The sequence below is a fragment of the Neoarius graeffei genome, chromosome 15 (genome assembly GCF_027579695.1).
Source record: "Neoarius graeffei isolate fNeoGra1 chromosome 15, fNeoGra1.pri, whole genome shotgun sequence".
Classification (NCBI taxonomy): domain Eukaryota; kingdom Metazoa; phylum Chordata; class Actinopteri; order Siluriformes; family Ariidae; genus Neoarius; species Neoarius graeffei.
This window is the reverse complement of record NC_083583.1, coordinates 12,607,719-12,896,076: the sequence shown is the minus strand read 5'-3', so window position 1 is coordinate 12,896,076 and position 288,358 is coordinate 12,607,719. Positions and strand designations below refer to the sequence as shown.

The window sequence follows — 288,358 nt, the reverse complement described above, 5'->3', positions numbered from 1 at the left end:
CATCAAATACTGAATCATTGCCTCATGAAATCGAAATCATGTAATACTGTAGCAGATTCAGTGGTACCATCAAATATTGAATCGTTGCCTCATGAAATCAAAATCGAAATCGCATCGTAGCAGATTCGGTGGTACCATCAAATATTGAATCGTTGCTTTGTGAATCAAAATCATACCATATTGCAGCAGATTCAGTGGTATCATCAAATATTGAATCATTGCCTCATGAATCAGAATCAATACAGTTTTGTCTACCATCAAATTGTTGCTTTAAGAATGAAAATCATATCATATATTGTATTATATTGTAGCAGATTCAGTGATATAACCAACTTGTCTACCATCAAACTGTTGCTTTAAGAATGAAAATAGTATCCTATTGTATTGTATTGTAGCAGAATCACTGATACTGTCAAATACTGAATCATTGCTTAATGAATCGAAATCGTATAAAATTGTATCATATTATAGCCGATTCAGTGATATAGTTGAATATTGTTCATTGTGTTATGACTTGAAATCATACTGTAATGCATTATATCATACCAGATTCACTGGTATCATTAAATATCAAGTAAGAATCACAATCAAATCATCTCATCTCATTATCTCTAGCCGCTTTATCCTGTTCTACAGGGTCGCAGGCAAGCTGGAGCCTATCCCAGCTGACTACGGGCAAAAGGCGGGGTACACCCTGGACAAGTCGCCAGGTGATCGCAGGGCTGACACATAGACACAGACAACCATTCACACTCACATTCACACCTACGGTCAATTTAGAGTCACCAGTTAACCTAACCTGCATGTCTTTGGACTGTGGGGGAAACCGGAGCACCCGGAGGAAACCCACGTGGACACGGGGAGAACATGCAAACTCCACACAGAAAGGCCCTCGCCAGCCACGGGGCTCGAACCCGGACCTTCTTGCTGTGAGGCGACAGCGCTAACCACTCCACCACCGTGCCGCCCACAATCAAATCATATAGAATCCTGGGGTTTACATCTTTTATCCTTTGCATGAATATGTTTTCTTTAAAGGGACATGTTAGACATGGCTTTGTACCCTTAGGTCCTGTAAAATTATATAATATAAAATGTCTACACACTTAGAAAAAAATGGTTCCTCAATGGCTCTTTGGATAACATTGTTCTAAAAAGGCTTCAATTTGGACTCCTCGTTGAAAATTTCAAAGTAGTAAAGTACTTTGCTTTATTTCACACTTCTACACAGAACCATTAAGGATTTCAGTAGAAGGACGAACCAGAGGATGTGGAAGGGTGCGAGATGGAAATTTTTTTTCTCAGAGTATATGGGACCTCTTTTTTCCATCTCTTGGAAGTGCAAATTTTTTAGTCCAAGCCCCTTGAGGTACCTTTACACCATAGGGACTGTAGTTAGTCAGTCCCGTGGTTCTCCCCTCGAAGGCTGAATGCATAATGTTTGAAATTAATGTTTGATTTTGTATTCTTATTGAATATAACCAAACTAGCCATGCATGTAGGAGTGAGCGATATGGTTATATTGCAGTATGGATAATAATGAAACACATGGTACAAAAATACATTTAGGAATCAGATAAGGTATTTGTTACAGCGAATGATAATTGAGTTATAAAAACTCTGACACCTGATACACAGCAAAATGATCCGATGATGTTAATATAGGGAAATATCACCAGCGCTTTGCCGCAAGAAGATTGAGGAAGTGATCAGTTTACAGTATTTCACTTCTGTAGTGATTACTCAATATCTAAAAATAAAAATGGAGTCTAGACATCATCATACATTATGCATCGAACAGTGGGCAGAGCAATTACTGAGCTGTGGGAGCCTGATAGATATCGTGCATTAGTATGTTGAGATGTTGAGAGATGTGCTGGTTTGCTTAGTGGATTTTAGATGAGAAGATTTAGAATTCAGATCCTTACAGAAAACATGTAACAAGATGAACCTTTGGGGAAACAGCTCTTAACCACCAATTGCTCAGCGGTCTGATTGGACTGTCATGTTTTAATTTTAAATAAAAATATTAAACCAAAGAATAAAGGTAATACAAAATATATAGCATTGTTCACATGCTTTTGTGTCTCTTAAAACACCATGTCATAACTTTATAAACTTATTTATTTTGCCTTGCAGTGAGATGTCAGGGCATTTCATAGCAGCGTAACACACTAATGTTTCAAACGTTACACACAGCCAAAAAAAACCAAAAAACCAAAACCCCGAGGTCCTGAGTGTCAGTCAATCTCAAATAGCAGCTTCAGTAGCTTGTGCTTCAGAAACAATACATTATAAATGGCCATCGCTGACCCAGTTTCTATAGGAACACATGGCCTTGGAAAGTCTTCTCTCGTCTCACATCCTAATCCTAAATCCTTGAAAAATAGACATGAAGTGAGGGGGAGGATGGAGCATGACAGAGCCTACTTCAACTGAAACCGTTTTGGTCATTTCACATCAGTTATTGAGATGAATCAAACAGTTTAAGGTGACTGATTGGTTTTACATGGTCGAGCTGTGTCACTTCATCACTGCTTGACTTTCATTACGTTATTTGTTGGCCAGATGCTTTCGCCTACAGCGAATTACAAAGCAAGGTAGAACACGATTCAAATGGGATCACAGACCTCACTCAGACTTAGCAGAGACATATATTTGAACACTTGACCTTCCATACAGGACCCGAGAACAAAATGGTCTCTGGTTCTCAAAGTGGGTTCCAGGGACACCCAGATGTCTGTGAAGCATAGAGAGAGTTAAAGGAGATACGCAGAACCTTTATTTTTAAATACATTTCCAAGTGGATAGTATCTCCATCCTTGACTCTTGTATGCTGCATAAATGGGAATTTAAATATATATATATATATATATATATATATATATATATATATATATATATATATATATATATATACATACAGTGGTGCTTGAAAGTTTGTGAATCCTTTAGAATTTTCTATATTTCTGCATAAATATGACCTAAAACATCATCAGATTTTCACACAAGTCCTAAAAGTAGGTAAAGAGAACCCAGTTAAACAAATGAGACAAAAATATTCTACTTGGTCATTTATTTATTGAGGAAAATGATCCAATATTACATATCTGTGAGTGGCAAAAGTATGTGAACCTCTAGGATTAGCAGTAAATTTAAAGGTGAAATTAGAGTCAGGTGTTTTCAATCAATGGGATGACAATCAGGTGTGAGTGGGCACCCTGTTTTATTTAAAGAACAGGGATCTATCAAAGTCTGATCTTCACAACACATGTTTGTGGAAGTGTATCATGGCACGAACAAAGGAGATTTCTGAGGACCTCAGAAAAAGCGTTGTTGATGCACATCAGGCTGGAAAAGGTTACAGAACCATCTCTAAAGAGTTTGGACTCCACCAATCCACAGTCAGACAGATTGTGTACAAATGGAGGAAATACAAGACCATTGTTACCCTCCCCAGGAGTGGTCGACCAACAAAGATCACTCCAAGAGCAAGATGTGTAATAGTCATCGAGGTCACAAAAGACCCCAGGGTAACTTCTAAGCAACTGAAGGCCTCTCTCACATTGGCTAATGTTAAGGTTCATGAGTCCACCATCAGGAGAACACTGAACAACATTGGTGTGCATGGCAGGGTTGCAAGGGGAAAGCCACTGCTCTCCAAAAAGAACATTGCTGCTCATCTGCAGTTTGCAAAAGATCACGTGGACAAGCCAGAAGGTTATTGGAAAAATGTTTTGTGGACGGATGAGACCAAAATAGAACTTTTTGGTTTAAATGAGAAGCGTTATGTTTGGAGAAAGGAAAGCACTGCATTCCAGCATCAGAACCTTATCCCATCTGTGAAACATGGTGGTGGTAGTATCATGGTTTGGGCCTGTTTTGCTGCATCTGGGCCAGGACAGCTTGCCATCATTGATGGAACAATGAATTCTGAATTATACCAGCGAATTCTAAAGGAAAATGTCAGGACATCTGTCCATGAACTGAATCTCAAGAGAAGGTGGGTCATGCAGCAAGACAACGACCCTAAGCACACAAGTTGTTCTACCAAAGAATGGTTAAAGAAGGATAAAGTTAATGTTTTGGAATGGCCAAGTCAAAGTCCTGACCTTAATCCAATTGAAATGTTGTGGAAGGCCCTGAAGCAAGCAGTTCATGTGAGGAAACCCACCAACATCCCAGAGTTGAAGCTGTTCTGTATGGAGGAATGGGCTAAAATTCCTCCAAGCCGGTGTGCAAGACTGATCAACAGTTACCGCAAACGTTTAGTTGCAGTTATTGCTGCACAAGGGGGTCACACCAAATACTGAAAGCAAAGGTTCACATACTTTTGCCACTCACAGATGTGTAATATTGGATCATTTTCCTCAATAAATAAATGACCAAGTATAATATTTTTGTCTCATTTGTTTAACTGGGTTCTCTTTATCTACTTTTAGGACTTGTGTGAAAATCTGATGATGTTTTAGGTCATATTTATGCAGAAATATAGAAAATTCTAAAGGGTTCACAAACTTTCAAGCACCACTGTATATATATATATATATATATATATATATATATATATATATATATATATATATATATATATTTTTTTTTTTTTTTGAGTTAAAATCGACCGTAAAGTTGGCATTCGAGTTGCCCCGCTGAGCCAGCCAGCCCTGAGTGCGTGACGTCACTGCGGTAACTGGTTTTAAGGCCGAGGCCTTTTACAGCTATAGACCAAAGTCACATAAATAAAAATTTATGGTGAAAGTAAGAAATACCGTTACCGACTTGCTCAACTAAGACTGATTTGACTTCATTGATTGCGGGTTGGCTCTCATTAAAACAGGATGGGTGTTATAACTTATGCAACATACATGCACATGCATGCATTTTCACTGATAAAACATAAAAGGCTAATTAAATAATCAGATGAACTGAGACAATCACATTCTGAATCAAATTACATAATATTATACCGCTAACTTAAACACACAATACAAGTTACATGGATTAATCTAAATGCAGGTAAACAACGAGTGTTGCTGTTTTTGTTGTTTTGTATCCAAATGAGAGTCGGAGCTTACCCGTCTGTGTTCTTGCTTCTTGAAGGCCGAATGTTTTGAAACAATCTGACTTTCAGTTGTTCGTTCAGTTCTCCGTTCATTCGCTTCTTCCACGTAAGGGCGAGATATTGCTGCTGAGGCGAGCATATCCAGCAGAGAAATCAGACGGCTGCTCCACTCATTCCCCATTTTCTCCATACTGAGTACTCCTCCATTACTGCTTGGCTCAGGCAATTGCTAAAACCCGGGACAGGACGGGACATCACCAGTTTTAGCAACAACCATGGGGAGGTCACTGCCCGAGCGATAATATGTCCCGTCCTGTTCCGTCCCGGGTTTTAGCAACAACCCTTGGCTCACACTCTGGGAGAACTGGTGCAGCTGAACTTAGTTTCTTTTTCTTGTAGTTTTTTTTTCTTTAATTGTTGATACTGCACCCTCTTTCAATACGGGCTTATAGCCAACGCTCCTCAACAGATCAGAGGTCTCATACGAGTCTTCAGTAAAATGTGCAGAGCAGAAGAGAGACCACTTCATAGGTGCCCAATGTGCCCGTGAACTTCTCACAAAACACGTCCAAATCTTTGCAGTTTGAACATTCTTGGGCCATGAATGCAACGTAAATCCACCTTCTGTCGTGTTGCTGCACCCGCCAGCAACATAGAGTATCTACGTGGCATGGCAATAAATTAGCTCAAAATGGAAGCTCGAAGTTGCAGTCAGCTCTGTGTTTTAGTATAGCGGAAATAGCGATGAGACCGATAGACTTCCTGCTGTGACATCACAGATGTCAAGGCCATTCACTCAGACCGCTACCTATATGAATCACTTTAATTGTAAAAATGATTATATTAGATTTATTGTTAACACTTAAAACTATTCTTATGCCATTCTTGAGGTCTCAAGGCATTTATAAACAAAAAGTGAGGCCATGGTTCTGCGTATCTCCTTTAAACTGATCAAAATCACAACATTGCATTATTATATTTATTATCTCCACCAACTTTGTTGGACGAGGTCATGTTTTCACCTCTGTTTGTTTGTTTGACTTTTTCCAAGGTAACTCAAATAGTAGCAAACAGATTTTGATGAAATTTGGAGGAAAGGTGAGCCATGGGCCAAGGAACAAATGAATAGATTTTGATGCAAATCCGGATATGTATGTGAATCCAGGATTTTTTTTTTTTGCCTTTTCCCAACATAACTCAAAAAGTAGCGAACAGACTTTGAAGAAATTTGGAGGAAAGGCGGGCCATGGACCAAGGAACAATTGATTAGATTTTGATGCAAATCCAAGTTAGTATGTGGATCTACACGGATCCAGGATTTTTTTTACTTCCCCCAACGTAACTCAAAAAGAAGTGAATGGATTTTGATGAAATTTGGAAGAAAGGTGAGCCATGGGCCAAGGAACAACTGGTTATATTTTGATGTAAATCCAGATATGTATGTGGATCCAGGATATTTTTCCCAATGTAACTCAAAAAGTAGTGAACGTACTTGGATGAAATTTGGTGTACAGCTTTAGTATTATTCTAGGTTTAAGTGATTTGATTTTGATGTTGATAATATGGCGTCTGGCGGAGGTATGCACTCTACCGAGTGCCCTTCTAGTTATAAATGTCTTGGACCTAATGTGTTCCGTCAGGGGAACTTTCAGAAATAGAAAGGCAAGGCAAGTTTATTTATACAGCACATTTCATACACAGAGGCAATTTAAAGTGCTTCACATGAAATAAAATAAAATTAAATAAATGGTAAAAGAGCAATAAAAATAAATGAAAAAATTAAAAGAACAATAAACTACATAAAAAGTCACAGTGTATTGAAGAATCAGAGTGCAGTTATTAGCAGCAATTAAAAGCAGAGGTGAATATAAGTCTTTAGCCAGACTTGGGACACATCTAAGACCTACTGGAAGTTTATTCCAGCTGTATGTAGCATAGTATGCGAATGTAGCATCACCCTGTTTAGTTCTAATCCTCAAAACACTAAGCAGACTAGTCCCTGATGACCTAAGAGGTCAATAGGGTTTATAGTGTAGAAGCAAGTCAGAGATGTACTAGTGCATCTCAAACAATTAGAATATTGTGAAAAGGTTCATTTTTGTAATTTAATTCAAAAAGGTAACCTTTCATATATTCTATTCATTACACGTAAAGTGAAATATTTCAAGCCTTTTTTTTTGCTTTAATTTTGATGATTATGGCTTATAGCTCATGGAAATTAGAAATCCAGTGTCTCAAATTATTAGAATATTTCCTAAGATCAATCAAAAAAGTATTTACAATAGAGAAAATGTCCAACTTCTGAAAAGTTGGTTCATTTACACACTCAGTACTTGGTTGTGGCTCCTTTACCATGAATTGCTGCATCAGCGTGGCATGGCATGGAGGCGATCAGCCTATGGCATTGCTGAGGTGTTATTGAAGCCCACTTTGCTTTGATAGCAGCCTTCAGCTCATCTGTATTTTTGGGTTGGGTGTTTCTCATCTTCCTCTTGACAATACCCCCCAGATTTTTGACAGGGTTTAGTTCACACGAGTTGGCTGGCCAATCAAGCACAGTAATATCACGGTCAGCAAACCATTTGGTAGTAGTTTTGACACTGTGAACAGGTGCTAAGTCCTGCTGGAAAAGGAAATTGGCATCTCCATAAAGCTTGTCCGCAGATGGAAGCATGAAGTGCTCTAAAATCTCCTGGTAGACGGCTGTGTTGACTTTAGATTTGATAAAACACAGTGAACCAACACCAGCAGATGACATATGGCACCCCAAATCATTGCAGACTGCGGAAATATCACACTGGACTTCAAACACCTTGGATTCTGTGCCTCTCCACTCTTCCTCCAGATGCTAGGACCTTAATTTCCAAATGAAATGCAAAATGTCCTTTCATTTGAAAAGAGGACTTTGGACCACTGAGCAACGGACCAGTTCTTTCTCTCTTTCACCCAGGTAAGACACTTCTGACATTGTCTCTGGTTCAGGAGTGGCTTGATATTAGGAACACGACAGTTGTAGCCCCTTTCCTGAAGATGCCTGTGCGTGGTGGCTCTTGATGCACTGACATCAGCTTCAGTCCACTTCTTGTGAATCTCTCCCAAGTTCTTGAATCGACTTTTCTTGACAATCCTCTCAAGGCTGCAGTCATCCCTATTGCTTGTGCACCTTTTCCAGCCAGCCTTTTTAGCAATGACCTTCTGTTGCTTACTTTCCTTGTGGAGGGTGTCAATGATTGCTTTCTGAACAACTGTCAAGTCAGTAGTCTTCTCCATGATTGTGTGTACTGAACTAGACCGAGAGATACACAGTATTTATACTGTTTTACTCAAACTCAAAATGAAATACTCTCATATTTCAAATCAAATCAAATTTTATTTATATAGCCCTTTACAATAACCAAAAGGTACCCAAAGTGCTTTACATCAAAGACATAAAACAGAACACCAAAACACATAAAAACACAGGTTTTGACTGTGGAAGGTGCCACCGTGCTGCAGATTACCAAAAGCCTTTCAGAAGTACATGAAATAAAACAGACAAAACGAAGCACCCCTCAAAAACAAGACTCCCCTAGTCAGGATTGTATGCCAATCAAAAAAAGTAGGTCTTCAACTTTGATTTAAAAAGGCCGGGATCAATAGTGGTGCGAATGTCGGGGGGCAGATTGTTCCACAGTCTGGGAGCAGCGACAGCAAAAGAACGATCACCCCACTGTTTATATCTCGACCTTGGAACTTCTAACAGAAGCTGACCCGAAGAACGCAGGGCCCTACCATGATCACGAATAGTTAAAATCTCAGACAAGTAAGAGGGAGCCAGGCCATTGATGGCATTAAAAATAAACAGAAGTTTAAAATCAATTCTAAAACAGACTGGAAGCCAATGGAGTGACGACAACACAGGAGTAATGTGTTCACGTCTAGACGTGCTTGTTAAAAATCGGGCTGCAGCGTTCTGTACAAGTTGAAGACGTAAAATTGAAGACTGGCTGAGGCCAACATACAGGGCATTACAATAGTCCAGTCTCGAACTGATAAATGCATGAATTGCCTTCTCGAGATCCTGCCGACTGAGAAACGGCTTCGCTTTGGCCAAGAGACTAAGTTGAAAAAAGCTCGTTCTAACAACAGAACTAATCTGTTTATCAAATTTAAGCCCACTGTCAAACATTACCCCAAGATTTTGTACAAATGGTTTAAAAAAGGGGGCCAGAGTACCAAAATTTGTTGTAAAAACATTTGACGTGGGTGACGTGCCAAATAAAATACATTCTGTTTTGCTGTCGTTCAAATGCAAAAAATTCCGTGCCAGCCACTGCTTTACATCAGTAATATAATCCAGTAACTTAGTAAGCACCGTATTTTCATTGGGTCTCATGGGCAAATATATCTGCAAATCATCAGCATAAAAATGAAAAGACAGATTGTGTTTTTTTATAATTGATCCCAGAGGTAACATGTACAAAGAAAACAGAATAGGGCCAAGAATAGAGCCCTGTGGCACCCCACAAGAGAGGGATGCATATGAAGAACAGAGGTCGCCAATCATCACAGCGAAGCTCCTATTTGCCAAGTATGACCTAAACCATTGGAGAGCAGTGCCACGAATGCCAACATACTGCTCTAGGCGTGATACAAGGACTACATGGTCAACTGTATCAAAGGCCGCTGTAAGGTCAAGCAACACCAGCATGGCAGGATTCCCAGCATCCACAGACAGAGCGATATCATTGTGCACCTTTAACAGTGCTGACTCAGTGCTATGTCGGGATCTGAAACTAGACTGGAATTTATCAAGAACAGAATTTCTCTCTAAAAAATGACTGTAATTGAATAAAAACAACTTTTCTAAAACCTTAGAAAGAAAAGGCAAATGGGAGACAGGCCTAAAATTGGACAGAACAGAAGGGTCAAGATGTGGTTTTTTTAAGGAGGGGCCCAACTACAGCATGTTTAAAGGCAGCTGGGACAGACCCAGAATTAAGACAAGTATTTATAAAAACAAGCAAACTTGACCCAACAGAATTAAAAACCTCCTTCAAAAACTTGGCTGGAATGACATCTAAGGGACAGTTAGTGGGTTTCATGCCACTAACCACTTTTGTAAAAAACGACAGAGAAATAGTCTCAAACCGGTCGTAAACAGCAGCCTGTGTAGGAGGAGCATCCACATCATCAAGGAACGTATCAGTGTTACTGATATTCTGTCTGACTGATGCTACTTTGTCAGTAAAGAAACAGACAAACTCTTCACAGGTTGTGGCAGAGGCATCAGACAGAACAGTGGGGCGTGGATTAATAACAGAGTCTCATCTCACCTCATCTAATTATCTGTAGCCGCTTTATCCTGTTCTACAGGGTCGCAGGCAAGCTGGAGCCTATCCCAGCTGACTACGGGCGAAAGGCGGCGTACACCCTGGACAAGTCGCCAGGTCATCACAGGGCTGACACATAGACACAGACAACCATTCACACTCACATTCACACCTACGGTCAATTTAGAGTCACCAGTTAACCTAACCTGCATGTCTTTGGACTGTGGGGGAAACCGGAGCACCCAGAGGAAACCCACACGGACACGGGGAGAACATGCAAACTCCACACAGAAAGGCCCTCGCCGGCCACGGGGATCAAACCCGGACCTTCTTGCTGTGAGGCGACAGCACTAACCACTACACCACCGTGCCGCCCAATAACAGAGTCAACAGTATTAAATAATCTAGGATGATGAGAGCTATTGGCTATAATGGAAGACAGATATTTGGACTTGGCCTCCTTCAGAGATCTCTGGTAAGCAGCTAAACTGTCCCTTAACCAGCCCAGGGATACATGCAATTTGTCCTTTTTCCACCGCCGTTCAGCCTGTCTACATTGTTGCCTAAGCAGACGGATGTGGTCATTCAACCAGGGATCCGTCTTGGTCTTGATGCTTTTTTGCCGAAAAGGGGCAACAGAATCCAGAATCGCAGAACAGGTAGAATGGAAAGTGGAAAGTAGACTCTCTGGGCAAAGGGAAGAAACCAGCCCACTGTCAGCATGCAGCTGAGAGTCCCTAAAGGCAACAGCAAACTCTCCAGCCATTGATGAAGTAAAAATATGGCATCTGTGAGCTAAGGAAACAGGCTTATTGGCAGGTGGGGGAGCAGCAAAATCAAAAACAATGGGGAAGTGATCCGAAATGGCAGTGTCCACTATTTCTCTGAGGGAAACTGAAAGCCTGTGAGAAATAACAAGATCGAGTGTGTGCCCATGCTCATGTGTTGGTGCATTAACAGACTGGATGAGACCAAAGGAATCCAAAAGGCTTTTAAACTCATTAGCCAGTTGATTTGCTGCACAACAAACGTGAATATTAAAGTCTCCACAAATCAATAATTTATGAAACTTTGCAATAAAATCAGACAAAAACTCAGAGAACTCTTGAATAAAGTCCTTATTGAATTTGGACTTATTATTTTGAGATTTTTTTTATTTTTTGTGCTGTAGGCCACAATTATCAAAATTAAAATAAAAAATGGTTGAAACATTTTAGTTTACGTGTAATGAGTCTAGAATATATTACTGTAACAACAATCTGACTTTGGGAAACAGAGGAACTGGGAGCAGGCTTCAGAATAGGTGTGTTCTCTTTATTGTTCACATTTTTCAGTGACTAATAATGAAACAAACAAACTACACATGCGCAACGGGGTGTCACATCTCTCTCTCTCATTCCTGGCTGTCTGCAAGACACAGAGACACAGGTTAATAGACAGCCAGTAATTAGATACAGGTGCACCTCATCACATTACCTACTCGTTCAACCTGACTCCTCGCCGTTCAAAGCCAACGCTCGACCACACCCCCACTGCCACATACCCCCACCACCCAACTCAGGCCGGGAGCCATCTGGCCTGCAGCTGACTCCCCTCAGGTGGGAGAGGTAATCCGCCACCACCATCTGTGCCTCCGGCCTGTGGACCACCTCAAATTTAAAGTTCCGAAGGGCCAGATGCCAACGAGTGATCCGCATGTTGGCATCCTTCACGTGGTGGAGTCACTGGAGCAGGGCATGGTTGGAACAGAGGGTGAATGGGTGTCCTAGCAGGTAGTACTGGAGATTGAGGACCGCCCACTTGATGGCCAGACACTCCTTTTCAATGGTTCTGTACTTTGACTCTCACATGGGGAGCTTGCGGCTGATGTACAGCACCGGACACACCTTCCCCTTTACCACCTGGGACAAAATGGTCCCCAGCCCTCTGTCCAACGTGTCGGTCTGCAAAACAATAGGGAGAGAAAAGGCAGGAGAATGCAACAGCTGGCCCCCACACAAAAATGCTTTTACCTGAGCAAAAGCCCGTTCGCACGGCTCCATTCACTGGATTGGATCTGGCGCCCCCTTTTTAGTGAGGTCAGTCAGCAGGCTGGTGACATCTGAAAAGTTAGGCACAAACCGCCTATAATAGTCAGCCAGCCCCAGGAATTGCCTCACCCCCTTTTTGGCCTTAGGTCTTGGGCAGGCCATAATCACTGCAGTCTTGTCAATTTGGGGATGCACCTGCCCATGACCCAAGTGGAAGCCCAGATACCATACTTCCACCCATCCAATTGCACACTTTTTTGGGTTTGTTGTGAGCCCAGCACACCTCAGCGACCTCAGGACTGCCCTGAGATGTTGTAGATGCCACTCCCAATCATTACTATAAATGATTGTCATCTAAGTAGGCCGCCGCACACGAATTGTGGAGACAGAGAATTCAGTCCATGAGATGCTGAAATGGTGCTGGGGCCCCAAACAACCCGAAAGGAAGTGTGACAAATTGGTGTAAACTAAATGGAGTGGAAAACGCCGTTTTCTTGCAGGATAATGGAGTCAAGGGGATCTGCCAATATCCCTTTTCTAAATCCAGCATCAAGTAAAAGTGAGCTATGCCTAACCAATCGAGCAGTTCATCAATGCGAGGCATTGGATATGCATCAAATTTGGACACCGCGTTGACTTTTCTATAGTCCACACAGAACCGGACCAACCTATCAGTCTTGGGAACCAAGACCACCAGGCTGCTCCAGTTGCTGTGCGACTCCTCAATTACCCCCATCTTAAGCATAGCCTGGAGTTTATCCCAAACCACATTTTTATTGTGCTCAGGGAGCCAATATGGGTGGCTGAGCACCACCGCCCCTGGGGGAGTCTCAATGTGGTGTTCTATGAGGTCAGTGCAACCAGGGAGGGGCGAGAACACGTTGCAGAATTCCTCCTGCAACCTAATAACCTGTGCTCTCTGGGACAGTGAGAGGTAGTCTCCACAGGGGACCAGGGTGCATTGGGCCGCACTTTTTAGACTTACCTCCGGTCCCAGGTCCGCCCTCTCTGGAAATACTGTCACCAGAGCCACAGGAACTTCCTCTCTCCATGGTTTCAGGAGATTGAGGTGGTAAATTTGACGTGTCATCCCTATCTGGATGTTTGATCTCATAGTCGACCTTCCCAATTTGCTATGTGACCTCATAGGGCCCTTGCCATGCATGGAGTTTTGCTCTCAGGTCAAGAACGTATTGAATTTCATTTTTGCTTTGAGAAGGCCCCTCTTTCAAATTTTCTTTAATGATGTCTAAGACACCCTGTGATGACCTGGCGACTTGTCCAGGGTGTACCCCGCCTTTTGCCCGTAGTCAGCTGGGATAGGCTCCAGCTTGCCTGCGACCCTGTAGAAGGATAAAGCGGCTAGAGATAATGAGATGAGAAGGCCCCTCTTTCAAATTTTCTCTAATGATGTCTAAGACGCCCTGTGATGACCTGGCGACTTGTCCAGGGTGTACCCCGCCTTTCGCCCGTAGTCAGCTGGGATAGGCTCCAGCTTGCCTGCGACCCTGTAGAAGGATAAAGCGGCTAGAGATAATGAGATGAGATGAGATGAGATGTCTAAGACACCCTGTGATGACCTGGCGACTTGTCCAGGGTGTACCCCGCCTTTTGCCCGTAGTCAGCTGGGATAGGCTCCAGCTTGCCTGCGACCCTGTAGAAGGATAAAGCGGCTAGAGATAATGAGATGAGAAGGCCCCTCTTTCAAATTTTCTCTAATGATGTCTAAGACGCCCTGTGATGACCTGGCGACTTGTCCAGGGTGTACCCCGCCTTTCGCCCGTAGTCAGCTGGGATAGGCTCCAGCTTGCCTGCGACCCTGTAGAAGGATAAAGCGGCTAGAGATAATGAGATGAGATGTCTAAGACACCATGGGACTTGAGCCCATACAGCAATACAAAAGGGAAAAACCTGGTGGAGGTTTGTGGGACCTCATGTACTGTAACCAACAGAGGGTCTAGCCACCAATCCCAGTTTTTAACATCCCCATGAATGAACTTACAAATCATGTTTTTAAGTGTTTGATTAAATCGTTTGACCACCCTGTCCATTCGTGGATGATAAATGCTAGTATGAATCGATTTTTTCCACAATAATTTGTACAATTTGCGCAGTGTGCATGACATAAAAGTAGTGCCTTGATCAGTCAGGATTTCTTTGGAATCCCAACTTGGTAGATAATGTGGAAAAGTGCCTCTGCAACACTCCATGCTGAAATATTGCGAAGAGCCATTGCTTCCGGATATCACATTGCATAATTCACTATGACTAATATGAAGTGATACCTGCGTGCAGATTGATCTAATGGCCCGATGAGATCCATGCCAATTCTTTCAAAAGGGATCTCAGTTAATGGTAATGAGTGCAATGGGGCTTTTGGTGTGGCCGCTGGATTTACCAGCTGGCATTCGCGACAAGCCACACACCACTTGCAGACATCGAGGCTAATCCTCAGCCAATAGAAACGGGCCATGAGACAATTTAATGTTTTATCCTGCCCCAAATGCCCAGCCAAAGGATTATGATGAGCCACATGGAATAAAAGTTCCCTATGGGTCGTTGGGCCCAACAACTGTGTCATCTCTTCTTTAGTTTGAGTCTCCTGTGTCACTTGATATAGCCTATCCTTAATCATACAAAAATACGGGAAGGAGAGCACAGCGTTAGGTTGGAGGATTTGACCATCAATTACTTTCACTTGGTCAAAAGCATGTCTCAGAGACTTTTCATGCATCTGCTCCAATGGGAAATCCCCTAAGGGCCGTCCACAGAGCTGACACGGACGGCCCTGGGATCACCTCCCCAGCTAACTTTGCGGCAGGATTCCCCTGTGACGTGCTACTGCAGGGCCCACCCACTACTAACTGTTTCATTAATGTTTTAAATCCTGGCCAATCTGTTCCCAGGATCAGGGTGGGTGAGGCTTGAACTAACCACCACCTCCACACTATGTTTTTCTCCCCGGAAGTGGATAGTGATGGGCATTAGTGGATATTTGTGAATGTCCCCATGCACACATTTGACCTTCACCAATCTTACATTTCCCAGTGCCTCGCACTGAATCAGGCTTTGATGCATGGAGGTCTGATTACAACAAGCATCCACCAAAGCCTGATGTGTACCCCCTTGAATACTCAAAACTGTCCTGTACGCCCCCACTCAATCAGGGGAAGCCTGTGGTGCATCAGGGACACAAATCAGTAGGCCTGCCTCCTTATGGAAACGCTGAATCCCCACCTTCCCTCCACACCAACAGACCGGCCCGGGCTTGCTCCCAGTTCTGGTGGGCATGGATGAGTTCACCTGTGAGAGAGAGAGAAAGGGGGGGTTAATGGCAGCACAGACACAACGAGCAGGGAGGGGAAAAAAACATGAGGACAGACATGAGTATGGAGAGCGGGGGAATTGGCACCTGTTTCCATGGGGCTGGGGTAGGGGAGTGGTGAGGAGAGAGAGGGGGGAGAAAGCAAAAGTGAGAGAGAGAGCAGGGGAGCAGTTGTGGGAGCGCCTGCTCCCAGAAACGCCATCAGGTGGTCCTCAGCCAGCCAGACCACCTCCTCCAGCAATGCTGCTCGGTGACACCAGATCCATGTGGATGTCTTGCTCGGCAGTTGGGTGACAAACTACTCCAGTGTCACTCGCTCAATGACGGACTCAACGTCGCACTTGCTTACCAGCAGCCACTGTTGGCAAGCGTCCCAGAGCTGTTGCACAAATGCAAATGGCTGGCCCACTTTGCCATATGCCAGCGAGTGGAAGTGCTGGCACTGATCTTTTGGGCCACAACCGACCTGCTGGAGCATGGCTTGCTTCAGGTTGGGGTACTCCAACATGCTGGTGGCTGGGAGCTGCCAAGCCACAAGCTGGGCTTCCCCCCACAAGGAGCGGCAATAGGCAAGCCACCCACTGTAAAACCTTACAGTGGGTGGCTCGCCTATTGCCGCTCCTTGTGGGGGGGAAGCCCAGCTTGCCGCTGCGATACACTCGAACAGCTCGAGGAAGGCTTTGGGATTATCCTGCAGCCCCACCTTGACCAGCTGGATGGGCACACTAGCCACAGGGACAACCGCTAGAGCACCCGTTGACTGGATCCAGCTCCGGCTCACCTGCCAGTCTTCTGCCTGGGCTTTGAGCAGAGCCCAGAATTGCTGCCCCTGATCTACTGACAGCATGATGAGGGCATGCTGCTGGCACTGGAGGTCACTGGCAAGCTTTTGGAGGAGCTCTCTGACTGGTTCGGACTCCATGGCAGCATTTATTCTTCAGTCCCAGGTTTCAGTACCAGTGTAACAACTCTCTGACTTTGAGAAACTGAGAGCAGGCTTCAGAACAGGCGTGTTCTCTTTCTTTTTCATGCTTTTCAGTGACTAATAATGAAACAAACACACTACACACGCGCGTGATGGGGTGTCACAGCTCTCTCTCTCATTCCTGGCTGTCTGCAAGACAAACAGACACAGGTTAATAGACAGCCAGTAATTAGACACAGGGGCACCTCATCACGTTACCTACTGGTTCAAGCTGACTCCTTGATATTCACAGCCGAAGCTCGACCACGCCCCCACTACCACAATTACATTTTCACTTTCTTAAATAACTAATGAAAAATACTGAACTTTTTCATGATATTCTCATTGTTTGAGATGCACTAGTAATTCAGCCTGAACCCATTAAGTGATTTGTAGACAAATAAAAGTATTTTGAAGTATATATTTTTTAGACCCTGGTAGCCAATGCAGAGATCTGAGAACTGGTGTAATACAGTGTGTTTGTATCTCTTGGTCTTTGTGACAACTTTAGCAGCAGCATTCTGGATGACTTGTAGCCGCCCAAGTGCTTTTTAGTGAAGGCCTGAAAAGTGTTACAGTCGTCTTACCTACTAGAAATGAAAACTTGAATTAGTTTTTCGAGATCTTCTTTAGACAGTATATCCTCTAATTTTTGCTATATTTTTAAGATGATACAGTAATAACCCAATTATGTTACAGAATTAAGAAAGTTCTACACTTCTAATAAATAGACAATGTTTTTCATACTCGTTTAAATAATGTTCATGAAATAAATCTTTTATGGAATTTATTTTACAGTTAAAGAAATCCTTGTCTATGTTTGAGAATCTGTAAGATACAGAATCAGAAACTTTATAAGCCTGATCTACAAATATAATCACATACAGTGGTGCTTGAAAGTTTGTGAACCCTTTAGAATTTTCTATATTTCTGCATAAATATGACCTAAAACATCATCAGATTTTCACACAAGTCCTAAACATAGATAAAGAGAACCCAGTTAAACAAATGCGACAAAAATATTATACTTGGTCATTTATTTATTGAGGAAAATGATCCAATATTACATATCTGTGAGTGGCAAAAGTATGTGACCCTTTGCTTTCAGTATCTGGTGTGACCCCCTTGTGCAGCAATAACTGCAACTAAACATTTGCAGTAACTGTTGATCAGTCCTGCACACCGGCTTGGAGGAATTTTAGCCCGTTCCTCCGTACAGAACAGCTTCAACTCTGGGATGTTGGTGGGTTTCCTCACATGAACTGCTCGCTTCAGGTCCTTCCACAACATTTCCATTGGATTAAGGTCAGGACTTTGACTTGGCCATTCCAAAATATTCACTTTATTCTTCTTTAACCATTCTTTGGTAGAACGACTTGTGTGCTTAGGGTCGTTGTCTTGCTGCATGACCCACCTTCTCTTGAGATGCAGTTCATGGACAGATGTCCTGACATTTTCCTTTAGAATTCGCTGGTATAATTCAGAATTCATTGTTCCATCAATGATGGCAAGCCGTCCTGGCCCAGATGCAGCAAAACAGGCCCAAACCATGATACTACCACCACCATGCTTCACAGATGGGATAAGGTTCTTATGTTGGAATGCAGTGTTTTCCTTTCTCCAAACATAACGCTTCTCATTTCAACCAAAAAGTTCTATTTTGGTCTCATCCATCCACAAAACATTTTTCCAATAGCCTTCTGGCTTGTCCACATGATCTTTAGCAAACTGCAGATGAGCAGCAATGTTATTTTTGGAGAGCAGTGGCTTTCTCCTTGCAACCCTGCCATGCACACCATTGTTGTTCAGTGTTCTCCTGATGGTGGACTCATGAACATTAGCCAATGTGAGAGAGGCCTTCAGTTGCTTAGAAGTTCACCTGGGGTCCTTTGTGACCTCGCCGACTATTACACACCTTGCTCTTGGAGTGATCTTTGTTGGTCAGCCACTCCTGGGGAGGGTAACAATGGTCTTGAATTTCCTCCATTTGTACACAATCTGTCTGACTGTGGATTGGTGGAGTCCAAACTCTTTAGAGATGGTTTTGTAACCTTTTCCAGCCTGATGAGCATCAACAACGCTTTTTCTGAGGTCCTCAGAAATCTCCTTTGTTCGTGCCATAATACACTTCCACAAACATGTGCTGTGAAGATCAGACTTTGATAGATCCCTGTTCTTTAAATAAAACAGGGTGCCCACTCACACCTGATTGTCACCCCACTGATTGAAAACACCTGACTCTAATTTCACCTTCAAATTAACTGCTAATCCTCGAGGTTCACATACTTTTGCCACTCACAGATATGTAATATTGGATCATTTTCCTCAATAAATAAATGGCCGAGTATAATATTTTTGTCTCATTTGTTTTACTGGGTTCTCTTTATCTACTTTTAGGACTTGTGTGAAAATCTGATGATGTTTTCGGTCATATTTATGCAGAAATATAGAAAATGCTAAAGGGTTCACAAACTTTCAAGCACCACTGTATCATGCACATACTGTATAACACTAAACACAAACCAATAGCAAAAGTAGTGTGTAAAGGAGTGTAGCACATTAGAAAAATGACATGGAAGAGATTTTGGCCTTGTTGCACAGTCATGTCAAAGTGTGTTGCATACATCATCAGTATGAGTATATCTATATCCGGTGGGAGAAAAGTACTCTCCAAAAATAGGTACTAGGACTTTCAGTACTGCTCTTGATAAGTGAGACATGTGCAGGACTCACAACCAGGCTTATGGCCCATTTCCTCTTTGGTTCCACCTTTTGTGTTGTGGCACAGCTATTGAGACAACAATTATATTGGACTTTTCTCATTCCTGGTATTTTTTTTAAACAAACAAAATCAAAGCTTGTTTGATGAATTTCCCTGATTCTGGCAATGCAAGTCTGAGCGAAGCTAGCAATCTCCAGCTTCATAACATGACAGCACTGAGCTAACTCCTAGATTAAACAAGGAAAGTTCTGATAACAACTATTCAGCATGCTATTACAGGAAAATAATCAACAGCGAGATGGTGTGACATGGTCCGACGCAAAGTGTCACTACAGTATTACCACGCCAAAGTTGGTCAGTTTCCAAAAACAGCATGGATCCACAGCAACATGAGGAAGCCATGGTCTAAAGGTTAGAGGAGCAGCTTTGAAACCAAAAGGTCACTAGTTTGAGTCCCTGGACCAGCAACAATGGCTGAAGTGCCCTTGAGCAAGGCACCTAACCCCCAACATACATCTGGGTATGTTGTATGTTGCTCTTGATAAGAACGCCTGTGAAATGCCATTAATGCAATGCAACAATTGCAATTTTTTTAATTTATGAAAGAATGATACATCGTAGGTTTATCATATCCATTTTTAGTATAAATACACAGGTAATCATAGAAAACCGTGCACGCTGATTGGTCGAGAAATTCGGACTATTTCTCGATAATGACCTTGAGTGACTCGGCAAAATGGCTGCCAATCACTTTGTCACTGTAAGTGAGGAAGAATTAGAAATTATGAAAGAAAATGCTGTTCCTAAAAGCACTAAAGATGCTACGAAGTTTGGTCGAAAACTATTCAAAGGTAAGGTGGGATTGTGGTTTATTTTATCTGTTTCGAAGCAAAGTATTTTATGTGACTCGGTGTAGATAAGTGAGACAAGACTGGAGGTGCCTTTATTACATGCCGTGTTTGAAGATTGAAATAAATGATTTTTTAAAATAAATCACCTGTGTAGGGCGGCATGGTGGTGTAGTGGTTAGAGCTGTCGCCTCACAGCAAGAAAGTCCGGGTTCGAGCCCCGTGGCCGGCGAGAGCCTTTCTGTGCGGAGTTTGCATGTTCTCCCCGTGTCCGCGTGGGTTTCCTCCGGGTGCTCCGGTTTCCCCCACAGTCCAAAGACATGCAGGTTAGGTTAACTGGTGACTCTAAATTGACCGTAGGTGTGAATGTGAGTGTGAATGGTTGTCTGTGTCTATGTGTCAGCCCTGTGATGACCTGGCGACTTGTCCAGGGTGTACCCCGCCTTTCGCCCATAGTCAGCTGGGATAGGCTCCAGCTTGCCTGCGACCCTGTAGAACAGGATAAAGCGGCTAGAGATAATGAGATGAGATCACCTGTGTATTTATACGAAAACAATTATCCGCCTCAGGCTCAGTGAATATCGGTGAATCATAACCTCAACTTCATCTCGATTATTTATCTCATCTCATTATCTCTAGCCACTTTATCCTGTTCTACAGGGTCGCAGGCAAGCTGGAGCCTATCCCAGCTGACTACGGGCGAAAGGCGGGGTACACCCTGGACAAGTCGCCAGGTCATCACAGGGCTGACACATACACTACGTTTACATGCACGTAGAGAGAATCGAATTTCTGCCATTGCTCGACTGAAATCGAAGTTCAAAATGCCATGTATACACCTTAATTCGGCTGAAATTGAACCGAACTTGATTTCTCGGAATTGAGCTACACGACCTAGTTTATGCGATTTCTGCCGAGCTACTTTGTGCATGTATACCCTATCGAGCTAGTTGTCGAGCTACTTCCGGAAGTGACGAGTGACGAGACCACAAGCGGGAAACACAACAGCCTCGGTCGGCATGACAACAGTAGTAGCGAGCAGCAGAAGAGGTCAGGAGGAACAAACGAAGAAGAGAAAATGGCGATGTAGAGCTCTCTGAAGTGTGGATGGAGCACAGAGGACGGCAGGACAAAGCTTCTGGTACTAATAGGCTTTTTATTGTCAGACTTTTCAGTTTAACAGCCTACTTTTATTCTTGAGAGAAAAAAAAAACGCGCACGCGCTGTGTTCTAGTCCCGGGATGAGCTCTCCCCTCTGCTCTCCCTCTGCCTCCTTAAATAGGGCGCGGTTACTGGGAAGACACACAAACACAGGTTAATTACCGTCAGGTGAAGTGATTCTGCCACTCACCTTCCCTGGCTCCGCCCTCCTGTCACAGACCGGCGCTTGACCACGCCCCCACTGCCACAGGCAAGCAGAAACGTGCACTTCTGGAGCAATGAGGAGACAGAGTTCATGCTCATTCAGCTTAAGGAGTTGAATATATTAAAATTCATGGACGGGAGAAAAACGCGCAATGGAGAACACGGAACTGATAACTTTGTTTACACTCTTGAATAGCTCTTCTTCATGACGACAACCAGAAGTGTACCAACACGATGGGGCGTGTTGCGCCACCTGTGGCTCGGGTGCACAATGCACCTCACACAATAGCCTGATTTCAGTTGTGTGCATGTACGATTGGATTTCTCTGGCACCCTGCTGGGACCTTCAGCTCGATTACCGACAGCAGCTCAATTTGGATGTGCATGTAAACGTAGTCATAGACACAGACAACCATTCACACTCACATTCACACCTACGGTCAATTTAGAATCACCAGTTAACCTAACCTGCATGTCTTTGGACTGTGGGGGAAACCGGAGCACCTGGAGGAAACCCACGCGGACACAGGGAGAACATGCAAACTCCGCACAGAAAGGCCCCTGCCAGCCACGGGGCTCGAACCTGGACCTTCTTGCTGTGAGGTGACAGCGCTAACCACTACACCATCGTGCCGCCCCGTCTCGATTATTATTTACCGATATTCACTTTGCTTTCGGCAAATAATTGTTAAATACAAGTCTTGAAGACTTTCATGTGCTGGAAAACTTATCGTTACAAAGCACTGGTAGTGGAGACTCCTTCCAAAAATAATAAATAATCATCTCCTCAAAGAAAATGTTGCCATATGAAGGATTACACATTTTGAACTATTATTTATGTGGAGCGTCCATTATACAAGTCCCTGTGGCTGAGTTAGTATAGAATCTATAGCCTATGAGCTCGAGTGCATTAATATAACCCTGTGATTTGATTACAGCCAGCACTATTGTCAGAGCTGCTGTTATAGAAAATTAATCAACACCTTCTGACCACTCAGGAATTCATTTCCAGCACCTAGAGGATGTGGTACAGTACATACTGTAATTCATTGGTGGAGTGTTGTACAATTGGACGTTTTCATTGTGTGTACCTCAAGGAATAAAATACAATATCTTCTTTCTGACTGTGTAGTCATGTCATTTGTGTCTCATTTTTGACTCGTTTATTACTTATTAGCTTTTATGTTTATCCTGGCTGTTGTACAAATACAGAAGAGCCTTACAGGAAGTGGAACCATGTGGTTTGTTGTTGTTGTTGTTGTTGTTTTACTACAGTGTTAACAGTGGTATTTGCTATGAGATTAACAATGACTTCAGGTTACACGTTCACACTTCTGTTTTCTGCAGAAAGCCAAAATTCCCAACAGCCTTGAGGATCAAAATAGTCAGCAACTGAGTTTCGTGGTTAATTTGGTACTACAGAGAAACATGAGATGTGTATGAGTGTGGGTTTCTGTTTGAATTTGATCCCTATAGTAGTGTTTTCTTGTTCAACATTTTATCACTTTCATTTTCCAGAGAGCCGTGCAGAACATGAAATCAGATCAGAAAGTAACTCAGCTCAAACCCAATAAAATTTCTAGAACATTGGCGTCTTTTGCTGAGATTACAGTTCGGATCAAACGGCACATACAGTGCCCTCATTAACATATATAGATGATATTACATGATTGTGTGAAGATATGAAGTTTATCTTCGAGTGGTGACTGTATATATCACAAGTGAGCGAAGTGAACGAGTGAAATATTTTTCAACACGAGAAGATAAACTTCATATCTTCGCGCCACCGTGTAATGTTCTTTATATTATATGGACACATCTACAAAAAAAATGCAAGTTAATCAAAAGAATTTTAATTTTGAACCGGCTCCCCATTTTGACAATGTGCGTCTAGTCAGTGGGAAAACAGGAGAATGTTCCTTCCCAAGTGACAGAATGCTCCTTCCCAAGTGCAGGACGAACAGACTCAAAAACTCCTTTGTCCCTCACGCCATCAGACTGTACAACTCCTCTCTGGAGGGGAGGAGGGGTAACAGGAGGACAGAGGACGGGAAGGAGCAGTAGCCTAGCCTAACAATAAGCAATACCGGACAATGTGCAATATAAAGTGCAATATCTCTCCTGCTGCCCCCCTCCCTTTTTTCCCCTCCTCTCTCCCCCCCTTCCTCTCTTTCCCATATCTTATTCTTTTTATGTTTGTATATGTAAATAATTTATTTTAATTTATCTAGAAGTTTTCACTATTTCTTTTCTCTGTTTATCTGTAATGATGCTGCTGGAATCTTAATTCCCCTGAGGGAACCCTCCCAAAGGGATCAATAAAGTTTTATCTAATCTAATCTAATCTAATCTAACACTGGGAGTGACATCATCAGAGTGAAATATCGGGAATTATTATCTATACAGGAGATTTTTTCGATGGAATAAAAACATGTTCTATTCCCTTCTAGTGGGTTTCATTTGTTTAGTTTGATAGCATGCAATATTGTTAGCGTATCGCTTATCCTACATGTATTACGTCACTCTACCCAATGGAGAATGAGCGTTGAATATGGTTTACGATATTGCATGGTTGTCAAGACGACATGACATCACATGTCAGAGATGTAAAACTTCTGCTCTAGCGAGCGACTGTGACAATTTGTAAACAAACATGGCTGCCAGGTTTGCTTTGTTAAATATGGAAGATTTTGAGAGAATTTTGAAAGACAAAGATGCGTTGAACACCTGAAAGGAATGTGTATGGATAATAATAATAATAATAATAATAATAATAATAATAATAATAATAATATTGGCTGGCGTTGAGTGGTATATCAGATATATTCCATTCAGCTACTCGTCTTCGATTCGTTCAGTATCATGCTAGCTGAATGGAATATATCTGATATACCACTCAACGTCAGTCAATATTATTTAAATATTTCCCTCAGATCCGCGATGTATTTCATATGAAAAATGCGAGTTTTTTAATACGAGAAGATAAACTTCATATCTTCACACCAACGTGTGATATTCTTTTTATTATATCGACACATTCACAAACAAAAAGTACCTAAATTTATCAAAACAATTAATCGATTTCCTCACGAGTGACATATAGAGATTTATGTCCCAGTTTTGGTTCTCCATGTCCCGGATGGAGTTCGTATGAAAAATACGAGTGGTGTATTTCCCAGTAAAACACTCGTGTCTATGTAATATAACAGATCACACAGATGGTGTGCTGGTGTTGTCTTTATGCACGATGTTTAAAAATGTAATTTTATACAATCCAACGAATTTTCAGGTTCCTCTTTTGTGAGAAAAAACATCAGCTTTTCATCTCAAATCTTCACCCCGTCAGTGTGTGAATTTCAGTACAGTGAAATGTCTAATGATGTGACCAAAATGAGCAAAAATTCAATATAAGAATACTACAAAAGCACTCGGAGAGCGCAGACCTCCGCCAAGAATCTTTTAAAAAATTCCGGGATCCAGACGGTGATCCGTATCACCGCCAAAATTTAATGGATTGTTACTTGTGCCCAGTCACACCTCTGGAAAAAATTTCAGAGCAATCCGTTCATAACTTTTTCCGTAATGTTGCTAACAGACAAACCAACAAACCAACGCTACCGAAAACATAACCTCCTTTGCGGAGGTCACAAAAATACATACAAGGTGCAAAAACAAATATTTAACACCAGGGTCGTCTAACTATTTTTACATAGCAAGGAAAACTTAAAACACGCAGACAAATCCAAACATGTTAGATTTTACTAAAATGCTACAGTTCAAAAGTTAACATTTGGATCTTTTATAATAGCTTGGATTTAAATCGGATTTTAAAGTAGTTGTGAAGCCTGGATTCTTACCACCATGAAGACTGGATGAAGCTTGAATTCTGTTTAAAATTTTCCACAAATTCTGTTGTAAACAAGTCTACAGATTAAACAAGTTATAACAGAGTGCTGTTACCACCCAGACGTTGATCATTTTCCAATAACAGCACACCCTCAAGTGTTTTTTTTTTCTCTTGTACCACAGCATTTTATTTAAATAGAATGATACAGTAAGGATTTTGATAGTTACACTACCGTTCAAAAGTTTGGGGTCACTTTGAAATGTCCTTATTTTTGAAAGAAAAGCACTGTTCTTTTCAATGAAGATCACTTTAAACTAATCAGAAATCCACTCTATACATTGCTAATGTGGTAAATGACTATTCTAGCTGCAAATGTCTGGTTTTTGGTGCAATATCTCCATAGGTGTATAGAGGCCCATTTCCAGCAACTCTCACTCCAGTGTTCTAATGGTACAATGTGTTTGCTCATTGCCTCAGAAGGCTAATGGATGATTAGAAAACCCTTGTACAATCATGTTAGCACAGCTGAAAACAGTTGAGCTCTTTAGAGAAGCTATAAAACTGACCTTCCTTTGAGCACATTGAGGCTACGTTTACATTACGTCGAATCAGCGGATCATCAGATTAACGTTCTTAAAACGATTCGCGTTTACACTAAAACCGTTAGCCGTGCACACAGCAACACCAATACGCGGATACGCTCGGCTCCGCAGGCATCCTGCGCTCCAAATCACTCCGCCCTGAACAGCGAGTGCCCTCTGGAGGGTGCGCACTCCGGCCCTGCGCAGCTCACAGAGCGCGCGAGTGAAGTGAACAAGCCACGATTCGGGACTGAGCCGCTGTGTGTGAGATCCCAGCGCATATCACTTATTACTTGCAAGTGGAAGGATGGCAAGCCTAAAGACAATCATAACTACACAATGGGCAGTATTTGCATCAGTATTTGCAGTATTTTCATACTTTTATACTCTTTAATGAAAGGTGATACAAGGCGGAAGTCTGCGCCGTTTTTCAGCAGTCGCGTCACATGACCAACGCCAGCGAATCAGGAAGGTGGATGTCACAGTGACGTTGTCCAATGAGACGCCAGCTAGAGCTCAGCACAGCGTATTCGCGTATTCTCAATGTTTACACAGCACCGGAGCTGATACGATCTAGATTGAATACGTGGACGCTGGCGGATTCCCGTTTCCCCGCTTTTTCAGGGGGGTTAATGTAAACGGACAGTGCATCCGCGAAGAAAACGAGACAGATACGGTCTAGTGTAAATGTAGCCTGAGTTTCTGGAGCATCACATTTGTGGGGTCGATTAAATGCTCAAAATGGCCAGAAAAATGTCTCGACTATATTTTCTATTCATTTTACAACTTATGGTGGTAAATAAAAGTGTGACTTTTCATGGAAAACACAAAATTGTCTGGGTGACCCCAAACTTTTGAACAGTAGTGTACATTTAATATTGTGGAATTTCTTTTTATCACTTACAGTACAGCAACGAGAAACACTCATTTCCTCACCAGCCTTTCGCAGCTTGTCAGGTCCTGAAGACTCCTTCCATAAATATTTTTTAAAAAACACACTTTGCAGAAAACTTCATGTTTTTCTTTTTTTTTTTAAAAACAGCATATTTTTAATTGTTTTTACTAGCCTTAGATTATGTAGCATCCCTCTAAGTGAGCTGTTACTATAGACCCCTTTCACATGACGTCACCGCGCCGCGAGATTTTGTTAGGCGCCATATTGGAAGACCAAGTACATGCACTCACAATATAAAACAAAGTACGAGCGAGAGTAGTGACACGATGGATGATAATTCTGGTTATGTGAGTACATTACCAGCTGCAGAAAGGGCACGGTATGTGGAGAAACTGGCTGTGATAGATGGGTTTGACCCATATGATAAGACTCGGGGCAAGGGAGAATGGAAACATAAGGAGGACCTGACACCAATTCTGCCATCTGTTTGCTACCCAGACATTGTAAACTATTTGTTGTTTACACCCAGTGCCTACACTCAGTGTTCGAAGTATGCCGATATTTTCGGGGGGTCCCTTTTTTTCCCTTGGGGGGGGGGGGCTTGCGCTTGTCTCGGAGCGCGGATCTCCAAACACATGAGAAGCCTATCTTACGCACATATCACGCGGACTCCACACCTCCACACACGCATCGCGTCTGAAGTCATAACTCATCAGGGGAAATCGTGTCCGCATTGGCATGTTCAAAAAACAACCTCGCGTCAACAATGATACCACACGCAAGAAAAAAAAAAAACAGTCAGGCTACTCAACAACCAACCTGGCAGCAGCGAGCAAGCCCCAAACCATCCTAAATTATTATTATTATTAAATTGTAGAAGTCTGGGAGGCTTGCTCCTCATACAGTTATCAACTTGGGGCCAATTTAGCGTTTTAAATCTGAATTTCTTGCGTTTGCTTACCTCAAAGTGTCCGCAGATCATGCACAGACATCCATTATATCCACAGTTTTTTGCCAAGTCTCACACAGGTTTCTTTCAAGTCTACTGTTGGGCCAATAAATCATAAATAAAACAGCTCAGATTTGTTTGTTTAAGTCGTTTGCCACTCCACTTTATTCTCGTAGGTTCACATACCGCTGCTGTTATTTCCCCCTAATCACGAGTTTGTTGGTCTTCCAAAATGGCGCAGGGTCTGTTTACTTCCGGTTTCGGGTGACGTCAGTGAAAGGGGTCTATAGAAGAAGAAGAAACCTTTATTTGTCACATGCACACTTCAAGCACAGTGAAATTCATCCTCTGCATTTAACCCATCTGAAGCAGTGAACACACGCACACACACTCAGAGCAGTGGGCAGCCACACACAGCGCCCGGGGAGCAGTCAGGGGTTCGGTACCTTGCTCAAGGGCACCTCAGTCCAAGGCCGCCCCACGTCAACCTAACTGCATGTCTTTGGACTGTGGGGGAAACCGGAGCACCCAGAGGAAACCCACGCAGAGAACATGCAAACTCCACACAGAAAGGCCCTCGCCGGCCGCTGGGTTCGAACCCAGAACCTTCTTGCTGTGAGGCAACAGCGCTAACCACCACACCACCGTGTCGCCCAATAAAAACAATAACGTATTAGAATGAGTTAATACAATTAACATAAACCTGTAATTTGATTACAGCCGGGACTATTGTCAGAGCTGCTGTTACGGAAAACTAATCAACACCTTCTAACAATCAGAATGAAGTAAATCAAGAATTCAACAGCATTGTGGTTTAAAAAAAGGTTGTACAGTGAGCTGAGCAAATAATGTTTTATTTTATTCCGGTTTAAGTGTGAACAGGAGGAGTTTGTTCGAATTGTGCAAGAAGTATGGATAGTGAGGAATTCTTTACTATTAACCACACAGGTTTTGCTGTGACCACAGTACATTTAACAGTTATTTCATGAAATCGAGTCGTGCATGAGCCGATAGCCGACGAGGTGAAATGACAGGAGCAATTTGTAAAAAAATTTATAATAATAATTCTTGAAAAATTAAAAAAAAGAGACATTCTTGCCATCAAATACTTTCATTCCATATTTTTTATTTTTTGGGGTTTTGTTTTCGAGTAGTTTTTATTTTGTCCTCTGTTGGTTCAGCAGCACACTCTGCCATTTTGTTTTTCTCTACTCACTGTATATGAGCTGATAGCCTAGTAGTAGAGTAGCCAATCAGAGCATACGATTGCTCATATCCAGTGAATGTGGATAGAATAAAAGGTATTATTGCTTACATTACTTCCCTAGAACTGCTTTGAGAAACAAAGGAGTATTGTCAGTGTGTGGCTGAGGAGCTCACGCTGGGTAACATTAAGGCTTGTGTCGTTAGTGCTGTGTTGTTCTCTTTTGATTCGATTTCTTTCTGGAGATGGTACTGAGGAGGATGCAGAGATTTATCATCCCCTATTTACAGCCGCAATGGTTGCCTAAGCGGTTTTGACAGCCTAAAATAATCGATATATATCCAAGGAGCTCAGGCTAGCTTTACAATGTTAGTTTTATGTCACCCCTGAGCCCTCATAAAGGCAGCATCCTGTTTGAAATGGCTGCCGGTTTATAGGCCACAGGCACAGCTTGATGACTTATAGATTTTAATATTTATGAACCTGGCTTTAGTTCCTCTACATTTCTAAGACGTTGGCCCAACAAGGTCTTCCTGGAGCTTCTAGGAAAGCACTTGGCTTTGTTTGTCTAAAGAAGTCCTGGCCTTAGCTTGCAGTACTAATGTCTCATGGCAAGGGAATAATGTAAACAGCAGGATGGAGTTAAGGCTCATTAAGGCTTTCTGGATCTTACACACACACACTCTCACTAGGTACAGCTGAGCTGACACACACACACACACACGGCACAAAAGCTGAGACACAATCACTCTGATGTCTCGCAATAGATTCCCCTGCCAACATGAGGGCGAATGGGTTGTGTTAGGCCGTAGCGAGTCCTATTTAAAACACACTCACACACTGCAGGTTCCACCCCCACACACACACACCTGCTCTATGCTTTATCACTGACACAAATAAAATCCCCGTAGCAGAACACAGGATACGACACCACATTCAGCTGCTCATACACACACTCTCCACTCTCACCCTCTCTCCCTTGTGCAGTTATAGTATTATTAGGTACAAATCTACAGTATTCACATGAGATTATTCACTGAAGCAAATAAATAGAGTACGACTACAAGTATGACTGGTACATGACTGGAGCATCTTTATTAGCTGCTACTGGGGCTATATAACAGATATGCTATTCACTGTACAGTCATACACTACCGTTCAAAAGTTTGGGGTCACCCAGACAATTTTGTGTTTTCCATGAAAAGTCACACTTTTATTTCCCACCATAAGTTGTAAAATGAATAGAAAATAGAGTCGAGACATTTTTCTGGCCATTTTGAGCATTTAATCGACCCCACAAATGTGATGCTCCAGAAACTCAATCTGCTCAAAGGAAGGTCAGTTTTATAGCTTCTCTAAAGAGCTCAACTGTTTTCAGCTGTGCTAACATGATTGTACAAGGGTTTTCTAATCATCCATTAGCCTTCTGAGGCAATGAGCAAACACATTGTACCATTAGAACACTGGAGTGAGAGTTGCTGGAAATGGGCCTCTACGTATACACCTATGGAGATATTGTACCAAAAACCAGACATTTGCAGCTAGAATAGTCATTTACCACATTAGCAATGTATAGAGTGGATTTCTGATTAGTTTAAAGTGATCTTCATTGAAAAGAACAGTGCTTTTCTTTCAAAAATAAGGACATTTCAAAGTGACCCCAAACTTTTGAACGGTAGTGTACACAAGCTCCATGTCCAACGAGCTTTTTTTTTTTTTGTCATACAAGCTTCATATCTGACCCCAGGGAGGGAAGTAAAGACTTGAGACTTGGACTTGTGTCCATTTTAAGACATTTTGTGTACCGACTTGGACTTGTCTCACACTTACAGTACCAGTCAAAAGTTTGGACACGCTTTCTAATTCAATGGTTTTCTTTATTTTTCATGTCTTAAAGTAATGATTCTGTCGTTTCTCTTTGACTTAGTTGAGCGGTTCTTGACATAATATGGATTATTACAGTTGTTGAATAGGGCTATTTTATTATTTGTATTTTTATTATTTACTATTTAAACTCAAACTCGTTAAGGAGGCAAGAAACTCGTCCACTAATTACCTTTTGATGAGACACATCTGTTAATTGAAAAGCATTCCAGATGACTACCTCACGAAGCTGGTTAAGATAACGCCGATAGCATGCAAAGCATCAAGGTAAACGCTGGATAATTTGAAGAATTATATGAAGCATTTTATTTTTTAACTCTTTTTAACTTACTACATAATTCCATTTATTCTATCCACATTCACTAGATATGAGCAATTGTGCGCTTGGATTGGCTACTCTACTACTAGGATATCAGCTCATATACCGTGAGTAGAGAAAAAACAAAATGGCAGAGCGTGTTGCTGAACCATCTCATCTCCTCTCATTATCTCTAGCCGCTTTATCCTTCTACAGGGTCGCAGGCAAGCTGGAGCCTATCCCAGCTGACTATGGGCGAAAGGCGGGGTACACCCTGGACAAGTCGCCAGGTCATCACAGGGCTGACACATAGACACAGACAACCATTCACACTCACATTCACACCTACGCTCAATTTAGAGTCACCAGTTAACCTAACCTGCATGTCTTTGGACTGTGGGGGAAACCGGAGCACCCGGAGGAAACCCACGCGGACACGGGGAGAACATGCAAACTCCACACAGAAAGGCCCTCGCCGGCCACAGGGCTCGAACCCGGACCTTCTTGCTGTGAGGCGACAGCGCTAACCACTACACCACCGTGCCACCCGTTGCTGAACCAACAAGGACGAAATAAAAACTCTACTCAAAAACAAAACCGAAAAAAAATACAAAAAAAAGCAACAAAATATGGAATTAAAGTATTTAATGGTAAGAACGCATGTTTTTTTATTTTTCAAGAATTATTATTATCATCACATTTTTCACAAATTGCTACTGTCATTTTGCCAGTTTGTTTACATTCTTCATCTTTAAGCATTAAAATGTGTTGTATTTTTTTTTAGACTGGTTCAAAAGCTCAAAGAAGCTTGAAAATTACAGAACTGAAATATCCAAGGAAGAATTAAATAAACATCGAAAGCTATTCTATACCTCGGCACGACAGCAAGACGGCACTTTGTACAAAAAAAACCACTAAATTCAATTCATGCAGCCATCGATAGGTTTTTAAGAAGTTCGGCTAAGCGGAAACGATTTTGTCGGACGTTTTGTACAAAGTTTTTATTTATCAAATTTGCAAAAATTTAAAATAAAAATGCTCTGTTTCTCAAAATCCAGTGAATGTGGATAGAATAAAACAATTATTCCACTCAATTTCATCACACATAGTTTATAGCTAACTCGGTGCTACGCGCCTCGTTGGCTATCAGCTCATGTACAACTCGATTTTGTGGAATAACTATTAAATATGTTTAATATGTTATTTAATAGTTTTGATGTCTGCAGTATTTTTCTACAATGTAGAAAACAGTCAAAATACTGAAAAACCTATGACCCAGTAAGTAGATGTGTCCAAACTTTTGGCTGGTACTGTATTGGCATTTGGACTTGACTCAATATTGAGCATTGGTCTTGGTAAAATAATGTCCTGCTCTATTTTCTTTTCACACAAATTTTGACAATAAATAATTCCTTCTTCTAGAAAACAGCCGAATCACCGGTGCAATACACAAATGAAGCCAACTAGTTGAAGTAAAATCTTGGGCCACACTGTCAGAAATAGGGGTACAGTTGGAGTCCATTTCTGTCCCCCAAGGTACAATCTACAATAATATATCCCCTAGGGCTCATTATTGGACCTCAAGCAAGGGCGGCTGGTGCATAAGGGCAATTGGGCGACGCACTCCCAAAACGAAAAAAAAAAAAGGTTTTTTTTCTTTTTTTTAAAACAAACTTTCACCAGCGCTGCTCGAGGCCTGTCTCTGGGTATCATTGTCCAATCAGGGTGGTCTTGCTTCTAGAGTACCGCCCCTTTTGAGGCGATTTCAGTCACGCTGAAAATCGCCCAAGAGTTCACTGATAGAGTCCCATGTTAATCTATTTTTTTTCTCCTGACTGACACTTCAATGCAATCTCTATGGGTTCCGGGGGGGCTTGCACTAACGTGCTTACGTCACTGCGCAGCGCGGCAAAGTTGCATTCCATAGACATATAAACATAGATGCCGCCTTCTGCGTAGAATCATACGTCATCCTCGCCGCCATATTGGATGGGGCAAAGTGGAGATTCTTCAGCCGTCTCTGGTATAGCGTCTAGACAGTAGCCGAGAATAAAGATGCCTCATTCATGTGCTGCGTTTAACTGTACCAACAGGTTTACCGTCCAAACGAGATCACATGGGATTACCTTTCACAGGTGAGACTGGAAAAATACTTTTCAATACTGTTCCTTCAGTCTTCAGTTTCCCAGCTCATCTCCACCAGATAGGTGTAGAGTTATAAGCAGTGAGAATTAGATAATACAGTGCCACACTATGATGAACGTTTTTGAACGTATGATGAATGTTTTTAACCTTTCTGAATGTGAAGGAATCAGTGATGTATTTTGTTTTGGTATGGCGTTAGAACCTGGCCGAACTCAGTTTGGCGCTCATTCAGCTCACTTTATTCAACGAGAGCAGGTCTGTGTGGTGACTCAATAAATAAAACAGTACATTTTTATTTTCATTCACTATTTCCAGTTTTTCCACTATTTCCATCATTTATCATATTCAGTCTTGTAGGTTGGTTATTGTGGCCTCAGGTTTTGGTAGCTTGCTACGGTATGCTGACTGATTAGCTTACCTGAGCTATCTATCGCGTATCTGTCGCTAGATTGCAGTGTACAGGGCATTTCGCACACTATTTATAACCATCACATTAAAAGTTATATACTGTATGTTGTTTTGATGCCTGTTTGTTTCCCAAATATATACGTGTGTGTCTTAATGGGTGAATAAAAGGCATCGAGTTAAATATTATTGTAGAAAGGGGCTTTATTGCCGTGGTGTTTTTCTGGGTTTGGTTGACTATTGACTTGCTACCTAGGTCAATTTACTTCAGTCCTGTGGAAATTTATGATCCGTGTAGACATAACGGGGGAAAATTGCCCCCCCTGAAAAAAAATTCAGGAGCCACCACTGACCTCAAGGTAACTATGTGTACCTTTTTAGGGCCAAAAAAGGCACATATATGTTCCTAAGCAGTTTATAAAGGGTACAAGGTACTGCCCCATTGACAAGCCATTGTACCCAGTGCTTTCAGTGGGCTGGTACGCACCGGTACGCAGTACCGCCACTGCTAGATTTTAACCCCTGGTGTACCGGGACTTTTTACGGCATACCGGGACTTCTTACAAGCTCACAGTACCCTTTCCTGTCCTCTCCATATCAGAGTGTCTCTTGGCGATTTATTATGACATTTAAACTACATTATCCAAGGTGCACTACGCGACGCTCGCCTCTCTCGATGCTTGCGGGACTACGTGACGCTCACTCGCTTGTTCACGGAGAAGTCAGAAACAACAAACAAAGGAACAAAAACAGGACAGTAATGCTGGCATGGCTACAAAAGGGCACAAAGAGAATGAGAGTCGAAACAGAGTCGGATGATGACACAGCTCTGACAGTCAAATTCTACCGCGGCAGAAAATGCAGGTAGGGAGCGGCAAGCTAACACTAGCACGTCTGCTAACAGCGAAGAGCCTGTTGCGATACACCAGCCAACTGCGATGTTAACAATAACCTCCTTCAACATGAATGGCCAGACTGTTGGTCAAAGGATCAAGTACAGTATTTTTGCTCACAGAACGACTGGCTTATTTGTAAAGACAAAAAGCTTGGGTGTAAGATATATAGCTGCCCGATTCATATGCCAACAAGTGAATATGGGGAGTTAAAGTCCTTCCCGCACCATACATGGCGGTGCCAATCTCCATTTCGTAGCCCTCGGTCTCTTGCCTATATTACATAGCGAGGGTTACAGTGGGGGGCTAGTCTTCTGGTAACCACAAGAGTTTGACTTCCCACCCACATCTGTATTGCAGCATGCCTTGCCAGAAGGCACCATTTTTACGATGGTCTTTGGTATGACCTGACCGTGAGTAGAACTCACGATCTCCCGATCGAGAGGCGGACACGCTAACCACTAGGCCACTCGCAGGTTAACATAGGGAGTACTGGCACTTATTTTTTTTCCACTTAAAGCACTGAGTGTACCCCTAAAGGTACAATAATGTACTTTATTTTCTGAGAGTATATTGAAACGATTTGATGGTTTTCTGTCTCGGTCTTGACTCTCATTGTTATTTGGACTTGATCTTGACTACAAGAGCATCCATCCCCTTTAAGACTCTGTTTTAACACAACCTTGGCAAGTCCTGCTCTTGGATTTGACAAGCCCTACTAAAAACCACCTGCTCCTGTGATTTTTTTTTTTTGGAGGGGCGTTCTACAGGATCCCAGTCCTGATGCACACCTCTAGCCTCAACTGTATCATGACAGTCTCAGCCTGTAAGTCAAGTGGGGTTTTATTGTCATTCATCATCACAACATCCAGACATTTGAATGAAATGTCATTTCATCAAGATCATGACATTAACACATCAGTGCAATGCAATCAGTACAAACTATTCTCTATAAACTGTAAGCTCTACTGTATCGGGCACTTGTTTAGAAATGAAGATGGAGAACATCTGGCTGCAAGGTAAGCAGTAAAACGTGTCTCACAGCAACATTATAAAGTGCACGACTATAGTGATATATGGCTGTAAAATGGTGGGTGTTGGGAAACAGCAGTGTGTTGAATAGAGTGACTGCCTCAGGGAAGAAGAAGCTCTTGCAAAGGGTGAAAGGGGTCATACACAGTGCTGGTAGTCATGCTAATGCAGCTTCCCCCACCTGCCAATTCCCAGCCATCAGCCAGCTCTCCCCATCATACAACAGCTACCTACTGGGACACATATTTCCTCTGAGACACGTGAAGCCAAACAACCTGCTCGTGCTGTGTCTCAGGGTAGCGTAACACACTCAGGGGAAAGCACTGTCTGCCCTCTTCTGCATACATGAGCTCACAGCGAGTATTGCTGATTGACAAAGGAAGGTATGCCATCCATCCATCCCACCCACCCAAAAAGCATGGCTAATTTTGTCTCTTGACTCTCAGCCATGGATTGAAACCTGCGATCTCTTAATGAAAGCCAAGGCTTTTCTGTTGCACCAATCAAGAACCAGTATTTTTGGTAGGGAGTGTCAATGTTAGGCAGAGAGACCCTGATAACCTTGAGACAGGATATATTTGTAGCCTATCTGTTTTTGTGATATGTTGGTTTTGTTGCCATATTGTAGCCATGACTTATTCTTAGTGAGTGAAAATCTGTTTTGAACCCCATCCCATCCCCCCTTTCCATGAAACCCAAAAGCCCCTCTATGCCATATGGTCTAGTTTGACTCCTGTAGGTGTGTGAGACCCATGAGTGAGGCAAATCTGTCTTCCCTCACTCTCCAAATGCAGCCCTCATTCATGAACTTGAAAAGCTCCAAATCTAAGCGTTTATCCGCTTAATTCTTCACCCCCCCTCTGCCCTGCCATTAGGCTGTCGCATTGCAGCCCACCTCTACCCTTTCACTCATCCTGGTTTTTTTTATCCATGTCTTTGTCTCGTGCTGCATCACCAGGCCAAAGGAGGAGGTGGGACTGTGGCTTGAGAGGGAGAGAAACAGCTGTGGGTATTGATCTACTAAGCCTCGAGGACAATGGATGTTGCTGTGAGGGTGTGTAGGAGGATGAAGGACAGTTTTACGAGGATGTGTGCGAGTTGCAGATAAACACAGAAGCATGTATTAAAGAAGGCCATATGCTGCGTTATGCTTCCTCTGCTTAAGGTACTATTCCCGTGTCGTTCCCGGAGGAGTCGACTCTGAGACGACTCGTATATCTCTAGATGCTATTCATGCATCGTTCACTGAGGAGTTGACTCTTTGAGCTGACTCTCATATCTTTACATGCTGTTCATGTATCGTTCACGGAGGAGTCGACTCTTTGAGCCAACTCATATACAACCCCGATTCCAAAAAAGTTGGGACAAAGTATAAATTGTAAATAAAAACAGAATGCAATAATTTACAAATCTTAAAAACTGATATTGTATTCACAAAAGAACATAGGCAACATATCAAATGTCAAAAGTGAGACATTTTGAAATTTCATGCCAAATATTGGCTCATTTGAAATTTCATGACAGCAACACATCTCAAAAAAGTTGGGACAGGGGCAATAAGAGGCTGGAAAAGTTAAAGGTACAAAAAAGAAACAGCTGGAGGACCAAATTGCAACTCATTAGGTCAATTGGCAATAGGTCATTAACATGACTGGGTATAAAAAGAGCATCTTGGAGTGGCAGCGGCTCTCAGAAGTAAAGATGGGAAGAGGATCACCAATCCCCCTAATTCTGCACCGACAAATAGTGGAGCAATATCAGAAAGGAGTTCGACAGTGTAAAATTGCAAAGAGTTTGAACATATCATCTACAGTGCATAATATCATCAAAAGATTCAGAGAATCTGGAAGAATCTCTGTGCGTAAGGGTCAAGGCCGGAAAACCATACTGGGTGCCCGTGATCTTTGGGCCCTTAGACGGCACTGCATCACATACAGGCATGCTTCTGTATTGGAAATCACAAAATGGGCTCAGGAATATTTCCAGAGAACGTTATCTGTGAACACAATTCACCGTGCCGTCCGCCGTTGCCAGCTAAAACTCTATAGTTCAAAGAAGAAGCCGTATCTAAACGTGATCCAGAAGCGCAGACATTTTCTCTGGGCCAAGGCTCATTTAAAATGGACTGTGGCGAAGTGGAAAACTGTTCTGTGGTCAGACGAATCAAAATGTGAAGTTCTTTATGGAAATCAGGGACGCCGTGTCATTCGGACTAAAGAGGAGAAGGACGACCCAAGTTGTTATCGGCGCTCAGTTCAGAAGCCTGCATCTCTGATGGTATGGGGTTGCATTAGTGCATGTGGCATGGGCAGCTTACACATCTGGAAAGACACCATCAATGCTGAAAGGTATATCCAGTTCTAGAGCAACATATGCTCCCATCCAGACGACGTCTCTTTCAGGGAAGACCTTGCATTTTCCAACATGACAATGCCAAACCACATACTGCATCAATTACAGCATCATGGCTGTGTAGAAGAAGGGTCCGGGTACTGAACTGGCCAGCCTGCAGTCCAGATCTTTCACCCATAGAAAACATTTGGCGCATCATAAAATGGAAGATACGACAAAAAAGACCTAAGACAGTTGAGCAACTAGAATCCTACATTAGACAAGAATGGGTTAACATTCCTATCCCTAAACTTGAGCAACTTGTCTCCTCAGTCCCCAGACGTTTACAGACTGTTGTAAAGAGAAAAGGGGATGTCTCACAGTGGTAAACATGGCCTTGTCCCAACTTTTTTGAGATGTGTTGTCATGAAATTTAAAATCACCTAATTTTTCTCTTTAAATGATACATTTTCTCAGTTTAAACATTTGATATGTCATCTATGTTCTATTCTGAATAAAATGTGGAATTTTGAAACTTCCACATCATTGCATTCCGTTTTTATTTACAATTTGTACTTTGTCTCAACTTTTTTGGAATCGGGGTTGTATCTCTACACCCTTTTCATGTACCGTTCACGGAGGAGTCAACTCTTTGAGCTGACTCATAACATACTCTAGTGCTAAAAATTCAATATTGTTCTGTATTCACGGTTTTCTAATTCCTTTAATTGCATTTGAAGAGCATCCAGTAAATCTTATCAATATCTGAATTGCTCGACACAGCATAATGATTCAGAGCTAAATGTTAGCACGTGTATTTGACTCTCTGTGGGTCTGACTGCACCATGGCTTGATAAAATAATGTATGTAGTGTATTGAGGAAAAGTGTATCATATATCAGGATAAACATTAAATAATCTTTAAATTTTACTTTTAATTAATTATTAAAACAGGAATGCTTTTTGCATTTTTTAAATGCAAATTTCACATGGATTCAACTTTATTCTGCAGATTTTACAGTTGTATAACAATTTAGGTGATCGATTCGCAAACTTTGACCAGTTTGGATAAAAGCCCTGAAGGAGTTGATTCGGAGGTGACTCTTAAGGCCAATTTATGCTGACAACCCAGTCCTCGCAGATGGCGTCACAGACGGCGTCTGCGAAGCCCCCCCCTTCGCAGACGCTCTGCGCGCACCTCCCAAAAATTGTGACCACCGCAGACAGCCTCGCAGACAGCGTCGCAGACAAGATGGCTCTGATTGGTCCACTCTACAGCCGCTGTACACGCACTTCCGCTTCCCTACTTTCCCGGTTTGGTTTGTTTTCACGACCGCCATTTTTAAAAACACGAGCGAAGATGGAGCAGCACGAAGAGCGGTTGATCGAGGAAGTACGGACATCTATACGACTCCAGTTCTAGTCATTATAAGTAACCGGAGGATAAACACTCCACTAACCACACCCACCAACTACTCCTAGCGATTTCGCGACTTCGCGCCCCCTTGCGTTGTGGCGGTGAATAACATCGCGCACGCCTATTACTCCCCGCTCAACGATAAATTACAACTGTCTGCGAAAAGCTATCTGCGAAAGCCTTGTCGCAAGAGCATGCAGAGGCCTTTACTGGTGAGCTGAGCTGATTGTTCTTACTTAGTGGAAAGAACCGGAATTCCCATCACTAGCAGGTGCATCAGAGATTATATAACTTCACAACTAAACAAACAAACAAACAAAAAATCAGACCTAACGCTAATCTAAAATGCTTATTGTCAGTAAAGGCATTGAGAACAACAGTGCTAGCCAAACATGGCTACTCAGGACTACAACGCCAGCACAGCACCCTCTGTCACCGGCTTATTGAACTCAGCCGTCACTCATTCACAACTCAACAACCACACTACTTAAGCCTTCCTTTCACTCCCCCTTGTTGCGAAGTATTGTTCTGTGTTTTCCAGTCCATACCAAGCCTTTTTATCTCTGCCTGACTCTAGTTATTCTGACCCTTGCTCTCTTGCTTTGTCTACACGTCTTGTCTCTTCTGTATTGCCCTGTTTGCCGATCGACTGACCCTTGCCTGCCTTCTGACCACGCTTCTCGTTTTGTGATTTGACTTTGTTACAAGTTTACTCCTGCTCTCCTCTGTACATACATCCATAAGTGCCTGCACTCTGACACTTCTTAGTTTTATTGCACTAATTTGTGAATCCATTTCAAATCCTGTGTTTGAAACATGATTTTCCTTGAGTCTTCCATTATAGACTATAAAATAAGTACATTTTACTGGTTCATTAACTCAATCCTGGTGCTGAACACATTCTGTCACCTGAGATGGGGAAACAATGTTTTTTAGCATTTTTTTAAATTAAACATTTATTATTAAAACACAGAATGTAAATCTGTGTTACAGAATACAGCTAGCAGGGTACTTGGTAGAATGCATACCTCCACCAAGCCACACATCAAATCGACGTACATTGACATCACTGGGGAAGTCATGGCCTAATGGTTAGAGAAGCAGTTTTGGGACCAAAAGGTCACCAGTTTGAGTCCTTGGACCAGCAGGAATGGCTGAAGTGCCCTTGAGAAAGGCACCTAACCCCCAACTGCTCCAGGTATGTTGGACATTCCTCTGGATAGGAGTGTTCAGCTAAATGCTATTAATGTAATCGAGTCACTTGAACCTAGGATAATAATAAAGCTGCACACCAAATTTCATCCAAATCCGTTAGCTACTTTTTGAGTTACGTTGGGAAAAGCCAAACAAAAACCTTAGATTTGCATCAAAATCTAATCAATTGCTCCTTGGACCATGGTTCACCTTTCCTCCAAATTTCATCAAAATCTGTTCACTACTTTTTGAGTTACATTGGGAACAGACAAATAAACAGAGGCAAAAATATAACCTCCTCCAACAAAGCTGATGGAGATAAGTGATTTCAGTACAATAGATGGTTTCATGTTGTAGAAGGCAAAAAAAGCAAAAATAGAACAAAAGGGTACTCAAAGGCTGAAAGTGTTCAGTGTGTGCTACTGACCACTCTTCCTCTGAGAAGATAATATCAGCTTTCATTCGGCCCAGTGGTGCTCATGCAAACAAAGCCACCGATTAAAAATGTTACATTGCACGCAACAGGGACAGGAAGTCACTCTCAGGCCACAGGGGGCGTCAGCACAAACACACGCTTCTGCTTTGGGTTTCACATCATCTCACTGTTCCTGTCAGCTGATGACCTTAGGGCTGGTTTCAGAAAATGTACAAAATGAAAAATGTCTGTGGTATCCCAAACCCATAAAATGTAATTTGCATGCAGAGTTTACACGTGGTTTTTAGACACTTCATATTTTTCACATGGAGTGGACTTTCGGCACGTGTTTTTATTTTCACATTGATTTTTACACATGGTTCAAGTTTTCACATTATGACTCATGATTTTTGCTTTTTTTTCTCCCAATTTTCTCATGTAATTAAGTCACTTTTCACATATAAGGCATGTGATTAAATTTTCCACGTGCAAATTTTTTACATTCATGTGATTTTCTCACATGAATAATGCAGATTGATGCCACGAGTTCACTTGAGCGCAAGCATGCAACATGTTGAAACGAATGATCACATGTTTGTCACATGTGATCTCACATGATTCACATAATCACATGAAATTAGCTTTTCTGTGAGGTTTTGGTTGAGAGGTTTTGATTGTATTTAGAAGGTAGGATGTACAGGATGACCCACATGGTTTGTTTTGAAGAAGAAGAACGATGATAACTATTAGCGTGCTTGGACCCTGAATAATAATAATAATAAATATAGGTCCAAGCAGCGATCTGCAGGGACCAACACTCTTTGCAAATATCACCCCAGTGACCAGTTCTTGCCAAGTTACACAAAACATCCATCCATCCATCCATCCATTATCTGTAGGCGCTTATCCTATAGGAGAGCGTGCACGTGACGTCACGAGGTCACGTGATATTTGTTTATCTGCCATCTTGGACGGCATGGCCGCGCATAGAACTTAGACGAACCCGTTCTAATTATCAAGTGTGTGGGAGTAGATCTTTCAAGAATGGTTATATCTTGTTCAGCATTTGGTTGTACCAATAGACAGGGCCAAAAGGAGGGCCTGTCATTTTATAGATTCCCCGCAGACGAGGAGACACGCGCAAAATGGGTGTCCGCTGTGCGAAGAGAAAACTGGTACCCCAGTTCTACCAGCCGAATTTGTAGTGAACACTTCATATCAGGTAGGTGTAATCTTCTAATACATTTATATCTGATATTGAATAATAATTCTGCACAGATAAAGATAGCGGTGATTTGTGATTTTTTTTTTCAGACAAAAACATACATATTTACAACCCTGTCATTATCTGGAACTGAGTTTAGATTTCGAACATTCTTACGATAAAACGTCCTGCATAGTCTCTTTATGATAAACGTCTTAATGCCACTTACCCGTGAGGTAAGACATTCTTCTTCGGAACCTTCCAGAGGTATAGTTGGGATACCCATCCCGCAACAAAATATTTATAAGCTTCCAGGCTCTTGTAAGCTTTGAGGGCTTTGCCAGTGTAACACGATTCACGATTAACAAGAAAATCGTGGTAGGCCAGATCGGGCAATTCGCAGGCACCGCAGCTCCGAATTTCCCTGAACAAGGATTGCGGCAAGTTGTACGGATCTGCAATCCCCAACCTGGAACGCTTTTCCACGTAACACTGCCTCACGTCACGTTCAAGATGCTGAACAAACTTAGACAAGTTATCGCGTGATGTAGATGGGGTATTTTCCGAATTTTCTTGGGGATTACTCCCTGGATCCATTACGCTCGCGCAAGGTAAACAATCCTGAAGCCGTTCAATATGGCGGAGTAAACACGGATGGGTCACGTGACTGCACATCCTCTATGGACCCTTTTCACGTGACGTCACGACAAACGCGGCCGCCATTTTGGACATGTACTACCAGTAGTTTACCACAGCCGACATTGAGGAACGGCAGCAAAGAAAGTGTTTATTTTCAGCAAGACTTCCATCATGCCACTATATTGTTGTACACCTGGATGTAGTAACCATCAACAAACAAGGCAAGGGTTATCATTTTATCGGATCCCGGTAGATGCTGACCGACAGAGAAGATGGATAGCGGCATACCAACGCTTGTGTAGTGACCACTTTGTTGGAGGCAAGACGAATAAAATTAGCCAGAAGAGGCATTACATTGCTGTTAACATTCCATTCTAGTTTACTGTAATTATGATCTGGCAGCTATTTACACCGGATCCAGTGTAAATAGCTGCCGGAGCCAACGTCCGAGGTTCCAGAGCGCGCGCGCTAGCTCGCGGCCGGCCGGGGAGGGAGAGCGCGCGCTAGCTCGCGGCCGGCCGGGGAGGGAGAGCGCGCGCTAGCTCGCGGCCGGCCGGGGAGGGAGAGCGCGCGCTAGCTCGTGGCCGGCGGCTCCGGCAGCTATTTACACTGGATCCAGTGTAAGTAGCTGCCAGATCATAATTACAGTAAACTAGTAAATACATTTTTCTGCATCTTGCTCCTTTTTCTTTTATGTTTGTCGCCTTCCTCGCATTCAAACCGATTCGAGCCAAAGTCCACTACATGTCCAAAATGGCGGTCGCGTTTACGAAGGTCACGTGACTGAAAAGGGTCTATACAGGGTCGCAGGCAAGCTGGAGCGAGAGGTGGGGTACACCCTGGACAAGTCATTGCAGGGCTAACACATAGAGACAACATTCACACTCCCATCTACGGTCAATTCAGAGCCATCAATTAGCCTAACCTGCATGTCTTTGGACTGTGGGAGAAACCAGAGCACCCGGAGGAAACCCACACAGACACGGGGAGAACATGCAAACTCCACAAGGAAAGGCCCTCGTCGGCTGCTGGGCTCGAACCCAGGAACTCCTGCTGTGAGGCGACAGTGCTAACCACTACACCACCATGCCACCCATTACACAAACGCTAATTGTGTGACCAATCTGCTGAAATCTGATTGGCTGAAGTTGGCCATGGTGTTGAAGTAATCCAGTGATAATTTATCATACATTTAGCTAAATCAGACTTTTGGCTCCTGAGTAAATTCAACTTTACTTTGCTCGTTCTCAGTGAATAATAGCGGCTGATTGTTAAGAACATCATATCAGGTAAGATCTGTTCTTTTCACTCACCTAATGCTGTCTGTAGACATTTTTTCATACCTATGTAATATTGTACTTTGAGTTTTATGTTGAAGATAACTCCACCTCCTATCATTAACCACACTTTACTCTGTGCAGCCCTCCACCAAAGGCCTTACAGACAAGTCTTGCCACTCGGCAGCCATCAGGCTTGCAGTACTCGAGTCCAGGACTCGGATTTGAGTCTGACTTGTGCCCTAATTTTAAGGACTCGTGACTTGACCTGAGCACTGGTGACTCGAACTTGGACTCGTGCATTAACTGCATTCGAACTCGTAAATTGGAGACGAAGACTCCGATTTTTTTCTTTATTTTTTGTAACATGCCATAATAACTTGGCATAAGATATTTATATCTCCATTAATTTTTATACCAATTTCGTGCAAGAGAATGCACATTCACCTGCTCATACGTCATGTTGAGGAATAAACTACTGTTAATGGCGCTAAAATGCCTGGAAAGAAGCCCCTAGGATTGTCTGCTTTGCTTATACAGACTTCTTGTGCAGTGGGAAAAAAAATGCACTGCTATGTGTTCCATATGTAGAAGAACTCTCGAGGAGACGACGGGGACAACCTCGAACTTCGTCATTTGGCGAGACTCCACCCAGAGAAGGAAGTGACATGCTATGTTCATTGCTCTGTTGATAGCAGGGCTTGCTTGGCGATGAACTAGCTTTTTATCCGTAGCCTATTAACTAAAACGAAGCAGTCGAGCAGTAACGTTAATCCGACACAGTAGCAGAGACAGTTTTACATAAAGGCAGCAACAGCCACCGTCAAATGGTGCAGGTGGAGTCTTGTTCTCGGACTTGATTCGGATCAATAGTGGACTCGACTCGAAATTTTCTTTAATGACTTGGACTTGAACACTGGGGACTCGAGACTGGACTCAGACTTGAGGTTTAGTGACTTGACTACAACACTGGCAGCCACCTTGGCAACGCACCCAGGCAGTTATTTCATATTTCAGGCTAACAAGACCAAGCGCCTATTTAAATGAATGGGCAGAGAGCCATAACTGCACTTTCAATGGCCACCAGGGCATAAAAACTGCATGTAATAGAACCACCATTAAGATCTGATGAAACACAAACAAAAAAAACCCCGCTTCAAACATTTGGTGACTTTGCCCCAAAATAGGTAGAAAAGCTTTTTTCTGAACAGGTCATAATTCTGCTACACATACACAGCTGTGCACTCGGACATCAGTGCAACAACACAATCGGCTTAATATGTTTCCTGATTCACTAGACAATTGGCTTGTTGGGGAGAAAGGTGGGATGTGTGTATACAAATCACTATCTTTGGCATAACAGACTTTTTTTTTATATGAAAGTATGTCCCTTTACACACTCATCCAGAAGGGTAATTTTGCACAAGGCCATCTGTCTACAGCAGAAAAAAATAAAACAACAAAACGCGTCTGGAAAAATCCCAAGGGAGTCTGGAGCCAGATTCGTGACGTCACCTGCGGAAGCGCCAGCAGGCTGCGCGAGCTTTGCACGGTTTCAGTGCACAGCCTGTGTAGACCAAGCGCTCCCATTTCTCTCTCATTGTCCGGTCTTTTGGGAAACAATGAGTACTAATCCCATCAAGATTGGTGTTGCTACACCCTCCTACGATACATCTGTTAACCATTTTAATATTTACGCGATAACGTAGAAGAAATTTGCAGAAAACCACCAGGTCGTTTTCTCACAAACAAACCAGCGCTGACGTAGGATTCAGAAGGAGTCGTCCCGCATGCAACGTCACGAAAATCAATGTTTGCCGGGAAATCCAAACGCCAAGTTTTTTCAGAGGCGGACTAATTCCCCTCAAATGGCTTGATTTCAACTGAATTTTTCTGGTATTGCGCAAGGTAAAAAAAAATTGCAGAGAATGCAGAATGTGACAGATATTTGACCAAAGTTTAATATAAAATAGGAGAATTACATTGATCTTGCTCCTGAATTTACCCGTGATATGCACTTTAAAGTCCAGTTTCTTGCAAATGCATCGAACCAGTTCTCAAAGAAAACGCATACAAAAACATTACAGAGTAGCATATTTTTTAAGTATGTTACGGGAGCAAATGCCAAATCAGCCCCTGGTGTTGGCATAGAGAACAGCGTCATGGTGTGAAACGTGTGAGACATTGCCTCCGCAAAGGACACAATGTCCATGTCCCTCCTCCTCCACACAGGAGTGGTGTGAGAAATGAAGGTTATTGCATTTTTTTGAAGTTATTTGCACATATTGAGTTGCAGAGCTCCACATATTCCTCACACTAAATATATATATATTTTTTTAAATCTTGCCGTTCTCTAACACTCCTCTTCCCCAGTCATCATTTCCCATGACTCTGTGGCTTCAAGAACAAAGATGAAAAAATATTTGAAGTATGTCGCAATCTCTAAACCAAACCATGCAATGAAGGAGAAGCTGGAACTAGAGGTTTCTTATCAGTTATTTGCATCATCTAACATTTGCTAAGAAAACTAATGAAACTGCAAGTTCAGGTACTGCTGTGAGAAATGGTGTTAGTGTTCCTAAAGCATTAAAGACTTGATAATTCTTTTCAGAGGCATCATATCATACCATTTTTTTTACTTTAATCATTAAATATTCACTAATTTACCATTTGTCTTACTTGTGATAATGAAGGAACTGGGGATGCATTTATATAGTTGTCTTTTTTTCACACTGAGTACAAGCACCAGTGCATGGTTTTTTTCTACTCACTGAAATGAGTAGCCTTATTTAGCATTAATCAAGAGCTTCAGCTAATGTTCACTTCATTCGAGCATCAGAACGGGAAAAATTGTGATTTCAAAGTGTGACTTTCTTTCACTGTGGCATGGGTGTTGGTTTGAGCCAGATGGACTGCTTTGAGTATTTCAGAAACTGCTGATCTCCTGGAGTTTTCACACGCACCAGTCTCTAGAGTTTACACAGATAGAATGGTGCGAAAAACAAAAAAACATACACTGAGTGAGTGACAGTTCTGTAGGTGGAAACAAATGCCTTGTTGATAAGAGAGGTCAGAGGAAAATGGCCAGATGGGTTTGAACTGCCAGCAAGGATATAGTAACTCATATAATCACTCTTTACAACCGCGATGAGCAGAAAAGCATCTCAGCATGGAACAGGAGAAAGAACAACACGTTGGGTTCCACTCCTGCAGCCAAGAACAGGAATCTTGGAATCAAGAACAAGTTCCTATTAAAGTGAAAATTCCTCGTTGTCAATGACCGCTTACCCTAGTGCTATCTATAGATTTACTGATCACAGTAATGAATTCATTGTGCGGAGTTTTATGTCGGGGATATTTTTATCGGGTTACTATGCTGTAGTTTTCGACAGAATAAAAAAAATTTGGAAAAAGTGTTTTTGGTCAAGGAAGCTTCACTTTGCAAGGTTAGATTAATGTCATCTGATCGCTGAGGCGAGAGTTCTCGGAAATGCAGCCTTTTCTCGTCGATCACGCAATATAAAGAATAAAAGCACGATGAGACGGTCGACTGCATTTCCCAGAATGCACTGCAGCCGGGAAACATGTCAGTGATTTGTTGCATCCAGGAAGCGCAACAAACAAACATTCATGTACAAACCGCACACCTTACGTGTCCTTTTCTTTCTCAGCTATTTATTCATTCGTCCGTTTTCTATACTGCTTATCTATTGTAGGTCATGGGGAAGCTGGAGCCATTCCCAGCGAAAGGTGGGTCACACTCCAGATGGGTCACCAATCCAATCCATCGCAGGGCTAAAACCGAGAGACAGACAACCATTCACATGCACCTATGGGCAATTTTTTAGAGTAGCCAATTGAACTTTGGACTGTAGGAGGAAACCAGAGCACCCAGAGGAAACCCATGCAGGCATGAGGAGAACTTTCAACTTCCACACACAAAGGCCCCATTCAGACACAGGGCTCAAACCCAGAACCTTCTACCGGTAGCTGTGAGGCAATAGTGCTAACCACTGCACCACATCGCTGCCCCTTTTAGCCATTTATAAATGTATAATTGTGCAAGAGCAGTTTTTTTTGTTACGTTCAAGGCATGGAGTCTTCAGATTGATTTTATTTAGTAAAATAATGCACAAAATACATAGTGTACATTAAGATACAAGGATAACACAAGAAAGTCTATAACACTTATTTCCATTGCGTCCGGCGAGAATCAAATGGTAAAATGGGGGTAATTAGTAAATACATAATATGTAAACAATAGTATACTAAAATAATAAAATACAAATAATAAATTTGAACAAAGTTGCACGGTAAATACACTACCGTTCAAAAGTTTGGGGTCACTTTGAAATGTCCTTATTTTTGAAAGAAAAGCACTGTTCTTTTCAATGAAGATCACTTTAAACTAATCAGAAATCCACTCTATACATTGCTAATGTGGTAAATGACTATTCTAGCTGCAAATGTCTGGTTTTTGGTGCAATATCTACATAGGTGGGTGGCACGGTGGTGTAGTGGTTAGCACTGTCGCCTCACAGCAAGAAGGTCCTGGGTTCGAGCCCCGTGGCCGGCGAGGGCCTTTCTGTGTGGAGTTTGCATGTTCTCCCCGTGTCCACGTGGGTTTCCTCCGGGTGCTCCGGTTTCCCCCACAGTCCAAAGACATGCAGGTTAGGTTAACTGGTGACTCTAAATTGACCGTAGGTGTGAATGTGAGTGTGAATGGTTGTCTGTGTCTATGTGTCAGCCCTGTGATGACCTGGCGACTTGTCCAGGGTGTACCCCGCCTTTCGCCCGTAGTCAGCTGGGATAGGCTCCAGCTTGCCTGCGACCCTGTAGAACAGGATAAAGCGGCTAGAGATAATGAGATGAGATGAGATCTCCATAGGTGTATAGAGGCCCATTTCCAGCAACTCTCACTCCAGTGTTCTAATGGTACAATGTGTTTGCTCATTGCCTCAGAAGGCTAATGGATGATTAGAAAACCCTTGTACAATCATGTTAGCACAGCTGAAAACAGTTGAGCTCTTTAGAGAAGCTATAAAACTGACCTTCCTTTGAGCAGATTGAGTTTCTGGAGCATCACATTTGTGGGGTCGATTAAATGCTCAAAATGGCCAGAAAAATGTCTCGACTATATTTTCTATTCATTTTACAACTTATGGTGGGAAATAAAAGTGTGACTTTTCATGGAAAACACAAAATTGTCTGGGTGACCCCAAACTTTTGAACGGTAGTGTATAAGCACAAAATAAACCAACAAAATTAATTTATACAGTAGAAAAAAAACAAATGAGACTAAGACATAATAAAAGGATTTTGTGACTGTTGATAAAGTTAATCAAATAAAAAAAAAAACTTCTAGCCCTATTTTTGAAAGCACCTTTAGACTCGATAGACTGAATGTGACTCATCTGCCCAAATCTGTTACTTTGAAATGGTTGAGCTGAGAGTTAGAGGGAATGTACTCCTTCCGCCTTGATTGCGTAATATAAAAGAATAAAGCACGAAGAGATTTTCTTCTACATTTCCTAGAAATGGACCACAGCCAGGAAGCATGAGACAATTTCCAAGTTTAGGTTTTTTTTTTCTTGTAAATGTTTGATTTTTTTTAAGCTTGGAAATTTTAAGGGTTTTTTTTTCTTAGAATATTCTCCCCCTGATTTTTTTTTTTTTAAACCTCCAACGGTCCCAATATGCCATCGTAGTAGCTCCTCCTCTTGATATTGCCACAGTCTGCTTTGGTTTGACTGCCATCATTAATTGTGAAATCCATCCAGATCGCTGTCATTGTGTTCATTAGCAAAACAATGTACACTAAGCTTAAGCCACATAGTATCATAACGTTGGTACAATGTCTTCGATGAATACAAGTAAACATTTGCTGTAAACCTGCATTTCTTCTCCTTCATTATTTTGCCCAAAGGGTGACCAAGCTTTTGCATTCACCTACACATACACACGTAGTTTCTATGAGAAGGAAATGTTCAGAACATGCAGCTGAAGGTCTCAGAGACAATTTTTTCATTGTTGGTGTTGATTTTCGCAGGCGGCGGGAGCAGAATGGAGTGGGACTGACATAGCGTAGGAGGAAGCTGCCAAATCGGGTGAACAGAGACCTTATTCTCATCCAATATCTCTGCCAAACTAGCTGTGGGTGGCAGTTGTGCTCATGTGCCTGATAGTACACCAACACACTGATCCAGAACCAACTTTCCTGACCTCAAAACAAGCTCACAGCCATGACAGCAGAAATGGCAAACTGATCCCAGAGCAGGTCGAGCAGTATAACCTCCCCAAATGCCACGGCAACAGCGGGAGCTTCCTCTGGCAGAAGGGAAACGGCTGAGAAAAGCATCAGGGGCCAAAATCTTTCTGGGAAGGGTCTCCGGATTTCTGTCACACATCCCTGATGCATATTAATAAAACTGACAAAGAAGCGAGTCCTCACAATGCAACACAGGGGTTTTTTGTTTGTCATTTATAGAGCATAGTGTGTGGATCCTTTACATAAACTACTCACAGGATTTTCTGTATTTTCTACATTCTAGAGCAATACTGAAGATATCGAAACTATGAAATGACATATGGAACATATGTGGAATTATGTGGTCAACAACAACAACAAAAAAAAAAATCATATTTTAGATTCCTTAGCGTTTTCCTTGATGATGCTTTACACACTATTGGCATTATCTTAACCAGCTTCATGAGGTAGTCACCTGGAACGCTTTTCAATTAATAGGTGTGCCTCGTCAAAAGTTAATTGGCGGACGAGTTTCTTGCCGCCTTAATGCGTTTGAGATCAAAAAGTAAATAGTAAATAATAAAAATACAAATAATAGCCCAATTCAACAACTGTAGTAATCCATATTGTCAAGAACCGCTCAACTAAGTAAAGAAAAACGACATCTATCATTCCTTTAAAACAAGTTTTGACTTTTTGTTAATAAAAAAAAACATTGAATTGGGGTGTCCAAACTTTTGACTGGTACTGTATAGTGTGTGTTATATTTTCTCTCTCTAAAATCATGGCTGATCTTCACACCCCCACTCATTAATATTCATAAAGCAGACCCCTAATGTTCATTAATATTCATTATAATTGCCTTCTGAATAAAGGGTGAAGCAATTTCCATGTTTTTGAAACCTGTTTTGACTTAATTTGACATATGGCTGATTTATTACATGGTGAAGTTGATTAAAGATAGACTACCTTTCAGATTTTTCAAGTGTAGGTCATAAAAAGAATTTTCCCCGACACCCAATTATTTTTGTTTAGTGGACCGAAAGCTACTGAATTTGAATCACAGACTTCCAAATTTTATTTTTATTTTTAAATAGAACAATTAATGAATTTAGGGCCACATGGCCCTAAATTCTCTGCTATTTTTTCCTGCTTCACCATGACCCGATTCAAGATACTATGTCATGCATCATCTGGTGGGCTTTCTCTGTTCGCGCAAGGCATCGTGGGATACAAATTTGAAACAGGAGAGAAAAACGGAGGATGCGAGTGTGCGGATGAAATGTGAAAGACCGACTACAGTAACAGAAAGTGAGAAGAAAAGACGTTATGTTAAGCCCGTATCTCACTGGGCTGCGACAGCTTGCGTACGTCATTCGCGAGAGTTTCAAAAGTGTCTTGAAACATTTGCGGGGCTTCTCAATTTCCTCGCATGAGTCGCAAAGTGTCGCTCCTTCGTCGGTGAAATTTTGAACATGTCCAAAAAATTCGTGCGACAGAATTTCTCTCAAAATACCCGCAAATGCGTCGCTGGTGTCGTAAAGCCGTCGCAAACCCTTCTCAAGTCTGTTTCCATGAGGCTTCTCTACTTCCCTGCCTACTGAGGAAAAGCCAGGCTGTGACAGCCTGCGACTAGTTGGAGACACAAATTGCGGTAAAATATGCAAATATCAATTCAGTGTGATTCCAAGTGAAAATTGTCGCTAATTTGCATATTTTATCGCAATTGTTGTGTCTCCAACTAGTCGCGGGCTGTCACAGCCTGGCCAAACTAATAAACATTGGCGGTCAGCGAGCCCTCGGTGTGATCAGCTGTTCACTTAGCGACAGAATGACGGAACAGTCAGTGCATGGTCAAAGGTAAACCTGCACACACACACGGACTTCCTCTGTCTGTTTGACTGCGTGAAGCGAGCAATTTCATGCACATTATTTGCTCGGGAATCCCCTCAAATTAAATAACTTCCCAGCCACGGAATGGCCTGAGATTTTGTGAGATATTACACAAATAAACATGTCACAATGACTACATTTCAGAGGGAACTAAATTTCACCAATTTTATGAAGTCAAAAGGCCGTCAAGCTTTAAACTAAATGAGCTGCGCGCACGTGTTTTCAGTGCTGTCTTGTGAGAAATAAAATTTGGAGTATGAGAGCAGTTGGAATATTTCCAAAAGCAAACTTTACAGAGGTTATAGAGTTTTGCATCTGGGGAAAGTACGTACACACATATATACAGTGGGGCAAAAAAGTATTTAGTCAGTCACCAATTGTGCAAGTTCTCCCACTTAAAAAGATGAGAGAGGCCTGTAATTTTCATCACAGGTACACTTCAACTATGAGAGACAGAATGAGAAAAAAAAATCCAGAAAATCACATTGTCTGATTTTTAAAGAATTTATTTGCAAATTATGGTGGAAAATAAGTATTTGGTCAATAACAAAAGTTCATCTCAATACTTTGTTATATACCCTTTGTTGGCAATGACAGAGGTCAAACGTTTTCTGTAAGTCTTCACAAGGTTTTCACACACTGTTGCTGGTATTTTGGCCCATTCCTCCATGCAGATCTCCTCTAGAGCAGTGATGTTTTGGGGCTGTCGCTGGGCAACACAGACTTTCAACTCCCTCCAAAGATTTTCTATGGGGTTGAGATCTGGAGACTGGCTAGGCCACTCCAGAACCTTGAAATGCTTCTTACGAAGCCACTCCTTCGTTGCCCGGGCGGTGTGTTTGGGATCATTGTCATGCTGAAAGACCCAGCCATGTTTCATCTTCAATGCCCTTGCTGATGGAAGGAGGTTTTCACTCAAAATCTCACGATACATGGCCCCATTCATTCTTTCCTTTACACGGATCAGTCGTCCTGGTCCCTTTGCAGAAAAGCAGCCCCAAAGCATGATGTTTCCACCCCCATGCTTCACAGTAGGTATGGTGTTCTTTGGATGCAACTCAGCATTCTTTCTCCTCCAAACACGACAAGTTGAGTTTTTACCAAAAAGTTCTATTTTGGTTTCATCTGACCATATGACATTCTCCCAATCCTCTTCTGGATCATCCAAATGCTCTCTAGCAAACTTCAGATGGGCCTGGACACGTCTGGCACTGCAGGATTTGAGTCCCTGGCGGCGTAGTGTGTTACTGATGGTAGCCTTTGTTACTTTGGTCCCAGCTCTCTGCAGGTCATTCACTAGGTCCCCCCGTGTGGTTCTGGGATTTTTGCTCACCGTTCTTGTGATCATTTTGACCCCACGGGGTGAGATCTTGCGTGGAGCCCCAGATCGAGGGAGCTTATCAGTGGTCTTGTATGTCTTCCATTTTCTAATAATTGCTCCCACAGTTGATTTCTTCACACCAAGCTGCTTACCTATTGCAGATTCAGTCTTCCCAGACTGGTGCAGGTCTACAATTTTGTTTCTGGTGTCCTTTGACAGCTCTTTGGTCTTGGCCACAGTGGAGTTTGGAGTGTGACTGTTTGAGGTTGTGGACAGGTGTCTTTTATACTGATAACGAGTTCAAACAGGTGCCATTAATACAGGTAACGAGTGGAGGACAGAGGAGCCTCTTAAAGAAGTTGTTACAGGTCTGTGAGAGCCAGAAATCTTGCTTGTTTGTAGGTGACCAAATACTTATTTTACCGAGGAATTTACCAATTAATTCATTAAAAATCCTACAATGTGATTTCCTGGATTCTTTCCCCCCATTCTGTCTCTCATAGTTGAAGTGTACCTATGATGAAAATTACAGGCCTCTCTCATCTTTTTAAGTGGGAGAACTTGCACAATTGGTGGCTGACTAAATACTTTTTTGCCCCACTGCATGCATGTACATACATGTTTGTTTGCCACTTTGTCACAGAAATGGCTCATTTCTACAGACCATTTTCATTTCCCACTTTAACTTTGCTGTGTGTAACATCCCAAATCATCGCACTTGTATATTTAACAGCATGTAAACATACCCAATGGTCACACCATCTCTGACATCATATTTAAGGAATAGAAAACACATTGGGGTGCGCTTTTGTTTTAAAAATTAACAAATACATAAAATAAATCAACTTCATGTTGGTGAGATGCAACCTGCCACAAAAGTTACCACCCAGAAGTTGATTATTTTCCAATAACAGCACATCCTGAAGGGTTGTATTATGGGTTTCATTGACCAGTCAGAGCAAGTCTGCATTTAAATGAATTTCTTGCATGATGTAGATGATGATTTTATTGAATAAAATAAATGTACAAAATACGAGTATAATGTACATTAAAATACACGGATAGCACAATAAAGTCTAAACACTTATTTCCATTATGGTCCAAGTACATCAAGTGCCAAAATAGGGGGCTATAAACAAGGGGGGGGGGGGGGGGGGGGGCAGGAGATATACAAAATAAAACATGGCATGAACTAGAAGGTTAACTAGGACATCATTAAAGGATTTTGTGATTGCGGATAAAATTGATCAAATAAAAAATTCTTGACATTGGATTTAAAACTATGTAAAACATTTATGACTTGGTAGTTGGTTCCAGGCAGAGATCACGGTAAACCTAAATGAAGAATGGCCAAATGACTTAACAGAGGGAACATAAAGAGACACGGGACCTGAACGAGTATTATAACGGGCATTCCGAACACTTACAGAAGATGGGAGATATCTCCAAGCATTATAACATATATAATATATAACATGTTGAGAATGTGATTTAGTTTTAACTGTCTGACTGGCAACATGTTGACCTGTTTGAACTCCGTATGCCCTATAGGCGTCCTGGGGGAGGCACTAAGTATGAAGCGAATAATTTTATTTTGCGTAACCTGAAGACGATTCTTATAATTCTTGGTAAGTCCAGAGTACCAGTTGGAGCTGGCATAGTCAAAATGACATTGGATAAGAGCTGACATTAAACGTTTCTTGATTGCCTTATCGAGGTTCCTGACCTGCCAATATAGAAACCTGAGTTTGCCGTTGGCCTTACGTATAATATTGTGAGCTATATGGCTACCACTAAGAGACTGGTCTAAATCCCTGCCCAAGTATGAGACACAGGATTTACTGGTAAATTTTTTGATCATTACATGTGACGTCCAGAGACTCAGTCTATGTTTGGAGCCAAAAAGTATGGATTCTGTCTTGCCAAGGTGCAGAGACAACATGTTTTCTACAAGCCACTACAGTGGTGCTTGAAAGTTTGTGAACCCTTTAGAACTTTCTATATTTCTGCATAAATATGACCTAAAACATCATCAGATTTTTACACAAGTCCTAAAAGTAGATAAAGAGAACCCAGTTAAACAAATGAGACAAAATTATAATACTTGGTCATTTATTTATTGAGAAAAATTATCAAATATTACATACCTGTGAGTGGCAAAAGTATGTGAACCTCTAGGATAAGCAGTTAATTTGAAGGTGAAATTAGAGTCAGGTGTTTTCAATCAATGGGACGGCAATCAGGTGTGAGTGGGCACCCTGTTTTATTTCAAGAACATGGATCTATCAAAGTCTGATCTTCACAACATGTTTGTGGAAGTGTATCATGGCACGAACACAGGAGATTTCTGAGGACTTCAGAAAAAGCGTTGTTGATGCTCATCAGGCTGGAAAAGGTTACAAAACCATCTCTAAAGAGTTTGGACTCCACCAATCCACAGTCAGACAGACTGTGTACAAATGGAGGAAATTCAAGACCGTTGTTACCCTCCCCAGGAGTGGTGGACCAACAAAGATCACTCCAAGAGCAAGGCATGTAATAGTCGGTGAGGTCACAAAGGACCCCAGGGTAACTTCTAAGCAACTGAAGACCTCTCTCACATTGCCTAATGTTAATGAGTCCACCATCAGGAGAACACTGAACAACAATGGTGTGCATGGCAGGGCTGCAAGGAGAAAGCCACTGCTCTCCAAAAAGAACAACGCTGTTCATCTGCAGTTTGCTAAACATCATGTGGACAAGCCAGAAGGCTATTGGAAAAATGTTTTGTGGACGGATGAGACCAAAATAGAACTTTTTGGTTTAAATGAGAAGCGTTATGTTTGGAGAAAGGAAAACACTGCATTCCAGCATAAGAACCTTCTCCCATCTGTGAAACATGGTGGTGGTAGTATCATGGTTTGGGCCCGTTTTGCTGCATCTGAGCCAGGGCGGCTTGCCATCATTGATGGAACAATGAATTCTGAATTATACCAGCGAATTCTAAAGGAAAATGTCAGGACATCTGTCTATGAACTGAATCTCAAGAGAAGGTGGGTCATGCAGCAAGACAACGACCCTAAGCACACAAGTCATTCTACCAAAGAATGGTTAAAGAAGAATAAAGTGAATGTTCTGGAATGGCCAAGTCAAAGTCCTGACCTTAATCCAATGGAAATGTTGTGGAAGGACCTGAAGCGAGCAGGTCATGTGAGGAAACCCACCAACATCCCAGAGTTGAAGCTGTTCTGTACGGAGGAACGGGCTAAAATTCCTCCAAGCCGGTGTGCAGGACTGATCAACAGTTACCGCAAACGTTTAGCTGCAGTTATTGCTGCACAAGGGGGTCACACCAGATACTGAAAGCAAAGGTTCACATACTTTTGCCACTCACAGATGTGTAATATTGGATCATTTTCCTCAATAAACAAATGACCAAGTTTCATATTTTTGTTTCATTTGTTTAACTGGGTTCTCCTTATCTACTTTTAGGACTTGTGTGAAAATCTGATGTTTCAGGTCATATTTATGCAGAAATATAGAAAATTCAAAAGGGTTCCCAAACTTTCAGCACCACTGTAGATAAGTTTTGAGCTTCTTTTTTCATCAGTAAACTGACTTTGAAGGAAATAAGTTGATTTTCATAATATTCAGTATGTCCTTACTAATTTAAGCGTGACTGATAAAGCACTTGTTTCCTCTCCAATCAGAAGCCATTCAGCTGATGTTACTTCAGATTATCAGGGATATATGACCAGATCAGGTAATCTCACAGCTGTAGAAGTGACTTCAAGTGGTGCAAGGTAATGCGCTTGGCTTTTAATTAAAGCACCTGACTGTGTTTCCTAATGGAAAAATGATTGGCGAAAAGCTGCAAATGCAGCTCTCAGCCAAGTTCGGAGCCGTAATCGCTTTTGACCTGCGGTGGTCTGTCCAGTCAGAAATTGAGTTTAGCTAAAGTGCCGTAGCTTGGCGAAGAGGTGAAGAGCACTCTAACCGGCCAACGTCAGACCGAAAAACAAATGAGCTCCCCCGCCTCGCACCCAAGAGGCATCATTACCAAACCATTTAGACAAATGAACCCTCTGCTGTTTCCTGTCTGGGAACTTTATAATTCAATTAGCCTCATTTATCGATCACAGACGAACATTTAATGCCTCTCAGAGAGCACATAGAGAAATATTTATACACAGGAGTTCAGCAGAGCCATCAATCTTTCAGGAAAAAAAGAGTTCATGACAGACACCGAGGTAAGTGATGAATGCGAATATGGAAGGAAACCTCTTGGGGTCAGACATGCTCACTGTGTAGACCTTCTAAATGCCATTAACTGATGAGAACCCATTTCAAGGCTCAGAAACTCAGGCGGCAGGGACATTATTTTGGGGTAAAAATCAAAGTTGTGCAGTCTGCCAGGCTACTCCTGGACAAAAGCAGAAAAATCAATCAATCCCTGTTTATTCGCTGTAGAAAATGTAGTAGGAGAGACGACTCCTGAGGGCACACGGTCCGAATGATCCATCGTCAGGATATTTCAAGAATATTAAATTCCAGTGGGATGAACAAATACATGGAGTTTGAATGCATTATTCAAATGTAGCAATTATGACCCATAAAAAGACGCTTGCCTGTCCAGCGAGTGCCCACGCTGCCAATTAGTCCATAGTTTTAAAGGTCAGCTTGTGCCATATGTGCAATATGGTTAGTCAACCATTAACCCTTTAAACTCCCCGGAGTCATCGAAGGATCCCGCTGTACATTCCTCACGGCAATACCAACACACTTTTCCCATTAGCTTCACTGTAGCTGCTGAATTATTCATAGGTACTGAATAATATGGTTTAAAATGAATACTTGAATAATAAGCCATGAGTCTCGGGACTGAAGGAAAATATGAATGTACTTTCTATCATTATCGTTTTTTAAGACTGCATATCTTGCTGGATTTGAAAGTTTTTTTAATGACCTCCTGCCAGGAAGCTTCCTTTCACAGACTTTAATACATGACTATTGTAGTAATGCAACATTCTCCAACAGTGCTATTTTTCCTATTTTATTATAAAAGAACAGAACACCAAGGAATATTTTATATTATTCGATCCACATTCACTGGATATGAGCAATCGTGCGCTCTGATTAGCTACTCTACTACTAGGCTATCAGCTCATATACCGTGAGTAGAGAAAAATAAAATGGCGGCGCGTGTTGTTAAACCAACCAAGGACGAAATTAAAAAAAAAAAAAAAAAATCTACCGTACTCGAAAATGCACCCCCCCCCCCCCCCCCAAAAAAAAAACCACACAAAATATGGAATAAAAGTATCTGATATTAAGAACATGTATATCTTTCATTTTTCAAGAATTATTATTATTTTTGCATTTTTCCTGTCATTTCACCGGTTAGTTTACATTCTAAGCGGAAATGACTTTGTTGGACGTTTTGTATAAAGTTTTTATTTATCGAATTTGCAAAAAAATAAAAATGCTCCGTTTCAAAATCCAGTGAATGTGGATAGAATAAAACCGTTATTCCACTCAATCTCGTCGTACACGGCTTATAGCCAACGCAGTTGGCTATCAGCTCATGTACGACTCGATTTCGTGGAATAATTGTTAATTATTATGTGGTCTTTGAATTGTGCTCTAAATTGTGCTTTAATAGCACATGAAGCACTAATGCGAGCTAGATTCATAGTCGATTGTGTGTCAGTTTGACAAAACGGCTAAATTAACTAAAACACAACCCGGACGCAAACGACAAACAATAAAACCGTTATTAAAGAGGTGCTGCAAACTTAAATGTGTTTTTTGAGCTGTGAACTCAATGATATGACTGTACTGTAATGAAACCCATCAATGCTACAGTTAATATTGACAAAATTACCTTTTTTTTAATTAAAAAAAAAAAAAAATCAGCATTTTATGGGTTGAAAATGGCTCAGAACACCATCTACTGGTTAAAATAATCCTGACCCTTGCAAGGCCAATGCTGACGTGGAGTCAACCGTTTGATACTTTTACATCACATTACAGGCATTTAGCAGACACTCTTATCTAGAACAGCCTGGAGAGCAGTTGGGGGTTAGGTGCCTTGCTCAAGGGCACTTCAACCATTCCTGTGGTTCCAGGGAATCAAACTAACAACCTTTTGACTCCAAAGCTGCTTCTTTAACCATTAAGCCATGGTCCCTTGTGTGAGAGTCTCTGAAATGAGGGAAGCCATGTCCTAATGGTTAGAGAAGCAGCTTTAGGACCAAAAGGTTGCTGGTTCAATTCCCTGGACCAGTGGGAATGCTGAAGTGCCATTGAGCAAGGCACCTAACCCCCAATTACTCCTTAGGCTGCTCTGAGCATGTTGTACATTGCTCTGGATGGATAAGAGCGTCTGCTAAATGTCTGCAATCTAATGAAACGTTGCTCATTTTCAAATATGCCTCACACATCCTTAGTCGCTATCCACTGTTCAGCAGGTTTCAATATTGTGTTATGGGTGGAGTCAGGCTCAAAGCTGGGGGTGATGTTACATGTTAAATCCTGGTTTTAGGTACAACAATAAACCTGAATCCTTCTTGCTCCGTTACTACTTACAGTTAAATTCCAAGTAGTGACTAATTTAATCTTGTATTTAAGGTTTAGATATCTCTAACGGCAGTATGTACCGGATGAATTGCTAAATGTCCAAGTTCTCTTATCACTTTATTTTCACGCCTACTGAAAAGATGAAAAAGTAATCTTGTTGCTAAGCCCAGGTCAAAGTTTTAATCATAGTTTAGGATTTTAATCAAAAATTTGAAAAGAAAAACCCTTAATAAGCTCAAAACCATATTTGAATCAGTACTGATGCCAGGAAATGTGCCACCAGTTCAGTACAGCTGATTCAGCTCTTAAACACTTCTTTTTAAAAAAGAACCTTCAAGGGTTTTTTTTTGTGTGTGTAGTTAGGAATTCTTAGTTCCTACAGTTATTGAAGTTTGAGAGTTTTTCTGATAATGAAACAGTTTGTACGGTTCTCCAGAGAAACCTGAGATGTAGGGACAAAGTGAAGCGCACTTAAGGGTTGAAATATAATAATTTGTATATAGGAAGTCCGATAAGGTCATAAAATGTAAAATTAATATTACGCAAAATCACAACACATTAAATAATATTTTACATAAGGACCACTTTTTCTATGGAATAAAAACATTCTATTCCCTGCTAGTGGGTTTACCAATACCATGCAATATTGTTACCATATCGCTTATCCTCCATATATTACGCCACTCTCCCCAACGGAAAACGAGCGTGCAATATTGTACGTTGTTGAGACAACACAAACATCAGAGCTCATGTGAATATCTACTGACAAAACTTTTCTGCTGCACATGCACACAATCATTTCTTTGTCCGCCGGGAAAGAGAGAAGACGAGGCTAATGCAGTGCTGCTGCTAGGATTAGCTATGCTATAATTAAGCACTAATAAACTAAAAAATTGTGCGCTGAACGCCCGAAGGGCTACCAAAACTTCATTATATATATTCATGTATATTTACAAGAGAAAAACATACCAACGGACTTCGAAAAACTGGAAGAGCAGAAGATTTTGAGAGAATTTTGGCTTCCAGGTCGCTCCGTTGTGTGTAGTTGTTGATGTTGATTTTAAAAGTAACAAAAGTAAATTACACAGGGAAATGAATAGTTAAGTCTGAGTGAAAAATAGTGTGGCGAGCATGCGTGGAAGAAGAGTCTTGGGACAGAAATCTTACTTTCTCGGTCATTGGCCTGCACTACTGATGAACGCTACAGCAGCTGGAGGGTGACTTCGCTGCCGCGCGGATGAACACTACAGGGGCTGGAACAGGACTTCGCCGCCGCGCTGATGAACGCTACAGGAGCTGGAACATGACTTTGCCGTTGCACTAATGAACACTACAGAGGCTAGAACGTGACTTCGCCGCCACGCTGATGAACGCTACAGGGGCTAGAACATGACTTCACCGCCACGCTAATGAACACTACAGGGGCTAGAACGTGACTTCGCCGCCATGCTAATGAATGCTACAGGGGCTGGAACGTGACTTCGCCGCCGCGCTAATGAATGCTACAGGGGCTAGAACGTGACTTCGCCGCCGCGCTAATGAATGCTACAGGGGCTAGAACGTGACTTCGCCGCTGCGCTAATGAATGCTACAGGGGCTGGAACGTGACTTCGCCGCCGTGCTGATGAACGCTACACCGGCTGGAGGGTGACCGCCGCCGCACTAATGAACACTACAGGGGCTAGAACGTGACTTCACCGCCACACTGATGAACGCTACAGGGGCTAGAACGTGACTTCGCCACCACGCTAATGAAAGCTATACGGGCTGGAACATGATTTCGCTGCCGTGCTGATGAACGCTACACCGGCTCGAGGGTGGCCGCCGCCGCACTAATGAACACTACAGGGGCTGGAACGTGACTTCGCCGCCACGCTGATGAACACTACACCAGCTGGAGGGTGACCACCGCCGCACTAATGAACACTACAGGGGCTAGAACATGACTTCACCACCACGCTGATGAACGCTACAGGGGCTGGAACGTCACTTCGCCCCCATGCTGATGAACGCTACACTGGCTGGAGGGTGACCACCGCCGCACTAATGAACACTACAGGGGCTAGAACGTGACTTCGCCGCCATGCTGATGAACGCTACACCGGCTGGAGGGTGACTTCGCCACCGCGCTAATGAACCCTACACCGGCTGTAGGTGACTTCACTGCTGCGCTAACAGCGCCAACTTGCGGGTAAGCTAGCGTTGGTCTTCGAGAATGCTGATACGAAGAGTGTGTACGTATAACAAAAATAATAATCTTGGCTGGCTTTTGTTCATGGTATATCAGATATATTCCATTCACCTACTCATCTTTGACTCGTTCAATATCATGCCAGCTGAATGGAATATATCCGCTAGACCACTCAAAGCCAGCCAATATTATTTTCATATGCTAATTAAATAAACACACAAAAACCAAACAGATACTCAGTATCCACTTTATTAGGAACAGTTGTAAACCTGCACATTCATGCGGTTATCTAATTAGTTACTTCTCTCATCAACAAGGCGTTTGTTTCCACCCACAGAACTGTCACTCGCTCAATGTTTTTTGTTTTTCGCACCATTGTGTGTAAACTCTAGAGACTTGTGTGTAAAACTCCCAGGAGATCAGCAGTTTCTGAAAAACTCAAACCAGCCCATCTGGTACCAACACCACGCCACGTCACGAAGATCACTTTTTTTTTTCAATTTAAATTCCTTCTAACGTTTATTATCATTTATTAACTGAAGCTCTTGCTCTGTCTCTGCAGGATTTTTTGCATTATGCTGCTGCCACATGACTGGCTGATTAGATAAAAGGCATGAAGACTGTATGCGCTTGTACAGGTATTCCTATTAAAGTGGATGGCGTGTGTGTATATAGTTGATTTCATAATGAATGGTAGCACACAGTGGCCAGATACAGAACACTTATTTTAAATTAAACTGCATCAATACTATAGTATATTACACTTTCATTAAACCAAGTCGGGCGGCACGGTGGTGTAGTGGTTAGCGCTGTCGCCTCACAGCAAGAAGGTCCGGGTTCGAGCCCCGTGGCCGGCGAGGGCCTTTCTGTGCGGAGTTTGCATGTTCTCCCCGTGTCCGCGTGGGTTTCCTCCGGGTGCTCCGGTTTCCCCCACAGTCCAAAGACATGCAGGTTAGGTTAACTGGTGACTCTAAATAGACCGTAGGTGTGAATGTGAGAGTGAATCGTTGTCTGTGTCTATGTGTCAGCCCTGTGATGACCTGGCGACTTGTCCAGGGTGTACCCCGCCTTTCGCCCGTAGTCAGCTGGGATAGGCTCCAGCTTGCCTGCGACCCTGTAGAACAGGATAAAGCGGCTAGAGATAATGAGAGGAGATGAGAATTAAATCAAGTCCTGGGTTAAAATCAGTGAAGTATAAATACACAATAATCTGCATTAGAAATTAAGTGGGCCTCATATTATCAGAGATGAAATTGACAGATTGGACCCCTGGTTGTAATTCTGATGGACTCATTTGCTTTGTAATAAATTACCGGCGCACACTGGGAGCAGCGGGACTTGTGCTGTAATTGCCAGTCAGACAATCATGACATTCAAACTATTTAATAACAGTTTAGTCAACGATGCAAGGACGTGAAAGGATTAACGGGATGAGATCTATCCAAGAGGACATGACCCACTTATCCTCCTGTCTTTTACACACTTGGAGCAAATATTTTTTTATGCAACATACACACCGTGCTTATAAACACCCTCTATAAGACATACAGCAGCTATTCTGATCGCCTGTAGTCTACAGCGGAAAGACCTGGTACAACTTTTAATTTGTCAAGCAAGACAGAGGATGGAAAATGTCACCAGCGCATACATTTGAATAATGTATTTACATCATTACCGAAGCACCTTGAACCAGTGCTACCGAGCTCACTGGGTTACAATTTTAGGAGGATGAATTTTCTCTCACAAAAGCCTCAAGGGTCTGTTTGTGGGTAAAATCATGCAAAGGCCAAATAAAAATCAATAAAAGCAGTCCAGCTTTAATGAAACAAATCCTCATCACGCATCGCATCATCCATCATGCAAAAATCAACCTAATTAGCACTGGATCACATTCTTAGCTCTAGGGACTTCATATGTTCTTTGCATTTTGCTTTTTCTTCTGCAAAATAAAAATGTGCAGTGCTCTTAGACTCAGGAAACTTTAGCTCAAGTTCATCAGCCTCCCCAGTCACCACAGCATAACATCGTGTGTGAAAGAAAGGCTCGAACGTCCAGCTGTGGTTTGTGCCTTGCTCTAAGATGCAGATTGTATTCAGCTCATTTCCTGATACTTCTGCGACCCGGAGTTTTTTTTTTTTTAACATCAGTTTGTAATAGCTGAAGCACAACTCTAAACCAAAAGATGTGGTTTTGTAGACAAGGTGAGGGGGCATTTAAAAACAAAACCCCATTTGAAACAGGGCAGTTCAGCAAACCTGATTCAACTCATCAGCCAGGAATTATGATCGTACTTGACTTTTACATGATTCTGTGAACTGTAGAGTTATTGTAAGCGTACATTAGGTCTGTTTGGTTTAAACAGTAACTTAAAGTGTCATGGCAGGTTCTGCAACTGATACATGGATAGAATAAAACAGTTATTCCACTCAATCATCGGCCATCAGCTCATGTACGACTTGATTTCGTGGAATAATTGTTAATTATACGGCATCCAAGACTCATTTTTTGAATTACCGTACAAATCAAGTTGATATTTTTAAACTCCTTTGGTCTATTTTCAACTTTCCTACATTATCCACAATACCACTTTTAGACCCTCGCTTGATCTTTACCCGAAGAGATCGATGCAGCGGCGCTTTAGTCTTTTAGTCCATCCAGCTCGCTCACCTCATCTGTACACTGTTTAAACAGATCAGTTTCACAAGGTTCAACTTTCATGTTAACACCATGACCAACAGCATTGCACCAGTTATCTCGTAGATCACTAACTAACCAAGCCAGATCTCTGTGGTCACCGTCACATCTCTGCACTGCATTCTGGGACTCCAACGTTTACAACAGCGTCTCTGCTACTTCTACGCTGGATGCCTCATTGATCTCGCTGGAAAACAGTGAGAGTGACAAAAGCAGCTTTTGTTCTTTTATTTTAAGGAGACTGACCATTATCCCATACAGTGGTGCTTGAAAGTTTGTGAACGCTTTAGAATTTTCTACATTTCTGCATAAATATGACCCAAAACATCAGATTTTCACACAAGTCCGAAAAGTAGATAAAGAGAACCCAGTTAAACAAATGAGATAAAAATATGAAACTTGGTCATTTATTTATTGAGGAAAATGATCCAATATTACATATCTGTGAGTGGCAAAAGTATGTGAACCTTTGCTTTCAGTATCTGGTGTGACCCCCTTGTGCAACAATAACTGCAACTAAACGTTCCCGGTAACTGTTGATCAGTCCTGCACACCGGCTTGGAGGAATTTTAGCCCGTTCCTCCGTACAGAACAGCTTCAACTCTGGGATGTTGGTGGGTTTCCTCACATGAACTGCTCGCTTCAGGTCCTTCCACAACATTTCGATTGGATTAAGGTCAGGACTTTGACTTGGCCATTCCAAAACATTAACTTTATTCTTCCTTAACCATTCTTTGGTAGAACGACTTGTGTGCTTAGGGTCATTGTCTTGCTGCATGACCCACCTTCTCCTGAGATTCAGTTCATGGACAGATGTCCTGACATTTTCCTTTAGAATTCGCTGGGATAATTCAGAATTCATCGTTCCATCAATGATGGCAAGCCGTCCTGGCCCAGATGCAGCAAAACAGGCCCAAACCATGACACTACCACCACCATATTTCACAGATGGGATAAGGTTCTTATGTTGGAATGCAGTGTTTTCCTTTCTCCAAACATAACGCTTCTCATTTAAACCAAAAAGTTCTATTTTGGTCTCATCCGTCCACAAAACATTTTTCCAATAGCCTTCTGGCTTGTCCACATGATCTTTAGCAAACTGCAGATGAGCAGCAATGTTCTTTTTGGAGAGCAGTGGCTTTCTCCTTGCAACCCTGCCATGTACACCACTGTTGTTCAGTGTTCTCCTGATGGTGGACTCATGAACATTAGCCAATGTGAGAGAGGCCTTCAGTTGCTTAGAAGTTACCCTGGGGTCCTTTGTGACCTCGCCGCCTATTACATGCCTTGCTCTTGGAGTGATCTTTGTTGGTCCACCACTCCTGGGGAGGGTAACAACGGTCTTGAATTTCCTCCATTTGTACACAATCTGTCTGACTGTGGATTGGTGGAGTCCAAACTCTTTAGAGATGGTTTTGTAACCTTTTCCAGCCTGATGAGCATCAACAACGCTTTTTCTGAAGTCCTCATTAATCTCCTTTGCTCGTGCCATGATGCACTTCCACAAACATGTGCTGTGAAGATCAGACTTTGATAGATCCCTGTTCTTTAAATAAAACAGGGTGCCCACTCACACCTGATTGTCATCCCATTGATTGAAAACACCTGACTCTAATTTCACCTTCAAATTAACTGCTAATCCTAGAGGTTCACATACTTTTGCCACTCACAGATATGTAATACTGGATCATTTTCCTCAATAAATAAATGACCAAGTATAATATTTTGGTCTCATTTGTTTAACTGGGTTCTCTTTATCTACTTTTAGGACTTGTGTGAAAATCTGATGTTTTAGGTCATATTTACGCAGAAATATAGAAAATTCTAAAGGTTTCACAAACTTTCTAGCACCACTGCATGTTTGAGATCTGTGTCCAAACTTATGACTGGTACTGTACTTAATGTGTTTATATTCAACATTTCAGGACAGAGGTCCCCTTGGTCCACCAACAGTCTAAATTACCCGACACACATCAACAGGAATGATTTTTAATCCATATTGACAATTTGTCTATAATTCCTCAGGACTGTGTGGCCTAACCCAACCTCCTGTCTCCAAGATCTCCAAACAACTTTATATTGGGATCAGTGAATATATGCCGATTCTTTCGATGGTCTTGGTTTCCCAAAGGGTTTTCTCGGTGGAACTCTTCTGAAATGAAAAGACGTGTTGAAAAGTTCTATGTAACATGTAGAGAAACTATGAAAACATGTTATTTAATCTTTTATGCTATTTTGATGGCAAAGATAGGGATACATGGGGTGAAAGACATGGCAATATCTTAATATTATTCTATCCACATTCACTGGATATGAGCAATCGCATGCTCTGATTGGCTTCTCTACTACAAGGCTATCGGCTCATATACCGTGAGTAGAGGAAAAACAAAATGGCAAAGCATGTTGCTGAACCAACCGAGGACGAAATACAAACTCTACTTGAAAACACCCCCCCCCCCCAAAAAAAAAACCCAAAAAGGGTAACAAAATATGGAATGAAAGTATGGCAGTAAGAACTATTTTTTTTAATTTTTCAAGAATAATTATGCCATTTCCACAACTTGCTACTGTCATTTCGCCAGTTTGTTTACATTCTAAGCGGAAATTATTTTGTTGCACGTTTTATATAAAGTTTTTATCCCCCGCTGGCTGAAAGGAAGGGCACTCACCTTCTGAAATCAACTCCTTTCACAATTTTTGGAAGAATTTCACGAAACTTGACAGGATTCTTTGTTGTATGTCAGTAATTACACACCTTATGATTTCGTTCAATTCAGTCGCATTTTACCAGAGAGTTATGGTGTAGTTGCCAGCGGGGGATATTATGCTCTCAGAGCACTCATTATTTATCAAATTTGAAAAAAAAAAAAACCACTAGATTTTGAGCAATGTGGATAGAATAAAACAATTATTCCGCTCAATCTCGTCATACGTGACTTATAGCCAACTCAGTACTACTCGCCTCGTTGGCTGTCGTCTCACGTACGACTCGATTACGTGGAATAACTTAAATATAAATCACCATGATGTATGGAAAAAAAGGACTTCATGTTTTCTTTTTTTTTGAGACACATTGATACAGTTGAATAAAGGTGTTATAGATTTTTCACAACTGTATGCCAGAACTGTAACCCATAACCATCAGAGTTGGTGGGAGAGGAGAGGGGAAAAAAAACAAAACACCACCCTTTACTCTTTGGTATGCATATTTAGATGTAATACACTTCACCTTGATGCTCAAAACTATAATCCAAACACCCCACTTGTTCGGAATTCGTGTGCACCGATGACCAATGAGCTTTATTTAAAAAAAAAAAAAAAAAAACACACACAACAGGAACACGTGGTTGGTTTTTTTTTTAAACCTGATGAAACCCACTGCAAACCATTCAAACAACTCTCCTGCTAACCGTCATCTTGTGGTTAAATATAGAAAATAAATAAAGACACTCGTCAGACATGAATATTTTTGTGCGCTTCTACAAGGATGGAAACTTTATTACCTGCTAATAATATACTTTTTCATCTCTCCAAGTCTTTATTAAATGCACTTAACTAGATAACTAGCTCGCTGTACGTTATTACATTAAGCACTTTTTGGCCTTGTCAGTTTCAGGGTAACCAAAACGTGGAACTGGGAAAGCACACTGGAGCCTTCACTTGCCTTGTTATTCTTATTTCACGTGTAATCTTCCTCAATTATTGCAACAGAAAGTGAAGGAAATATTAAATCCGCTACTTGTTCTTGCGAGTTACTTTTAGATGCATCAGTGTATCGCGATACAGTACTCGTCATATTGCCGAGCCCTAGTTCGGGTGGAGTATGAAACATTCAGAAGATCAAACCACCATTAGCTCTGTAAACAAGGCTGTAAATGTGATGACCGGATATACAGCTGCTATAATGTGACTAAATGAACAAATGACCCTGATTCGTTAAGTAAATGTCCCTCGTAATTGCTTCCGTGCTCGTGCGATTCGGAAGGCCATATCCGCCCTGCTGTTTCTCCATCAGAGTCGCATCAGCTCTGATCCATGCGCAGCTCGGATCACATTAGGTGGCTGACATTTTGCCTTCAGCTAATGGGGCTATTAAAAGAACGCAGGCTGTCTCTGTGGCTTAGCATCATGATGGAGATTAAAAGAAAAAAAAACAAAAAACACCACGGCTGCACTGACTCACCCTTTTCTTCTCTATGCCAACTGAGAGGCAGCAGCTATGGGGGGGAGGAAATTTTAAGAAAACCTCACAGCCGTCTCTTTGAACAGATGTTGTGCTGCACATCACAGGCTGACAGATGCTCCACTTGCTAATGCAGTTCACACCTTATCAAGTTTACACACACACACACACACACCTTGTAACACATTTTAAAGACAGAAAACTGGCCTTTTTTGGTTTCCTCAACCTTAAACTGTGCACATTTGTGACAGTAATGCTTATAATTTTGTTCAGAACATATGATGTGTGAACAGAAATCAATACAATCCAGCATGCAGACCTGCCCTCACAGAGACGCTCACTGAAAACTAAATATTCCAAGGTATTTGTGTAGGCGAACAACTGAAGGCAGCTGCATCAACCCACGGAGATATTTCACGTGATCTGGTGTTAAAGTCGACGCCACAGCACCACCTACAGGCAGGAATCGGATTGATGCGACGAAAATAATGAACCACAGGGCACTTTTTGTGAAATGTGAACTTAATTTAATAAGCATATTAAAAAAAAAAAAAAAAGTGCAAAAAAATCCAAGCCTCTCTGTACTATAAAACAGCATCTACTATATTCAATGAGAAATATACAATGATAAAATTATTTCTTCCGTCTATAAACAAAACACGCGCACCACACAAGACGTCGCTCCCGACCTCTCGACTACTGAAGAGAACGCAACACGCAATTTCTTTGTCTTTCTGATTTACCTGTACTGCAGAAACAATGACCATGTTGGTCATGTAAACAAGAGGGAGGGAGAAATCTTCAATTCCAAACTGAGATGCAAACAAACAAACAAACAAACAAACAAAAAAAGACAATGATAAGGGGGAAAAATTTTTTAAATTAAATTTATATAGATAGTTGAGGATCCTTAGGTCAGCTCATTCTGGGCTCTTGCTTCTGCTGGGGCTTCGAGAAGGAGAGCGACTGTAACAAGAAAAAAAAACAAACAAAGCAGAATTACAAGAACAGACCGTTGATTTCGGGTGCATGCACGTACAAGACAAAAGAAAAACAACATCTCAAAGGAAATAAACTCTAAACCCAAGCTTTGAGCAAAGGAAACCGACTTGTTTTTGAGGTGATGCTCTAGATTTGCAAAGGATAAGATGATTTAAAAAAAAACAAAACAAAACAAAAAAACCTTCCTTCAGTTTACTGAGAAAATTATTCAAGTGGCTTCATTTTCTTTCCTTATCCTCTCAGGGACAGCCTCTGGCTCATGCAAAATGATAAAATGTGCCATGCATTAGAGGTGATCTGATTATACAGTACATTTCAATTTTATTCTATCCATATTCCCTGGATGTGAGCAATCGTACGCTCTGATTGGCTACTCTACTACTAGGATATCAGCTCATATACCGCGAGTAGAGAAAAACAAAATGCTGGAGCATTTTGCTGAACCAACCAAGGACGAAATAAAACTGCAAAAAATACCAAGAAAAAAAAATGGAATGAAAGTATTTGATAGTAAGAAAGCATCTTATTTTTCAAGAACTATTACAGCATTTTCTGGGCGGCACGGTGGTGTAGTGGTTAGCGCTGTCGCCTCACAGCAAGAAGGTCCTGGGTTCGAGCCCCGGGGCCGGCGAGGGCCTTTCTGTGTGGAGTTTGCATGTTCTCCCCGTGTCCGCGTGGGTTTCCTCCGGGTGCTCCGGTTTCCCCCACAGTCCAAAGACATGCAGGTTAGGTTAACTGGTGACTCTAAATTGAGCGTAGGTGTGAATGTGAGTGTGAATGGTTGTCTGTGTCTATGTGTCAGCCCTGTGATGACCTGGCGACTTGTCCAGGGTGTACCCCGCCTTTCGCCCGTAGTCAGCTGGGATAGGCTCCAGCTTGCCTGCGACCCTGTAGAACAGGATAAAGCGGCTACAGATAATGAGATGAGATTACAGCATTTTCCATAAATTGCTACTTTCATTTCGGCGGTTTGTTTACATTCTAAGCGGAAATTATTTTGTCGGATGTTTTGTGTAACGTTTTTATTTACTAAATTTGCAAAAAATAAAAATGCTCCATTTCACAAAATCCAGTGAATAGAAAAAAACAGTTATTCCACTCACTCATCGTACACGGCTTATAGACAACTCGGCGCTACGTGCCTCGTCGGCCATCAGCTCATGTACGACTCGATTTTGTGGAATAACTTAATTATACCACAGCACTGCTGAATCCTCAGAAAAACAAAATGGCAGAGTGTTTTGCTGAACCAACCGAGGACAAAACAAAAACTCCACTCGAAAACAAAGCCGCAACAAAATATGGAAAGAAAGTTTCTGATGGAAGGAACGTATCTTTTTTTTTTTATTCTTCAAGAATTATTATAGTATTTTCCACAAATTGCTACTGTCATTTCGCCAGTTTGTTTACATTCTAAGCGGAAATGATTGTCTAACGTTTCTATTTACAAAATTTGCAAAAAATAAAAATACTCCGTTTCTCAAAATCCACCGAACGTGGATAGAATAAAACAGTTATTCCACTCAATCTCATCGCACACGGCTTATAGACAACTCGGCGCTACGTGCCTCGTCGGCCATCAGCTCATGTACGACTCGATTTTGTGGAATAACTTAATTATACCACAGCACTGCTGAATCCTCAAATATTGAATGCATTCGCGCCAATACTTTTTTTCCCCCCGATTGCTCATTCAGAGGGACTTGTATAGTGGACGCGCCACAATCTATAACCTAATGATAACTGGATTAAAACATTAATATTTAAGAAAAAAAAGTTTATACTGCTCAGACATATTTATGAGATGTTTAGTTATCTACAACAAGCTGGTAACAAGCTGCATTTTTTAAAATTATTAACTTCTTAACAATGAAGGGAACAACCGTTTATATCTTATGATGTTCGGGATAACAGGAAATACCTTTGCTGATGTTCTACAACCTTAAACCACTGATGGCTTGGGGGTGGGGTGGGGTGGGGTGTTAAAATGGCACATCTAGCTGATCTTGAAGCAAGTGTGTGTATATCTTTTCCAAAATGCTATAAATCCATTTTGATTGTTTTCAGAAAAATGACATTTATTTACCCAGACCCATAAATTTTGCAAATATTTAATTTATCCTGTTATAAGAGATAGTTGGTTCAGTCTGAACATTTTCTACAATAACACTACGTTCAGACTGCAACCTGAAACAACCCATATCCGATTTGTTGTGAAATCCGATTTTGTTGTTAGGCCGTTCACATTACCAATTATATGAGACTTGTATGCGATCTCCAATATGAACGGAAAACGACCCAAAAGTGTCCCGCATGCGCAAATTGACACGTAGAGTGGGGGAGAAAGCCCCCGTGGGGTAATACGCCCCCGGCCTGTTTTACCCAAAATAACCACCAGATGGCGCAAAGTTACATTTCTATTGTTGATATGGACTGGCTTGACAACGGGGATATACAAATATCCACTGTGGATCGCATAGCAGCAACGCAGGGGAGAGAGATCAAATTTCATGGTAAGTGATATAATTTTCAGATATCAGTAAAACTGTATTTAGATAGCTGCTATTTCATCAGATGTGTATGTGGTATGAGTAGACAAGCCAGTACGTTAAAAAAAATACATTAGGTATAAAAAGTTGAATCACATTTCGAAAGTAAGACCCTTTTTTCTAAAAGTGTAGTCTGTGGGGTAAAACGCCCCCTTAATGGCGGGGTAAATGGCCCCCAGGGGGGCATCGTTTCCTTTTATCATAATTACTGTATTTCATACATTTCTGAATAGCAGATACATAGTTTTTAATAACATCTCGCTTACCTGATTGAGTAAAGCAAGTAATTTGAACTTAATATTAAAAAAATATTATTAGCATTATTTACTGATGCACTTGTTCTTTGTTAATTCATGTTCAATCCACACAAAATTATACTGAAATTAAAATGCGAAATATAATAAAATAATGCATCTATTCATTAATTCAGGGATATTTTCTTGTTTCTTTCACATTATAGGCTTAAGTAAACACTTTTGCTATCCAAACAGCTTTTTTTGAGTGAGGGGGCCTATTGCCCCACCTCAGGGCACAATGTTTGTTTTTGTTAAAAAAAAAAAAAATTAAGTATTAACTTTAGGCAAACTTTAGGTGGCATTATTGTTCATGTCACTGTTGTCAAAAACTATGATAAAACTAAACACATGGTTCATTTCAACTTGGAGAAAAACTGAATTTTCCTTAAGGGGGGCTTTTCCCCCCACTCTACTTTAATAAGCACATCTACGTAATACGTAAACAAAAAAAAAAAAAGCGCACTCTTCAAGTTTAATGATTTTTTTTGTTTGTTTAATTATCTGGTTAGTGTTAAAGTGTGAGGTCTCGTGTGTGTTTTTGTTTCTGAACTGAAATGAAAACGTGTAGCCTGGTAACGAGGGTTGACTCCTAAATGTCTCTCTAATTTCTATATAAGTGCACTACATGTTACTAGGAAGTAATGGATTTTTAAACTCTATATAGTGCACTCGAGCTTCAGCAGGCAGTCATTTGGGATACGGCCGCTGTATTACCAAACTCTTAATTCAGGCTTAATAATTTGGACATATTTATTTCGTCATATTAATAAACTTTTTCTACATTTTTATAAATATTTATTTAGATTGTTTATAGCCAGCTGAATTCTGCAACTTCTCTCAGCGCTGACTCAAGGTGCAGAAACACCAGTGCAGTTTGCGATGGAGATGAGGCGAGACCTGGCGATGTGTTTTTTGTGGCGGCGGCGGAACTCGCACAATAATCTGATTAATGTGGGCAGCAGACTAATGAGACCGAAGGTGCCAAATTACTGGAAATTTCAAGAACAATCTTATAATCTTGTAATACAGGATGGTTTAAGTTATAAATCAGTTATAGAAACTTTTATTTAATCAGGCTAACAGATCAACATCCAGGTCCCTACCAAATCCACCATTAGCTTGATCAATTCTATAAAAGTCTATTTAAATTCTGAAAACTGTACAAATGTTGTTGTTTTCCACCAAAGAGGCGGGATTAGTCAACGCAGAATAGTGACGTTTGTCTCTTGTTGATGACGTGTAGGTCGCATGAATGCGACCTGTCCGGTCAGACTGCAGTCGCATGTGAAAATATCGGATATGCATCGGATTTAGGACCACATATCCAAGCGGCCTGGGTCGCATGTGAAAAAATCGGATCTGTGTCGTTCAGATCATCAATAACAAATCGGATACAGGTTGCATATGGGCAAAAAAAATCTGATATGGGTCGTTTCAGGGTGCAGTCTGAACGTAGTCTAACTGACAAATCTAACAATGTTACTGATTATAAATCCAAAAGTTTATTATATTTTTTTCAAAATGCTATAAATCCATTCATTTTTTCTGTCTCTCTGTTTTTAAAACAAAAGAACATGCTGTAGATATATAATATCAGGAACTTTCATCAGACAATTTATAATAAAATCAAATAAAATTATATAAACATTCAAATAACATTCATTCATGTTTAATCTTACGTTTTAAGACTGTCCACCACAGAAAACAACCAACTAAATAACAAAATGGCCAGTTAGTTCAATTCTTCAGAACCATCAAAAGTATTCACAACCATCATTTGCAAAAGTTATTTGTGCTCAAGAAGCTACACAAGCAAACAAAGCTCCTCGCTTCAGGGCGCCGCCATGTGGGATAGTGTAGAACGCTGACCGAACTCTGATTGGTCGAGAGGAAATGTCACACTCAGCCAAAAAAACAGGTGTAGTGCCTATCGCGTTTTGGTGAGAAACTACAATTTGCAGCACATATAAACAAGGAAATATAGCGATTTGGCATGAAACATTAATGGAGCAGTGAATAGGCTCAGTACACAGCAGAATAGCACGACAAACTTACAAACTTCTAGATTTCTATTTTATAAAAAACTCCTACATTATCGAGTCAGTACAAAAATATTTTAGAGTTCCAAATGTTCGTTTTCCAGCACAAAATTAAATGTCACAGGGAAAGGGGGGAAAAAGGTGTTTTTAATCTGAGCAGCATATTACATAGAGCACTTTTCAGATTAAAAAAAGAAAACATAAGGAAGGCTGCCGGGTTTTGATGCAATATGAAGACGCAAGATGCTCAGTAAAACTTACAGCAGGGTTTCCCCAGGTTTGACCGCCATAAATTTAAGACTTTTTTGAGACCTTTTTAAAGGAACAGTCCACCGTACTTCCATAATGAAATATGCTCTTATCTGAATTGAGACGAGCTGCTCCGTACCTCTCCGAGCTTTGCGCGACCTCCCAGTCAGTCAGACGCAGTCAGACGCGCTGTCACTCCTGTTAGCAATGTAGCTAGGCTCAGTATGGCCAATGGTATTTTTGGGGGCTGTATTTAGATGCGACCAAACTCTTCCACGTTTTTCCTGTTTACATAGGTTTACATGACCAGTGACATGAAACAAGTTCAGTTACACAAATTGAAACGTAGCGATTTTCTATGCTATGGAAAGTCCGCACTATAATGACAGGCGTACTAACACCTTCTGCGCACTTCGGCAGCGCATTGATACGGAGCTCCAAGAGGTGAAGGTATCAATGCGCTGTCGAAGCGCGCAGAAGGTGTTAGTACGCCTGTCATTATAGTACTCTCTGTCATCATCGTACTCGATGACCAACCGTTGTCAGTTGTCGAAAACGAAGGATTTCGCAGCCTGATCGAGCACTTACAGCCGAGATACAGTTTACCATCTAGGAGATATTTATCAGAGACGGCGCTACCTGAATTATACAACCGAGTGTCAACCAAGTTAGCTGAGAAGTTAAAAAGAGTTCCAGCTCTGAGCTTTACTACAGATATTTGGACTTCAGATGTCTGCCCAACGTCACTGATAAGCCTCACTGTGCACTGGATTGACCGCGATACACACTAGCTCTGTTGTGCGGTGCTCCAGGTAAAAAAAAGTGCAGAGGCTCACACAACCAAGCTACAATCGCAGCATCCATTACAGAGATGTTAAATCACTGGGAGATCCCGCTAGAAAAAGTGCATGTAATTCTACGGGACAATGCAAGCAACATGAAGGCTGCGATGGAAGACATGGCAGTTTCTAGTCTGGGCTGTTTTGCTCACATGCTGCAGCTCATTGTGCATGAGGGGCTACTATCACAACGCAGCATTAGTGATGCTTTAGCAAACAGCAGGAAGATCGTCGCACACTTCAAGCACTCACAACTCGCACAGTCTCGCTTGGAAGACCTGCAACGTGAAATGCAAGGTGGGGGAACTACAACCCCGATTCCAAAAAAGTTGGGACAAAGTACAAATTGTAAATAAAAATGGAATGCAGTGATGTGGAAGTTTCAAAATTCCATATTTTATTCAGAATAGAACATAGATGACATATCAAATGTTTAAACTGAGAAAATGTATCATTTAAAGAGAAAAATTAGGTGATTTTAAATTTCATGACAACAACGCATCTCCAAAAAGTTGGGACAAGGCCATGTTTACCACTGTGAGACATCCCCTTTTCTCTTTACAACAGTCTGTAAACGTTTGGGGACTGAGGAGACAAGTTGCTCAAGTTTAGGGATAGGAATGTTAACCCATTCTTGTCTAATGTAGGATTCTAGTTGCTCAACTGTCTTAGGTCTTTTTTGTCGCATCTTCCATTTTATGATGCGCCAAATGTTTTCTATGGGTGAAAGATCTGGACTGCAGGCTGGCCAGTTCAGTACCCGGACCCTTCTTCTACGCAGCCATGATGCTGTAATTGATGCAGTATGTGGTTTGGCATTGTCATGTTGGAAAATGCAAGGTCTTCCCTGAAAGAGACGTCGTCTGGATGGGAGCATATGTTGCTCTAGAACCTGGATATACCTTTCAGGATTGATGGTGTCTTTCCAGATGTGTAAGCTGCCCATGCCACACGCACTAATGCAACCCCATACCATCAGAGATGCAGGCTTCTGAACTGAGCGCTGACAACAACTCGGGTCGTCCTTCTCCTCTTTAGTCCGAATGACACGGCGTCCCTGATTTCCATAAAGAACTTCAAATTTTGATTCGTCTGACCACAGAACAGTTTTCCACTTTGCCACAGTCCATTTTAAATGAGCCTTGGCCCAGAGAAGACGTCTGCGCTTCTGGATCATGTTTAGATACGGCTTCTTCTTTGAACTATAGAGTTTTAGCTGGCAACGGCGGATGGCACGGTGAATTGTGTTCACAGATAATGTTCTCTGGAAATATTCCTGAGCCCATTTTGTGATTTCAATACAGAAGCATGCCTGTATGTGATGCAGTGCCGTCTAAGGGCCCAAAGATCACGGGCACCCAGTATGGTTTTCCGGCCTTGACCCTTACGCACAGAGATTCTTCCAGATTCTCTGAATCTTTTGATGATATTATGCACTGTAGCTGATGATATGTTCAAACTCTTTGCAATTTTACACTGTCAAACTCCTTTCTGATATTGCGCCACTATTTGTCGGCGCAGAATTAGGGGGATTGGTGATCCTCTTCCCATCTTTACTTCTGAGAGCCGCTGCCACTCCAAGATGCTCTTTTTATACCCAGTCATGTTAATGACCTATTGCCAATTGACCTAATGAGTTGCAATTTGGTCCTCCAGCTGTTCCTTTTTTGTACCTTTAACTTTTCCAGCCTCTTATTGCCCCTGTCCCAACTTTTTTGAGATGTGTTGCTGTCATGAAATTTCAAATGAGCCAATATTTGGCATGAAATTTCAAAATGTCTCACTTTCAACAACTGATATGTTGTCTATGTTCTATTGTAAATACAATATCAGTTTTTGAGATTTGTAAATTATTGCATTCCGTTTTTATTTACAATTTGTACTTTGTCCCAACTTTTTTGGAATCGGGGTTGTACAATTACACCAACTCGACTTGTTCAGAATGTTCAAACAAGATGGAACAGTTCCTTTTATATGATCAAGAGCCTTCTGAAAGAGAAGCGACCCCAGATAGCAAGCTGACATTGAATAGATATTGATTTTCCATCTGAATCATCAGAATGGTCGACATTGAAATCTTGATGCAAAATAGATGTTGAATCACCATTGTTAAACCGATGTAACCCGACCTAAAATAAAGTTGACAGCAGTGATATTGAAACAACATTGATTCATAGTCGTCCTTATTATGATTGATGTATCGATATTTGGTTTACCGGGTGATAACAGTCATGTTGAAAAGTCATTGATTTTGTGTTGACCGGGAAATCACGGATGGTCGAAAAGCCATCGATATATAGTTGACCGGGAAAGATGATTGAAAAGTCATCGATCATTGTTGAACGGGACAGGGGACAGCGTCAGACAAAGACCGGCAGCGGCGCACAGGCACCCGTTCTCGGATCCGGGATCAATTACAGGTAAGCAGCACTTTCAGCATTTAATCCTTACACATAGTTCAATGTATAGTTCACGCGATACATAGACTGCCACAGCGTGCTGTCACGGCCGATTTCCTCCAATCAACTCCGATCAGCAACGCAAGCTGTCAAGTAGGCTAGCCTGCTAGGAAGCTTGATAATCTGCAGGTTCTAGTTAGCTCAATGACTTCACTGGTGTCATAGCCCATGTTTACATTAGACCATATCAGCGGATCATCAGATTAACATTTTTAAAACGATTAGCGTGCACACAGCAACACCAATACATGATTTGCGTGCACATAGCAACGCCAATACACGGATACGCTCAGCTCCGCAGGCATCCTGCGCTCCAAATCACTCCGCCCTGAACAGCGAGTGCCCTCTGGAGGGTGCGCACTCCGGCCCTGCGCAGCTCACACAGCGCGCGAGTGAAGTGCACAAGCCACGATTCGGGACTGAGCCGCTGTGTGTGTGATCCCAGCGCACATCACTTACTACAGCCTATTATTAGCAGCAGTAGTACAATGTGTAACTGAAAACTATGTTTTGTGTGTGTTTCAGATGCCCTCACTCAACAGCCTGGCATGAATGATCTGGTCTTCACCCAGGCTGTGCAGAAATGGCTACGATATGCGCCAGACAGGTGTCGCTCGCGCCGAAAGACATGAAAATTAAATGAACTTAAAATAAAAATCTTGTTTTCTTAAAAAAAAGGCATGTGTTTCATATTTACTCATCTCATCTCTCATTATCTCTAGCCGCTTTATCCTTCTACAGGGTCGCAGGCAAGCTGGAGCCTATCCCAGCTGACTACGGGCGAAAGGCGGGGTACACCCTGGACAAGTCGCCAGGTCATCACAGGGCTGACACATAGACACAGACAACCATTCACACTCACATTCACACCTATGGTCAATTTAGAGTCACCAGTTAACCTAACCTGCATGTCTTTGGGGGAAACCGGAGCACCCGGAGGAAACCCACGCGGACACGGGGAGAACATGCAAACTCCGCACAGAAAGGCCCTCGCCGGCCCCGGGGCTCGAACCCAGGACCTTCTTGCTGTGAGGCGACAGCGCTAACCACTACACCACCGTGCCGCCCTTCATATTTACTATTTTAGGCAATTAAAATGGAGATCCTGGCTGTAGATAAAGCAGGATATATGAGCCAGATATTTCTGGTAGGCTATCAATTGAAATAACATTGAACGCGCATTGATTTTTAGTTATGTCGAAATTTCAATGTTGTTTCAATATCGACGCGAATTGAAATACAATTGAAGTTACGTGTGTCCATAGTTAATAAATCAACATCGTTTCAATGTTAGCGGAGGGTGCAAACTGATGTTAAATCAACATCGAAATCTGACGTTGATTCAATGGTTTAACGTCGACAATGCAATGTTGATTCTACATCGTTTCAATGTCAGCTTGCTATCTGGGACCCCTCTGTACATATGCTGCCGACCACAATTTACCTGCAACATTGTCAGCCAACGAGTGGGGTTTGCTGGAGAAAACAGTGACTGTGTTAGAACCCTTTGAGGAGTTAACCAGGAAAATCAGCTCCGTGACCTCTACTGCTGCCGACGTAATTCCAGCCATGACCATTTTACAACGCCTGCTCGCCGCGGAGAACAGTGCTGACGGCGGCATCAAAACGATGAAAAGCACCCTCCTCCAAGCTGTCAACAGGCGTTTCAGAGAAGTCGAAAGTGAACCACTCTACGCTGTTGCCACTTTAGTGGACGCTTGATACAAGGACAGGTGAGGCATTTTTTTTTTTAGTAATTTAAGTTTTAAATTGAAAATTAAATAATGCTAAATCAAAACTGTTGATTGATTCCTAGCTTTAAAGTGGGTATTGTTAATGTAGCCTACAATGACTTCGATAAGGGGGAAATGCATGTGCGCACGCCTGTCTGCTGTCTTTCAGTAGCAACAAATAAATTGTACTCAATCTTTCATTTTTGTGTCAGATTCTTTACTAGTGGAGAAACTGCCAGGAGGGGGAATGCTCTCTTGACACAAGAGCTTGAGAAGATGGAGCAAGCACTGCTCAGGGCCTCAGCTGATGAAGCAGGGACAACAGAGGCTGAGCCAGCAGAAAAGGTTGCTTGCATGGAAGCTGGGCCAAGTACTGGTGGTGGTACTCCAAGCACAATGAAAACCAGCTTCAGGTCCCACTGGCCGATGGACACAAAACGTATGCAAAAAGGACACAGCGGACGAGCAAAATTTCGGGGGTGGCTCTATCCGTTTTCATCCGCTCCAGAAATGGACAAAATTGGCGAAAATTTGCGAAAACAGAACGGAAAAGAACGGTCGTGGGTAGTATATAGCGGGGATGTTAAACGCATGTTCATAGGAAGCCTAGCGGATGAAAGCGGATGGAAGTGGATGACAGCTCCGAAGGGGTTACCGGTGATAACTGAGAAGCGGACGCATAGCAGAAAGAGCGGATGCATAGCGGAAGAAGGGGATGCATCACGTACGCCTAACGGAAACAAAGGGGATGTTGCGCGGATGTATATCGGATGCAGACCGATTGTCCGCTAGGTGTCCTTATACATACTCTAGACATATTCCAGACATCCTAAATATACGAGATACATCCCAGATATAAATGCTTTGTCTGTTTTGAATACTTTATATACGAGATGCATACGCTTACATCCTTTCTATTTCCGTGCTACTAACGATGAATAGACGTTTCATGTACCTTATCTTTCCTCCCTCTTTACGTTTTCAGCTGCAGCGGATGCGAGTTGCGAGGATGCCCAGAGGATGCAGAGAGGATACAGCAGACGTTTAACGGATGATAACGGACATAGAACGTTTGTTGCTCGTATATGTCGCGGATTTACATCGTACACGGCGGAAAGTTCATCCGTTCTAAAAGTTTTGTGCAGCTCAAAACTTTTTGCGCGGATGAAATCACAGTGGACGGATGCTCGATGGATAGAGTGTATGAAGCACGTATGCAATGAGTACACAACGGATGCATAGCGTTTTCCAACGGATGGCAAAGATTTTTTTACGTTTTACATCCTCTTTGCATCTGTAAGTGCAGTGGGACCGGGCCTTAAGTGAGAAAGACAGCCCTTTCCAGTACTGGGCAAACAACCATGCTCGCTTTCCTCTTCTTGGTGCTGTTGCGGCAAAGTTCCGAGTGCCCCTTCAACCAGTGTTGAAAGCGAAAGACTGTTCAGCACAGCATCCAATATTGTGGAAAAGAGGAATCGCCTGACAGCAGAGAGAGCAGAAATGCTCATATTCCTTAAAAAGAACCTGCCAATGTTTAAGTGAGATTTTTTGAATGCTCCAGATCAATCCCTGCCTCAGTGTTAACTTTTTGTTCATTTTCTTTTGAAGAATAGTTAGACTCTGGTGCAAGTTTAATCCAGGTCACATTCTAAGTCAAACCTCCATTTGTGCTGTTCAGATGTACACTGTTTTATTGATGGTGGGTGTGAAACTTACATTGCACTTTATACTTTATACTGCACTTTGATTTCAAGTATTTGACAACCTTGAATTGCGGCTGCTACTTGAGCATGAAATGTTTTATTGCTGCTGTGAATGATCACACTTAAGGCCATTTTATATGTGAAAACTTTTTTGCTTTGTTGTGGCTACAAGAGCCTATACTTAATTTGTGAAGATGTGAAAGCAGCCCTTCTGTCTTGAGTTTAATAAATGACAGTCAATTTGAAATCCTTACAGTTGCATATTTGTTTTCAGGATGGGATTGTTACTGTTAACAGGATTTCCTGTTTTCTGACCTTATACTTACCTCAAGTTGCCTTTTGGTACACACATGCATCCATTTGTTCATATCATATACTCAGCAAAAATAAAAACTTGACACTCATTATTTTTCAAATAGTGTTTAGAAACTTTTCTTGAAAGAGTTCTTGTTGTGATTATGGTTAAATGCATTGTCAAGGGCATTACGTCACACGTTCATTCTACTGGTCGGGCCTACGTAGCACGTGCGAGAGCACTGCACGCTAAAATCACGTTTCCACGTGACACAAGTGACGTGACCTATTGATACATGTGCAATTGATCTCACGGTAGCAGAGTAGAGTGTCATCTCAGAAAAACAAGGTTTTATGGTTAATTATTCGTTAATTTGCAATGCCACGACTGTCAAACATTCAGCGTGAACGTGCCATCGGCATGCTGAATACGGGAACATCCGTCACTGACGTTGCGAGGGTTATGGGATGCAGTCGACAGACCATCCATACTCTCCAGACACGTCTCCATCAAACTGGCACCACAGGAACCCTCCACAGAACTTGCAGGAGCTTGGTGCCATGTTGGTACAAATATGGCGGCGCATTCCCCAAGCTGTGTTCAGACGCATCATCCAATCCATGAGGAGACGTTGTATCGCAGTTGGGAACGCCCATGGAGGACACACCCGATATTGACATGATTTCATTAAGTTGTGACTCACAGTTTTTGATCATGGACGTTGTCGTCGCATTTCCGGTGGAACCGATTCCATGACGAACATGATCTGTATGCTATAGCATCTTTAATGACAAGATAATTGAATACAATCGTTATTTCAAACCTATTTTCCAAAATGTTCAAACTACTGACTTTGAAACGAGTGTAAAGTTTTTATTTTTGTTGAGTATACTTGCCTGTAGAGATGAGTTTTTACCAATAATAATGATGATAATACTGAAATAGTTTTGGTATCGTAATAGTATCGGTATCGGCAGATATTCAAATTCAGGTATCGGGATCGGATCGGAAGTGAAAAAACATGGATCGGTGCATCCCTACTTTAAATGGTGTGTTTTGTTTTTTTGTATAAAGTGCCGTCTTGCTGTCGTGCCGAGGTATAGAACAGCTTCAGATGATATTTATTTAATTCTTCCTTGAATATCTCAGTTATGTAATTTTCAAACTTTTGAACGAGTCTCTAAAAAAAACACTTAAAGATGAGGAATGTAAACAAACCAACGAGATGACAGTACCAATTTGTGAAAAATGCTATAATAATTCTTAAAACAAGAAAAGATACGTTCTTACCATCAAATACATTCATTCCATATTTTGTTGCTGGTTTTTATTTTTTGGGGTTTTGTTCTCGAGTTTTTATTTGGTCCTCGGTTGGTTCAGCAAAACATTCCGCCATTTTGTTTTTCCTCTTCTCATGGTATATGAGTGGATATCCTTGTAGTCAAGTAGCCAATCAGAGCATGCGATTGCTCATATCCAGTGAATGTGGACAGAAAAATATATATTATTTATTTTCCCCCATGGAGTCTAAAAGGAGCTCTTTCCCATCTCCTAGCACATGGAGGCGTGGCTTCGATGTTTGAACATCATAGCTCATTGCACAGTTAATCAAAGACTTCATCTCAAAGCACAGCTGAACAAATGTCATGATTGTGTGTGTGTGTGTGTGTGTGTGTACCTCCTGGCTGCAGAATCAGACCTGGATCTCCCAACAGAGCCTGATCTACATTTAAAAAAAAACACGAAAGACACAATGAATAACACAAAGTAACCAGGTCACTACATCATCTACCTCAATTAAATTTTAAGGACCGTTTTATTTGTTTGTATCCTGTACCTGCTCCTCGGATGAGATACAGAACGAGATCTGGATCGTGATCTAGACCTTCAAACCACAAAAAAAATGAGGAAAATCAAATCATTCATGCACAAGTTGGTTTAAAGTCCCTCTGAGCAATCGGGATAATGCGGTGATTGCAGAAACTGTTTAAAGAGCCCTGTTTATTCTCCAGTACGGCAACTTAAAACGGAAAATGGATTAAAAGGGAGTGACACTTAACGCTGGCTTATACTTGCTCTTCACTATACATACGCAAGATGGCTGCTGCTTGGAGCACAGCTTAGTAAATACTAGTGCACCTCAAACAGAATATCGTGAAAAAAAATTACTTTTTCGCAATTTAATTCAAAAAGGTAAAAACTTTGATATATATTTAAGGAAGTGAAATTTCAAGCCCTTTTTTTTGCTTTAAATTTTGACGGTTATGGCTTATAGCTCATGAAAATCAGAAACCCGGTATCTCAAATTATTAGAATATTTCCTAAAATAAATTTTTAAAAAAAAGGATTTACAATACAGAAAATATCCAACTTTTGTATAAACGAACATACTTTTCACTCAGTACTTGGTTGGGGCTCCTTTACCATGAATTACTGCATCAATGCGGTGTGGCATGGCATGGAGGCGATCAGCCTGTGGCACTGCTGAGGTGTTACTGAAGCCAGGTTCCTTCAGCTCGTCTGTATTTTTGGGTTGGGCATTTCTCATCTTCCTCTTGACAATACTCCCCAGATTCTCTACAGGGTTTAGATCACACAAGTTGGCTGGCCAGTCAAGCACAGTAATATCATGGTCAGCAAACAATCTGGTAGTAGTTTTGGCACTGGGAGCAGGTGCCAAGTCCTGCTGGAAAAGGAAATCGGCATCTCCATAAAGCTTGTCAGCGGATGGAAGCATGAAGTGCTCTAAAATCTCCTGGTAGACGACGTGCTGACTTTAGATTTGCTAAAACACCGTCGACCAACACGACACCCTAAATCATCACAGACTGCGGAAACTTCACACTGGACTTCAAACACCTTGGATTCTGTGCTTCTCCACTCTTCCTCCAGACTTTAGTACCTTGATTTCCAAATGAAATGCAAAATGTACTTCGGACCACTGAGGAACAGTCCAGTTCTTTCTCTCCTTCGCCCAGGTAAGACACTTCTGACATTGTCTTTAGGTCAGGAAGGGCTTGATATTAGGAACAGGACAGCTGTAGCTCCTTTCCTGAAGATGTCTGTGCATGGTGGCTCTTGATACACTGACACCAGCCTCAGTCCATTCCTTGTGAAGCTCTTCCAAGTTCTCGAATAGACTTTTCTTGGCAATCCTCTCAAGGCTACGGTCATCCCTGTTGATTGTGCACCTTTTCCAGCCAGCCTTTTCAGCAACAACCTTCTGTCGCTTACCCTCCTTGTGGAGGGTATTGTTGATCGTCTTCTGGATAACTGTCAAGTCAGCAGTCTTCCCCATGATTGTGGTTGTGTGTACTGAACTAGACTGAGAGATGCACGGTATTTATACTGTTCTACTCAAACTCAAAATGAAATAGGCTAATATTTCGAGATTTTTTTTTAATTATTTGTGCTGTAGGCCATAATTATCAAAATTAAAATAGAAAACTGCTCGATACATTTTAGTTTACGTGTAATGAGTCTAGAATACAGTGAAAATTTAATTTCTTAAATAACTGATGGAAAATATTGAACTTTTTCGTGATATCCTAATTGCTTGAGATGCACTAGTAATGTGTGCCAGTGTAGCATCATGTGACAACACATCCACTACTGACTGAACAAACCAGGGTTGGGTCTCAAAACGCATACTTCTGGACCACTTCTGAGCCCAAATCACTCAAGCCATGGCCTAATGGTGAGAGAAGCAGCTTTGGGAACCACAAAAACACCCCGCCAGTTAGACTCCCTGGACGAGCAGGAATGGCTGAAGTGCCTTTGAGCAAGGCACCTCACCCTCGATTGCTCCCCAGGCTGCTCTGAGTTCGTTATACATCGTTCTGGATAAGACAGTGTCTGCTAAATGCCTGTAATGTAATGTCAACAATACATTTAGAGTTTGAATTTTTAAAACCTCTCAAATAGTCTGCAACTACTGAAAGCTCAATTTTGCGTACCAGTCTTCTAGAACTTCTGGATCAGCAAACAAACACTTTTGAATGCAAGTTGACTGAATGAAAATTTTTGATTTGAGACAGCTCATGACAACACTCATGACAAGAGTGGAATGTTTTGACAAACATCACTGTGGATGGTTTTTTTTTAACAATTCATCTTGTAATCTAGACAAATGTGTGTGTGTTATGGCTCAGACATGCTCGATGTACATTACACACGCAAACCTGAGAGTTACGATTCACGTATAAATGGCTTTTAGTTGCTCAAGACACTCTGAAATCTCACACCAAGACCTACCTGGACCTTCTGGGTGTGCGAGACCTGGACCTCCATGGGGAGCCGGAGCGGCGAGGAGAGAAGGACCTCGACCTGGAACACGAACCATCACGAAAAATTCACATTCACAGCAAACAAAGCTTAAAATATTCACTTTTAAGCCAAAAAACAAAAACCACTAATATTCCATCCACATTCACTAGATATGATCGATCACGAGCTCTGATTGGCTACTCTACTACTAGGATATCAGCTCATATACCATGAGTAGAAGGAAAAAAAAAAACCCGGCAGAGCACATCAAGTCAGATATATCATTAAGTATTTAAAAGAAACAGAAATGCCTAAAAGAATATAGCGCCCCCCCCAAATATCTCCTGTTCCATAGTCCAGCCCAGTCGGTGGCAGTAACGCACCTTTAAAGTGCCATTCCACCATTGGATGTATTCTTTGGCATAAAATACAATATATTTTATGACAACATGACTAGACAGAGAAATCTTTTAGCTTCAAAATGATATATCAAACACAATTTGACAACGACAAGTATATTAATTTTGCGACCAAAGTCACCTACCCTTTTAATTTCCGCGCGGTAGTGAAACGTGATGTCATCGTCAGGTTCCCCTTCTTGTGTACCACGTCACGTGTGACATGGCACAGATTATCAGCAATGGCAGATAGAACGCGATTTCCACTTGTCGATTGCTGTGCCGATATTCACCATCGGCCGTCTCCTTTGGGCATCACTTGCTATTTACCTTCGCTTCTTTTCCGAAGCTGACAATCGCGTTCTATCTGCCATTGCTGATAATCTGTGCCACGTCACACAAGAAGGGGAACCTGCCGATGACATCACGTTTCACTACCGCGCGGAAATTAAAAGGGTAGGTGACTTTGGTCGCAAAATTAATATACTTGTCGTTGTCAAAAAATTATGTTTGATATATCATTTTGAAGCTAAAAGATTTCTCTGTCTAGTCATGTTGTCATAAAATATATTGTATTTTATGCCAAAAAAATACATCCAATGGTGGAAAGGCACTTTAAGTTGGTTTGCCAACTGCCAAAAATCCCTAAAGAAGAAGAAAATGGCGCAGCATGTTGCTGAACCAACCGAGGACGAAATAAAAACTCTAGTCGGAAACAAAACCCCAAAAAATACAAGCAACAAAAAGTCTCCCTTTTTTATTTTTCAAGAATTATCATCGCATTTTTCACAAATCAAATTTGCAAGAAATAAAAATGCTCCGTTTCTCAAAATCCAGTGAACGTGGATAGAATAAAACCGTTATTCCACTCAATCATGTCGCACACGGCTTATAGCAGACTCGGTGCTACGCGCCTCGTCAGCCGTCAGCTCATGTACGACTCGATTACGCGGAATAACTTAAATATAATCTTTACGAGATTACACACCACATACACACTCACCTCCTGCCTCGGCTCCGGCTGCGAGAGCGGGAACGAGAATACCTCCGTCCACGAGAGCGTGAGCGAGAACGAGACCTGCTCAACCCATGCAAAAGGGCGCAGAGATTAAGGCATGGATGAAAGGATGCGGAAAAAGAAAATACTTTCATTATCGACTTGACAGAGAAACGGTGGGTCAGATATACAGTACAGACATCATTTCTGTCTCTGAAAAACTGGTCCCTGCACCTTTTCCTACACCTCATCTGCTGAAAGCATTCTGCACCTCTGCCACTAGCCTTATCTAGCATGAACGGAAAAAAGGTACAGTAATTCATTTTAGCATTACATTATTTACAACCTACAGCAGTCAATTTTTTTTTTTTAAAACAGGATCCCTGCATAAAGTAGGTCTTTCTGAAGCTTAAGCAAAAAAAACAAACAAACAATGAAGAGAGCTTACGACACTATACATTACATTTGACTAATTTCAGGCAATGGAAATTATAAAAAAAAGAAAAAAAAAAAGAGAGATAGACACATTAATTGGTACTTAAAATAAACCTTGCAAGTTTGCAGGTCGACCCTCTTTGGAACCGAGGTCTAGCAGATCTAGGCGATCTAGAAGTATCTATCATCAGCCGACCTCTGCATCTAGTCGTTTTCTTCGCTTTCTAACGATGATCGCATTGACAGCCAAATCGCTTGATTGAGACTTGATAGAAGTGTGTGAAGTGCTTTGTCTGGTGAGGTCTCGATGCTCTCGTTAGCAAAAGCGTGGGCCCGAATTGATAGTCAAATTGGCTCGGATTGCCGATCACTTGGGTCGGGAGTTGGGGGGGCACACACGCACACGCTTATGTGCCCCCGAATGAAACGATTAGCTGCAGGTAGAAGTGGCAGAAGACTTAGAGAGGGTCTGGCTGGTCACGCCCTGGTCAAAGCAGGTGACCGAAAGTGTGGCATTTGCTAGAAGATTCATGAAATCGTAAAGGGTCGTGACACTCTGAATCAAACGATGAAACCTGAAAGGTTTTGACCAGGTGAGTCATTAAATTAAAAAAATATATGTATATATATATCGCACACAACAATTGAGCATTATATAAACCTTGAAAGTAAAAAACAAACACTTATACAGCTATAAATATAGTGGTTGACCGATACATTGGACTGGTGATATATTGAGCTTTTTAATTTCATTTGAATTAAACCCCCCCCCCAGTTAGATTAGACAGATTAAAGATTAAAAAAATAATAATAATTAAATTGTTTTTGCGGGTGTGTGTGTATGATCATGGGAAGCGTCTAAAATTGTTCCAAGTTCGAATCCCGATGATGCCACAGCCATCTGTGGGAGCCCAAGTGAGCAAAATTGGCCTGTGCTCTCAGGATTTACAGTCAATGGGTGCCTGTGAGCTCAGGCATGCGGAAGTGGGCGGATAGCGCTTCTGTCCGAGTGCGTTACGCCGCCCCCTGACGTCACATAAGCAGCATCACGTGCCTTGGAAGCACAATAACCTTCACTTTCTCTGGTTGGGAGCTGTTGAGTGACAGAGGAGACCTGTCTGGTGGGTGGAAATGAACCGTATCTAATAATCTAATAACCCCACGTTAATGACTGATTTAATTTACTCCTCATTTCTTAAAAGCTATTTAATCAAAATCTAATATTAGCCACGTGCCATCTTATTTTTTTTTTAAATCTCGAAATATTCGTGTCAGCCCTTTATAAAAAAACAAAAATCGGTCGACCACTATATGTATATACAGGATCCAAACAAGGAGAAAATGAGAGTAACATCAGAATTTTAAACTCATGTGTGAGAACCTAGCTCAAGGGAAGCACAGTGTAGAGAAAATCTGAGACTGTAGTCACATTAACCATTATTCAACATGTAGAATATGTACATAAAGCAGTTTTTCTGAACACTGATTAAAATGTTACACATTACATAAGCTCTATATTACTCCTTGAGTGTTCATTAATGTGTGTAGGTGTTGAATTGGTGGTGGTTGCTCTGGCTGTTCTTTACCTGCTCCGTCTGCGGCGACTGTAGCGGTGACAGTCGTACGCGTAATGCCCCTTCTCACCGCACTCGTAGCAACGGTCGTTAGGGTCGAAGGGGCGCCGAGTGGGCGGGCGGTCGTAACGGGAGCGGCGCGGCATACCTGTTGATAACTCGACACGTACACGGGTTCCACAGATCACTCTGAAACAGACAACAGGCATGCAAATGATGTATAATTATGCAAACTGGATCATTTTCACTCATCATTCAAACTGCGCTTCTGATTTGAACAAAACTTTATTGTCCAAGTCATGTTATTACGGTACGTGATGCCCTTAATATCCATGATTACATAATTTTAAAGTTAACAAGGCTCACAAATGTTAAAGTACATATCAGGGGTAAATTCAGGAGCAAGATCAATGTAATTCTCCTATTTTATATTAAACTTTGGTCAAATATCTGTAACATTCTGTATTTTGTGCAATTTTTTTTACCTTGCACAATACCAGAAAAATTCAGTTGAAATCAAGCCATTTGAGGCGAATTGGTCCACCTCTGATAAAACTTGGCGTTTGGATTTCCCGGCAAACATTGATTTTCGTGACGTCGCGTACGGGACGCCTCCCTCTGAATCCTACGTCAGCGCTGGTTTGTTTATGAGAAAACGACCTGGTGGTTTTCTGCAAATTTCTTCAACGTTATCGCGTAATTATTAAAATGGTTAACAGATGTATCGTAGGCAGGGCTTTGAACCAGAATTTTTTTCCTATTGGTTCGTTCCGAACAGAAACAGAATTTTAACGTTTCCGGTTTTGGGTTCCATCATTAAATAGACGTTCCTGAACCGGTTAGAACAAAAAAATTTCGTTCCCTGTCAGCTGTTTAACAAATGGCTATAAAATTGTGTCTCTGTCTCATCCAGCTTAAGCCAAATGTAGGCTAATTCTATTACAACCTTCATTACATAAGACAAGAAATAATTCAAAACAATTATTTCAAATGTTGGCGATTTGGATTCTCAGTATGTCTTCCCATCTACACAAACAGAAAAAGTGCCAAAAATGAAAGATAATTCGTTTAGTGTGTTACCAAAGGCTAGTCAGGCCCTACGCATTGATAGGCTAACAGAGGTTAACGTCATTTAATGTTCGCGAGCCTCTCATTAACGTGGACAAATATATTGATATCGTGTTTGAAATTGACGTTTTTGAATAACGATAGACTGCAATATTTACCTCTTATTTAAGATGTGGAGACGTGATAGTAGTCCACCCTCCCGCTCTCTACATTCAGTCAGCAAACGTCACACAGGAAGTGAACCCCAGCGGGTCATAGAAACTTGCGCAGGAGAAGAATGACTTTTTTATTTGTAGGCTACGGAAACTTTGAGGAACGAAATAAAAACCGGTATTAACTGGTTACCATTATTTTTAATAAGCGTTTCTGTTCCAGAGCATAAAAAATAATAAAGTTTCTGGTTTCGTTTCTGTTCCATGTGAAATAGAAAATTTTCCCGGTTTTCGTTTTCGTTCCTTGAACCGGTTCAAAGCCCTGATCGTAGGAGGGTGTAGCAACACCAATCTTTTTTTTTTTTTTCACTTTAGTTTTTATTCACTTTTAACATTTACAACAGACCAACAAGGAGCATCAACAACAAAAGGATATAATAATAATAATAATAATAATAATAAAATAAAGTCGTAATACTAATTGCCCTGTTAGGAGCTACATTCTTCTTTATCCATCAATTCTCGCAGTTTCGTCCTCTATATCAATTGTCTTTTCATTTGTCTGTCGCTATCCAAGGTCCTCCAATTAGTCCACTTCAGCCACTTGTCTTCGAGCTGTGTTTCTTGCAATCTCAGACGGTGTGTCAGTTTTTCCATTGTATAGATTTCCTCTATTATTTCTATCCATTGTTCCCTGGTCGGAAGATCTACTTTGCCCCATTTCCTTGTTATCGCCTTTTCACTAGCTATTAACAGTATTTTTGTAAGGTACTTATCTCCTGCGTGTACACTGCCCTCTGTGAAATTACACAGAGTACCGTGCAGCTCATGGGAATGCCATACCGCAGTATCTCTTGCAGAGTTACATGTACAATTCTCCAAAACACCTGTATCTCATGGCATTTCCAAAATACATGTGCATGGTCTGCATTTAATATTCCACATTCTCTCCAACATGGCAAGTTTACATTCAGATGTTTACTCTTGACCTTGGGTGTGATAAAAAAAAAAAAAAAAAAAATCCAATTAGATTTTTCCAGGAGAATTCCCTCTATATCCGCAAACTGGTGGATGTTTGATGTATTTTCCACATATTCTGCCACTCATCGTCTGAGATTTTTGTGTTTTTCTTTTATATAATTAGTTGAATTTTTGCTTATTGTCAATTTTTGGTACAGTGAAGATATTATTCTGACTTTTGTGCCTTTATACGTATTGATTATGATTTGGATCACACCATTCACTACCATGGAGGGACCCGTCCTGATTTCCTTCCTGTAGTAATCTCTTATTTTTAAAGTACCTATAGAATTCGTGTTTACCCAGATCATATTTGTCGCTCATATTCTGGAAACTCTCCATCTCCCCATCTCTCTCTAGAGTACACCATGCTGTAATTCCCTTAGTTTCCCACTGTTTAAATCCCTTGTCATATGCGGCCGGTTTAAAAGTTACTATCAGAAAAAACTGGTTAGAGCCAACTGACGGTTTAAAAAAAAAAAAAAAAAAAAACTCTGACGACGGGCAGAGAGAGAGAGAGAGAGAGAGAGAGAGAGAGAGAGAGCGCGCGCGAGTGTAGCTTAATTTGTAATACTTATACCACTACTACCTTTATTTTTACATGAATTACAGCAAGAAAGTGTCAATGTGTGAAGTCAAAAAAACTGTTTTTAACCAATGGTTAAAAAAAAAAAAAAAAGAGAGAAAAAAAAAATCTCCGACAGGCAGAGACGCAACGTGAGTCGCTTTCTACCAAGCACCACATCTGAACGAACCCACGTTTACCAGAACTCTACTGGTTATAAGTAAGTACAAACTGAAATAAAAACAAACTTGAAGCTGAAGAAACCATAACATTAACGGAAAAGACCCGCGAACCTGAGTGACTGAGGTAGAGACCGAGAGCTGTTCTCTGTGTGAGTGAGCAGAGCAGTGTGTGTCGGGGAGGGGCACTGTGACGCTGTGTGAGGATTTTTATTCAGGCCGAGCACAGATATTGATTCGTATAATACTCGTACTCGGCAAAAGTGCTTTATCTGTACCAGATACTCGTTTCAGCCGAGTATCCGGCTCAACTCTAGTTGACACCAGCATATCAAATCTCTAAGCTGGGCTGCATAGAAATATTCCCCGAGTTTTGGGAGAGCCATTCCCCCTCTGTCTTTTGGCAGCTGGAGAGTCCCATACTTAATTCTGGGTTTCTTGCCTGCCCATATAAACCTTGATATGATCCTGTCCCAGGTCTCAAATTGGGTTTGCGGGATCTCTATAGGTAAAGAATGAAACAGATAAAGAAGCTTGGGTAGTACATTAATTTTAATTATTTCAATCTTCGAACTGAGTTCTAGTGTCAGAGTGGACCATTTTTGAATATCTTTTTGTATTTTGTGTTTTGTCATAGTTTTCTTTATATAGTTTTGATAATCCTTTAGTAATGGAGAGCCCCAGATATTTAATTTTCTTTAAATTCCAATTAAGATCAAAAGATTCCTGTATCTCTCCCGGTGGCGTGTAGTTAAGCGATAACACCTGTGTTTTTGAGATATTAATTTTATATCCCGAGAGGTGTCTATAGGTTTCTAAAAGTTTCATCAGTACTGAGAGTGATTTAGTTGGTTGCTCTAAGGCGGCGATGACGTCGTCAGCAAAAAGTCCTATTTTATGTTCTGTTCCATTTACCATAACTCCCACTAGTTCTGTAGTCTGGCGGACTGCCTTTGCCAGCGGTTCCACGAAAAGGGCGAATAAAGTGGATGACAGGCAACATCCCTGTCTGGTTGACCTCCGTAAATTAGTTCTGTTAGTCAGATTTCCATTTATCTTGATTCTAGCGGTGGGCAGTTGGTATAGTGTCTTTATACATTGTACTGATTTACTATTAAATCCCAATCGTTCTAACACTTGATACGAGTATCTCCAATTTACACAGTCGAATGCTTTCTCAGCGTCTATGCTTACTAATATAGTGCTTTGTTTATGTTGAGCTTGAGCTATAATATGCAAGGTTCTTCTGACGTTATCCTGCGTTTGTTTCCCTTGTTTGTGAATGACTAATTATTGCCTCGGTCCACGATGGTGGCATTTTATTATTTTTAAGTGTCCAATTAAAAGTGGCCAGGAGTAATGATGCTAACTCTTCTTTAAATATTTTGTACCACTCTGCTGGGTATCCATCGCTACCTGGAGATTTATTGTTTAACGTACTTATTGCGTCACTCACCTCTTCTATTGTAACATCGGCCGTTAACATGTCATTTTGTATATTACCAATTGATGGTAGGTCCAGTGAATTTAGAAATGCTCTCATTTCTTCTTCATCTGCAGATTCAGGCTGTATGTATAATTCCTCATAATATCGTTGAAATATGTTCTGTATATCTTCTGGGTTGTGGGTTAAGTCCCCTGTATGGGGGTCTCTGATTTTACATATATTATTTATTACTTCTTGTTTTCGTATTCATTTCGCTAACAGTTTAGTGGCTCTCAGGCCTGTTTCAGAATAGCTCTGTTTCAAGAACTTGCTCTTTTTTTCAACTTCATCTGATAAGTCATTTATCTTCGTTTTCAATGTCCTAATTTGTTGATAAACCTTTGAATCCTTTATGATCTGATGTTTCTGTTCCAATTCCCTTAACTTTTCTATATATATTTTTTATATGACTCCAATTTAACTCTTTTTACATAGGCAGTTTCAGCCATTTTCCCCTAATAACAGCCTTCATGGCATCCCAGATTATTGTCGGGTCCACCTCTCCATTATCGTTTTCCTCTATGTATCTTTTCTTTTCTTTGTTCATTATTTAATATTCCTACATTGAGTCTCCACACTGTACGTCTTTCTCTGTTGTTTATATTAATTTGTAAGTAGAGGGGATTATGGTCTGACACACCTGCCCCACCGATCTCGCATTCTTTCACTCTGAAGCTATCGCTCTGGTTCACAAAGAAATAATCAATCCTTGAATGAGTTTTATGAGCAGCTGAGGCCATTATTTAAAAAAATGTTCTGTTTCCGGTCCACCGGCCGGGTGAGTGCCGTTTGTGCGGTTGAATTTTTTTTTTTTTAAACGCCGGTTTTTTGAAATTTTTTTTCGGGTTTGTAAATTGGGGGGGGATGGTTTAAACCCAAATAAACTCCTGTGCATGCAGTTCCCAGGATTAAATGTATTTTCCACAGACCATTTATTTATTCACTTTACTCAAATACAAAGTAAAATGGCAGCAAATCATCTTTCTTTTCTTGCGTATTGCATCATGAGGCGTTCCTGGCTTGTAAATCTCTTATTTTCGGTGCATGACACATTCACGCAGCTGAGCATGCTATGAATTAACAACGGCAACGGTCTGCAGTGGGGCGACACAATTACACACTCAGCCAACATTTCTCCATTTGTGTATGAAAATACACTCCAACCACTCAGTTTGGGTTCATTTACAACCAACGGTGTCTTTTGATGCCAGCACGTAATTGAACGAGAGAAGACTGGTTTACCGGAGACAAAATAAGCGTCATCTCTGCTTCTGTTCCCTCCGACACACTACTGCCTCCGCCGAGTGCACGCGCACTCTGAACCGAATCAGCTCTGCGCATGCGCCTTGCGGCACAAAAAAATGGCAGCCATCATGAAGGAAGCAGATCCGGAGTTTTCAATTTTGCTTAAGTGTGAAATCGCAAAATGGTATTCTAGCGAACAACAAAATAGTAAAGATTCAGAAAAACAAATCATTCAGTGATCATTTTAATAGTGCAATTTCATCTGAACTAGGCCTAACGGTCGATTTAGAACTACAAAAAGTCCATGTGTCGGACATTTTAAGTACCTTTGTAAAAGTTTTGCAAATGTTGCAGTCAGCATTTAAAATGCTAACTTAAAGTTTTTGTACAAGTTTCAGTTGATTAAACTGTCATTTTGTTAAATGTGTCTGCTTTTGTAATAAAAAAGTACTGAAAGAAAAATCAAACAGCATTGCGATTTCTTATCCATCCATATATATATATATATATATATATATATATATATATATATATATATATAAAAAAAAATCCCTCCCTCCCGAAAATTTTTTTTGCTCACCTGGTGGACAGGAAACAGATTTTTTTTTAAGGATGGCCTGAGTAATGTGTATAATCCTTATCCAAAGGGTGTAGGTTTCTCCATATATCCACCATCCCCATCTCGATAAGTGCATTTTAGTTCTTTTAAGACTCGTTGTATCCATATTGTGTTTCATAATATTCATGTCTCCCCCACATATTAAGATTCCCTCCGTTTCTACAGCTATGACATCGAACAGGATTTGAAGAAATTATCAGCACTCTCTGGGGGGTGCATATATGTTTATCAAATGTCATTGGTTGGTTTTCTATGATGTATCTTCCTTCTCTAGCTTTGAATTCCTTTTCATATTAATGTTACAACTCCCCTTCTGTGTCCCTCTTTATATGCGCTGTAATATACGTTCCTATAGCCATATCTTTTTAATTCATCATGCTCTGACTGGGATAAATGGGTCTCTTGCAGGAATATGATTTGTGCTTTTTCTTTCTTCAGTTTTGTCATAACGCTTTCTCTTTTCATTAGCATATTTAGACCATTTACGTTCAGCGACATGAATTTGACAAGATTAGCCATCGGTCTGTTTTGTTATTCTCAGAAAATGTGCTCCCAGACAACTCTGAACTAAATCAGGGTTTTTTCTAGAAAAATGTAGTATGAGGGTGCTCACCATGGCGAGGGAGCGAAACGGGGGGGGGGGGGGGGGGGGGGGGGGGGGGGGGATGGTGCCGGTTGCCCGTCCCCCCCCCCACACACACACACACACCGTGCGAAGCCTTTGAAAAATTGAGTCTACAATGGGACATTCTGAGGCTATCTGAGAGGGAAATTGTAACAAATTGTCTGTCAACATTGAAAAAGAAAGAAGGAATCTTCTTCTGCCCCGGACAGTCTTTGGCTTTCTTCCGTTTCGTGCCGCGGCATGACATCTTTAAATGTCCAAGTGTCAACAAAAACAACTCGCGAACTACTTCTGTCAAAAGCTCCCGCGCCGGTGGGTGAAAGGTCATTCAGTCTCGAGAAATCTCGCTCTACAAGTCAGCTGACCTTGTATGTAACCCATGTCAAATCTCGCGAGAGCAGCCGTGACAAGTAAACAACTAAACAACATGGCGCCTCAGTCTGGAAAACGCCAATTCGGATTGGTTTTGCACCGTCTGGCGGTGTATCTACTATGATTGGAATATTTTTGGAGTAATTATAACGTATTTGATGATCAGACACATTGTCACGTGGTGTTGCTGGGATGTTTTCACGGAGAAAAGATCGTTTTGAGAAAGATTGCATGTTATGCAGTAGCATACAAGTGCATGGCCTAAGTGTGACTTGGGGTTCAATTGGCATTTCGGTAAGGGGGCGCACGCCGAGAGGAAGAGGGCGCAGCGGCCCTGCTCCCCGGTTTAGACGAAAGCCTGTAAATTCTCTGAACACTTAACATAACATGAAACAAAAAACAAGAAACAAGAGAACTTCCAGAGGTGGTGGTGGGGGGGGATGTTCCTCCCTCCCCAAGTCCCCGTTGGTGGGTGAAGAGGAAATCCTCATCTCTAGGAGAGGGCCCCTTCCTAGGCCCAGAGCTAACCCAACTTGTGGTGTCCCTAGTGTCTAGACAAGTCCAACTTAAAATTACCGGACCTCTCCCAGCCAGGCTTTTAGATAGAGGGGCGTCTGGGCATCTTTTCGACGCCCTGTACTGAAAAAAACAAGAAATTGGACGCCCTACTTTTTAGTACGACGCCCTAAAGACGCCCTAATATTTCCGCCCGTGTTATGTCCAGTAACTTAGCTGAATATGTTAAAAAATCGCCGAGTCTGAGCTTTCCGAGGATCTACAAGCTTTGTTGACACCGCCATTTTGGAAATTTCAGAAGTCTCGCTTTGACAGCTGTCTTTCCCGAAGACGCCCAGGGTTACCATAGCAACAGCACGAGCCCAGAGTACAAAATATAGGCACCCGCCGCAGAGCTACAGAAACACGCGTTTCTATGGCTGCACTAATTTCAAAGTTGTGAGAGCCCTCGTTATAAATAAATGGGTTATTAAATAAATTTGGTGTACAAAGCACTTGTAATATGCGTTCCCAGAGCAGAGGGGGAAAAGATGTATGCCTAGGAGACACTGGCATAAATATCCAGACAATATAGCCGTAGACTATATTGCCGCAGCTAAATGTGGAATGTAGTCTATAGAAAACCGGCCTTACCTGACATGTTATTTATCCCGAATAAATCCTTTTAACAGTAAATAACACATTTTCATGCAGATTTTCCCAACATTACAGGCTACGTAGTGGAGAGTGTGGTAGTCGAGCCGGCGGGTAGTATTTCTAGTAGGCTAAACAATAATCAAATACGACACGTTCTAAAGGATGCTGGGATTCCAAAGAACGCACGTGAAAAGGACGAACACGTGGGATATTTGGTAAGGAAGATAGAAGATAGATTTTTCTGAGTTTTTTGGGCATGACAGGAAGAAAATGAAGAAAAGAGGAAGGCAAACAACGATTTCCAACTTCTTTCAGAAGAGAACTCATGTAAGTTTTTTTTTTTCTTCTGTAACTGTTGATAGGCTTGGAATGTCAAAAAACTATCACAATCCCATAACTAGACAGCCAGGTTTCTTGCATGAATAAATAGGGATGACCGGGGTTGGTTGTCACAAGTTATGGTTGTCACATTCGTCATATCTCAGCCACCATAGGGCGCTGCTCAATTCCACCAAGATAGAAATGTTTAGAATTAGTACTGGGGTCATTCTACCTGAAAAGTTATTGTGTGTTGCATGCATTTCAAAGGTGAGAACAATTTGAAGGTTTTTCATACCTAAATGTAAATTTTTAGTACCTTGGTTTTTACCTTCTAGCTTTGTAATTAATGGGTTTCTATTGAAAAAACGAATACCATTATAATGTTTGAAGACTTAGCCATATTTCCTGTGTGTTTTTTTCTTTGTTATACTAAATCTTTGGACGCTAGCGGCTTTGAAAGCAAAACTGGTCAGCCGGGGTTGGTTGTCACACTGTGTTCGGGGTTGGTTGTCACATGTAATGCAATTGCAATAGGTGCACTACTGACTGAGACAAACACAGCTACAACAAGCTTTATTTATGTAGTATTCTGCGATCAGAAAGCTTTATAGCTAATTTGTCATGCTTAATATGCAATCGGCTCATCAGGCTCAGCTATGCCCGAATTCGACTTCGCTGCCGCCAGAAAGTTGTACCTCAAGGCCCCCAGGCGGTTGTAAACATATTGTTGCCAGTGGACTGTTGCAGTGAAACCATTTTGTTTACATTAAGACATTAAAGAAAGTTGTTTTACCTAAAATGAATCTGGCTTGAATTTTTCCATGCACGCATGCCTCCCCCCAGTCCAGCCTTACTATTGATACAAGAATGTTGTAACAAAGGCAAAAACACTTGGCTGTATTGCTCAAAATTTGCTGTCAAAATGAAGGAAATAGCATTTGAGAGCATTAGAAATTTCAAAATTTTCCGGGGGAGTACCCCCGGAACCCCCTAAAACACTCGTGCCAGCGGCGCTCAACGCGCCGCTACACCTCGCCACATACAGTGACACCTGCAAAAAAGTTAGACTCCCTAAAAAAAAATCCTGCCTAAAAGCCTGCTCCCAGCCGGTTCTTAACTCAGATTAAGTTTAACTTTGAATCAGTCATTTCAACCCACACGATGGACAAAGTCCCATTCAATGTGCAGAGATCTATTCGATTAAGGGTTTTCCTCATATCTTTTCCTCCGTCCTATCTTAGTACTCGTCTTTGTCCATACCTGTATTCTCTCTGACCCTCGGTGTTACCTCTTTTCTTAGGCAAAACATTCTTTACGGTTTCCACTGATAGTTTTGTAGTTTTCCTCTCGCTCGGTTCGCTGTATCTCGGTTCCGTTCTTTCCCTGTCACTTGCTGCCATCCCGCGGCTCCTCGCATCTCCCCTCCCGTCACAGCTCCGGTGTCCTCCGCTGGCATGTCCACGGTGTAGCCCCTTTCCTCCATGTCGCATGCAGCTTCTCTGGCACTCCCGTACACCTTCACTCCAGTGAATTCGTATTTTTGTGAGCGGCATCTGGAAACGAATTCCCTTTTCTTTTAACACTTTTTTGATGCCCACATATGTCTTCCGTTTCTGGACGATTTCAGTAGGGTAGTCATGATCAAAGAAAACTTGTTTACCGCCCACCTGTATTTTCTTCTGCCATGCTTTCTTTAAAATCATTTCCTTCATCTCAAACTGTAGAAAGTTGACTATAATTGACCTGGGGACAGCTCCCGGTCCCGGTTTTTGGGCGAGGGCTCTGTGTGCTCTTTGGATCTGGCGATTAGTTCCTTCTGGCAGCTGAGTTCGGTGCCTAGTAGTTGTTCCACGTATTTGGCAGCGGAGCTCCCTTCCGTCCTCTCCGGGATGCCGAAGACACGAATACCGTTCCTCCTTGATCTGCTTTCGAGGTCCGTCATCTTCTCTTGCATCCGACCTGTCTGTTCCCGCATCTGCGTCAGTGTGTCGTTCGTGTCCACCTGCCACTCTTCTAGCTCCGCTATGCGTGTCTGGGCTTCTGTGATGTTCATCTTTTGTGTCTGCAGTTCGCTGTTGTTCTCAGTGAGCTTACGTTCAATTTCTTGTCAGAAGTTGCCGATTTCTTCCTTCACTTCTCTTTTCAGTCCGTCTTCGAGTGCGGTAAACTCGTGTCGTAGCTCTTGTTTAAGCTCTCTTATGTCACTTCTGATTATGGCGAGCCCGGCCCGGAGCATCCCTGCCTCGCCTTGACCGTCTACTTTCTCCGCTGCGTCTTCCATCCCGTGTTCACTAGCGCTAGCTTCGTGTTCAGAGATTTCTTCCATTTCGGGTTGTTCAAAATGGTTGTTTAATTTCTTGTTGGTTCTCTGGCTTCTTCTCTTTTCTCTTCCTCTCATACCTTGTTTTCATCTGTCGAGTTGCATTTATTTGTGGGTTTATTTTAACCGACTGGGGAGAGCTGGGCAAATTGCTGCTACTCACTCCGCCATGTTCCCAGAACTCCCCAGCAACACCAATCTTGATGGGATTAGTACTCGTAGTTTTCCAAAAGACCGGACAATGAGAGAGAAATGGGAGCGCTTGGTCTACACAGGCTGTGCACTGAAACCGTGCAAAGCTCGCGCAGCCTGCTGGCGCTTCCGCAGGTGACGTCACGAATCTGGCTCCAGACTCCCTTGGGATTTTTCCAGACGCGTTTTGTTATTTTATTTTTTTATGCTGTAGACAGATGGCCTTGTGCAAAATTACCCTTCCGGATGAGTGTGTAAAGGAGCATACTTTCATATATGTCTAGAATATGCCCTTTAATGATTTGGAAATATTGGCTACATTACTGCTACATTCGTTTATCGTATTCATGATTTGGTTTAAACAAACAAACAAACAAACAAAAAAAAAGAAGATTTGTTTTCTAACTTTCGAAATTAGGCTTGTTAGTTGATGGTTAATCACAGACTAGTGAACATCAATTAATGACGACACTTTACACACTTCATATTTGCTATAATTAATCATAGGAAAAGAAAAAAAAACGTGTGCTATGGAAGACCTTTGCTCTGTTACAGTAACAGCTGAGAGATCAAGTGATTTGTGCATGTCCCCACTCACTTGCCATCGAGGCCACGGACGGCATCCTCAGCGTCTCTGGGATCATCAAATTCGACAAAGGCAAATCCTGGAGGGTTTCTGGCAATCCACACCGTTCTCAATGGCCCGTAATAACCGAAAGCCCGCTCGAGTTCGCCTTTCCCTGCACCAGTGCCGAGGTTCCCAACATAAACTTTAGTCTCTAGAAAACAAAGATACTGTACTTCAGATCCTCCTCACCTCTAGGTCCAGGAAATCTGACTAAGTGGGATCAAAACATGAACACTTTCATAAGCTTTGAGAATCAACAGTGCAGATTAAATATCACTCCAGGGCTAGGACTGAATCTCGGTCCTTGGAGATGCTCCTCCCTGTAAATTTGATCATTCCTAAGTAATGGGAATGCCCAAGTAATCTAATGTACATCATGTGTTCATATATTCTAAGCAGCGGAGGATGTAGTCATCATGCCCCTACCACGATCACATGCACAATTAAATTTTCCTTCAGTACTCACCCCGTGCTGAAAATTAGCTTTCACAGTCTAAGGCCTGAATGCCATATGCATACAAAAGCGAGCTGTAAAGAACCGGTACGATCCCTATTAGCAAAGCAATAAAACAAACCAACCCTCCGAGGTTGCATTTGACCTTTACTGATATTCCTCCTTAAAGCCAACTCCATTTGCCCTAGTTACGACAAACAAATGTAAAAGGCTGTAAAATGCTGATTTATTTCAAGCTAAACTTTCACACAAAACTATTAGATCATTTCAAGCCGTGGTTCTCAAAGTGGGATCAGAGGACCTCCAGGGGATCTGTGATCTTTCATATTTTGTTACAATGCTGGAAATCACAACCCACTTTAGTTAATATTCTTAGGCGTCCGAGCATCAAAATCAACTCAAGACGATGTGTTCTGTGAGAAATTCATGAACATAAAGCTCTTTGGATCCAAAAAATGTGTTATTTTATACTATTCTTCTGATTTACAGGAACATGGAGTTTGCGTATGTAGTCAAGAAAAGGGCAAAGGATTAAAATTTGGTTATCAATAATGAAGTAGAACTTTAATTAATTAACCTTCAATAATAATAAGAAAAAAAAAAATGCAGCGTGTATCCAAATATGTAAATAATAAACAGGACTCGTTTGGTGGTAAGACTGTTCTCATATCACCATTTCAGGGAGAATCCACACACATGATCAGAAAGTATACCAAAAACAAATGGTCCTGCAAAGGAGGCGTGACCACCACGACTGTTGGTCCGGTTAAAGAGGTGTAGCCACCAAGTATATTGATTATCCAAAGATGGCGTGGCTGTTCAATTTCAAAAAGTGTTTGTTGTCATGCGCACAGTAAGGAACATGTCCTCTTGCACAATGAAATTCTTAGTCCACCATGAATGCCAAATTACAACAATAAATAGGTGGAAGAAATAATACAAAGTCAAGGCAATAGAGTACAAAATAAAAGGTAACGTAGTGCAAAATAGGCAGTATAATATAAAAATAAGGCAATGACAGAACGTAGCAGCGGAAAAGGGCAGTAGTCTGCAAACAAATGTAAACAGTCAAAGACAGTTTACAGGGAAGTATACACTCCTGTCAGCTGTTCAAGAGTCTGATGGCATTGGGAAAGAAAGAGTTCTTTAAATCAGACAGTCTTACATTTCACACTTCTCTACCTCCGGCCTGAGGGTAGAAATGTGAACAGGCCATGCTGGGGGTGGGTGGGGTCTTTGAGGATAGAGGCAGCTCTCCTGCGGTAGATGCTCTGCAGAGAGGACAGTGGCGTTCTGGTGATCCTCTCAGCAGTCTTCACCACTCACTGCAGGCGTTTGCGGTCCACAGCCGTAGTGCTGCCGTACCACACAGTGATGCAGTTGGTCAGGATGCTCTCAATCGCACAGCTGTAGAAGTTGCTGAGGACCTTGGGCAAAATAAAGTGAAAGCAGCTAAAGAGGTGTGGCCACCAAGTACATCGATTATGCAAAGGAAGCATGGCCACCATGACTGTTGGTCGAGTTAAGAGGTGTGACCACCATCTACACAGATTAGCAAAGGAGGCATGGCCATCATGACTGTTGGCCCAGCAAAAGATGTGGCCAACAAGTTCATCGATTATGCAAAGGAAGTGTGGCTGCCATGACTGTTAGTCCAGCAAAAAGTGTGGCCACCAAGTTCAATAATTATGCAAAGGAGGCGTGGCCATCATGACTGTTGGTCCAGCAAAAGGTGTGACCACAAAGTACACTGATTATGCAAAGGAGGCATGGCTGCCATGACTGTTGGTCCAGCAAGAGTACGCCACCAAGTATACGGATTTTGCCAAGGAGGCATGGCCACCATGACTGCTCGTTAGAGCTGTGCAATATATCGTATTTTTATCACGATATCGATATTGGTGTCAAACGATATCAAAATTCATAATATCGATATGAAACGATTTTTTGTCATTTGTAAGGTAAAACGAACCCTTCTGTCCCCTAGGGCACACCGTAGCCTTGTATACGTCATCCATTCTACTCCCGCGATATCTCCGCAACAGTAAAAAAATCAGTTCTTCTGTTTTCATACGTGTCGGGTGATTTGATATATTGATTTGTTAATATGTTGTTTGATTTGCTTGCTAATAGTTATAATAATACAATTAACATATATTTACGTCATATTTTTGGATGTGGGACTGGGTAATGTAAAAATGGCATCTACGGAAGAAAACAAGCACAACAATATTAGCACATATCCAGCTTGCTAGCTGTGTTAGATGTGTTAAACCGTGTGGATTTAAGTGGAATAATTGCGAGTCGTCCTGTGGTCAAGGCAGCGTTTTAAGGTAAGGCAATTTGGTTATTAATGTTGCCCGCCGCGGCATGTTTACTTGGGTTCATTTGATTTTGACTTGTGCATCTGCAGCTAGCATCATGTTTTGAAGTAGGTTCTGCTAAGGACGGGTTTATTGCGCGATGTAGACGGACTCCGATGTAATTACATGGTTTTTAAAATTCCGTGCGCTTAAAACGGTATCCCCCTGCTAATCATGTAGCCCTAACCATGTGTTGCTTTTACTTTTCGAGTGAAATATCTCTGCAAATGGTATTTCAATGCTGACATGCCAAAAAGATAGCGGAGTCCACATTTGGAAGATGAAGGAAGAGAAGCCTGATGCTTGAAAATAGATCGCTTAATCCACAACGCATATCTGTATTTGAGACATAACCTGCAACTAGTGGGGATGTTTTGGAATGACTGTGCATAGGGTGTTTTTGGCCACAGAACACTAACCCACAGTAGTAGGAGGACTACTGGGTTCGTGGATTTTGTCTGTTGACTGAGCGACGCATGGTGTTTGCCTTGTGCCATTTCACGTAGCATCTAGCCGCAGTGCCACCTACACTTTCAGGGAATGTTTACATGCCGCTGAGCTATTTTCATGTACGTTAACTCTTAAGGACTTGTCTCTATATTGTGCGTGTTCACACACGGACTGGCCATCGGGAGTAGCGGGAGTTTTCCCAGTGGGCCGGTGGTTCAGTGTGGGCCGGCGGAGAAAAAAAAAAAAAGCCAGTTGCGCGCTGGCCTTTAATATGATAAGCAATGTTAACAGTTTCTTTAAGAAACTGTTAACATTGCTTATTACAGTTGCGCGCTGGCCTTTAATATGACAAGCAATGTTAACAGTTTCTTAAAGAACTATTAACATTGCTTATCATATTAAAGGCCAGCGCGCAACTGTTTTTTTTTTTTTTCTCCGCCGGCCCACACTGAACCACCGGCCCACCGGGAAAACTCCCGCTACTCCCAATGGCCAGTCCGTGTGTGTGCGTGTTTAATGTTGGTGTCTTAACAACATACAAGCTTACGCTGTAGCGTGTGTGTGTGAGAGAGAGATTTTATCCTTGGCTGGCTACGAGCCAGTGTGGACGTTACGCAGTAGTCACTGGTAATACCAGCGCTGGCTCCATCCTCTGTGATCGGAAATGTTGAGTGAGGAGAACGTGAGCCTTGTGCAGGCTATAGGACCTATGCAAAGTACGCGCTTGCACAGTAAATAGTTTAAGTAAAAGGCGTTTCAGGGTACAACGGGAAGGGTTGACAGGTAGCCTATGAGGCCTGTACTATAAAAATGTGGCCCGGTGCCTCGGGTGTTGATGATCGGGGCTTTAAAAAAAGGTGTATAAATATCGTTTTAAAAATCGCGATATAAATATTTACTGAAAAAATCGTGATATTGATTTTTTCCAATATCGAGCAGCCCTACTGCTCGTCCAGCAAGGGGTGTGGTCACCAAGTACACCAATTATGCAAAGGAGGCATGGCCGCCATGACTGTTGGTCCAGCAAGAGGTGTGGCCACCAAGTACACAGATTATGCAAAGGAGGCATGGCCGCCATGACTGTTGGTCAAGCTAGAGGGGTCTGGTCACCATCTACACTGATTATGCAAAGGAGGTGTGGCCGCCATGACTGTTGGTCCAGCAAGAGGTGTGGCCAACAAGTACATCGATTATGCAAAGGAAGTGTGGCTCCCATGACTGTTGGTCAAGCTAAAGAGGTCTGGCCACCATCTACACCGATTATGCAGAGAAGGCATGGCCACCATGACTGTTGGTCCAGCAAGACGTGTGGCCAACAAGTACACTCTGTAAAAAGGAGGCGTGGCCGTCATGACTGTTGGTCCATCAAAGGAGATATAGCCATCATGCATGACCACCAAGTCAGTTGGTCCAAAAGAGGTATGGCTGCTGTGCTTCTCTGCCCAGCAAACGAGGCATATTCTGTGTGCTCACCTGTCCCACTGAGGTACATGTGGCCTCCACGTTTATCAGAACTAGCAAACACTGTATGGCCACAGTGTCCCTAGTGTGGTCACCGAACCATTTGGCCTCAATAAATGAGGCGTACTCACTCTGAAAATACTACATTTGTCTATTAAAAGCAAACAGTATTTGGCAGTATGCTTTATTAATCAAGACCAAAGCAAGAGAAAAACAAACAGTGCAACAAAAAGCAACGACCGCTCAGTGGATTGTAAATGTAGAGCAGTGTTTTCAGATTTTCAAAATCCCGCGGCAAAGTGGCAATCTGCCAACAGAAAGCCGCCGAGAAACTACACAGTCTTTAAGCCATATGGTCGGTATGTGCGAGTGTGCCGGATGTCAGTGAACACTAACACTTACGGCCATCTCAAAGAGAATGATGAAACCGCCCTGGCACTGCAGCTCCTGAAGTGGTGAAGACTGCAACCATATGAGAACAAAACCTGGCAGCAGACATGAAGCTGTGCAAGCAGAACACGATATCTAACCAGGGAAACAGTCTGACAAGCTGCCTAGGGGGTCCATCAAACCATGCGGAAAGACAGCACTGAAAGACAGACAGTCACATCGCAGAGGACACCCGAGTCAGAGACAGAATGCCTCAGGAGGAGTGTGTGGAGCAGCTCGTCTTAAATAACAGCCACCACAGCAGCTGATGAAACTCCTCAGGGAAAAACATGCCTGCATTACAACAAAACAACAGTGCACTTTATACCAGTGCAGGTGTTTGATTAGATGCTGGAGCTTAAAAGTGTCAGTCAGTTGGGCAAACCCGAGCTGAAAGAATCAATCCGGTGTTTTGTTCAAAGCTCCATGCCCCAAAAACACACTCCCAAGATGCTAGTGCAAGAGGCAGAGCTTTCTGTATTTACAGGTAACATGACTGACAGAAAGCTGATGCAAGTTCTTCAGGCTGACTGGCCACCAAAATCCAACCAGTCATTTTCCTTGTTTGCACACGAGGAGCGACGCAACAAAGCAGCTGGAAGTCATTCATTTTCCACGAGAACTAATTTTTCATGATACTAGACCAAGTGAAAACCAACGACACAAAATGGGCGGGGCCAGTGACACAAAAAAGTTGAGTGAAGCTCAACTTTACGAAAATGAGAAGCACTGCTACCACCGGCGGCACGGTGGTGTAGTGGTTAGCGCTGTCGCCTCACAGCAAGAAGGTCCAGGTTCGAGCCCTGTGGTCGGCGAGGGCCTTTCTGTGCGGAGTTTGCATGTTCTCCCCGTGGGTTTCCTCCGGGCGCTCCGGTTTCCCCCACGGTCCAAAGACATGCAGGTTAGGTTAACTGGTGACTCTAAATTGAGCGTAGGTGTGAATGTGAGTGTGAATGGTTGTCTGTGTCTATGTGTCAGCCCTGTGATGACCTGGCGACTTGTCCAGGGTGTACCCCGCCTTTCACCCGTAGTCAGCTGGGATAGGCTCCAGCTTACCCGCGACCCTGTAGAACAGGATAAAGCGACTACAGATAATGAGATGAGACTACTACCACCAACTGGGATATGACTGACTGGAAAACAATTCTGTGTTTTCTGGTTCCATACATTCAGTTCGCAATTTTTTTTTTTTTGGCCAGGATGTAAGTTGATGCAGGACTCAACATCAATGGTAGTCCGACTGTCCAGGACAAGCAAATCCGCATCTTCCTGTCCGACGGGACAAATTGAATATTAGTTGAAAATCATTTTTATAGAAATTATTCAAAAGTTACATCAATAAAGTTCCAACAAAACGAGTTCAACTCCCTCAGTGATTCGGCCGTGTTATTGTTTACGAAATTCCAGAGAAGCCAAGTACAGCAGGTGTGTGTATAAAAATAACCACGTTGTAATATCTCATTTTAGATTATTAGACTTCATTGAAATTGGAGAAATTGTGATCAAACACCAATAAAATAAATATCTGTGTTGAATCTTCATTTCATTCGGACATTCATTGTATTTTTCTTTTGGATGGGTCACGTTAATCACAAACGCTGTAAAATATTTTGTGGGAATTTTACGAGTGTCAAACTCACTTATGGTTCGTTTTCCTTCATAACGTGATTGTCACCCTTATGTCCAACTTGTTTTCGGTTTCATTTCTTTAAGTTAATTTATACTTCAAGTTTCACTGGATTAATCAAGATTTAACTTTATTTCCTCAAGAAGCTTTGAATTTGGGTGAGTCTAACTTTTAAAACTGCAAATCAGGTAATGGGTTAGAACAATAACACGCACCATAACGGGGCTTTGGATGGTTTCTGTTTATTGTTAAAAGTTTTATTGAAAAAAATATAAATCATTAAATCATAATGATTATCATAACTATACTTGCTTTTTGATAAACTTTGTTAACCAATTGCCTGTCATTGAACTAATAAATACACAGGAATAAAAAGGTTACGGTCAGGACAAGTGAACAATCTTGCTGTTTGTCCGACTGGACAAGTGGATTAAAAAGTTAATATCGAACCCTGTGATGTTCGGAAAAAATATTAGACAGTGGTTGCCAGGTGGGAAATGAATAAATAAATAACCACAGCCTGACAAACTCGGCTTTCTTGCAACGTAATTCCAGAGGAGACTGTCATTGTTGTCAGAGATACAACGTGAAAATTTGAACGTTCATAAGTTGATTTGGAATTATGCTCCTGTGGAGGACGGCCCCATATGGGCACTTGACACTTGGAAGACGCTCTGGACACTTACAGTAATGCTTTTATGGCTAAAGACTACAGCTGACTTGCTAACTTTAGGACTGCATGAACAGTCTTGCGCTCAAGTTTCCATCAATGAAGAGGGTTTATAACCTCAACGAAACTGACTTCATGTTAAAACTGCTAATGTTAAGCCAGTATCTCACTGGGCTGCGACAGCTTGCGAACATCATTCGCGAGTGAGTTTCAAAAGCGTCCTGAAACTTTCCCGGGGCTTCTCAATCTCCTCGCAGGAGTCGCAAAGTGTCGCTCCTTCGTCGGTGAAATTTTGAACATGTCTAAAAAATTCGTACGACAAAATTTCTCTCAAAATAGCCACAAATGCGTTGCTGGTGTCGCAAAGCCATCGCGAACCCTTCTCAAGGTCAGTTTCCGTGAGGCTTCCTCTACTTCCCTGCCTGCTGAGGGAAAGCCGGGCTGCGACAGCCTGCGACTAGTTGGAGACAACAATTGCGGTAAAATATGCGAATATCAATTCAGTGTGATTCCAAGTGAAAATTGTCATTAAATTGCATATTTTATCGCAATTGTTGGGTCTCCAACTAGTTGTGGGCTGTCGCAGCCCAGTGAGATACGACCCCCATAGTCATGTTATCTGTTGTTGCCCAAATGAGGATGGGTTCCCTTTTGAGTCTGGGTCCTCTCGAGGTTTCTTCCTCATGTCATCTGAGGGAGTTTTTCCTTGCCACCGTCGCCACAGGCTTGCTCATCGGGGATAGATTAGGGATAAAATTAGCTCATGTTTTAAGTCGTTCAAATTCTATACAGCTGCTTCGCGACAATGTCTATTGTTAAAAGCACGATACAAATAAACTTGACCTGACTTGATCTTTCCTTGAGCATCAGTGCGCAGTTTATTTCCCCTTCAATAACATTCCTAAACGCAAATCACCACTTCACTGTTCTCCGTATCGTGCTTTAGGCACGAGACTTCGTCACAATGCAGGTTTACAAGTGTAGATCAAGATCAGAGGTGACATCCGTGAGGAAAATCTTCCTGAGAGGACAGAGTGAAGAAATGTTACGACTCAAAACGTGACCTGCTGTCTTTGCAGGTCGTCAGATTATAAAACCGTTATAGCAGGGGTTTTCAAAGTGTGGGAGAGTCAGTCCCCCCTTAATACAGTACTAGTATTAATAGTTTTTTTTTCTTACATGAAAGCTGAGGCATTTATATTATATTTTAAGGTAACTTCATGTTGTGCTGTGAGGTTCTATGCACTTTAACTTTTGAACCAACAGGTGCATTTGGATAAGTAAAGCCTATTTTTCTGCATTTTTGTAGTCCTGGTAATCTTTTATATTGGTAAAGTTGTTTATAGGACCATTTCTCAGTGTCTTTGTTTTTTTAATCAATAGTTTTTCAGTAATAGCTTAATATTTAACTAGGGCTGTCGAAGTTAACATGATAACGCATTAACGCGATCTCAATTTATCGCGATTAAAAAAAATAGTGCCGTGAACGCAAATTCTAATTTGGCCCTGCGAGTCACCCGTAGTTCCTGTTGAGGCTTGTGGCACGCTACTTCAATAAGAGTAAAAGCCAATTTATGCTGACAGCCCAGTCTTCGCAGACAGCGTCTGCGTAGCCCCCCCCACCTTCGCAGACGCTCTGCGCGCACCTCCCAAAATTTGTGACCACCGCAGACAGCCTCGCAGACAAGAGGGCTCTGATTGGTCCACTCTACATCCGCTGTACACGCACTTCCGCTTCCCTACTTCCCCGGTTTGGTTTGTTTTCACGACCGCCATTTTTAAAAACATGAGCGAAGATGGAGCAGCACAAAGAGCGGTTGATCGAGGAAGTACGTACATTAGGGCTGTAACGATATGCGTATCGAAATCGAAATACGCAGAGCCACGATCCGTATCGCGATACAAGAAGGCAGAATCGCGGTACACCCTTTCAAACTTCTCCTCAGCCCAAAAACAGAGGCGCTTCCAAACTTTAATTTATGAATACTTTACTTTTTATTTAAATTACATTTTAAACTTACTTAAATTACTTTTATTTTTTTTATATCTATTAGTAAGTCGTTTTTTCGTCGACCTGCGACAATCTTCTGCGAGTCACGCAACGTCCACACTCGCCACTGGCAGAGCATTCATTTCTTTTAAGCGGTTGCCATTCTGGTTGCGACGCGGGGAGCGAATCTGTAAACAAGCAGCTCATTGGCTGGCTAGGTGTGCCACAAGCCAATCACAATCACTTGACCGGAAAGGCATGCAGTGTTGCCAGATTGGGCGGGTTTAGGTGCTTTTTGGCTGGTTTTGAACATATTTTGGGGTGGAAAACGTTAGCAATATCTGGCAACACTGAAGGCATGTCTGCTTGGGCGGAAGCCTTCTGCGGCAGTTACATTTTGACACGCGAGCAATGTTTCACCATAAAAATTCCGTAATTTCCATCTGTTTTCCGCGATCACAGAAAATCACTGGCCCTATGAGAGTGAGACAGTGAGAGAGCCACCCCCCCCAAAAAAAAAATCTTAACGGATTTACACGATTTGGAAAAATGACTTTTTCAGAACCGAAAAAAAACAGAGCTTCCGGCTCAACAGTATTATTTTGAGAAATAAAACACATTTGGATATACATTTGTTCATTTTTGCATACATATTACTCATTCTCTGCAGTGGTCTGAATTATTTGTTATTAAATAGTTAATGTAAGTAAGTAAATGTTAATAAGTCAAATTTACTATAAATTTTTTTTTTTTAAATCGTGGGCGTATCGAATCGTGGGTCAAAAATCGCGATACGAATCGAATCGTGAGTTGGGTGTATCGTTACAGCCCTAGAGGATATATATTCAAAGCTAATAATTTAAAAATGAAAATATACTGTGTAATTTTAATTTTCTGGTTTTCAATTTCTCATAAATAAATTAATGACTGATGGAGTCCAATTTTTTTCTGCAGTGAATAGATTGTGTTAAAGTAATTCTGGTGAAATTAGTTTATTATAAATAGTTTTTGTGGGGTTTTTTTTTTTCTCAAATTTTTCTTCGGACAAGTAAATTTCCTTTCAACTTGCCCGACAGGACAAGCGGTTTCAAAAGTGAATGTAGAGCCCTGGATTTTGGTGAAACTGTTCTTAAAAATATTAATTCACAGACAATGGCTAATTCCTATGTGTTTACGATAGTTCTAGTTAGGAATTTTATATAAGCGCATTTAGAAACATAATTTAAATGTTTTAAATCTAAACAATATGAGCAATTTTGTACACTTTTCACTGAAGAAGAAGAAAAAAGGAATATTATCGCGCTAGCTTGCTAGCTAACTAGCTTTTAGCTTGCTAGCTAGCTAGCTTTATTTAGCAACCGTCGAATTCGAACTAAGAACACCGGGCACGCGCAGCAGTCGGCCATTTCAGCCGAAAGCAAAGGCACGCGCGTCCTATAAATGATACCCGAATACAATTTATATTTATTTATTCATAAATTTATCAATTTGTCAATAAATACGGAACTTAATATTTACACCTAGCTTACCCCCTCCGTGCCGACCGTACCTGGACATCTCACAGAATCGAACAAGGAACGTCACAGACTGACACCTGGAAGCGGAACCAATAAAAATAAGAACGCGTGTCGCATTTAAAAGTGTCCGTGCTCGAGCTGTTTGTAGTCATCGTGCGCGGATTAAAGGATGGGAAGGAGCGGTTCAAAACTCAATATCCCACAATGCACTTCTCAAACATGTTCAGTTTCCGGTACGTTCAAACTCAGAAACGTTTCTCCTTGTTGGTATGTTTTTCATATATTTTATGAAGTAGAAGAACGTTTTTGCTGTTGTTATTAAGTTTTATTATCCTCTGTTAATTGTAAGTTTTGTGTTTATCCAGTGGAAATGGGGCAATGGTGCAACATGCTGCCGCAGGAATGGTTTAAATTTGTGAACCAGCAAGTGAAAGTGAGCACGGAGGAGAAACAGGAGTATGAAGGCTTGGTGTTTACTGTGGACCCTGTTTCAGCCAGGTATGCTCTCTGATAGACACATTAAAGGAAAAGTCCACCCTGAAATACATTAGATATAATTCTGCTGAAATATTTTGGATGATGTGAATGATTCTGGTGCCAGTTTGTTACCTGGTCATGTCTCATCTCATTATCTGTAGCCGCTTTATCCTGTTCTACAGGGTCGCAGGCAAGATGGAGCCTATCCCAGCTGACTACGGGCGAAAGGCGGGGTACACCCTGGACTGACACATAGACACAGACAACCATTCACACCTACGGTCAATTTAGAGTCACCAGTTAACCTAACCTGCATGTCTTTGGACTGTGGGGGAAACCAGAGCACCCGGAGGAAACCCACGCGGACACGGGGAGAACATGCAAACTCCGCACAGAAAGGCCTTCGCCGGCCACGGGGCTCGAACCCGGACCTTCTTGCTGTGAGGCGACAGTGCTAACCATTACACCACCGTGCCGCCCTACCTGGTCGTGTATTTTTGTTATTCTTGTCAGAAGGCAGCATGTGTGTCCTGTGATGATGTCACAGGAGGACATGGCTTGCAGATAACAATGGGGTTTAAAAGGAGACACAACAAAACCTAAAATGCTGTTTGCCGATCACGACAAGTGCCCTGATGAGTTCCTCAGCATGTTTTAATTAAAAATACAACTTTTATGACGACAATTTATCCATTTAAAAAGTACTGATATTGCTTAAAGGGAGATACGCAGAGCCATGGCCTCACTTTCATTTATAAAGACCTCAAGAATGGCACAGGAATAGTTTTAAGCGTTAAAGTGCATATTCTGGACCAATTTCGTGGCTTTTTTTTTTATATGAAAGTATGTCCCTTGACACACTCATCCAGAAGGCCATCTGTCTACAGCAGAAAAAAATAAACGCGTCTGGAAAAATCCCAAGGGAGTCTGGAGCCGGGCGGCACGGTGGTGTAGTGGTTAGCGATGTCGCCTCACAGCAAGAAGGTCCGGGTTCGAGCCCCGTGGCCGGCGAGGGCCTTTCTGTGCGGAGTTTGCATGTTCTCCCCGTGTCCGCGTGGGTTTCCTCCGGGTGCTCCGGTTTCCCCCACAGTCCAAAGACATGCAGGTTAGGTTAACTGGTGACTCTAAATTGACCGTAGGTGTGAATGTGAGTGTGAACGGTTGTCTGTGTCTATGTGTCAGCCCTGTGATGACCTGGCGACTTGTCCAGGGTGTACCCCGCCTTTCGCCCATAGTCAGCTGGGATAGGCTCCAGCTTGCCTGCGACCCTGTAGAAGGATAAAGCGGCTAGAGATAATGAGATGAGATGAGTCTGGAGCCAGATTCGTGACGTTACCTGCGGAAGCGCCAGCAAGCTGCGAGAGCTTTGCACGGTTTCAGTGCACAGCCTGTGTAGACCAAGCGCTCCCATTTCTCTCTCATTGTCCGGTCTTTTGGAAAACTACGAGTACTAATCCCATCAAGATTGGTGTTGCTACACCCTCCTACGATACATCTGTTGTTAATTTTAATAATTACGTGACAACATTGAAGAAATTTGCAGAAAACCACCAGGTCGTTTTCTCATAAACAAACCAGCGCTGACGTAGGATTCAGAAGGAGGCGGCCCGCAGATGACGTCACGAAAATCAATGTTTGCCGGGAAATCCAAATGCCAAGTTTTTTCCAGAGGTGGACCAATTCGCCTCAAATGGCTTGATTTCAAGTGAATTTTTCTGGTATTGCGCAAGGTAAAAAAATTGCAGAGAATGCAGAATGTGACAGATATTTGACCAAAGTTTAATATAAAATAGGAGAATTACATTGATCTTGCTCCTGAATTTACCCATGATATGCACTTGAACAATAAATCTAATATAATAATTGATTCATATAGGTCGTGGTCTGAGTGAATGACCTTGACATCCGTAACGTCACCGCAGGAAGTCTATCGGTCTCATCGCCATTTCCGCTATACTAAAACACAGAGCTGACTGCAACGCCAATCCTCCATTTTGAGCTAATTTATTGCCATGCCACGTAGATGTGTTGCTGGTGGGGGCAGCAACACTACAGAAGGTGGATTTACGTTGTATTCATGGCCCAAGAATGTTCAAACTGTGAAGATTCGGATGCGTTTTGTAAGAAGTTCACGGGCACATTGGGCGCCTACGAAGTAGTCTCTCGTCTGCTCTGCACATTTTACTGAAGACTCGTACGAGACCTCTGATCTGTTGAGGAGCGTTGGCTCTAAAGGCCAATTTATGCTGACAATCCAGTCCTCGCAGACGGTGTCGCAGACAGTGTCTGCATAGCCCCCCCACCTTCGCAGACGCTCTGCGCGCACCTCCCAAAAATTGTGACCACCGCAGAAGCCTCGCAGACAGCGCCGCAGACAAGAGGGCTCTGATTGGTCCACTCTACCCGCTGTACACGCACTTCCGCTTCCCTTTATGGAAGACATAAGAATTTATGTAAATAAATTTTTATTTATATGACTTTGGTCTATAGCTGTCAAAGGCCTCGGCCTTAAAACCGGTTACCGCTGTGACGTCACGCACTCAGGGCTGGCTGGCTCAGCGGGGCAACTCGAATGCCAACTTTACGGTCGATTTTAACTCTCAAAAATATATATTTTATTCCCATTTATGCAGCATACAAGAGTCAAGGATGGAGATACTATCCACTCAGAAATGTATTTAAAAATAGAGGTTCTGCGTATCTGCTTTAAAAAAAAAAAAAGCCTTATCTGGGCGCAGCCATTTGTGCTGAACCCGACATCCACTTGTGATGTAGCCAGCACATCTACAACCCCAATTCCAAAAAAGTTGGGACGCTGTGTAAACTGTAAATAAAAATAGAATGTGAAGATTTGCAAATCCTAGAAACCCTATATTTCATTGAAAATAGTACAAAGACCGCATATCAAATGTTTAAACAGAAATTTTGTTTTTTGAAAAATATATGCTCATTTTGAATTTGATGTCCGCAACACGTTTCAAAAACGTTGTGCAATGCTTCAAAAAAAAAAAGCCTAGCTTGGTTAATAGGCGAAGTGGAAAACTGTCCCGAGGTCTGACGAATCAAAAATAGAAATTCTTTTGAGAAATCATGGACACCACGTCCTCCAGGTTAAAGAGGAGAGGGACCATCCGGCTTATCAGTGCAAAGTTCAAAAGCCAGCGTCTGTGATGGTATGAGAGTGCATTAGTGCACATGACATGGGGAGCTTGTACATCTGGGAAGGCATCATTAATGCTGAATGATATATACACGTTTCAGAGCAATATGCTGCCATCCAGACAAAATATTTTTCAGGGAAGGCCTTCCTTCTTTCAGCAAGACAATGCCAAACCGCTTTCTGCACATTTTAAAACGGCATGGCTCTGTTGGAAAAGAGTCCGGGTGCTAAACTGGCCTGCCTGCAATCGAGACCTGTCTGCCATTTCAAATATTTGGCGCATTATGAAGCACAAAATACGACAAAGGAGACCCCGAACTGTTGAGCAACTGAAATTGTATGTCAAGCAAGAATGGGACAACATTTCTCTTTCAAAACTACAGCAACTGGTCATCTCAGTTCCCAAATGTTTAGCGTGTTGTTAAAAGTAGAGGTGATGCAACGCGCCCCTGTCCCAACTTTTTTGAAGTGTTGCTGACATCAAATTCAAAATGAGCATGTATATAAAAATATATTAATATTATTGCTTTAAAAAAAGCAATAAAATTTCTGTTTCAATATTTGATATGTTGTCTTTATCCTATTTCCAATGAAATATAGTTTTTCCATAGCCTGGGCCCGTCCATCCTAAGCGTGACGCAACACGAGGGCCTGTTGCGAGCTTAGTCTGGCCAGGCAAGCTATCTACAGCTCTTCCAAGCTCCCGAAAAATCGGGAACCAATCAACTTTGAGCATCTCCAACGGCCCTGGGTAGAGGCGTGTTCAAGGCACTGACATAGTAGAACTGTGACCAGAAGCCATAGATTGTTTACAGAATCTATGCCGGAAGCGCTTCATTCACGCTTCCGCATCTATTACGCATAGATGCTGTATTGAAAGCATTCAACGGGAAGTTCTCATTGAAAACGGAGCAAAGAGCAGCCCTGGAGGTATTTATTGAAAGGAAGGACGTTTTCGCCTTGCTCCCGACCGGCTTCGGTAAGAGTTTAATCTGCCAGTTAGCCCCATCGCGTCGCATGCGTCAGAGGAAAGAGTGATGCGATTGGTTTAAGCTTCGTCACAGCCTTTTCTGGCTTCGACCAGTAGCAAACTGAGGCATTTCAGGGAGGCGGGTCAACCACGGGCTCTGGGAAACGGTTGGGCTTAATATCTTGGCCAGACCAATAGCTTGTAGAGCTTTGTCGCGTTAGCCAGACTAGTTTTTCCATGATTTGCAAATCTTCACATTCTGTTTTTATTCATGTTTTACAGAGTGTCCCAGCTTTTTTGGAATTGGGGTTGTATGTCGCCAAGAACAACTAGATTAGCCAGATTTGACACAGCATGAGTTTGGGTTTTTTTAATAAACGGTGGTTAAAGTGTGTCTTTTTGGTCTTGATAATTCTGTCTCCATCCCCTAACATAATCAGTACTTGGTTCTAGACCAGCAACGTGTTGGTGCCACTCTCGAACTGTTTTAAATTTTATTTTTGGGCTGCCGAAACCTGAAGAATTGGTTTGAGATTAGGCAAACCGGCCTTCAAACTGCCTTAGTGGAAAAGGAGTATCCAAATGTTATCTGAAGAAAAGGTACAGGTAATGGAAGGCTGCCGTTAATTATCAGGGTATGACCGCTGAGGAGAAGTTAGCTCAATCAATAACCTTTTCAGAACATTTTGCTCTTTCGGTATTTGTTTTATCTATCCATCAACAATATTTAAACAGGCAGTCCAATTTTAGACTCTTCTTGAATTTCTGGAAAGATGCTTCCTTTCTCAAACTACTCGGAAGTGTGTTCCATATTTCAGCCCCATTTAAGTGAAAAGAACTGTGATACTTGGCAGTATCGGGGTTTTGTTTGTTTGTTTTTTTAATCGCAGTCTGTTCTAGAATTCAGACCAGGCTTTTTTTTTTTTTTTTAATTTGTTGACTCAAACTAACTTGTTTCCCCACCCCACAAGCGTCGTCCTCGTGACCTTCGACGAGAACCGAAGTGCCTCTGTGAGGGTCATCTTGGGTCATGCCGTGAGAGACGTGCAGCTCGTCAGGGAAGGAGATGAAGACACAGAGAGGAAGATGAGGTCTCTCTTTATTCCTGCTGCCAGTCTGGAATTCAGCACAGAGGAGCTCGAGGAACGCAAGAAGGACCTGAGAGCATGGCTGGAGAAGAACCTCATTCCTGTTACTGACGAGGGCGACATCTTGCGCGTAGCCAACGTGCTCACCATCGGCGCCCCGTACGGCCCCGAGCAGTGCAGCAGCAGTAACGAGATCATTCTGGCGAGAGTGCAGAGTCTTGTGGAAAGCAAGCCGGGACGAGAGAGCCAGCAGTGAGAGTTCAGCTCGTCACATAATGTCCTCTCTGTGAGAGTTCAGGAAGTCCACATGCTCCTCTTTCTACTGAGGGAGATTGTGAATCCATTGGACTTTGATTAAAGTACTGGCTGCACTCACAGGCTGTTACTTTTTTTTTTTTCTTTCCCCCGAGTACTACGTACGTACATCTGTCCATCATGCTGATTACTGGGCCTTATTTATCAATCTGGATATGAACAAAATCACTCACAGGAGCATTTACGCAAGATATTTGGTGTTCATGAAAACAGGACAGAAAAATGTTTCTCCTTTGACAGGCGTATAACGAGACTCGTAAGGTGAACCGCAATTGATCAGCTTCAAATCGTAGAATTTTTTGGAGTTCCTGTAATATTATATTGAAAATGCTTATTTCAATTACACACTTTCTGAAACTTTCATATTCCTGATTTGAAAGAAAGCAATCCAGAACAATTCCAAAACCTAAATCAAGACACAAGACTAGCTGTTCAGTGAGAACAAAAGTAATGACCCCCTATAAAAGGATGCATGAGTGTGTCTGATAGCCAACGTGCTGCAGTGGCTGAGCTGCATTACTGGAAGCTTTATGACCTGCTCTTTCACCATTTAGTCATCATTTTCATCAGCTCTTAACCTTTTATGGAGTTTTGTGGGCATTGCTGAATGCAAGTGGTCTGGGAACATGCTTTGTACTTTTACAGGAGGGTGAAGATTAAAAGACTGGTAAACGAGGCCTAAATGTGGACATCGGGAACATTGTGTGGGTGTGTATGTATATATTTTGCTGTGCTAAGCCGAGCCGAGTCAAACTTGGCATCATCATCTTTTTTTGGAAAAGAGACACTGGTCAGGTAAATAAAGAAACCAAACACATCGTAGCTTATGAGTGCATGGAAAAATATGGGTTTTCTTTCCTGGACTTAAGAACAGGAACTAATTCTGAAGTAATCATGCAGTTTGTAGTTTTGTATTAATAAACTCTTTTTTTTTTTTTTGTTCTGGAGAGTATTTGGTTGGTGGTGATAAAAACATAGATCACAATTCTGTAATAAATGTCATGACAATGATTTAATACTGTCAGTAATGATTTCTTTGGTCCATCCACCCATCTGAGTGTTTCGATGATGATGGTGGTGTTGAAGAGTAGTGTTGAATACGTCGCTCCAAAAGCTCTCACAAGTGTAAACTGGGGTGAACGTGAAGGTTTGCGCATAGGATTTGTATTTAATTTACATCCTGATCAAGCGTTTCAGTAATATCTGAATGGGGTGGGTCGTCCTGGGAGAGACCATGCCGACGAGTTCATGGTCAGTTTCAGAGCGGTGTTCTAATAACGTATAAACTTGCATTACACTCATGACATTTAGCAGACGCTGTTATCCCGAGCAGCTTGAGGGATAGGTGCCTTGCTTTAGGGCACTTCAGCCATTCCTACTGATCCAGGGAATCAAACCGGTGACCTTTTGGTCCCAAAGCTGCTTCTCTAACCAGTAGGCCATGGCTTCTGCTGTTTTGCACATAAAGGTGTTACAAGAATCTCAATATAGAAGTGGGAGTTTTGGTCTGTGTTATCTATGAGTGGTGGTGTTAAGACCAGAGTGTATCGAGACAAGACCAAGACGTTGAGATCAAGTCAAGAGCAGAACCAGACTAGTTGAGGGGGAGGGGATGACTGCTATTAACAAGAAGAAAACTTGAAAATTATTAATGAGTCATGTTATTGGTTGCATTTGAAGCAGGAAATTTTACATCCCATCACAGTAATGATTCAACTTAGCGAAATCCCTGTACTTGTGGTCTTGAAATAAAATCCCGAGTCTTTATGTCCGAGACAAGACAGAGTAAAAATGCAGTCGATTCCAAGACTGAGACCATCAAAAAGTGGTCTTGAGTATGACACTTATCTATTGTAGGGGGTGACAGCTTACATGGGTGTGTACGCTCGTGTTCTTCAGCGTCAAACCTCCTGCCGTTCCACTCCTACAGAGCCTCATCTATGATCACTTTCTCAATGCTTTCTCCTCAACAGTTGCGTCGTGAGACTGTTTCTACTTGAAACATCATTTATCACTTCCTGACACATGGCTCTAGCACCCATCCCTAAACGCATCACATAGATACACGGAATAAAACAAATCAGAACGTTACTCCACATGTACACTACCGTTCAAAAGTTTGGGGTCACTTTGAAATGTCCTTATTTTTGAAAGAAAAGCACTGTTCTTTTCAATGAAGATCACTTTAAACTAATCAGAAATGCACTCTATACATTGCTAATGTGGTAAATGACTATTCTAGCTGCAAATGTCTGGTTTTTGGTGCAATATCTCCATAGGTGTATAGAGGCCCATTTCCAGCAACTCTCACTCCAGTGTTCTAATGGTACAATGTGTTTGCTCATTGCCTCAGAAGGCTAATGGATGATCAGAAAACCCTTGTACAATCATGTTAGCACAGCTGAAAACAGTTGAGCTCTTTAGAGAAGCTATAAAACTGACCTTCCTTTGAGCAGATTGAGTTTCTGGAGCATCACATCACATTTGTGGGGTCGATTAAATGCTCAAAATGGCCAGAAAAATGTCTCAACTATATTTTCTATTCATTTTACAACTTATGGTGGTAAATAAAAGTGGGACTTTTCACGGAAAACACAAAATTGTCTGGGTGACCCCAAACTTTTGAACGGTAGTGTACATCGCAGTCTTGCACATGATTCTCTCATCATGAACAGATTACACATATGGATGTGTTTTAAGGAAATGCAAGCACTTTTTATTTCACTTCTCTCATTTTCTCTGCAATTTAGTCACCTGATATTTTTCCAGCCAGCTGTACAGCTGTCACACGACCACTACTGCACAACCCGAGGAGGGCGGGGCTAATACATGCTGCTCGAGGGTGGGGTGGGGTCTCAGGGTAGCATAAAACACTTGCAGGAAGGGGTCATCTGCCCTCTTATGTATACTAATGCATCTCAAAAAATTTGAATATCGTAGGAAAAGGTTTTTTTTTTCATAATTCCAAAAGGTAAACTTTGATACACTATTACATGTAAAGTTAAATACTTCAAGCCATTTTTTGCTTTCGGCTTGATGGCTTATAGCTCATGAAAATCAGAAATCCAGTATCTCAAAGTATTAGAATATTTCCTAAGATCAGTCAGAAAGGTATTTACAATACAGAAATGTCCAACATCTGAAACGTACGTTCATTTACACACACAGTGCTTGGTTATGGCTTCTTTACCATGAATTACTGCGTCAACGCGGTGTGGCATGGAAGCGATCAGCCTGTGGCACTGCTGAGGTGTTACTGAAGCCCAGGTTGCTTTGATAGCAGCCTTCAGCTCGTCTGTATTTTTAGGTCAGGTGTTTCTCATCTTCATCTTGACAATACATCATAGATTCTCTCTGGGGTTCAGGTCAGGCGAGTTGGCTGACCAATCAAGCACAGTAATATGTTCAGTAAATCATTCAGCAGTAGTTTTGGCACTGTGAGCAGGTGCTAAGTCTTGCTGGAAAAGGAAATCGGCATCTCCATAAAGCTTGTCAGCAGACGGAAGCATGAAGTGCTCTAAAATCTCTGGGAAGACGGCTGTGTTGACTCTGGACTTGAAACACAGTGGACCAACACCAGCACATGACATGGCACCCCAAATCATTACAAACTGCAGAAACTTCACACTGGACTTCAAACACCTTAGATTCTTTGCCTCTCCACTCTTTCTCTAGATTCAAGGACCTTGATTTCCAAATGAAATGCAAAATTTACTTTGATCTGAAAAGAGGACTTCGGGCCACTGAGCAACAATCCAGTACTTTCTCTCCTTCGCCCAGATAAGACGCTTCTGACGTTGTGTCTGGTTCAGGAGTGGCTTGATATTAGGACCGTGACAGTTGTAGCCCCTTTCCTGAAGACATCTGTGCGTGGTGGCTGTTGATGCATTGACACCAGCCTCAGTCCACTCCTTGTGAAGTTCTCCCAAGTTCTTGAATCGACTTTTCTTGACAATCCTCTCAAGGCTGCAGCCAGCCCTGTTGCTTGTGCACCTTTTCCAGCCAGCCTTTTCAGCAACGACCTTACCCTCTTTATGGAGGGTGTTGATGATTGTCTTCTAGACAACTGTCAAGTCAGCAGTCTTCCCCATGAAGTGTCTGAACTAGACTGAGAGATACAGTGGTGCTTGAAAGTTTGTAAATCCTTTAGAACTTTCTATATTTCTGCATAAATATGACCTAAAACGTCATCAGATTTTCACACAAGTCCAAAAAGTAGATAAAGAGAACCCAGTAAAACAAATGAGACAAAAATATTATACTTGGTCATTTATTTATTGAGGAAAATGATCTAACATTACATATCTATGAGTGGCAAAAATATGTGAACCTCTAGGATTAGCAGTTAATTTGAAGGTGAAATTAGAGTCAGGTGTTTTCAATCAATGGGATGACAATCAGGTGTGAGTGGGCACCCTGTTTTATTTAAAGAACAGGGATCTATCAAAGTCTGATCTTCACAACACGTTTGTGGACGTGTATCATGGCACGAACAAAGGAGATTTCTGAGGACCTCAGAAAAAGCGTTGTTGATACTCATCAGGCTGGAAAAGGTTACAAAACCATCTCTCAAGAGTTTGGACTCCACCAATCCACAGTCAGACAGATTGTGTACAAATGGGGAAATTCACGACAATTGTTACCCTCTCCAGGAGGGGTCAACCAATAAAGATCACTCCAAGAGCAAGGTGTGTAATAGTCAGCGAGGTCACAAAGGACCCCAGGGTAACTTCTAAGCAACTGAAGGCCTCTCTCACATTGGCTAATGTTAATGTTCATGAGTCCACCATCAGGAGAACACTGAACAACAAATGGTGTGCATGGCAGGGTTGCAAGGGGAAAGCCACTGCTCTCCAAAAAGAACATTGCTGCTCATCTGCAGTTTGCTAAAGATCACATGGGCAAGCCAGAAGGCTAGTGGAAAAATGTTTTGTGGACGGATGAGCCCAAAATAGAACTTTTTGGTTAAAATGAGAAGCGTTATGTGTAGAGAAAGGAAAACACTGCATTTCAGTAGAACCACCTTATCCCATCTGTGAAACATGGTGGTGGTAGTATCATGGTTTGGGCCTGTTCTGCTGCATCTGGGCCAGGACGGCTTGCCATCATTGATGGAACAATGAATTCTGAATTATACCAGCGAATTCTAAAGGAAAATGTCAGGACATCTGTCCATGAACTGAATCTCAAGAGAAGGTGGGTCATGCAGCAAGACAACAACCCTAAGCACACAAGTCGTTCTACCAAAGAATGGTTAAGGAAGAATAAAGTGAATGTTTTGGAATGGCCAAGTCAAAGTCCTGACCTTAATCCAATGGAAATGTTGTGGAAGGACCTGAAGCGAGCAGTTCATGTGAGGAAACCCACCAACATCCCAGAGTTGAAGCTGTTCTGTACGGAGGAACGGGCTAAAATTCCTCCAAGCCGGTGTGCAGGACTGATCAACAGTTACCGCAAACGTTTAGTTGCAGTTATTGCTGCACAAGGGGGTCACACCAGATACTGAAAGCAAAGGTTCACATACTTTTGCCATTCACAGATATGTAATATTGGATCATTTTCCTCAATAAATAAATGACCAAGGATAATAATTTTGTCTAATTTGTTTAACTGGGCTCTCTTTATCTACTTTTAGGACTCGTGTGAAAATCTGATGTCGTTTTAGGTCATATTTATGCAGAAATATAGAAAATTCTAAAGGGTTCACAAACGTTCAAGCACCACTGTACATAGTATTTATACTGAATACAGTATATTACAATTTTCAGTTTCTTAAATAACTGATGGAAAATACTGAACAACTTCACGATATTCTAATTTGTTTGAGATGCACTCGTACATGAGCTCACAGGTGCCGCTGTTATTGACAGAGGAGAGCGAGTGAGAAGACACCATGGCTGTGGCGTGATCGGGATTTGATCTCCTGACACTACGAAAGCCCTTTAACTGATTTTCTTCCAGTGGTTGCACTGTACCTACTGCTTTTTTTTAAATTGAATAATTATTAGGTCATGACTCAATTGAATTTTAGCATGATATTCTCAGCACACAGTGGTAGAAACACTTTTATTCCCTTGTTTTAAGAAGGCAATCGTTTTGTTTTTTTCTTCTTTACATACTTATTGGCAAAAACAGAAATGATTCAGAAAATAAAAGTTCTAAGACAAAGGACAATCACTTTTTTTCGTGTTTCTTGAATGCATGAAAGTACCTCTTTGGTTGTGGGAGGGTACCTTTGACTCGTGGTACTCTTGAGACTACTGGCACACAGATCTCTCCCTGTGGGGGTTAAATACGGTACGAACGCAGCTCACATCTCCCAGTCCCTTTTTTTTTTTTCTTTAAACATAATGAGGTGTGGTTAAGCCAAAGGCTGAGGCAGAAGGAGGAGTCTTATCGGTCGAGTCCTACCTGTCGTCCAGCATCACGCTGGAAGGGCCAAGACAGTCCTCGGCGTCGACAAGGCAGGCACATACAGTCTGTGAAGAGAAACCGTGCTTTGTGGATTTGCTTTATTTAGGAGGTGGTTCAAACTGCTTTGAAGTCTTTTGCTGTCCAGCATTAATGTTAATGATTTGCGGGGGTTTTTTGTTTGTTTTTTTAAATATCTGGTCCTGGCTGCAGCTGTGCAGGGGGAGGAGAAGAGAGGGAAAGGCTGACAAGCTCATGGCTGAAAATAAGCAACGTACAAAAAGAAAAGGGGGAAAAAAGAAGCCACAAACAGCAAAAAGAACGTGAGCAAACATCAGACAAAGACAAGGACAAAAAAAACCCCCACAGATTTAAAAAAAAAAAAAAAAAAAAAATATACAAAGAGACAACCTGCAGGAGGGCTGGCTAATCTCAGACGAAGTTTGCACTTCATGAAAACACAATCTGAACGGTTTAAGGGCACATTTTTCATTTCGTGTTTGTTTTTTTTTCCCCTCGTCCAAAGTCCAACACTGGCATTTCATCCAACGGGCGTTTTTTTTTTTTCCTTTTTTGAAAACGTCATTACTCTGTATACATATCACATGTCTCATGTGCAGTCTTTAGTGTTTCCTCTTTAAGAAGGGTTGGCGTTCTCGAGAAGCGGAGGACCTTCCCGCTCCCTTTTATATGTTTTTGGAGGCAGTTTTGGGATGGCCGTGCTGTGGCGGGGGGGCAGCGGGGGTCCGGCGGCGCCGTGGGGAGTATCGCACTCGAGCAGATGCGGCGCCGGAGCCGAGGCCGGGAGTTTTCGGGGTCCCAGCGGCGACGGGGATGAGGGGAAAAAATGACTGGGCTCAGTACGGCGGCCCTGAGGAGGAGGCTGGAGGAGCAGAGGCGAGCTGGAGAACACGTCAGGAGTGCGCAAGGGCTCGCGAGGAGGCAGCGAGGGTGGGCTGGAGGGAGCGTCCGGTACGGAGTAGCGCATTGGGTACAGCTTACCGGTGGGCTGCCTCGGGGGGATGGCTGGGGGACTGTCCACGTGTTTCGACATCATCTGAAAAGAGAGAGAGAAAAGACAGAATATGAATCGAATAATGACGTCTGAAGAAAACGCAACAAGGAAAATATTAGGACAAAAATATCAAGTTGATCAGGATGAACTGATTTTACTGTCTTCAATTTTCCAAAGACTTTATACACGACAAAAATCTATTTGAAAGTACGAGACTCCATGCTCCAGCTCTTTAGTCTCTTAAGCATGTGTCTTGTTGCATGGCGGAAATGGGTTCAAAACTTACAAAGTGTAAGTGCGGGACAAATGTGTTGCAGTAATGCACATTATGCAGGTGTTTCGTGGCAAGTCAAATGTTAGCCTTCGCTCCACTACCCAATATAATAGCTGTCTTGCTAACGTTAAACACGCCTGCATAATGTGCACTACTGCAACACATTTGTCCCGCACTTACACTTTGTTGAATTAATTCAATATCATAGTCGCCACTGAAGTCCACTCGATCCTTGTTTACCGTCAATGGATCGGTCACTCGTCAAACAGTCCGCCAGAATCCGAGTAGGGAATGGCTGAGCGTAGCTGTCAGTCAAACACAAGTTAGCCAATGGGAATGCATTCCTGGACAGCCCACCCACACGTGAAGTTTGTGCCAAAACTGCAAGCAAAAAGTCAGGGAGCGCAAACGAGAAAGCTGGAATCGCAACCAAAATAAATTACGTCAAACAAAACTGAGAAAGACGCGGAACAAAAATACAAGGTTTCTGAAGAGTAATAGACTGATATTTTGCACGATTACACGAATAATTTGTTTGCCAGTCTAAAAAAAAAAAATTGACCTTTTTTTTTTTTTTTGTATTTTGATTTGTCGTTTTTGTTTGATATTTCAAAAGTATTGTATGAACATTTTGGCACAAAATTGATTCCATACTGATTCAGCCTGTAATTTTCCCAGAGGAGGACGGAGAAAACCACCAACACAGGACAGACTTATTAAGCGAAACGTAATGATGGCTGACGTCTGTGATGTCATTTTACCTTAGAAGGTGAGGACTCGGCAGGAGCGGATTCAGGACGCCGTCTTGGCGGGACAGGAGGAGGGACAGGTGGGTCGTCTGTACTCCTGTGGAAACTCACCATTGAGGACACAGACGAGGACCCTGAAAGAGAAAAGAGATGATCGAGTGAAACCGTAAATCGTACTTTACTTCAGGCGTCTGCTATGACTGATGAGGTACCAAAGCATGAAATCAAAGGTGAGACATGAATCCCCTGACGCCGAACCCCAAACCTCCCCCCCCTTACCCAGATTTATTTTCAAAATCATATGAACAACGACTGGAGGGGGTCTGTGATCACCGTGATCAAAAACCAGTGATCATTTGGTTCACGACAGCACACCGTGAAACATTTTCCAGCTCTGGTGATGGAGAAACAAAACGAATGTAATGGAAGCGTGAATGACTGAGTGAATGGAGAGGAGGTGGTGAGAGAGCGAGAAAGGTCAAGGAGGGCTAATACTAACGTGGGCCATGAGGCAGCACAACCGGGGCAAAAATGGTGTCGTTGTCTGGCAGCAAAAAGAAAACAGAGAAAGAGAGAGAGACATGCTGAGAGAGGAATAACAGAGACAAGGTCTTGGAACGCGAAGAAATCTGGCAGACATCATCATCATCAAGTCAATCAAAGAAGAAATGGGGGGAAAAAAAATATTCAAGACCATCTGTTAGTGTTATGCTGGTTAAATTTTAAATATAACGTAAAAGCCATTATCATCAATCAAAGAAGAACTGCAAGTCAAAAAAGGCTGAGAGAGAGACAGAATGGAAAGAAACAAGCAGAAAGCCACAGAGAGAGAGAATGAATCAGTTAGAGTTGGGTGTGAGACACAAAAGTACAAAGACAGACAGAATGAGACGCACACTATATCTATTATACACACACACGATCAGATTTTCACACAAGTCCTAAAAGTAGATAAAGAGAACCCAGTTAAACAAACGAGACAAAAATATTATTCTTGGTCATTTATTTCTTGAGGAAAATGATCTAATATTACATATCTGTGAGTGGCAAAAGTATATGAACCTTCGCTTTCAGTATCTGGTGTGACCCCCTTGTGCAGCAATAACTGCAACTAAACGTTTGCGGTAACTGTTGATCAGTCCTGCACACCGGCTTGGAGGAATTTTAGCCCATTCCTCTGTACAGAACAGCTTCAACTCTGGGATGTTGGTGGATTTCCTCACATGAACTGCTCGCTTCAGGTCCTTCCACAACATTTCGATTGGATTAAGGTCAGGACTTTGACTTGGCCATTCCAAAACATTAACTTTATTCTTCTTTAACCATTCTTTGGTAGAACAACTTGTGTGCTTAGGGTTGTTGTCTTGCTGCATGACTCACCTTCTCTTGAGATTCGGTTCATGGACAGATGTCCTGACATTTTCCTTTAGAATTTGCTGGTATAATTCAGAATTCATTGTTCCATCAATGATGGCAAGCCGTCCTGGCCCAGATGCAGCAAAACAGGCCCAAACCATGATACTACCACCACCATGTTTCACAGACGGGATAAGGTTCTTATGCTGGAATGCAGTGTTTTCCTTTCCCCAACCATAACGCTTCTCATTTAAACCACAAAGTTCTATTTTGGTCTCATCCGTCCACAAAACATTTTTCCAATAGCCTTCTGGCTTCTCCATATGATCTTTAGCAAACTGCAGACGAGCAGCAATGTTCTTTTTGGAGAGCAGTGGCTTTCTCCTTGCAACCCTGCCATGCACACCATTGTTATTCAGTGTTCTCCTGATGGTGGACTCATGAACATTGGCTAATGTTAATGTGAGAGGGGCCTTCAGTTGCTCAGAAGTTACCCTGGGGTCCTCTGTGACCTTGCCGACTATTACACGCCTTGCTCTTGGAGTGACCTTTGCTGGTCGACCACTTCTAGGGAGGGTAACAATGGTCTTGAATTTCCTCCATTTGTACACAATCTGTCTGACTGTGGATTGGTGGAGTCCAAACTCTTTAGAGATGGTTTTGTAACCTTTTCCAGCCTGATGAGCATCAACAACGCTTTGAGGTCCTCAGAAATCTCCTTTGTTGGTGCCATGATACACTTCCACAAACGTGCTGTGAAGATCAGACTTTAATAGCTCCCTGTTCTTTAAATAAAACAGGGTGCCCACTCACACCTGATTGTCATCCCATTGATTGAAAACACCTGACTCTAATTTCACCTTCAAATTAACTGCTAAACCTAGAGGTTCACATAGTTTTGCCACTCACTGATATGTAATATTGGATCATTTTCCTCGATAAATAAATGACCAAGTATAATATTTGTCTCATTTGTTTAACTGGGTTCTCTTTATCTACTTTTAGGACTTGTGTGAAAATCTGATCTTGTTTTAGGTCCTACTTATGTAGAAATGTAGAAAATTCTAAAGGGTTCACAAACTTTCAAGCACCACTGTGCGTGTGTGCGCACACGCATGTGGAGAGTGAGAGAGACACCAAGACACACACCAGAGAGAGGGAGAGAGACACACAATCAGTTAGAGTTGGGCGTGAGACAGAAAATGAGAGAGGGGGAAACGTCAAGAGAAAGACACAGTGAGAACTAAAGAGGGGAGGGAGCGGGAGCGAGAAAGGAGGTGGAGAGAGAGAGATGGGTGGGTCAGACGAAGGTGCTGAGGTGAGTGCTCTCTGTCCTGCTGTCTGAAAAGCAGCTCTTACTATTCATCCTTGGCATCATCGCTGTGTGGGCAGCTTCCACACACATTCCTAAAAACTGCACCCAGATCAGTGGCTGTATAAAGCTGAATAAAAGCTGAATGAAATGTAGGTTAGTTGGTGTCAGTAAAATTCACTCATCACTGAAACAATCCATGAGGTGTTTTACATGCAGCAGGAGTGTTGAGTAAACATACTGCATACAAGATCTTTTGACAACAGCAAAAACGTCCTGCGTGTGCACGCGTGCGCAATACATACTTGAGTGAAAGGGGCTGGAGGGACCCTGCGGAGAGTCGAACACACTGCAGATGTCTGTGGAGCTGGAGGCTGCCGAGGCGGGCGGGGGCGTGAGGGGCGTTCGGGGCGAGTTGGGCGCCGACGCCGCACAGCTCTCTGTCTCGCTGTCCGGAATACGACTGTAGCTGATCTTTCTCGGCTCGTTCTGCAGCGGCGTCGGGTGGCGCATGGTGCCGGGTCGACTCGAGGACGGCCGTACGCCCGGAGATTTCAGCGGGCAGCTGTACTTCTTAGGCTGCATGTGGGTGGGGAGTAGAAGCAGATTTAACATGGAGAAATAAACACACACTATCCGACATCTTCATCTGTGCATTAATACAGCAGGACGAGCTTACGAATCGAGGCAGGGAACGTGCGTTGCGAGGCTCGATCTCTAAAGACTTGTTGAAAAGATGGTCTGTAAACTCCTTCTCCGTCATGTGCTCCATGGGGTTCAGGTTCTCGAAGAATTTCTGTCAGTGTAAGAATCAAAGAGGGGGAAAAAAGAAAGCGGAGAGCTGATGTTTTGTTCTTTTTATATTAAAAGCATTAATTAAAAGTCTTTATTACAATTCTAAGTGTCACAAAAAAATATAGAATTCAGTTTCTGATTCTCAGCCAATAAAATAGGCCTCATTTTTTAAAAGCAGACTAGGAACCTTCAGACTGACGACAAATCATTTGGAGTCATGTTACTGAACCACTGATTCGATTCAAAAGCAAGTCAGTTCATTCACAGCCATTTGATTCTCTGATTCAAATCTTATAATGCATTGAAAGTATTCTTGAAAAAAATTTCACGAATGTTTCTCAGCCATATTTCTGCAGTTCTTATGTCAGTCTCTGCAGCCATACATATCTTACGACTGACTCATTCACAGACTCTGTACGTAGCGAAGGACACACAAGGCATTTGTTTCAACTCGCTGATTCAATTGCTGATAAGGAATAAATAATATGAATATGCAATGATGTACCGTGCAGCGATAAATCCCGATACGAATTTATGACGATTCGAATCGACTACAAATGAATTGTGATTATAATCAGGCTGCATAATGTCAGGTTTTTCCCATCTGTAATTGCATTGCTGACAGCAGAGGGCGCAAGACTATGACAGCCAGAAAGCACGCAACTTCGCTGGAGGTGGAAGTAACACAGCTCGAATGCCACAAAAACACAACTAAAATGGGAAAGAGCTGTTGTGTAATTGACTGTATGAATAGATTTAACAAGACATCAGTGCACTCTTTTTACAGACTGCTGAAAAAAGCCAAGAGAAGAAAATGGAGGTCGTACAAATGTTCATAAATGGTTATGAAGAAAAGGCTCATTTGTGATTTACTTTTTTCATTTCGAATAAAAGGAATATTTTTGTTAATAGGCTAATATAAATTTACTCCATCCTTGACACAGGTGGGCAAATCATATTTTTAAGCTGAATATTTAAGTTGATGAACAGGAAAATAAGTCAACAAAAACATGTCTTCCACAAAAATTGAAGCTTTATTCCGAGCTTTCGGTCCGACGGTCCATCATCAGGGACAGAATGGAACGTCAACAAACTAACAACGGTCACTTGTGTTATGATGGGTCATGTGCTTGTAAAACAAAATCTACAAGAAATATTGAATTGAAGGAGAAAAAAAAAGGACATAAATAAATAAATGCTACGAGATAAACTAACGAGTGCTCTGAGAGCACAATATCCCCCACTGGCAACAATGCCATAACTGGTAAAATGTGACTGAATTGAACGAAATTGCAATATGCATATTACCGACATATAACAAAAAAATCCTGCCAAGTTTGGTGAAATTCCTCCCAAAACTGTGAGAGGAGTTGATTTCAGAAGGTCAGTACCCTTACTGGGACGGACGGACATCGCCACAACATAATCCTCCTTCGGGCCTTTCAGCCAGCGGGGGATAAAAATTGCGAGGGAAGTTGATTTCAGAAAGCAAGCACACCTTGATGAAATTGCCAAAGTACAAGTTTGTTAATAATCAAGGGCATAACTCTGGGGAAAATTTGCCTAAATTAAACGAAATTTCAACATGCATATAACTGTCATATAACAAAGCCTTCTGCCAAGTTTGGTGAAATTCCTCCACAAGTTGTAAGAGGAGCTGATTTCAGAAGAACGTACACCCTCATGAAATTGTCAAAGTACAAGTTATTTAATCAAGGGTCAAAACTCTGGGAAAATTTTCACAAATGAAATTAAATCGCAATCTGCATATTACCGTCATTTAACAAGGCCTCTTGCCAAGTTGCGAGAAATTCATGCAAAAATTGTGAGAGGAGTTGATGTCAGAAGGCGAGCACACCTTCATGAAATTGTCAAAGTACAAGGTTGTTAATCAAGGGCCACGACTCTGGTAAAATGTGACCGAATTGAACAAAATAACAATATGCGTATTACCGACATATAACAAGGCCTTTTGCCAAGTTTGGCGAAATTCCTCCAAGAATTGTGAGAGGAGTTGATTTCAGAAGAAAAAAAAAAAACACTCATGAAATTGTCCAAGTATAATTTTGTTAATCAAGGGCTGCAAGTCTGGTAAAATGTGACCGAACTGAACGAAGTTACAGTATGCATATTACCGACATATAACAAAGAATCCTGCCAAGTTTCATGAAATTTCTCCAAAAATTGTGAGGGGAGTTGATTTCAGAAAGTGAGCACCCTTCCCCGGACGGACAGACCGCCACGTCAGTTAGTTAGTGCACTGCTATCATTCGCAATCATCCATGCTTTAGCAATTTCTCTCTTGAACCAATGCTCTTGAGAAATGAGTACACTGCTGCTATCCCACGCTCCATCACGGGCCAGGCTGTTGGCATGGTCAGCGAAAGCCGAGGTCTCACGTTTAACCAACCTAACACTTGCCTTATGTTCTTTTATCCTTCTGTCAGTGAACGCCCGGTCTCACCAATATACTCAACCTGACAGTCTTTACAAGGACTCTGGTACCCGACGCCCGTGTTTTCTCTTTTGGAACGCGGTCTTTTGGTTTTGATAAGATCTGCTTCAGTGTTTAGACTGGCTTGATATTGGATCTGATGAAATGCTGACTTAACATGCATTGGATTCTCTCAAGGGGTGTTCACACGGCACATATTTGCATCGATGCATTTTGTTGCGATATATCTTACACCGGTGTAAATTTTGTGGAGCGTTCACACGTCACAAACCTGCTTACTAGAGAGAAGCGTGTTAGCACCGGTGCAGCCCCACTTGCGTTCACATGGCAGTTTTTGCGACCGTGCTATACGATAGTAATAATGCGGAAATGAAATATGCGCATGCGTGAAAATGTATTTCCTTTACCCGGTTGTCATGGCATCACCAAGCGCCGGGAAAACAACGTGGATGAAGACACCAGTGTTGCCAGATACTGCTGACGTTTTCCAGCCCAAAATATGTTCAAATCCTCCAAAATGCACTTAAAACCACCCAATCTGGCAACACTGGAAGACACGCAGTTCTGTTGTTGTTGATATTCGCCATTTCGGAAGCGCAAAATACCAGGATGCAAATTATGCAATGCCTGTATGTAATCAACTCTCCTCACGCGTAGCGAGTCTACCCCTGTAGCGTTCAGACGTCCCATTTTATATCGGTGCTGCCCCGCAAACTAGCATTTACTCCGGAGTAAATTTCTTAAACCACCTCCCGAGCAGGGTTAGATTTGCACCGGTTTAAGCAGCTTTCAGGGGCTACACCGGGATAACTTTGTACCGTGTGAACGCTCTACCGGGGCAGCCCCGGTGCTACACCGGAGTAAAAGTTGTCGTGTGAACACCCCTTCAGTCACGTCAACGTCGGGTGGCAAATCCTTTCCACGCTTGTGCCGGTGGTACTTTCATGTTATACTTGTGGCTAAAATTCTTAGGGTATCCATTCATGTCCTTTAACGTGATAAAAAGATGTTTCTCTTCTTTTCTCCGGTCTTCATCCATTGTAGAAATGTTACAGGCTTGAGGAGATCAAGTCCTTCCAACACATGCCTTCCGGTGTGCTGGGTGATGGCTGTTAAAATCTAAATATCTATTATTTGTATGTGTATTCCCACATACAAACAAACTTAGGAAAAATAAATGCTGCATTTCACTGGTAATAAAATTCATTTTATATTTTATTCTCAAAAACATCGAACCGTGAACCCAATATTGTGAACTGAATCTTGGGTAAATCGTTACAGCCCGAAAAAGAAGCAATTTAAAATCCATTGTTTCATGTAAGACCAAAATGAAACCTGATTTTAATTACATGTCCAGAAAAGAGGAAAAAAGGTTTATACCGGAGCTTTTTTATTTTATTTTATATCTTTTTCAATTGGGCGGCACGGTGGTGTAGTGGTTAGCGCTGTCGCCTCACAGCAAGAAGGTCCTGGGTTCGAGCCCCGGGGCCGGCGAGGGCCTTTCTGTGCGGAGTTTGCATGTTCTCCCCGTGTCCGCGTGGGTTTCCTCCGGGTGCTCCGGTTTCCCCCACAGTCCAAAGACATGCAGGTTAGGTTAACTGGTGACTCTAAATTGACCGTAGGTGTGAATGTGAGTGTGAATGGTTGTCTGTGTCTATGTGTCAGCCCTGTGATGACCTGGCGACTTGTCCAGGGTGTACCCCGCCTTTCACCCGTAGTCAGCTGGGATAGGCTCCAGCTTGCCTGCGACCCTGTAGAAGGATAAAGCGGCTAGAGATAATGAGATGAGATCTTTTTCAATTTTTTTTTTCCTGTGTGTTTGTGTAGTTTGATGTTTGAGTATTTTTGTCCGCCGGTTGTGGTGTAGCTCCAGACCTAGTTTGGGCGTCGGTTCCCTCCAGGCCTTGGTTCGCCGTGGGCGATGCCGGCGCTCCCAGCTATGGACTGCAGTGAGCTCGTTGCTCATTTTACATCGTGGTTGTCCAGCGCTCTGCGCTTTAACGCTCGGCGTGATGTTCCGAGCAATGTTGCTCGGTGGTGTCGCAGCGGCTGTGCAGGCGGTTTGGGACACACCAGCGCTCTGCGTGGCGGAGCTTCTCTGCTCGCTTTCTGGATCCATGGCGTGATGTTCTGAGCGATGTTGCTGACGGCATCGTGGCGGCAGTGCTGGAGATGTGGGACTTGTTTCGTGCGCCTTTTGGTGGGACTGTGGCTGCTACACCACGGGAATTACATCCTGACCCCTACTTGGCGGACTTTTTACTTTTTATTTATTTATCCTTTGTTTATAATTGTAAAGCGTCCTTGGGTTTTTTGAAAGGCGCTATATAAATTTAACTTATTATTATTATAGTTTATTTTTCATTTTTGCAAGCAGACTAACCCGTATGTCGCTCTCCACCCGTAGGCAGTACGGCTGGTTCTGGTACTGCTGGATCTCTCCGGTGATCTCTGCTACTTTCCGTCGCTTACTGAAGTTAATCAGCTCTTTACCGTGTCTCTTCAGGAAGTCAGGGTTGCCTTCCTCCGTTTTCAGAATATTTGTTAAATATATACCTGAACACAGACAAATCAGATGCAATTAAATTGACCTGAAGGGGGGGGAAAAAAGAGGCCTATTCTGTTCAACTGGGGCACAAAGGAAAAGCGTACCAAAGAAGGGCACACATGGTGGGTTAATGGACCTGAGTTTGGCCAAATACTTCTTATAATGGTCCTCACTGAGTTCATGGGCCTCTTCTAGAATCTTCTTCTGTCGGCTCGGGATTTGCTGGAAGAACAGGCGAAATTCTTTCATTAGATACTCATTACATCTCCTTGGTAATCATCAGACGCGAAATTCACATTACCGGTCCTACCAAACGTACCTCGAAGGTGTGGTCGAGCCGGTACACAGGAGAAGAGTTCATGGCACTGACCACCTCGAGGACTCCGTTAAAGTTATTGAGCTCCTGAAAGACCTGCAGGATCTCGATGATGCGCGACACCACGGCTGCACGCTCCTCCAGGTTCTCTGTTTCCACAATGCACCTGAGCGGAACACAATATTATCTGTCGGTGCTAATGTTACACAATATCAGGAAAATGGATGAACGGCTCATGGAATTTTAGCTTTCTCTCAGCCTCCCCCCCCATTTCATACTTGAGCAAGAGTCAGCCATCTGGGGCACCTGCTTGCCCTTGGTGTGGAGATTTATCGTTGTATGTTTTAGCTATACGACTCCTGCCTCGTGTTTCAGTTACGCTGCAGAACCCAACACACAGACTAGATACTGATCGGGTCACGAAAACGCACACGTCAAAGGCGATGGTTCGGACCCGGCGCCGTGGGGGGGGCGAAAGGGGGCGTCGCCCCCTCGTGGCTACAGCCCCGTCCCCTCAACGGAGACTCAGATCACTTAATTGTTTTCTTATGAAAATATAACGTATTATAGACGTATTAATAATTTGCATTTTCAAATACGAAATATTAAGTGGTTGCGCATTGCACAAAAACACATTTCACATAAATCACTACTAAAACTGGCACTGACTCGGTGCGAGTCAGGAAGGCTATTACTGGTGCAGCCGCGGGGTCTGTTGATTTTTTTAAATTATGATTTTGGCCGCCGAGCCAAGTACCTTAGACTTGCATTGACGTTTTGTTTTCATGCCGCGGAGCTATTTGTATGTATTTTAAATGTAAAGGACTTGCCTGTAGGTTTGTGTGTGTTGTTTTATGTCTGGCATCTTTCCGGTTGTAACACGCGTCTGTGAGAAAATTGGAGGGGAGGGTTAACAGGTGGGCACGGGTGTTGATAAAATGCAACTGCCCTGGTAATGTGTCACATGATTTTCCCGTACTAAAGCAACCTTCGGGGCCGTGGTTTTGTAGTCTGGTTAACACCAGACCATATCACAAGTGAAATATGGTCTGGAATCCGCCTATTGAATTTCTCGTAGGGGAGGTGTGGTTTACGATTGTCAACGGCCGTTTATTGGACGTTGCGAATGTCTATCATTTGGCGTATACGTAGCCCATGACCAATCATGGCAGTTGTACCCGGTGACGTAGTTAGAGCGACGAAGAGGCGAAGAAGAGAAGGAAAGAGAAAGAGAAAGCAAAACAAAAATAGGAAAACAATGGCACCGAACGATTACTGCCGTTTGTGCAAGACAAAGCTTGATCGAAAGTTTGGTTCGTATCGCTCGCCGCCATGTTAAACGTGATCCGTAAACAGTCCCAAATAAACTACAAGCTTCCGTTTGTCGAGTAGTACGCGTCACCGTCTTTCCACCCCTCCCCACTCTCTGATTGGCTCCCTAACTCAGGCGAGCCTTTAGACCATAGTTTCCATGCTGTCTTTTCAGATCGGAACGATTGTGCAAAGCAGCATGGGATTTCCCAGGCTAGTGGTTTTGTGGTTGGCGCAGTTAACTGTTTGAAACACGTTGTCAGACCGCCATCACTACTACACACTATATGAAAAATATTTGCCCCCTTAGTAAACTGTTCCCGGCGCCGGGCCTGCGATGGTTTTCTCCGAATGCGGTTTTTAATTAGAGCGCGCAGTGGATTACAGTGAAGTAGTTGAGAGGTTACACTATTTCAGTCGCGCTATCGAATTTCCTTTCACCTCGTGATACTGATGAAAGAGCAGCGGATCATTCTCAGAGTTAAGAATACTTGCCGAGTGTCCCAAAATACCAAATAATTTATCAGTCCACCACTGGCGTCGTGATTATTTCAGCACGCTACTCGGGATGCATTTTATGGTTTGGGACGCAGCCGTGCATTCTCTCTGAATAAATCCAGTTCGATCTGAGAGATTAATCTGCGCAAGATGCTACGAGAAGGGGTGAAATTCAGCAGTCGCTTTAACCCTGAAGCTTTATGTTGATACTGAGTTCCTTATGTCAGTCAACTTTTAGACAGAAGCCATTGACTTACTTCTCGAACCAGCGGGTGAGATTGGTGGTGTGGCGGATCATACGCAGAAGGTTGGGCGAGTTCAGTTCTTTGTCATCTTTCGTCCACACGCTGCCCACCAGCTCTGACGGCTGAACCGACCTGAGAGAGAGAGAGAGAGAGAGAATAAAATATTTTAGCCTGCTTTCTTTCATCTTTCTACTCCACTGAGAAAAACTGACCAGAGCATGGCGCAACACAAGATCATCAGACTGTGATGATTTTTCTGGGGACTTGTTTCCTCGTTTCAAGGTATAAACCAAAACATACAGCAGACCTGGGCATTTTCCGGCCCGCGGGCCGCATCCGGCCCTTTGGTTCATTCTGACCGGCCTGCGTAAGGTTAATTAGAAATTACAAAATAAACGTATTTCCTAATTTTACCTCATGCATGGACTGAATGTGCATTGCTTTTATTTTGAAGTTGTGTTAAACAAAAACGCAACGCGCGCGACATGAACATGACATGAAATCCCACGAAACCTAATCCCGTGATAACTACTTCCGTAATTTGTCCAGACCAACCACAAACTTGTACGTCATCCTTCAAACGGTCCAGCCAATCACATAGTGTGACGTCACCAGCAGGCGCCGGAGCCCGAGCTGATCTGTAGATCTGATTCCTACACCGAATCGACTGATGATCATCTGTCAGCTGTGCTTCGCATCTCCGCCTCAGACATTCAACCTGACTCTGATGCACTCGTTAAAGACCAACAGAGACTAGATTTCTCTCACTGAACAAATAAAAAACTGAAAAACACCAGATGAGGTGATTAGACTACAAATGTGGGCATCATTATTATAATATGATGTATCTTGCTTGATATTTGGAGTAGAAAGACAATACTGTGATGTCTTTATTGTGTTTTGTGGTGAATGTGACTGAAAAAAAAAAAAAAGGTACAAACGTTCACATTTTGTTAACCATTGTTTTGGGAAATTTGATTGAATAAATGACATTTTTGTAAGGCAACCTCGTTTTTTTCCATACTCTTACCAGTCTTAGCAGCTTGTAAAAACAATGTTATTTACTGCTTTATATAAAGAAATACAATTAATATTGGGGCGGCATGGTGGTGTAGTGGTTAGCGCTGTCGCCTCACAGCAAGAAGGTCCGGGTTCGAGCCCCGTGGCCGGCGAGGGCCTTTCTGTGCGGAGTTTGCATGTTCTCCCCGTGTCCGCGTGGGTTTCCTCCGGGTGCTCCGGTTTCCCCCACAGCCCAAAGACATGCAGGTTAGGTTAACTGGTGACTCTAAATTGACCGTAGGTGTGAATGTGAGTGTGAATGGTTGTCTGTGTCTATGTGTCAGCCCTGTGATGACCTGGCGACTTGTCCAGGGTGTACCCCGCCTTTCGCCCGTAGTCAGCTGGGATAGGCTCCAGCTTGCCTGCGACCCTGTAGAAGGATAAAGCGGCTAGAGATAATGAGATGAGATGAGATGAGACAATTAATATTATGCAGAATTTAGTTCAGCCTTATGGTCTGGCCCTCCACAAAATTTTCTGTTTCTAATGTGGCTCTATGGAAAAAATAATTGCCCACCCCTGACATACAGTATGATCACCAGTGCACCACAGTACGGCATTAAAATAGGTCGAGAGATATCAGCCAATTCAATTTAATGCTATTCAAGGCATCTGAATGCCACTTTCTCATACTGTAATTCGACACCAATAGGCCATTTTCAGGAATTGGTCACGTGTCAGTTTTCCCCATAGCAACAAGCCCGTGGTGGGTAAGCTAACTTGACATTCCTTGACAGCCATAAGAGTTTGACTGGCGATGCGAAGCAATCCATTTCTATAATAGCTGTTTTTACCTTTTCTACTGTTTTTTTTTTTTTTACCCGAATTTTCATGTGTACTTGGAAAAAGTTTGTGGTTTTAACTTCTGTCATAAGTTAAAGTGAATCATTGGCCGTCAAAGAGAGGTTTTTGGACTCGAGTTGGTCGCCGCCGAAAGAAATTCACATGCAAGATGGCGGATATATCTGTATTTATTTTCAAGAATCTTCACACATTAAAATGCATATCCTGGACCAGTGTTGTGGGTTTTTTTTAATATGAAAGAATGTCCCTTTACACACTCCTCCTCCAGAAGGGTAATTTTGCACAAGGCCATCTGTCTACAGCAAAGAAAAAAAAAAAAGTCTGGAAAAATCCCAAGGGAGTCTGGAGCCAGATTCGTGACGTCACCTGCAGAAGCGCCAGCAGGCTGCGCGAGCTTTGCACGGTTTCAGTGCACAGCCTGTGTAGACCAAGCGCTCCCGTTTCTCTCTCATTGTCCGGTCTTTTGGGAAACGATGAGTACTAATCCCATCAAGATTGGTGTTGCTACACCCTCCTACGATACATCTGTTAGCCATTTTAATAATTACGCGATAACGTAGAAGAAATTTGCAGAAAACCACCAGGTCGTTTTCTCACGAACAAACCAGCGCTGACGTAGGATTCAGAAGGAGGCGTCCCGCACGCGACGTCACAAAAATCAATGTTTGCCGGGAAATCCAAACGCCAAGTTTTTTCAGAGGCGGACCAAATCAACTCAAATGGCTTGATTTCAACTGAATTTTTCTGGTATTGCGCAAGGTAAAATAAATTGCACAAAATGCAAAAATGTGACAGATATTTGACCAAAGTTTAATATAAAATAGAGAATTACATTGATCTTGCTCCTGAATTTACCCGTGATATGCACTTTAAGCGAATGATAAAGGTAGAAAAGGAGAAATTATAAGTTATAAACATACCTGAGAAATCCACCATTTTGCACGTGAATTTCTTTCGGCGGCGACCAACTCGAGTCCAAAAAACTCTCGTTGATGGCCAATGATTCGCTTTAACTTACGACAGAAGTTAAAACCACAAACTTTCCAAGTACAGACGAAAATTCGGGTCAAAAAAAGACAGTAGAAAAGGTAAAAACAGCTATTATAGAAATGGATTGCTTCGCATCGCCAGTCAAACTCTTATGGTTGTCAAGGAACGTCAAGTTAGCTTACCCACCACGGGCTTGTTGCTATGGGGAAAACTGACACGTGACCAATTCCTGCAAATGGCCTATTACACCATCAGGCAAAACACAAGCTACGTACCAAAGCAAACACTTCATTATTCATCGAAGGCGAAGTGAATAATAACTGAGATGAAGTCGACACGAGCGACTTCTGGGAAAATCATGTGCTCTGATCGGTTCCTTGTCAGGCAGGATTTTCCTGTAATGCCCGTAGGTGATTACAGACTTTGTTTCTGAGGTGCCGGCTTTCAATGTTGCAAAAAGCAAACAAACAAAACGACCAAAAAAAATTTAATTGGAAATCTAAACGGAATGAAAAATGTCTGAAAAACACACACACAAAAAAAAAACCCCAAGAATCACCAAATTATTCAAGAAATGAGCAAAGAAGAGTGTTCAGAAACTGCTAACCGCGAACAGAAATTCAGTTTTGAAACCGCTAGCCGTTTATTCTGCGTGTGTGACTCAGATACATTACAAATATGACGTGACTGAAAGCAGCATCGTGCCTCATTATAACGAGCGTCTATTTTAATCTTAGAAATAATAAAAAAGAAACTCCTTATTAACGTCGCTTGCTCAGTCTTTACGGGAAAAGATCAGACCGAGCTCTTTTTACCCCCCTACGGACCGAGCCACAGGCTGGGTTTGTACTGTCAAGACCTCGATCTGATATTTTCCCGTAGAGACCGAGCAAGCGACGTGAATAAGAAGTTAATATTCACTGAGCCTGCGACAGATAATTGTTTTAGTATAAAAACACAGGTGATTGATTAAAAAAAATTGTATTTTTAAAAATCATTTATTTCAATCTTCAAAAGCGGCAGACAAACGTAATGCGCGCAGACTCATGTTGCTCATCTACGCCGAGTCACATGAAATATGTTGTTTTGAAATCGAGAAAATAAACCACAATCCCACCTTCCATTAGACCAAACTTTGTCGCATCTTTCGTGCTTTTCGGAACAGCATTTTCGTTCATCATTTGTAATTCTTCCTCACTTACGGAGATGAAGCGATCGGCCGCCATTTTGTCGGGTCACTCGAGGTGATTATCGAGAAATAGCCTGAATTTCTTGACCAATCAGTACAAGCGATTTCCTATAAAATTACCTCCGTACGCAATAAAATGAATACGATACTACTAAAATTAATTGATACCTTTATACATTAAAAAAAAAGCATACAAATATACAGATTTAGTTTACACGATACAATTTTTTAAACTGTGAAGCAGACGACCCAGCTAGTCTTCAAACACAGCACGATCAGACCCTTGATGTTTCGCAGAATTTTGCAACAGAAGCCATAAACTGGCAGATTCGCAGTGGGTGAATTGTCAACATTTGTTGGTTTAACTGCTTAAAAACCCACACAAAAGCATTTAACTAACATACACCGATCGGTCATAACAATCAAACCACCTGCCTCATATTTTATTTGGTGTAGAATTGTGGAGTGCCACTAAGAGAGCTCCGACCCATCGAGGCTCCATAAGACCTTTGAAGGTGTGGTTTGGTATCTGGCACCAAGACATGAACAGCAGATCATTTCAGCCCTGTAAATTGCGAGGGCGGGGCCTCCGTGGATTCGACTCGTTTCTCCATCATAGCCAGAATTAGCTTTTTCAGCAGTTTGTGCTATAGCATTGCTTCTGTAGGATTGGACCATACGGGCTAGCATTCTTTCCCCACGCGCACAGGGCTCGACATTAACTTTTAAACCCACCTACCCTGGGGGGCAAGTGGGGGTTAATTTTCACTTGACCCCCAATATTATCACCTGCCCCCTATTTTACAAAGAGTATTTTTAATTATTATTTTTTTTTTTGGAAAACCATAGAATAGTTGTGAATTGCAACATACAATGAAGATCACACATTGAATTGAAGTTTGGTTATTAATTACATTTATTCTCAATCGGGTTACTTTTTACTTTTACTCGTAATGGACAATTTTATCCAAAATAGATTTTCCTGCCTTCGTCGATTTATTTCCATTTCACATGCATGCAGCTGTTGTAAAGTTCAGTGTGTTTGTGTAGAACTCTCTCGAACTGTTGGTTCATTACTCGATAATGTGGAAATCATAAAATAGAAATCTATACCAAAGTTTGTATGAAGAAAAAAAAAGGGTGCCAAGACTTTTGAATAGTCCTGTGTTTGAGAAAGATTATATCTATCTCTCTCTCTCTGGGGGGGGGGGGGGGGGGGGGGGGGGGGGGTTGTTTGTTTTTTTTTGTTATATCATCCACCTCTAGGTTTATTTAAAAAAAAAAAAAAAACCACGCTGCGTCATGACAGACAGGATAATGTTTGAGTTTAAAAGTATCGTTTAGTGTGTAGGTTGTGGGTGTTTTCTACAGACCTGGCAACCTGTAACCGAATCAGTGCAGCCAGTCTGTCATGACACAGTGTGGGGTCATTCCAACTTGCCTGGTCAGGCATGTCGGGGACATATCCCACTCGCCCAAATGCATGTTTCACTTTCCCCGGGCAATCGGGCAGTCCTTAATGTCGAGCCCTGGCACATCAGTGAGTCTTGGATGCCCCTGATCCTGTCACCAGTTCACCAGTTCTCCTTCCCTGGACCACTCTGGTAGGTACAAACCACTGCATACCAGGCACACTCCAGAAGACCTGCTATTTTGAAGATGCTCTGACCCAGACGTCTAGCCATCACAGTTTGGCCCTTGTCAAAGTCGCTCAGATCCTTACACTTGCCCATTTTTCCTGCTTCCAACACAACTTCGAGAACTCATCATTAACACATGCTGCCTCAGATGCCCCACCTCTTGACCGGTGCCACGGGTGTAAGGACAACGTTATTCACTTCACTTGCCAGTGGTTTTAATGTAAATGTACAGCTAATAGAATAGCCTAATTAATAATTAATTGGACTGTTCATCCTCTCCACGATAATGCTAGTTAAAATATACTCAGCAAAAATAAAAACTTGACACTCATTATTTTTCAAATAGTGTTTAGGAACTTTTCTTGAAAGAGTTCTTGTGATTATGGTTAAATGCATTGTCAAAGGCATTACGTCACACATTCATTCTACTGGTCGGGCCTACGTAGCACGTGCAAGAGCACTGCACGCTAAAATCACGTTTCCACGTGACACGACCTATTGTTACACGTGCAATTGATCTCACGGTAGCAGAGTAGAGTGTCGTCTCAGAAAAACAAGGTTTTATGGTTAATTATTCGTGAATTTGCAATGCCACGACTGTCAAACATTCAGCGTGAACGTGCCATTGGCATGCTGAATACGGGAACATCCGTCACTGACGTTGCGAGGGTAATGGGATGCAGTCGACAGACCATCCATAATCTCCAGACACGTCTCCATCAAACTGGCACCACAGGAACCCTCCACAGAACTTGCAGGAGCTTGGTGCCATGTTGGTACAAATATGGCGGCGCATTCCCCAAGCTGTGTTCAGACGCATCATCCAATCCATGAGGAGACGTCGTATCGCAGTTGTGAACGCCCATGGAGGACACACCCGATATTGACATGATTTCATTAAGTTGTGACTCACAGTTTTTGATCATGGACATTGTCGTCGCATTTCCGGTGGAACCGATTCCATGACGAACATGATCTGTATGCTATAGCTAGGGCTGCACAATATATCGAAAAAGTATCGATATCGCGATATCATAGTTTGCGATACACATACCGCAAAAATTACTTAAATTTCGATAAAAGGCACATTTTTCTGTGCCGTCCAATCACATTTGAATGTCAACAGGCGCCACGGGATAACTCCGCCCCTATTGCAAAACAAGTAAAAGCCTCGTGGTGATGGCGGAAGGCGGGAGCAAGTGTGGTGAGACAAACTTGTGTGAGGAGGAACTGGTTTCCAAAAAAAATAAAAAATGCACGTCTGCTATTCGGAAGTACTTTGGATTCAGGAGGGGTGATGTACTGCAAACTCGGGTACTTTGCAAGACATGTACCTGTAAAACAGTGGTGGGGCAGCTCACTGGGACAAACACTGCTGTACAGAAGCATTAAAACATAAAACCGCGCTCTCTCTCACTCTCTCTCTCACACACACTACCTCTCACTCTCACACACACACACTACCTCTCACTCTCACACACACACACTACCGCTCTCACTCTCTCTCTCTCACACACACACTACCGCTCGCTCATTCACACACGCTACCGCTCTCACACTCTCTCTCTCACACACACACCCACCACTGCTCTCTCACCCGCATGTGTTATTAACAGATTGTGTTTGAGTTTATGGTGAATCTGTGTCGCTCACCTTCATCTCCCAGGAGCCGCTGAAATTGCCATTTTGAATGCTTTATGTCAGGGGTTTTCAAAGTGTGGGAGAGTCAGCCCCCCCTCGGAGAGCAAATAAACAACAGCTCCCCCCCCTTACAATTTTTGTTGTTGCTATACTTAATGTTCCATTCGTATTTTTAAAAAATGGTTGTTGTACACATTATTTTTTTCTTTTTCACATTTTAAACATCTGTGCTTTTTAAAACATCTTGTTTTACACATTTTAAACATCCCATAGCATCGTTAGCTAGCACCTCTTGGCAGACAACACACTGTGGCAGTGGAGCATCTTCAGATCCAGTCCATGAAAATCCAAACTTTAAATAATCGTGGTCAAACTTCCTTCTTTTTCCAGTCCCCCCAGGATTCCGCGGGCCTTTTTTGTGATTGTTGCGGGCTAAAATGTCTGATGTTGCGGGGGGTTTTCCAAAAAAATTGCGATGAAAGTTGCGGTGTTTTTTAGGTTTTTGTTGCGATTACATTGCGGGAGGAAGTGAAAGTTGCGAGAAATTGTTGCGATTTTCTCTTTTTGTGATTAAAACTGAGTGATATGTTAAATATTAAGTTATTACTGAAAAACTATTGATTAAAAAAACAAAGAGAAATGGTCCTATAAACAACTTTACCAATATAAAAGATTACCAGGACGACAAAAATGCAGAAAAATAGGCTTTACTTATCTAAATGCTCCTGTTGGTTCAAAAGTTAAAGTGCAAAGAACCTCACAGCACAACATGAAGTTACCTTAAAATATAATATAAATGCCTCAGCTTTTATGTAAGAAAAAAAAAAAACTATTAATACTAGTGCTGTGTGCAGGCAGTTTCTCCTGAAGATTAAATTAAACAATAATTATAAACTAATAAAATAAATGGCTCAGGCTTCATAGAAGAAAAAAAAAATTGAACAGAATCTCACAGTATGATGCTGAAGCTGCCTAAACAATGGAAAATAAAATACCATTTTGGCAAAAATGTTGGCATCTATTAACTTCTCGTATTAAGTAAAAAAAAATAAAGTGCACACAGTCCTTCACTGTAAACACAACACACTTTCAGTGTTGCCAGATACTGCTGACGTTTTCCAGTCCAAAATATGTTCAAAACCCGCCAAAATGCACTTGAAATCGCTCACTCTGGCAACACGACGCGCTGCTGCTTCTCTTGAACACACGGAAGTAAGGCGGAAGGTAGTTTGTCGACGTCACCTCAAGACGACGCCAACGATTGGTCAAATTTGCGGGAAAGTTGCGGTGATTGGATATAATTGCAACACCGCCCTGAATTCGCGGGGATTGGTTGAATTTGCGCTGAAGTTGCAAATCGCAACATCCTGGAGGCTCTGTTTTTTTGCTTGGCCCAGACTTTGTCTCCTCACTCACTGTAGCTTTAGGTACTAAAAACCGATCCATTTTGTCTCTCACGTTGCGCCCCCCCCGAAGAACTCTGGCGCCCCCCAGGGGGGGCGCGCCCCACACTTTGAAAAGCCCTGCTTTATGTTAATGTAATGTAGTTTTCAGTTTTTTGTTTACTTCAACTTAAGACATTTTCGGCTGCGCTCACAAAAATTAAGAGATTTAAAGATGATTGATGGACACCATTGCAGGTGTAGCCATGTTTTTCCAATAAAAAATAATGTTGGAATGGAAGCGATGCATTGGGTGTTTTTTTTTTTAAATGCTAGATACAGGGCAGAACGGCGAGTAGAGGTAAGAAAAACATTATATATTTAATTATCGTGATACATATCGATATCGAGATATTCAGTCATGTTATCGAATATCACATTTTTCTGATATCGTGCAGCCCTAGCTATAGCATCTTTAATGACGAGATAATTGAATACAATCGTTATTTCAAACCTATTTTCCAAAATGTTCAAATTATTGACTTTGAAACGAGTGTAAAGTTTTTATTTTTGTTGAGTTTACTTGTTTATTTTTTTTTCCTTTTACATCATTAAACACTTCATTGCATTCATGTTTAGAAGCACAAACATCAATATGGGTTGCCAGATTGTAATGCCACTCGGAAAAATCTATAACCCTACAAATCTGGGAATATACATCCTATAGAAATAATTTTGGGGGGGGTTTGACCACAGGGGACAGGACGTGCTTTGGCTGGTTTAGGTGTGAAGAAACTGCAATTTTCTACCACAAGCTATGCATCTCAGTTTTAACCCAAAACAGATGCACACAGTTTGAAAAGAGGTTTTTTTCCCCCCAATGGTGAAGTCATCCAGCCTGACATTAAGGCGATCAGTTATCCATCATGAGCTTAAACATACAGCAAGTTAAAAGGACTTCACACCATGATATCGACTAATGCATTCAAAGTTGCAGTGTTTTTAAAGTTGAAGTACACAGAACACTCACTATGAAAGCTCTTTTAAGGAGATGAAATACAGCCTCGAGGGAAAACGAGAACCCTGGGTACGATGGTCATCCCCTGTTCCCACAGGCGCACACAGCAAAGGGAAGTGTGTCCCCTTGTTCCCTTTTGTGCATGCGTGTGCGCGCATACAAGATGTGGACACAATAAGTAATACTCCCATGTCCTGCATTGTGTTAAAAGTGCCCCATTTTCTTGGCCGATGGTTGGCGGGTGATCAAAAAAATAAAAATACAAACAGGAAACGGCCTTGTTCCCTAATGTTCAATAAACCTATTAAATCACATCACTACAGTTAATCTAAAATAAACGGCGTGTGTGTGTGTGTGTACCTGTAGAAGTCAGACTCGAGTAGCGTGAGCTGGCGAGCGATCTCGATGGGGTGAAGGGTCATCAGGTCAAACTGCTCGATCTGGCCCGGTTTGCTGATGTGCCACTCGATGGGTGGAGGTAAACTCTCAAAGGTGATGTTGTGGCTCGGGCCGTTCGCCTGCACCTGCTTCTTCCTCTGGATGATCTTGGTGATGGACTCGACCCACTTCCTCATGGCCTTGCCTGAGGGGAGACGAGAAATCTTTCAAAACTGATCCGACAACAGCTGAGGAAAACAGCCGATTAAATTAAAACTCTCTAACGACGCGCTTTCGCTCCAATCTACTCCTTAAAATCTAATTTAATAGGACAAGTTGGTTAAGAGTTCAGAGAAATCCCAGTGCACCTCTGCTGGGCTCCTCAACAAGAGCTTTCACGTTCACCGCAAGATCGATTGCACCGGATGGAAAAACGTCTCAATCCATGAAAAAGAGCAGAGTGTGAGGTTTCCAGGTAGAGTTATTATTTTATTTCTTTAACTACTACTGGTTGTTGTATTCAATTTTGCCCATGTTTCTCTCTCTCTCTTTTTTTTTTTAAGTGGAAAGTACCTCAACAGTAACAAAATTAATATATTAATATTGACTTTGTATAGTTATTCAGCTGAATAAGTTTTAATCCAAACCTCAATAAATCAAACAAGCGGGTCAACAAATAACATCGACCTGAAATTAAATCATAAAGCATTTTCTCATCTCATTATCTGTAGCCGCTTTATCCTGTTCTACAGGGTCGCAGGCAAGCTGGAGCCTATCCCAGCTGACTACGGGCGAAAGGCGGGGTACACCCTGGCCTGGACAAGTCGCCAGGTCATCACAGGGCTGACACATAGACACAGACAACCATTCACACTCACATTCACACCTACGCTCAATTTAGAGTCACCAGTTAACCTAACCTGCATGTCTTTGGACTGTGGGGGAAACCGGAGCACCCGGAGGAAACCCACGCGGACACGGGGAGAACATGCAAACTCCGCACAGAAAGGTCCTCGCCGGCCACGGGGCTCGAACCCGGACCTTCTTGCTGTGAGGCGACAGCGCTAACCACTACACCACCGTGCCACCCGGTTGTAAGTATATACATATTTAAATAAACGATACTACAATAATTATTCGTCTATTCATAGTGGACCATGAAAGCGCAAAAAAAAAAAAGTTTGCACACCCGTGAATGACATGCGTCATGACCCATGTCTGTGCAAAAATGTAAAGAGGCAGACAGACAGAGGGAGAGAGAAAAAGAGACAGACAGACAAGAGGGAGAGAGACACACAGAAAGACAGCCAGACACAGAGAGAGAGAGAGAGAGAGAGAGAGAGAGAGAGACACAGAGAGAGTGACAGCCAGACACAGAGACACACATACACACAGCCAGAGAGAGAGACAGAAAGACAGACACAGACACACAGACAGCCAGAAAAAAAGAGAGACACTCAGAGAGACAGACAGATACACAGAGACAGCCAGAGAAAGAGATAGACAGACACACACAAGAGACACAGAGGGAAAGACAGATACAGACACACACACACACACACACACACAGCCAGAGAGAAAGAGACAGACACACACACACAGACAGCCAGAGAGAGAGAGAGAGAGAGAGAGAGAGAGAGAGACACACACAAAGACAGACAGACAGACACACACAAGAGAGACAGAGGGAGAGACAGACACACACACAGACAGCCAGAGAGAGAGAGACACACACACAGACAGCCAGAGAGAGAGACACACACACAAAGACAGACAGACACACACAAGAGAGACAGAGGGAAAGACAGACACACACATACACACACAGAGACACACACATACACACACAGAGACAGACACACACACAGACAGCCAGAGAGAGAAAGACACACACACAAAGACAGACAGACACACACAAGAGAGACAGAGGGAGAGACACACACACACAGCCAGAGAGAGAGAGAGAGAGAGAGAGAGAGAGATTACCTCGGACTGTTCCGATGAACTCCTCCAGCCGACAGAGTAGCTGAGCGTCCCTCTCAAAGTCGTAGAAGTGGTGCTCCACCCAGTGCCTGCACACATTCAGCACCCTGCAGACACAAAATTCAAACTTAGCCTTGCTTCGAAACACATCGATCAAGGTTTTCATTCCTCCACAGCATTCTGAACTTATAGTAAATCAACCATATAGATCAAGAAAGCAGAACTCTCACTCAATTATGAGTGCTGAAGCTTCTTTCATAAATCCAGTCACCTGGACCTTTCGTTATTAGACACCATTTCTGAACTTTGTGCTCCCCCCCACCACCAAACTGTCCCATTTAGGAAGTTAAAGTATTCTGCTTCGTGCACCTGAGTTGCACTGGCTGGACGTATTCTTTGCGGAAGCGTTTGAGCTCGGCGCTGAGCGGCTGATCTCCGTTCTCCATGGCCATCTGATCCGCTTCTGTGGGTTTGGGCTCTGGAATGTCAAACCTGGACATTACGCACACAAAGATAAAAAGTCAAGCAGGTTATTTATACAAAGCTGCTGCAACACTTCAGTCTTTATTCTAAAATCCAGCAAACTAAGAATGCTTCCGATAGACTAACTTGGTCCCTGTTAAAAGTTGAAATGAAATGTGATTATCCTCACAAAATGCTAGTATCATCTCACCTCTCAATGAGCAGGTCCAGCAGCTCTTGCGGTTTACAGAACGACCTGTAGGTGGTGAGGAACGTCCGCACAAAATTGGGATCTAGGGAGGGGGGGGAAAAACAGCCGCTTAATGGTCACTTTAAAAAAAAAAAACTTCATTGTTCCAATTTCAGTGTTGACTCCAGGGTTTTGTTTTGTCCTGCTGGGCTTCATATTGTTTTACTCAGTGGTGGGAAACATGAAGTGGCCTTGAGCTGCACCTGTTTTCATGACTGCTTGATGAAAGAAGGGATAACAAAAACACTCTTCTAATTTTAATGTATGTTAATTTTTGGAAATTATAAGTATGAGAATTCTGATATGCAAAAAATACAGGATATGGCGTGAAATGGTGGATCTTAAAAGCACAATACAAAGAACTGGGATAAGAAATCTGAGACGCTTCAGGTCATCAGGTGATGTGGTGATGTAATCACATCTCACACACTCCACATTTGTTTCCTAAACAGCTTACGTGCAGGAGTTTACACACTTAAAGGGGGATACGGGTCCGTCTCAGAAACCGGTCTCTCATTTGGGACATTATGGTCAAAAAATAAATTTTCAAATTTTACTTTTTTTTTTTTTTTTTGCATTTACCGAACACTCAATGTTTCTTTTGTCATGTTTAATAAGAATAAAGATAGCATCTTGCTTTATCTGGCCTCCACTGTGGAACATTTTTTTGATTACAATTCAAATGCTTTTGTAAAATTGATTTCCATATAAAATAACTCCATCATGAAGAATTAAAGCCCCTCCTTCACAGAGGAGTGAAAATATTGAATACATTTCCTCTTTTTGATTGCTTGGGTTCAAAATGCCAAGTTATGATGACTGAATTGATTATTCACTTAAATATGAATGAGATACCTTGTGTATTTGATATGGCGAAATAGGACACAATGGAAAAATCAAGAACACGCCGGAAAGATGAGAATAACGGCGGTGGTAAAAGAACAGCGACTGTACCGGCTGAAGGCCGCGCGGGTCTCTGCTGCGGCGCGCGAGCAACGCGACATCACTACCGCACCGGACGGAGCGCGAGGTGGGGGCGGGGCAAAATGACTGGCCGTAGATTCTATCAAAAGTTCGATCTAAATTGACCATGGTTGCAAAATATTGGCCAAAAATACGCAAACACTACGAAATATGAAAGTAAGATGAAAAAGAAACATTCTATTGCCTTCTACTGCAAGACTAAAACAAAATAAAACTCTCAAAACTCACCTTTTCAGTGATAACGCCCGAACAGATCACCCGCGTAACAGAAAGACCGCAAATGGCAGCACGATCAACTTCTAACTGTTGGAGTGGAAAATTCCATTCTACACATGCAAATTGTTAACGTGTGTCCTTCCCCGCACACAAATAACACGCTACGGTAAAAAATAGACCACGACTCATTTTATAGCTCAGAAATTCATACAAGACCAGCTACCATCCTAACATGTTCTGTAAGAAACATATTCTATACCTAACTTTCAGCTTTCGTTTTAAAAAACAAAATCGCAGATTTATAACTCAATTTTTATATGAGTGATTACACGCTTATGGGTACTGAAATGGTGACATGAACTTATTTTTAAAAATTCACCTAAAACCGTTTCTTTTTTTACCATCAGGTCACAAAACATGTAATCTTTAATGAATGATATGTTAAAAGATAACTTTAATTTTCTGAGATGTAATAAAAACATTTATATGCCAAAGTCAAGCCTATGAGTTCCAAAATGATGTCTGTTACATTACTTCTGTTACGATTGTCCATCTCGCGTCTGTTGCAAATTAATTACAATCTAGCTCTATACCATGTTAATCTTATTGAAAGAATGTGTATGTTTATTCTACTACACATGTTTATTAATTATATTTGCTAAAACATCACCTTCCTATGTTTCAAAAAGTAATTCTACATTGTTAAAATTGAGAATCTATATGTCCACAACACTTCTGTTACGTTCTGACTTTGGCATATAAATATGTTTTTATTACATCTCAGAAAATTAAAGTCATCTTTTAACATATCATTCATTAAAGATTACATGTTTTGTGACCTGATGGTAAAAAAAGAAATGGTTTTAGGTGAATTTTTAAAAATAAGTTCATGTCCCCATTTCAGTACCCATAAGCGTGGAATCACTCATATGGCGTAGTGATTTTAAGTTCCTACTTTTGGTGAGGTAGTGACATCGACCCTGAGGCTTTCCCTTTAGATCAAAACACACGGTTTCGGGTTTGCGGAAAATGGAGTTACGACGGTGATCAAATATTTTGCATGATGTTTTATTACGGTTGTGATTATTCTGTGAGCGCACCGATCCTTAGGTGGATAAAGTTACAACTTAAAATACAATTAGTGATAACTGTAGACTTTTCAGTGGACTGCAACCTTTTTAACGGAACGCGATGGAGTCAACCATTTATCATGTCCCCGATCAAGCCGCCATTTTCCCACAAATTTGCAGAATTTTTGCCAAATTCTGAATATTCACATCAAAGATTTAGTTTTATCTGTATTATTTCTTTCATCATTTTATTTCAAATTAAAACCAACATCACCATTCAAAACCGTATGGTTTATTGACAGAGACAGACCCATAGATTAGGGATAAAATTAGCTCATGTTTTAAGTCATTCAAATTCTGTAAAGCTGCTTTGCGACAATGTTTACCGTTCAAAGCGCTATAGAAATAAACTTGAACTGACTTAAAGTGGGACTCTAAGCATCGCAAGGGGTTTCTGATTCCCCCCCTCGCCAGTGCTAATAGTGTTCTTGGGTACAAAAAAAGCTCAAGAAGCTGCTAACTTTGCAAGTAAATGGTTAAAATAATATTGCACATGGTCACAAGGACTTGATTAGGCTATTCTAGTTGAATTATTAGTGACAAATGTCAAGCTACATGTAAAGCCTATTACACGCTAGAGATTGCTGTATATCTGAACGAAGTGCTTTATCCAGGTATTAAAGCTACATTTAATCTACATTTTGAATGGGGCAAGCGCAGTTCCACACAAGGCCTATAGATGGCACAATGCTACATTCAGATTAAACCGTGCCTGTGAACAGCATTATATTCCACTCTAAAAAGAATCACAAGCCCGAATGATTCAACAAATGCAAGTAATTACAGTCAAGAGAAACTCGGCCTACCTCACAGGTCGTGGTTCTTAAATAATAAAAGAACCATCACAAAAACAATACTTTAAAATGAAACAGCAATGGCATACACTACTCGTATGGACAACCCAAATTCCAAAAAAAGTGGGGACGCTGTGTAAAATGTGAATAAAATCAATCACAATGACAACATGGTTTTAATTTTATTGTTTTTTGAAAAATATATGCTGAAGTTGGGACGGGGCATGTTTACCACTGTGTTGAATCACCTCTACTTTTAACACTACTCTGTAAACGTTTGGGAACTGAAGAGCCAAGTTGCTGTAGTTTTGAAAGAGAAATGCTGTCCCATTTTTGCCTGATATACAGTGGTGCTTGAAAGTTTGTGAACCCTTTAGAATTTTCTATATTTCTGCATAAATATGATCTAAAACATCATCAGATTTTCACACAAGTCCTAAAAGTAGATAAAAAGAACCCAGTTGAACAAACAAGACAAAGATCTTATATTCTCGTTGGTCATTTATTTATTGAGGAAAATAATCCAAATATTACATCTCTGTGAGTGGCAAAAGTATGTGAACCTCTAGGATTAGCAGTTAATTTGAAGGTGAAATTAGAGTCAGGTGTTTTCAATCAATGGGATGACAATCAGGTGTGAGTGGGCACCCTGTTTTATTTAAAGAACAGGGATCTATCAAAGTCTGATCTTCACAACACGTTTGTGGAACTGCATCATGGCACGAACAAAGGAGATTTCTGAGGACCTCAGAAAAAGCGTTGCTGATGCTCATCAGGCTGGAAAAGGTTACAAAACCATCTCTAAAGAGTTTGGACTCCACCAATCCACAGTCAGACAGATTGTGTACAAATGGAGGAAATTCAAGACCATTGTTACCCTCCCCAGGAGTGGTCGACCAACAAAGATCACTCCAAGAGCAAGGCGTGTAATAATCGGCGAGGTCACAAAGGACCCCAGGGTAACTTCTAAGCAACTGAAGGCCTCTCTCACATTGGCTAATGTTAATGTTCATGAGTCCACCATCAGGAGAACACTGAGCAACAGTGGTGTGCATGGCAGGGTTGCAAGGAGAAAGCCACTGCTCTCCAAAAAGAACATTGCTGCTCATCTGCAGTTTGCTAAAGATCATGTGGATAAGCCAGAAGGCTATTAAAAAAATGTTTTGTGGATGGATGAGACCAAAATATAACTTTTTGATTTGAATGAGAAGTGTTATGTTTGGAGAAAGAAAAACACTGCATTCCAGCATAAGAACTTTATCTCATCTGTGAAACATGGTGGTGGTAGTATCATGGTTTGGGCCTGTTTTGCTGCATCTGGGCCAGGACGGCTTGCCATCATTGATGGAACAGCGAATTCTGAATTATACCAGCGAATTCTAAAGGAAAATGTCAGGACATCTGTCCATGAACTGAATCTCAAGAGAAGGTGAGTCATGCAGCAAGACAACGACCCTAAGCACACAAATCGTTCTACCAAAGAATGGTTAAAGAAGAATAAAGTTAATGTTTTGGAATGGCCAAGTCAAAGTCCTGACCTTAATCCAATCGGAATGTTGTGGAAGGACCTGAAGCGAGCAGTTCATGTGAGGAAACCCACCAACATCCCAGAGTTGAAGCTGTTCTGTACGGAGGAACGGGCTAAAATTCCTCCAAGCCGGTGTGCAGGACTGATCAACAGTTACCGGAAACGTTTAGTTGCAGTTATTGCTGCACAAGGGGGTCACACCAGATACTGAAAGCAAAGGTTCACATACTTTTGCCACTCACAGATATGTAATATTAGATCATTTTCCTCAAGAAATAAATGACCAACGATAATATTTTTGTCTCATTTGTTTAACTGGGTTCTCTTTATCTACTTTTAAGACTTGTGTGAAAACTGATGTTGTTTTAGGTCATATTTATGCAGAAGTATAGAAAATTCTAAAAGGTTCACAAACTTTCAAGCACCACTGTACAATTTCATTTGCTGAACAGTTCGGGGTCTCCTTTGTCATATTTTACGCTTCATAATGCGCCAAATGTTTTAAATGGGAGACAGGTCTGGACTGCAGGCAGGCCAGTTTAGCACCCGGACTCTCTTACTACAGAGCCATGCAGTTTTATTATGTGCAGAAAGTGTTTGGCATCGTCTTGCTGAAAGGAAGGTCTTCCCTGAAAAAGATTTTGTCTGGATGGCAGCATATTGCTCTGAAACGTGTAGATATCATTCAGCATTAAGGATGCCTTCCCAGATGTACAAGCTACCCATGTCATGTGCACTAATGCCCCGTCATACCATCACAGACGCTGGTTTTCGAACTGTGCACTGATAAGCTGGATGGTCCCTCTCCTCTTTAGCCTGGAGGACGTGGTGTCCATGATTTCTAAAAATAATTTCTACTTTTGATTCGTCAGACCTCGGGACAATTTTCCACTTCACCTCAGTCCATCGTAAAAGAGCTCGGGCCCAGAGAAGGTGGCGGTGTTTCTGGTTATTGTTTATATCTGGTTTTAACTTGCATTTGCGGATGCAGTAATGAACTGTTTTCACAGACGATGGTTTTCTGAAGTGTTCCTCGGCCCATACAGTGATTTCCACTACAGACACGTGTCTGCTTTTAATGCAGTGTCTCCTGAAGGCCTGAAGATCACAGGCATCTAATGTCAGTTTTCAGCCTTGTCTCTTGCATACAGAGATTTCTCCAGATTCTCTGAATATTTTAATGATATTATGGACCACAGATGATGTGATTCCCAAATTCTTTGCAGTTTTACATTGAGGAATGTTATTCTTAAAATTGTTGCACTGTTTGCCCACGCAGTCTTTCACAGAGCGGTGAACCTCGCCCCATCTTTACTGCTGAGAGACTCCACCTCTCTGGGATGCTCTTTTTATACCCAAATCATCTTACTGACCTGTTGCCAATTCACCAAATTAGGGTTTTTTTTTTGGTTTTTTAACATTACACAACTTTTCCAGTCTTTTGTTGCCCCGTTCCAACTTTTTTTGAAACATGTTGCTGGTACAGAGTTAAAAATGAGCATAGTTTAAAAAAAAATAATAATTTTTTTTTAATTCTGTTTCAACATTTGATATGTTGTCTTTGGACTATTTTCAGTGAGATACAGTACAGGGTTTCCATGATTTGTAAAGCTTCACATCTTGTTTTTATTTACGTTCTAAACAGCATCCCAACTTTTTTTTGGAATTGTGGTAAACATATGCAAATATATGTAGTCTCCTGTATCATTCCTGAACATTTCCATGTTATTACTTATCATGCACGGAATAAAACACTGATAGGAAAATAATGAACAATAAGCCACAAATTCCTTTTAATCCACTTATATTTAAAGGAGATACGCAAAACCTTTATTTTTAAGTACATTTCTGAGTGGATAGTATCTCCATCCTTGACTCTTGTATGCTGCATAAATGGGAATTTAAAATATTTATATTTTTGAGACTTAAAATCGACTGCAAAGTTGGCGTTCGAGTTGCCCCGCTGAGCCAGCCAGCCCTGAGTGCGTGACGTCACAGCGGGAACCGGTTTTAAGGCCGATGCCTTTGACAGCTATAGACCAAAGTCATATAAATAAAAATTTATGGTGAAAGTAAGAAATATCGTGATTGACTTGCTCAACGAAGACTGATTTGACTTCATTGATTGCGGGTTGACCCTCATTAAAACAGGATGGGTGTTATAACTTAAGCAACATACATGTACATGCATGCATTTTCACTGATTAAACGTAAAAGGCTAATTAAATAATCAGATGAACTGAGACGATCACATTCTGAATCAAATTACATAATCTTATACCGCTAACTTAAACACACAATACAAGTTACATGGATTAATCTAAATGCAGGCAAATGACGTTTTTTTTTTTTTTTTTTTATCCAAATGAGAGTCGCATCTTACCCGTTGGTGTTCTCGCTTCTTGAAGGCCGATCTTGTGGCCAATTGTTTTGAAACAATCTGACTTTCAATTGTTTGTTCAGTTCTCCGTTCATTCGCTTCTTCCACGTAAGCACGAAATGGCAGCAATATCCAGTTTAAAAATTAGACGGCTGCTCCACTCATTCTCCATTTTATCCATACTGAGTACTCCGCCATTACTGCTGGGCTCAGACAATTACTAAAACCTGGGACGCAACGGGATGTCACTGGTTTTGGCAACAACTGTGGCGAGGTCACTGCCCGAGCGATATGTCCCGTTCCGTCTCGTGTTTTACCTCACTCCAAGAGGACTGGCGCAACTGAGCTTACGTTCCTTTACTTGTTTTTTTTTTCTTTTAATTGTTGGTCCTGCACCCTTTTTCAATACGGGCTTATAGCCAACGCTCCTCAACAGATCAGAGGTCTCGTACGAGTCTTCAGTAAAACGTGTAGAGCAGAAGAGAGACCACTTCGTAGGCGCCCAATGTGCCCGTGAATTTCTCGCAAAACACGTCCAAATCTTTGCAGTTTGAACATTCCTGGGCCATGAATGCAACATAAATCCACCTCCTGTCGTGTTGCTGCACCCGCCAGCAACACATCTACGTCGCATGGTGATAAATTAGCTCAAAATGGAGGATCGGAGTTGCAGTCAGCTCTGTGTTTTAGTATAGTGGAAATGGCGATGAGACCGATAGACTTCCTGCTGTGACGTTACGGACGTCAAGGTTATTCACTCAGACCGCTACCTATATGAATCATTTTAATCGTAAAAATGACTATATTAGATTTATTGTTCACGCTTAAAACTATTCCTGTGCCATTCTTGAGGTCTCAAGGCATTTATAAACGAAAGTGAGGCCATGGTTCTGCGTACATGCTTTAAGGTTGTGGAACATCCATGAAACAAGTCAGTTCCTGTTATTTGTTAGAGCAGCTATAAAAAGTTGTTCTCTTTTCTCTCTCTTGGAATGAATAAGTCTGGTTACTAGCCAAGGAGCGATTCACCCAATTCATGATTTGAATCAATCAGTGCACGATACTGGGTTCTCGATTTGATTTTCACATATTTTTGAAAAAAAAAATTTTTTTTTGCCTATACACAGAACCATGGCCTCACTTCCGTTTATAAACGCCTTGAGACCTCAAGAATGGCACAGGAATAGTTTTAAGCGTTAACAATGAATCTAATATAGTAATTTTTATGATTCAAGTGATTCATATAGGTAGCGGTCTGAGTGAATGACCTTGACGTCCGTAACGTCACAGCAGTTAGTCTATTGGTCTCATCGCCATTTCCGCTATACTAAAACACAGAGCTGACTGCAACTCCGATCCTCCATTTTGAGCTAATTTACCGCCATGCCACGTAGATGGGTTACTGGCGGGTGCAGCAACACGACAGAAGCTAGATTTACGTTGCATTCATGGCCCAAGAATGTTCAAACTGCAAAGATTTGGACGCGTTTTGCGAGAAGTTCACGGGTAGAGGTCTGCGCGGGTCGGATTTTTCAGTCCCGCTCCCGCCCGCATTGTGCAGTCCCGCTCCCGCCCGCGCCCGCAAAGAATTATGATTTTCAGTCCCGCTCCCGCCTGCTCCCGCCCGCAAATCCCGCATGATGCAGACGTTCGCGTTATTTCTCAGGAAAGTTCTTGTCTTGACACAGCGTGATGGTGCCCCGCCCCCTACTTTGAGTGGATTTGAGCATAAATATCTACAGCTCACGTTCACGTTTGTTATTATTTACCTTGTTTCTGAATTCAGCATGTAGTGTCTCTAATAATAATAATAATAATAATAATTAGTGCTGTCAAGCGATTAAAATATTTAATCGCGAATCGCACATTTTTATCACATGAGAAACCATTGTAATTCTCTGATCAGCATAAAAAAGTGAATGGGCTTGCTTTTTACCAATGTTTTTTTTTTTTTATTGCAAAGCAGAGCTAGTAAGAGAAGTGAATTGATTTACTGCTTGAGTTAGTCTACAACTCCTAATCAGAGAGACAGGTTACACAGTGACGGTAGGCTTGACTCAATGCTATCCCAGAAATCCTTCCTGTAATATGCAAATTTGGCCGCCTCTGATTGGACAGCCAAATTTGCATATTACAGGAAGGATTTCTGGGATAGCATTGAGTCAAGCCTACCGCCACTGTGTAACCTGTCTCTCTGTTTAGGAGTTGTAGACTAATGCAAGCAGTAAATCACTTCACTCATGGTTCTCTTGCTAGCTGGGTGTGAACTGCGAGTCATTAGAGTGATCAAAGGATTTCCCGTTAGGGTGATCAATGGCAAATTTAAGATGCCATTCCTCACTCAATCTGGCAATCTGACTCTCTCTAGAGTGCAGGGCTCTATTCACGGGCACATTGGGCACCTACGAAGTGGTCTCTCTTTTGCTCTGCACATTTTACTGAAGACTCGTACGAGACCTCTGATCTGTTGAGGAGCGTTGGCTATAAGCCCGTATTGAAAGAGGGTGCAGTACCAACGATTAAACGAAAAGAAAACTACAAGAAAAGGAAAGTATTTATTTCTTTTATTTTTTTAAAAAGGAAAGTAAGTTGAGTTGCACCAGTTCTCCTCAAGCGTGAGCCAAGGGTTGTTGCTAAAATCTGGGACGTGACAGGACACGTCACTCGGGCAGTGACCTCCCTGTGGTTGCTGCTAAAACCGGTACTCAATATGAAGAAAATGGAGAATGAGTGGAGCAGCCGTCTAATTTCTCCGCTAAATATGCTCGCCTCAGCAGCAATATCTCGCCCTTACGTGGAAGAAGCGAATGAACGGAGAACTGAATGAACAACTGAAAGTCAGATTGTTTCAAAACAATCGGCCACAAGATCGGCCTTCAAGAAGCGAGAACACAGACGGGTAAGATGCGACTCTCATTTGGATACAAAACAAAAACGACATTTGTTTGCCTGCATTTAGATTAATCCATGTAACTTGTATTGTGTGTTTAAGTTAGCGGTATAAGATTATTTAATTTGCTTCAGAATGTGATTGTCTCAGTTCATCTGATTATTTAATGAGCCTTTTACGTTTTATCAGTGAAAATGCATGCATGTACATGTCTGTTGCACAAGTTATAACACCCATCCTGTTTTAATGAGAGTCAACCCGCAATCAATGAAGTCAAATCAGTCTTAGTTGAGCAAGTCAGTAACACTATTTCTTACTTTCACCTTAAATTTTTATTTATATGACTTTGGTCTACAGCTGTCAAAGGCCTCGGCCTTAAAAACTGTTACCGCTGTGACGTCACGCACTCAGGGCTGGCTGGCTCAGCGGGGCAACTCGAACGCCAACTTTGTGGTTGATTTTAAGTCTCAAAAATATATATTTTTTATTCCCATTTATGCACCATACAAGAGTCAAGGATGGAGATACCATCCACTCGGAAATGTATTTAAAAATAAAGGTTCTGCGTATCTGCTTTAAACATTCATTCTGTAAAAAAAAAAAAGTTTTATTTCCATAATAACCACCAATAATAATAATAATAATAATAATAATAATAATTTCACCCACATTTGTGTTGGTTGGCGTGAAATTTACTGACATTCACTAAAATGTTCCTTTTCTGAAAAATGAAAAGTTAATAAGTTTTTTTTAAATAAACCTTTGTACTACCTCCATTCGCTTCTCTTTTCTTTATATTTCTGCAGTCCGTAAAAAGAGAGCTCTGATTTCACAGTGCATTCCCGCTATGTTATTCTGCCCTCTGCTGTCCAAGCAGTGCAATTACAACGAGGAAACAACTCCGCTATTTCGCAACTTGATAATAACTACGATTCATACTTTAATCGTTTCGAATCATAAAAAATTTCTATCGTGAGTCATCATTGCACGAGACATTACAGATGTACTTATTCCTGAGAAACCGCAAAGCCGTCTGTCCTGAAGACTTTCCTGTTTCAGTTTTATATCTGACTCGTATAAAGTGCTGACGATGGAGACTCTTTCCAAAAATGCTACGTAAACAACTCCTGACAGAAAGAGTCAGCAATGAGACTTCTTGAAACGTGCAGGTGCAGCGCCCGTCAATGAGTTCGTATAGAAACAATAAAATTAGAAAGAGCGCATAAATATAAAGGAGCTGGAACCACTCTCAGAGCTGCCGTTATGGAAAAGTAAATCAAATCAACGCCACCTGACCAGTGAGAATGGGGAGTTTGACAGCGCTGTGCTACAAAAGCGACTGGATTTGTAGCTTTACTGTCTCGACTAGATTTTGCATATGAAAAAATGGGGGGAAATATCCCAAGGACCTTAACAATAAAACCAAACTGTGGATGCAGGAGCTTCCAGAATAAGGCGGAGTTAAAAATCCACAGACTGACGCTCCATCCACAAACCAAACGGCGATTTAAAGTGCAGCTCTGGCTTCCTGACATCACTTTATCAGTTATATAAGCTGTAATGTAAAACTTTGATGCCCCTGTGATTTCAAAATGATCCCTCACCCAGACAGAACCTTCTAACACAAAGGTCATGAAACGATTTCAATGCTTTAAGCTGTCACAAACATTTACACTTGGGAGTTTATATTTATCTTGAGGGTTTTTTTTCCCCCTGATGCTCCTATTGTGTGTGCGCTTGTGCGCGCTCGTGTGTGTGTGTGTGTGTGTGTGGAGAGCTGTTTGTTCATATGATGGATCTGCTGAGTTCTGGGTTCCTTGGCGAGGCCAGTAAGGAACAATAGCTGCCTCAGTTTGCATTTACAAACAATCAGCCTGGAATTATTCTGGCCAGGAAACAGACGCCGCTCTGACGCACGAGGCTGCCCTCACACCGACTAACTAACACACACTGCATACACACTGCACTTAAAATAGATTTAGAATTATCAGCTCTTAGGAGTCACAGACAGGACAAACAGATCCAGAAATAAAATAAAATAAATAAATAAATCCTATGTATGTCTCTCTCTTGCATTTGCACTAGCACTCACTTTGGGTTATGAAAGAAGAAAAAAAAAAACCCACCCATCCCATCAACAGCCATCCATGGCCAAGAGACAAAGGATTAAAACTGGCTGTAGGTGTTATGGGTAGGAAACACGGCATATGCAGTCTCCTGTCAATCACAGTGACACGAGCCAATCATGGGTGTCTAAGAGCTCATGTATGTGGAAGAGGGTGGTTTGCATTTTAAAAGTGCATATCCTTGGATAGGGATGTTAACCGATGACCGTTTGACCGATGGTTGACCGAATCAACGTTAACCGGTTAATTTTTTTTGGTTGTCGGTGAAAAAAAAATCCATCGTTTTGAAGCGGAGAACCTGGAATTCTGCGTTGTAAACGCTTGGGGCATGCCATGCGGTGTAAGGACGACAACTGACAAATCAGAAACACCCATTCAGTCATGTCCCGCCCTCCCGCCCCAGTTAAAGACAGCTGACAAACCAGAAGCACCCATTCAGTCATGTCCCGCCCCAGTTGAACACAGCTGCCACCAGTGTTGCCAGATTGGGCGGTTTCCCACCCATTTGGGCGGTTTTAAGTGGATTTTGGCGGGTTTTGAACATATTTTGGGCTGGAAAACGTCAGCAAGATCTGGCAACACTGGCTGCCACTCGGCGAAAGAAAAAAAGTGTAGACACAGGGTTTTTAGCTTCCAAATTACTATTCTGTTTTTTTTTTTAATTATTATTATTAGAAGGTACATCGAGTTTAGTCCTGCCTTGGCCAGTGCATTCTGAAAGTATGTTTTGGTCTGTAGCCAACAATGCATGTTATTGCAGATCATATCTCTCCACACAAACTAAAGGCGCAGATGCCGACTTTTTCATGGACTGTAACGGCATTTGCTTATGTACTAATTTTAATACAGAATTTACCCTGATGAAATTATTCAGACACTCCAACGCCTCCCCTGCCAAAAAAAAAAATCGGATCTGCACGAGCCATGAAAAAGGCGCGCCATTTGCATCCCTGTTTAAACTCGTAGGTTAACCGACTTTAACCGGCTAATGAGGCTCGGTGGTCGGTCAAGATTTTTTTTTTTTTTTAGTTTTCGCCATCCCTAATCCTGGACCAAATTCTTTTTTTTTCTTATATGAAAGTATGTCCCTTTACACACTCATCCAGAAGGCTAATTTTCCACAAGGCCATCTGTCTACAGCAGAAAAAAATAAAACGCGTCTGGAAAAATCCCAAGCCAGATTCGTGACGTCACCTGCGGAAGCGCCAGCAGGCTGCGCAAGCTTTGCACGGTTTCAGTGCACAGCCTGTGTAGACCAAGCTTAGATTTTGCATTGAAATATGGAATTGTCGCCTGAGCGCAATGTGGGAAACGATGAGTACTAATCCCATCATGATTGGTGTTGCTACACCCTCCTACGATACATCTGTTAACCATTTTAATAATTACGCGATAACGTTGAAGAAATCTGCAGAAAACCACCAGGTCATTTTCTCAAACAAACCAGCGCTGACGTAGGATTCAGAAGGAGGCGTCCCGCACGCGACATCACGAAAATCAAATGTTTGCTGGGAAATCCAAACGCCAGGTTTTTTCAGAGGCGGACCAATTCCCCTCAAATGGCTCGATTTCAACTGAATTTTTCTGGTATTGCGCAAGGTAAAATAAAATGCACAAAATGCAGAATGTGACAGATATTTGACCAAAGTTTAATATAAAATAGGAGAATTACATTGAGCTTGCTCCTGAATTTACCCGTGATATGCACTTTAAGCTGCCCTGTGAGGCAGCATGAGCAACCGTTCAAAATTGGAACTGCAATTCTCGGCTCGGCTTTCTGTAGAGATCATGGTGGGTCAGGAGCCTGTTTAACAAAGATGGTATGTGGCTATATGGCTACAGCTCCAGGAAAAAAAAAATTACAAGAACACTGCAAAATTATCAGTTTCTCTGGTTTCACTATTCTCTGGTATGTGTGTTTGAGGAACATGAATATTTTTATACCAGAAGCTACAGACATAATTTCCCCCAAATTCCACATGAAAATATAGTCACTGAGCATTTAATTGCAGAAAATGACAACTGGTCCATCCATCCATCATCTGTAGCCGCTTATCCTGTCCTACAGGGTCGCAGGCGAGCTGGAGCCTATCCCAGCTGACTACGGGCGAAAGGCGGGGTACACCCTGGACAAGTCGCCAGGTCATCACAGGGCTGACACATAGACACAGACAACCATTCACACTCACATTCACACCTACGCTCAATTTAGAGTCACCAGTCAACCTAACCTGCATGTCTTTGGACTGTGGGGGAAACCAGAGCACCCGGAGGAAACCCACGCGGACACGGGGAGAACATGCAAACTCCGCACAGAAAGGCCCTCGCCGGCCACGGGGCTCGAACCCAGGACCTTCTTGCTGTGAGGCGACAGTACTAACCACTACGCCCATGACAACTGGTCAAAATAACAAAAAAGGACCAAGTGTTTTCAGACCTCGAATAACGCAAAGAAATCAAGAATACAATTTTAAACACCACAATACTCATGTTTGAACTGAGGATGAGTTCAGAAATCAATATTTGGTGGAATAACCAAATTTAATATGACAGCTTTCCATGCGTCTTTGCAGGCTCTCCATCTGTCTTTCACATCGCTCTTGGGTGACTTCATGCCCCTCCTGGCACAACAATTCAATCAGCTCAGGTTTGTTTCATGGCTTGTGACCATCCATCTTCCTCTTGATCACATTCCAGAGGTTTTCAGTGGAGTTCAGGTCTGGAGATTCAGCTGGCCATGACAGGGTCTTGATCTTGTGGTCCTCCATCCACACCTTGACTGACCTGGCTGTGTGGCATGGAGCATTGTCCTGCTGGAAAACCCAATCCTCAGAGTTAGGGAACATTGTCAGAACAGAAGAAAGCATGTTTTCTTCCAGGATAACCTTGTACATGGCTTGATTGAGGTGTCCTTCACAAACAAAAATCTGCCCTGTTCAAGCCTCGCTGAAGCACCCCCAGATCTCCACCAAATTTCACAAATGGGTGCAAGATACTATGGCTTGTTGTCCTCTCCTGGTCTCTGTCTGACCATTAGACAACCAGGTGATGGGAAAAGCTGAAAATTGGACTCAGAGATGATGACCTTACTCCAGTCCTTTACGGTCCAATCCTTATGGTCTTTAGCAAACCTCAGCCTGACTCTTCTTTGCTTCTCATTGATGAAAGGCTATTTTCTTGCTTTGCATGACTTCAATCCCGCCTGGAGGAGCCTGTATCGAACCGTCCTTGCCGTGCACTTAAGCCCAGCTGCCATTTGCCATTCTTTTTGTAGGTCACTTGATGTCATCCTACAGTTGCTGAGTGACATTCCAAAGAGTTGACAATCATCCTGGTCAGTGGAGAGTCGTTTTTGCCCTCTGCCAGTCTGCAACTTTGTCGTCCCTAACGTCTGCTGCTTGACCTTGTTCTTATGAACTGCTGTCTTTGAAATTCTGAGGATGGAAGCAACCCGATACTGACTGTTCCCCTCTGCCAGTTGAGCCAGAATTTAACCTTTTTCCCACTCAAAACTTTTTTGGCATGATGAATAGGTAATTTTTGTATTCCTATTCAATTTAAGGTACAACTAGCACCGTTTTTGCCATCCAAACTGGTCTTATTGCAAGAGGATAGTGATGACCACAGCAGTGTTTTTTATACTTTTCCTCGTTAAATAAGATTTGGTTCGGGTGATTACCTAATCAGTACCTCATCAAGTAAAATGAGGTGTGGTTGTATTGGAATTTCAGCACAGCCACTGGAATGAAATGGCTGCCATACATAGGGATGCTGATTTAAGAAAAAAAAAAAAATTTCACGAAGTGATCTCAATTTTTACCAGAGCTGTATGTGAACCCCTGACAATCGCATCCATGGGCTTGTTGGACATCCCATTCCAAAGCTGGTCACCCCTTTGCTGTTACAAGTTTCGAGAAAGGCTTCCCACTAGGATTTTGGAGCATAGTTTTGGGGATTCGGCAACGAGAGCATTCATGAGGTCAGGCACTGATGTTGGACGAAGACGTCTGGGATGTCGTCGGTGTTCCAGTTCATCCCAAAGGTGTTCAAGTGGGTTTGAGGTCAGGACTCCATGCAAGATACTCGAGTTTTTAAACTCCAACTTGAGCAAACCATGTCTTCACGGAACTCATGTTGTGCACAGGGCCACTGCCATGCTGGAACAGGTTTGGCCCTCTTAGCTCCAACGAAAGGAAATTGTAAAACTACAGGTAGGTGTGTACGGCATGTCAGGGCTGATATGATGGAATCAAGCAAACAGCATCCATCAATCCTCCACCCAGCTGTGTCCAGTTGTGGGCTCCATCCCTGAGGTGAATCGGACAGGATGCACCTTTTTCCCGCCAGTTCGTGCCGAAAGAGAAAAAAAAAAAAACCAGGTGCATCTATCTGCGTGCACTGTTTTCCTCAAAATGCCTGCTTCCCTTGAGTTATTAGAAATGAGCGAGATGTACGCTGCTGGAGTCTCTGGAGGAAAGCGGGGACCTGTACTTACACGCACACTTTTTGGAGAGGAAGTTTATTTTAGGGTGTGAACAGCCAGGACCACCCATGAGAGGAATCCTTACTCGGCTCACACACACACACACACACACACACACACGAGTTCAGCTCTGAATAGTGTAGCGTGTCTGACTGCATGTGGAATATTATATTAATACAACTTAAAAGTAACCTGCTTGATGTTGGATGTGTTTCTGGGCTCGGGGGAAATTTCAGGCTGTTCTCTAAAGCCGCGTGATGAATCGTATTTATATTGTTATCGCAGTGCGAGTTACTATGATAAACACAAAGTAACTATGCTGCAATAACAAAATGGCTTAAAAGCTGGGAAGAACAATGAAACTGAAAGTGGTTTACCAGAAAACGAGCCAAAGTTTGGTGTAAAATAAGTTGAGCAAGGGTGCATTTTAAACTAATTTGTACTTGGAACAGGAGTTGTTACTATAGAAACAGTAACATTACATCATCTACTGGTTTTCTGCCACTTTTTTTTTTAAATTGTGGCTTTGTTTCAAATCAAGAGCCCATGCCGTGCACTATGTAGGGTGCACCCTTTGTAACGAGAAAGTCACTTGGACTTTTATTTTGTGCTTAACTGTTTCCATAAACAGTGCAAACAGTTAAGCAGAATACTGAGCACGGATGGAAATATATGGGTCCGTCTCAGAAACTGGTCAAAAAATACATTTTCTAATTTTACGATTTTTTTTTTTTTTTCATTTACCGAACACTCAATGTTTGTCATGTTTAATAAGAATAAAGATAGCATCTTGCTTTATCTGGCCTCCACTGTGGAACATTTTTTTTTATTACAATTCAAATGCTTTGTAAAATTGATTTCCATATAAAATAACTCCATCATGAAGAATTAAAGCCGATCCTTCACAGATGAGTGAAAATATTGAATACATTTCCTCTTTTTGATTGCTTGGGTTAAAAATGCCAAGTTATGATGGCGGAATTGATTATTCACTTAAATATGAATAATATGATGCATTGTGGGTATTTGATATGGCGAAATAGGACACAATGGAAAAATCAAGAACACACCGGAAAGATGAGAATAACGGTGGTGGTAAAAGAACAGCGACTGTACCGGCTGAAGGTCGCACGGGTCTCTGCTGCGGCGCGCGAGCAACGGGACATCAATACCGCACCACACGGAGCGCGAGGCGGGGGCGGGGCAAAATGACTGGCTGTAGATTCTATCAAAAGTTCGATCTACAGTGCTGAGCGTAAATGAGTGCACCCCCTTTGAAAAGTAACATTTTAAACAATATCTCAATGAACACAAACAATTTCCAAAATGTTGACAAGACAAAGTTTAATATAACATCTGTTTAACTTATACCGTGAAAGTAAGGTTAATAATATAACTTAGATTACACATTTTTCAGTTTTACTCAAATTAGGGTGATGCAAAAATGAGTACACCCCACAACAAAAACTACTACATCTAGTACTTTGTATGGCCTCCATGATTTTTAATGACCGCACCAAGTCTTCTAGGCATGGAATGAACAAGTTGGCGACATTTTGCAACATCAATCTTTTTCCATTCTTCAACAACGACCTCTTTTAGTGACTGGATGCTGGATGGAGAATGATGCTCAACTTGTCTCTTCAGAATTCCCCATAGGTGTTCGATTGGGTTCAGATCAGGAGACGTACTTGGCCACTGAATCACTTTCACCCTGTTCTTCTTCAGAAATCCAACAGTGGCCTTAGATGCGTGTTTAGTCATGTTGAAAAAGTGCACGATGACCAAGGGCACGGAGTGATGGTAGCATCTTCTCTTTCAGTATAGAGCAATACATCTGTGAATTCATGATGCCATCAATGAAATGCAGCTCCCCGACACCAGCAGCACTCATGCAGCCCCACATAAGGACACTGCCACCACCATGTTTCACTGTAGGCTTTGCTGATCTTCTTGTAGCCTTCACCTTTGTGGTGTAAAGAAATTATTTTCTTTGGGGAATTCTGAAGAGACGAGTTGAGCATCGCTCTCCATCCAGCATCCAGTCACTAAAAGAGGTCGTTGTTGAAGAATGGAAAAAGATTGATGTTGCAAAATGTCGCCAACTTCTTCATTCCATGCCTAGAAGACTTGGTGCTGTCATTAAAAATCATGGAGGCCATACAAAGTACTAGATGTAGTAGTTTTTGTTGTGGGGTGTACTCATTTTTGCACCACCCTAATTTGAGTAAAACTGAAAAAATGTGTAATCGAAGTTATATTATTAACCTTACTTTCCCGTTATAAGTTAAACAGATGTTATATTAAACTTTGTCTTGTCAACATTTTGGAAATTGTTTGTGTTCATTGAGATATTGTTTAAGATGTTACTTTTCAAAGGAGGTGCACTCATTTACGCTGAGCACTGTAAATTGACCGTGGTTGCAAAATATTGGCCAAAAATACGCAAACACTACGAAATATGAAACTAAGATGAAAAAGAAACATTCTATTGCCTTCTACTGCAATGCCTAAAACAAAATAAAACTCTCAAAACTCACCTTTTCAGCGATAACGTCCGAACAGATCACTCGTGTAACACAAAGACCGCAAATGGAAGCACGATCAACTTCTAACTGTTGGAGTGGAAAATTCCATTCTACACATGCAAATTGTTAACGTGTGTCCTTCCCCGCACACAAATAACACGCTACGGTAAAAAATAGACCACGACTCATTTTATAGCTCAGAAATTCATACAAGACCAGCTACCATCGTAACATATTCTGTAAGAAACATATTCTATACCTAACTTTCAGCTTTCATTTTAAAAAACAAAATCGCAGATTTATAACTCAATTTTTATACGGCGTAGTGATTTTAAGTTCCTACTTTTGGTGAGGTAGTGACCTCGACCCTGAGGCTTTCCGTTTAGATCAAAACACACGGTTTTGGGTGTGCGGAAAATGGAGTTACGACGGTGATCAAATATTCTGCATGATGTTTTATTACGGTTATGATTATTCTGTGAGCGCACCAATCCTTAGGTGGATAAAGTTACAACTGAAAATACAATTAGTGATAACTGCAGACTTTTCAGTGGACTACAACCTTTTTAACGGAACACGACATAGTCAACCATTTATCAGGTCCCAGATCAAGCCGCCATTTTTCCACAAATTTGCAGAATTTTTGCCAAATTCTGTATAGAGTGTTCACATCAAAGATTTAGTTTTATCTGTATTATTTCTATCATTTTATTTCAAATTAAAACCAACATCACCATTCAAAACTGTATAGTTTACTGACTGAGTATATTTAGTGGGGTTCCCCCACAGCACCCAGTTTCTGAGACAGACCCATTATATATTTATTTCTGTATTAAGTTGTATTGATGATGGGGTTTTAGTCCAAACTTAAAAAGTTTACATTATTATTTTTATTATTAAAAAATATCAAGTGATTTCTTAGCCTAGTAAACTAGACCCACCCGCCTAGCGGCCAAAAATATTTTTGCCGAGCGAGTGGGTCTAGCCTCGCACCATATAAACAAAAACACCCCGGGCATCAAATCGTGCCCGCCAATCACAACGCAAGGTTTTTGTTTGGATTCTTTGGGCGGGCTTTTGCAGGAGTGACGACAAAGCTGCGCGACGCTGGAGAAAGCACAACAGGAAAGATGGCTACCGCTAGTGAACAGCGCGCGTTTGACTCTGCTTTGGAATCAGTTTTAGAAGAATTAGACTTGGAGTTTTCGTTGAAACATGAGCAGGAAGAGGCTCTCCGCTCATTCCTTTTCAAGAAGGACGTTTTCGCTGTTTTGCCGACCGGCTATGGCAAAAGTCTGATCTACCAGCTGGCTCCGCTCGTAGCCAAAAGGATGGGGCTAGTTTGTGCAGTACGAAGAATTAATAAACAGCTTTGAAACATTACTTTTTGATTGTTTCTTATTTTCCCGTTATTTTAAATTTAAGGGAAATTATTTCACCAAACACCACTAAATAAAAACTCAAAAACAGTTTAAGCAAACCCTTGAAAAACACTTGGAAAAAATAAGAGTGTATGTGGTACAGACTCCAAACTTGTGGTCATTATCTCCAAACTTCTTAATATCTAGAACCTGTTTATTAATTAATACGCATTTTGAAAAATTATTTATTTCAAGGCCTCCCCCACTGCGCGCTAGGGCTGGGTATCACCAGATACCTCACGATACGATGGCGATATTTTGCCCATGATAACGATATTATCACGGTACAGCGATTCTGCGATAATCGATATATTGCAAGAAATTTCAACCACATCACAATATCTGCATCACTGAAGAAAATCAGAATTTATTGACCACTGTAAAATTGCATTTCACATACATAACTACACACTCTTACCAGACATATATTTGTCTCTATTCTACTGCTGGCAAAACCAAGAGTTGCTTCACTACAACATACAGAAAATTCCCATTTCTGTGCTAGTATTCTCAACTTTTCTGTAAGCACGGACACATCAGTGCTGCTTAACAAGCAGAATCAAATTGTTTTATGAAAACTTAAAACTGGCACTGCAGACTGCACATACATTTCAGTGCTAACACTAATATCAGTTTGTTCTTTGTAAACTTGAGAACCTATACCTGAGAACATTTAACTTGTGCTTATTTTGCAGGAACAACACACTGTCTGAAACACATTGAAAAGTGCAGTGGGCATCTTAATTGGAGCATCTTAATTTAACTGGAGCGAAACAGGTTTTGCAGAGTGCATTCTCTTTGTCCGGCTCACTGTTTTTTTTTCTCCTTTCCTTTGGAATCCAAAGTGCCTCCAAACATCTGCCTTAAAGTTCGGCGGCGTCTCTAGGTTTATGTTAACAGCCATGCTTGCCTGTTTTTTTTTTTCCTCACTGCAACCGCCGGGGAAAAAAGAGAAGACGAAGAGTGCCTTGCAGTGAGGTAGCGGCACAGCGACACCTCGCGGAGCGGAGGTGCGGAAGTCGTACTGGATTTACAACCCGTCTGAAACATGATTTTATTATTTGAAAAAATATCGATATTCAAATTTCGAGTATCGATATTGAATCGGAAGACAAAGTATCGCGATATATTGCCGTATCGATATTTTTGCACACGAGCAATTCCAGCGTTATGGACGTGACACTTGAACTTAAAATGGCAACAAATGACCCAGTGCATGTTTTATTGTCTCCCAGTATTTAAACAGGTGTTGCATATTTTAAGGCTGTACCATACTGGAGAAGTGATAGAACAAGAACAATTCCCATAGTACATCTAGGGCATGCCAGAAAACGCCAATAAAAGATGCGTTATGGATGTGACAGAAAAAGTATCACTTTTCTTGGGTGACTGTACATTTTTATCAAACTCTGTGAAATTGTAAACCTAATGTCGAAATGGAGATATCCGTTTGATAGAGGGGTCCAAGGTGAATATTAAAAAAATCTTTAAAATATTTTGTATTTCATGCAGAGTTTCGGAAGGAAAAGTCAGCGTTATGGATGTGACGAAATTCCGTTATGGATGTGACGCGTCTGAAATAGACATGGCATATGTTTAGAAAATCAGCAATTTAACCACCATAACCCTTTGAAAAACTCTCTAAATATCAGCTAAAACTATCCAAGTTCTTAAATAATATTTAGAATGGCTATTGTTTTGCTGTTTTGTGGATTTTAGCATACATTTCTGTGGCTTGTGGCAATAATATAGAATTGTACATGATCAAAGTTGATTTTAGCTTGGGTTTTACATTATAAGAAAGAAAGACTGACATATTAAGGCGACGGGAACAATTCTTGTGACAAATTGGTTCAACTTATTCACATCTGTAAAATACAGGCCTAGGTGAGATCTCTGGGAGTGGTTTTGATGTATTACATGTTGCTTTATTTTTGCATGGTGAGGTTGACATTTACATGGAATTGCCCACACCCCTACTGCGCGCTCTGACTACGTCACAGTCACTGTTGCGCTGATTGGTCAGAGCGTTGGCCTATACGCACAGAGACAGTTTGAAAGACAGCGGGTTGTTCCTCCTACACCCGTCGGATATGTCTACGGATCGAGGCCAGACTAAATATTCACATTTAGTCTGGCTTGCCAGGCTAGTGATTTCTTCTTTTCTCAAAAAAAAAAAAAAACTCCTGACCAACCAGATCACAAGTTTGGGTGCCAGCAAATACTCGGTGCTTTTTCTGTATCTCAATCACAATATCATGCAGGCCCACTGATCAGAACACAACCAAAAGTTTGTACTTTCTTTCTTTCTCTCTCTCTCTCCTTCTTAAACCTATAATTAGGCTTGATTAGCCAAATGAGGTCTAAGCTGCCCAAAAGCCTGAGTGGATTTGGGTCAGGTTATCCTGCCTGTGTGTGAGAGAGAGAGAGAGAGAGAGATACCGTTCTGTTTTAGCCAACATTAACTTTTTTTCAGCGGTTTGTCCTACAGTAGCTCTTCTGTGGGACTGGATGATATGGCCTAGCCTTCATGTCCCATGCGACTCAGTGAGCCTTCGACACCCATGACCCTGTCGCCGGTTCACCGGTTGCCCTTCCTTGAACCACTTTTGTTCGGTCCTAACCACTGCATACCAGGAACACCCCACAAGATGTGCCATTTTGGAGACGCTCAGACCCAGTCATCTATCTATCCATCACAATTTGTCAGAGTGGCTCAGATCCTTATTACGGTACGCTCGCCCATTTTTCCTGCTTCCAACACATCAACTTCTGTTCTCTTTCTTGCTTCCGAATATATCCCACCCCTCGACAGGTGCCACTGTCATGAGATAATCAACGTTATTCATCTTTCACCTCTCAGTGGTCATAATACGGTATTATGGCTGATCAGTGTATATATATATATATGCGCGTGTACTTTAGACACACTTTCCGAAAGCTAATTAAGTAACAACCTTTTGCGGAGGAAAAACAATTGCTGACGTCTTTTTTTTTTAATTATCTGCTTATCAGTTTTTAAAAGAACGCTATCCGCACCACACCGTGACGCTAAAACAAAGCGGGTCGTCACACAGTGTTCTATGACGTAAAACGCCGTCCAAATATTTAGAAGCGTGAGAAAACAGCCAGGAATAGGAACAATGTGACAAACAACCCACACAAACGCAGTGACCTTTGAGCTTTTGCTTCCCCCCACCCCCACACGTGGCGTGGCATGGCGCATGGGTCTTTAATTTGTGTAATCGGGGTGTAATTACGCTACAGTGCTCGAAGGCAAACACACGGTGCTGCTGGGCAAATAGAACAGCAAACAAGAGTAAAAACCCTGCGAGGACGTGATGACACACCACTGCTGAAAATCTCAGGCAACGTAACTGACTGCACGCTTTCTCGACCGTGATGGAGAACACGCCTAGAGGAGCAGAAATCGTTGGGGCATTTTTGTTTAACGTGCTCATTCGAATAGACTGGTACCAAAATCCAGAATTGTGACACCCAAAGGCATTTTTGAGACAAAGGCCCAATCCCAATTCTAATTTCTACCCCTTCCCCTCCGCCTTCCCCTCGGCCCTTCCCCTTGAAACTGAGCTACAAGGGATAGGGCTTGAAATTCAACCCTTACGTATTGGGATAGCCCTTCAACGATCGCATACGTCATCGCGTACCTCCGTCAGCGTTTACGTTAGCAAAACGCGACCAAATGCGTTATTGGCTGCGACCAGCCGCTACAGTCAGAGCCAGAACCAGAAATCTCTGCTGGCAGGGTGTGATTTGTTAACTAACACCACTGAATGGGATATCTTTGGCGCTTCGTGCACCACATCCGACAGAATGAGGTGTCAGAACACTCATGTAAACAATAAAAGCGAGAACAACAGAACAAAACGTACGCAGTAAAGCAACCGAAAACAATACTCACTCCCAAAGCTTTTTAGCAGCAGCTTGGATTTCAGAAATCGCTGCTCATTCTCAGCTCGAAAGCGAATCAAGCGGCGTGTTTCCTCTGGATAACAACTTAAAACACGTAAATAATGGAGAAAATACATTTATGACAATCTTTCGCCGCGGGAGCCGCCATCTTTATGAAATCCGCATGAACTCTCACTGAAATCCACATAGCATTGTGGGAAATCACTCAAACCCCTTCGTTCGGAGTCAGCTCCTGGAAAATCTCCGTTTGGAGGGGTACAGAAGCCCTCCCCCTTCCCCTCCCCCTCCGCGTTAACTGGGATTGGGATACCCCTACCCCTTCACGTGAACGCGCAAAATGGAGGGGAAGGGCCAAGGGGTTGGTCCAAGGGGTGAAATGGGATTCGGCCAAAGTCGGCAAACAGTCTTATTTCGTCAATTTGGTTGTGCCGAATTCAAATCTGCGATATGCCGAGCTCTATCTGACCTCTGTTGACCACCAGAGGTCATTAAACTTTGGGCTTCTAAACGTCTCAGCTGAACCCAGTTTCTCAGCTTTCTAAGGAATGAAATGTACTAAAATGATTAATGAAGTTAGCACATGGCCTCGTTTGTTAAATGTTTGGGTGCTGAATTCATTTTTCATTTGTAAAACGACACATACAGGTTAATCAGGGTTAGTATATATGAGAGTTTTTTTCTTTGTTTTAAACTGGGTAAAGCCTTTACAAAAAACAACAAAGAAAAAAACTCTCATATATACTAACCCTGATTAACCTGTATACCCCCACATTTTGTATGCTGCTGAATCTGTCCTTTTTTCAGTAGCTTTGTATAAACAATAACCGCTAAATGTAATGCAATGTTATGTAAGGTGATCGCCTAGGCATTCTCATTGTGAAAAGTAAGTCACATGTACATGGACTGGCATTTAATGTTGTATTTGTTCCTTTCTATTTGTTTTTTGTCTGTTCATATTCTTTTTGGGGGAGTAAAGTCAGTTTAAAAATGCCGTTAAACGCATAGGCCTATAGGCCAAGTTTAATGACCTTGAGGTTATCAGAGGTCATATGTCGTTTTACAAATGAAAAATGAATTCAGCACCCAAACATTTAACAAACGAGGCCATTTGCTAACTTCATTAATCATTTTAGTACATTTCATTCCTTAGAAAGCTGAGAAACTGGGTTCAGCTGAGACGTTTACAGGCCCAAAGTTTCATGACCTCTAGAGGTCAACAGAGGTCAGATAGAGCTCGGCATATTGCAGATTTGAATTCGGCACACCCAAATTGACAAAATAAGACTGTTTGCCGACTCAAAGATGCCTTTAACTCCTTAAATAAGCACTTTTTTGAATTTTGGTACCAGTCTAGAATACGTTCACAGCCCGTCCACAGAAATTGTTTAGCGGATACTCGACAAACTAAGACTACTCATGCACAAATAGTAAAACGTATTATTCAGCAAAGGAAAACACAAAATCACTGATATGGTGAGGTTCGGAATTGGTAGACGGTGAAGGAGACGTTTAACATTTTAAAGGAGAACTGAAGAAGTCATTTTTAAACTTGCTTTATTTCTTAATTAACGTGTTATTCGATTACGTTTTCGGTTTTAGTAACCTTATATCGTGACTCGTATTGGCAACTCATCGCGATTAAATATTATACTTATCGGCCTGTTCGGTTTTTAGCCGTGTTGAATTTGGTCCGTTTGGTCCGCGGCAGGCGTCGCTTATCCGCGCGATCTTCACGAGGCTTGTGCGAGACTTCGAAACGTCAAGTCTCAGCGCCGCCATTTTGAAAACTGTTTTCCAAACGAAATGCTGCACAAAAACGAGTTTAAATGATGATTACTGCCGATGTTTTTCAAACTTTCCTGATTGCTGTTAAAACAAACAAAACTTCCGGCTTGATTACGTCAGCATTCGAAAGAGGGCGCGCGCGTCTTTTGACAGCGCTGGCAGATGTCGGTCGCTTTGATTTCCGCCGTACGTTTTACTTCCGTCCTACGATGTCTCGCACAGGTCTCAACGAATCTCGTTTACAGACGTCGCTTTGACATACGGACTGATATATTACAGAGCGCATTTCAAACACTCAGAACTTGCTATAGCAGCGACAAAACAGCAATCAAAAATCTCATCTCATTATCTGTAGCCGCTTTATCCTGTTCTACAGGGTCGCAGGCAAGCTGGAGCCTATCCCAGCTGACTACAGGCGAAAGGCGGGGTACACCCTGGACAAGTCGCCAGGTCATCACAGGGCTGACACACAGACACAGACAACCATTCACACTCACATTCACACCTACGCTCAATTTAGAGTCACCAGTTAACCTAACCTGCATGTCTTTGGACTGTGGGGGAAACCGGAGCACCCGGAGGAAACCCACGCGGACACGGGGAGAACATGCAAACTCCGCACAGAAAGGCCCTCGCTGGCCACAGGGCTCGAACCCGGATCTTCTTGCTGTGAGGCGACAGCGCTAACCACTACACCACCATGCCACCCCGATCAAAAATGCATTCCGATATTTAATAAAATGAGATAAATAGAATTTTGATGAGAAAAAAATTTGTCTTCAGTTCTCTTTTAAGAAGCGTCTCATGATAGAAGGTGAACGACCTATAGCCATTATGAGTAATAACATCTTGCTTCGCTGATGTTCCACATCATTAATACGCTGAAAAATTCTCACTGGTGGCACAGACGCATTGTATAAAAGGAAAAAAAAAAAAAACACTTAAAGATGTGCTGTTATTGGAAAATAATCAACTTCTAGATGGAAACGGTGACTTCACATCCGTTGAGATGCATCACACCTCCCTGCCTTTGATTATTACATCATCATGTGTTGTCCGTCATCCGTCCGGCAGCGTCCACATTTCATAAAAATCGCTTCTTCTCTCTCAATTCTTCACCGATTTTTATCCTTTTTGGCAGGAAGGTAAGTCTTCCAAGGGTGCATATAGCTTCTACCCAAATTTGCATAATTGCAATTAATAATATGGTGTAATTAAGCCCCACATAAATCGCTTCTTCTCCCTCAGTTCTTCACCGATTTTGATTCTTTCTCACATGACGGTAGGAGTACCGAGGGTGCATATACAGTGCCTTGAAAAAAGTATTCATACCCCTTGAACTTTTTCACATTTTTCCACCTTACAACCACGAACTTAAAAGGTTTTTATTGAGATTTTACGTGACAGACCAACACAGAGTAGCACATAATTGTGAAGCGAAACGAAAATAAATGGTCTTCAAAATTTTAAACAAATAAAAATCTGAAAAATGTGGTGTGCATTAGTATTCAGCCCCCCTGCGTCAATACTTTGTAGAGCCACCTTTTGCTACAATTACAGCTGCAAGTCTTTCGTGGTGTGTCTCTACCAGCTTTGCACATCTAGACACTGAAATTTTTGCCCATTCTTCTTTGCAAAATAGCTCAAGCTCGGCCAGATTGGATGGAGAGCGTCTGTGAACAGCAATTTTCAAGTCTCGCCACAGACGCTCAATGGGATTTAGGTCTGGACTTTGACTGGGCCATTCTAACACACGAATATTCTTTGATCTAAACCATTCCATTGTAGCTCTGGCTGTATGTTTAGGGTCATTGTCTTGCTGGAAGGTGAATCTCCTTCCCAGTCTCAAGTCTTTTGCAGCCTCCAACAGGTTTTCTTCCAGGATTGCCCTGTATTTAGCTCCATCCATCTTCCCATCAACTCTGACCAGCTTCCCTGTCCCTGCTGAAGAAAAGCATCCCCATAGCATGATGCTGCCACCACCATGTTTCACAGTGGGGATGGTGTGTGCAGGGTGATGAGCAGTGTTAGTTTTCCACCACACATAGCACTTTGCATTTAGGCCAAAAAGCTCAACTTTGGTCTCATCTGACCAAAGCACCTTCTTCCACATGTTTGCTGTGTCCCCTACATGGCTTCTTATGGCTGTCTTTCAACAATGGCGTTCTTCTTGCCACTCTTCCAAAACGGCCAGATTTGTGGAGTGTACGACTTATAGTTGTCCTGTGCACAGATTTTCCCACGTGAGCTGTGGATTTCTGCAGCTCCTCCAGAGTGATCATGGGCCTCTTGGCTGCTTCTCTGACCAGTGCTCTCCTTGCTCGCTCTGTCAGTTTAGGTGGACGGCCATGTCTTGGTAGGTTTGCAGTTGTGCCATACTTTTTCCATTTTTGAATGATGGATTGAACAGTGCTTCTTGAGATGTTCAGAGCTTGGGATATTTTTTTTTTCATAACCTGACCCTGCTTTAAACTTCTCCAGAACTTTATCCCTGACCTGTCTGGTGGGTTCTTTGGTCTTCGTGATGCTGTTTGTTCTTCAGTGTTCTCTAACAAACCACTGAGGCCTTCACAGAACAAGTGTATTTATGCCGAGAGTAAATTACACACAGTAGGACTCTATTAACTAATTAGATGACTTCTGAAGGCAACTGATTGCACTGGATTGTATTTAGAGATATCAGAGTACAGGGGGCTGAATACTAATGCACACCACATTTTTCAGATTTTTATTTGTTTATAATTCTGAAGACCATTTATCATTTTCGTTTCACTTCACAATTACGTGCTACTCTAAAAATAAAAAAAAAAAACTTAAGTTGGTGGTTGTAAGGTGGAAAAATGTGAAAAAGTTCAAGGGGTATGAATACTTTTTCAAGGCACTGTAACTTCTACCCAGATTTGCTTAATTACAATTATTAATGAAAAAGTTATGGACTAATTAAACCTTAACGAGCAGTTCAACAAAAATCGCTTCTTCTCGGTCAATTCCTCGCCATTTTGGTTCCTTTCTGGCAAATAGGTTGGTATTCCTAGGGTGGATATCGCTTCTATATATAGCTTGCAACATTTATTGCGCCCATAAGGTGGCCCACTTTAGATCGTTCTTTCCGGACTAGACGGGGCCGGAGCGAGCTACGCCCTCGTTGACTGTCTCGTTTTCCTCTAACAGCACACCCCAAGTGTTTGTTCTTCACTTCAAAGCTCGTCAGTGCTTGCCAGCTACGTTGCTGTTGATTTCCACACCTCACCTGGACATCAATAATCCATCACCGGTCCTCAAGTTCATCAGAAGATGCTGACTGGTCCAGGCAAAAATGCAAGACAACTATCATGCCAGTCAAAGATTATCCAAAGTATTTTACTGCAATGGTCTCGACTACCATGGAAACCAATAATCTGGCCTTCAAAATCATGCATGTATTGTACAAACCAGAGACACAGTCTTGCTCTGACCTGCATACATGTGGAAGGTGAGCCTCTCGATGAGTTTCAGCACCGTCCCTGCCTTGATTATTGGGATCCCAGACTGGGACTGCACGTTCTCTTCGAACACCACGTTCTCCTCCGAGTCGGGCTCTGCAAAGCGGTAGATCTCGGCACCGGGAAGCCTCATCTGCTCCTCTTTCTCCTCCTGCAGCATGGCCGTGTCAAGCATACGCTCCAGAGTAGAGCGGTACTGAAGTGAAATCAGCGCCGCCATCCAACCGTTCTTCTCTTCAGCAGACTTCGCTGCAAACACCACGCTGTTGCCGTCCTTCAGGATGAGCTCAAAGGCATGCCGGTACTCACCCTCCTTGTCGTCCTTGTCGTTGATTTGGACCTAGAGGAAGGGTGATAAAGGCGTTTTCTGTGCTGATCTGCAAGTTGGTTGATCGATTGTTTCTGCAAATACTGTAAAACAGACAAATGTCTACAGTAGAACTAACTGTTGAAGTTCTTTCCTTGAGTGGAAAATGACATGTCTATTCAGCTTGCCTTTCTCCAGGCCCTCGTTTACCTCTACCACCAGCATCTATCTTCTCTTTCCATCAACGGGTTCACCACCAACCCATCTGGAGTTCTACCCAACAACTTCCATCTACCGTCTCACAAACACCACTCGTCCTTTTCCAAATAATTTCATCAATCTGTCGTTTGTCAGCATTCTTCCCAACGGATGGATCCACCATCTGTCCCTAATATCCGTTTATCCTTCCTCCCACCAACGATCATCCTCCATTCACTCCTCATACTAACTGCTGTTTCTTCCCAATACCAACTACCCAACTTTTCCAACTAACACAATCCGAGCATCCCTCGAATTTCACCAATACTTTCTATTCATCTCTTCCAACACCATCCAAATGACATCTATCCATCTCTTACCATTATCACCTATCCACACTTCCCCATTTGCACGTCCACCATCTCCTCCCAGTGATATCGCTCACCTTCCCAGCATCATGTACCTACTCATCTATCCTTCTCCTGACATCCATCCATCAACTGACTTTTTTTAAATCAACAATACCCATCCATCAACTTTTCCCCCCTACCCCCACCAACTCTATCCATCATTCCTGTCAACTAAAACAATCCAACTATCCATGTTTACCCACCAACATCGTTCAACTGTCATTCCATCCCTTCGACCATCCACCAAACCCACATCTTTTCATATTTTCACGAGTCATCTTTTCCCAAATATATCCACTCATCCACCTCCCCCCAGACCATAGATTCACCTATCCAGCTCTTCTCACCAACATTGTCGAGCCGCCGCATTTTCCACCAACACAATCGGCTGATCAATCTCTTTTCAACACAAGCCCTCTTCCTTTTCTTCTCACACCTCATCCGACCAACACCAAAGGTCCATCAATCGCTCAACCATCAACGCTATCCATCATTCTTGTCAAACAATCCAACTCATCATTCCATTTCATCCCTTCAACCATCCACCAAACCCACATCTTTTCACATCACCGCTACTCCTCTCTTCCCAAATATATATCTGTTCATCCACCTCTCCAAGACCATGGATTCATCTATCGACCTCTTCTCATCAACAACATCCACCAACATTGTCTAGTTCAGGGGTTCTCAACCTTTTCTGCTTTAAGGCCGACCTATTCATACTTGTAACGAGTCGGGGCCCATTAAAAAAGATCCCCAATTATTTTGGCTCATCTATTCTAATAGCCTATTGTAACATGTTGCATTCCATTAATACATCACTCCCTGTTACAGATGGGAGCCCAGGACTTAAATAAACGCAATAAAAACAAACTGTTTTTAATTGTAGGTACACTACCGTTCAAAAGTTTGGGGTCACTTTGAAATGTCCTTATTTTTGAAAGAAAAGCACTGTTCTTTTCAATGAAGATCACTTTAAACTAATCAGAAATCCACTCTATACATTGCTAATGTGGTAAATGACTATTCTAGCTGCAAATGTCTGGTTTTTGGTGCAATATCTACATAGGTGTATAGAGGCCCATTTCCAGCAACTCTCACTCCAGTGTTCTAATGGTACAATGTGTTTGGTCACTGCCTCAGGCTACGTTTACATTAGACCGTATCTGTCTCATTTTCTTCGCGGATGCACTGTCCGTTTACATTAAACCGCCTGGAAACGCCAGGAAACGGGAATCCGCCAGCGTCCACGTATTCAATCTAGATCGTGTGTGGTCCGGTGCTGTGTAAACATTGAGAATACGCGGATACGCTGTGCTGAGCTCTAGCTGGCGTCTCATTGGACAATGTCACTGTGACATCCACCTTCCTGATTCGCTGGCGTTGGTCATGTGACACGACTGCTGAAAAACGGCGCGGACTTCCGCCTTGTATCACCTTTCATTAAAGAGTATAAAAGTATGAAAATACTGCAAATACTGATGCAAATACTGCCCATTGTGTAGTTATGATTGTCTTTAGGCTTGCCATCCTTCCACTTGCAGGTGGTAAGTGATATGCGCGGGGATCTCACACACAGCGGCTCAGTCCCGAATCGTGGCTCGTGCACTTCACTCGCGCGCTCTGTGAGCTGCGCAGGGCCGGAGTGCGCACCCTCCAGAGGGCACTCGCTGTTCAGGGCGGAGTGATTTGGAGCGCAGGATGTCTGCGGAGCCGAGCGTATCCGTGTATTGGCGTTGCTGTGTGCACGCAAATCGTGTATTGGTGTTGCTGTGTGCACACTAATCGTTTTAAAAACGTTAATCTGATGATCCGCTGATACGGTCTAATGTAAACATGGGCTCAGAAGGCTAATGGATGATTAGAAAACCCTTGTACAATCATGTTAGCACAGCTGAAAACAGTTGAGCTCTTTAGAGAAGCTATAAAACTGACCTTCCTTTGAGCAGATTGAGTTTCTGGAGCATCACATTTGTGGGGTCGATTAAATGCTCAAAATGGCCAGAAAAATGTCTCGACTATATTTTCTATTCATTTTACAACTTATGGTGGCAAATAAAAGTGCGACTTTTCATGGAAAACACAAAATTGTCTGGGTGACCCCAAACTTTTGAACGGTAGTGTATTGTATTTAAAACTGTATGGATGTGCCAGAAGCCAAACCCGGCATGCAGGGCATTCTCAGTCAAAAGGGATTAATGATCCAAAAGTGAAGTCTGGTCCATTAACACAAGAACTTATTGCCATGTTTGTGTTCAGCAAACAAGCAAGTTATTAAAACCAGGAAGTACACTCAAAAGAAGTGGATATAGAAACCCCTCAATGGGATTCGATCCTTACACGCTAACAAAGAAGGATTTTTCCTATGAAAAAGATTTACTTGCTAAATTTGACATTAGCAGAATAAATTTTGATCCTATTATAGCAGGAACTAAATACAAAGACAATAGTTATGCGTACTATTAATGAACTTAATGTGAAAATTAACGGATTCAAGTTTGGTTTTTTTTATAAAGACGATGTATATTTTTCGTCTTCTGTATTTGTAATTATTTGTATCTGTACATGCACGACCCCACCAGCTCTGCTGATCAACTTATTGTGTTTAAATAAAGTCGTTCATTCATTACGAGCTGGAAAATTATCCATCCATTGAGTTCCCCGACGTCTCAAACTACCTGGTGCTGCAGACATCGTCCTACACGGACACACAGATGAAAACCTGGACGAGTATGGAGGAGAACAACTTTTTATATATGGCTGGGTTAAAGAGCTGGGGATCAGGACACGACAAGATAAATCCTGTATCGTTTTTGCCCGGGTAAGGTGGAGTTTCTGGGCTTTTTGTACGCGTCTTTGAGAAGGTTGCAAGGATGCTATAAGTTTTAGGTCTTCCCTTCCAGAAGGCAGCACAGATCCATATAATTTACCACACATTTATTTATTCAGCCACCTGTGCACCCTCTCTCTCTCTCTGTGTGCGCGCGCACAAGTGGGTTAAATGTGACAAAATAAAAGGCTTGTTGTTCTTAATTTACCCACAAATGTATCTATTCCACTTGAAAAGCGTACGGCAATCCAGCTACCGGATTTGGGACACCACGACATCCTGAACTATTTAGTATTTGGCTTGAAACTTGAAAAAAAATTTGCGGCCCACTAAATGGCGCTTCGTGGCCCAGGCCGAGTGGTTGAGAAACACTGGTCTAGTTAACCCGTTTTCCACCAACACAATCATCTGATCAATCTCTCTTCAACACCAGCACTTATCCATTTCTTCCCATCAACGCCATCCATTTGTACACCTCATCCCATGAACACCAAAAGGTCCATCAACCGCTGAACCATCAACTGCTCAACCATGTCTTCCTACTTTCATCCATCATACTGCATCCCAACCTTTTTTTTTTAAATACCATCTCTTAGTCCATCAATCCCACTCAAGCATCAAGCCACCTGTTCCCACCATCATCCATTTTTCCATCTCAAATATTCAAGCCTCCATGATTCCATCCATTCCCACTTACCTTGCGCATGAAGAACTTTTCTTTCAACCTGTATTCGGCAGCACTGGCCCCCGGCAGGCGTGGCTGTCCGTGGTTGGACTTGCAGCAAATCATCAGGCCATCGAAGAGGAAGATGTGGCGCTCGTGCTTGGCACCTACCCGTGTCAACGTGCCCTCCATTATAAACTCGTTGCAGCACTGGCCGATGTCTTTGCCCTCCCAGCCATCGATGTTCCTCTGGATCTCGTTCATCTTCTTGATGGCCAGGTGCTTGCCCTTCATCTGCTGACTGTAGAAGCGGCAGGCCGACTCGCTAGAGAAGGAGAGCCGAGGGGGAAGGGAAAAAAAAAAAAAAGCAAAAACATTTGTGCAAAGCCAATACTGCCAAGGGAGGGGAGTGCAAACAGAAAGGGAGGGGGTGAGAACGAAAGCAGGGTTCTGTCACTCACAATACTTCTACACACAAGCATTGTTTTTCAACACTGAAAATAGAAACCTTGCGACTGAAAGGAAGACTGGCTTTGTCTACAGTAGCAGTGACTCAGCCACATGGAGGTTTCTCGTCAGCTTAAAACTGATTGCTCAACCTATCGAGATCTGAGAGTCTAATTCGACAATTAGGAGAACCTAAGAGATGGCTTGGCGAGGTCACTGATGGAGAAAAGATCTGCATCGCTCTCTCTCTCAAAATCAGATTGCAGTGATTTGCTTGTTTTTAATTCATTGTGGTTAAGATTTTCTGCTGTTATACAATCACTCAGGTTGGAAGGAAGGATGGGGACAATCAGGAGGGGATTTACAACAGCCAGTGGTAGCGCGGGACTAGTGGGGAAAAGGAGCTTACTGATGTTTTCTGGAGTGCAGCGTTTTCCAATCGCTGGCTCTTTCCTCATACCAGTGCCTGCATGTGGAACGTGTGTTTCAAACAGCCTGGTGCCTGCAAAGGGTGGCGCTGAGGGCATGACACACTACACTATAATGCCTTGATACTCAATAGCAAAATGGCAAAACAGCAACAAGTGGATGGAAAGAAAAGAGAGTCAGAGTTTTACTCTTTCCTCAGGTATACAAGACCAGTTGATTCATATTGCCTTGCTTTGGCAGGGATACATAACGAAATCTGGAATAACAGTAAAACAAGATAACAAAAAAAAAAAAGTTCAACAACCCCAGAAGACAGATTGTCAAAAGATTTCCTTCAAACTTGATCTGTCAAATGCTCTCAGGTGGAAAAATGACCAAAAGGAGCAGCACCGTCGATTGACCCTTTGTTCTTACCCTCATACAAAGAAGTCAAGAGAAACAGGAAGGCTGCTCAGAGCTACCAAAAAAAACAAAATGTGCATTTGGAAATGTGGGAAAAACAAAACTAAAAGCCACCTACCGTAAAATAAGCCATCCTTTCCCCATAAAAAAAGACTAGAACCAGGTAAAAATTTCAATCACCAAAAGAAAGAGGGGAAGATCTTTTAAATCCACTTCGTTGATGCCATTTTGGATGGTGAAGATGGGCCGTGGAATGATTCGGTGCAGAAATTCAAGATTTTGAAACCCAAACGAGAAGCAAAGCCCCAAGAGAAGAAGAGATGCTGAACTCTGCTTCCAAAAGATTTGAATTTCTGTCCCGCAAATGTGCACCTTCTCTCTCTCTCTCTCTCTCTCTCTTTTCCATCCTGAGAACAATAACAGCCGGGCTGGACGGCCCAAACCCTGACGCAACATCCCTGGGACAACATGCTGACCCCCCTCACTCGGTCATACACCACGGCTATTTTAGGGGCAAGGGGTGGTGAGGGAGCTCAGGACCGAGTCTGGGTGGAGCGGGGAGGATGGGAGGGGTACAGGAAAAGGTGTGTGTGTGTGTGTGTGTGTGTGTGTGTGTGTGTGTGTGTGTGTGTGTGTGTGAGATTGTTGTGTGTACAAGCTTTAAGTGAGGGTTTGAGTTTCATATCTAAATGCTTTTCAGGCTGAAGTGTGTGAGATGATCAGGTCGTCAGAGTTCCAGTTCAGCAGCTGAATCTGACCCTGATCTTCTCCTCATGCAGAGGTTTTTTTTTCGCGTGTGTGTGTGTGGACACGTATGTACCTGAGTCTTCTCTTGGCCAGGCTTTTGGAGCAGATCCTCTCCATGCTGCTCTGAAGGTTGAGGAGTGCAGTGATTGCCTGCTTCAGACGTTCCTTATCGTCCTCATCCTCACTTTTCTCCTCCAGTTGCTGTGATGCCAAAGAACAGGGAGATTAAGCACAACAGAAAGGGAAAGAATGGAGAAAACGAGTAAAAAAAAGGAATTTAGAAAAACACGGGGGATAGAGAGAGAGAAAGACTACAAAAAGTAAATACAGACAGACCTGTTGGGGGGGGGGGGAGGAAGAAAGAAAGAAAGAAAGAAAGAAAGAAAGAAAGAAAGAAAGAAAGAAAGAAAGAAAGAAAGAAAGAAAGAAAGAAAGAAAGAAAGAAAGAAAGAAAGAAAGAAAGAAAGAAAGAAAGAAAGAAAGAAAGAAAGAAAGAAAGAAAGAAAGAAAGAAAGAAAGAAAGAAAGAAAGAAAGAAAGAAAGAAAGAAAGAAAGAAAGAAAGAAAGAAAGAAAGAAAGAAAGAAAGAAAGAAAGAAAGAAAGAAAGAAAGAAAGAAAGAAAGAAAGAAAGAAAGAAAGAAAGAAAGAAAGAAAGAAAGAAAGAAAGAAAGAAAGAAAGAAAGAAAGAAAGAAAGAAAGAAAGAAAGAAAGAAAGAAAGAAAGAAAGAAAGAAAGAAAGAAAGAAAGAAAGAAAGAAAGAAAGAAAGACTACAAAAAGTAAATACAGACAGACCTGTTGGGGGGCAAGAAAGAAAGAAAAGAGAAAGAAAAAGACAAGACTACAAAAAGTAAATACAGACAGACCTGTTGTAGGGAGGGAAGAAAGAAAGAAAGAAAGAAAGAAAGAAAGAAAGAAAGAAAGAAAGAAAGAAAGAAAGAAAGAAAGAAAGAAAGACTACAAAAAGTAAATACAGACAGACCTGTTGGGGGGCAAGAAAGAAAGAAAAGAGAAAGAAAAAGACAAGACTACAAAAAGTAAATACATACAGACAGACCTGTTGGGGGCGGGAGGGAGGGAAGGAAGGAAGAAAGAAGAGACAAGACTACAAAAAGTAAATACAGACAGACCTGTTGTAGGGAGGGAAGAAAGAAAGAAAGAAAGAAAGAAAGAAAGAAAGAAAGAAAGAAAGAAAGAAAGAGGCGGGGGGAAGCAAGCAGGATTGAGAGAGAAAAAGACCAAGAAAAAAAAAGGAAGAAAGCCAGACAAGATCAAGAAAGAAAGACAGACCAAGGGGGAAAAAGCATGCAAGATCAAGAAAGAAAGACAGACCAAGGAAAAAAGACCAAGCAAGCAAGACAAGATCGAGTAAGAAAGAAGGAAAGACAGACAGACCAAGAAAAGAAGAAAGGCAGGCCAAGGGGAAAAAAAGCAAGCAAGCCAAGAAAGAAAGAAAGAAAGGCAGGAGGTCTCTCATTGTCTCTCCCTCACAAGTGCTGTTACTGATGACTCAATAAACTAAGGACAGAATAATCTCGAGCGCAGAGAGCTCCAGCCTGCAGGCCTCAGCCCAGCTCCATCGCTCTCTCGCTGCGTGCGCGCGTGTGTATTTAAGAAAGAGGATTTACTTTCAGCTACATTTACAATACCGACTAAAGCACATGAAATTGGTTCACCATGTACACACACTTTAAAAGCCCAAATATGCACAAAGCAGCAAAGAACTTCAAGGCATTTCAGACAGATTTACATCCCTTCTGCAACAGAATCCTGAAAAGAGGCTTAGTGCCTCAATTCCAACGCAAAAAACACAACAAAACAATGCTCTTCCAGACACGTGGTGTGGCCCTTGTGACTTCAGCTGAACCTTAAAGAAATTCAGGTAAAACCTTCGACCTGTTGATCCCATTCCAGAGAAGGTCAAACAAAATTACTGGAATATTTAACAAACGTTTCAGAACGCCACAGTTCTGTGTTCCACACCGACAGGACCCAAGGGTCAAGTTCCCCGTCAGTCTCAAAAGAAGGCGAGTAATCTTTTTGGAATTTTATCGAATACTTGCTTGTAGAGGAAGCTTCACCCATCTGCGAGGCACGTGTTTTTATTTTGGCAGAAGTGTCACTTTTATGGAATCGTAATAACTATTAACAACTAATTAACAATTATTCACTGAAGGTGAACTGATCATCAGCGAATAATAATTGAGACGAAGTCGGGGTCATTATTAATCAAATACACCATACACTGAGAGGCTCCGGTTGAAATTCGTGACCACGCCCCTCAGAAAATGGTCCTGCACCAGTCACCGAAGAGAATCCATAATTCCCGGAGCCTCTCAGTGCACAGTGTATTTCATTTATAGCCCTCATCAAAAAAATTACAAACTAGAAGTGTTATCGGCATCAACTCACTGGAGGCAGCCATGATTGTTGTTTACGTCAGCGCGACCTTTGACCTGCGCATGTGCAACGTACCATGCTCTCACTTTTTTTTTTAAACCTTTTATAAAATATTTATTCATTCATTCTTTTTTTGCCATGCTATCGCCTGCCTCGCTAGGCATGATCATGATGTGGAGATCTACACAAAGACTCGCAGAGCCACAGCTGAGACTCGAGTCAGTGACTAAACCATTATTTTTGGTAAAAATTTGGTAATTTTTGGTTGAAAATCCACCTGGCTGAAATGTTTGTTTTTTTTTTTAAATCTCGACTGTATGAATGATTTCCATTTTTGTCTGTCTTTACTGTTTAAAGAAAAAAAAAAACTCAAGTTGGCCATACAGCTTGAAATTGTGATGTCAGTTCATGGTATATCCAAAAATATACCATGACTGATTCACACCATATCCTTTTTTTTTTTTGACGTTACAAGATACATTGCTTAATCAATGGTGGAACTATTTTGTGTCACGTGAGCCATCCCTGCATGGGAATTTTTAGATGAGGGAAATAATCACCGATATTCACTGACCCTGAAGCAGATAATTTAGTATAAAAATACATTATTATTATTTCGTCTCGTCTTCTTCCACTTTATCCGGGACCGGGTCGCAGAGGCAGCAGTCTAAGCATGGAAGCCCAAATTTCCCTTTCCCCAGACACCTCGGCCAGCTACTCGGGAAGAACACCGAGGCGTTCCCAGGCCAGCCGAGACACATAGTCCCTCCAGCGTGTCCTGGGTCTTCCCCGGGGGGACATGCCTGGAACACTTCCCCAGGGAGGCGTCCAGGAGGCATCCGAAAAAGATGTGGAGGAGCAGCGGCTCTACTCCGAGCTCCTCCCGAGTGACTGTGCTTCTCACCCTATCTCTAAGGGAGCGCCCAGCCACCCTGCGAAGGAAACTCATTTCGGCCGCTTGTATCCACGATCTTGTTCTTTCGGTCATTACCCAAAGCTCATGACCATAGGTGAGTCTCGGAACGTAGATCGACCGGTAAATTGAGAGCTTCGCCTTTTGGCTCAGCTCCTTCTTCACCACGACGGACCGGTAAAGCGACCGCATCACTGCGGAGGCTGCACCGATCCGCCTGTCGAGCTCACGCTCCATCCCTCCCTCACTCGTGAACAAGATCCCGAGATACTTAAACTCCTCCACTTGAGGCAGGACTTCTCCACCAACCTGGAGAGGGCAAGCCACCCTTTTCCGGTCAAGAACCGTGGCCTCGGACTTGGAGGTGCTGATTCTCATCCCAGCCGCTTCGCACTCGACTGCAAACCGCCCCAGTGCATGCTGAAGGTCCTGGTTTGAAGAAGCCAACAGGACAACATCATCCGCAAAAAGCAGAGATGAAATCCTGTGGTTCCCAAACAGGATTCCTTCCGGCCCCTGGCTGCGCCTCAAAATTGTGATTATTGTGTGATTATTATTTATTTTCTTTAAAATCATATTAAACAGAAAAAAAGTAATTTACTTCAAACTTCAAAAAGTGGTATGCAAATGTAATAACGGCGGGGCGCAAACTTGTCACGTATCGACGCCGAGTTACATAAAATACTTTGTTTTGAAATCGATAAAACCAATCACAATCCCACCTTACCTTTGAAGATTTTAGACCAAACTTCGTAGCGTCTTTAGTCCTTTCAGGAAGAGCGTTTTCTTTCATCATTTCTAATTCTTCCTCGCTTACGGTGACGAAGCGATCGGCCGCCATTTTGCCGAGTCGCTCGAGGTGATTACTGAGAAATAGTCTGAATTTCTCGACCAATCGGCGAGCGTGATTTTCTATAATCACCTCCGCGTTGATACGAATACTAAGCATAAGATCATACTTCCTGATACCGAAACTCCGCCTCACAGTCAGTTTCATCGTCTGGCCTTCTTGTCATTCAATCTGTCCCCCCCCCGAACGCCACCTGGCAGTTCATCGCTCTCGCTGGTAGTCGGTCAGTTCTAGATGTCCGGGAGTCCATCACGCTGCCTTCCAACCTGTCTCACTCATGTCCGGCAATTTCTCATTGTATAAGCATGTCTGGCAGTTTATCATTCCATCTGGTCAACCAACCGTCTGTCTTGTCGTCCGTTACTCCGTCTGTCAGTCCATCGGACACCTTCAGAACCACCAAGACCCTCCCCTCCTCGTTTTTTTTTTACTCCTTACGGGAGTTTTAATGTGTATAAATGTGATTACTCGACAACACGCTCACCTTTAATATCTCAAAGTGGTGGAGGCAGTGGTAAACCGGGGTCAGGAGCAGCCGAGGTAATACGTACTGCACGGCCTCTTTGAAGCCTTCACATATCGACTGTGAAAGAAAGGGGGAGGGGGCAAATAAATAAATAAGTAAATAAAACCAAGATACTGAACATACGGAAGCCGCGAGAGGCCCTTCATATAATGCTTTTGTTTTAATCACTTCGTTATCCCGAGATAACGACATATTTAATTCAGGATCTCGAGAAAACAACACAACTAATTCGAGATCTCGAGAAAACAAAATTATTTCATGATCTCGAGTAAACAGCTGAGAAATGGTTCATTCAGGTGCGCCAAGAGACTTGTGATATGCTGACTTTTGGGCTATTTCTCATTCTGTATAGACGCATCCTCTGGGACCCCCCCCCCTCTCTCTCAAGGCATCGTAAAAAGCCATTTCTGCTCTGTTACATGTCCGCCAATTTCTAAGTCTTCGTTGTCTGACCCACAGGGGGGCGCAGCTCTGCTAGAAATCTCAGCTGTTTTCTCGAGATCATGAAATAATTGTTTTGTTTTCTCGAGATCTCGAATTAGTTGTGTTGTTTTCTCGACATCCTAAATTAATTATGTCGTTATCTCGGGATAACAAGGTAAATAAAAAAAAAAAAAAAAAGATTATATGAAGGGCCTCTCTCTTTCGGCTTCCGTCCGAACAGAACTAATAAGGCATCCTTATTTCCTCGTCTTGGACGATGGTTCATCAAAAATTCTACTTTAGCATGAAGGACCGCTTGTCTGAATGCGATTATCTGTTGAAGATGAGCCACGACCTCTGACCTGGAGGTAGAAGGCTGCGCCGGGTTTGGAGAGCTGGCTGAGGAAGTGGTCATGGAATCCGGGCCGCAGGATGTCCTGAGCGTACGTCTCGTAGGGGTCGAAGGCCAGCTCCTGTAAAAGGACCCACCCACCCATGAGTTAACAATGCAGGAACGAATCCCACACACACGACATTCCTGTAGCTCTAATTACAACAGCAGAACCCTGAAGCTAAAACACAATCACTGCTTTTTTTTTTTTTTTTTAAAGATATTTTTTTGGGCTTTTTGCACCTTTATTGGATAGGACAGTGTAGAGACAGGAAATGAGCGGGAGAGAGAGACGGGAAGGGATCGGGAAATGACCTCGGGCCGGAATCGAACCCGGGTCGCCCGCATTCATGGTATGGCGCCTTAACCACCTGAGCCACGACGCCCCCACAATCACTGCTTTAATCAAAGCAAATGAAAGGCGTGTGAGATTCAGCTCAATTTTTTTTTTTTTTTTTAAAACTCGGTGCGACAGACTCCCCCCAATACGATGTTGTGCGGAGTCAGACCTCGGCCAAGTCTTCAAAGCAGCGGCCCACCAGTGGGTGAGGGCTTCCCTCATCGGTCATCTCCACCGTGTCCTCAATGAGCCCCAGCAGCTTCAGAGTCACCTCGTGGATGTCCACGATACGACTGAAAATGTTCTCCACATCCTGCAGGGGGCAGCGCATAAGAGCAAGACCATGCAAGGGACATAAAAACAGTGTATTAAAGGCAATACGTAAATAAAAATTACAATAAAGCCTGTACAATATAAATAAAAACACTAATATGAATACAACACTATATTTAATTCACCTAGTTTTCACCTTTTTTTTTAAATAATTTTCCAGACACGATTTAGATTTTTTTTTTTAAATGATCATAAAATTGCCTTTGCTGCTCGTAACACATTGGAGTACTCCAATTTATTTAAATTAAGAATCAAAATATCAATAGAAATACCGTCATGACGACACAAAAGACAACAAACAGGTTTATTTCCATGTTTTAGCCATTTTTTTCCCCCACCTCTAAGTTTTGTTTGACCCGTTTCGTTTTTCAAGCAACACGTTTGGTTCTTCACCGGCCCACCTTTTATGCGATATTTAATTTCACTATTTTTAAAATACCTCGTCATTCTTATTTTAAATCGCAGACTAGAAAATAAGTTGGTGCTGGACTGGAACAAAGTTTTGCAGGCTGAGAAAACAGCTGGGTGACGAGACAATTGCTGGGTTTCAGGTCACGTGACTTTTCTTCGCTGTTTTACCAGAAGTGAAATAGCTGGTGGTCTAAACAACTGCTGTAGTGCAAACAACTAGCGATATGTTATCAGAGTACGCTTGTAATCTAGAAGCCACTGCTTGCTTTAGATATATTCAGAAGATCGCTATGTGCAATGGAATCGACCCCGACAGTCTGGGAAAGAAAGATTTGTCATACGATCTCGAAAACTACCCTTCAGTCGAGTTCCCCGACATCTCGAACTATCTGGTGTTGCAGACGTCCTTCTACACCGCAAAACAGACGAAAGCGTGGAAGAGTATGGAGGCGTACAACTTTTTTTTTGTACATGGCTGGGTAAAGGACCTCGCTATCAAGTCGCTGCTTTTCTTTAAGCTTCTCATTCACATCTTTACAACGAAGTGCTGCAAGTTGAAGTGTAAACAAACAGTTGGCTTGATTCTCTCTTGTGTTGGCTCTTATCTCTCAGGTAAATCATTCACAAAGATCATCAGAAACCCCTTTAAAGACCTGGATCTTAGTTAAACAAGACGGAGAAGTGATCACGGCGCATTGTAACTGTACGGCTGGGGAAGAATTTTGTCGCGACCTTCATGCGTATGGACTTTGTGAGGAGGAAACAAAGAAACAGCTGAGGACTTTAGTGCTTCATGACTAAAAAAAAAAAGTCCCATAAAATAATGACACATAGCAAGAAAAGTACTTGGAAAACACTAAGGACATAGCTGAAAGGGAAATACAAACCTTTCACCAAGTGAAACTCGAGCGTGCTTCGACTCGGCTCTCTTCGATTTCAGTGAGAGGTTCAAAAGCCACCTTTCTCCATGTCCTTTTGTGAAATCCTGTGTTTGTTCACCCTTTTTTATTAGTTCACGGTGAACCCTGAAGAAACTTATCAGTTTCACGGTTTGATCGATTCGAACAACCTAAAACAACGCAAGCGTAAGGCATTTTTCATGCGAGCAATACACCTTCTCCGTACAAAGACTATCAACTGAGCTTTGGTAGACCACCAGCTGAAGTTCTGAATAACTCATGAGGTGGATGTGACGGCACATGAAACCCAGCTATACAATGAGAGAGGAGATACAATTCTAGTGAGAGGCCTGGAAAATTCATTAATTTGGCCTAATCAGTAACTCTTCAGCAAAAAATTTGACAAAATGATGACCAAGTTTTGTGCGGCGTGATGAGTTCTTTCAAACAAAACAATCGGAACTGAAACCCGTGGAGAACTGACGGAGGAGATATGATTTAACTGAATGGACAACGGATGCCACACCATGGCAACAGCTCATCGGCCTTACAGCCAGATGAGCTAAAGAGAAGCAAATGAAGGTAGTACAAAAGTTAATAATAAATAAATTAATTAATAAATGGTTATTAAGAAATGGCCTATTTGTTATTAACTTTCATTTTTAATAAATGGAATATTAATTAAATTCAGTTTTATATTTTTTATTTATATATATATATATATATATATATATATATATATATATATATATATATATATATATATAGGTCCGTCTCAGAAACTGGTCTCTCATTTGGGACATTATGGTCAAAAAATACATTTTCTAATTTTACTTTTTTTTTTTTTGCATTTACCTAACACTCAACATTTCTTTTGTCATGTTTAATAAGAATAAAGATAGCATCTTGCTTTATCTGGCCTCCAATGTGGAACATTTTTTTTATTACAATTCAAATGCTTTTGGAAAATTGATTTCCATATAAAATAACTCCATCATGAAGAATTAAAGCCCCTCCTTCACAGATGAGTGAAAATATTGAATAAATTTCCTCTTTTTGATTGCTTGGGTTCAAAATGCCAAGTTATGATGACTGAATTGATTATTCACTTAAATATGAATAATATGATACATTGTGGGTATTTGATATGGCGAAATAGGACACAATGGAAAAATCAAGAACACACCGGAAAGATGAGAATAACGGCGGTGGTAAAAGAACAGCGACTGTACCGGCTGAAGGTCGCGCGGGTCTCTGCTGCGGCGCGCGAGCAACGGGACATCACGACCGCACCGGACGGAGCGCGGGGGGAGGGGGGCAGGGCAAAATGACTGGCCGTAGATTCTATCAAAAGTTCGATCTAAATTGACCGTGGTTGCAAAATATTGGCCAGAAATATGCAAAACACTATGAAATATGAAAGTAAGATGAAAAAGAAACAAACATTCTATTGCCTTATACTGCAAGACTAAAACAAAATAAAACTGTCAAAACTCACCTTTTCAGCGATAACGTCCGAACAGATCACCCGCGTAACAGAAAGACCACAAATGGAAGCACGATCAACTTCTAACTGTTGGAGTGGAAAATTCCATTCTACACATGCAAATTGTTAACGTGTGTCCTTCCCCGCACACAAATAACACGCTACGGTAAAAAATAGACCACAACTCATTTTATAGCTCAGAAATTCATACAAGACCAGCTACCATCGTAACATATTCTGTAAGAAACATATTCTATACCTAACTTTCAGCTTTCGTTTTAAAAAACAAAATCGCAGATTTATAACTCAATTTTTATACGGCGTAGTGATTTTAAGTTCCTACTTTTGGTGAGGTAGTGACCTCGACCCTGAGGCTTTCCGTTTAGATCAAAAAACACGGTTTTGGGTGTGCGGAAAATGGAGTTACGACGGTGATCAAATATTTTGCATGATGTTTTATTACGGTTATGATTATTCTGTGAGTGCACCAATCCTTAGGTGGATAAAGTTACAACTGAAAATACAATTAGTGATAACTGTAGACTTTTCAGTGGACTGCAACCTTTTTAAGGGAACGCGATGTAGCCAACCATTTATCATGTCCCAGATCAAGCCGCCATTTTTCCACAAATTTGCAGAATTTTTGCCAAATTCCGAAGAGTATTCACATCAAAGGTTTAGTTTTATCTGTATTAAAACCAACATCACCATTCTTAACTCAGTATATTTAGTGAGGTACCCCCACAGTACCCAGTTTCTGAGACAGACCCATATATATATATATTTTACTCCAACCTTTACAAGGTCATAGCTGCCAACATTCCGAAATTGTAAATAGTAATACAAGGCTGGGTACTGAGTCTTGGTAGGGGGTCGGGGGAAGCTTTCTAGCAAAACTACCCTGAAAAATCACACTAAAACAAAATAGTTTGACAAAATTTATTCGACAAACTAAACTATCATCTTACATTAATTTGCAAAGTTCTTTTCAACAATGTATGAAAATAGTCAGTGAATCAGGCAAAAACTTCAAACAATGCAATTGGCACATATAACTTTTGACAAAGTACACATTAGAGAAATAGACGAGAGCTTACTCAGTCAACAGTTGATGTTATTGCACCACATAAATGTCTCACCGACATGGAGCACAAAACGCGTAGTGATTGCCCTTACTTGACTTCGAAATGAAGGGAAACTCCTCTCGGTACGAGTCCTTGAATCACTGGCCCTTCCCCTTAGCCATGCTTTCTTTAGAGATTAGTACTACGCTACATCTTCATAACAAAAGCTTGAAACGCCATGCTTTGTTCAGCAACTTCGTGAACAAAGGCCAGACGATAGCGTGCCATGGATGATCTTACAGCATCATTGATTGGCTGAGAGAACAAGCAATAGCCAATGAAATTTGGCGTAGTATCTGCCGCTTGGAACGAAGCGGTGTTTTATCAAATACGGATCCCACCGGTGATAGACTTTGAAAATGACCCATGAAAATTGGCAAAATCGTATTTTATTGTAGTAAATTCGTATTTTCGTAATCAAAACGACAAATCGTAATAAATACGATTTATTCGTAGTAGTTGGCAGCTATGCAAGGTGTGGGCAAATAATTACCGTTACTCAAAAATGAAACAAAAGGGTTTTGTTTATTTAATGTTGATGAAGAAAAGTAAAGGAAATGTTGCATATTTTTGTGCTAAAAAATTTTCATTTAATATATTTTTTTTTTAAATATTGTGGAAAAATTTAATCATGAATGTACATATATATATCATACATCATATGACCCAGGATATGCCCCACCCCTAGCGCTGGCATCAAAAGTTGGACTTTGCTATAGCCAAAAGCAAAAAACAAAGAAAAAAAAAAAAAAAACGAGCGCATTAGCAATCGAGTGACTCACGTGGTGTGAGAAGAGCATGCTGTTGGTGGCGAATGGCTCGCGGAAGACCTTGATGATGAGGTTCAAGTCTCGCAGGTACTGACGCACCTCAGCCATGAACGCTTTCACCAGGTCGTAATAGGTCTGCGCCTCAGACGCTGACGGCTCCTCGTCCATGAGGGGGAAGCCGCTGATGTCCTCCTCGTCCTGATGGAACATGTCCATCAACACCTGCAAGCAGGAGCTCAAAGGTAAGCGTGACTGATATAACCGAGTTCTCGGTCTGATATACGATTCTTTATAATCGCTGCTGAATTCTCCATTCTGATTGGTCAGAAGGTGTCGACTAATTTTCCATCACAGCAGCAGCTCTGACAGGAGTTCAGCTTTAAATCACAAATACAAATATGCTTGGTCCAATACATTATTGTTTCACAACATACACAAGGACGTAACATGCACAGTGAATACATCAAAGAACAATTGACAACTGTGTTTAACCGCTGATATGGAGAAGTTGTTTTCTGGTGACGAGATGTTTATTTCAGATTAATGGAAAGGAATCTTCAACGTCAACGCTTTAGAATAGCTGGTCAAGTCTTACTGACGGACGGCTTTGCACGTTTCCTGTTGGCAAGCTGCATTTATTGTCCGTCAGCAGATTAACCCCTGCAAAGCCCTTGGACGAGTCACGTACGTCATGAAATCTTTGACCGCTGTGCCTGATGACGTACGCTACTAGTCACAAACCCCTCCTTTTATGTACCTTCCATGCCACATGACTTTTACTTCACAGTGGCACAGATGAATTACAGTCAATGCCTAAAACATTCTTCCGTCATAAGGCACAGCGGTAAAAGATTTCATGACGTACGTGACTTGTCCAAGGGCATTGCAGGGGTCAAAAATCTCCACCTAGTTCATTAACAAATGAAAAACAGACTCGTCAGTAAATCGCTGTGGTATCAGACACTTTCTGTGCCATGCTGTTATTAGGAAAAAAAATTTTAATCAAAAATACATTTCTCTCAGTTGGTTACAGTAAACTCCATCACACCAGCTCCTTGACGATTATTTTCCTCTAACAGCACACCCCAAGTGTTTTATCCTTATATATCTCTCCCAACATTCACTGGATATGACCAATCGTGCGCTCTGATTGGCTACTCTACTACTCGGATATCAGCTCATATACTGTGAGTCGAGAAAAATAAAATGGCAGCACGTGTTGCTGAACCAACCGACCCCCCCCCCAATTTTTTTTTTTTTTTAAATGGAATGAAGGGGGCGCCATGGCTCAGTCGACTAAGGCGCCATACCATAAATCCGGGGACCCGGGTTCGATTCCGACCCGAGGTCATTTCCCGATCCCTCCCCGTCTCTCTCTCCAGCTCATTTCCTGTCTCTCCACTGTCCTATCCAATAAAGGTGAAAAAAAGCCCCCCCAAAAAATGGAAAAAGTATTTGATGGTAAGAACATAGCTTTTTTTTTTCCCCCTTCAAGAATTACCATTACAGCATTTTTCACAAATTGCTCACATCATTGCGCTGGTTTGTTTCCATTCTTCATCTTTAAGCATTAAAATTTGTTGAATTTTTCTTAGACTGGTTCAAAAGCTCAAAGAAGTTTGAAGATTACAGAACTGAAACGTCCAAGGAAGAATTAAATAAATGTCTAAAGCTATTCTATACCTCGGCACGACAGTAAAACGGCACTTTCTACTAAATAAATAAATAACCAACACTAACACTACGTTCACACTGCAGGCTGAAGTGACTCAAATCCGATTTTTTCGCCCATATGTGACCTGTATCCGATCTTTTATTGACAATATGAACGACACAGATCCGATTTTTTCAAATCCGACCCAGGCCGTCTGGATATGTGGTCCTAATTCCGATTCCTATCCGATCTTTTCATATGCGACTTCAGTCTGAACCGCCAGGTCGCATTCATCCGACTTACACGTCATCAACAAGCCACAAACATCACTATTCTGCGCTGAAGTAGGCGGCGGGTCTCTCAAAAAAAAGTTACAACAACATGGCGCATGACATCAATGCGACTCCGCACCCACACATTCCTTTGAACGGAGGTTGCAGTCACTACCCCGCAGAACGCCTGAGCCAAAACCCTTGCCCTCTTCCTTCTCAACCTCCTCCTTAACATCAGGCTATTGTGCATGTTCTGGCTCCGTCGCAACAACAACTGCATCATCGCCAGGTACTCCATGCTGGCTACTGTCATACACAGGAAACTTTAGGTTACTTCCGTAAACACTGGCCATGCTCACTGCGTGTGACGTCGTCGTATCCTGCAATGCGCATGCGGAACACTTTTAGGTCGCTTTTCGTTCATACTGAGGATCACATACAAGTCGCATATATTTGTTAATGTGAACGACCTCACAAAAAAATCGGATTTCACAAAAAAATCGGAATTGAGCATTAAGCCTTGCAGTGTGAACGTAGCGTAAAGTCAATTCGTGCAGCCGTCGATAGACTTTTCTTAATTCTTGGGAGTAATTTTAGATCATAAATTCAGTTGGAAGCCACATATAGAAGATATAAAACTAATTATCTAAAACTATTGGTATTTACAAAACAAGCGATTTTTTGAACAAGAAATGTCTGCGTATATTGTATTTCTCACTTATAATGCCATATGTCATATTGTGCTGAGGTTTGGGGAAATGCATATAGAACATATATAGACCCTATAATTAAACTCCAGAAAAGAGTCATCAGAATAATAAATAAAGCTTCCTATCGTGAAACCACTAATAAACTATTTATAGAGTCTTGTACCTTCAAATTCTTAGACATTGTATACTTAAAAGTATGAGAAATACTATTTCGAGTAAAGAATAAAAAAGTCTTCCCACCTGTATTCAAAAAAATTTTTAAATTAAGAGAAAAAAATTATAATTTAAGAGAGTTGGGTGAGAACTAAAATGTTAAATATAGAAGTGTTTCATTTTTGGGAGTTCTATTGTGGAATGGACTTCGTGATGATTTGGAATTGTGTAGATCGCTGTTGAGTTTAAAAAAAAAAAAAAATTGAAAGGTAAAATAATTAAGGATTACTGGCGAGCGGGTCCGTATCCTACGATACGGACCCCGGTTACGGACCTCTGGCGACTCGCTCGTTCACAACAAACATACTCGAATTTTTTTTGTCAACATTTACCTTTTTTTTTTTTTTTTAATCAGATTTATTTCTAAGATTATCAAAAATCTTATAAATTTTTGCCAGCATTTCTCAGCATAATAGCATTAACAGCGATAACGACAGTGTTCACAGCGAAAGCGAGTTTTACTACCCTGAGGAAGATAAAATCAAAACACATTTCAGGAGAAAGCTAAAAGCCTCTAACTGTTGCTAACGCCGAGCAAAAACATGGCTGAATCCTGAATGACTCAATTTTGTATAAATAGGGGACTACATAGGCGGCAAAATCTAATTTTTTTCCTGCCATGGAAGTGCACTTGTATCCCGAGGAGGAAGCCATTTGCATTACAGCCGTGAATGAGGATTCAAAATGGCGGCTCGGCTCGGTTTTCCCTTTCGGGCGTTCTCGTTTTCTGTTAGAATTTGGGAAAGAAAAAATAAATATATTATTTACCAGCTTAAGGTCGGTCCATATGGTGAAATACCGTGACCTCGGCCTTGAATACTGACCTCGGCCCAGAGGGCCTCGCTCAGTACTTTCAAGACCTCGGTCACGGTATTTCACCATACGGACCTCCCAGCTGGTAAATAACATGTATGTAATTTTTTTTGTTTTTTTTCCCCCTTGTATTACTGATATTCTGGGTTATTTTATGGATTGTACAGGATAGGCAAAAATAAGCCTTGGCTTCAGCCTATTCCTTTTACAGAGTTTAAATTTTTTTGTGAGAAAATGTTTAGTGCAAGCATGTATAATAATTCTTCGTCAGCCGAGTGCACAAAATTTAAGTTTTGTACTGTGGATTGTGACCAAAATAAACCATTCATTCATTTTTAAGAAGTCCATCTAAGCGGAAATGATTTTCTTGGACATTTCGTACAGAGAGTTTGTATTTATTGAATTTGCAAAAAATAAAAATGCTCCATTTCTCAAAATCCAGTGAATGTGGATAGAATAAAACAGTTATTCTACTCAATCTCATCCTACACGGCTTAAAGCCGACTCGGTACTTCGCGCCTCGTCAGCTATCAGCTCGTGTACGACTCGATTTAGTGGAATAACCGTTAAATACGTATGTAGCACTGTGCAAAAGGCTTAGGCCCTCCCTCTTCTTTTTTTCAAGATTTTTTTTGGGCTTTTTGCACCTTTATTGGATAGGACAGTGTAGAGACAGGAAATGAGCAGGAGAGAGAGACGGGGAGGGATCGGGAAATGACCTCGGGTCGGAATCGAACCCGGGGTCCCCGGATTTATGGTATGGCGCCTTATCCACCTGAGCCACGACGCTCTGTACAAACACATTTTAGAGTTCCAAACGTTCGTAATTTTCCAGCACAAAATTAAATGTTAAAAAAAAAATGCACTTTTCAGATTAAAAAAGAAAACCGAATGAAGGCTGCTGGGTTTTGGTGCAAAATGAAGCAGCGAGTGGGACGGTCAAAGTGTCCAGAAGAACTGTGGCTGGTTCTGGAAGATGCTCAGTAAAACCTACAGCTACCGAGATTTCTTTATAAAACTGCACTCATTGGACCCGAGACTACTATTTTTTTTCTTTTTTTAAAGCAAAGGGTCGTCTCAGACCAAATACTGACCTTGTTATATTGATTCATTATGTCTTACTGCTGTTTATAGGTTAAAAAAAAAAAATTTACATTGAAACATTTCATTTCATTTCATTTAAGCCATGTTTGGTCGACAGCAGTTCTTTACACGTGCCTGAGACTTTTGCACAGGACTGTATGTCGATGCGTTTCGAAACACTTGCATACACGATCGACTGACACGGCTCTGACGCACAGGGGTTTCAGGTGCGTGTACCTTATCGGCGCACATGGCCACGCTGATGTCCTGCTGTGAGATCTCGTAGTGCCGTATATTTCGTACGTAGTTTCCAGCCAGCTTCAGGATGTCGGCGGAGATGTATTCCAACACCGCCACGATGTACACAGACACCTGGTGGTCTATTTTGTAGCCTAGTACCTCCTGCCATAGAGAACACAAACAGGGTCAGTGAGAGCACGCTCGTTATGCTATCAGCGTGTCACAGGGCATGATTACACATGAACATTTTTCCACACTGAGTTTCATAAATGGTAAAAACAACGATTGTTTCAGGCCAAAGCAGACCTCTCCACCCAGCTGCATTCTTTTCCTGGCGCGTAATTGGCAGTCAAACACCAGCAGCTTCAAAACACCAGCTTACAGACAGGATTTATGCTTAGTCACCAAAGGGAGCGCTCCGTCTCGGTCCCGGCTCCCTCTGGTGGACGATATGGGGGAACGCGGAGATGGAAAGTCCCACGCGAACCGTTTTTGAGGACGGACAGACAGCTGGGAGGCCAGATTCTCAAACACGCGGTCCTTTATGCATGTCCGAGCTCACAGTGCACCTCTTTAAATATCACTTGAATAATCATTGCCAGATATTTTCCAAGGACAGGACCTTGCAAGGTGACTAACCACAAACTCTGGACAATATTCATTAATCCAATGAAACGAATATGAAAAGTTGTGTCGTTACAATAGTCAAGAATGTCAACATGCTCCTGCCACTGGGAGTTTAAACGGTTAAAGCTAGACTGCCTTTCAGATTCTTCAAGTGGAGATCAGAAAAAGAATTTTCCCTGACACACTATTTTTCCTGAGTGGACCGAAAGCGACTAAATTTGAATCGCAGACTTCCAATTTTATTAGTTTTTTTTAAATAGAAGAATTTATGAATTTCACCATGACCCAATCCAAGACACTCCGTCATGCGTCATGTGGTGGGCTTTCCCCGTTCGTGCAAGGCATTGTGGGACACAAATTTGAAACAGGAGAGAAAAATGGAGGACGTGAGTGTGCGAATGAAGCGTCAAAGACCGACTACAGTAATGGAAAGAAAGCGAGAAGAAAAGACGTTATGTTATATACAGTACGAAGGAAAGGAAACGCAGGACCAAACTAATAAACATCGGAGCTCAGCGAGCACCTCGGTGTGATCGGCTGTTCGTTTAGCGACAGAATGATGTCACGGTCAGTGCACGGTCAAAGGGAAACCTGCGCATGCGCGCACACAGGCACTCACGGACTTCCTCTGTCTGCTTGACTGCGTGAAGTGAGCCATTTCATGCACGTTATTTGCTCGGGAAACCGCTCAAATTAAATAACTTCCCAGCCACGGAACGGCCTGAGATTTTGAGAGATATTACAGAAATAAACATGCATCGCAATGACTGAATTTCAGAGGGAACCAAATTTCACTGATTTTATGAAATCGAAAGGCCGTCTAGCTTTAAGGGTGGACGATATATGATCTCGTGATAAATCATGCAACAATACAATTTGACACCTTGGGTATCATGAGTACTTTTCTAACCCTGACCAACTGCATAGAGACTCAAATTTCATGCATCAAGGTTAAAAAAAAAAAAGTTTCCAAATCCAAATTTTTGTGCGCTACAAGAACAAATCCTGGTTCTGCATACTTGGTATCAGATCGGTAGCATCTCTATTTTCAGGTAAATGTTGCAGATCATGATTTTTTTAAAACAAACTTTAAATACATATATAAATAAAATGGATGGATGGATGGATGGATGGATGGATGGATGGATGGATGGATGGATGGATGGATGGATGGATGGATGGATGGATGGATGGATGGATGGATGGATGGATGGATGGATGGATGGATGGATGGATGGATGGATGGATGGATGGATGGATGGATGGATGGATGGATGGATGGATGGATGGATAAATAAATCTCTCACTCCTGTTAGATATCTTTGTATCATGGTTCGAACTTAAAGTGCATATCACGGGTAAATTCAGGAGCAAGATCAATGTAATTCTCCTATTTTATATTAAACTTTGGTCAAATATCTGTCACATTCTGCATTCTCTGCAATTTTTTTTTCCCCTTGCGCAATACCAGAAAAATTCAGTTGAAATCAAGCCATTTGAGGCGAATTGGTCCGCCTCTGAAAAAACTTGGCGTTTGGATTTCCCGGCAAACATTGATTTTCGTGATGTCGCGTGCGGGACGCCTCCTTCTGAATCCTATGTCAGCGCTGGTTTGTTTATGAGAAAACGACCTGGTGGTTTTCTGCAAATTTCTTCTACGTTATCGCGTAATTATTAAAATGGTTAACAGATGTATCGTAGGAGGGTGTAGCAACACCAATCTTGATGGGATTAGTACTCATCGTTTCCCAAAAGACCGGACAATGAGAGAGAAATGGGAGCGCTTGGTCTACACAGGCTGTGCACTGAAACCGTGCAAAGCTCGCGCAGCCTGCTGGCGCTTCCGCAGGTGACGTCACAAATCTGGCTCCAGACTCCCTTGGGATTTTTCCAGACACGTTTTTTTTTTTTTCTGCTGTAGACAGATGGCCTTGTGCAAAATTACCCTTCTGGATGAGTGTGTAAAGGGGCATACTTTCATATTAAAAAAAAAAAAAAAACAGAACCAGACGCAGGCTGTTTGTATGTATTCCTCGTTTCCAGAAAGTGTCCTGTAACTATACAGCATACTTGCCTTTTTTTTTTTTAATATATAAATCACCACCTGCTGCACTACACACATCACATATGAACCTCATATGCAAATTAGCTACACCTAGTCATTTCCTTCGTTTAAAGTCTTTCAAAGTTTTTTGTTCCTAATATGTACAAGCATTAGTTAATTAACGTTCTTGATACTGATCAGAATTGCTCGTGGAACCTCTGCAGTAACTAGTTGCCATTGGCAACAATGGATTTGACTTGTCTTTCTCTTTTGTCCAAATCCTTGGAGATTTTTTACGTTTTAGTAGGGACCCACCTTGCATGGGACCCGACGTCCCGTTCACGCCTTCCCTTTTGGACCGTCCTTTCTTGTTTTTTTTTCCCCCCATGCTTTTGTTTGATTTATAATCCTTGTAAATTTGTAGGTTTTGCTGTTTGAAGGCGAATAAAGCTGTTCAAAAAAATACATTATTACACTGGCTAGCACTTTGACGTTTCCAGGGCAACGAAGAAACATGACCTGGTAGAAGAACGGACGTTCTACGTGCCTGGTGTGCGAATGAATTTAATGACTTGTCCACCCTGACCTGATGTTTCTGCAGAAATATTAAGCAAAAAACGTTATAAAGGTTAATCCCAAAGTGCTGCACCTTCAAAAGTGGGTGAATCTTATCCACAGGCAGAGCGAGAGGGTTCCTCCGCTTCCTCTTCTCAATGGCTGCCTGGGCGTCCGCGATGGCCCATTTATCGATGGGGTGAGGGAAACTCTTCTGAACTCGCTCCTGTCAAAATCCCAGAGAGACAACGAGACAAAAAATTAAATCATGACTTTATACACTTTAGCCAAGGCCGGATTAACTATATGGGCCTGCGGCACAGTGCCCAGGGGCACCAACCACTCACAGCCAGTGGGGGGGCACCACATGACAGAAACTTTAAAAATATTTTTCGTGAATGTTTGTACACTTAAAATGGTTATACACTTGACATTGTTAAATAGTCATATATAATTCATTATGAACACTAATTTCATAAAGAACAACAACAATAATCATAATTCTGAGCAAGAGTGGCCTATGTGACCATTAACCCCCCTTTCCTCAACCTGTCAGTTGAACCAGTCCACCTACGGTGAAATGCATCAATTTTTTAAAAACCGCGGTAGAAATGAAAAATGGACAGGCATCAAGTGAGTGGTTGTGAGAAGAGAAAATTAAAAAAAGAGAAAGACTCCAGGTGTGTAGCTGCAATTAAAAATGTTCCAGTGTTAGATCGTTGTTTTTTTTTATAAAAACATCGACAACTGCTGTCACGACCAGCGCTGAAGCCGAAGCTAGTGAAATCAGCGATGCTAGTGAGGGAGATGGCCCTGCTAGCGCTAGCCGGGGAGATGCTACAACCACAGCCAGTGTTAGCCGAGGGGTCGGCGACGACGAGGATCCCCTTGAGACATACAAATATATGCTGCTCATCTTTGAATAAGACATTTCAATATGCCTACATGCATACTGTTGGTTGTTTTCAGTGAATTTGATGGGCTGATGTAGCCTACTTAATACATTTTCAATGAGGAAGAATGACGTGTACTATTGTTTATGTATATGCTACTATTTTTGACAGCAAAGGGCAAGCTTTGTGAGTGTGTGCAGGAGGTTACTGAACGCGTGTGTGTGTGTGTGTGTGTGGGGGGGGGGGGGGGGGGGGGGGGGGCACTTGAGGTATAGTGCCCAGGGGCACCGCATTGGCTTAATACGGCACTGACTTTAGCATCTCATTTAAAAAAAAAAGGGGTTAAGCAGTCATGACGACACAAATATTTATGCCTAAACCGGGTTTAAATCTCAGATTTATACATCTTTTATGTGAAGAGGTGAATGAAGCTGACTCATCTCATGAGAGAGAAAAAGAAGAGAAGCTATAATCATGGAGAAGAATAATGAAAGTAACTTCGGATTGCTTGAAATCCTTGAAGACGTTTCGTCTCTCATCCGAAAGGCTTCTTCAGTTCTGTCTGACTCGTGCGGAGTTCCAGGTATTTATCCTCTAAAGGACCAAAAAGAGAGTCGTTACATGAGGTCACATGGTTCGTTGACCCTCTCAGTCATCCTGTAGGTGTTAGGGTCACTGGAGGCCGGGTGTGAATGGCGGTAGCAGCCGAGAAGGTTGTTGGATCTCTCTGCCATCATGTGCGTCATTGAAGTCAGCTGAGTCTTGGTGTGGATGTGTATTCAGTTTTCTGGGAAGTGTGCCAAGGACTGCATTGTAGGTGGCTGATAAGTGGCATCTCAGACCACCTCCTCTGTTCAGTGATGGTTGTTCCAGGTTGACAACCTACAGGATGACCGAGAGAGGGTCCATGACCCCTGTGACCTCAACGGCTCTCCTTTGGGTTGCTTTTGGTCCACTGGAGGATAAATACCTGGAATTCCCCACTGGTCAGACAGAACTGAAGCCTTTCGATTGAGAAGTGAAACGTCTTACAGAATTTCAAGCAAGTCCAGTTGCCTTCTTTAGCACCTACGGTTCACCTAATATTTATTTATTTTTTTATTTGGGGGAGGGGGTGAAGAAACCCACACCACCACACACTTTGTAGAGCGACATGACCACAAAAAGCACCTTCCCAGCTGACATGAGGCATGTGTGTGCAAAAATGGATCAGAAAGACACAAGAAAACGTTGAGAAATGGATCACTGAGCAAACAAACAAACAAACAGTCACAAATGAGCGATGGATAAAATCTTTCTTTTGATGAACGGGTTCAGATCGTATGGAAGCTTGTAAACCTTTGGTCGCATTAAATAAGGAATAAAGCACTTTTAGGGTGTCATGTTGGGGGAGGGGGAGGGATCATCAACATCCTGATGCAAAGTGGAGTTACTTCAGGATCAACGCCCTCAAGTTGATCGTTTTCCTAAAACAGCACAAGAGTTTGATTCCCCTTGGAACACAGCAATCTGCAAATTATGATAATTTTTTAAATAAAAGAAGGACATTCTTTTTATCCAATTTTCGCGACATTTTGTGTTGGTGAAAATTTAAAAAATGGGTTCTTGTAACATTATAGCAGCTACAAATAGCCTTTCATTCACGTTCTTGTCAAATCAGAAAGCATCAAGACAATCAAAAAAAAAAAAAAACACCACTCCCCATTTTTTAATCCTTCTGTGGTCCCTGTGAGATGTTGCTCAGGTTGGGCAATATGAAAATATGTGTTATTTACCAGCTGGGAGGTCCGTCTCGTGAAATACCGTGACCGAGGTCTTGAAAGTACTGACCAAGGCCTCTGGGCCGAGGTCACGGTATTTCACTATACGGACCGACCTTAAGCTGGTAAATAATATATTTATTTTTTTCTTTCGCAAATTCTAACAGAAAACGAGAGCGCCCGAAAGGGAAAACCAAGCCGAGCCGCCATTTTGAATCCTCATTCACGGCTGTAATGCAAATGGCTTCCTCCTCGGTATACAAGTGCACTTCCATGGCAGGAACAAAAATACATTTTGCCGCCTATGTAGTCCCCTATTTATACAAATAGCAGTCATTCAGGATTCAGCCATGTTTTTGCTCAGCGTTAGCAACAGTTACAGGGTTTTAGCTTTCTCCTGAAATGTTCTTTTATTTCTTCTTCCTCAGGGTAGTAAAACTCGCTTTCGCTGTGACCACTGTCGTTATCGCTATCCATGCTATAAAATTAATGCTATTCTCCTGAGAAATGCTGGCAAAAATTTATAAGATTTGTGATAATCTTATAAATAAATCTTGTTTAAAAAAATATATATATAAAAATTGACAAAAAAAATGCTACTGTGTTTGTTGTTGTTGTGAACGAGCGAGTTGCCAGAGGTCCATAACCGGGGTCTGTATCATAGGATACGGACCCGCTCGCCAGCCAATCAGAGCACAGGATTTGATGGAACTGGACCACAAAAAAATAAATATATATAATTTACCAGCTGGGAGGTCCGTATGGTGAAATACCGTGACCGAGGTCTTGAAAGTACTGAGCGAGGCCCTCTGGGACGAGGTCAGTATTCATGGCCGAGGTCACGGTATTTCACCATACGGATCAACCTTCAGCTGGTAAATAATATATTTATTTTTTTCTTTACCAAATTCTAACAGAAAACGAGAGCGCCCAAAAGGGAAAACCGAGCCGAGCCGCCATTTTGAATCCTCATTCATGGCTGTAATGCAAATGGCTTCCTCCTCGGTGTTCAAGTGCACTTCCATGGCAGGAAAAAAAACTACATTTTGCCGCCTATGTAGTCCCCTATTTATACAAATAGCAGTCATTCAGGATTCAGCCATGTTTTTGCTCTGCGTTAGCAACAGTTACAGGTTTTTAGCTTTCTCCTGAAATGTTTTCTTTTATTTCTTCTTCCTCAGGGTAGTAAAACTCGCTTTCGCTGTGAACACTGTCGTTATCGCTATCCATGCTGTAAAATTAATGCTATTCTCCTGAGAAATGTGAAAATAAATGTTGACAAAAAATTGCGACTATGTTGATTGTTATTGTGAACGAGCGAGTCGCTAAAAGGTCTGTAACCGGGGTCCGGATCGTAGGATTCCGGGCCGCTCGCGAGCCAATCAGAGCGCACGATTTGATGGAAACCGGACCGCGAAAAAAAACCCTCAATACTGTGATAAATATTGTGACTTTTCCCCCTTTTGTAAACATGAATCACTTTGCGAGCTTGGATTAGACAGCTGATGTGACATTAAGAATTCCTAACAAACCTTGAAAATTATTATTTTTAAAAATCTGAATTTATTAAAATGATTTAAACATTGCTCGTTTTTATTTAATCGATTTGGTATCTTTTTTTTAACCGCTTTTAGCCACTACAGATTTATTATTATTAATGTATTCCTTCGGGCTGTCGATGTTAACGCGACATTAACACAAATTCCTTTGAACGCTACTCATTTTTTTGACGCACGTTTAACGCATACACGTTCTGTGCCCCTCCCCCATGGTTGAGGGGATCAGGAAGTGAGGTAGCACGAGCGAGTGAGCAACGTAGCGAGTCGCTGTTCAGCGCAAGTTGTGATAAAGTGCACTGATCTACAGAATCAACTCATATTGTTGCGTTCTGACTGTTTACACAAAACGTGTGTATTTTTATATGCTTTTCATGGTTCAGAAGGTGAGAGAGTTTGTTTTATTCTGAGAAATGTGTGAGCTCTGTCCAAGCGTTGAGAAATGCAGTTTTTGCTCCTGAATGTTCTGTGTATTTCCCCAGTGAGTTTTTGCATTTTACCGGAAAACATCTTGAGCTGCGAGCCTTAACAAATGGCTTTATTCGGGTTTTGTATTTTTATTTTCTTTATTTAAAAGATAGCCATGCCTGCTGTTCAGAGTCCACATCACCGAGTTTATTTTATTGCACAGTTTCAGGCTGGAAGTTCAGGACAGAACGAGAGGAAAATACGATATTGTTTTGTTCACACTGAATCATACTAAAGCCTCAAAATGATCAAGTTAACGCTGCTTTATTTATTTTTTAAAAACACAGTGAGAGAATAAAATACCCACAAAAATCATTTTTGCTGTGTCCAGCCTTATCCTTCCTGACCTGGCCACAAATTTGCACAAAGCGAGCAGATTTGTCCACGCCCACTCTCCAAAAACATCCCTTTATGGAACGTTTAGAACAGATAAAACGTGTGATGAATTGCAATTAAATATTTGAATCGACAGCCCGAGTATTCCTGTTTTGCTGGCGGTTGGTTCGTAAAACTCTGTGCATCATTTTTCAAGTATCGTGATATTTCTTTGACATCGCCGATCATCAGCTCTTCCTATAGAAGCAACAGGAATACAAACTGCTCTGTGATCAATTCCAGCCAAAACGGCTGATATAGAAAACTAAATCAACACCTTCCGGCCAATCAGAATCGTACGGAAGCCGAGAGAGGCCCTTCATATAATCCTTTTTTTTTTTATTCACCTTGTTATCCCGAGATAACGACATAATTAATTCAGGATCTCGAGAAAACAACACAACTAATTCGAGATCTCGAGAAAACAAAACAATTATTTCATGATCTCGAGTAAACAGCTGAGAAATGGTTCATTCAGGTGCGCCAAGAGACTTGTGATATGCTGACTTTGGGGCTATTTCTCATTCTGTATAGACGCAACTTTGGTCATTAGAATGTCTGGAATAATCGATCACCTAATAAGGCAATATTTTGATCAGGGGTTGACACAGGGAGAGATTGCATTAAGTCTTTTAATAAGGGATCATTTCAAAATTAGTCCGCGGCACCTCCGCAGAAGACTGGCCCGGCTTCGTCTCTACCGACGGAGATACAGTGATCCAGCTGAGATCATGAAATAATTATTTTGTTTTCTCAAGATCTTGAAATAACGGCTTTGTTTTCTCGAGATCTTGAATTAGTTGTGTTGTTTTCTTGAGATCCTGAATTAATTGTATGTCGTTATCTCGGGATAACAAGGTGAATAAAAATAAATAAATAAATAAATAAATAATAATAAAAAAACGATTATATGAAGGGCCTCTCGCGGCTTCCGTAGAATCGCGTATTCAGCAGCGCTGTGGTGGAAATTAAAATACTTTACACAGCACAATGATAAAAATAAAAAAAATAAAAAAAAGCCAGTGATTCTGTGATCGAAACGTTTGTGTGTATTTATTAAACAAAAATCACGCTGTTTTCATGAGAACGTGCTCCAGCCCATTCTGGTCGCGCCCATTTTCACTATTTCACACAATCGCCCTGTATTTCATCACTTCTGTGAGCAAAAAGACGCTTTCTTGGAAATATGTTCTCCGTTAGCATTACTAACCTGTCGTTTTTCTGTAAGCGTGTCAGAACCTGAGTAATCGATCGAGCTCGTGAGACGCTTATCGGACGTTTTATCTCGTGCAAGAATAACGGAGTCATTCGCGTAGGTGGTGATGAGCTCAAAAGGTTGTTTGCAATTTAAACACAAAGTGTGTGTGCGCACGCACGCAAGAAACAAGTTTACCTCGACATCCTGCACAGTGCGAGGTTGGGCCTGACAGAGCATGCTCAGTAGCAGCAGAATCAGCTCCTCGATGTACTGCAGAGCCTCCTCCTGAGACGACAGCTTGGGGTGTACCTGATTTAGCACCTACATTCAAAACACACACACACACACACACACACACGATTAATAATGCAAAAGTGAACCCACCAAACGTGTTTTAAAGCGCATTTCCATTTAAAGGTGCAGCGATGACATCATTCGAGTGCTCATGGAAACGCCATGCTCTCGGTCAGGTTTCACAAAACGCTCATCTCGTTCCTTTTCTTCAACTTCTGCTCGGTGGGCAACCCAAGACCGAAAGATGGCATGGTGTGAACTTTGCAACCGTACATAACTGTTCGGGAAATATTTCCCAGTGAAATACTGAACTGATGAGGATGGTGGATCGAAAGAGAATATACTGAAATCTTATTTGTGACCATCCTGATGAGAAAAATTTCATAAATCTGTTAATCGTGTCGCTCTTCTCACCCAACGTTCACACCGAACACAGCGAGTGTCAAACTAACAGGAAGTCGTTCATTTTCTGTGCGAACCAGCGTCTGTGTGGAGGGGCGTCAGAACAAAGCTCAAGTCCAGGCGACTTTACAAGTCATGAGCGATGATGCGGTTCAGTCGCAACCCATCAGAACTTACAAGCGCTCTGCTGTTGTGTAAACTTTGGTTCCGTTCAAACTGTTCCCAAGTCGCCGACGACAGACGGGAAAGTGATAATTGCAGTGACGGGTTTTGTCCATTACTTATGACGACGTGTCCCTGCATTATTCACAAAGCGTGGATCGAGGTATCAGAAACTGTAGGTGTTTCAAGGTAGTTGGTAAATATATTTTGTGAAAATTGGAAGGAATTACATGCTAACTAGCACCACAGCATGAAAAAAAGCCTTGGCTGTTTATTTCCATGTGACTTGAACGGTGCTGTGTTACGAGACGAGAGGTCTATGTCGGATATGTTACAGTCAAAGTAGTCATGGTATCGTTAAGCCATTTTTTAAAGCATGGATGCAAACGGCGCGCCTTTTGGCGGATGCCGCCTTTTTCACGGCTGTCTGGGGGACTTGTGTGAATCGCGCAGATCCGATGAGGTTTTTTTTTGGGTGGGGGGGCGTTGGAGTGCCTGATTATAATTTCACCAAAGTCTCATCTCATCTCATTATCTCTAGCCGCTTTATCCTTCTACAGGGTCGCAGGCAAGCTGGAGCCTATCCCAGGTGACTACGGGCGAAAGGCGGGGTACACCCTGGACAAGTCGCCAGGTCATCACAGGGCTGACACATAGACACAGACAACCATTCACACCTACGGTCAATTTAGAGTCACCAGTTAACCTAACCTGCATGTCTTTGGACTGTGGGGGAAACCAGAGCACCCGGAGGAAACCCACGCGGACATGGGGAGAACATGCAAACTCCACACAGAAGGGCCCTCGCCGGCCCCGGGGCTCGAACCCAGGACCTTCTTGCTGTGAGGCGACAGCGCTAACCACTACACCACCGTGCCGCCCCATTTCACCAAAGTAAATTCTGTATTAAAATTACTAAATAAGCAAATGCCGTTACAGTCCATGAAACATAGGAAGTATAAGTATGAGAAGAAAACAGTAAATCAGAAAGCTGCGCATGTAAAGACAATTGGCTGCGCGCCATTATCTGCTGCTGGCTGCACTTCACTGCACGCGCAAGGATTTCCATCAGTCCAACGCAAGTTACGTAATTGGCTTTACGTGCGCAGCTTTCTGATTAATGCTGCGTTCATGTGCTATGGGAATTATGGTAAATACCAAACGCCGACATGGAAAGCACACATGAACGCCCCCTCTTGTAGTATTTTCCACTGGGCAACTCGTAGAAAATTTTGATACACGAGTTGCCGAGATGAGATGAACTTTAACCTTTTCAACATGGCGGCGAGCGGTACAAGAAACTTGAATGTTAAGCATTGTACACTACTAAAGTTTTTTTTTTACTAGTACTACTGGGTAGTTTTTTGTGTCTATGCAATGTTGCATCATTAACAAGTGTAATAGAATACGTTAGAAATCCGTTTCCTTTAAAAATGTGTTGTTATGGTTTGTTTTTACCTATCCAGAGCAGACGCTATTGCTAACGATAGCTAACTAACTATTGCTAACTTGAATCTGGTCCACCATCTTTAATTTGTCAACAACAACAAAAGCATGTCAACACAACACACTGGTAAATACCACTTCCCAACTGGAAAATATCATCTTCCCATAGCGCATGAACGCAGCATTACTGTTTTCTTCTCATACTTATACTTCCTATGTTTCATGGACTGTAACGGCATTTGCTTATTTAGTAATTTTAATACAGAATTTACTTTGATGAAATTATAATCAGACACTCCAACGCCCACCCCCCAAAAAAAAAAAAAATCATCGGATCTGCACGATTCACACAAGTCCCCCAGACAGCCGTGAAAAAGGTGGCATCCGCCAAAAGGTGCGCCGTTTGCATCCATGTAAAGGAAAAGAAAGCCCAGGGTTAAAACACAGTTATGAAGATAGAACTCGCACAACTACGATAGCCAGCTCCGAAAGTCAGTTTCTATGCACAATTCCCCCATCGTAGACGATTTCACGGATGCTGCCATTGAAAAATGTTTTAACCAATCAGAAAAATTCCCCTGATCGTTTCCGGCAATGCTCTGACATCATCTGGGCGCGAGACACGGAAGCTCGGCCTTGCGAAGAAGTAAATCTCCAGCTACCCCTGACTGGAGATTTCATGACAAGTTTATGTGAAAAAAAAAATTGAAAGCCGTTGTAAAGCCCCTACTTAAAAAGAATAATCTGGATGCTTCAGTATTGAACAACTACAGGCCAATATCGAATCTACCATTCATCAGGAAAATCCTTGAAAAAATTGTCTTCAAATCAATTAACTGCCTTCTTGATCTCCAACAGCTGTTTTGATAACTTTCAGTCAGGATTTCGTGCCGATCATAGCACTGAAACAGCGCTGATTAAAGTTATAAATGACATGCGTCTTAATACTGATGCAGGCAAAACATCGGATAAACAGATAAGACAGAAGTAATTCTTTTTGGGGGAAAAAAGATGAAAGACTCAGGATTACCACTATTCTTGACACAAAGGGGATTAAAACAAAAGATATGGTTAAAAATCTTGGTGTTTTCATTGACAGAGAGCTAAACTTTGACAGTCACATGAAAGCAATCACTAAATCGGCATTTTATCACCTAAAAACATTTCCAAACTAAGAGGACTTGTGTCAAAAAATGATCTGGAAAAACTTATACATGCCTTCATCTCTAGTAGGGTTGATTACTGCAATGGCCTTTTCACAGGCCTGCCAAAAAAGACCATCAAACGACTTCAGCTGGTTCAAAATGCAGCGGCGAGGGTTCTCACACGAACAAAAAGAACAGAGCACATTACTCCAATTCTAATGCCGCTTCTCCACGACCAACGCGGCTGAGTCGGGCTGAGCGGGGCTGTTGAAGTTGCATTTCGACTACAACCACACTGAACCGTGCTGGCTGGAAGTGGGTGGACACATTGGGTGGAGTTAGCGAAAGTGGGTGGACGTCACGTGATGTCGTTAGGCGGCGCAAACAGTGACATCAGTGACCTTTTAAGCGGTAGTCTCACGACCCGAATAGTAAACAATAAACATGGAGGACATAGAGTCGTTAGTGTTGCTGGTCTTGGTGCTGTGGCTTGTTGTCACCGACAACGCGGACAGATACTGGCAAGAGCGTATAGATGAGGCGAGGCCTCATCAACGTAGAATAATCCATGGGACGATTTGGTGAACTCATCAACATCACCAGCACTAACACCGGAGACTCCTTCCATAACGGAACACCAAAAACTATAACTACAACTCTGACCATCCCTCTGCCTGGATTTAGTTCCAGTCTGGAGCAGAAACACCACAACCATAATCCCGACTATAATTCCATGAGATGAGACAACTCAGGAATAGTCATGGAAGTTTTTTCCAAGTAGTAGCACATTATTCCGGGTCGTACTGTACAGCTTGGACTTCAAAAACAACCCACGCACGCACACACTCCGGTGGTTGATAAAATACGGATAAGGTCGCGGATTACGGAAATAAAAAAAAGGATACAAAATACGAAGTAGATACGGATGCTAATAATTTACAGATTGGTCATGGACGTTTCAGGATATTACAGATTGGTTACCGATGCATCACGGATAAAAAAAAAAATTAAGAAACCTGAAACAAGTGTTTGGACTGCCGAAGTTCATAATTAAAATATATCTTAGCTGCATTTACATGTTCATTAATCTACTATTGATATTTCATGAAAAAAAAAAAAATCAATCACACATCCGTGAAGAAAAGATCGGTGGTTTGGATTATATTTTTTATTTTCTGTGACTTCATGATGCAACAAGGATGGACAAAGATGCCCGGGGAAAAATAGCTCGTGCTCAGACGTCGTCACATGTAAACAATTACCTGATTGGTCAAATGTTTTAATCGGATCAGGTCCAGGCCTGGAAAAAACGGCTCCAGAAGCAATCTCACGGATACGGATAAACCCAGGCCTGGGCTTCAGGGATCGTTATTGGTCTGGAGTGACCATCAGCTACATAAACTGCAGGGGACTGATTTTATCGTTAGGGCATTATTAAAAAATGTTCTGTTTCCGGTCCACCGGCCAGGTGAGTGCCGTTTGTGCGGTTGAATTTTTTTTTTTTAATGCCGGTTTTTCGACATTTTTTTTTTCGGGTTCGTAAATCTAAAATCGAACTTGACATTTCCGCATTCCCAGGGCTTTCCACTCAGGCTCATACTAGCCAGCCATGACAAATAAGTAGCCAGCCGGGGGGAGTAAACACAAAATAAACTCCTGTGCACGCAGTTCCCAGGATTAAATGTATTTTCCACAGACCATTTATTTATTCACTTTACTCAAATACAAAGTAAAATGGCAGTAAATCATCTTTCTTTTCTTGCGTATTGCATCATGAGGCGTTCCTGGCTTGTAAATCTCTTATTTTCGGTGCATGACACATTCACGCAGCTGAGCATGCTATGAATTAACAACGACAACGGTCTGCAGTGGGGCTACACAATTACACACTCAGCGAACATTTCTCCATTTGTGTATGAAAATACACTCCAACCACTCAGTTTGGGTTCATTTACAACCAACGGTGTCTTTTGATGCCAGCACGTAATTGAACGAGAGAAGACTGGTTTACCGGAGACAAAATAAGCGTCATCTCTGCTTCTGTTCCCTTCGACGGCCCCGACACACTACTGCCTCCGCCGAGTGCGCACGCGCACACACCGCATGTCGGGGCCGCGGATGAGTTACTCTCCCTTGATCAGTGAAGTCTGCGGGGAATTTGTGGTTATTATCGGTACAAACAGCGCGAATCACAACTTAAATGAGTGCAATTCAGTTTGACATTATTGTCAGTCCGTTAGATAAACATTTAAATTTATTAAAATCGAAAATTAATATTTAGAGCCTGTGGGCTACAAAAATAATAGTCATTAAAGTAGCCGGCTGGACTTAATTGTGTAGTCGGCTGTATGGCCGGCAGCCGGCGCTTGTGGAAAGCCCTGTCGAATCAGCTCTGCGCATGCGTCGTGCGGCACAAAAAAATGGCAGCCACCATGAAGGAAGGAGATCCGGAGTTTTCAAACATTTGCTTAAGTGTGAAATCGCAAAATGGTATTCTAGCGAACAACAAAATAGTAAAGATTCAGAAAAACAAATCATTCAGTGATCATTTTAATAGTGCAATTTCATCCGAACTAGGCCTAACGCTCGATTTAGAACTACAAAAAGTCCGTGTGTCGGACATTTTAAGTACCTTTGTAAAAGTTCTGCAAAATGTTGCAGTCAGCATTTAAAATGCTAACTTAGAGTTTTTGTACAAGTTTCAGTTGATTAAACTGTCATATTTTATTAAATGTGTCTGCTTTTGTAATAAAGTACTGAAAGAAAAAGCAAACACAGCATTGCGATTTCTTATCCATCCATATATTTAAAAAAAAAAAAAAAATCCCTCCCTCCCGACTGAAAATTTTTTTGCTCACCCGGTGGACAGGAAACGGATTTTTTTTTTTTAAAGGATGGCCTTATAGTTATCGGTACTGTGGGACCGGGCCTTAAACATTAAAACGTTGCCTTAGAAAGAAAGTGAAATCACATCAACGATTATACATTTGCGCTCTTAAATTAAATAAGTGCGTTTAATTAAGAGTTTCAGATTATGCCACTGATCTAACACACAAGCCCATGCAAATGAGTTGCAACCATAGAAACGATGACGTACTCGACAGAATAATAACGTTCTGGAAAAATCAAGCGGATTTGAGAATTTAGTCGAACTGTGGAACCTTCTTTAGTCAAACCACAACAGTGGTGAGAGGAGAAGAGATCATCCGAGTGTGCGTAGTTTCTCAACACTCAGCCCTCGGTCTCACTCCTGAAGCGGAATGCAGAGTGATGTAATGCCGTGTGAGGAATCACATGACGGCGTGACACTGCCAGTTTCACTTCAGCGCAGGTTTCTCAGGGTTATGGAACACGAACTCGTGTTCACTGCAATTTTAAGACGCTGAACTTTCCGAGCTCAAAGCGAAGTTCTGGTGGTTCACGTCTCAGCAACACCACAGCTCCTCTCCACTTCTCTCTCTCGGCCAAGACCTCGTGTCATAACATGACTAAGCAAGTTAACGGTGTCTCTCTCTATCCGCCTTCTCATTTTTCACCATGTCGATTTCTCTGCAGAACCGAATGCAAGAATAAGACAGCCGGGCGAAGTTTCACTCCCTTCTCTGGTATGTGAGGGGGGAAAAACAAAATGTCCATAAACTGAAGTTGATATTTCCTGGTTTGCAGTGCGAGTGGCGAGGGAGATTCCCTGCGTAATCATCATCAAGTTTTCCGCTCCTGGACAAAACACACAAGACAGATGAAAGCGTGTGCAGCCTCAACAAGCCAATAAAAAGCAATGACCTCACTTCGTTTTCCCCCCTACTGTGCATGTCATGGAAAACATCGACTATCTTCGTTCGGGTTGAAAAGGAAGAGCGTCGTCAGCATCTTTACCTCGCTGTAAATGCTGTGACTGCAAGGCCACTACTGTGGGAGTTTCGCCCGCTGGAACAAACTGCTTGTTTTCAGAGAAGGCCATCTTTTGCCATCATCAGCCCACTTCTATTCATCCTTGTATGTAAATTGCAGCTTGGTTCATTTGAGCGAGTTCAAGGTGGTGCAGACTGAAGTGGTGAAAGCACGGATAATTTTATTTATTTAAAAAAAAAAAACACACCAAATGCTCCATGTTCCCAACGAGCAGTCTTACAGTCAGATGCTGGCAGACTATGTTAACTTCATAACAATTCCCACATTGGGACAGAAAATTCCCTGACAAAAAACAGTGCTCTGAGAGCACAACAGGCTTTCGTCTAAACTGGGGAGCAGGGCCGCTGCGCCCTCTTACTCTCGGCGCGCGCCCCCTTACCGAAATGCCGATTGAACCCCAAGTCACACTTAGGCCATGCACTTATATGCTCCTGCACAACATGCAATCTTTCTCAAAACTATCTTTTCTCCGTGAAAACATCCCAGCAACACCACGTGACAATGTGTCTGATCATCAAATACGTTATAATTACTCCAAAAATATTCCAATCAATCATAGTAGATACACCGCCAGACGGTGCAAAAACAATCCGAATTGGCGTTTTCCAGACTGAGGCGCCATGTTGTTTAGTTGTTTACTTGTCGCGGCTGCTCTCGCGAGATTTGACATGGGTTACATACAAGGTCAGCTGACTTGTAGAGCGAGAGTTCTCGAGACTGAATGACCTTTCACCCACCGGCGCGGGAGCTTTTGACAGTAGTAGTTCGCGAGTTGTTTTTGTTGACACTTGGGCATTTAAAGATGTCATCCCGCGGCACGAAACGGAAGAAAGCCAAAGACTGTCCGGGGCAGAAGAAGATTACTTCTTTCTTTTTCCATGTTGACAGACAATTTGTTACAATTTCCCTCTCAGACAGCCTCAGAATGTCCCACTGTAGCCTCAATTTTTCAAAGGCTTTGCACGGCAGAGGGGGGGACGGACAACTGGCATCATCCCCCCGCCCCCCGCTTCGCTCCCTCGCCATGGTGAGCGCCCTCATACTACATTTTTCTAGAAAAAACCCTGCATAATATCCGCCGCTGGCAACGATGCTATAACTCTGGTAAAATGCGACTAAACTGAACGAAATTGCAAAATGCGTATTACAAACCAAGAATCCTGTCAAGTTTTGTGAAATTCCTCCAAAAATTATGAAACTAGTTGATTTCAGAAGGTCAGTACCCTTCCTGGGACGGACGGATGGACATCGCCACGACATAATCCCGCTTTGGGCCTTTCAGGGGATAAAAATTGCGAGGGAAGTTGATTTCAGAAAGCAAGCACACCTTGATGAAATGGCCAAAGTACAAGTTTGTTAATAATCAAGGGCATAACTCTGGGAAAATCTGCCCAAATTAAACGAAATTTCAATTTGCGTATAACTGTCATATAACAAAGCCTTCTGCCAAGTTTGGTGAAATTCCTCCACAAATTGTAGGAGGAGCTGATTTCAGAAGAACGTACACCCTCATGAAACTGTCAAAGTACAAGTTATTTAATCAAGGATCAAAACCCTGGGAAAATTTTCACAAACGAAATTAAATTGCAATCTGCGTATTACCGTCATATAACAAGGCCTTTTGTCAAGCTTCGAGAAATTCATCCACAAATTGTGAGAGGAGTTGATGTCAGAAGGCGAGCGCACCTTCATGAAATTGTCAAAGTACAAGGTTGTTAATCAAGGGCCACAACTCTGGTCAAATGCGACCGAATTGAACAAAAATAACAATAACAATATGCGTGCTACTGACATATAACAAGGCCTTTTGCCAAGTTTGGTGAAATTCCTCCAAAAATTGTGAGAGGAGTTGATTTCAGAAGGAAAACACACACTCATGAACTTGTCAAAGTATAATTTTGCTAATCAAGGGCTGTAACTCTGGTAAAATGTGACTGAATTTAACGAAATTACAATCTGCATATTTCCGACATCTAACAAAGAATCCTGCCAAGTTTCGTGAAATTGCTCCAAAAATTGTGAGAGGAGTTGATTTCAGAAGGTGAGCACCCTTCCCCGGACAGACATCGCCACAACATAATCCCCCTTCGGGGCTTTCGGCCAGCGGGGGATAATCAAGGCTAATTACATCAAATGAAACATTCCTTCTCCTGAAGGCCTTGCCGTCTCCTGAAACTCATCAACCTGTCAAATCAAGCAGGTATTGATTTCTGGCTTCTGCAATTGCAGGTCAAGGCCCATCCCAATCAAGAGTTAACTGCCAAATGCAGGGGCTTCAAAGTTTGGGAGAATAGCAGGGTACAAATAATTTACAGCAGGGTGCAAAATGGTAAAATGTCTGCCAGCGGCAGACATAATATTTATATAGATAGATAGATAGATAGATAGATAGATAGATAGATAGATAGATAGATAGATAGATAGATAGATAGATAGATAGATAGATAGATAGATAGATAGATAGATAGATAGATAGATAAAGAAAGAGAGAGAGAGAGAGAGAGAGAGAGAGAGAGATATGCAAGTACGAATTTTTCATGGGGTGGGATGGTTTGGAACAGGCCATCTAAAATTGGGATAACATTTACCCGGGACGGGTATTTGAGGTGGGTCGTCTAGCTTAAGCTTGATTAGCGTTGTTACGCACGCCAGTGTTTCCCACAGAAACTTTGGAGACTATGGGGGCAAGCCATGGGGGAGGCGCGGGGGTTGTTTAAAATTGAGTGATATGTTAAATATTAAGTTATTACTGAAAAACTATTGATTAAAAAACAGACACTGAGAAATGGTCCTATAAACAACTTTACCAATATAAAAGATGACCAGGACTACAAAAATGCAGAAAAATAGACTTTACTTATCCAAATGCACCTGTTGGTTCAAAAGTTAAAGTGCAGAGAACCTCACAGCACAACATGAAGTTACCTTAAAATATAATATAAATGCCTCAGCTTTCATGTAAGAAAAAAAACTATTAATACTAGTACTGTGTGCAGGCAGTCTCTCCTGAAGACTAAATTAAACAATAATTATAAACTAATAAAATAAATGGCTCAGGCTTCATAGAAGAAAAAAAACAATTTGAACAGAATCTCACAGTATGATGCTGAAGCTGCCTAAACAATGGAAAATAAAATACCATTTTGGCAAAAACGTTGGCATCCATTAATTTCTTGTATTAAGTAAAAAAATATGTTGCCAGATACTGCTGACGTTTTACAGCCCAAAATATGTTCAAAACCCGCCAAAATGCACTTAAAACCGGCCTGATTGGGCGGGAAACCTCCCAATCTTCAACACAGGCGGCAGTAATGGCTGCACTCGTGTCGAGGATGTAAACACAGTTGACGCGGCAACGGACATAGATGACACAGTGGATGTAATTTACGTTCAGAACTTTTTTTGCTGTCAGAAATATTTAATATTAAATTTTGTGACTCGACTGACAATAGCCAGCGGCATAACAAGCCATAGCCGGCGATTTGCCGCCGGTGACCGGCTACTTTTGAGACCACTGCAAATGAGCACAAGGACATAACTTCCCACTGTGTGAATGATCTAAGAAATCCCTCAAATTCACAATCTTGCAACAGGAAGCTGCTTGCGCATGCTACTGCAGTGCCCGTTTTCCTCAGGTGCTGTACGAATAGAGCTCGCGATTTTACACCTAACTGCATTATTGCATCATCAACCAAATACATCTACAGCTGTCAAACACCACATCAGCAATGAACACCTAGACATCTTGGACAATCAGTCTCAGCTACCAGTTCTTATTTGTCCTTTCAGGGTTATTTTCTCTGGCTGGAGGATGCTCGATGACTGCAAGTCCTGATGGAGGAGGTGTGGCCTCTGTGCCGGTCAGGTTTAAAGTTCATATCAGGGGTAAATTCAGGAGCAAGATCAATGTAATTCTCCTATTTTATATTAAACTTTGGTCAAATATCTGTAACATTCTGCATTCTCTGCAATTTTTTTTTTTTTTTTTACCTTGCGCAATACCAGAAAAATTCAGTTGAAATCAAGCCATTTGAGGCGAATTGGTCCGCCTCTGAAAAAACTTGGCGTTTGAATTTCCCGGCAAACATTGATTATCGTGACGTCGCGTGCGGGACGCCTCCTTCTGAATCCTACGTCAGCGCTGGTTTGTTTATGAGAAAACGACCTGGTGGTTTTCTGCAAATTTCTTCAACGTTATCGCGTAATTATTAAAATAGTTAACAGATGTATCGTAGGAGGGGGTAGCAACACCAATCTTGATGGGATTAGTACTCATTGTTTCCCAAAAGACCGGACAATGAGAGAGAGAGAGAGAGAGAGAGAGAAATGGAAGCGCTTCGTGCGAGGCTCCCAGAAGTCGAGGACCAAAGCAGAGCCGAGAAAAAGACCAAGAAAATCGGCGATTCACAAGTTGACTGTTGCCAGGGTAAGAAATAAGAGAGACTATACTCTAAATGAGGTGTTCCTGTGTTTGTGTGGTACACAGATAATGTTATTTATTGATGCACACAAAAGTAAACAACACGAAAGCGCTGGGCAATAATGCACTTACTTCGATTAGATTAGATAGAACTTTATTGATCCCTTTGGGAGGTTCCCTCTGGGAAATTAAAGAGATACCGTCCACAGCCTGGTAAAAAGCAGCCAAAGTAGAGTCCAAAGTAGCCTGATTAAAGTCCCCAGAAATGATCATAAATGCCTCAGGGTGCTGTGTCTGCAGCCTTGCTGTGACAGAGTGAATCCCCTCTCATGCAGCGGCTGCCCTCGGAGGGATGTAAAACACAGATGGTGACGCTAGCAGCTCCAAGTCCGGGCAACATAAGACTGTCTTTACGCCGGGTTACACCAGCGGTTGTTCACGTAAACGATGAGTCCGCCACCTTTAGGCCAATTTATGCTGACAACCCAGTCCTCGCAGATGGCGTCGCAGACAGCGTCTGCGTAGCCCCCCCCACCTTCGCAGACACTCTGTGCGCACCTCCCAAAAATTGTGACCACCGCAGAAGCCTCGCAGACAAGAGGGCTCTGATTGGTCCACTCTACATCCGCTGTACACGCACTTCCGCTTCCCTACTTCCCGGGTTTGGTTTGGTTTCACGACCGCCATTTTTAAAAACACGAGCGAAGATGGAGCAGCACGAAGAGCGGTTGATCAAGGAAGTACGGACATCTATACGACTCCAGTTCTAGTCATTATAAGTAACCGGAGGATAAACACTCCACTAACCACACCCACCAACTACTCCTAGCAATTTCGCGACTTCGCGCCCCCTTGCGTTGTGGCGGTGAATAACATCGCGCACACCTATTACTCCCCGCTCAACGATAAATTACAACTGTCTGCGAAAAGCTATCTGCGAAAGCCTTGTCGCAAGAGCATGCAGAGGCCTTTCCCGCATGCTTTAGTGTCTCTGTCGGCTCTCACAGCAGTGAATCCCCGCAGGTCCACGTTGGCATCCGGTACAAGGCGTGTTAGCCATGTCGCCGTAAAAATAAATAAGCTGCTCTCCTGGTAAATCCGCTGGTTGTTCAGTGCGGATAGCTCGTCGACCTAATTCGGCAGCGAGTTCACATTCCCCATGATAACGGAGAGAATGGATGATTTGTAGCGCCGCCGGTTGTCCGCTAGCCTAGCCTTTAGCTTAGCCCTGGCTTCACAGCCCCTGGGTTTCCTTCTCAGCTCGGCCGGGATGGGGTGTCGTATCCCGGTTCGTCCCATTGTTTTCAGGGCCAGCAGCTCCTCTCTCAAATAAGCGAGAAAACTGTCTCCTGGTGGCGTGTTAAAGTTCAAAATATCCATGGGATATGAAGAAACACACACTACGTCTTCATAAGAACAGCAGAAAAGTAAAAAGATGGGGGGGAAGGAGGTTTAAAGAGCTAAAAACTACAGAGCTACTAGAGAGGCAGACGTCTCACACAGCACCCAAGGTCAAATTTTCTTTACATTTTACTTCACACATGTATTAACGGATCTGCATGTCAGGGCTTGAGATCTTGGGACCTGTCAAACACAGTAAATGTATATACAACCCTGCTTAGCTGCTTCCATGTGTGTAGCTTATGAAATCTTTCTCCTACAGTAGCCAATACTCTTCGAAATGAAGAAATATATAAAATACTTAATAGTAATTAGAAAAAAAAAAAAAACATGATTTATGTTCCAATAGATAGATCAGCATTGATACATGAATCCATGCTTTTAAAAGCTGAAAGTGACAATTCCATATTTCAATGCAAAATCGCGAGCTGCTAAACTTGGTCTACACAGGCTGTGCACTGAAACCGTGCAAGCTCTCGCAGCCTGCTGGCGCTTCCGCAGGTGACGTCACGAATCTGGCTCCAGACTCCCTTGGGATTTTTCCAGACGCGTTTTATTTTATTTTTTTCTGCTGTAGACAGATGGCCTTGTGTAAAATTACCCTTCTGGATGAGTGTGTAAAGGGACATGCTTTCATGTTTAAAAAAAACTAAATTGGTCCAGGATATGCACTTTAAAAGAAGGAAGTGTGCTCTCGGTGACCAACAGTTCAAGAGAAAGTGGTGTGGCCCTTATGCCTGGTCGTTTTAGGGAAGGATGTGCGGGTTACCAAAAAAAAAAAAAAAAACAGACATAACCTGATGCACATATCAGGTTCAGGAAAAGAGGTGTATAAATATCTGTACCTGTCAGGCCAAAGACAGAAAGTGTGGCCTCTGTGCCTCTCAGGTTTAAAGGAGGAGGTGTGGCCTCTGTGCCTGTTAGGCTTTACAAAGAAGGCGTATCCTGCACACCTGTCAGGTTTAAGGAAGGCAGTGTGATCTCAGTGCCTGTCAGGCTTAAGGAAGGGGGTTTGGCCTATAAGCTTTTCTGGTTTCAGGAAGGTTTGGCCTCTGTGCCTGTTAGGATTGACAAAGGTGGTGTGTCCTATGTGCCTGTCAGGTTTAAGGAAGGAGGTGTGAGCTCCGTGCCTGTGTGGTTTCAGGAAGGGGATGTGGTCGGTCTGTCTGGTTTAAGAAAGGAAGTGTGGCTTCTACTCCTCTCAGGTTTAAGGAAGTATGATCCCAGGACCTGTCAAGTTTAAGGAAGGTGTGACCTATGTGTCTGCCGGTTTTAAAGAAGGGGTGTGGCCTAGCTGGTTTAAGAAAGGAGGCATGGCATCAGTGCCTGCCAGGTTTAAGGAAGGATGATCTCTGTGCCAGTCAGGTTTAGGAAGGGGGTGTGGCTTATACGCCTGTCTGGTTGAAGAAAGGAGATGTGGCCTCTACTCCTCTCAAATTTAAGCAAGTATGATCTCAGTGCCTGTCAGGTTGAAGGAAGGTGTGGCCTATGCGTCTGTCAGGTTCAAGGAAGGGGTGAGGCTGACGCGCCTATCTGGTTTAAGAAAGGAGGCGTGGCCTTGGTGCCTGCCAGGTTTAAGGAAGGAAGTATGATCTCTGTGCCAGTCAGGTTTAAGGAAGGGGGTGTGACTTATATGGCTGTCTGGTTTCCGAAAAGAGATGTGGCCTCTACTCCTCTCAGGTTTAAGGAAGGAAGTATGATCTCGGTGCTAGTCAGGTTTAAGGAAGGGGGTGTGGCCTATACGCCTGTCTGGTTTAAGAAAGATGTGGCCTCAGTGCCTGCCAAGTTGAAAGAAGTATGATCTCAGTACCAGTCAGGTTTAAGGAAGGGGGTGTGGCCTCTACGCCTGTCAGTTCCAGAGACTGCGGCGTGGCCTCGATGTCTCCGGTTGAGACACATCATATTGCAATAAGACAGTTGTACAATTGTGTTAAAATTACTGATCGTTTGAAAGGCACTTTATACATCTGGTCTTCAATCCAGAACTCTGCATCATCAAGGTCATCATCATGAGCCCTTTCTGAAACTCGGATTCAAATTTAATATCGACCGGCCCATCTCTCCTGTGGCAGAAATGCCACTCTGTCTAATCTCTGAAGGTGGATGTGTTTGCACGCTGCTGGGTCCGAGCACGCCAGACTGAGCACACGACCTGAGGAATTATGCAAATAGCCACAAGCGAGTACCACAGCGTGCCAGAGGCAGCGAGATGCGGCTGGTTCAGTCTGACGAGGCTGCAGTGCAGTTACACGGAAAACAGGGGGGAAGCCCAGGTCAGCAAAATAGACTGCAAATTTACTGGCATTACGGTGTTATTTACACCGAATCAGCAAAATCACAAAGAAAATTTTCTGGTTTTGGACAAGCTGATCCATAAACAGTGATCGTTTTCAGCCCAAAAAAAAAAAAAAAGTGAACTTTGAAATACTAAGTAATAATTCACAAAACTCAGACAGACTCTGATGTATTCATGCTTGCAGTTATACCTGAACGTGGTTGACTGGAAAAGGGATGACAATGGTGAGGAAAAAAAAAAAAATTTTAATAATTATATTGCTTCATCGTGAATTTAACATTTTTGCATGCTGTTAAAGGAAAATAATGAACAAAGCAGACGTGAAGCGTAATTGCTGTGCGGGTCAGGGGATTTTAATTCCCGCGTCTACCCGACCCGATACAAAAGCCAAGCCGCAAGACCCAGCCTGAAAAATACGCATTAAAATCAACCACCTGAACTCGATAACTTGAACCTGTGTAACGATGACATCCACATCATCGAGGAAGACAAAATGTTCTTTTGGAAAAAACAGGAAATATAGCCGCAAGCGGCGATGAAGAGCCCGAGCACCTCTGGTATACCAAATCTGGCATGAATCCAACAAACTGCCTAGGAGGAGAACGTCAAAATCCAACACGTGTCAAAACGCACAAAACCAAAAATAACTCCCTTCCTGGCGAGCACAGCTAATACAATGCACCTTACAATTTGGTTCGTCTTGGAGCACCCTACACACCGACCAAATTTGACATCAAGAGGTGAAACTATATACCGGGCAAAGATCTCAATGACATATGGGGGCGCTCTGGAGTCTCCCAGACACACCCGGGGCCAAGACTCTATCGCTGAGCAGCAGTGGCCAGGACTGATGTGTGTACCAATTTAATGAGTTTTCACTCATGGGAACCACCTCAAAAATGGCCAAGTCTTGAAGAAAAATAATCCTTCGGAAAACACCTCAGGACAGTGCACTCCTGTGGACACCGGAGGCAGCACACCTTGGGTGTTCAGACCCCAAAAAATATATATACAGACGCGGTTTTGAGTCGACACTGAATAGGGCTGGGAATCGATCCAGATTTCCTGGATCGATTCGATTCATAAGGTCACGATCCGATATCAATCTACTTAGATATTGCTGGATTGTCACTTTAAAGTAAAACTGTCCCTATTGACAGGAACAGCCCCATGTGCGTTTGTGCATGTAATTTAACACCAAATGCCTTCTCCAGTGCAGTTTGATTCGCCGCAGGTTTAGCTGAAACTGTGTCGGCGTGGTGCCTGGATAAGTGGCTGTATTGGATGTATTCTTTGGCATAAAATACAATATATTTTGACAACATATATAAATGGTAGGGTGGCACGGTGGTGTAGTGGTTAGCGCTGTCGCCTCACAGCAAGAAGGTCCTGGGTTCGAGCCCCGGGGCCGGCGAGGGCCTTTCTGTGTGGAGTTTGCATGTTCTCCCCGTGTCCGCGTGGGTTTCCTCCGGGTGCTCCGGTTTCCCCCACAGTCCAAAGACATGCAGGTTAGGTTAACTGGTGACTCTAAATTGACCGTAGGTGTGAATGTGAGTGTGAATGGTTGTCTGTGTCTATGTGTCAGCCCTGTGATGACCTGGCGACTTGTCCAGGGTGTACCCCGCCTTTCGCCCGTAGTCAGCTGGGATAGGCTCCAGCTTGCCTGCGACCCTGTAGAAGGATAAAGCGGCTACAGATAATGAGATGAGATGATATATCAAACATAATTTTTTGACGACAAGTATATTAATTTTGCGACCAAAGTCACCTACCCTTTTAATTTCCACGCGTGATGTCATCGGCAGGTTCCCCTTCTTGTGTACCACGTGACGTGTGACATGGCACATATTATCAGCAATGGTGGATAGAACGCGATAAAAATGATACCAATAAATCTAGCTAATACCAATAAATCTAGCTAACTGAAAGATTAACTCAATTTTTCGCAATTTTTTTGGCCCCCATATACGAGGAGAAATGACTCTCTCACTTTGGGGGTTTCCTGGTCTAAAAATAGACCGACACGTGGTACACAAGAAGGGGAACCTGCCGATGACATCACGTTTCACTACCGCGCGGAAATTAAAAGGGTAGGTGACTTTGGTCACAAAATTAATATACTTGTCATTGTCAAAAAATTATGTTTGATATATCATTTTGAAGCTAAAAGATTTCTCTGTCTAGTCATGTTGTCATAAAATATATTGTATTTTATGCCAAAGAATACATCCAATGGTGGAATGGCACTTTAAGTTTAGGTTTCGTTTGCCGGCACCCGCTTTTTATAGCAGTCCTTGCGCGGTCGAGAAAATAGTGCCTATAGCCACCTGGAAGAGATCGATCCTCACGTTTTTGAATTGATCTCGTATTTTTTGAACGTGAATCGATATCGGATCGTGGATCGATCTTTTGAACCCAGCCCTAACACTGAAGACTTGTTTCAAAAAACGTGAAAATCTGAACAATTTTTAAATTCATGTTGAGTGTCGGCCATACAAGTTCCTGTCTCGGCTGTTACTCTGGAAACGATCCTGCATTCGGAACAGTCCGTTAATTTAAACCTCGACGACTGGCAGAGCTTCTGTTACAGCAAATTAATCAGCATCGTCTCATCTCACTGCTGTGGTCTAAAATCGGTTATGCAAATGATTCAAACTCGAGCCGAGTTTCATGTTTCTGCACATTTCGATGCAATGTGCTGAAACATGTTTTTGGACAAAATACTGTACAAACACGACACTAATTTTCAAACGAGCGTGGCTTCAAGGCAACCTGCTGTCAAACGGCCAAGCTACTTTCCCCTGCCACGCACTCGACTCATGATGCACTGACTTGAATAATTTAAATAATTCATCAAATACGTACACGTTTCCAGACGCCGAGACGCAACAGCGAAGAAAGACGAGCAGCAAAACAAGCAGGCCAACTTTTGTTGCACTTCGACCAGCATTTGCAATAAGGATACAAACAAAACAATGAGCATTTAAGAGTAAATAAGGATTCAGTGTGAAGCCTTGTTGGGGTTGTATTGCGTCGCAGGAGTAAAAGGGAGGCCTGCCAGGCTGGAGCAGGAACCCGGATGATGTTGCGCACTCCAACACGCGCACTCTCCCCAACTCGCTACGCCAGCACATTCCCAGCCTGTGGAACCACGCTTCAATCCGCGCGACCTGGCGCCAAAACCGACACGCCAAGTGGAGGGAGGGAGGGAGGGTGTGCCCCGACGTCTCTCGCCGGGAGCTCGTCTTTGTGCGTGTTGACACAACCAGAAATAAAGTCGTGGGAAGACAAAAAACACGAGCTCGTGTTCCGAAATAAAAGTGAGTCATCGACCGAGGACGTCTTTTGCACAACAAGGGGTTTAAAACACAAAAATAATTGTTATTCTTATTGTACTCCATGTCTACCATCTGGTACTCTTTACTCTATTTTCACCCCCCCCAATTTCCTTCTCACAACATCTCTGATCTCCAAAAACCGGCCACGTGATGGTAGCGATGGCTTGGCCGTCATGCCCACCATTTCATTCCTTACATTCCTGTGGGCCACGATGGCACCTCGGTACTTGGCGTACAGTAATCCGGAGCAGGAGCTTGTCTGTGCCTGATTTCACACTCCTCCATCGTACAGCCGTTCCTCTGCTGCTCCCAGACACTCGTTCTCACACGCATACACACTTGTGCCAAGTTCCCACTACACCATCTTAGCCTTGATTTTCCAGCCCAAGACGGTTTTTGAAGATTGCCGAGGAGAGCCCCAGATCAAAGGCGAATCGGCGCTCGATTGTGATCCGTGAACTGCTCAAAAACGGTTGCCGGGAGACTTGCCGATGCATTGGAGACGCACGATAAACATCTAGCAGGGTAAATATCCGGACCTGTTGAAGTCCAAATCCCGTAGTGTGACTGGTAACGAGCATATCGTGAGGGGAAACCCGGGAGAGGAATTTTATACACCGTTAACAAGCATGATGGCATCAAGTGGAGCAGTAAAGCGCAGATGTGTGGTTGTGAAGTCGATAGATTTCCCTTTGGATCTGAGAGAAGATTATTTATATAGTTTATGATTATTAATCATGAGGGAATTGACTGGTGAAATTACGCACAGAGTGACAGTAAGCAGGCTTGGACTACTTTGTGTCAACATTCCTGTTGGGCCTCAGTAAAACCAGTTCACTTTATGAGAATACTTCATATCAACAATCCCATTCCAGGGTCTCAAGGAATACACAACTACAGTGGTGCTTGAAAGTTTTGTGAACCCTTTAGAATTTTCCATATTTCTGCATAAATATGACCTAAAACATGATCAGATTTTCACACAAGTCCTAAAAGTAGATAAAGAGAACCCAGTTAAACAAATGAGACCAAAATATTATACTTGGTCATTTATTTATTGAGGAAAATGATCCAATATTACAGTACATATCTGTGAGTGGCAAAAGTACGTGAACCTCTAGGATTAGCAGTTAATTTGAAGGTGAAATAAGAATCAGTTGTTTTCAAATCAATGGGATGACAATCAGGTGTGAGTGGGCACCCTGTTTTATTTAAAGAACAGGGATCTATCAAAGTCTGATCTTCACAACACGTTTGTGGAAGTGTATCATGGCACGAACAAAGGAGATTTCTGAGGACCTCAGAAAAAGCGTTGTTGATGCTCATCAGGCTGGAAAAGGTTACAAAACCATCTCTAAAGAGTTTGGACTCCACCAATCCACAGTCAGACAGATTGTGTACAAATGGAGGAAATTCAAGACCATTGTTACCCTCCCCAGGAGTGGTCAACCAACAAAGATCACTCCAAGAGCAAGGCGTGTAATAGTCAGCGAGGTCACAAAGGACCCCAGGGTAACTTCTAAGCAACTGAAGGCCTCTCTCACATTGGCTAATGTTAATGTTCATGAGTCCACCATCAGGAGAACACTGAACAACAATGGTGTGCATGGCAGGGTTGCAAGAAGAAAGCCACTGCTCTCCAAAAAGAACATTGCTGCTCATCTGCAGTTTGCTAAAGACCATGTGGACAAGCCAGAAGGCTATTGGAAAAATGTTTTGTGGACGGATGAGACCAAAATGGAACTTTTTGGTTTAAATGAGAAGCGTTATGTTTGGAGAAAGGAAAACACTGCATTCCAGCATAAGAACCTTCTCCCATCTGTGAAACATGGTGGTGGTAGTACCATGGTTTGGGCCTGTTTTGCTGCATCTGGGCCAGGACGGCTTGCCATCATTGATGGAACAATGAATTCTGAATTATACCAGCGAATTCTAAAGGAAAATGTCAGGACATCTGTTCATGAACTGAGAGGCTGTCCACACGGCAACGGACTTAGGTGAATCTGATAAAATTGTTTATCGTTTTGGCCTGGCATCCACACGGCACCGGCGTTTTGGGTGCCCCAAAACGAGAACGAGTTCCAGAGTGGAAAAATCTGGCAACGGCGCCATTGCGAAGTCGTCTGGATGAGTAGAACGGATTTGTTTACGATGACGTCACAACCACATGACTAGAACAAGCAGCACTCTTGCTGTTTTGTATGAACCACTGCATTGCATTCACTTTTGTATACAGCTTTTCTTTTAAATAAACAAGTAACAAACATTTCTTGAATTTCTTTTTTATTGGATAAGACTGCTTTTCAAAATGTTCACACACACTATCTAAAAGTTATATAAATTATATAAAAATGCTTTTCAAAATGTTCACACACAATAAGAAAATTAAGTTATATAAAACTATGCACACTAATAAAACTAATTTGTACACACAGAAGGCACGATTTCCTCGCGTAGTCGCAGCCATCTTCTTGTTGTTGTTGTGTGCTTGTTCCTGTGAGTGCTTCACGCCGGGTAGAAGAAGGGGTTTATGCGCATGCGTCCTACTTCTTCTATCGTTCTGGTGTCTCCGATGGGACCGTCTTACAGCGCACGTAGAGGTGTGGCATGTGTATTGCATCGTTTTCAGCAAGCGTTGCGTTGCCAAATGTACCTGATACTTTACTGATCCGTTGCCCGTGTGGACGCGATACTTTTTTTAATAACATCTCGTTGCCGTTGTCGTGTGGATGTAGCCTGAATCTCAAGAGAAGGTGGGTCATGCAGCAAGACAACGACCCTAAGCACACAAGTCGTTCTACCAAAGAATGGTTAAAGAAGAATAAAGTTAATGTTTTGGAATGGCCAAGTCAAAGTCCTGACCTTAATCCAATCGAAATGTTGTGGAAGGACCTGAAGCGAGCAGTTCATGTGAGGAAACCCACCAACATCCCAGAGTTGAAGCTGTTCTGTACGGAGGAATGGGCTAAAATTCCTCCAAGCCGGTGTGCAGGACTGATCAACAGTTACCGGAAACGTTTAGTTGCAGTTATTGCTGCACAAGGGGGTCACACCAGATACTGAAAGCAAAGGTTCACATACTTTTGCCACTCACAGATATGTAATATTGGATCATTTTCCTCAATAAATAAAATGACCAACGATAATATTTTTGTCTCATTTGTTTAACTGGGTTCTCTTTATCTACTTTTAGGACTCGTGTGAAAATCTGATCTTGTTTTAGGTCCTATTTATACAGAAATATAGAAAATTCTAAAGGGTTCACAAACTTTCAAGCACCACTGTACGTGGAAAACCGCATGGCTTTAATATTCCTTGCCGTCATAGCTTGTATGCCCAAACCGTCCAAATTTGTACTGGACCACTTCGGTACAGTCCAGATGTGTATCGAATGCAATCTAACAGCAATTAACAGTCGGCTTGTTTGCGTGAGGAACATCCTTCAGATCAGAGTTCCCACACCGACATATTAAACGGCGGATTCTATGTTTGTTAAGTCTCCGCCTCGCACTTTGAGCACACTACACGCACAGCCAAGTAAGCAAACGCCATGACTAACGGGAACGAGAAGCCAGCGCTTGAAGACCCGCCCTTCTCATTAAGGTCGACTGTTTGGGAACAGTTTGCTTTCCTGGTGAAATACAACGACGGACAAAGACGAGCGGATAAGATGAAAGCAGTGTGCCGACACCGTTCAGTAGTAATCGGGTTGAATGAAATGCAACTTTCTTGCAGTGAAAGTTGAATGAATCTGACCAGGCCTACAAACTGGAACTGTTGATGCTGCACTTTAGTCAATATAGAAGAGTTCGTTTTAGGGCTGTGCGATGTCCCCTTGATTGGCATCGACGATGTTTACAGTGCAAACATCGTGATGGACGATCATATCGTGGGCGGGGGGGGATTTTAATGCCACATTATTAAATATATTATCATTATTAAAAGTATTAGATACTCATCCGAGGCTTTGGCACGTAAAGAAAAAAAAAGCGTTAGGTGATGTGGAATATTTGGCCTTGACAACGGATATGTGGTCCAGCTGCAACATGATGCCCTATATGTCAGCTACCATACATTATGTGGACCGAGAGTGGGCAATGCAGTCCAAATGCCTGCAGACGAGTTTCATGCCAGAGACACATTCAGCGGACAATTTAGAAGACGTATTGCGCGAGACACTTGCCGAATGGAAAATAGAGGAGAAAAAGATCGCCTGTATAACAACGGGGCGAATATTGTCACAGCCATCAGGCAATTGAAATGGCCGTGGTTAAGTTGTTTTGGGCACAATTTGAACCTGGCCATAACCAACTCGCTTGCGCAACAGAGGGCCAGTACAGACCGAGCGTTTGGAGTTTGCCGAGCAGTCAACACTGCGTTTGCGCACGGCTGGCTTCGGAGAAATGAGCTGCGCAAAGCGCAGGTGGAAATGAACCTCCCCGAGCACTCACTGATCACGGCAAGATATTAATCTGCTCTAACAATGAAAGACTAGTATTCAAACTATGAGAAGAAACTACACTTAAGCTATTACTCATTGTTTATTTACACCATATCAATTGAAGATGCGTTTCGGCCTTTAGTGCGCACTTGAACGCGCTAATTTTTCCAATTTATTAGTGTTTGAATTATTGCACCAGCTTTTAAAATCATGATTTAATATTGTTTTTTTTTTAACTGTCTTTACATTTATCAGAATCACCTTCATTCTTCCATTTGGTTTGACATTATGGCTTAGAGTGGACCATTTTGTGTCTGAAAGTAGGCCTATTTACCAGATTAAAGTTATTTGACTTCTGCCGAAGTCTGCGCTTCACTGCCATTTGGGGTGCAATATTTCCCGACTCAAGTCGTTAATAGTGGCTATTTGTTTGAACATGACAAATTTTACATTAAAAGTATAGTGTAGGCTAAAAAATGAAGTCAAAATTTATTATTAGTAGCATACTGTATTTGTGTAACCACGTTATGTTCACTAGCACGTCCCTGCACCATAGCCTACGTGAACAAGCGGTAATAGGATATTACTTTATAATGATTTATATAATTATGTATTAATAATTATGTTATATATTTATATATTAAACAAAACTAACTAACTAACTAAACTCACAAAAAATTAACTTTTTAGGTTAAATAGGCCCAGATGATACCGTATATGCATGATTATGACAGGAGGGGGCGTGGTATCACGATGGTGGCTCTCCATCGTGATGGATGACCACCATCGTCGATGAACGATGGCATCGTCTATCGGCATAGCCCTAGTTCGTTTCATTTTAATTTATTTGAAAATCTTTTATTTATTGGAGAAATCATCATTGGCTTGCATCAGCATTCTATTTCATTTAAAATATTAAAAATTATAAACTGCTGGTGTTGACTAAAGTTCACAAAAAACAACCTGCAATTTTATATTCCGCATTTTTTCCCTCTTACTGTCCTGAAAACGAACCGAACCATGATTTCAAAACCGAGGTACGTACCGAACCGTGATGCGTGTCCCCCATTACACCCCTCGTCCAAACAGGATTTTGGAATCGAGGTTTGATCTGGTCGCACCAACCTGGCAACCCTGCGTTGCACTAAACGCAACGGCACCTGAGCGCCTTCTTTCTGCGCTCGACTTTAAAATACAACAGTGTTGTATTTTCAACATCCTTCATTTAAATCATTCTATTAAATTTGCGTGATGTAAGCGCTGCCACTCTTTACATTTGCCGTCTACGTTTTCATGACGCCACATAGTTTAGAGACCAGACGGACTCGTCTGGGATTCCGACTGCCGATCAGCCGTGTCGTCTATGAACCGCAACGATTTGAAGAGTCCTGATGCAAGGCAAGTCGTGTCGCGTGAACTGTCTTGCGATCCTCGCGTGTTGCAGAAAAATACTTCAGGACGTCGTGCCCGATAATCAGAGACCATTTATACTGATCCTTGCTTGCAGTCACAGTTCACAGACATGTACACCTGCTATGTTGTTACAATCCAATCAGATTTTATGGTCTTAATGCATTCCTCATGAGAGATGGTCATGGTAACATGTAAGATGCATAGCTGTCCGTTCACGGGGTCAGCAAACTGGCTGATCGTTCCAGCACAACACGGTACCAAATTGCGAAAAGGAACTTTGTTATTAGACAGAACTTTCTCTTTCTTTGTACTTATTTGCTAAAACCGGTCGGCAAATATACTTTGGCAGTTCCTGGGCAGCCCGCCCAAGTACAGCAGCAATGGCAGGCCATTTTTTACAGCAGCTGTCATCGTATTGTGTAATGTACCAAATTAAAGAGTGACAAGAGCGGAACTGAAAACTTGCTTAATTTTCTAAGTATATCTAAAGAACCAAAAAGTCATGAACATCTGAAAATCCAGTGTTTTCGAATATTTCCATTCCCGTCCCTTGCCCCGGTCACAAACCAACATCCTTTGTGTTGAAACAGAAAAGCCAGAATTTAGCGGCCATGTTCACGTTAAACTGTGGACAGCGAGCAGGACGAATGACAGCAGTGCTTGTGCACAAGAGGGTAAAACTTTTCTTAATTCTCTTCAAAACAACATGACTGATATTTATACACCTTGTTTTTTCCCATGAAAGGAATATTAGGAAAATCGTTGATTTTTAGGAAACATCCAACCTTTTCCTCAGCGATCCGATCTTCCGCGGGCACCAGGCAGCCAAGTCTTCAGCTAATTTTATTAGAAAATCAAGTCAATCAAGTCAAGTGGGAATCATGAGTTTCAAGCTAACTGAACCAACAGTGAGTGAGCTGGAAACAAGAACAACAAAAAACACACAGACTTGTGATGAATATCACCCCTGAAGGCCAATTTATGCTGACAACCCAGTCCTCGCAGATGGTGTCGCAGACAGCGTCTGCGTAACCCCCCTCACCTTCGCAGACGCTCTGCGCGCACCTCCCAAAAATTGTGACCACCGCAGAAGCCTCGCAGACGGTGTCGCAGACAAGAGGGTTCGGATTGGTCCACTCTACATCCGCTGTACACGCACTTCCGCTTCCCTACTTTCCCGGTTTGGTTTGTTTTCACGACCGCCATTTTTAAAAACACGAGCGAAGATGGAGCAGCACGAAGAGCGGTTGATCGAGGAACCGGAGGATAAACACTCCACTAACCACACCCACCAACTACTCCTAGCGATTTCGCGACTTCGCGCCCCCTTGCGTTGTGGCGGTGAATAACATCACGCACGCCTATTACTCCCCGCTCAACGATAAATTACAACCGTCTGCGAAAGCCTTGTCGCAAGAGCATGCAGAGGCCCTGAGAGCACAATATCCCCCGCTGGCAACTCGGCCATAACTCTGGTAAGATGCGAGTGAATTGAACGAAATTGGAATATGCGTATTACTGACATATAACAAAGAATCCTGCCAAGTTTCATGAAATTCCTCCAAAAACTGTGAGAGGAGTTGATTTCAGAAGGCGAGTACCTTCCTGGGACGGACAGACGGCCGTCGCCACGACATAATCCCCCTTCAGGCCTTTCGGCCAGCGGGGGATAAAAACTGTGAGGGAAGTTGATTTCAGAAAGCAAGCACACCTTGATGAGGCCATCCTTTAAAAAAAAAAAAAATCCGTTTCCTGTCCACCGGGTGAGCAAAAAAATTCAGTCGGGAGGGAGGGATTTTTTTTTTATACATATGGATGGATAAGAAATCGCAATGCTGTGTTTGATTTTTCTTTCAGTACTTTATTATAAAAGCAGACACATTTAATAAAATGACAGTTTAATCAACTGAAACTTGTACAAAAACTTTAAGTTAGCATTTTAAATGCTGACTGCAACATTTGCAAAACTTTTACAAAGGTACTTAAAATGTCCGACACACGGACTTTTTGTAGTTCTAAATCGACCGTTAGGCCTAGTTCGGATGAAATTACACTATTAAAATGATCACTGAATGATTTGTTTTTCTGAATCTTTACTATTTTGTTGTTCGCTAGAATACCATTTTGCGATTTCACACTTAAGCAAATGTTTGAAAACTCCGGATCTCCTTCCTTCATGGTGGCTGCCATTTGTTTGTGCCGCACGGCGCATGCGCAGAGCTGATTCGACAGGGCTTTCCACAAGCGCCGGCTGCCGGCCATACAGCCGACTACACAATTAAGTCCAGCCGGCTACTTTAATGACTTATTTTTGTAGCCCACAGGCTCTAAATATTAATTTTCGATTTTAATAAAATTAAATGTTTATCTAACGGACTGACAATAATGTCAAACTGAACCGCAATCATTTAAGTTGTGATTCGCGCTGTTTGTACCGATAATAACCACAAATTCCCCGCCAACTTCGCTGATCAAGGGAGAGTAACTCATCCGCGGCCCCGACATGCGGTGTGCGTGCACGCACTCGGCGGAGGCAGTAGTGTGTCGGGGCCGTCGGAGGGAACAGAAGCAGAGATGACGCTTATTTTGTCTCCGGTAAACCAGTCTTCTCTCATTCAATTACGTGCTGGCATCAAAAGACACCGTTGGTTGGAAATGAAACCAGACTGAGTGGTTGGAGTGTATTTTCATACACAAATGGAGAAATGTTCGCTGAGTGTGTAATTGTGTCGCCCCACTGCAGACCGGTGTCGTTGTTAATTCATAGCATGCTCAGCTGCGTGAATGTGTCATGCACCGAAAATAAGAGATTTACAAGCCAGGAACGCCTCATGATGCAATACGCAAGAAAAGAAAGAAGATTTACTGCCATTTTACTTTGTATTTGAGTAAAGTGAATAAATAAATGGTCTGTGGAAAATACATTTAATCCTGGGAACTGCGTGCACAGGAGTTTATTTTGTGTTTACTCCCCCCGGCTGGCTACTTATTTGTCATGGCTGGCTAGTATGAGCCTTAGTGGAAAGCCCTGGGAATGCGGAAATGTCAAGTTCGATTTTAGATTTACGAACCCGAAAAAAAAAGTAAAAAAACCGGCGTTTAAAAAAAAAAATTTCAACCGCACAAACAGCACTCACCCGGCCGGTGGACCCGACCTACCCGACCTAAGTTTGTTAATAATCAAGGGCGTAAGGGTTGTTTTACAATCAGGGTACAAAGTTTGTGTCACAGGGGTCCAAAATTCTAATTGATTCAAACTGGTTCTTGTACCAGTTTTTAAGTGAAGGACAAGTTAAAGAACAGATTTCAGGTAATTTTTTGACGTGTGTATGGTAGTTTTGTGTAATCTGCTATAAGATGGGAGAAACAAATGAAGTGATTCTCGGAGAGGACTTTTTTTTTTTTGGACAATTCAGAATCCACTACTTCCATAGCGCTTTTAAATATAAGGCTGTAAGCTTTGTGTTAGTTGTCTCTAATATTTATGTCCCAATATCTTGACCACATTTTAGGATGAAAATAATCATTTTAGACATGTTATTTTATATTGAAAAATTAGCTGTCTCAGAGAGGACATTTTTTTGACACAATTACATACTAATTTGATCAAAATAGTCTGAAAACTTACTGGCATTCAACATTAAAACTTAACTATGTTTCCAATGATATGGAACCAAATATTTGTTTTATGGTATAAAGAATGATTTAAGTGCATCCCTTTTGGAGCTACCTGTGGTCAAAAAAGAACTTTTTCTAAATGACACGAGTAATTTTGCTAAATATTGCCATACATTCACCAAAAATAACGTTATCGCCAAATTTTTTTTTTTGCATGGTAAACAGCGCCATCACAGGGCTAAAATAAACAACCAAGTTTATTTAGTCAAGCTTTTTGATATTGAAGATAAGTGTTAAATGTGATTTTTAGCTTGCGTACCCTGATTGTAAAACAACCTGTAACTCTGGTAAAATTTGCCCAAATTAAATGAAATTTCAATACGCGCATAACTGTCATATAACAAAGCCTTCTGCCAAGTTTGGTGAAATTCCTCTACAAATTGTAAGAGGAGTTGATTTCAAAAGAACGTACACCCTCATGAAATTGTCAAAGTTCAAGTTATTTAATCAAGAGTCAAAACTCTGGGAAAATTTTCACAAATGAAATTAAATCGCAATATGCGTATTACCGTCATATAACAAGGCCTTTTGCCGAGCTTCGAGAAATTCGTCCAAAAATTCTGAGCGGAGTTGATGTCAGAAGGCGAGCACACCTTCATGAAATTGTCAAAGTACAAGGTTGCTAATCAAGGGCTGTAGCTCTGGTAAAATGTGACTGAATTTCACAAAATTACAGTACGCGTATTACCGACATATAACAAAGAATCCTGCCAAGTTTGGTGAAATTCCTCCAAAAACTGTGAGAAGAGTTGATTTCAGAATGTGAGCACCCTTCCCCGGACAGCTGGATGGAAATTGCCACGACATAATCCGCCTTCGGGTCTTTCGGCCAAGCAGGGGATTTAAAAAAAAACCGCTTAAAGTAAAAGCTCATCACAATGCCGAATAAAATTAATAACATTCCGTAAATGTTATTTATTCTTGAATTGACACTAGTTTTATGTAAAACGCTTTTAAAATGTCTTTAAAAGCCGAACAAAAACACGCTCTTCTCCCATACAAACATATCGGAGGTTCATCAGCGTAGCTGTCAAAGCCGAGTGCAGTCTATTTGGGAAACCCTGTGGAGATGATCAGGAGAATGCTGAGAAATTGTTCTAAGGTGTTTAAATTCAACCTTCCCCCCCCCCAATGGTAATTATTAAAACTTATTGGTCATTAAAAATGATCGAGATCAACGGAAATGAAACATTTTATCATGATAAATTTTCCAGCTATATCGCCCAGCCCTACTTTTCTTACACTATACTTGCACAATTAAAAAGACGGGATTTTTCAATCCTGAAATTTTCTTCATTTTTATTTAACAATTAATTATTCACCAAGGGTGAAGCAGGGATGAAGGCCTCTGCATGCTCTTGCGACAAGGCTTTCGCAGATAGCTTTTCGCAGACAGTTGTCATTTATTGTTGAGCGGGGGAATAGGCGTGCACGATGTTATTCACCGGCACAACGCAAGGGGGCGCGAAGTCGCTAGGAGTAGTTGGTGGGTGTGGTTAGTGGAGTGTTTATCCTCTGGTTACTTATAATGACTAGAACTTTTTTTTTTATAATGACTAGAACTGGAGTCGTATAGATGTACGTACTTCCTCAATCAACCGCTCTTCATGCTGCTCCATCTTCGCTCGTGTTTTTAAAAATGCCGGTCGTGAAAACAAAAACCGGGAAAGTAGGGAAGCGGAAGTGCGTACAGCGGATGTAGAGTGGACCAATCAGAGCCCTCTTGTCTGCAACGCTGTCTGCGAGGCTTCTGCGGTGGTCACAATTTTTGGGAGGTGTGCGCAGAGCATCTGCGAAGGTGGCGGGGCTACGCAGACACTGTCTGCGACGCTATCTGCGAGGACTGGGTTGTCAGCATAAATTGGCCATGAGAGTCACCAAAAAAGCAGAAAACAAGATGGCGCCCAAAGCTGGGGGTCTGGGAGGGATACCCCCCAGGAAAATTTTGAAAAAAAAAAAAAAAAAAAGGCCTTACAAACCACTTTTCCTGCAATCTGAGCTGTAGTCGATAAAAAATCTGTTGTCTTTTTTATATATTTACATGAAAATATATGTTTCAAATCAATAGGAGTATTGTTGGAATTCAAAATAAAATCACATTCTACATTCAAGGGTATGGTTATAATTTATGATCAACAAAAATGACAAACTAAATTCAAATTATACGCAAGTTTTATTAATTATCAAAATGTTTATATATTAAATAAAATTTCTTAGGGAGAAAAGGTCAGTCACCCTATGTCCTCATTTGTTGCATATGATTTCAAAGTCTTTTGAAATATTTAAGTTTTCAAAACTGTCAGCATTAATTCAGATTTACTGACCATCATATACATGTTCAATGTATTAAATCAAACGAATGCTAAGTTTATGGGATAATGTCTGTGTACACTTTATACAATTATTTATAGTTCACAGTCACTTCTCATTTTCATTTAATCATTTCGACTTCTTCAGCCTTTTGGCCAAAGACAAGAGCTTGTCAGTCCTCTCTCTGTTTTTTTATACCAGCATCGATTTCACGTACCTTCGCTTCGTCTCGCTTGCCAATTGTATTCGGCATTTTGAGTAAAAAAGCCGATACGAAAGAGAAACGTATTTTTGAAGCGCAGCGACGACGAACATGTGCAAGTTTCGATAAAATAGAACAGATGCGGGTACTTTTGTAAGAACTGTTATGATTGGCTTTTGTTCTCTCTCACACTCTTGTAAGAACTGTTATGATTGGCTATCATGCTCTCGCCAGCGATGTTTTGGCCAATTACATTGTAGATAACACGTATTCTACCGCGAGACTTAGCGAGACTAAAGATGGCGAAAATGTAAACATGTAACATCGTCGCATGCTTGAGTATCACGAAGGAACATACCCCAACCCCCCTCAATGAAAAAAAACATCTCAACGGATTTTTGCTCAGAAAAAGCGGAAATCCGCCGAAAAGCGGAAAACCCTCATCCCTGGTGAAGTTTAAATTGGCGAATAATAACAGACAAATTCGAGGTTATTGTTCACCGAGCCTGAGGCGGATAACTGTTAAGCTCGTCCGGCCGACAGGCGATGAGCTCATGCCATCATGTGTTGTCCGTCATCCGTCCGGTGTCGTCTACATTGCACGGAAATCGCTGCTCGTCTCAATTCTTCACCCATTTTTTTTTTTTTGGCAGGAAGGTTGGTCTGCCTGGGGTGCATCTGGCTTCTACCCAAATTCACATAATTGAAATTAAGAATGAAGATATGGAGTAATTCATCAATCCCGAACGAGCAGTTTCCACACAAATCGCTTCTTCTCCCTCAGTCCTTCACTGATTTTGATTCTTTCTGGTATGAAGGTGGGGTACCTAGGGCGCATACAACTTCTACCCAGATTTGCTTAATTACAATTATTAATGAAGTTATAGACTAATTAAGCCTTCATGAGCAGTTCAGCGAAAATAGTTTCTTCTCAGTCAATTCCTTACCGTTTTGGATTCTTTCTGGCAAATCGGTTGGTATTCCTCGGGTGGATATCACTTTGGATATAGCTTTGTAACATTTATTGCGCCCATAAGGTGGCCCATTTTAGATCGTTCCTTCTGGACTAGACGGGGCCGGAGTGAGCTACGCCATCACTGATGGTCTCGTTTTTCTATAAATACAGAGGTGATTATTTCATTCAAAGCTAATTTGAAAACTTTTCTCTTTACCTCACACAATTCTTCCTAGTTTTTTTTTTTTTGGTAACGCCTGTGTAAAGCGTCCTTGGGTTTGTGGAAGGCGCTATATAAATTGAAATTATTATTATAAAAAAAATTTCAAACTTCAAAAGTGGCACGCAAATGGTGCAGCACAGACTTGTCACTTACCTACGGCGAGTCATATCAAATACCCTGCTTTGAAATCGAGAAAATAAACCACAATCCCACCTTTCCTTTGAATAGTTTTAGACCAAACTTCAGAGCGTCTTTAGTGCTTTTCGGAACAGCGTTTTCTTTCATCGTTACCAATTCTTCCTCACTTACGGTGACGAAGCGATTGGCTGCCATTTTGCCGAGTCGCTCGAAGTGATTATTGAGAAATAGTCCGAATTTCTTGACCAATCAGCACGCTTGATTTTCTCTCGTCACCTCTGTATTTATAACCCCGATTCCAAAAAAGTTGGGACAAAGTACAAATTGTAAATAAAAACGGAATGCAATAATTTACAAAATCTCAAAAACTGATCTTGTATTCACAATAGAACATAGGCAACATATCAAATGTCGAAAGTGAGACATTTTGAAATTTCATGCCAAATACTGGCTCATTTGAAATTTCATGACAGCAACACATCTCAAAAAAGTTGGGACAGGGGCAATAAGAGGCTGGAAAAGTTAAAGGTACAAAAAAGGAACAGCTGGAGGACCAAATTGCAACTCATTAGGTCAATTGGCAATAGGTCATTAACATGACTGGGTATAAAAAGAGCATCTTGGAGTGGCAGCGGCTCTCAGAAGTAAAGATGGGAAGAGGATCACCAATCCCCCTAATTCTGCGCCGACAAATAGTGGAGCAATATCAGAAAGGAGTTCGACAGTGTAAAATTGCAAAGAGTTTGAACCTATCATCATCTACAGTGCATAATATCATCAAAAGATTCAGAGAATCTGGAAGAATCTCTGTGCGTAAGGGTCAAGGCCGGAAAACCAGACTGGGTGCCCGTGATCTTCGGGCCCTTAGACGGCACTGCATCACATACAGGCATGCTTCTGTATTGGAAATCACAAAATGGGCTCAGGAATATTTCCAGAGAACGTTATCTGTGAACACAATTCACCGTGCCATCCGCCGTTGCCAGCTAAAACTCTATAGTTCAAAGAAGAAGCCGTATCTAAACACGATCCAGAAGCGCAGACGTCTTCTCTGGGCCAAGGCTCATTTAAAATGGACTGTGGCAAAGTGGAAAACTGTTCTGTGGTCAGACGAATCAAAATTTGAAGTTCTTTATGGAAATCAGGGACGCCGTGTCATTCGGACTAAAGAGGAGAAGAACGACCCAAGTTGTTATCAGCGCTCAGTTCAGAAGCCTGCATCTCTGATGGTATGGGGTTGCATTAGTGCGTGTGGCATGGGCAGCTTACACATCTGGAAAGACACCATCAATGCTGAAAGGTATATCCAGGTTCTAGAGCAGCATATGCTCCCATCCAGACGACGTCTCTTTCAGGGAAGACCTTGCATTTTCCAACATGACAATGCCAAACCACATACTGCATCAATTACAGCATCATGGCTGCGTAGAAGAAGGGTCCGGGTACTGAACTGGCCAGCCTGCAGTCCAGATCTTTCACCCATAGAAAACATTTGGCGCATCATAAAACAGAAGATACGACAAAAAAGACCTAAGACAGTTGAGCAACTAGAATCCTACATTAGACAAGAATGGGTTAACATTCCTATCCCTAAACTTGAGCAACTTGTCTCCTCAGTCCCCAGACGTTTACAGACTGTTGTAAAGAGAAAAGGGGATGTCTCACAGTGGTAAACATGGCCTTGTCCCAACTTTTTTGAGATGTGTTGTCATGAAATTTAAAATCACCTAATTTTTCTCTTTAAATGATACATTTTCTCAGTTTAAACATTTGATATGTCATCTATGTTCTATTCTGAATAAAATATGGAAGTTTGAAACTTCCACATCATTGCATTCCGTTTTTATTTACAATTTGTACTTTGTCCCAACTTTTTTGGTATCGGGGTTGTACACTAAACAGTATTTCAGTGCAACACTGTTGTGCGAGCAACCCGACATATCGTGATATTTTTGTTGCCAAATTACTTGCGAATCCCGTGCTTTCACCCCTCCTGAGAACATCAATAAACGTGTCAAAGAACATCTGCTTGAATACAAGTGTTTGGACACTTCATAACAAAACACCAGACCTCAGATCAGTTTTATTCTCCAGTCAAGACAGTTTCGAAAGGAATGTACAGAAAGAAGTTTCCTGCACTGAAACTCAACCATTTAGCAGAAACCTGCCTCAGAGTCCTGAATAACGAGTGATCGAAATAAGCCCGAGACCAAATCATGACAAAAATACCACCAGCGCAGTCGAAACAAGACGAGTTTCTCAAGGCGGGGTTTCTTTAAAAGCACATTAACAGCAGAAAGCCTGATCTGTCCGAATCACACCCTGCTCTTACTGCGGCACGTTGCACTCAGAGCAACGACTTCCGAGCAAAGCCCCGGCAGAGAAAACATCCCGGCACTGTGCTCGCTTTCTCTTTCTCTCTCTCGCTCTCTCTCTCTCACACACAGCCAGGAACACGATCACAAACAGAGCAGGAACGTTTCTGAGTCACATACAGTCAAGTGTTACGATCCTGAACATGTTAGAAGTCGGGAGATATCGGGATTAAAAACTGCCGATTTAACTCTACCGACTAAAGTCATCTCTCGTATCCGTCCTGGATGAGTTTACCAGCGAGACACGAGTCATAATTATTTTTAAAGATCTCCACAGATAGAAAGTTTATCAATTTTACCCCAGGACGCCATCAAATCATTTCAGAAACACATTCTATAAATATGCCAATTCTTCAAGAGCCCACCGCCTGCATTTACATACTCCGTATTTTTGTCGCACAACACTGAGCTTACGTTTTATCTTGCAAACTGCATTTACATCATTATTTCTCTTGATGCTTTGACCGTTTTCCAAATCACAGCACGCTCTGAAGTGTGATTCTTCTTATACCACAGCAATTTGCCAGTGATTACACTTCCATCTTTAGAAAAGAATACCATCACTCCATCGCAGGCATGGAAGGATATATCGTATGATGATAAATCACGAGACAAATTTATGACGATTCAAACCGATGAAAAAAAAAAATCCTTAAAGTGCATATTCTGGACCAATTTCGGGGTTTTTTTATATGAAAGTATGTCCCTTTACACACTCATCCGGAAGGGTAATTTTGCACAAGGCCATCTGTCTACAGCAGAAAAAAATAAAACGCGTCTGGAAAAATCCCAAGGGAGTCTGGAGCCGGATTCGTGACGTCACCTGCGGAAGCGCCAGCAGGCTGCGCGAGCTTTGCACGGTTTCAGTGCACAGCCTGTGTAGACCAAGCGCTCCCATTTCTCTCTCATTGTCCGGTCTTTTGGGAAACGACGAGTACTAATCCCATCAAGATTGGTGTTGCTACACCCTCCTACGATACATCTGTTAACCATTTTAATAATTACGTGATAACGTTGAAGAAATTTGCAGAAAACCACCAGGTCGTTTTCTCATAAACAAACCAGCGCTGACGTAGGATTCAGAATAGGGCTGCACGATTATGGAAAAAATGATAATCACGATTATCTTGATCAAAATTGTAATCGCGACTATTAATCACGATTATTCTTGATGTTAGGGAAATCACTTAAATTTTATTTCACTATATTCAAACAAACAATATGAACAGCTTTCAGTGAAGAATGAAATTTAAAAGAGAAATTCTGATTTCCAAATGACAAATAAATGAAATTTATCCAAGAAATTACCAAAGGATGAAGGACCATGCAACAATTACATAGCATTATACTGAGGCCTACAAGTTTTTAGCTAGAAAGAGCAGCCTATCAACATGCTCTGGCTTTAAACATGAGGGAAGGCAGGTCACAACATTGCCTCCAGTGCTAAATAGTCTGTTGTTCCGACATAGTTAGCTTTTCTCTCTCACCTCAATCTGTTACCTACTCTCATGCTATCACCCCTTGAAGAAGATACCGCTGCACTGAAGCTCTGCGCACTTGGCCAGTGTTGCCAGATGCTGCTGACGTTTTCCAGCCCAAAATATGTTCAAAACCCGCCAAAATGCACTAAAAACCGCCCAATCTGGCAACACTGCACTTGGCTTGCTTGCTTATTTAGGCGGAGTAATGAAACCTTACATGCGTCGGTTCGCCCCCTAATGGTTTGGCGGAGTATTGGTCAAAAAGTGCTTGATCAGATATACAGCAGAGCTCGCATTTTAAATGGAAATAAATCGTGATTTCCATTTAATTTAATCGTGGCAGCCAAAATCGCCATTTTCGATTAAATTCGATTAATTGTGCAGCCCTAATTCAGAAGGAGGCGTCCCGCACGCAACATCACGAAAATCAATGTTTCCCGGGAAATCCAAATGCCAAGTTTTTTCAGAGGCGGACCAATTCGCCTCAAATGGCTTGATTTCAACTGAATTTTTCTGGTATTGCGCAAGGTAAAAAAAATTGCACAAAATGTGACAGATATTTGACCAAAGTTTAATATAAAATAGGAGAATTACATTGATCTTGCTCCTGAATTTACCCGTGATATGCACTTTCATGAGGCTCATACCGACCACCAGTTGTGTGTGAGTTTGAAATCTGATCGGTTGTCTCGGCGGCGGCGCAATTTTTGTGTAATTGCACATGACCCCTGTGTAGCCGCATCCATGGCAGGTGGAGCCACCTGGTGAACAATTCTTGTTGGAACATGTCTTTCGAGTCGTCTGGGTGAGTTTCAGTGAAAACGTCCTAGCAGTTTACAAAGAGTAGTGCTTAATGTGACGAGTCACACAGAATTTTCAGACGACCATAAAATTAGAAATGTGACAGGTGGCGCCACCATCTTGGTAAGTTTTATACACACCCACCTGGAGAACACTATGCGAATTTGATCAAAATCCCATCAATTCTGTCGGAGGAGCAGCGATTTTTGTAAATTGTGGACGGCTGACGACGATGCGTGATCGCAAAAAGGATTTGCAATTATTATCAGGCTGTAGAGTTTGTGTTTTTCTCGAGGTAACTGTGGTGTTTAGACAGCAGAAGATGCAATAACAATAGCCGGAATACTTGTGACTTCATGACAGGTGGAAGTAACACAGCTCTAATGCTGCGAAAAAACACACCCCAAAAAATAAATAAATAAAACGAACAGAACTAAAAAGAGCTGGCAAAGAGCTGTTGTGTGACTGACTGGACAAAGATTAAACAAGAAATTAGAGTGCGGTGTCTTTTTACAAAGTGCCAAAAGATAAAGAAAAGAGAAGCAAATGAATGTCGTACAAACGCTGATAAAAGTTTAAGAAACAGGCTGATATCTAATCTTAGCTTTTTTCATTTTTTAACTTTAGATAATCAGCTATTATATTTTCCTCTAACCTTGACAAATGTGTGCAAATTTATTTTTGGTGATTAAAAAAAATGAACAAGAAATATTTAAATTGATTCAAACAAAACAGACAAAATGTTATGGGGGATTTTTGGAATTAAATTTTTAAGCATTCAATTTTTTTTCTTCAAAATTAGCATTTCCCACCAAGTCTACTGTTTTTTTTTTGTTTGTTTGTGTTTTTTGTTTTTTTTTTTTGGGGGGGGGGGGGGGGGGGGTGTTACTGGATGAGGATGGTCACCTACAGCAGCGGTCCCCAACCTTTTTTGCGGCACGGACCGGTTTGATGTCAGACAATATTTTCACGGACCAGCCTTTAAGGTGTGGTGGATAAACTGTGGTATTTTCTAAATATAGTAATAAACGTGAATCCACTGTGTATTCGTATGCAACTTTATTAGCAGCATCCTCGTAACATCGCGTCAGCAACATAACACGAGTAACGTCCTCTCTCCAACATTCTTGGTCGCTGAGATAAGCGTCTTGACATGCGTCAAGAGCAGAGCATGTGAGCAGAGCGGACGAATTTTGAAAAGAGCGCAGAGCGGGGTTTTTTTTTTCAAGGATGGGAAGGATGGAGCGAGGCAATGGCCCGCTCAAGTTTCGCCCCGTTACCGCTCACATCACGAGTCTGAAGCATGCCCAACATGGCTCAGAATGAACGACAGCGGTGTTTGTTTGCCACCTGCGCTCCGCCTGCTCATGATGCGTTTAGAGGCGGCTCGGAAAAACGCGTTTCCACTTGTTAAATTAATTAAGTGGTTGTAATGGCTGTAAAAAGTGCAGGGGACAGAGGGCAGAGATACGGGAAGTGCTCCACGTCCGCTACGCGCATGCGTGCACATATTTTTTGAGCGAGCGTGGAGTGGAGCGGGATGCAATCTTGGTGGAGCGCTGAGCGGTAACGGGCGAAGCGGCATGGTGCGACATTGAGCGGGGAGCGAGCGGAGCGACCACCTCCGTGAGCGAGGACCGAAATTCTCGCCGCTCCACTCCGCTCACATGCTCTGGTCAAGCGCGAGTTATAGACGGATGTAACGGAGAGAATCCGGTCATTTTTCAAAATCAAACATCGTTCAGACTCAGATAATGAATGAAATGGAAATAGTGCAGGTTATTTATTCTTTCTGTGTGGCCCGGTACCAAATGACCCACAGACCGGTACCGGTCCGCGGCCCGGGGGTTGGGGGCCGCTGACCTACAGGACCCCCTCCCCACAGGTCCTATTACAGAACATTTGGACCTGAACAAACAGTTAAAGGAGTCATATTTAAGTCTTGACATTTATTTTAGAACAATAAAAAGTGTAGAACCTTAAAGCGCGTGTGTGTCAGGGGGGCTTTCAAGGGGTGCAAGGGAGCGCACCCGCAATGTAACGGTAGGAGAAAACGCTGGAAAGTTTCACGGGAAAATCGAATCGTGAATCAAATATTGTGATTCGAATCATGACGTGCCTTTTGCATGGTATTACTTATCCGTTTCTAGTTACATCCGATTTCCCGGAACGTCCCTGAAGCCTTTCTCGAAGGCAACGACAAAAATTACAGCTTATCGAGCGCAAACATCCTTAAGAGACATTCGAACGATCGTTACAAAACACCGACACTGAAGAATCCTTCAATAAACGTTCCAGAATCGTCATCTCAACAACGAGTCGTATTTCCTTGCAAAACGTTTTTCTTATTAGCGTCCAATAATCGGTACTACTCCCAACCAGATTCGAGACTTTTGTTTCCCTGTCGCTCGATACCGAATGGCACAGAAGTAAAAGCGCCCTTTGTGAAGGTGAAACGGTGCTCGAGTGCATCTGTCGCGAGTCCAGTGTAGGTTTCTGCTGACTACGCGGCTTCTTCTACACAACACTACACACTCGAGCTGTTTATTTCTGTACGTCGATATTTCTCAGCCTCCGGGGTTTCATCAGAAACAGCACTCGTTCTGTATGGATTTGGATGTGCTTCTGGCTGAGAACCCGCCGTGCTGTATTTATACGTACGACGCGTGAGGTTTCTCCATCTTCGCATCTCTGAGAAAAAGAAACTCGCCCTGTCTTAATGTGATGCATTAGAGGACTGCTATACCGAGAGCACCACTTACACAACTCTCATCAGACATCAGCGTAATACGAGTGGTGCACTTTGCAATATTGGCTATCGCGTTGCACTGGGCAATGTTACGATAACAATTCGCAAACGCTGGACGAGCTGCAATATGATCAGCCGAGCCAGCACTAAATCGTGTGTCCGAGGTTAGGACCAGTCAACATTGCAGTGGACAAGCTCGGGCAAACCTCTGGCTGTTTACTGTGACACAAGCTTGTTTGACTATCACTCAAGTCCTATTAAGGAAAAAAAAAAAAAAAACACATCACATGGTGTAAATCAACACGACTGGAGAAAAGATGGCACGGTCGAGTGGTCCAAAGGCGACACAGAGCATCAAACGCACACAATCAGGTAGCATGAGGTTCGGAAAGCTCACATCGTGGACCAAAAGTACACCACACAGATTTCTCAAAGATCCATGCAAGACTTCTGAGAAGCCGCTGAAGTGAAGTGAAGAGCTCTGTCTGAATATTAATTTGGCTTTGCGCTCGAGTCGTTTATGAAGCACCCGGCCCCTGCTGTTGCTATGGATTCAGAGTGACAGAAGAAGGAGCACAAAGAGTCGAGCGTGGCTGTAGCGAAGAAACTGCGAGAGTGTCAGCACGTCCTCCTCCTCCTCCTCCTCCACACACAGGACCACAAGCTGGAGTCACACACTGTGGTTGAAACCCTAATGAATGATTTCTGGACGTCAAGTGCACTCTATAGGGTGTGGGCTCTTGGATAAACAAAGCTGAAAGGTTTTCGTCGTTGGGGGGGGGAGGGATCACAATTCTCTGAAGATCTGTGCTCTTCGGATGTAATATCTTGTCTTATTCTATCCACATTCACTGGATATGAGCAATCGTGCGCTCCGATTGGCTACTCTACTCCTAGGATAATCAGCTCATATACCGTGAGTAGAGAAAAACAAAATGGCAGCGCGTATTGCTGAATCAACCGAGGACGAAATAAAAACTACTCGAAAACAAAAAACCCAAAGAAAAAACACAAAAAAAAAATAAAATATGGAATAAAAGTACATCTCTTTTTTCCCCCCCAGGAATCACATTTTTCACAAATTGCTCCTGTCATTTCGCTGGCTTGTTTACATTCTTCACCTTTAATCATTAAAATTTGTTGAATTTTTTTTTTTCCAAGACTGGTTCAAAAGCTCAAACAAGTTTGAAAATTACAGAACTGAAACGTCCAAGGAAGAGTTAATGTCTAAAGCTATTCTGTACCTCGGCACAACAGTAAGACGGCACTTTGTACAAAAAAAAATAAAAAATGCTCCATTTCTCGAAATCCAGTGAATGTAGAAAGAATAAAATAGTTATTCCACTCAATCTCATCGTACACGGATTATAGTTGACGAGGCACGCGTGATCAGCTTGTGTACGACTCGATTTCATGAAATAACTTAAGATGTAACGACTGATTTCCCAAACAGAGCAGAGTTTGTTTCTAGCTGCGTCGGAAGGTTTATTTATTTATTTATTTTTTTATAAATTACACCCCCAGAGTGTGAGCGCTGCTCTGACGCTCGTCTAAAAGCCACCAATCGGAAGACGTCCGTGGACCTTCATGAGATGGAACAAAACTTGTAAACTTGTTCCTTACTTACGCTGCGCTGAAGGCGTCTTATATATGTGGTAATAACACCAGTTTCCCATCTTGGAAGGCTTGAAGTGCGGGGGGGGGGGGGGGGGTAAAAAAGTGTGTGTGTGTGTGTGTGTGTGTGTGTGTGTGTGTGGACGCCTCGACAAGTGTGTGTCATGTTTGCGCTGTTCGATCATGATCACGTAAAGCTTACTTTGGCGACAAGGACAGACAATAGTGAGTTGCGTTATCAACAAGCAAGCTAACATTCAAGGGCTGATGACATGAACATGACTCTATGCAATTTCTTAAATAAACTATACAACATGGCAAACATGTTAGATTTCTGTTATAATTACGTGAAAAGAAGCTGTTGTTACGCGAATATCCAACTTTTAATTGCACAGCTTAAGAAAACTGGGTCCGTGGCTCGCGGCCATGTTGTGACGTCAGCGGGAGAACACGCTGCGGTTCACTGGCTGTTCTACTCTGGATCTACTCAATGGAAATGGCGCATGAAAACACCAGTGAACTCTCTAGTGCTAGCTCTTCCTCTTCTGGGAGTCTAGAATTGTGTTGATCTCTTCCGAATAGAATCTATGACAGCCTACCCTCTTTAACCTTTGCCTCTCGTTGCTAGGCGGCAGTTACATGAAAGCCGCAAGCTTTCACAAGCAAATACATGACTGATATCACGCCGACTTTATGATTACATTTATGATTATCATGTAGAATCTATAGCTCTACGTACCTTTATCTTATGTCGTTTCACAATACATGTTCTGACAGGAGGACTGTCTTTGGATCCGGCATAGCTACTAGTAGACCCCCTCCGGAACACTGGCAGTGTTGCCAGATTGGGATTTTTCCCGCCCAGTTGAGCGGTTTCAAGTGCATTTTGGTGGGTTTTGAACATATTTTGGGCTGGAAAACGTCAGCAGTATCTGATACTGCTGACGTTTTCCAGCCCAAAATATGTTCAAAACCCACCAAAATGCACTTGAAACCGCTCAACTGCTAGGGAAAAATCCCAATCTGGCAACACTGTGTAGGCACTGCTGATGGTAGTAACACACGTTTGTGCTGAACTGAACACCCAAGAGATTCTTTTAAGCTGGGAAGGGTGTCAAAACAATCCAAATCCAAGTGTTCAGAGCACAGGACGGATGTTGGTGAGGGCTCCCACTTGTCACGAGTGCGCCTGACTTGCTTCACCCACTTCGCATGCAGCTCAGGATCTCTGGGAAACTTGAATAAACTTCCCCATCCTTGTAGGTTTTGGAGCAAAAGCCGGAAACACAACGCGAAGGCATAATAACATATTATATATATATATATATATAAAAATAAAATAACGTATAATAATAATAATACTAATAATGATAAACTGAACACCTGTCACATCAACAATAAACTGCTAAGTTAGGAGGAAGGTTCTTTCGCTGACGTCATATAGCTCCTCCTCCTCTTTCGTCTCCTGGGTGCTGCAGCCCCGTCAAATTTGCCCAAATAGCCGCGTTTTTTATCATAACTTGTAAAATAGGCGCCTTCGTGAATTAATATATGGATCATCGGGAATTACTTTTTATGTTATAAAACATCGCCAAAGATGTCAAAAACGTGTCATCAGCACTAACGTTAGTTTAAAAGTTCATAGGCAAGGGTCGGAGGTGAAACGTAGAATATCAACTTTATTGTCTAGAAGATCGACCCAAAAAGCAAATTCAATCTTCCTGGTGTCTAATTTGCACCCTAAAATTGAATAAAACGGTTAAAATATACTGTTTTGCCCAATTTCCGAAGGTTTATTTACATCTCACTTATGCGCACTTTCACCGCCAGGGGACCGTCGTCGTGACATCATTTAAGCCCAACAGACTGGGAGCAGCTCTGTATTTACCTGCGAACCGAGCACACATGTACGGACTTTGGTCGTGAGAGGTTGTGTAAAATGTCGGCAAGTGATAGTGATTTTGAAGCAGGAACTCCCCAAATTAAATATCGAGAGGTGAAGCCATACATGTATGAACCTATGGCTGTTGCGAAGCAATCAGTGAATGTGGCTCACTGGTTTGACCGTGCGGCCTCGGAATCGGACAGCGACTCGGCCGACTCTGATCGCGGTGACCCCGGACCTCAACAAGACTCACACCCAAACAATTTATCCTGGTAGTTATGATAAATTCCTACTTTCGTCGTAATACTAAATAAGAGCCCTTTTGAAGAATAATTAAACCGCCCTCCCTAGTGGATATAGGGAACAATTACTGGACAGTGCGCCAGTAGGCCACATTAGCCTGCCATCCGCGCCATTACACTATTTATAGCCTACTGTAAGCGAGGAAATATCCCTTTGTCTCATTTCCACAATGATTGTACAGGATCCCTCAGGATTCTTGACTTGCCAATTGCGAGCAAAAGTAAAAATGTTTACCTCCAATCTTCTCCTTTTTGCTTGAGCGTTGCTGCTCCGTTTCTTCTTTGACTGCCTGATTTTGTTTCACGCGCACAATCCACTCTCTCCGCCTCGTCTCCTCTTCCGGAAAAAAACAACCCTCTGGCTTTAAGTGCACAATCCACTCTCCGCCTCTTCTCCTTTTTCGGAAAAAGGCAACCCTCTTGTTCCGCCTCTTCTCCTCTTCTGGAAAAAGCCAACCCTCTCACTCCGCCTCATCTCCTTTTTCGGAAAAAGCCAACCCTCTCGCTCCGCCTCGTCTCCTTTTTCGGGAAAAGCCAACCCTCTCGCTCCGCCTCGTCTCCTTTTTCGGAAAAAGCCAATCCTCTCGCTCCGCCTCTTCTCCTCTTCCGGAAAAAGCCAATCCACTCTCCCTGCCTGTTCTCCTCTCTCAGAAAAAGGTAAAAACTTCTTCCTGAACCGGTCCCGTTGTTACAGTTCACTGCACAACAATAAGGCATGGGGTTTTTCTTTGGAAATTCCCAAACGCACGTCTGCACTCAAGCCGAACAGCAATCTCAGTAAATGGAAGTGGACTCAACTCAAGCGGTTTGTTTGGCTTAAATGACGTCACGCGCCGAGTGGTCACAAAAATAGCCGAAGAGAAATTAGCCGCAATCCGCACGAACTTATTTTAATTATTACTTATTAACAATACTTCTTGGGACCAGAAGAAAATTACAGAGGGTTTAACAAGCCCAAGCCCTCGACGCAGACCTGTGACAACTCCACGTCTCTGCTGAATCAGTTGAACGACTTCTTCACTCGTTCTGAGGCAGACAACAGCACCACGGCACAGAAGACCCCACCACCTCCCGGCGACCAGGTGTTGACGCTGTCCCCAGACAGCGTGAGGAGAGCTCTCAGGACGACAAATGCACAGAAAGCCCCGGGTCCTGATAACATTCCTGGTCGGGTCCTGAGAGACTGTGCCGAGGAGCTCACAGATGTCTTTACAGACATTTTCAACATCTCGTTGAGCCAGGCTGTTGTCCCCACGTGCCTCAAAGCCACCACCATCATCCTGGTCCCGAAGAAGCCGTCTCCCTCCTGCTTCAATGACTACCGCCCTGTCGCACTCACTCCCATCCTCATGAAGTGCTTCGAGTGGCTAGTCATGCGGCATATCAAGTCTGCCCTCCCCCCCGCCCTGGACCCTTTCCAGTTTGCATATCAGTCCAACCATTTGACCGATGACTCCATCTCCACTGCCCTCCACTCAGCCCTCACCCACCTGGAGACAAAAGACTTGTATGTCAGAATGCTGTTCATAGACTTTAGCTCAGCATTCAACACAATCATTCCTCAGCAGCTCATCCACAAACTGGACCAGCTGGGACTCAACACCTCCCTGTGCAACTGGCTGCTGGACTTCCTGACGGGGAGACCACAGGCTGTACGGATCGGCAGCAACTCCTCCAGCATCATCACATTGAACACGCCCCCCCCAAGGATGTGTGCTGAGCCCCCTCCTCTTGACTCTGCTGACCCACGACTGCACACCAACATCCAGCTCTAACCTCTTAAGTTTGCGAATGACACGACTGTGGTGGGTCTCATCAACAATGGCGATGAGACAATCTACAGCAAGGGTGGGCAATTATTTTTTCCATGGGGCCCCATGAGAAACAGAAAATTTTGTGGTGGGCCGGACCAAAAGGCTGAACTAAATTCTGCATAATATTAATTCTATTTCTTTACATAAAGCAATAAATAACATTGTTCTTACAAGCTGCTAAGACTGGTAAGAGTATGGGGAAAAAACGAGGTTGCCTTACAAAAAATGTCATTTATTCAATCAAATTTCCCAAAACAATGGTTAACAAAATGTGAACGTTTGTACCATTTTTTTTCAGTCACATTCACCCCAAAACACAATAAAAGACATCACAATATTGTCTTTCTACTCCAAATATCAAGCAAGATACATCATATTATAATAATGATGCCCACATTTGTAGTCTAAATCACCTCATTTGGTGCTTTTCGCCGGAGATCGGCTCCGGCGCCTGCTGGTGACGTCACACGATGTGATTGGCTGGACCGTTTGAAGGATGACGTACAAGTTTGTGGTTGGTCTGGACAAATTATGGAAGTAGTTATCGCGCGATTAGGTTTTGTGGGATTTCATGTCATGTTCATGTCGCGCGCATTGCGTTTTTGTTGAACACAACTTCAAAATAAAAGCAATGCACATTCAGTCCATGCATGAGGTAAAATTAGAAAATACGTTTATTTTGTAATTTCTAATTAACCTTACACGGGCCGGTCAGAATGAACCGAAGGGCCGGATGCGGCCCGCGGGCCGTAAAATGCCCAGGTCTGATCTACAGGAGTGAGGTAAGCCGCTTGGCCATGTGGTGCAAGGACAACAATCTCCGCCTGAACGTGGAGAAGACGAAGGAGGCTGTTGTGGACTTCAGGAGAGTGCACACCCAGCATGCTCCACTATCTATCGACAGTGCTGCAGTGGAGAAGGTGAGCAGCACCAAGTTTCTGGGTGTGCACATCTCTGAAGACCTGTCCTGGAGCAACAACACTGCATCACTGGCCAAAAAAGCCCAACAGCGTCTGTACTTCCTCCGCAAACTGAGGAGAGCAAGAGTCCCGGCCCCCATCATGCACACTTTCTACAGAGGCACCATCGAGAACATCCTGACCAGCTGCATCACCGTGTGGTTCGGCACCTGCACCGTGTCCTGCTGCAAGACTCTGCAGCACATCGTGAGAGCAGCTGAGAGGATCATTGGTGTCTCTCTCCCTTCTCTTATGGATATCTATAACTCCCGCCTCACCCGCAAAGCCATCAGGATTGCAGGTGACCCCACCCACCCATCTCACAGCCTCTTCAGCCTGCTGCCGTCGGGGAGGAGACTGCGGAGTCTCCGGGCCAAAACCAGCAGGCTCAAGGGCAGTTTCTTTCACCAGGCGGTCAGGAGGCTCAACTCCCTCCCTGTTCTGCCCCTCCTCCCCCTCTGCCACAGATTCTGCTTGCACACCCCCCTGCCCCCCCTTCAGCATCTGACATGTCACCCTCACAGTCCCCCCCCCCCCCCCCCAACACACACACACTCAACCTTCATTAACACACTGAACTCAGGGACTGCACATTTCACTTTACCTCGCTCATTTGCACTATTCCGCACTACCTCACCTTAACAGCTATTAGTTTATTGTTTATACTGCTTATTTCATGTTTACCTATACATGTGTGTGTTTAGTCTCTGTCTAGTTCTTATCTAGAGTGTTTATACTGTTTTTTTCAATTATTCTATTTTTATTTATTGCATTGCCTGTTTGCACCGTGGGTCAGAGAGGACTGTAATTTCATCTGTGCTGTATGTCGAGCATGTATAGCATATTTGACAAAGTTGACTTGACCATATAAAGTGTCAAATGTGCATAAAATTAAAACCGTTGCCTATGAGCTTTAACATTAATGTTAATGATTAACTTCTCATTACAGCAATCGATAGATGGTTATAGAGTTAACCGTGTACTGTGTGTATTAACGTGTCGAAAGAAACAACTACTATAAACTAATTCAAAAATACAGAAAGGACACTTCATACTCTGAGCAGCCAGGTTGACGTGCCGTCATTCCAAACACCGAAGGAACTGATGGTTCAAAAAACTCCGCCGAGGTGGTGTTTTTCTGCAGCTTTTATTCCTTGGAAGCAAGGCATCACAACTCGCCTCGAAAGCAGCATTAATAGAACATTCCCTGGCCCCTCGGACACCGAGCTGCAAAGCCGCGACATGCTAACGGACAGAAAATGTATCCGCACCAAAGGAAACTCACTGAAGAACGGAGCTGTGCTGTTTTCTTCAACAAAGCTTGAAAATATTTTTCGGATTTTAAACACATTCAGGGCTCGAAATTCATATTTTTTTCCACCAGCCAGCCGGACTAGTTCCCTTCCAAAGTAACTCGCCAAACAGAAAATCAACTCACCAAAATTTATTCATGTATGAATTTTACTTCTGTCAAAAATAACACAAAAGAGAGTAGTTACCACTGTTCATGACGAATGTGCATTTATTTCAAGACCCGAGTATTTTGATACCGTTTTTTTTTTTTTTTGCACACTTTACAAATTGGCATTTGCTGTTCCACGTCCTCCTCGCGACATCCAAAAAAATGCCAGATGACCGACCCCTTACTAGTTCTTTTCGGAACCAATTCATCCGCTTCCATTTTTAATTTGTCGCTGAAATTGACAGAGCTTACACGGTAGCCTATGCAACATCAGCGATTGCACGAACTGAGTCAGCGCTGTAAACCGAAACTAGAAAATCTTCCCGCAAGCAGTGTTGCCAGATACTGCTGACGTTTTCCAGCCCAAAACATGTTCAAAAACCCGCCAAAATGCACTTAAAACCGCCCAATCTGGCAACACTGCTCCTTTCAGCACCGAGATGTCGCCCGGGATTGGTTGGCGAGTGCGTGACGTTATTGTTTTTTATTTACCCTTAGACAGCCTCTCACGTTACTGCCTGAGGGACAGGGAGAAAACCACCGGAAAAGGTTTTAAACAAACACAAGTTGGCAGATGACCATAAAATACTCGATAGTTACGATATAATAATTTTATGTATCTCACACAGAATTTTCAGAGATATATCGAGTATATTCGATATATCGCACAGCCCTAGTCTGAATCTTCGCTTCATATACATTTTTTATTTTCAATTAGCCAGCTGGGCTGCCCAGTGACAGGAATTACCCACCAAATGACAAATTAAGTCGCCTCGGGCGACCGGACCACCGCAAATTTCGAGCCCTGACATTTCATCTCGTCATACCATTGCCGCAAATATAGCAAGGGTTAGTGTTTTTGCGAGGCTGATTTGTGCACAAGCTTGACTAAAGATGAAAAAATAACAACGCTTTTCGGAAATCATAGATCTATCGACAGCGGATCTTCATCAAATCATCGATCGTAACCTTTTTATTCCTCTGCATTTACTAGTTCAATGAAAGGAACGTGATTAACCAAGTTTATCCTAACTATACCTGCTTTCTGATAATCATGAAAGCATAATGATTTATAATTTTTCAATAAAACTCAAACTTTAACTGGATCAATCAACAAAAACTCTCCTAAGCCCCATTATGGTGCCTGTTCTAACCTGTTACCGGATCTGCAGTTTTAAGAGTTAGACTCGCCCAAATTCAAAGCTTCTGGAGGAAATAAAGTTAAATCTTGATTCATCCAGTAAAAGTAAAATTAATTTTCAAGAAATGAAACCGAAAACAAGAAAACAAGTTGGACATGATAAGGGAGGCAGAATCACGTCATGAATGAGAAACTATAAGAGAGTTCGGCACTGTCGTAAAATTCCCATGAAATATTTTACCACATTTGTGGTGGTTAATGCGAACCGTACAAAAGAAAAATACAACGAATGTCCAAATGAAATGAAATGAAGATTCACCACAGATAATTGGTTTTTTTTATTGAGGTCTTTGATTGCCATTTCTCCGATTTCGATGAGTCGAATCATCCATCATCAGATATTACGAATGGTTATTATTATACACGCACCTGCTGTACTCGGCTTTCCCGGAATTTCATGAACAATAACACACCTGGATCACTGAGGGGCTTGAACTAGTTTTGTTGGAACTTTACTGATGTAACTCTTGAATAATTACTATAAAATATGGTGATTCTAAACAAATATTAAGACAGGCAGATGCAGATTTGACTCGTCTGGACCAAACATTTGGTTGTCCCGGACAGTCGGACTACCGTTAAATGTCAAGCTCTGGAATGAAATAATGTTAAATCTGAAGGGAAAAAAAATGCTCATTATATTGTAATTAATTTTTATATAAGTATTCACAATACTTAAGAATTGTATGACTTTTTTTAAACTATTACAGCATTAGCTAGATATAATTTGTATATAATATATATATTTAGGCGGCACGGTGGTGTAGTGGTTAGCGCTGTCGCCTCACAGCAAGAAGGTCTGGGTTCGAGCCCCGTGGCCGGCGAGGGCCTTTCTGTGCGGAGTTTGCATGTTCTCCCCGTGTCCGCGTGGGTTTCCTCCGGGTGCTCCGGTTTCCCCCACAGTCCAAAGACATGCAGGTTAGGTTAACTGGTGACTCTAAATTGACCGTCGGTGTGAATGTGAGTGTGAATGGCTGTCTGTGTCAGCCCTGTGATGACCTGGCGACTTGTCCAGGGTGTACCCCGCCTTTCGCCCGTAGTCAGCTGGGATAGGCTCCAGCTTGCCTGCGACCCTGTAGAACAGGATAAAGCGGCTAGAGATGATGAGATGAGATGTACATTTAAGTCAAGTTCGTGCAATATTTATTAGTTATTTATATTTATATATCGTAAGCCCGGGTCGGGCACCATGCTTTGCAGGGGCCGAGCCAGATCCAAGTGAGCAAAACCTACCATTTGGGATCCTTCGCGGCAAGTTCAGCCCATGTCGGGCGTGGCATTTGACTCTGGCGTAAGACAAGCTAATAATTCTATTTTATTGTAACTGATCTCCAGTAATACGTGAGACCATATTCAATGCAACATGCACACTATACACGGCTCGAAATTCGCGGTGGTCCGGTCGCCCGAGGCGACTTAATTTGTCATTTGGCGGGAAATTGAAAATAAGAAACATATATGAAGCGAAGATTCAGACACCCCGTCAACTAAAGCCGCCACATATTAAGCGTGTGCCGTGTCTGTGTTAATCGATGTGTTTATCGGCAGGACAGAAAATACCGAAGAATTCCGAATCGTATCGTGTACGAGTCAGGCTGTCGGTTTTTTCACTACCGCGCATGCATATAACGCGTCTCGTTGAATATCGCGGTAATCACGTTATCAAATTCAATAGATGTGGCCACATTATCGCCCATTTAAACACGTGTTTTTGTTGTTGTTTACATCTACCAAAGCTACGTTGCGATGTGGAATTTTCTGAAAGGTGTACAGAAACCGCCAGAGACGGGGACAAAGCGACCTCGGTCTGAAGAGGAGAAAAAGGCCACCGATAAAGCGTACGAGAAGGAGAAACGACAAAGGACTTATAAGCAAACGTGGGAGCAGGGTAGGCCTTGGCTGCGATACGATTTTTATAGAATGAATAATTTTTTTTCAAGTTGATTCCTAGTCAATATGAAGCTCCTAATGCTTTCTCTCTCATAAATGGTTAAATACAGAAAGCATGTTGGACATATTTTGGGTGCTATAGTCATGATAGTAAGTATATTTGTTTTCAATACTCATACACCAAGTTGCCAAGTTTTCCAATATATTATTATTTGTTGATATTATATTATGGTGCTCTGTGTTGTTCTCATTTATGTATTTAACAACAGTATCAAAATACTCGGGTCTTGAAATAAATGCACATTAGTCATGAGCAATGGTAACTACTCTCTTTTGTATTATTTTTGATAGAAGTAAAATTCATACATGAACAAATTTTGGCTAGTTGATTTTCTGTTTGGCGAGTTACTTTGGAAGGGAACTAATCCAGCTGGCTGGTGAAAAATTATATGAATTTCTAGGCCTGCTATAAGTCAAAAAATTAATTATGACCAGAGCGCTTTGAATCGTGTGTTCACTAGTTATTGTGTGAAACAGCAGGAGTTGGCGCATTGGGAATATGCACTCCAAACAGCCAAACTTGGAGAACAAGCGTCACTGCGTGATATTTATTCGCCCAAGTTGTCATACCAAGAATATTTCAAACCATAACAACCCTATCACAGGTGATACTAACAAACACAATCATATCTGATCTGCATTCGCATATTTTCCAATCCACTGGACGCGAGACGATGGATACCACGGAGGCGTTTGCACACGATGTGTCTTTAAGCGCTCTGCCATCACACCTCGGCTTTTACAGAGGATACCGATATCAGCGTCAGATCAGTATAGAACTCCGGGCGATACTCGCGTCAGAGAGCTGAGTAATGTGTCGGGAATTGAAAGCGTGGCAACCTTCCAGTAAGGGCTGTATTCAAACACGGTGTTAAATATGACAGATCTGAGATCTGGTTGCTGATTTCAGAAACACTCAGGATTTTCCTGAAGTTATCATCAGTGTTATGTGACGAATAATAAATGCGCCTGGATGGGATAAACTGGCTCTGGTCACAAGTCAGAGAAATTCTGGCGAAATGTTGCACCGTGATGTGATGTGCGTGATAAGACAGTTGCACATTTGCCCAAAAAAAAAAAAAAAACACAACTAAACATTCCTTTTCATTTGCACATATTCTCGATGCACCAAAACATTGACTTCTGACATCTCAACCACAGTTCTTGTGAATTTGAGATTGGCAGAAGTACTAACACAGTGTCTGCCAAAGCATCAGTAAGGATTCCTCATCATCGTACGTCACATGACGTCTATGGAAATAACTTCTCCCTTCAACTAACTTAAAGGTCATGCTGTAAACACAGGAATCAGAGGACCAAAAAAAAAAAAAAAAGACGCTGTCTGATCCAGAAGCGACTGCTTTAAGACGACAAGAGAAGCCCAACTTCCTGTAAAAGTTCATCTGTTAAATATGTATATGGGTCCGTCTCAGAAACTGGTCTCTCATTTGGGACATTATGGTCAAAAAATACATTTTCTAATTTTACTTTTTTTTTTGCATTTACCGAACACTCAATGTTTGTCATGTTTAATAAGAATAAAGATAGCATCTTGCTTTATCTGGCCTCCACTGTGGAACATTTTTTTGATTACAATTCAAATGCTTTTGTAAAATTGATTTCCATATAAAATAACTCCATCATGAAGAATTAAAGCCGCTCCTTCACAGATGAGTGAAAATATTGAATAAATTTCCTCTTTTTGATTGCTTGGGTTCAAAATGCCAAGTTATGATGACTGAATTGATTATTCGCTTAAATATGAATAATATGATACATTGTGGGTATTTGATATGGCGAAATAGGACACAATGGAAAAATCGAGAACACACCGGAAAGATGAGAATAACGGTGGTGGTAAAAGAACAGCGACTGTACCGGCTGAAGGTCGCGCGGGTCTCTGCTGCGGCGCGCGAGCAACAGGACATCACTACCGCACCGGACGGAGCGCGAGGCGGGGGCGGGGCAAAATGACTGGCCGTAGATTCTATCAAAAGTTCGATCTAAACTGACCATGGTTGCAAAATATTGGCCAAAAATGAAATATGAAACTAAGATGAAAAAGAAACATTCTACTGCCTTATACTGCAAGACTAAAACAAAACTCTCAAAACTCACCTTTTCAGCGATAACGTCCGAACAGATCACCCGCATAACAGAAAGACCGCAAATGGAAGCACGATCAACTTCTAACTGTTGGAATGGAAAATTCCATTCTACACATGCAAATTGTTAACGTGTCCCCTTCCCCGCACACAAATAACACGCTACGGTAAAAAATAGACCACAACTCATTTTATAGCTCAGAAATTCATACAAGACCAGCTACCATCGTAACATATTCTGTAAGAAACATATTCTATACCTAACTTTCAGCTTTCGTTTTAAAAAACAACATTGCAGATTTATAACTACATTTTTATACGGTGTAGTGATTTTAAGTCCCTACTTTTGGTGAGGTAGTGACCTCGACCCTGAGGCTTTCCGTTTAGATCAAAACACACGGTTTCGGGTTTGCGGAAAATGGAGTTACGACGGTGATCAAATATTTTGCATGATGTTTTATTACGGTTATGATTATTCTGTGAGCGCACCAATCCTTAGGTGGATAAAGTTACAACTGAAAATACAATTAGTGATAACTGTCGACTTTTCAGTGGACTACAACCTTTTTAACGGAACGCGATGTAGCCAACCATTTATGTCCCAGATCAAGCCGCCATTTTTCCACAAATTTGCAGAATTTTTGCCAAATTCCGAAGAGTATTCACATCAAAGATTTAGTTTTATCTGTATTATTTCTTTCACCATTTTATTTCAAATTAAAACCAACATCACCATTCAAAACCGTAGAGTTTATTGACTGAGTACATTTAGTGGGGGACCCCCACAGCACCCAGTTTCTGAGACAGACCCATTTACACGACTTAACTCTTCTTCCAAATTGATATTTTGTCCTCAAAAGTGCTCAGCTTTACAGCTCCTTCGTTCAGCAGTTACTTCTCACTGGTAGAAAACCCATTCAAGCTCAGCATATCTGTAGTTTAATGCCACTACGGGATAAGCTTTGATCTTAGTGCACCAAAGCTCAACATTTATCAGACGACGTGCTTTTAAAACATAATTTCCGAACGCCCGGCTTCACTGGGGGTCGATGGAAAGTCGCTGACTCCACTAAGGTGGGACTGGCCGCTGGGTTTCTATATGATGATTGGAGGAACTCAAATCTTTTTTTGAATGTCATGTCACGTGACAGAGTGTTTTAAAATTATGTGTCGCATTCGATCGGCAGGATTCAATCTCAGGCCGTCATGTGATGTGACGCGATGCAATGTGCTGGCAAGCAAAGTCATGAGACTCGCTGCTGCTCGTTTGCGTCCTTTTCCGACCAATATACAGTTCCTATTTCCGTTTGTATATACTGTAAATAAAATTGCAACTAGTTTGTGCTTTCCTTTCAGTTCATTAAAAGGCTGTTTCTTTTCAAGGGAAACCTCTCTCAGTAGCTCGCTGTTCACTCTGCGAAACGGCAAACGTTGCTCATGTTGTCAAATTGATTTTGTAGCAAACAATATTAGATGCTCTTCTTTACAAGGACGGGCTCGAAATTAAACAACAGGGCAGATTAATTTTCTTGGGATGACGAAGTAAACTGGTTAACTGGGAGTGCTTTGACCAAGAGGGTTGTCCTATTGGCCTTGTCTCATTAAAAGACCATCCCAGTAGGGCTGTAACGATACACCCAACTCACGATTCGATTCGTATCACGATTTTTGACCCACGATTCGATACGCCCACGATTTTTTATTTTTATTTTTTTATAGTAAATTTGACTTATTAACATTTTACTTACATTAACTATTTAATAACAAATAATTCAGACCACTGCAGAGAATGAGTAATATGTATGCAAAAATGTACAAATGTATATCCAAATGTGTTTTATTTCTCAAAATAATACTGTTGAGCCGGAAGCTCTGTTTTTTTCGGTTCTGAAGAAGTCATTTTTCCAAATCGTGTAAATCCGTTAAGATTTTTTTTTGGGGGGGGGGGGGGGGGTGGCTCTCTCACTGTCTCACTCTCATAGGGCCAATGATTTTCTGTGATCGCGGAAAACAGATGGAAATTACGGAATTTTTATGGTGAAACGTTGCTCGCGTGTCAAAATGTAACTGCCGCAGAAGGCTTCCGCCCAAGCAGACATGCCTTCAGCGTTGCCAGATATTGCTAACGTTTTCCACCCCAAAATATGTTCAAAACCAGGCAAAAAGCACCTAAACCTGCCCAATCTGGCAACACTGCATGCCTTTCTGTTCAAGTGATTGTGATTGGCTTGTGGCACACCTAGCCAGCCAATGAGCTGCTTGTTTACAGATTCGCTCCCCGCGTCGCAACCAGAATGGCGACCGCTTAAAAGAAATGAATGCTCTGCCAGTGGCGAGTGTGGACGTTGCGTGACTCGCAGAAGATTGTCGCAGGTCGGCGAAAAAACGACTTACTAATAGATATAAAAAAATAAAAGTAATTTAAGTAAGTTTAAAATGTAATTTAAATAAAAAGTCAAGTATTCATAAATTGAAGTTTGGAAGCGCCTCTGTTTTGGGGCTGAGGAGAAGTTTGAAAGGGTGTACCGCGATTCTGCCTTCTTGTATCGCGATACAGATTGTGGCTCTGCGTATCACAATTTCAATTTTGATATGCATATCGTTACAGCCCTACATCCCAGGGATGGATAATTGGGTCAAAGCTGGGTTTTGGAGATTTGGCCGATACAAAAGGCATGAGAAAAGCAAAAAACACCTGAATTTATGTCTACACTTAAGTTGAGTTGTTAGAGTTAGAATAGAACATGGCAGAATTCACATATAAACAACAAAGTGACAAATAATTCTTCATCCGCATGCAACGACATGCTTATTCTCCAAACCGCAAGTCCGCCATGTTGGATAACAACCACCACCAAGATAGCGGTGCTTCACGTGTGAGCTGCTACAACGCTTCGTGATTTTCTTTTGATTTCATCGCCTTTGAAGACAGAAAATGCCTCCTTTGTGCGTGCGAGATGATATAATCACGGTAATAATGCACCTCGTGACAAAGGCAAACGGTTCTTCAGAATTAAAAACGGCAACAAAACAGACGAAGAGCTGTCCAGAGAACGCCATGGTTCAAAAACATAAATCGTAACGAATTAACAGACCAAAAAAAAAGCAGCTAATTACATACGCACGTGTGTGGTGACCGCTTTATATCTGGTAAGAGTTCGTTGCTAATTCAAGCTCCGTTTTCTGCTCATTAAGCTGAACTTGAGCGCGAATACTTCTGCTTCTCATCTTGCAGGCACACCAGCAAACCTACGTGATAAATCCAGATCGGGCACCAACACTCAAATGAGGACGCAATAAGATCAAGACGAAAGAAAACTCAGCTCAAAGTATCAAGAAGCAACGGGATAAATGAAAATTCTGCCAAGAAGGCCAGATTAAAAGCAGCGCAAACCTTAGCGGGTTTGGATACACAAGAACAACAACGTGGGTCAAGTTTGCCAGGTGAGATATTAGATATTCGCAATGCCGTTGCAGTAACTTATGCACTTTTTTTTGTAGAACGAGATAGTTTACAATATCAGTGGTAACGAGGCTACATCCTCCATATAATCGGACGGCTTTGAGATATACGGGTCACAAGACCACAAACTTCAACTTGTTTTCTGGATCTTGACTTGGCAGAGGACTCGAGAGAATGATGATATTTTGAGAAAAAGTCAAGTCACGGATGCATCACAGTTATTCCTCGCACATGACGGCATTCTGGATTTGTATATCATCCAACATGGCGGCAGATGCACACGTAGCACTATTTCGTCCCGTTGCTGAAACTGAAGAACGTTATTACGTAGAGGTGGTGTAAGTGGTTAGGACGGTCACCTCACAGCAAGAAGGTTCCGGGTTCGAGCCCAGTGGCCGGCGGGGGCCTTTCTGTGTGGAGTTTGCATGGTCTCCGTGTCTGCGTGGGTTTCCCGCACAGTCCAAACACACGCAGTTAGGTTAAAGTGCATATTCTGAACCAAGTTCGTGCTTTTTTTTTTTTTTTTTTTATACGAAAGTATGTCCCTTTACACACTCATCCAGAAGGGGAATTTTGCACAAGGCCATCTGTCTACAGCATAAAAAAAAATACAATAACAAAACGCGTCTAGAAAAATCCCAAGGGAGTCTGGAGCCAGATTCGTGACGTCACCTGCGGAAGCGCCAGCAGGCTGCGCGAGTTTTGCACGGTTTCAGTGCACAGCCTGTGTAGACCAAGCGCTCCCATTTCTCTCTCATTGTCCGGTCTTTTGGGAAACGACGAGTACTAATCCCATCAAGATTGGTGTTGCTACCCCCTCCTACGATACATCTGTTAACCATTTTAATAATTGCGCGATAACATTGAAGAAATTTGCAGAAAACCACCAGGTCGTTTTCTCATAAACAAACCAGCGCTGACGTAGGATTCAGAAGGAGGCGTCCCGTACGCAACGTCACGAAAATCAATGTTTGCCGGGAAATCCAAACAGCAAGTTTTTTCAGAGGCGGACCAATTCGCTTCAAATGGCTTGAGTTCAACTGAATTTTTCTGGTATTGCGCAAGGTAAAAAAATTACGCAAAATGCGACAGATATTTGACCAAAGTTTAATATAAAATTAGCCTAGTAAACTAGACCCACCCGCCTAGCGGCCAAAAATATTTTTGCCTAGCCTCACACCATATAAACAAAAACAACCCGGGCATCAAATCGTGTCCGCCAATCACAACGCAAGGTTTTTGTTTGGATTCTTTGGGCGGGCTTTTGCAGGAGTGACGACAAAGCTGCGCGATGCTGGAGAAAGCACAGCAGGAAAGATGGCTACCGCTAGTGAACAGCGCTCGTTTGACTCCGCTTTGGAATCAGTTTTAGAAGAATTAGACTTGGAGTTTTCGTTGAAACATGAGCAGGAAGAGGCTCTCCGCTCATTCCTTTTCAAGAAGGACGTTTTCGCTGTTTTGCCGACCGGCTATGGCAAAAGTCTGATCTACCAGCTGGTTCCGCTCGTAGCCAAAAGGATGGGGCTAGTTTGTGCAGTACGAAGAATTAATAAACAGCTTTGAAACATTACTTTTTGATTCTTATTTTCCCGTTATTTTAAATTTAAGGGAAATTTCACCAAACACCACTAAATAAAAAAAACTCTCAAACAGTTTAAGTAAACCCTTGAAAAACACTTGGAAAAAAAATGAGTGTATGTGGTACAGACTCCAAACTTGTGGTCATTATCTCCAAACTTCTTAATATCTAGAACCTGTTTATTAATTAATACGCGTTTTGAAAAATTTATTTCAAGGTCTCCCCCACTGCTTTCTGTCGCTCTGACTACGTCACAGTCACTGTTGTGCTGATTGGTCAGAGCGTTGGCCTATACGCACAGAGACAGTTTGAAAGACAGCGGGTTGTTCCTCCTACCCGCTTCGGAAATGTCTCCGGATCGAGGCCAGACTAAATATTCACATTTAGTCTGGCTTGCCAGGCTAATATAAAATAGGAGAATTACATTGATCTTGCTCCTGAATTTACCCGTGATTTACACTTGAATATGGGACGGCCCTGGGCGGAGGTGCCCTTGAGCGAGGCCCCTAAAGGCCAATTTATGCTGACAACCCAGTCCTCGCAGATAGCGTCGCAGACAGTGTCTGCGTAGCCCCCCCCCCACCTTCGCAGACGCTCTGCGTGCACCTCTCAAAAATTGTGACCACCACAGAAGCCTCGCAGACAATAGGGCTCTGATTGGTCCACTCTACATCCGCTGTACACGCACTTCCGCTTCCCTACTTTCCCGGTTTGGTTTGTTTTCACGGCCGCCATTTTTAAAAACACGAGCGAAGATGGAGCAGCACGAAGAGCGGTTGATCGAGGAAGTGAGGAAGTACGGACATCTATACGACTCCAGTTCTAGTCATTATACGTAACCGGAGGATAAACACTCCACTAACCACACCCACCAACTACTCTTAGCGATTTCGCGCCCCCTTGTGTTGCGATGGTGAATAACATCGCGCACGCCTATTACTCCCCGCTCAACGATAAATTACAACTGTCTGCGAAAAGCTATCTGCGAAAGCCTTGTTGCCAGAGCATGCAGAGGCCTTGAGTCCCAACTGCTCCCCGGGCGCTGTTAGCATGGCCGCCCACTGCTTCGGATGGGTTAAATGCAGAGAGAAATTTCACAAGGTGTGTGATGAATAAAGTTGTACTTTCTTTCTTTCTAAAACCGAGCTCGCTAGAGGTCAAAGACCGCCAGGCGCCAACGGTCTGATCCAACCTTGGTCCTGAATGTATTGTGTCGTTTCATAGAATCGTAAACCCAGTTCTTGGTTTAAAAGTATTGGAGATGCCCTGGAGGAAACAGAACATGATGAGACAATCTATCTGGTGGATCCTGATCCTGGAGAACCTCCTGTCCTGGCTGATGAGCTGAATCATTAGAGAAAAGTGAAAAGAGGGAAAAACAGACTGAAATATCCACCTGAGAGAGAGAGAGAGACAGCTCCATCCAGACAGTCTTACCTTGTTGAGGGACGGCACCAGGAGTCCCTTCCATTTGGGCGCGTTCTCTTCGCTGAAGAAATCGTACTGGCACTGGGCCGCCTGCATGGCGTTTCAGCTGAGCCAGGGAGCAGCTCGGGTCCCTTTACTGCTTCATCCACGCAGGAGCGCAGGGGCCACAGGCCCGGCCAGCTTCACATTCACACACGACGAGGCAGCGCAAAGCAGGAGCTCCGCCACACGGTCAAAGCGGCGAGCTAGAGCCACCATGGCATCTCCGGCTCCCTGCTCGCTCGCTATGCTAACCTAATGCTAAGCTATGCTAAGCTAACCTAACCAACTCCCGAATGTTATGCTAACTCTAAACGCCGCCTGATGACGTTTCACTCTCCTCACAAACTTCCCAAAAAAGTCTTTCGCTTTAATCTTGAAAAACCGTCCAAACCTCAAATATACTCCCTAGTTTGTCCAAGTGTCGTTAAAATTAAAATAAAATTAAAATAAACATCCTGACATTATCCAGTAAATCCGAATTCCACCACGGCTAGCTCATGCTAGCTGGCTAATAATAAACTAGCTTGGCTAAGCGAGCTGAAATAAACAGCGATTCGAATACAACTCCTGAGGGGGAAATGGACTTCATTTATTCATTATATTTTTCATCTGTCGTCATGAATTATGTTTTATATTCCTAGTTTAGGACAAAAAGCTCTCCGGCTGTCCATTTTTATCCGAAATATAGCTCACTAACTCATATCACTCCTAGCCAGACACTGTTTGAGAAGACCACAGGAGAGTCTGGGTGCAGTGTTCCTGTCCTGTTTCCTGAGGAAATCGGTTTTGTTTTTAAGCAGAAGGATATTTATTAAAGGTTGACTGTTGTGACTCGTTGTGTTGGTAGAGAGACAGAACATGCGCAATAGAGAGAGAGAGAGACTTCTCCAAAAACTCAGTCGCTCCACGAAAACAACAAAATAATAATAAAAAAAAAGACAAGAACCCCTTTTAGCGCGTCGATTAAAACTCGTACCGATCAAAAACCGAACCACAAGTCGAGAAAGTGAGAGAAGCTCCAGACTGGTTTCGTCCTGCCGGACTCTGGACGCGCTGAGAAACCGAGCCGAGCGGCTTACTACCCGAACCAAGACGTCGGAGACGAAAGCAATCGATCACCGAACTGCTCTGAAAGGGAACATAGGGATTACCGAGCAATAGATGGATCCGTCCAGTATACAATCTCATTATCTGTAGCCGCTTTATCCTGTTCTACAGGGTCGCAGGCAAGCTGGAGCCTATCCCAGCTGACTACGGGCGAAAGGCGGGGTACACCCTGGACAAGTCGCCAGGTCATCACAGGGCTGACACATAGACACAGACAACCATTCACACTCACATTCACATCTATGGTCAGTAATATGGCCCTTTTCCACCTCACTTCAGCCCGACACGGCTCGCGTTTCGACTACCTCAGAGCAGCACGACTCAGCTCGCTTCAGCCCTACTCAGCACCCAAAACTCGCACGGTTTTGGAGTGGGGCTGAAGCGAGCCAAACCGAGCCGAGTGGGGCTAGGGACGTGAGGAGACACTCCCCTGTGCACTGATTGGTGAGGAGGAGTGTCCTCACATGCCCACACACGCCCCGCGAGCACGCTGGGATCTGTAAACACTGTAAACCCGGAAGAAGAAGATTTTACGAGAATTTCTGAAGCCTTATGCGCCTCGCCTCATCTATACGCTCTTGCCAGTATCTGTTGGCGTTGTCGGTGACAACAAGCCACAGCACCAAGACCAGCAACACTAACGACTCCATGTCCTCCATGTTTATTGTTTACTATCCGGGTCGTGAGACTACCGCTTAAAAGGTCACTGATGTCACTATTTGCGCCGCTTAACGACATCACGTGACGTCCACCCACTTTCGCTAACTCCACCCAATGTGTCCACCCACTTCCAGCCAGCACGGTTCAGCGCAGTTGTAGTCGAAATGCAACTCCAACAGCCCCACTCAGCTCGACTCAGCCGCGTTGGTAGTGGAAAAGCGGCATGAGAGCCACCAGTTAACCTAACCTGCATGTCTTTGGACTGTGGGGGAAACCGGAGCACCCAGAGGAAACCCATGCAGACACGGGGAGAACATGCAAACTCCACACAGAAAGGCCCTCACCGGCCACAGGGCTCGAACCCGGGATCTTCTTGCTGTGAGGTGACCGTCCTAACCACTTACACCAGTGTTTCCCAACCGCTGTGCCGTGGCACATTAGTGTGCCGTGAGAGATCATCAGGTGTACCGTGGGACATTATCCAATTTCACTTAATTGTTCCGAAAATTATTTATTTACTGCAAATAATTTGTCTTTGTTCCTCTATGCCAGTGATATATAATGACCGGCGGAACAATTAAATACTCTTCCAATAGACGGCAGCAGGTAGCTAATGCCGCTTTTCCACTACCAGCGCAGCTGAGTTGGGCTGAGCTGTGCCGTGCTGAGTTGGGCTGAGTCGGGCTGAGTGGGGCTGTTGGAGTTACATTTCGACTACAACCGCGCTGAACCGTGCTGGCTGGAAGTGGGTGGACACATTGGGTGGAGTTAGCGAAAGTGGGTGGACGTCACGTGATGTCGTTAGGCAGCGCAAACAGTGACATCAGTGAGCTTTTAAGCGGTAGTCTCACGACCCGGATAGTAAACAATAAACATGGAGGACATGGAGTCGTTAGTGTTGCTGGTCTTGGTGCTGTGGCTTGTTGTCACCGACAACGCCAACAGATACTGGCAAGAGCGTATAGATGAGGCGAGGCGCATAAGGCTTCAGAAATTCTCGTAATTCTTCTTCTTCCGGGTTTACGGTGTTTACAGATCCCAGCGTGCTCGCGGGGCGTGTGTGGGCATGTGAGGACACTCCTCCTCACCAATCAGTGCACAGGGGAGTGTCTCCTCACGCCTCTAGCCCCACTCGGCTCGGTTTGGCTCGCTTCAGCCCCACTCCAAAACCATGCGAGTTTTGGGTGCTGAGCAGGACTGAAGCGAGCTGAGTCGAGCTGCTCTGAGGTAGTCGAAACTCGAGCCGTGTTGGGCTGAAGTGAGCTGAAGTGAGCTGAAAAAGGGTAGTGGAAAAGGGCCATAATTAACCTGTGTATCTACCTGTTGCCATTCAAACAATAGAATTAGTAATGCTTCGGGTGTGACAGCGGCACGGGTGCATGTTTTCCGGCATGCGCCAGAAGCTCCGTTTTTTTCAGTTCTGAAAAAGTCATTTTTCCAAATCGTGTAAATCCGTTGAGATTTTCGGGGGGTGACCCTCTCACTGTCTCACTCTCAGCGTATTACCGGGTTACCGCGGTACAGTCTCTACACGAGACAAATCTTTTCATCTCGTCTTCACCACAAACCTCATTCAATTTATCCGCTGCTCACCGACAAGTGGTCCTGACTAGCCCATTGTTTCACGGTGTTATACATGTGTGATATCATGTTGGTTGTTCGACCAAATCAACACAGCTTTTCCTATGAGTCGCCGTTTCTTTTGGTGCAAGTTAGAACAGTGCTTTTGATTGGCTCACTGTTAACTGCCGTCCAATGAAACTTCAGCTTTTATAATAAGCCTTATTTCGCTTCCCTCCCTTGTGACAGATCCACGTGCTTTGCCTCTGGTTGCTGATCAAAATATGTCAAAATGAAGTTTTTATCGGAAGGCTTGTAATTTAACTTGTAATTTAAACATTTTTTTCGAGCCCTAAGGGGGATTCACCCCCCTTTGTAAACCACCACCCCCCACCCCCGCATGGCTGCGCCATGCACGTCTGACTTTGTCAGACTTTTCAGGTTTTTGAAAATTTTTTATTTGCACCCATGCATAAAAACTACAAAAAGAGAGTGACTCAGAGCTGTTGAATATCTTCGTATGTGTCTTTCTTCAATTCCTACGAATATATCAGCTTTGTGTTCAACTAAACAGGCCCAGGTTTCCCACTAAGGAAATTGTGAGTAAATTGAGACTAGATTATAATTTTATATAAAAAATTTTTTGGTGATTTTTTTTTTTTGGTGGTGTGCCGTGGGATTTTTCAAATGTAAAATATGTGCCGTGGCTCAAGAAAGGTTGGGAAACACTGACTTACACCACCTCTACGTGATAACATTTTTCAGTTTCAGCAACGGGGCGGCACGGTGGTGTAGTGGTTAGTGCTGTCGCCTCACAACAAGAAGGTCCGGGTTCGAGCCCCGTGGCTGGCGAGGGTCTTTCTGTGTGGAGTTTGCATGTTGTCCGGGTGGGTTTCCTCCGGGTGCTCCGGTTTCCCCCACAGTCCAAAGACATGCAGGTTAGGTTAACTGGTGACTCTAAATCAGGGGTAGGCAATTATTTTTTCCATGGGGCCACATGAGAGACAGAAAATTTTGTGGCGGGCCGGACCAAAAGGCTGAACTAAATTCTGCATAATATTAATTGTATTTCTTTATATAAATCAGTAAATAACATTGTTTTTACAAGCTGCTAAGACTGGTAAGAGTATGGGGAAAAAACGAGGTTGCCTTACAAAAAATGTCATTTATTCAATCAAATTTCCCAAAACAATGGTTAACAAAATATGAGCATTTGGACCATTTTTTTTCCAGTCACATTCACCCCGAAACACAATAAAGACATCACAATATTGTCTTTCTACTCCAAACATCAAGCAAGATACATCATATTATAATAATGATGCCCACATTTCTAGTCTAATCACCTCATTTGGTGTTTTTCAGTTTTTTATTTGTTCACTGAGAGAAATCTAGTCTCTGTTGGTCTTTAACGAGTGCATCAGAGTCAGGTTGAATGTCTGAGGTGGAGATGTGAAGCACAGCTGACAGATGATCATCAGTCGATTCGGTGTAGGTATCAGATCTACAGATCGGCTCGGGCTCCGGCGCCTGCTGGTGACGTCACACTGTGTGATTGGCTGGACCGTTTGAAGGATGATGTACAAGTTTGTGGTTGGTCTGGACAAATTACAGAAGTAGTTATCGCGGGATTAGGTTTCGTGGGATTTCATGTCATGTTCATTGTTTTTGTTGAACACAACTTCAAAATAAAAGCAATGCACATTCAGTCCATGCATGGGGTAAAATTAGAAAATAAGTTTATTTTGTAATTTCTAATTAACCTTATGCGGGCCGGTCAGAATGAACCAAAGGGCCGGATGCGGCCCGCGGGCCGTAAAATGCCCTGGTCTACTCTAAATTGACCGTAGGTGTGAATGTGAGTGTGAATGGTTGTCTGTGTCTATGTGTCAGCCCTGTGATGACCTGGTGACTTGTCCAGGGTGTACCCCGCCTTTCGCCCGTAGTCAGCTGGGATAGGCTCCAGCTTGCCTGCGACCCTGTAGAACAGGATAAAGCGGCTACAGATAATGAGATTATTTGAGATGAGTTTCAGCAACGTGACGAAATAGTGCTACGTGTGCATCCGCCGCCATGTTGGATGATATACAAATCCAGAATGCCGTCATGTGCGAGGAATAACTGTGATGCATTTGCTCGAACCCGGACCTTCTTGCTGTGAGGCGACAGCGCTAACCACTGTGCTGCCCCCTGAGTACATTATGTCACAAAAAAATAATTACCATTGGGTAATTCTGTGCCAAATCACCAGAAGGTGATCATCTCAGATTTGCTTCATCATTTTTTATTTTGAAAGGAAGCACAACTTTATTCATCACACACTTGTGAAATTCCTCTCTGCATTTCACCCATCTGAAGCAGGGAATGCACACGTCGATTGCTTGGGCAGCACAGTGGTGTAGTAGTTAGCACGGTCGTCTCGCAGCAAGAAGGTTCTGGGTTCGAGCCCAGCGGCTGGCAAGGGCCTTTCTGTGTGGAGTTTGCATGTTCTCCCCGTATCTGCGTGGGTTTTCCCCAAAAACATGCAGATTAGGTTAATATGGGACGGCCTTGGGCTGAGGTGCCCTTGAGTGAGGTACCTAACTCCCAACTGCTCCCCTGGTGCTGTTAGCATGGCTGCCCACTGCTCTGGCTGTGTGTGTTCACTGCTTCAGATGGGTTAAATGCAGAGAGGAAATTTCACAAGTGTGTGATGAATAAAGTTGTGCTTTCTTTCTTTGTACTCAGTGCAATATGTATACTGTTCCTACTTATTCAGGTGACATTGGGCATACCAAACAACCTGTGTTTTCTCTCTCCCCCCCCCAAATCTGTCCCTCTGAGTTACATGTCGGTCCTGGGATCGAGATGCTGACCTCTTCTGCTCCTCGGACCTGCCTGATCCATCCTGGTGCCCTGTGTCTGGTTGGAGTCTCTTCGCATCGCTCCTGTGGATGGCGGCCCCATGTGGACAGTTGGGGGTCGCGCCTGGAGGACGCTCTGGACTCTTGCAGTGGTGCTTTTGTGGCTGGGGACTGCAGTTGACTTGCTGACTTCGGGACTGTGGTTGTCGTGAATGGTTTTGTGCTCGGGTTTCTGTCGGTGGGGGGTTTATAGCATCAACGAAACTGACTTCATGTTAAAACTGTTAATGTTATAGTCATGTTGTCTGTTGTTGCCCAGATGAGGATGGGTTCCCTTTTGAGTCTGGTTCCTCTCGAGGTTTCTTCCTCATGTCGTCTGAGGGAGATTTTCCTTGCCACTGTCGCCACAGGCTTGCTCATTGGGGATAGATTAGGGATAAAATTAGCTCATATTTTAAGTCGTTCAAATTCTGTAAGGCTGCTTTGCGACAATGTTTACTGTTAAAAGCGCTATACAAATAAACTTGACTTGACTTGACATGCACACACGTGAGCAATGAGCACACACACATACCCAGAGCCATGGCCGTAGCCAGCTATGAGGCCCCCGAGGTCCGGACCTCGGTCATTTTTAAGAGCTGAAAATACATTTGTTTGCGAAATATTCAACTGGATAAAAAACTAAAGAATAACATTAAAACATCTCCGTAAAAAGTGCATTGTTAATTATGTTAAACGTTGATTCTGTCTTCTGTGTCTGTTTCGTGCATGCGGCTCTGAGACCAAGTACACAAAAACGAATGAGTGCGCGACTCGGGGGAGGAACGCAGTGCAGTAGACACGTTTTTTTCATGGTAACCATCAGCGCACTTTCATGAAGCTGTTAAATTTACATTTTGGAAGCAGCGTAGTTTTGTCCTCATTGCTTGGGCCAGATCAAACCATTAAACAAGCTTAAATTATTCTTACTCTTGCCACATACATGATTTTTTTTTCAAAACTGATGATATTCAGTTCAAACACCATAAAAAGTAATTTCAGGAATAGATCTCTTGTGTGACGTGTAATTCACCTCTCTCATTTAAATATGTCGAAAAATTTTCAGCGCGCACATCACGGACCTCAGTGATTTAAAAATGCTGGCTACAGCCCTGCCCAGAGCAGTGGGCAGCCATGCTAACAGTGCTTGGGGAGCAGTTGGGAGTCTTGCTCAAGGGCACCTCAGCCCAAGGCTGTCCTATATTAACCTAACTACATGTCTTTGGACTGTGAGGGAAACCAGAGCAAACCCATGCAAACTCCACACAGAAAAGCCCTCACCAGCTGCTGGATTCGAACCCAGAACCTTCTTGCTGCAAGGTGACCATGCTAACCACTACACCACCATGCCACCCAACCACCCTTGAAACTAATAATTACTGTGCAAAATTTTATGCCAAAGGAAAGAGCAGAAGAATAAAAAGAATAATAAGAAACCGTGCAATTACAATGATGTAGCATGTGATGTAACCTTGTGAATGGCATTTTCGCATGTCATAAAACCTTCTGTATTCAACAGCTTGAATGAAATAGTTTTCTTCACAGCACCAGCTTCATATTTGGTACATATATCAATTAGACCTTGCTCTTTCCACTGATCTAATTTGTTTTCTGGTAGACCTTGTCAGATTTTTGCGATAAGCATTCAAAATAGACGCGACAAGCTTTTTTCCATTTTTAGGGGCCTATATATGAGACAAGTATAATTTTTGTCACAGATATAACGTTTTCCTGATAGTACTATAACATGTCTCAAAAGAATCAGACATCTGGTGTCATTAAAGCTGGAGACATAGAGAGCCAAAAGTGCTACCATGGACAAATGCGCATTCCCGGAAGCCATATTTGGCACGCCATAAATCTGCAAATATGTCACATACAAAGCTCTCCTTCTGTGTACAGAGCCTTATTATATCAAAGAATCATGTGTGCAAATTTGAACCATTTAGTATGAACAGTTCAAAAGTTATTAGCCATCAAACTATGGATGTTTGATTGTAACACTTGTTTTTATGCTAAATATGGGGCCACGCCCCCTTTTTGAAGGCTTAATATCTCCGAAACTAGTGGAGATATTGGCCGAAAATTTTGCACAGCAGTTATTAGTAACAAGGACGTTAAAATACAAATATATGAACAAACTCTGAGATGGTCAGTCGGGAACTTTGCCGAAAATCTGGTGATTTGGCATGGTATTACTCCATTGCTAGTTTTAAGTAGCTTAGAAACCGGCTCTTCCATTATTGCTGTTTCTTCCACGTTTTCTTGATGATGTGTTCTCGAAACGGCACTAAAACTTAGCTTCGAAGCTACAAAATGCAACTTTGATGGAAAAAAATATAATAAATTGCTTACCTGTCTTCACGTCGAAAGAAGGAGGAAAGTTTCGCTTGTTTTGACATGGCGAATTATGAACACGAGGAAATACTCATAATTCGCAACTAAAAAGACTGCAGCTACACTGGCAGCTTGACCATGCTTTCTAGTGCGATCGTGTTGCGTTTGCGCAGGACCGTGTCAGTCCTGCGCGCCTTGGCTTGTGCCAAGGCCTGCGTACGCACCTAACGAGCTCCGGCACACGCGCCATTAACAAAGAACACCTGTCTTTAATCAATGAACTGTGTTTGGGCTATTTAAGGACTGCGCCCATGCAAGGACGATGTGAAGTATTACGCCGTGTCTAGTGTGCCTTACTGAGCCTTGTTTCCTGTCCTTGTTGACCTCCTGGTTTTTCAACTCTTGTTTCTTGTCCCTTGATCTTGTATAGTTTTGCATCTGCGCCTCGATTGACCTCCTGCCTGTTTCCTCGATTACGACTTTGCCTGCATTTCACACACTTTATGCTCATATCGCACTGTGTATTAGTTAACATATCTGCACTTACAGCTACCTCTTTCGCACACACTCTGACAAACTGGGTTTTCGCGCCCAAACCACAGGAAGTCAAGAAACCCTAATGAGGCTGAGGTGATAATATAGTTTAAAAAAAAAAAGTTAGAAAAATTACAGTGGGCGCTTTAATACTATTCTTATGCGGCTATTGAAAAAAAAAAGTATGGTCCGACAAGGGGGAGTCACGGGCACTCCCCCCAGCTACGCCCCCTGGAGATGTCCAATTCTTGAGCTTGCTAACTTTAGGACTGCAGTTGTCATGAACAGTTTTGCACTCAAGTTTCCATGAATGAAGTCAACGAAACTGACTTCATGTTAAAACTGTTAACGTTATAGTCATGTTGTCTGTGGGTGGCATGGTGGTGTAGTGGTTAGCACTGTCACCTCACAGCAAGAAGGTCCTGGGTTCGAGCCCAGCAGCCGACGAGGGCCTTTTTGTTTGGAGTTTGCATGTTCTCCCCGTGGGTTTCCTCCGGGTGCTCCCCCAAAGACATGCAGATTAGGCTAATTGGTGTCTCTAAATTGACCGTCGGTGTGAATATGAGTGTGAATGGTTGTTTATCTCTATGTGTCAGCCCTGCAACTTGTCCAAGGTGTACCCTGCCTCTCACCCATAGTCAGCTGGGATAGACTCCAGCTTGCCTGCGACCCTGTAGAACAGGATAAAGCGGCTAGAGATGATGAGATGAGATGTTGTCTGTTGTTGACCAGGTGAGGATGGGTTCCCTTTTGGGTCTGGTTTCTTCCTCGTGTCGTCTGAGGGAGTTTTTCCTTGCCACCGTCGCCACAGGCTTGGTCATTGGGGATAGATTAGGGATAAAATTGGCTCATGTCTTGGGCCATTCCGATTCTGTAAAACTGCTTTGGGACAATGTCTATTGTTAAAAGTGCTTAAATAATCTTGACTTGACTTGTTGAGAAGGCTGATAGCTGCTTTGAGGCTGTCAAACACACCACACACACACTTTCAACATTTTAGCTTTGTTTGTTTGTTGATGACTTCTCCATTAGGGTGGCACGGTGGTGTAGTGGTTAGCGCTGTTGCCTCACAGCAAGAAGGTCCGGGTTCGCAGCCGGCGAGGGCCTTTCTGTGTGGAGTTTGCATGTTTTCCCCATGGTTAGGTTAATTGGTGTCTCTAAATTGACCGTAGGTGTGTGTGAATGGTTGTCTGTGTCTATATGTCAGCCCTGTGATGACCTGGCGACTTGTCCAGGGTGTACCCCGCCTTTTGGCCGTAGTCAGCTGGGATAGGCTCCAGCTTGACTGTGACCCTGTAGAACAGGATAAGCGGCTACAGATAATGTATGGATAGACGGACTTCTCCGTTATAGACTCGGTACGCTTCTCCAATAACCCGGGACGGAACAGTACCGTCACGTATTTTCTGATATTTGCCTTCCGGGTTTTTATATGCTGTTCCGTCCCATGTTTAACAAGTGTTCCGTCCCGCCATACCATTTTTGTGACATTTATTTACATAATGTATAATCTTACCTTTTTTGTTCGTTTCACAGAGACATCCGTCACGTCCAGCATTTTATGAATCGGTACTTACATTAGTCATCCCGCCTTTATAGCTGAACCTGTCCCGTCACGTATGATAAAGTTAGAAGAAAAACAAAATATATTGTTTAGTTGTTTTATTGTCAAAACATCTTTGTGACGTCACACCGAGGTATATTCCGTAATTGGAGTTCCGGGCTTTTAGATCAATTTCGATCGAAAATATCGTGAATATAATGTTAATACAATGTGACGGGATATAATAATACCGGATAATCAAAGAATACATGACAGTGATAGGTGTGAGTACAAGATGTTAAATATGAAACCCCTGAATAATTAGAAAACGTAACGTTATTGTCATGTACCGTCCCGTTCCGGTTCATACTTTCCGTACCGAGTTATGGGAGACACCGATTCGGTCCAAAAATATTTTACATTCCAAACATTCGTTTTGCAGCACAAAATTAAATGTTAGAGAAAAATGTTTGCATTCTTGCCAACTCTACCGATTCATGCCATAGTCTACCGATTTTAACAGCTGAATACTGCCTCCTGATTTTAGTTTTAAAAATATCGCGTTCGATTAGATTCATCCGTCCATTATCCGTAACCGCTTATCCTGTGCAGGATCGCGGGCAAACTGGAGCCTATCCCAGCTGACTATGGGCGAAAGGCGGGGTACACCCTGGACAAGTTGCCAAATCATCGCAGGGTTGATACATACAGACAAACTACCATTCACACTCACAATTCACCTGCATGTCTTTGGACTGTGGGGGAAACCGGAGCACCTGAAGGAAACCGACACAGACATGGGGAGAACATGCAAATTCTACACAGAAAGGCCCCCTTCGGCCACCGGGCTCGAACCCAGAGCCTTCTTACTTACTTACTGACTCCTCTTCGTCCCCTGTGGGACATAAGGCTTCAGTGAGCTCTCTCCATCGCATGCGGTCCTTGGCAGCATGTTGTGCTTCTCCCCACGACAGGTTCATCTTTTGAAGCTCCTGTACCACAGTTCTACGCCAGGTGTTTTTAGGTCTTCCAGGTTTTCTTTTTCCAGGTGGTGTCCATCTGAAGGCAACTCTTGGGATTCGGTTTTGCTCCATTCTTAACACATGTCCAAGCCATCTTAAGCGTCTGAATGTAATGTCCTTGGTGATGTTTTGACTGCTGGTTTTCTTGTATAGTTGTTGGTTAGAAATATTGTTGGGCCAAAAGATCTGGCAGATTCGTCTGAGGCATCTGTTGTGGAAGACCTCAAGTCTCCTCATGTCTGTACTGATGACACGCCAACACTCTGAACCATACAGGAGGACAGACTTTATGTTGCTGTTGAACAGGAGCAGTAGGTGGCACGGTGGTGTAGTGGTTAGCGCTGTCGCCTCACGGCAAGAAGGTCTGGGTTCGAGCCCCGTGGCTGACGAGGGCCTTTCTGTGTGGAGTTTGCATGTTCTCCCCTTGTCCGCATGGGTTTCCTCCGGGTGCTCCGGTTTCCCCCACAGTCCAAAGACATGCAGGTTAGGTTAACTGGTGACTCTAAATTGACCGTAGGTGTGAATGTGAGTGTGAATGGTTGTCTGTGTCTATGTGTCAGCCCTGTGATGACCTGGCGACTTGTCCAAGGTGTACCCCGCCTTTCGCCCGTAGTCAGCTGGGATAGGCTCCAGCTTGCCTGCGACCCTGTAGAACAGGATAAAGCGGCTACAGATAATGAGATGAGATGAACAGGAGCATCTTTGTTTTTAGGCTGTATTGTTTGGACCTCCAGATGGATCGGAGTTGGGAGAAGGCACCCAGTGCCTTTCCCAGCCTGAGAGCCTTCTTGCTCACTGCAAAAAAATGAAAACTGAATTTAAGGAGAAAATTCTTTCACACTGGTGAATTATCTCGCTGCATGGACAGATAATTTTACTTGACAAGACATCTTGGAATAAGTTGGTTACAATCTAGAACTAATTTTAATAATCTCAGAATTGGTGTCTTGTATTTTTCTACACTGCAAAAATGATATCTTAACAAGTTAGAATATCTTGAATATGGCTGAAACGATCTAGTAATTCCTATTAGAAGAATACAAGACACCAACTCTGAGATTATTAAAACTAGTTCTAGATCATTTAAATAATGTTGGCTGGCATTGAGTGGTATATCATATTCAGCTAGCATGATACTGAACGAGTCAAAGATGAGTAGCTGAATGATATATATCTGATATACCATGAAAAAAGCCAGCCAATATTATTGTCATTATTATTATTATTATACATACACACTCTCTTCATATCAGCATTCTCGAAAACCAACCCCAGCTTACCCGCGAGTCGGCGCCGTCAGCACAGCAGTGAAGTTACCTTCCAGCCGGTGTAGCGTTCATCAGTAGTGTTAGCAAATGCTAATAAAGTGGTCAAGCCAGTACTATTGAGGTTTTTCACCCACGTGACCAAGTCATGTGATGCATCGTTAGGCTGCCATTTTGGACGTCACGGCTTGAATCAGTTTGAATGCGAGGAAGGCGACAAACGAAAAACATAAAAGAAAAAGGAGCGAGATGCAGAAAACACCTTCACTATCCAGCGACGTAGGGCATTTACAGGGCGAGCAGAGGGAGAGGTATTTGCAAAAATTGAGGTTAGCAGGCTTAGAGAACGACGTTTACCTGCTTCCACCAGGATTGTTCACTGACGTACGGAAGTACACGAAGCCCTCGTCTTTACCTGACTTCGGCCCACATGATCTGTATACCTATGTCGTTAAAAACCCATCGCCATACACAGGTATTGATCTGAAAGCGTATAAGAGTTTGGATGCCTACAAATATTTTGTGTCAGGCTGGGTAACATGCCTACACCAGTGGGTCGTCCCTGGAGCCGGTGGTCGCCATCTTATTACAGCTAAGGTTTGTTCACATTTTCATTTACTTTCGGTCCTCAGGATAAACAAAATGTTATTAAATGTCATTGAAATAACTTCTTAGTCTGTTGAGACATGGCCCGTTATAAATTTGCTGTTACCAGGCAATGACCAAGAACTGTATTATTAGGGTCAGTGTTTGTGTCGTAGCAGTGTACTAGCAGCTAGCTGTTAGCACTAGCTAATGTCAACAACATAGTAGCTAGTATATTACTGTAGCAATGTTTACGTTCAGTCATTTGGATGACTGTTAAAACCTTTCAGTCTCAAGTTTTTCCTTTACTGTATTTACTAGTTTACTGTAATTATGATCCGGCAGCTATTTACACCGGATCCAGTGTAAATAGCTGCCGGAGCGCGCTCCGGCTTGCTCCCCCTCAAATTAAGCAGCGCGCTCCGGCTTGCTCCCGGAGCACGCTGCTTAATTTGAGGGGGAGCAAGCCGGAGTGCGCTCCGGAACCTCGGCCGGAGCACTCCGGGAGCAAGCCGGAGCACGCTGCTTAATTTGAGGGGGAGCAAGCCGGAGCACGCTGCTTAATTTGAGGGGGAGCAAGCCGGAGCGCGCTCCGGAACCTCGGCCGGAGCACTCCGGGAGCAAGCCGGAGCGCGCTGCTTAATTTGAGGGGGAGCAAGCCGGAGCGCGCTCCGGAACCTCGGCCGGAGCACTCCGGGAGCAAGCCGGAGCGTGCTGCTTAATTTGAGGGGGAGCAAGCCGGAGCGCGCTCCGGAACCTCGGCTGGAGCACTCTGGGAGCAAGCCGGAACGCACTGCTTAATTTGAGGGGGAGCAAGCCGGAGCACACTCCGGCAGCTATTTACACTGGATCCGGTGTAAACAGCTGCCGGATCATAATTACAGTAAACTAGTAAATACAGTAAAGGAAAAACTTGAGACTGCAAGGTTTTAACAGTCATCCAAATGACTGAACGTAAACATTGCTACAGTAACATACTAGCTACTATGTTGTTGACATTAGCTAGCTTGACCTTCAAAATGGCGGACACCGGGGCGTCACGTGACCCTGTGACGTCAGGTGAAATACCTCAACTGAGAGCAAGTGGCACAGGCTAACAACCAAGAAGCTAATATTTCTGTCTCCAGACTCTTCTTCAATGCTGCATGCTTGCTACAGTATTTTTCACTCAGATTAAGTATTCATTTCCCTGTGTAATTTACTTCGTTAATTTTAAAATCAACGTCAACAGCTACACACAACAGCGTGACCTGGCAGGCTGCTGCTAATCCCTTACAAAATCCTTTGCCCTGTTGCTTTTTTGGTGTCTGGCTAAGTTTTGGCTGAGCTCAAGTCCCAGCTCTAATAGTAACAGTTCGGCACTGCTTGTAAATGTGCGTGAAGCATATCTAATGAAGTTTTGGTAGCCTTTTGGGTGTTCAACGCGTCTCTCTTTCCCGGTAAACAATGCTTTTGCATGTGCACAGCACAAAAACATTCTCATTGGATATTCACATCAGCTCCGACATGTGATGTCATGTTGTCTTGACAACCATGCAATATCATGAACCATATTCAACGCTCATTCTCCATTGGGTAGAGTGATGTCATACACGTAGGATAAGCGGTATGCTAACAGTATTGCATGCTATCAAACCAAATGAATGAAAAAGTGTCCTGTATGTATAATAATTCCTGACATTTCACTCCGATGACGTCACTCCCAGTGGTTTCCTGCTGACTAGACGCGCGTTGTCAAAATGGCAAACCGGTTCAAAATTGCAATTTTTTTGATGAAGTTGCATTTTTTGTGGATGTGTCCATATAATATAAAGAACATCACACGGTGGCATGAAGATATGAAGTTAATCTTCTCGTGCTGAAAATATTTTCACTCGTTCACTTCGCTCACTCGTGATATATACATTCACCACTCAATGATAAATTTCATATCTTTGCACTACCGTGTAATATCCTATATTTATATCACGGTTTTGGTTCTCCATGTCCCGGATGTCGCTCATATGAAAAATACGAGTGGTGTATTTCCCAGTAAAATGTCCATGTCCATCTCATCTCATCTCTCATCTCATTATCTCTAGCCGCTTTATCCTTCTCCAGGGCCGCAGGCAAGCTGGAGCCTATCCCAGCTGACTACGGGCGAAAGGCGGGGTACACCCTGGACAAGTCGCCAGGTCATCACAGGGCTGACACATAGACACAGACAACCATTCACACTCACATTCACACCTACGCTCAATTTAGAGTCACCAGTTAACCTAACCTGCATGTCTTTGGACTGTGGGGGAAACCGGAGCACCCGGAGGAAACCCACGCGGACACGGGGAGAACATGCAAACTCCGCACAGAAAGGCCTTCGCCAGCCACGGGGCTCGAACCCAGGACCTTCTTGCTGTGAGGCGACAGCGCTAACCACTACACCACCGTTCCGCCCCGCTGTCAGAATTTGGTAAAGAAAAAAAAAAAATATATATATATATATATTATTTACCAGCTTACAGTCGGTCCGTATCATGAAATACCATGACCTCGGCCCAGAGGCCTCGGTCAGCATTTTCAAGACCTCGGTCACGGTATTTCACGATACAGACCTCATCTCATCATCTCATTATCTCTAGCCGCTTTATCCTTCTACAGGGTCGCAGGCAAGCTGGAGCCTATCCCAGCTGACTACGGGCGAAAGGCGGGGTATACCCTGGACAAGTTGCCAGGTCATCACAGGGCTGACACATAGACACAGACAACCATTCACACTCACATTCACACGTACGGTCAATTTAGAGTCACCAGTTAACCTAACCTGCATGTCTTTGGACTGTGGGGGAAACCGGAGCACCCGGAGGAAACCCACGCAGACACAGGGAGAACGTGCAAACTCCGCACA

The 288,358-nt window shown here is 42.4% G+C and overlaps 3 protein-coding genes across 5 annotated transcripts; 1 reads left to right on the top strand and 2 right to left on the bottom strand.

Annotated features, from left to right (window-relative positions):
* Nucleotides 1-70,119: 70,119 nt before the first annotated feature.
* LOC132899178 (serine/arginine-rich splicing factor 7-like) lies at nucleotides 70,120-113,140 on the bottom strand. Its single transcript, XM_060940877.1, has 8 exons — nucleotides 113,076-113,140; nucleotides 102,073-102,253; nucleotides 90,171-90,347; nucleotides 88,156-88,230; nucleotides 86,743-86,814; nucleotides 84,326-84,373; nucleotides 84,167-84,211; nucleotides 70,120-70,290 (listed from the first exon to the last, which is right to left on the bottom strand). Exons 1-8 carry the CDS (start codon nucleotides 113,101-113,103, stop codon nucleotides 70,245-70,247), a joined length of 672 nt encoding a protein of 223 aa, XP_060796860.1. The 5' UTR covers nucleotides 113,104-113,140; the 3' UTR covers nucleotides 70,120-70,244.
* An 82-nt stretch (nucleotides 113,141-113,222) lies between these two features.
* gemin6 (gem (nuclear organelle) associated protein 6) lies at nucleotides 113,223-120,084 on the top strand. Of its 3 annotated transcripts, none has more exons than XM_060940874.1 (3): nucleotides 113,223-113,296; nucleotides 113,429-113,561; nucleotides 118,642-120,084. In XM_060940874.1, the coding sequence occupies exons 1-3, from the start codon at nucleotides 113,233-113,235 to the stop codon at nucleotides 119,012-119,014; spliced, it is 570 nt and encodes a 189-aa protein (XP_060796857.1). In that variant the 5' UTR covers nucleotides 113,223-113,232; the 3' UTR covers nucleotides 119,015-120,084. The 3 variants fall into 3 exon arrangements, with proteins under 3 accessions (XP_060796857.1, XP_060796858.1, XP_060796859.1); XM_060940875.1 differs by having other exon boundaries at nucleotides 113,288-113,330; XM_060940876.1 differs by lacking the exon at nucleotides 113,223-113,296 and adding an exon at nucleotides 113,300-113,330 and having other exon boundaries at nucleotides 113,413-113,561.
* Nucleotides 120,085-125,124: 5,040 nt separating this feature from the next.
* sos1 (son of sevenless homolog 1 (Drosophila)) lies at nucleotides 125,125-273,094 on the bottom strand. Its single transcript, XM_060940873.1, has 23 exons — nucleotides 271,947-273,094; nucleotides 212,789-212,914; nucleotides 206,438-206,569; nucleotides 203,115-203,279; nucleotides 198,145-198,354; nucleotides 193,279-193,422; nucleotides 192,741-192,851; nucleotides 191,914-192,012; nucleotides 187,342-187,469; nucleotides 185,277-185,568; nucleotides 180,808-181,174; nucleotides 151,116-151,197; nucleotides 150,812-150,934; nucleotides 150,446-150,549; nucleotides 148,442-148,664; nucleotides 138,371-138,490; nucleotides 136,308-136,470; nucleotides 136,093-136,210; nucleotides 135,824-135,996; nucleotides 130,870-130,986; nucleotides 130,496-130,769; nucleotides 127,535-127,656; nucleotides 125,125-126,541 (listed from the first exon to the last, which is right to left on the bottom strand). Exons 1-23 carry the CDS (start codon nucleotides 272,031-272,033, stop codon nucleotides 126,122-126,124), a joined length of 3,900 nt encoding a protein of 1,299 aa, XP_060796856.1. The 5' UTR covers nucleotides 272,034-273,094; the 3' UTR covers nucleotides 125,125-126,121.
* Nucleotides 273,095-288,358: the final 15,264 nt, after the last annotated feature.

Coding starts and splice junctions, on each gene's coding strand:
- LOC132899178 (XM_060940877.1), bottom strand. CDS start 113,103: ATGTCCAGGTACGGTCGGCACGGAGGGG. Junction 88,231..90,170: donor AGTCGCCGCAGACGGAGCAG/GTAAAGAACAGC, acceptor TGGGTTGAGCAG/GTCTCGTTCTCGCTCACGCT. Junction 84,374..86,742: donor CGCACACCCAGAAGGTCCAG/GTAGGTCTTGGT, acceptor TGTGGTTTGAAG/GTCTAGATCACGATCCAGAT.
- gemin6 (XM_060940874.1), top strand. CDS start 113,233: ATGGGAAGGAGCGGTTCAAAACTCAATATCCCACAATGCACTTCTCAA. Junction 113,297..113,428: donor TCAAACATGTTCAGTTTCCG/GTACGTTCAAAC, acceptor GTGTTTATCCAG/TGGAAATGGGGCAATGGTGC. Junction 113,562..118,641: donor GTGGACCCTGTTTCAGCCAG/GTATGCTCTCTG, acceptor CCACCCCACAAG/CGTCGTCCTCGTGACCTTCG.
- sos1 (XM_060940873.1), bottom strand. CDS start 272,033: ATGCAGGCGGCCCAGTGCCAGTACGATTTCTTCAGCGAAGAGAACGCG. Junction 206,570..212,788: donor GCACTGTGCAGGATGTCGAG/GTAAACTTGTTT, acceptor GGATTTTGACAG/GAGCGAGTTCAGAAGAGTTT. Junction 130,987..135,823: donor GGGTGGAGAGCGACATACGG/GTTAGTCTGCTT, acceptor TTACACTGACAG/AAATTCTTCGAGAACCTGAA.